The 249,152-nt window shown below is 38.7% G+C and overlaps 7 protein-coding genes across 13 annotated transcripts; 4 read left to right on the top strand and 3 right to left on the bottom strand.

Moving 5' to 3' along the window:
• Positions 1-11,403: 11,403 nt before the first annotated feature.
• Positions 11,404-44,703, top strand: GAD1 (glutamate decarboxylase 1). Of its 2 annotated transcripts, none has more exons than XM_054636482.2 (17): positions 11,404-12,050; positions 13,195-13,340; positions 15,082-15,144; positions 20,393-20,551; positions 21,250-21,492; positions 24,182-24,272; positions 28,346-28,458; positions 29,786-29,901; positions 30,038-30,117; positions 30,322-30,376; positions 31,349-31,465; positions 31,625-31,689; positions 34,963-35,041; positions 36,642-36,791; positions 38,102-38,209; positions 38,885-38,974; positions 40,538-44,703. In XM_054636482.2, exons 2-17 carry the CDS (start codon positions 13,271-13,273, stop codon positions 40,709-40,711), a joined length of 1,773 nt encoding a protein of 590 aa, XP_054492457.2. In that variant the 5' UTR covers positions 11,404-12,050; positions 13,195-13,270; the 3' UTR covers positions 40,712-44,703. The 2 variants fall into 2 exon arrangements, with proteins under 2 accessions (XP_054492457.2, XP_077037531.1); XM_077181416.1 differs by lacking the exon at positions 11,404-12,050 and adding an exon at positions 12,646-12,670.
• LOC143694519 (uncharacterized) lies at positions 17,141-19,187 on the bottom strand. The gene is made up of 2 exons (XM_077181417.1): positions 18,998-19,187; positions 17,141-18,619 (listed from the first exon to the last, which is right to left on the bottom strand). The coding sequence occupies exon 2, from the start codon at positions 18,604-18,606 to the stop codon at positions 18,175-18,177; it is 432 nt and encodes a 143-aa protein (XP_077037532.1). The 5' UTR covers positions 18,607-18,619; positions 18,998-19,187; the 3' UTR covers positions 17,141-18,174.
• A 17,129-nt stretch (positions 44,704-61,832) lies between the features above and the next one.
• Positions 61,833-77,481, top strand: GORASP2 (golgi reassembly stacking protein 2). The gene is made up of 10 exons (XM_054636722.2): positions 61,833-61,985; positions 70,194-70,274; positions 70,997-71,200; positions 71,633-71,719; positions 72,169-72,299; positions 72,896-73,028; positions 73,151-73,274; positions 73,632-73,718; positions 75,658-75,753; positions 76,443-77,481. The coding sequence occupies exons 1-10, from the start codon at positions 61,923-61,925 to the stop codon at positions 76,760-76,762; spliced, it is 1,326 nt and encodes a 441-aa protein (XP_054492697.1). The 5' UTR covers positions 61,833-61,922; the 3' UTR covers positions 76,763-77,481.
• A 15,200-nt stretch (positions 77,482-92,681) lies between these two features.
• On the bottom strand, positions 92,682-161,927 carry TLK1 (tousled like kinase 1). Of its 4 annotated transcripts, none has more exons than XM_077181414.1 (21): positions 161,780-161,927; positions 134,937-135,055; positions 131,390-131,461; positions 126,888-126,963; positions 124,323-124,369; positions 123,851-123,937; positions 122,671-122,760; positions 121,740-121,832; positions 120,416-120,526; positions 118,587-118,723; positions 117,092-117,280; positions 109,813-109,879; positions 106,169-106,266; positions 102,966-103,047; positions 102,614-102,705; positions 102,438-102,527; positions 101,648-101,817; positions 100,216-100,351; positions 97,672-97,783; positions 97,290-97,397; positions 92,682-94,433 (listed from the first exon to the last, which is right to left on the bottom strand). In XM_077181414.1, exons 2-21 carry the CDS (start codon positions 135,048-135,050, stop codon positions 94,257-94,259), a joined length of 2,148 nt encoding a protein of 715 aa, XP_077037529.1. In that variant the 5' UTR covers positions 135,051-135,055; positions 161,780-161,927; the 3' UTR covers positions 92,682-94,256. The 4 variants fall into 4 exon arrangements, with proteins under 4 accessions (XP_077037529.1, XP_054492154.1, XP_077037530.1 ...); XM_054636179.2 differs by lacking the exon at positions 161,780-161,927 and adding an exon at positions 160,914-161,159; XM_077181415.1 differs by lacking the exon at positions 161,780-161,927 and adding an exon at positions 160,522-160,623.
• Positions 161,928-181,262: 19,335 nt separating this feature from the next.
• On the bottom strand, positions 181,263-210,957 carry METTL8 (methyltransferase 8, tRNA N3-cytidine). Of its 3 annotated transcripts, XR_013183069.1 has the most exons (12): positions 210,349-210,957; positions 209,779-209,891; positions 204,775-204,930; positions 201,460-201,551; positions 196,401-196,792; positions 195,781-195,830; positions 193,230-193,293; positions 192,758-192,897; positions 191,707-191,813; positions 191,542-191,607; positions 186,805-186,914; positions 181,263-185,997 (listed from the first exon to the last, which is right to left on the bottom strand). XR_013183069.1 is itself a non-coding variant. In XM_054636118.2 (11 exons), the coding sequence occupies exons 1-11, from the start codon at positions 210,955-210,957 to the stop codon at positions 190,684-190,686; spliced, it is 1,929 nt and encodes a 642-aa protein (XP_054492093.2). In that variant the 3' UTR covers positions 188,110-190,683. The 3 variants fall into 3 exon arrangements, 2 of the variants coding, with proteins under 2 accessions (XP_054492093.2, XP_077037528.1); XM_054636118.2 differs by lacking the exons at positions 181,263-185,997; positions 186,805-186,914 and adding an exon at positions 188,110-190,823; XM_077181413.1 differs by lacking the exons at positions 181,263-185,997; positions 186,805-186,914 and adding an exon at positions 188,116-189,280.
• Positions 210,864-229,956, top strand: DCAF17 (DDB1 and CUL4 associated factor 17). The gene is made up of 14 exons (XM_054636647.2): positions 210,864-210,996; positions 212,222-212,325; positions 214,212-214,302; positions 215,212-215,354; positions 216,145-216,223; positions 216,360-216,449; positions 218,522-218,629; positions 219,129-219,234; positions 222,645-222,787; positions 224,163-224,272; positions 224,668-224,755; positions 226,296-226,379; positions 227,740-227,895; positions 228,659-229,956. Exons 1-14 carry the CDS (start codon positions 210,988-210,990, stop codon positions 228,782-228,784), a joined length of 1,437 nt encoding a protein of 478 aa, XP_054492622.2. The 5' UTR covers positions 210,864-210,987; the 3' UTR covers positions 228,785-229,956.
• A 142-nt stretch (positions 229,957-230,098) lies between these two features.
• CYBRD1 (cytochrome b reductase 1) lies at positions 230,099-248,269 on the top strand. The gene is made up of 4 exons (XM_054636348.2): positions 230,099-237,948; positions 241,280-241,488; positions 243,950-244,104; positions 244,311-248,269. The coding sequence occupies exons 1-4, from the start codon at positions 237,762-237,764 to the stop codon at positions 244,609-244,611; spliced, it is 852 nt and encodes a 283-aa protein (XP_054492323.2). The 5' UTR covers positions 230,099-237,761; the 3' UTR covers positions 244,612-248,269.
• Positions 248,270-249,152: the final 883 nt, after the last annotated feature.

Below are 249,152 nucleotides of genomic sequence, written 5' to 3'. Positions count from 1 at the left end.
ATGGTAGTCTGACTAAAACCAGCATTTATTTGTAAAAGTTTTTCCCCCAAAATGTGTGTTGTGTTATTTAAATGAGGGGTTTGTATAGCAATGTGGAGCAATATATTATATTTGCAGTTAAAATGTTCCTCCTTTAGATTTTGATAATTTATGCCTTGCCTAATACCTACAGCAAATAAAAATGAATTGTTTTATTTGTTTACTGTGATTTGCAGGGATATTACTCCATGACAAGGTTACATTGACCTATCATTTCATGCATCAGCAGTTCTTCTATTGCACTGATTTGATAGCGCCTAGTGGATAAAAAAGGAGCAATCCACCCAGTGGACTAAGCTAGAATTATAATAAATAGTGCACATTCTGAAGGGCAAAGTAGGTTAAGTATGGTACTTACTGTACTGGGCATGAGTTTTGTGATGTGTCAAAATTTAAGCTTTTTTTATTCCAATTTCTACATTCAAATTTTGTACTTTGATTTTATGCAGTTATGGAGGTCATGCTGTAGCTACAGTTGAGGAAAAATGTAGGGTTTTGTAGCTACTGTAGAGTGTTTTTAGGTTAGGTACTCGTGAAAGTGCAATACATCTCTTGGAATTCACACTCCTTTCTGGATGAACAATTCTAGATACTGTTGTTGCTCCTCATGCTGGAGAATTTCCCCATTGTACAGTCATATGATGTCAAATAACCCTTCCAGTCATGGTTTGACATCTGCTAGACTGAGGAAAAGGGGCTGCATGGCTTACAGCTTCACTCTGCTTCTAGAAATGTCTTGTTCCAAGCTTGCTCTCCTTGAATTCCAGCAGTAGCTCAGTGAATCAGGAGGGGCTCCATCCTGGCTGTTCTCTCCCAGGTAAGTTTTTTAACTCCTGTTATCCAAGGCGTGGGCCAAGGTGCCTGTTGTATGCAAGAGGTGAAATAATTGGTAAATTTAAATGTTATTTTAATAAGACATACCAAATCAGAGTTTAAAATTACTCTAGAGTAAGATTTCTGGCTATTAAAAATAGAAGCTTAATTTTTTGCTTCTCTAATGATGAAGAGTAGACATTAGACACATTTTTAAAATCTCTGCATGTTTGTTCCATGTTGCTTTGTTGTGGTGATGTGCTAGGACTACAGAAATCTACCTGTAGTGTGTGAGGGTTTAATAACAGTGGAAAAGCAAGGCCATCAAAAATTATAATCACAAATTCTAGAAAATCTGAAATGCTAAAGAGCATAATTGTTGCATTCATGTGGTTTGCTTACTGAAGAATCCCCAGAGAAATTCATTTAAGCACACATGTAAGTTTTAGTGATCTCAGTAGGATGTGAGAACAAGCTGTGGGTGTTTACATAATCAGGTAGATCATGAGCTGCATATCAGAGTTTTGCTGGATAGATGTCTTATAATAGTGATGGAGACCCCAGCAAAGGAGCCCACCTCAAGAACTTGTAGGAAAGGAAACCCTGTTCCAGTCCTCACTGGTTTACTTTCTTTTTGTTTGTTGGATTTTTTCTTTGTTTAAGTCAATATGAATTAATTGTTTCAGTAATTGAAGTGAAGTAAAAATGTGCTGTCTCAAGACTTCTTTAAAAGAAAAGGAAAAGGGTGTTCTGTTTGTTCTGCTGTTCAGTGTCTGTTCAGACAAATTCTGATGGTCTGCTGTGAAGAAAAAGACATAGTTGGTCTTTTGTTTTGTCATTTCATTTTCTACTAGAGACAGTTGTTTAAAAAGGACAGAGACCAACAAGGTAAGCATCAGCTTAGTCAAGAATCTAATATACACCTCCTTTGGTGAAATAGATTATTGAATATTTTACATTCCATTGCTTCACATATTCATGCAGTTAATTAAGTCATTCCAAAATTTCAGGTTATCCTTACATGGATTTGTGTTGAAACTGGTGAAAATTTTCACTACCTCAGGACTTAAGTAATACCATGAATATAAATTTAAAGTTACTATCTCTATTTTGGAAGCAAACACAATGAAAAATGATGTGTTTAGGGGCCAAAAGGTAAATTATTTAATTAACTTTTATAATACTGTTTGCTTTAACATACTCATCACTTAATCAGGGAAATTGAACAAAGCATGGGGTTGAACAATTTGATAGTGTATATTTGAAGTGGAACTTTAAAAAATTTCACCATAAACTTCAAGTCAAAGAAATATTTGATTTGAGGAACAAAATTCCATCAGGTGAACCAAAATGTGAAACAACTGTTTTGAATTTGCTTTTCAGAAGTGGCAGTTCAAGCAGTACCATGGTAATATGTCTTCAGTTTTGCAGCTGATCTATTACATGCTTTTTTAAGCAATTAGAGCTCAATAATACAACAATTTGTCACCCAATTAATTTTGAAAGACTGGAAATGCATGGATGAACTATTTAACCTGTGGTTCACTTGGCACCATTGTAATTTAGATCAAATAAAACATAGTATTGGGTGAGCTACATTATGGGAACTCAGCATCTTCATGTTCTGTGACTTATCCTATAATCTGTTTTTATATTTCTATTTTAACTATAGGTGAATGTATAGATAAATAAATATAACATGCCTTTGTTTTGTATAGAATGTTTAAATTCATTACAATTAGAACCAGTAGTTGAAAAAACATTTGTGAAGGTGTTTCTCCAGGGACCATTCTGTGCCCCAGCAACAACAGAAAGTGTGTCAGGAGCATTAATGTATGTGGACTTGTGAATTGTATTTCCCTTACTACTTGGAAAACTTAAGCACTGCAGCTAAAATTCTTACAAGGCTAAGAGAAAGCTATGAGCATGTCAAGTATAAACCATACTGTGTGGTTTTTTATCCTTCTGGTCTTGAAGTCATGTGTGTATATGTCCTGTTATTTCAGTGCACCAGAATGCTGCTTCATTACAGGGTTCTGTTCCTCCTGGAGAGTCACAGTGTGAGGGAAATTTCAATATAGGCAATGTACTGAGGCCTAATTTCCAGAATTTCTGCACTTGTATTCACAGCACATGCTGACTCAGATTTTGGTAATTTTGAAGAGGTGTATGAATTGTGGAATAATACAATAGAATCATAGGATAGTCTTAGTTTGGATGGACCTTAAAGATCATCTAGTTCCAACCCCCTGCCATGGGTAGGGACACCTTTCACTAGACCAGGTTGTTTTAGACAGCTTTTCATTCACAGACCTAGATTTACTAAAGATTTTGGTTTATAGTGAGAAATGTCCATGCTACATTGTGTCAGTCATTCCTATGATTTCCCAGTGACAGCACCCGATGAGAAATAAATTTCTATGTTTTGCTATGTTTGCGAAGCAGCACAACTTTGGAGGCCCTAAATACATGATTCTCAGGGCTATATCAGTTTCTCTTTCACCTGCCTGACTGCTGTCACTTAATTTAATGGTTGGCTTTGGTATTTTATTCTTTGATGTCTGTTGCTGTTGTTGCCTCCAAGTGACTTCAGCTGATTTCTCCTGGCTCCCTGTTCATTATCTGGTCACAAGCTCCTGCATGCATTGTTTTTTAGGATGGGGAAGGGAATCTTCATTTCAACTACTGCAGCTGGGTTTTGTAGAAAATGCAGTAGAGAAGGAAGATGGATAAGAGGAGATAGGATGGCAAACCCCAAAATACTGGCACTTTGCTATAACAAAACTAACAAAATTTGTGTTAGCTTTTGAAAAATTACAATTGCACAGCCATTGTCTAACAGAATCTTGAAGGATGTAATTAGAGCAATTTTCATCTTCAAATTTATTCTTCTCTGTGAGATTTTTGAATTTGGTTTTGCTCACTTTTTAGTGCATATGTGCAAGTGGTATGCAAAATAATATGAGATTTTAATGTTTTGCCATTGTGGAGCAATAGCAAAAGTTCAACCTGGTGTCTGAATTTGCTATGTCTGTTTTTCTTCTATTGCTTGTTTTTGAATTTGTATTTTTTCCTAAGAGAAAACAATTTGCTGAAAAACTAAGTGAATTCATATGAATGCTTTTACTAGTGACAGGAAAAAAAAGTGGGCTGGGAGTCATTCTTCTTACTTTATAAATATGCTTATTTTTCTGGACTGGCATTAAAACTTGAAAACGATTCAGATATGCTCTTAAGAGTCAAATTCCCCTTTAGTAGAGTAGCTCAAGAATAGATCATATATAAAAACTCAAGATGGTTTACATTTTATACTAATATCTTTGCCATTTTTAATGCAGACATCTATGTGGGATGTCTGCCATATGTATTACCTCAAATCAGTTGGTGTCCACATGGTGAGGACTAAGTGAACCATGTTACAATGCAGAAAGAAATAGATAAGTTAAAATATTTTTAGAAGTTTGGATATACATTGGCTGACATTCCTGTAAAAAAATATGCATCTAACTTGACAGATAGTGCTACTTTCTGGTTTTAAGGTGGTGAAAAAGTACTTTGATTGAGCCATGCCACTGCAGGCAAGGCTTGTACCCAACTCCTACTTTATTTACAGGGGTTTTTTAAGATATTAATAATTTTACTGTACAAAACCTGCAGTTATATGGGTGTGGAGAATTGGAGAATTGGACTGAGCGTAATCACATTCAGTAAAGTTAACTAATGAAAACCAAACACAGCTAACATGCTCTTCTGGGGTAGACAGAAGAAAAGATACCATAAACATATTTTATTTAACACATGAATACATTAAAATTTAGTATTGCTTTTCAATGCAGAAATTCTAGGGCCTGGTAGTAGTATTTAGGACTATATAGTAATCATTTCATGTTATAATATTGTGTATATTTCTTTTACCTTAGCGTAAGAAAAATCTCTGTTTATCAAGGATGTGTCTAGATGATAGTTAATGAAGTTTATAAGTCTTGGAGAAATAACAGGTTAATATTCTCATGCTTAGATACGTGTGCCCATAAAAAGAACTTCCATGGGTTTCTTTCTGCCTTTAGCCAAAGTGATATCTCTGTGTTGTGTTATTTTCCTTTCAGTAATTCCTGATGCAGGAATAATAGGATAAACATGACAGAGAATGGTGATCAAAAACTTGTGTCTCTTAACAGGGCTTAGCTTTGTAGGGTCTGTTTCTTTGTCTGACCCCAGCATCATAAAGAACATGAAATCACAGGTTTGGAGATTAATTACTTAAAGAGATCTTCCTGTGTTGCAGAAGTGCCTTTGTAGGTCTCCAGTACTTTATCTTGGTCCAAGGTACAATATTCCAGTATCCCAGTGGCATCTTAGGTCATTCCTGGAGTCACTGTCATTACCAGTGTACTCTTGTTCTTCTGTAGAGAATTAATGCAAAGTGAAAATTAAGGATAATTGTTGGGTGTTGTATGGTTTTTGAAACGATTTTGTGTCTTTTGTGCTCAGTTAGTTAGCTGGCTGGCTGGCTGGTTGGTTGTTTAAAATATGCATTTTTAAACTGACTGTTGACTAAAAACCATTTTAAAATAGCAGATAATCTGTAGTGCCTTTACTTGAAGAAGAATTTCTTAAATTTCTCAGGAGTTATCCTTCACCCACCCGGATCCCATGCTGTATCTTAGGAAGATTCTATTCACTCACTTAGACAGTGATTTTTTTCAACATGTTAAAACCCAGTGAGCAGAATGCAGTCCTGCTTACTGCACCTGAAGTCTGCTGCAGCATTTTATACAGCCTGTATCTAGCAAGCAGTGGTTATGTTCATATCTGATGACATTTAGGGCTAATTTACACCAATACACAAGCCAGATTCCATATCTAACATTTCATATTCTGGAGAAGGAAATCCTGACTCTTTAACATTCTAGAAAAGCTACATGTTGTTCATTCTTGCAGTTCTTCAGATCCCTAAAGCCTCTGTAACATAATTTTCTCTGAAGGAGGATGCCAGTGGAACATCTGTAAACTTTTCCATATGGATGACTAGCTTGAGTGTCTATATCTGACAAATCTTTCAGCATTTTTGCTAGCTAATGTTACTTTTAGTGGAGTTGAGACATTTGTTTACACAGATTAATAATCTCTGAAGAAAAAAGATGACTGTTAGAAGAATGCTGAGGAGTGAAGTCCCAGGTTGGTGTTCTGTTGCTGGTGTTCTCTCTGTAGCTGGAGAGGAATGCAAGCAGCCTTTTACCTTTGTTACCTGTCCTGGGGAGAGCAGAGCAATTGGAAACCAGAGCATGATCCATTGTGCTCTCTTGACTCCCTTCCCAGACAGTTCCTTTAAAGCCTAGCAAACATTAAGTATCCCTTAAGATTGCAAAGAGAGAAGTTATGCTTGATTCACTGCTCAGAGCGGTGCTGCTCTTTATCTCCTGTGTATTTGCTTTTAAAAACTTTGTTGTGGCTAAACTGTTAAAGATAGCATGGCTAAATTCTGTCCCCTCTTCTAGTGCTGAGTTGCTAATGCTGTCCCAGATGACAGCAGCTCTGTTTCTTCCTGTGGTTGTCTTCTTCAAGTGCAACTATCAGAATACCATCAACAGGAATCAAGAGCATTAGGTAAGTGTATGCTTGCAGAGGAGTTCTGAAAGGCCAAAGTGGACAAGATTTTATTACATAAATAGATTGGAATATGTGTCTGTAACAAGTCAAGTCTAATCTGATTTTTCTGTCTGGGAGATGTCTTCAATTTGAATTACCTTTCTCTTAATCTGGGAGGAGTGGTTTTGTCCTTAAAAATGCCCCTCAATATTTTCATAATCTTCCATACTTGTACTGAGTAGAGAAGCCCATGTAACTACTGATTGCTTTGCTTCAAGTTCATGCACACTTCTATTACCTCCAAATAGGAGTCTGATAGTTGTAAAAATGCTAATGAAATCCACTCAGAATAGGGAAGATGAACTACTCAGTCTAACAGAGAGAAGGGATTTTTTTTCTTACCTGTCCATCTGCTTTTTCTGTTGGACGAACACATCTTGGTAGACAAGCACATATCACTGTACTTTTCAGAGTACAGTGTGCCAGTTGTCCATCTTTGTAGCTGTTCCTACCATCCTGTTTGTGTTTCTGTGCTTTGATTGCACCATGTTAAAAAATGTAAGTATTGGTGCTTTGTTTAAACTCTGTATTTCAGTCAGGTGCACTCAACCTTCCATTTTGGAAACAATTTTTTTTTTCTGTTTCTGTACTATTGTAGCTATAAAGAAACCAGAAGAAGGAAGGGTTTCAAATGCAGTGCTGTGGGAGGTCTGCTATAGCCATAGTACTGATGGCTATCCAGGGCAAACGAACCAACTTGTCAGGGCAAAACCTGACTTGTCCACCAGAGAGGAAAGAGAGGGGGGGAAAGGGGAAAAAAACCAAAACTAAGCAAACAAAAAAAACCAAAACAAACAAAAAATCCAAAGCAAGCAACCAAAACAAAACAAAAATCCTAGGTAAGGTCACAACTCTAATGATCCTGAAAACTTTTGAGACTTGCAAAGCTCGTACCTGAAATTCAATTATGATTTGAGAAGTGGGGTTTTTTTAAAGTAACAGAAAAGCCCATGCTTCTTGTTCCCTGAGGATTATTTATGAAATATGCTTAATTTAAATAATCATGTGTTGAAAAATCCCAGAATCCAGCTCTCCAAATTTGTTCTGAGATTGGAGAGTCAAACTGCACAATCTCCTGCAGCAGCATTCCTGAAACTGCTGAACGTTCTCATTGTAAACTGATGCCCTCCTATGGGATAAAAATATATAATTCAGTGATATGTATCAATTATAATATCATAAGGGGAAATATATCCAGGCATTAGCTGTCTTGGCTCTACAGGGTTACTGGACGAGATGGGAAATAATTTTCCTTTCAGACACAGGATAAAATTGCAATTTCCTAAAACTGGTAGAGAGTGGACTTACTGGTGTACTATCACTTCTATTATTCTTTCAAGTTGCAATCACAGTAACCTAACTTAAGTAATTTTGTTTGATCCATCTTGATAAAAAAGGTTTTATTTTGTTACAGCTTGGGAGTAAGGGGATTCTTTGTTTCTTTCCATTTTTGCTTGGGGGTACTGGGAGTTGGAATTTTCTGCTGCTATTGTGTCAGTATGTGGGTTGTTCTTTGGGATGTTTTTCAGATGAAGCAGATCAAAATGGACAACAAGACATGCCAGCATGGATCAGAAAGGGGACATTCTGAATCAAGAAGCCACAAAGTATGTAAAACAATGTGCTTCAGATTAGACTTTTCTAAATGCCCTTCATCACAGCAGTGCTGAATGTTCTCTCTGGCAGTTCATATTGAGCTGTCTTTGAAATTTAAGTGATGTACATGATCCTTAAATATGGGCCAGTTGGGTACATCAGTGCTGACTGTTCATAAAACCCAAAGCAAACATATCATTCATCTTTGATTAGTTTTTGTCAAGTTACAGAAAACAGCAAGTTACCTGTAGAGTAGGAGAATAAATCCACAGACTTCACCAAATTTCTATTTGTAGAATTTTCTGGACAGGGCCAAGTAATCCAAATAATCAAAGCACTAATTTATTTTCTCTCGGCATGTTCATTTTTTTCATTACAGATATATAGGAAGTTATTATCTGTATTTTTAAGTACTGAAGATGATAGCTGGAAAAGGTCTGAAACACTTAGTTTTGAACAATTTTCCAATTTTTCTATGTCAAGAGTTAATGAAATTTATTATTTCAATTATTCCATTTTATCTAAGATACAGGTAAAGTAGACATTTTTGTATACCAGAATCATGGAAAAAGAAAGAGATACTGGATGCAAGAAATATATTTTGTAATAATGTATTGGATTACAAATTATAGCTGTATTACTAAAAAAAAAAAAAAAATCACAGGCTGCAAAGACAAAAATACAAACCCACAAGTCCAGAAACATCGTAGATGTTCTCTGTACTTACTATTGTATACAGTTTCAAGGGAAGAGTTTGCCTAATCCCAGCCTGCTAAAATATTCGTAATCCACACAAAATGGCAATTAAAAGGCAACAGAGCATTTATGGAGGGAGCCCTCCACAATAATAATAATGATCACCAGAAGTCAAATTTGCTGCCCTGCCTGCAGATAAAAGCATATATAGCATGACTGTAGTTCAGAATATGAAGAAATAAGAAGTGTTATGGCACAGGGACTTCTCTCTATTTGCCTCTCCATTTCATGGACCTATATTGTGACTTCCTTACAGTGTAGGCAGGAGGCGCTCATCTCTCTTAAAATATTGTATGCAGCTCCAAACACAGTAACTATTCAAATCTACAGGCTGCAATAAAAATAGTGGGGTTTTCCGGCATTGTTTATATCTCCACATCTATTAAAACTATATAATTATTGAGTAGACTTTGTTGCCAAAGATATTTATTGCATCACGTTCATTCCTTTGCTGATTCAGGGTATTCAAGATTCATATTTTAGCATGTGCAGTTTGTGGATGGAGGTGAATTCAAGAAATACCCCATGGTCTGGCTTTTTAAAGTGAGTTCTAACTGATATGCTGCTTACAAGCTTCAGCTAAGGGAGTTATATATCTTCATCCTACTGCCTTGATGATACAGTGCATCAATGGTTTTTCTGTGTGTTTCACACCCTCAGTAAACATCTGGATTCAAAGCAAAGCCCAAGTCTTCTGGATCCCCAGCTGCGAAGATATTCTCTGTAACCTGTGCCTAGAATGCACTCGAGCAGTAGCCTCAGGGAAGGGACAGTTACATGCAAGGAGAAAATAGCAGATTGCTTGAGCAGCACAGCTGGAGGGGAACACTTTGAACTCTCTCGGTGAAAGCGGCACCTCTCTGAGTGCCCTAGCCTGGGCGTGTACAGCCTGCAAAGGTGTTTCAATGATTTCAGTTGGTGTGGCGAGTTCTGAATGAAGCCGCTCAGCTGGAGTGGTTCGGGTTTAGGTCGGATTTTCAAGCGGGTCCTTTGCAAATAAAAGTTAGCAAGCGTTTCCAGGCGTGCTGTACAGCCACGCTGTAGATGAGCGAGGGAGGGACGCGAGGAGCCGCAGGGTTCGCTGCTTTCCCCTTGCCGCCGCCGGGGCCAGGACGAACAGCTCGTGGTGAGCGCGGGCTCGGAGCAGCCGCGGCCGGGCGGGCTCTGCGAGCGCTGTACGGAGCGCCTGGCCTTGAGGCGCAGCGCCACCCAGAGGGGCCGCGGGGCGGGCAGCGGGGCCGGCCTCGCTGGGGTTCGCTCTCGGCGTCCTCCTGCACGGCCGGGAGGGAACGAGCGCTCCGCACACCCGGCCGGGCCGTGCGAGGCTGCTGCCCGCGCCCCCCGACCGTGCTGCTCGCCCTGCCGGAGCTGCGGGGCCGGGCCGGAGCGGCCGCTGTCCGCGGTGCTGAGCGGAGCGCCGGCAGGGGAGCGCCGCGCCGCCGGGCTCCTCGAGGTTGTGGAAAGAGTCGTTGTCTCCAGCGTGACCTGGAAGGCTCGCTGACTTCATTGTCTGGCTCCTTCCCCTCCCGGGCATCAGATTGTACAGGGTTGTAAAAATTTATGTTAAACCATGTCTGTTTACTCCAGACACACGCACTTCTGGAAAGCCAGAAGGGAAGGAATAAGCGTGTCGGGCATCCACCCGGCCGGGTCGCGCTTCATAGTGACTGATGGCTTAGGGGTTCTTTGTGTGGTGTTTCATTGACTCTTTGTACTGCAGTCCTGCCATGACTTCCTTTGAACGTTTGTTTACGTTTATAAACATGATTAGTTATAGATATATTATTATTTCTCATACTCCGCACTGAGCAAATGTCTTGCTCAATTGGTTGAAACCAGTTTTAAAATGATGATATGAGAAAAGGTCGTATTAGCTAGGGCCATTAATATCTGTAAAGCTATGTTTAAAAACTGGCCCTTGCGCTGTCGGTGTTTTTGTCACACGTCTAGTTCCTAGAGAGTAAGTGTGCTCAACAAAGCAGTCGTCTTGGCTACTTAATGCTGTCAGTCGGACGGTTTCCTTTCCCAAACGGGCTTGTAAGTTTTTGCTTTTCCCTCGAGTCCTTCAGAAAGGACACAGCCCTGCTGCTCGTTGTGCTGCCCAGCGTCTCCTGCACTGGCTCCATCGGGCTGTTTCCCCTCCTCTTTTCTCATTGCGGATTCCTCCCAGCCCCTTACGTGACATCTTTTTGAGAAGCTTTTGGTTTAGGCATCTGCGTAGCTACCGTGGCATGCTGAAATACAGCACCGCGGTCACAACCACAAAATGTTGGCCAAGCATATTCGGAAAGTGGGATGGAGTAACGCAGACCCGGGGTTGTCAGGGATGCAAAAAGCTTCTTATCTTGATGCTTCTGGTTTTAGCAAAGGGATGTCTGGTATAAAATCGTAATGGCAACACTGAGGGCAAGTCACAGGCATCCAGGTGTTCGCTGCAGCGGTACCCGTGCCTCTGCCACCCTCTGGCGGGAGGAGCGGGGCGAGCCGCGGGAACAGCGGGCAGAGCCAGCGGGTCACATCAGACCCTCGGCACGGCGGAGTGGGGGACAGGGGGTGTTGCTAAGCTACAATTCACACGAGCCCCGCCTGGCTCACTCGAGTCCCGCACCACGCTCAGGGGAGGGCCGGGGCCGCAGGGACGGCCGGGGCGGGAGTTCGGCCCCGTCGCCTCAGCGGTGCGCCGATGTGTGCGGTGCCTGTTAGCACAGCTGGCGACCTCGGGTCAAGCCGGTGCTGTCTAGGGAAAGCCTCTGGCTCCGTCCGCACGAGGGGCTCAGCGAGGGGCTCGAACGCGGAACTGCCTGCGTGGGGTGCCGCCCCTGCCGCGGCTGGACAGCCCCACCCGCCGCCTCGGGGCGAAGCGGACCAGCGGCAGCCGCCGGGGCCGGTGGGCCGCCCTTCCCCGCCCCAGCCCGCCGCCCCAGCCGTCCCCAGCCCCCGTGCGGAGCGGCGCGGAGGCGGTGGCGGCAGTCCTGTGACTCATGCCTGCGTCGAAGCAGATCAACCGGCGATTCACGCTTTTAAAAAAGCAAATCCGAGCACTTCTGGAAAAAAAGGTCATCTCGCATTAAATTCCGCGGCGCGATTGGTATTCCGACGTCGTTTCTGGCAGAGTTTATAAGCGGCGGGTCGCTCCCAGGCTAGAGTCGCCCTGCCAACCTGGACTACGGCAATAAGAGTGTCCGCTCGCTCCCTCGGTAAGTGTCCTCTAAACAGCATCCTAATTTTTTCAAAGCCTTTGGGAACATCTGGAGCTTTTTTTTCTCCCAAAAATCGGTTTTGGTCGCTGTCGTATGAAAAGAGGAATAACGGGTTTTTTGATACAGCTACCGCCCTAGACATAGTGTTAACCTGTTACTTCACCTCTAGGCATTGTCTAGAAAATACCTTCTGGTTACGGCTGTTTTCTTTCTCGTCTTAAAAAATTTAAATGCCTGTTTTCCATTGAAATCATTGATCCGTTGCATTTACACGCGGGTGTAAATCCACCCAGCAGTGGAAATGAATCGGTAGCTACCGGTTTGAAAAAAGCTGCTAACAAAGAAAGCATTCTTTCGTTACCGCGACCTTCATTTTCTTTGCAAGGGGAAGAAAATAAATCGCAGGTAGACATGGGGACAAAGAGACGAGCTGGGCAGTGACCCGGCAATTCTCGATCAGCGACCCTGTATTGGTTATTGGAACGCCGTGTCCACCAGGAAAGAGTTGAACATCTGGCGAGGAGCGAGGGCTGGTCCTGAACCTTCCTTTCCCCAGACAGACGTGCCTCTCCTGCCATTTGCGCCGCTAAAGCGAGCACGGGCACGGGAGATCGCTGGTTAGTGCTCGAGCACAGAGTGGCCCCGGTTTGCTGAAACATGTGTGTGCAAATACACATGTATGTGGCGCCTGTCATTGGACCTGGGCAAAACGCACCTTTGTGGTGGCGGGGTTTTATCTGTCAGCCTTTCCTGAATGCTTTAGCCTGACGTGTGTTTGGCAGAGCCCAGAAGCGGGCTGTGTTTGGGATTGTAGGTCGTTTGGGCTGGTGATTTCGAAGCCCGCTTTGCACGTTGGTCTCCATTTGATGCGAGCCGTATAACTGCCCTGCTCAGTGGCCACCGATATAATTGCTATAGGCTTCATGCTCTGCTAAATCCGTCATTCCAGCGCGGGGGGTAGTGCCCTGGAATCTAACGAAGGGAAGATTTTGCTCTTCAGTCTGTCGAGGCATTTTCCCTGTTCGGCCGGTCCTGCCGCCGCCTCGGGACCTGCGCGGCTGCTGCCCGCTGGCGTCTGGACGGGACTGTGGTGCGGTGCTCCAGGAGACTAGACTACTAAACCCACTGTTCTTCCTTCCAGCAAATTCCTTGCTGCTCACCCCTCAGAGGAATATCGAGAAAATACGAGCTCCGAGGACTGGGGCTTTTCTGAAAGGATGGCTTCCTCCGCTCCCTCGTCCTCCAACGATGCTCCGGACCCCACCCCACCTAATCTGCGACCTACAAGTAGGTTTTAATATTTTCCTCGTTTTAAGTGTTTTGGAGGCTTTCTCCATTTAGGCTCAGAAAGATCAGTTTCGAAACGAAATGATACATCTGTGAAGCCCAGTTCCGCGCCATTAAGCAAGGTGCGGAAAGTGCTCTACACAAAGAAACCATCTTCCTACTGGGAACAAGAGAGGTCGGTCCGTGGCGAGTAAAACGCTGTGAGAAAAGCCCACCTTACCGGCCAACATTGTCTTTATCTTACAGCCACGTTTGAGAGATACAGACAATAAACTGACCTCCCAGATGGACAAAGAAATCGGGATGTTGGAAGGGGTGCGGAGAAAACGAATCAGTTAAAGGGCGAAGTTACACCAGGGTATTAAAGCAGGTGTCTCCCAGCTACATTTTATAAATGCTAATTCTGCAGCTTCTTTTCAGCCTACGCTGAAGCCTGTAATCAAGCCAAATTTGGATGCTAATTGCAGCTTTTCAAAGCGTTATATTCCTAATTGCTCTGAATTCGCCTTGAGTTATTGAGGTGTGAGTGGGAAGCAAAGGCTGCTGCAGGTGGATAGAGAATCAGTTTATAGCCCTGCCAGGCAGTTCAGACCATCGCCTACAGGAAAAAAAAATTAAAAACAAAACAATAAGAGGCTCGATGCTATGAAGCATCAGAGACAAAGAGCGGGCAACAGTAAGAAATGAAAGGTTGTCAGGGACAGCAGAGCGGGTAATAGCTTTTACCCTGAAAGAGCTACGAGACACGAGCATCGAAGTCATTATTGTCATTATTCTGAAACTGGAAAAAACGGGGAAGGGGGCGAACGGCAGCACTGGGTCTTGTTTCAGGCGCGCATAGCAGGCGCTGCTGCCTTCGACTGAGGTGCCACACGCAGAAATCGAATTAATTGGCATCACGGCTAAAACAAAGATAACCGCTGGCAGCAGCATCCCGCCCTGCCCACACGGGCTCCCCGCCCCCGGGCACTGGCAGCGCCCCTGCCGAGCGGGCTCCTCCGCCCGGCCGGGAGCGCCGTGCCTCTTCCCCCGCTTCCCCCTCCCGAGAGTCAGGCCGCTGCCCTCCGTGCTTGGGTGAGCCATCCTCCTCCCGGTTCCTCTGAAACCTTCTCCCCTCGCCCCCCAACGCCCCCGGTCGCCCTCTGGGGTCCATCGCTGCCGGACTTGCGGCTGCCCCGTGCCGCGAGAGATGGACGGGAGAGGCTCGGTAGTGGCCGCGGCCGTGGCTGGTGCACCCTCCACCTCGGTCCTGGGCTTCGTTCCCCGCTTCCCGTGGGCTCAGCTGGGGCTGACCGGTGCGTGTCTGAGCCACGACTCAGGGGCTGGGAAGCAGCCTGTTCCCCCTGGGGGTGCGGTCCCGATAGGGCCGTTGGCGGCCCGTCAGTCCGTCCGAGGCTCAATGATGCGAGTCCGATCATCTAGTCAAATACTATTTTTCACCCAATTAATTCCTGAACTCTTTTGTGACCCCATTTCACGCCACTTTATTTTAAGCTGCTACTTCCCTGGAGCCCCGCCAGTAAATGATGAGATGTCGGGTCCCGGGTGCCTTCTCTTCTCCTCTGGGCAGGCCAGCATGTCACCTCGCTGTCATCCGAGCCTCAGCTGCCCCGCGCCCAGCGCCGCCGGGCTCGGAGTCAGCCCTTTCTCACGTCGATGCAGCCGTGCGGGGCACCGGGGTGGGGCGCGGCGGCCGGACAACCCCGCCGCCCCAGGGGAACACCTCTGCTCTCTCTTCCAGCTTACGACTCGTGGTGCGGCGTGGCTCACGGGTGCACCAGGAAGATCGGGCTGAAGATATGCGGTAAGTGCGGCCGTGTCTCCCCGTAGGACACCCCACACAGCCACGCGTGACGGCGCGGCCGCCCCGGCGGGGGCAGCGCGGCCCGAGCGCCCCCCGCGGCCCCGCCTCGGCCGCCCCCTGCCGGCCGCAGGGCGGCTCCGCGGCCCCGGCCCCGCCGCCGCCGTGCCCTCCCGCGGGCTGGCCGTGGCCCGGGTTCTGTCCGCCGCGGGAGGGACGGCGGCGGCCCCGCTGCCCCTCCTGCCACACTCGGGGGTGCAGGCGCCGGGCTCTCCGGGCGAAGAAAGCGCAGGACCCGCCGGGGAGGCCGGTGGGAGGAAAAGCGGGAGGCGGGGGACCGGTTCGCCGCTTCTCACAGTCTGAAATTTTTCAACCTTATCTGACTAGAAAATACGGATCTCCTGGGGAAAAAAAGATTAACGAGAGCCTTATTAAAGAGCAATTCGTCAGCTTGCTGTGCTGGTAAGATAGCGCTGGCAGCCAGTCAGCGCGCAGGCACATGAAATGCAGAAGGGAAACAAATGCACAATCAGATCGCAACGTTATAGCAAGAGATTCATTTGCAGATAACAAGCTGTCTTCCTTCTCTAGATATCTCAGTAGCGCCTTCGCTTTCAGAGGCTAACAGTCAAATCTTCATATTCTGATGGGGGAATCATTCCGTTTTGCCCATCCCCTTATGCATAGAAATTATTTCCCCTTTTCCCCCTCTGTCTCTTTAGGGGGGGGGGGAGATGGGAAATATGTCGTGGGAGAAACTAACCTTTTTTCGATGCAAAGGAGCATTTAAAGCTCTTTCCCTGCTTGCTCGAGTCGAAGTTAATTCATTAAGCGTTTTGTAACCTGGAAGTTTGAACGGGAAAAGAATCAGGGTGCAAATGTTTAGCCCTGTGTCTGTGAGAGATTTCACTGGTAGCCGCTGGCGACATTAACGAGTAGTCGCTTAGTTCTATAAATAGCTCCTGATCTGGGTTTAATGGACCATTTCCCTACCAGTCCCCTCAGTGGCTGGAGCGATGGGCATTTTCACCATCATTTTAATTTAGCCCGGCAAGCAGAACTGATAAAGTAACGCGCATTTAGGCTTGCTCCGTGTTGCTAGACTACGGGGGTTAGAGAAGGACAGCGCAGCTTCTCTCAATGAGATCAAATACACTTGAAAATGAAATATCCCACCATTTTGGATTTGAGACGGGCATAAGAGAGAATAGTGAAGGCTTTGTGAAGGGAGTTCAATACAAGCTGTATATTCTGTTGCTCAGTTTTCCTTTGCTGGCTCTTTTCTGTTTTACATGAAAAATACTCTCTGAATAGTCAGTGATGCCGTTTTGGAATACTCAGATTTGATGATGAGCACTGTTTTTGCTTGTATGAGCCCTCCTATTTGAATCGAACACCTTCACAAAGACATACAGGGAAGGTTGCCTATGGTAAACAGAGTGAGGTATTAAGGTTGCCAAGAATCCTAATTAAACATGCTAAACGAGTTGACATTTGACTGTTGCAGGTGATACGTCCTTGTCCTTACCTTTCACAACATATCATTCCAGACCCTAAATATTGTATAGTCACAAAGGCGCCTTGGAATTGTTCCTATTGTGTGTATCACACTGAAATCGATTAATTTTAAATGCAAACTTTAAATAAGGGTTGACCTCAGAGAAAAGGCAGGTCTTGAACAATGAGTTGGTTCTTCCATCTGAGTTGTATATTATGGGTTTGACATTTTCAGTAATTACGTATCCAAGATGTATGTAATTTCTTCTTAAATAACGGAGCGATTTAAGGATTAGCTTTTTTTCCTTTTCTGGTTGAAAACCACTGCCTGAAAAGAGCACTGCCGCTACCACCACTCCCACCCCTCCCGACCCCTTCCCCGCCCCTACTCTTCGCCTCTGCACATATCCACCTAAAAAAACCAACCAAACAACAACAACAAAAAAACCTCCTAAAAAACCCAAAAAAAAAAAAAAAACCAAACACCAAAAAAACAACTAACTCCTATTTTAAGCGGTTTAATGAAGTGTCACGGCGGCCAAAATATGGGCAGAATTCCCCCTGTATCTGGATTTGTATGCTACACTCCCACCATGGCAATTGTTATTGCTGAGACTGATCTTGTTAACATTTGGCACCAGTGGAATGTTCAACGTCGTAAAATTGCTCCGGTGCGTCTCCTGTTTGGCCTCGGCCAGCTGATGATTCCAAACCCAGTGAGCAAGGCGGGAGAGTGGGGCTGCTTCCAAAGCAGCCATGCATGTAAGAAACCGGGCTCGTCTCCGGAGTCCGTGGGATTGAGCTGCCAAGCAGACTTTAGGTAGGACCGCTCGGGGTCCAGGGTCTCCTGCAGCCGCCACCGACGTGCATCCCCGATGGCTGCGGTGCCTCCGGGACCTGGCGGGTCTGTCCCCGCCCCTCAAGATGTGTCCACCCAGGGCTGCGGTGCCGAGGGGGGCTCACACACCTGCCTTGTGCGAGGCCTGATGTGAAATCACGCCGAATTTGTGGTCGCGTTGCGCACCGAGGTACTCCCTCGCCAATCTGGTGTGACTCGGCTCTTGAAAACCCGGTCTCTTTAAGCGCATGGATGAAAATGCACCTGCGGAACGGACCTACTGCTGGAAAAGGCTGCGCTCTCCGCTGCTCTAGGAGAAGCAGCGCGGACACTGTTTCGTATTCTGCTACTTGCTGGAAGTCTCCTACACCGGCCTCGCTTTTCAAGCAGGATACAGATGAAAGGTCGGCTACAGTCAAGCTCTTCTCCCCGGGAGCGGAAGGAGCCTTCGAGGGCCGGCTGTTACGCTTCCCTGCAGACCGCGACGGCGCTGGGGAGCGTCCCACACCCTCCTAGGGAGGGGTTCGGCAAACGACATGGTCCGGCGGCTCCAGAGCGGGGACTGTCCGTGTCCCACGGGCTCCCCCTCACACCGAGTCTCCAGGTCCACGAGACACTGCCGTGGCCGAGGGACTTGAGCGAACGCACATTTCCTACAGCCGGGTGGGCTGATGTCGGCCGACAGCGTGATCCTGCCTTCAGGCTTTTTCCGTCCTCTCATCCCCGCCCTCGAGCCTCCCGAGCGCCGCCGCGCAGCCCCGGGTCCCCACGCGGCGTGGGCTGACAGGCCCCGTGCGCGGCCGCTGCGAGCCCCAGCTGATCCCCAGCCGGCCTCGGGACTCAGCGGGCCCGGGGAGCCTCCGCGGGGAAGAACGGCCGCAGAGTCGTTCGGGCAAGGACTGAGCTCCCTGCCCGCAGCGTCTGGTTAGGTCAGACCCTTCAGCGATGCCACGGCCTCGCCGGGCCCGATGGGAGTTGAACTGGATGCAACTGCAGCCTTTCTCTGTTGCCGAAGCGGTGCTCCCTCCTTCCCCAGCGCCAGCTGTGCGAGGAGCTTGGCTCTCGGAGCAAGCGGAACGCGGCCGCTCCTGCAGGCGTCTCTTCTCACGGAACCCGTCCCACCCGAGCATCGCTACTGAGAGCCTGAAAAAAAGACGGGTGTGGGGAAAACAAAGCAAAATCAAGCCCCAGAACCCGGTAATAGAGGATTCATAATTCAGATTAGACTGCACCTGCTTTGATATCAGCTGCTTCTCTTAATGAGCAGGAAAACTAGCTATTGCAGGAGCTAATGATCGCTGCAAGAGCCATTAGAAGCAGTAACAACATAACTAAATACTACATATATATATGTATGTGTATATGGACGGCTACTTTGAACTTATGCACGAAGAGAGTTTCCATTAAATAGTCTTTGTCTCATTCATAAAAGCATCACAGAAAAAGACTAATCAGTAGAAGATCAGAATTAAAAGGCAAAACGTGAGATGTTCACTGGAAGTATGGCTCCTACAAGCTTACCTGTGAGCGACCCTCCTGGAGACTCGTCTGGGTACCCGACTGATGCAGAAGGGCCTGCCAGCCGAGTGCTCCTTTTTCGATGGCTCTTTCGTGACTGCCTGCCTGGCAGCAGGGTCCGAGGCACAGGTACCGCGCCGGGAGCAATTGGCCCAGCAGCTCACTGTCGCTCGCTTTTCTCCCCCGGCGTTCAGCCCCTAAGCCTGCCCAAGATGCAGGGGTCCCGTACGGGCCGGCAGTGGGCGCCGGATGGGAGCTGCCCACAGTCCCGGACCGCCGTCACGGCTCCGAGAGCAGGGACACATGGCCGGAGGGCGCTGAAGAGAAGCGGCATCGGGGAACATGAGTGAGCGAACTCAGGACGTTGTTTTTCCTCCCTGCTAAGCCCTCCTCTCTGGCGGATATCCCCAGCGACGAGCTTTGTTTTCGATTGTTGCTTGTTTTAAAAGAAAAGAAAGAATAAAGGAGACCGGCGTCACCGTAGTGCCTCTTCCAAACGTACAGGCACACTCGGTGCAACCCGGAAGGTCAAAATCCGACACTGTCCTTAATGACAAAAAGCCCGACACTGTGCGTGTTTTAGTGGGCATCATAGATTTAATATATCAAATCCAGAAAATTAATTGTTCTCCCTGCCTTGTTAAAGTAGACAGATCTCATTACTCGCTGCGGACTCTGTGTGGCTCCCGCCCCAACAATTCTTGGGGTGAGTGGGTTTATTATTGCCATGACATATAACAGCAGCAGTTGTGTTCGGGTTCTGGGCGGCAAAGATGCGTTCCCGGTGAGAGCAGAGCTCTTAAAACCTCCGGGGATGATTACTGTTAGCATCAAAGCATGTTTTCAGGTGGAAAATCCGCATCAGTACTTACTGATAATAGGAAGGTGGGGTTACATGAGTGCTACTGGTATCCTCAGAGCTCTAGCCCTCTCAGGACGGATGCTCCAGAATGGCTGCTTGTTCTCATGCCTTTTGTGCGTGAGAGCACCACGAGGAGAACTGAAAATGGCCCTGATTTTAATCATACATCATTGCCCCTGTCTGCTAGGTCCATAAACTTTGCCTGCAGGCTGAAATAGCATTGACTCATCCTGAACTCTCTTCCAGTGGCTGATTACTGAAGTGGAATCTGTCTGATCGACTTAATAAGAATTTACCAGTGCACTAAATGACAAAATTTTGTTTTTTGCATGGCTGCGTTTTTGCAGTTGATGGCATTTTGAACTCTCCCTCCTGGAGGCAAATAATCCCTATAAATACCCTTATTCCTGACCTCATTAGTCAGATCTAGAGCCAACACCGCTTTTAACTGTTGTCTAGAGAGCTGCTTTAGATATTTCTAAACATGTTGGGAAGTCAGAAAACTCTGACCTGTGCACCTTGCAATAATAATGTAGGGTTCCTGCAAAGGACCAACAGCCTGGAAGACAAGGGCCGGATCGTCAGCTCTCTGAAGGAAAAACAGTCATCCAAGAGCCTGCTGGCATGCGAGAACAGTGAGAAGGAATCCAGGTTCCGGCGCACCGAGACAGACTTTTCCAATCTGTATGCCAGAGGTAAACACTTTACAGTTTCTCCTTGCTCCAGCTCAGGCATGTCCCTTAGTAGTCCTGCCCTCATCTCCCCTGGAAGTGCAGCCATGCTCAGACCATGCTTTTCCTTGGCTGTTTTTGAAGGGAGCTCTGTGTCTGTGTTTTCTGGGAGCTGCACTGGTGATGTATGCAGGCTGCCTGAAAAGCAGTTTTATGTACTTTGTGCTGATCACCTGCAGCTCACCTTCAGTGGTTCCAGGGGTTTCTCCAGATCCAGCATCCAGGAGGAGAGTAATTCTATGTTTTTATCCTCCTTAGTAAAATAGTAATGAAGGAGCCTGTGATTGCTGGTAGGGGGCCATTGCAAGAAGAGTGAGAAAGGGAAAGCCTTTGTGGGGCGGAGGTGGGAACATTGTGAGGTAAGGGCAGGTGAGGAGGCACTCGCCTCCACCCAGAGGAGGCGAGTGCCTCACACCACACAACCTTTGCGTGGCAGGGTGTGCTCTTAGGCCAGGCACCTTGGAGGTCCCTCTGCTGCTGCTGTGGGTGACCTAGGCTTGCCCTTCTCCGTGGGGTGAGAGGGACCGGGAGTCTGCCCGGCTGCAACCAGGCAGTGCTGGAACCATGGCTTCCAGGTTCTTGGAATGCTGTGGGCAGCTGAGGCAGGTTCATCTCTGCTTCTCTCTCCCAAAGCAAGTGCTGACAGCTGGTTTGCCCCACAGATTTGTTGCCCTCCAAGAATGGTGAGGAGCAGACAATGCAGTTTCTGCTGGAGGTTGTGGACATCCTCCTCAATTACGTGAGGAAGACTTTTGACAGATCCACCAAAGTGCTGGACTTCCACCACCCACACCAGCTCCTGGAGGGCATGGAGGGCTTCAACCTGGAGCTTTCGGACAACCCTGAGTCCCTGGAGCAGATTCTGGTGGATTGTCGGGACACTCTGAAATACGGAGTAAGGACAGGTAGGTTTTTGCACACTACTCTGTGGCGAGTCCCTCCTGGGACTTTTCTCAGGCTCATGGTGAAGAGAGCTTGACAGCTCACGGAGGTAAGCCCACACCCTCTCTACACCCGTGACTGTGCCTCTGTACAGGCTTGGCTCCAGGGCTGGCTGCAGGCGCTGGAAATGTTTCTGCTCAGAAACTTCATTTATTGATGACCATCCGTCCCTGCCGGCTAGGGCTCAGTGCTATTTTTAGACCACAGAAACAAGTTTTAAAGACGTAATCTCTTTCACTTGATGAAACGCGAGCTGTCTGTATCTCCGGGGAGCAATATCATTAGGTAAATGAGGGCATAAATGACACAGAATTTGCAATTTTTCTTCTTTATGTTCATCAAACGTTTAATGAAAAAGAGACTGAAATCCTAGGAATCATCAATAAAGGAACCCTGTGGATTTCAGCCCATTATCCAGGAGCCCTGCCCGTCCAGGTCCTTCTGAATCAAACAGAAATCCCGGGTTGTAATCACTTATTTAACTGGGTGAGCTGTAGCCAGGCTCTAGAGCAAAGTCAATGCTCTCTCAGGCCGTTTGGCCTGAAATGTTTTACATTGAATCCAAAGGAGTCTTGGCTGGCAACTAGCCCTGACAGCCTGTGCAGGTCAGGAACTGGAGCGGTAATGGAGCGCGCCGAGCTTCCTGTCCCCAGCCTTGCTCCCGCGTTTCAGGGCTGCTGAGCTCTGCCTGGCCGGCTGCCCTCTCCGGCACGGCTCGGCTCTACCGCCGGCGGGCGGCGGTCTCCCCGCGGAGCCGGAGGGCGGGAGCTCGGGCCGGGGGCTGTTTCCCGGCGCTCTCCGGCTGGGCAGCAGCGAGCCATGGCTCCTGAAGGACGGGCCGCAGCTTTCTGCTGTGCTTCGTTTTGGAGCCGTGAAGACCCAATGCAGTGCATTCAAGGAGCAAAATCTTGACAACAGATGTGGCGGGTAGCGTTCTGTCTTTTTTCCTATTTACATGGTGGTTTGATCGATTCAGTGGAGTCAGGGGTATATTTTGATTTTTGTACTCTTAATCAAAGGGGAGAGTTGTTTCACTCCCAAACGCGTGGGTTGTTGGACAGGGGGCCTGAGGTTAAGTCAGAGTGGCTGCGCTCTGTGTGCTTGCACCATTTTTCTGCTATTTATTGTGCCGCAAGTCGTGCAGCCTCCTCCCCTCACCCCAACCTCCCCTGGAGCTTCTGTGGGCCAGCAGGACGTGTTCCCGGGACCTGAGGGGCAGGTATCCGACCGGACACAAGCTCTGTTCAAAGCGGTGTCTGGTGCAGCTTTAAAGTGCTGCTCGGATCGCCTGAGTGCCCAGACACGCATTCTGCTGTGGGTTCCTGGGGCTCACATTCTCTCTCAAGTTCCCTTCAAAGTCACCGAGTCTGAATCTGCAGCCCAGCCCTAGGAGATCGCGGGCTCATTAACAGCTATGGGAAGTCAGCGAAATGTCGCTGAAGATAACTAGCCGGTCAGTGTGTCCTGGAAAGGGAGAGAAGTGCTGATTTGTAAAGCAAACAGCTAAGCCGCGGTGGTGTTTGTGGGCTCTAGCCCCGAGCCGTGGGTTCCCCGGGCGGGAGCAGCCCCCCGGCTGCGGCATGTCCTCTTCGGGAAGTGTCGCGATGTGGCAGCGCCGGCAGGCTCACGCCTCTAAAAGATTTCTGCTGACATCGCTCGGGGCAGAATCGCATTTGTTTCTTCATGTCAAAAGATGCTGATGTTCCTCGTGTTGAACCGAATCCGACGTGACAGGGTCCCCTCCAGGCGTCGAGAGCTGACCTCTCTTCTAGGGCCGGGCTGTCCCCAGTGTGCTGTCTGCGTGTCCTTCTCCAGAGAGCCGAGGTCTAAATCATGGCACCTCCCACCTCCCCTCAGCGCCCGATGCCAGTTGTTAGGAATTTCGTCTCTTCATGCTAGAAAAGTAGGTCCCCAAGACTCGGGATTATTGCTTATGAAAGTCGTTAAAGCAAGTTCGGCTGAAACACAGGGATGTGATTTGCTTCAGTTCAATAGCAAACTCTGTTTAATGAGGTGAATTCTAGCTCATAAACCATGTGGGGAAAGGGCCCGAGTCGAGGGCCTCTGGGAGGCCCTGTCCCCCCTCTGCAGCGCTGGGACATTGCTGCCGAGACGCCGCAAAACGTCTCTCCCGTGTCCTTGTAGCTCGGGAAGAGACGGGCTCCTCCTCAGCCCTGTCTCATTCCTGCAGCCCCAGTTCAAGCGCCTGAACCTTCCTCTCTTGCTCCATTCAAATGCAAATAGCCCCGGAACCTAGAGGTTGTTACTGCCAGGGGGGGTCCCACACCGTGTACTCCTCTCCCGAGTTCACAGCGCGGCAGAGGTCGGAAGAGGGCTCTGGAAACGGGCTAGCCCAAGCCCCTGGGCAGGTCCCGGAGGTGTTTACAGCCTCAGTGGATTCTGAGGTTCTCTTTTAAAGGCAAATGATTCCATACAGGAGCTCCCATCCGAAGCATTTTTGAAGTTTGTAGTAAGACACCCGTGAATGTTGCCTATCAGTCTCCCCATAAGCAAGACTTGCTTTGAAAACTCTGCTGCAAGTATTCTGAGTACAAACCTGTGGTTTTTGTCAGAAAAGGTGGATGGTATAAATTTGAAACCTGAGAGATACCGGTAGAGTTTGTTCTAAGTTGCTCTCAATTCTCTTTACAGGTCACCCTCGCTTTTTCAATCAGCTGTCCACAGGACTGGACATTATTGGCTTGGCTGGGGAATGGCTGACATCCACTGCTAACACAAACATGTAAGCAGTGTCTTGTCATCAGTGTCTGGGACTGGTGCTTACATAGGCTGCCATGTATCATGGTAGATAGGTATTATCACAGATATGAATAATTTTCATTTTTAAATGATGAATGTTACATCTTCCAGAAAAATGTCTCATATTTTTCCAAATGTGTCAGTAAGACAGTGAAAATAATTACATGAAACTGAACAGTTTTATGTTTCTTATAAATAGAAATGCAAATATCTGAGAGCACATGGTAAGTAAAACATTATTATTCTAATATAATAATCTGAAATTAGTTTTCTTTTTTGGACCAATCTTCTCTATATTTTTCTTTTTTTAAAAAAAGCTTTGTCTCTAGACTGAACAGGTCTGCAGCTATTCCCATGCTAACACTAGAACACAAGATATGGAAAAAATTTATTTTCTTCTCTACTGTTGACTTCAGAGATAGCAGGCTTGAGGCAATACCTTTTGTTCATGTGCTAGTAAAGAACTGGCTTCTGGGTAGCTTCAAAATTATTAAAAATGTAACACTGAAAAATAATTTTATGCTAATGAAGGAATTAGTCTAAGATTAATAAAGTCATGTGTAAATGAATAAAGGGAAGTATAAAAAAAGTAAAATTTGACATCTGAATGCATCAAATAAGAAACTTTTCCTAATTTTTCTTGACCTCAGAGTTAATGAAAGGTAAATGTCGGTGTAAGGTATTATGATGAATTTTTTCAGCAGAGTGCAATTAACGAAAAAAACTCCAAAACCAACACTAAACAAAAATATCCACAAAAACAATATATGTTTTAATTATTAAACAAGTATTGTAAAAGCTTTAAGGTGCTTTGAGGTGCCTTTTTAGCAGCACAATTAAAAGTGAAAACAGTTCTGATCACATTTCTAAACAAAACTTTGCTTAAAGGTTGTTTCTCTGTTTCTCTGAAATTGGTTTATATTTCAGTGTCACTTTTCCAAGCCCATTTGACTAACTTAGTTATCCCAGTTTAGTTATCCTTTTGTAATCAGTGAAATCACACAAATCTGATAAGACATAAAAGAATTCAGCTCTATGGCAGACTGTGACAGGTAAAGAAGTACTGACATCATTATTACTAACATTGCACTCAATTAGTCACTTCTTAAAAAATAACTCTTTTTAATTGATGTTTTCCATTTGTTGAAAGTAAGCTGTTAAGCAGCTAGTTTCTCAACCATTTGTGCTTTAAAAAAGAGTGTAACTTGAAAATACTTCTCTGTGAACATGAAAATTTAGTATCTATTTGTTAGCATGAGACTTAGTGTGCCCTTTTTTTCAGAAAACCAAAGTCAACATGGTGTGCTTTCAAGTAACACACTAATTGCAAATAAGGTTAAAGGAAGATGTTTGTAAAATATGATTCTAAGAACTGACAGAGAAGGTTATTAAAAATAGCCAAATCACCTCTGTGAGCTCTGGGGAACATGGCATTTGTTTTGAGTACTGTTCCAGCACACCAGAACAGGTTTTGACCTTTACCTAGAAACTGTTCCAACCTATTACAGCTGCATGAGCACATAACACAAAAGCAACCATAATATTGAATTATAGTAGGGATGTTTTTCATATGCCATTTTTTCTTTTCTACAGATAAACAATAATTAAAATATTTATGAACAATTAAAAGTAGGTGTTTTCTTTTGCAGATGATTTTTGAGTAATCAAAACATCTGTACTCCCTTAAAATTTTAAATTATCATTAGGAAATATTACTTAAGTGTCACGGTGAGGATTATATATAAAAATAAACATAATAAGCTTTCCCCATTGACTTGGAAATAATGTATCAATGTGCTATTCATAGCTCAATCTCTAATCATGAGACCTTCAGCATGGGAATTTCAGAATTTCATTATTCATCCAGTTCTGTAGCACAGGGCATTCTGTCACCATGCAGCAGCCAATTGAGGTTAAAAATAAATATTATCTGGAAGTTCTGTTTATGCCCGCTGTTAGCTGAGACAAGGGAATACATTGGTGTTTTCAGTATTGTGCAAATATGCTTATGAATAGAAAATTGATGTAAAATGTTCTGTGTTTATTCTCAGACTGCTTTTTACATGCTGGCCAACAAGAGAATGGTAGCTAGAATAATTTGGTCTGATAAAGTGATTTGTCCTTTATGTGAGAGCAGAATTATGCCAGCACTGGCTTCTACCAAGAAACCAGTTAGTACATTCTGTTAGTAACGAGCTGATACTCATGACTGTGATAGTTAATTCACAGAAATACCTGTAAATGTTGTAACTATAGGAAAATCTAACCAGCTTTTTTTTGGAGATTGATTCTAAAGTTTGATGGTTCCTTGTAAGCCAAACACATTTTTGGGTTTTTACAGAATTTTTCAAAATAATTTAAGTTTAAAACAAGTAAGGTGGAATGACCTTTAACTAGGTGTGATTTGTAAATTCATACCCATCAACTAATATAGCTTCATTGGCCTTGCAGTTTATAAACATCTACTATCATTTATTTCTTGTCAGTTCTTGGAGACTTAGAAAATAACTACAGAATAGAATAAATAAATAGTATTTTCTTTGTGTTTAAAGATATTCAAAATTCAGTGTGCAAGGTCTCAGGGCAAAACCCAAAATGTGTTTAAACTGGTGGGGAAAAAATAATCACATTGACTTAAGAGTACCTTGTATTGAGCTACAGTGTTCTATAGACTGCTGAGTTCCTGTGGACATTGGCTGATCATTCTGCCTAAATAAAAATTGGAATCTTTTATATTCTAGACTTGCAGTGCTTAAAAACAAAACAACCCCAAACCACTATTAGCAGATACTGGTTTATTAATTTTGTCCATTTGTAGATAGTAGCAGCACCCAAACTTCAGATCAGTATTGAACTGTCTCTGCCAGTTCTAATGATAATAAAACCAAAATAAGTAGTATTTTGGCTTCTGAAAATAGCAATCACAATAATTAAACAAATTAGAAATCTTTAATATTAAGGGAATATTTTAAAAATAATGGTCGTGTTTCTCTGATGGACTAAGGACACATAAAATTGAAGAAAATAGTAACAGTGGAAGCAACCAGTGTAGCTGGAAATAAAGGACAAGCTTTTTCAGACACTTGTTCACTTCTTAATATCGTGTCTCATTCAAGTTTGCTGTACCTGTTCTCAAAATATCATTTTACTATTAGAGAGACAATACAGACATTTTGGCAAAATTATTCAAGCAGAGAACATCAGTCAAATCCGAAGTGTCAGGGTGTCATACTCTTACAGATTCCTTTAGAAATCAGAGGTTGATTTCTTCATTTCTCTCTGCTTCCTTTTCCCCCTTACTTTTTTTTTCCCCACAGACAGTAAGCAGAATTTGTTTACAGCAGTAGTAATTTGTCCATGTACCTCGATCACCAAAATAGTTGTATGGTTGTCAATTTCCATCCACATATCTGACTCTGACATCAGGGCATGCCAGGATATGTAATGTTTTTTGCCCTCATTAAGTGGATACAATAGTTGACTGCTGACTTGGTTTTGGTAATTGGTAATTAGAAAATCATCATTTGTAATTACTCTTGACAGTTATTGATCACATTGTATTGTAGAAGTAAGTTGTCCTTGGAGATCATCAACAGAATAAATCCACATAATTAATTATATTTAAACTTTGAAACCCTAGCTCAATACTTCTAATTATGGTTTTATTTACCTCAATGAAGTTCACTGTTTTCATAAGGACTTAGCAGCATGTTATTCCACAAGTGTGGAATTGGCACTTTGGGAAACAGTTGTTTTAAAGGACAAACTTGTACAGAAGTCAGCAGCCCTATGATGTTGAACATTAGGTCTTAAATTCACTATATAGAAAGCTGCAATATATATATTACTGCAGTTTTTATTCATCAGTACTTCCAATATTGTCTTCCTGAGGATTTTTGCTTGGGTAAAGTTCCAGGATCAGGACCTCAAGTTACAGGAAAACTTTTAGAAACCTCGAGCATTTTAACAAAGGATCACAGTCTGGGAATTTATCATGTGTTTTTAGAATCTGTACCTATATCATGCTTATTTGGTATTTTTGCTTTATCCATGCAGGTTTACCTATGAAATTGCTCCTGTCTTTGTCCTCATGGAACAAATAACACTTCGAAAGATGAGGGAGATTATTGGATGGTCAAACAAAGATGGTGATGGGATATTCTCACCTGGTGAGTTTTTCTTCTCTGTTTTGGTGGTTTGACTAAAACTTCAAAAGTTAAAATAAACATAGGCTGTGTCTGAATACTCACACTATGTGCAATTTAGAAGTTGGAATGCTGTGTTTAAACATCCCACAGAATAGCTGGGGCAAAAAATTATCTCTGTGTTTGGCTATGTACTATGGCATTCAAAACTTGACCACAGTACACGGGCATTTAAACACCCCTTTTATGAGCTTCATTTCTGGAGGCACTGAGCAACCACAGCTCCTTTTGACTAGAAGTTCTCAGAAGTCATGTACTGGTTTCTTTGGTGGTCAGTGAGGATTTGGGCTCACAGTCAGGAAAAGTTTGTGGTTGTCTGTCACTTTCTGGGACTTGTTATCTGGGATATAATCTGATTGCATTCACAAGTATGACTGTGGTATAAAGACCAGGACAATGTGTCTTCCCATGCAAGAAATGACTGTTGATGAAACATTTGAAGGTCCTGGGGTAATGTATGGACAATGTGGATGCCCAGCAGGACTTTTCTGGGTTTGGCATGAGGGAACACCACCCTGTCACAGAGCATAAAGGACAAAACTACCACATTTTGGAACAGCCCACATAAAGTGCACACTCCATTCCTATCTGCTAGAAAAATACAGATATTTCTGTGTTCTCATCAATGACAACATTTCAGAGGAAGAAGTCATCCTAGGCTTAGGGGTGAGATTGATCTTATTAAAGCTTGAGGTCTGCACCAAAGAACTGAGCTAATTGTTCAGGGCTCTTTTTCGCAGCAAACCAAGATAAATAGGTGCTTTCCCTGTATTCAAATTCTTCAAAATTAAGTGTGAAAATAAATTAGGTGAATCATAGCCTGTGACGTGCCTCTTTCCCCTAAATGACTGTGAGGGAGTTTAGAAGAAGTAGCTCAGCTGTAGAAATCTACCTTTCAGCATCTACTTCTACGTCTACAGTAAGATGGGATAAATCCATCTAAAATGACATTTCTTCAATCTCAGACAAGTTAATAAGTTCCTGTTGTTCTTGCTAACAAGAAGTTTACACAAAAGCAGCACAATGGAAGCTGAACTTTTTAGGAATATGTTACAAAATGATAGCAATTGAAAGAGATGGCCCTTAAGAAATTCTGATTGTTATTCTGGCTTTCTCGAGAGTCTGTCCTGTGCTATTCAGACAGATGCCAGTGTATTTCAGAGAAATGTTTTTTCATAGTTCACTGCCACTTTCACTGCATTATGCAAATGAGACACAATTGTCTGTGGTATAATATACTTTTTGTTTTCATTATCACTATTGTATTACTCATTTATTTGTTCACTCGCAGGAGGAGCGATCTCCAACATGTACAGCATAATGGCTGCACGCTACAAGTATTTCCCTGAAGTTAAAACCAAAGGCATGGCAGCAGTCCCTAAACTGGTTCTCTTTACCTCAGAACACGTGAGCTTAATACACTGCTAATTCTTAATTTACATAAGTTTACATTTTCACAACATATGTCATAACATGACATATGTTGTGAAAATGGTTCAACATTAAACAACTGCTCCATTTCGTGTTCATTTGTTTGCTGCAGAGTCACTACTCAATAAAGAAAGCTGGAGCTACACTTGGATTTGGAACAGACAATGTTATTTTGATAAAATGTGATGAAAGGTAGGATGAATGCTAAAGTTTTGATAGATTAAATGTGTTCATGTGTTAAATTTGTTTTATTGTGTTTAAGGACTGATTTAGTACAGTGTGTCAAGTCGCTAATGGCCTGTTGAGAAAATCCTATTAAATTATTTCAACTGCAGCTATTATTTACATATACATTCTTTAACTTTCTTTGCCTTTCTGTTTCTGTGATAATTACAGAGGCAAAATAATACCAGCTGATTTGGAGGCAAAAATTCTGGAAGCAAAAGAAAAGGTTTGTGTTTTAAAAAATTGGTGCTTAAATGCTTGGCTTAGTAAAATTGCTTTTTCCTTTGAAGCCAGAGTGTGGACATTAAAGAGAACATTGTAATGATATAAATACAATAACAGTATTTTTATATGTTTAATTATACATTCATGTATTGTTTACAGAATTATCTGTATGTCTTGGTGAGGTTTCCATTTCCTGTTTAAAACCAAAAGTCTTTTTAACTCTTGAACGACAACTGTAGCTCATGATTTTTAAAAATAACTTCCTGTTTGGAAATATATGGAAACAAGCATGGAAACACAAAATCTTTTATCTAAACTTTTAAGCTTAGCCAAACCCATAAAAGATTCTACAGAGCCCTTAAAAATCCTATAGATTTCATGTAGGTAGCACGTATATTTGTTAAATATAGACAATAAGATTAAATTTTTGGCATTAATTGCTATTTCTTGAATCAATGCAGTGGAAAAACCCATGGATTTTTAATAAGATAACCAAAGAGAAATCAAGGTTGTTTTTTTTTATTTCTTAACTTCTTTACATTTGGGAACTCTATGAAATAGCAGTTCACATTTATTTCATCTAATTCAAAATTGTCTCTCTTTGATCCGATAGTTTCTCATTTATTCCTTTTGTTTTAGATTGCTTAGTTTTGCTTTGTTCTGTTTATTAGTAGATAAGGACTAAAGGAACAATTTCAAGCTTTCAAAACATGACTTACAAATCATATTTAATTAATTTTTGTTTATACTGCTGTAAAAGTCCCACATTTACTTGAATATTGTTCATCTTCTACTACATTGTTTGAATCTCTTCTCTGAAATAGATTGAACAAAATAATATTCTTTATAAAACATTTTTAGGTTACAAAATGAGATAATATTTCTGGAATTATTTTCCTTTTCCTTTTTTCTTTTTTTTTTTCTCTCTGAAAGTGTTTTCAATTTATAGTTGACTTTTTTTTTTTTTTGGTAGGGATATGTTCCTCTTTTTGTAAATGCAACTGCAGGCACAACAGTATATGGAGCCTTTGATCCGATACAGGAGATTGCAGACATATGTGAAAAATACAACCTCTGGCTCCATGTTGATGTAAGTAACACAAAAGTGCTGCTAGTCGGGCAAAAGAGGATCTCAGTTTACATGTTTTTTTCCTTGAATTAAAATACTTATTACTAGACTCTGAGTAAACTAAAATCTGTTGAGCTTTTCCAAAAAAATGAGTCTTCTCTTTTCTTCTGTCTCTTCCAGGCTGCCTGGGGGGGTGGACTCTTAATGTCCCGAAAGCACCGTCATAAACTGAGTGGAATAGAAAGGTACTACCCAGGGCTTCCTTGTAATTCTGTTCTTAAAGTACTTTCACAAGATACCTGACACTTCAGCAATTCATGAAAATGTTCCTGTGCTACGGTGAGGAGTTTAACACTAAATTAAACAATAGTGAGGCACTAAACTAAAAGGTTCAGACTAGGGAGATGGAAACAATGCTACAGAAGAAATCTGTGATGTACCATTGAGTGAGAGGTAAGTTTTCAGCAGATTTGAAGGAAGACAAGGATATTACGCAAAGTTTTGGAGGGATCATAAGTCTGGGAATGCATGGAGAAGTATTTGAAGAAAAAAATGAAGTGTGAGAGCTAGACAATCTCTGAAATGTAGGGCTTTGAGAATACCAGTGATAAATGAGGGATCCGGGGAAGGTGTTTGAGCATGAATACCCACAGTGGGAATTTGTAGAGGTACTCTCCTGAAAGATGTTTGCAGGTTTTCTGGGAAATAAAGAGTGTATGTTCATGAGTTCTGTAAATGGAACACATACATATGCTTAGTCTTATATCACTTTTATTTATACATACACACACACACACACACACACACACACACAGATAGGTGTGTATGACAATGAGAGGAGGTAGAGACTGAATTAGCAGCAATTTTCAGGGGCAAGTTTCAGTACCTTTAAGGCTTGAAAGGACTGAGATAGACAGAGCTGCTACACTTCTGCTGTACTATGGAGAAGACTGAGGTAATTTACAGAGAGGCCAGAAAGGGTCACAGATGTCACCTGTCTGAGGGCACAGGGGCCTGTGTGTTGGTGCCATGTGGGGATTACGTGAAACAAGCGGGAAGCTCTTGTTGAGGTCAGAGTGAAGTCTGCAGAAAAGAGCATGTGTGTACCCTCAGGCAGGTAACCCAGTTTACCAAGATGCCCACTGAGACCAGAAGTCAGCCTTTGATTGAATCAAACTTAAAGAGGTAAAGCATTTGTATTGGTAGTGACAGCAGAGTGAGAATGTGACCCTCCCACTGGTTCTTACAATTTTGACTCAGGAGTCATTCCAGGCATAGTCTTTGGCACAGTTGTACCCATATCCAATGATGACAAGTCTGTAGAAGATGCTATATTTATAATCCTATGGGTGTGTTGATCTCTAGATTTTCTCTGAAAGCACTCAACCATAAAATGGTGCCCATCTGAAAAAAATCAGAAAAGCAATGAAGAATCACAAACTTTAGATCTTTTCCATCATTGCAGCTATCAGCCTTCAGGGAAGCAAAAAATATTTGAAGCAAGCTCTATCCATGTACTTTTAAATTAGCATCAAATTGCTCCCTTGAGTTGGCTATTCTGAATATGGGCACTGTGTAAAATAGTAAAATGAATATAGTGAGTAATGCTCTTCCTTAGGGAAAACAAACTGTCCTAGGTGTGGGCATCTCATGCAGTAAGTGAAGAATAAGTACAACATCAAGGATAGTGTATGGAAGGACTGGCAGCAAAACCATGGGGACCTTTCTGTTGCAAGGACAGCAGCATGTGGTGTGGAGTACCCTGAAGCAGCAGAATCCAATCAACATTTGCCCAGCCCAATTTACTTGTGACTCATGGCAACATGTCTAATATTAAGTCAGCATTGCAAAATAATTTTCTTAAGATACAGAGGTTTAGTCACAGGAGTTTGGCACACCCCTTTTGACCTGAGGTCAACCCTAAGGTGCTAATTAAGGCCATAATTGTAAGTAAATACAGAAAGCAGCAGGCTATGAAGCGTGAAATTATTTCTTTCCCAGTCAGCTATACAGGTTTCTAACATGGGATGGGGCCCACATGTATGGGATAATTGCCTGTCACGGGCCCCAGCTGGGCTCTCTTGATAACACAGGTTGTACTTTGCCTGCTTGGACACACTGGCATGGAGGACTGGCATGCTGCCATGGCACAGAGCTGGGACTGCCTGTGGTGGGACAGCCTCTGGCTGGGGGCTGCACTGAGGAGAGAGTGACAGCTTCATGTTAACATAAACCTAATGCTCCTTGTGAGGAACGACTTGAAATTGTCTTTGTTTGAAACCCTGAAAGTTAAATGAATGTGCTAAACTGAAGGCATGGTGTTTTCAAAAGGAAATAAGTTGTTATATAAATTCCGTTTTCCTGACTGCTTCATCTGAACTATTAGTGAAGTTTTTCTAAAAGATAAGTCTGAGCTATTTATCTGCTGGTTTGCACTGCATGAGCAGCTGATGTCAGATGGATGGTGAGCTCCCCAGGTACAGCACAGGCTGCACTGTTCCTTCAGCTGAGGGGTGCTACAATCTAATCTAGCACATACAGGGATTGGAATTGTATCTAGAAATCAGTGGTCCTCAGACTGGAGTGAAGACATCACTGTGTTACTCAAAACAGAGGAACTGTGGTTGTGTCTGTGTCCTCTGAGAGCAGGGTGTAGAAGAGGAGGGAATACCTTTTAATTTTCTTTCAACTACATTGTAAAAACATGCATAGTCTGTGAAATACAATTATGCACTTTGCTTCTTCGGAACATGCAGTGAATCAAGGGGACGCTTGGTAATTAATTACTTGGGGTGAAAAGGTCAATGGATGTGCAACGTTGGCACATTTATTTCAGTGTCACCATTAAACTGTCTAGGATAGTATGTTAAAATACAGAACATCTGTTTGACTTGTAAATTAGGTGATCTTGTGGATTGTAAGAAATTTTAAGCTTTACATAGAGAATGGTAGGATAAGATGTAAGGTTTTAGAGCCTTTTAACAGTCCATGGGCTTGACAAGCAAGGGCTGTGGCTCTAACTGGGAAAGCAGGTAAGCATGCAGAACATCTTTTTATTTCCTTTCTATTTTTCCAGCAGCTGTTCAGTAAAGAACTGTATTCTCCCACAATTCATATTAGTCCCTTAATTGTCTGACACCCCCACTTTCCCAGTCAGTACCTTGAATTGATAGAACATATCAAAGAGGTTTTGTTATTTTTATTAGTGCTATTTCTAGAAGGGAACCCATCTGGGGATGATGTTACTGTATCAGCTAATCAGTCTGATACTAATTAGCTGGTATTAGTAATAATATAAAATAATCACAAGTCTGACATTGCAATGTTAACACAAAAAAAATTCCTTTCCCGGACAGCATAGCTGGGAAAGAAGACACTTAAGACAGCAATAATACCCATAGTGATATCATCATGGTCAAAACTCCATGTATTTCCAGCTGAAAGCAGAAAACAAAGGTCACTGCTTCAGATTAAGTTTCTGTTTTCCAAACCTATCTGAATGTGTAATTTTTTTGCAGAGCCAACTCAGTCACTTGGAATCCACACAAGATGATGGGAGTGTTGTTACAATGTTCTGCCATTCTTGTCCGGGAGAAGGTCTGCCTTATATTTAATAATTAAACATTAAAAAAAAATAAATATCAAGCCCTACTTTTTAAGAGGGTACTGCAAAATCTGTTTGATTTCAAAACTTCTTTTGGAAGGAATAATTGTGTGGATTTACATTGTGTTTTGGAAGTTGTTTTATCTGTCCTGGGGGTTTTGGCTTTTTTAAATTAAAGTTGTAGACGACATGGGTCAGATCCTCACCTGCTGGATCTTTGCATATTCCGATAGCAACAACAGAGCCATGCTAATGTACTTCATCTGAGCACCTGCCCCCTTGTTTCTGTGATACATTGAACATAGGGCCTTGGCTTTAATACTTGGTCACAGTCTAAACTGCTTAAGTAAGAAGCAAGTTTTTACCTTACATGGTGGTTTAGAAGTTTCCCAGTTCTGTTGAAAAGAAAACATGCTGGTCTTATTATGACTCTTTTAGGGCTAGCATCTAGGTTCTTAGTTGTCATCAATTAAAGGAAAACCTTGTGTCTTGTTTCTTTTAAGCAATACGTTTTTATTAAATGATTTTAAAAAAATCAAATCATATGTGGTATCATATGTGGATAGGACTAATGATGTTGCCTACTAACCTCTTGTATGCCAATTGCTACTAGAAGCACTTAGTTGAAGAAGTAATCCCTGTGCACAGAATTGGAATGGAAGAATTGGAAGTTGCAGCCCTAGGTCTGCCATTGTTCTTCCAACCAATCCATCTCTAAACTGAGGACTGCAGCATTTATTTCCCTTTGTAAAACTCATCTACGGAAGGGAAGCACAAGCCTTTATTAGTGGCATGCATGCTTATTGTGCCAGCTATTGCAGGATTTTGGCAAGAGTTTTTGTTCTCTATATGAGAACTTTGATAGATGTTTTTGTATTTATGAGACACATTGGTGTCTTCAAGTTTCTTGCAAAAAGCAGTTTCAAACTCTAAAGGAAATGCGAACCATTTTAGAAACGTCACATATGAGACTTCTGTGTAACATAAGGAATTTGCTGCTCGATGTTTCCACCAGGCATTTTTACCAGTAGTCCCTAGATTTCTATTGGTCTGTGAACCATATTTATTTATATGCAAAAAATGTCCAGTTTATGTTATTTGTGCTTATACTTATCCCTAATGTTAAGTGTCATAAAGCTGAACAACATTCAAAGTTTAAACCTTCAATTACATTTTTTCACTCCATTTTGTGTAGCAATCTGTTGCATTGAGAGACCACAGCTTTATTCTGGTGTGTAATTTAACAAATCATGAATTTAAGTTTAAAGAACATAGCCTTATAAATTGAAGTGGTGAAAGCTAATATCACAAACTAAGTCTCCAAATTAATCTGTGAATATTTTCTCAGGGGGGTGTTTCTGTGTGTAAAACCATATGGCTACTCGGAGACTTCTAAGAGAACCACCTTAGGTTAATGAAATTAATTTTGTGGCTCAGGTTTGCAAAACATGGTCAGTATGTTATAATATGTCCCATCAAAGAACAATCCTCCTGTACAAGTTTGAAATACATTTTTATATATTATTAATGTGTACATTCTCTCATGCACAAATGCCAGGTAAGTCATGTAAGTGTACATGTTTTTTGTTGCAGGGTATCCTTCAAGGCTGCAATCAAATGTGTGCAGGCTATCTCTTCCAGCCAGACAAACAGTATGATGTCTCCTATGACACTGGAGATAAGGCAATACAGTGTGGTCGACATGTAGACATTTTCAAATTCTGGTTGATGTGGAAAGCAAAGGTAAATAACGAAAGTTTATCTCAAAAACCAGAAATGCATTTATTTAATTTCTACATGTCATGTAATGGAATAATTAATTTTAACATAAATGTTTGTGTCATTACAATCTCTAAACACAGAAATATCCAAGTACTAACTCAGAAAGGAACTATGTGAATTGTAGAACAATGCTAGCTGTAAGTAAATTCAGATGGCAATTAGAAGAAAGATTTAAGTCACTAGATGAGTCCTGCAGAAAAACCATTGAGTGCAGGGCACCAAAATGATCTCTTGTTGTGATGCTCTACACTTGGATAGTATTTTATGGCAGATTACTTGTAACAGCAGAGCAGCCTTGATGACTTACAAGGGTCCTTTGAATATGACATTTCAATGCATAGATTTTATAAGTGAATTTTTAAGTCAAAACAAGGCCTTTTTCTGAGCAAGCTTTGCCCAAGTGACGATTCCACAGTTATTCTGCTACTACTGGGGTATGCCTGGATGGCTGAATTTAAGCATGGGCTTTTGTCCAGGCTTACATGTTCACAAGATGAGGATTCATGTAGTCAAGAAAACACATTCCATTTTTATTGCTTTATCTGCTGTCATCTCATTACTGTTATTCTTGATCTTCTGCTGGCAAAATGGGAATTCAGTTGGGTAACCTGTCCAGAGTCTAATTTTTAAAATAAAATTGATATTATATCTAATGATAAACTCTAAAATCATAAACCAATTTTCACTTGGGAGAAAATGCTTGCTTCTTCATTCATGTACAAAGCGTACTTAAAAAAAAACCCCAACTATTTATTATCAATATTCATATACTTTTTCTGGGATTATGACCTTGACAAGATATCAGTGGGTAGGCAAATGACATAGTAAACATGTTGCAGACTTTTACTTGCTGGTTAAAGTCACATTTCTAGCAAACTGTTCAGAGAAAATATTTTACTTCCCAATTCTTACACTTTCAACTGAATTCCCATTCCAAGTTTCTGGTCTTTCAGCAGCAGCTGTGAAGCCAGTACATAATATCCATAATATTTTTGGAAGCCCAAAAAATATAAAAGACCTAAAATAATCTACTAAAAATAGTGAAAGTTCTTGTTATTTTCATAATAAATTCTCTTAAAATGAGACGACTGGGGCCACCTCTAGCCACTTTTTAACCGTTGATTAATGCTACTTTTAAGTTACAAGAAATAATACTGTTAAATGTTTTCTGCCTGAAAATATTTAAGAGTGAAACTTATCTGAAAAGGTGATTGCATCAGAGCAGGAAAAAAATGACCATATAACTAATACCTACTTTCTTATTAACATAGGGTACAGTAGGATTCGAAAATCAGATCAATAAATGCCTGGAGCTGGCAGAATATCTCTACACTAAAATCAAAAACAGGGAAGAATTTGAGATGGTTTTTGAAGGGCAGGTAAGTTTGCTTTCCCATATGTATGAGCCAAATATGTCTTCATGCTTCTCACAGTTCTTCAAGGCAGCTATGCAAAACTGCTCTGATTTTCTAAAGAACTACATAACTATTGGCATCTCTGCAGATTTTTTGTCAAATACATGTGATTTTATAACATAAAAGTCAGGTTTATCTCCTCTTCTTCTGCAGAGGCCTTCTCAGTTTAGGGCATGAAGATTGCCTTAATACAACCTACTCATACTGAGATTATTAGTACATAACTGAGAATCTGCTATTTTTACTGTATATTCTTTTGCTAGTGCCAGTACAGAAACCTTTGGATCATAGTATAAACTTCATTTCCCCCTTTGCTAAGGAAAGGAATATTGGATTGCCCTTGCTGTGATCCTGAAAAACAGTTACTCATAGAACTGCACAAGGGTGAAGAGCACTTGCACTTCATTAGCAACATAAATATTGCAAATGGGACAACGTATAGGGAATCTAAGGCAGCAGTGGCAAGCAGCAGTACTGTCTGTTTAAAATGCAGGACTAGGAAAGTTAATATATATTGTTTTAATATTAATATATTTTGTTTTTCATGTCTGTGATAAAATATGCTACTGACTAGCCTTTAGTGTGGGAATGATCTGTGTAATTTTTTTAATTGATGCATATGTTTGGTTCTTTTTGCAGCCAGAGCATACAAATGTATGTTTTTGGTATATTCCTCCAAGTCTCAGGGGCATGCCAGACTCTGATGAGAGAAGAGAAAAGTTACACAGGGTAAGTATTTTTGGTTAAATGTAAAAGGATAATTCCAAATTCTGAGACTTCAGTTCTCCATTGCTTGCAATGACCTTGATATTTGTTCACTTTTGTCTTTCATTTATGTTGATGCTCAAGTAATGTTTTCCCTATAGAACAAGATTCAGAATATATTCAGTTATCCTGTGCTCAAAGTGTTACAAGCCTTCAAAAAGTAGCTAGGCCTACAGACATCACAGTGTTCTTTGGATAGGACAGCTTATCTACAAGAGAAACAGAGGGTAATTGTTTGAAAATGCTTGGACAGGTAAAGGACATGAAAACCTGTGAGTTCCTTCTCAGGTATTTATTCTGATTTTAAATGCCAATGCATTAATGCATTTCAGTGAAAATGAAGTCCTCCACCCTTTGGAGGACTTTGGGATACATTTATTTGAAGTAGTAGAGGAAAGTGAAAGCATCATAGAAGCACCACCAGAAAAGATATAATGTTATTCATAACTTGAGGGAAGCAAAATACAGTAATTTTGTAGTGGTGTTTTAGAAGTGGAATAAAATACATTCAGAAGAAAAAAGAATGATATCATGGTGTCAAAAATAATTGCTCTTTTGTGTCTGAGTGTGAGAGTGTGTGTTAAGGAAGGGAGAAGAATGAGCAAACTTGGGAGATTTTGTGGAGGATTTAATGCCTGCATCACAATGGGGGAAGAGAATAGAAGAGACCAGAAATTCCTGAGTAAAATTCCTGGGTCAAGCCAGTCCCATGTTAGATAAAGAAATTGCCAAAACAAAGAGAGAATAGAGGAAGATGGCGGTAAGAAGTAAGAAACAGCAAGAGGGATGAAATATTTGATTTAACCCTGTTAAATGTTAGAGGACATCATAAAGCATTCTACAAAACAGTGTAAAGAGCCAGACATCTGACCTTGCCTGGCAGAGAGTAGAGCAGGAGAATGAAGGTCTGGATGGAAAAACTGGGCTTAGTCAATACCAAATATTAAGACTGTCAGAACATTATTCCTTGTAAATTAAACCAAGGAAGTGAGCTTGTGGTAAATGCACAGTACTGCAAAACTACTGGAAGGTTTCCATGGCTTATCCTAACAAAAAATATTCTTTATGACATAGATCTTGAAAAATTTCCATTGTTGTCTCCCCATACAAAATGCTTTGAGAATACATAATATTCTCATGGAAAATATCCACTACCCTCAAGAAAGTCTGAAGTGGACATTCATACAGAAGCAGAAAATGTTTCACCATGACAAAATCTTCAGCACAAAGAAATGATATACATTTAATATATAAAATTATTACACAGCAAATACTCTGGGGTACTATTAATTTGTAAATCAAAAAGATGGATATTATTGTTGTCAACTTTTCTTTAAATAGCCAATCTTACATATTTAGTTTTTCAAGCTTTTTCTCGTTACAGACATTTTTTATTAAAACAAATGCCTGTCAATTTATTTTTTCTGAATTAAGAAATGCTGTGATATACAAGGAAAGAATAATTTTTTTCTTCTCTCTTTGTGTGTGTGTCTCTCTCTCTTTTTTTGTTTTTTTTTAATGATAAAGGTGGCACCAAAAATCAAGGCATTGATGATGGAGTCGGGTACCACCATGGTTGGATATCAACCTCAGGGCGATAAAGTCAACTTCTTCCGAATGGTCATCTCAAACCCAGCAGCAACTAAGTCTGACATTGACTTCCTCATTGAGGAAATTGAGAGGCTGGGGCAGGAGCTGTAGTGATTGAATGATTTATTTCTTGAATTCACTGTTTTCCAGCACTGGCTATTTTTTAAACCCAGTTCTGCAGAACATGTTTAAAGGAAATTCTGTAAGTTGCAATCTCCTAAGACATCCTTAAACAAAACAACTATAGGCTACTGAAATATATATGTATTGGTAGATCATATTATTGAGGGAAAATGTATTATCTTGAAGTTGAAGTACTATTGACTCTTACATTGGTCTTGTTTATTGTAGACAGCAGAAAATTAATAGATATTAAAATAGCAAATTAAGAACTCTGCACAGTATATATGTACAGTATAAATAAATATATATAATTATATATATACATACATATATATATATATAAAGTGGTTATAAACTTAGATCGAAGCCACAGCATGTTTTCCACTTTAAGAAAATTAAGTTTTCCTTCAACAACTTTGATGTGGATAATGTGCTACAAGTTTTTCTGCCAGACAGAAATAGACATATAGAAACATTTCTAAAATGTAGATTCTTAGGAGCTAAAGAAAATGTATAACAGTATTAGATCTTATTGTTGGTGCTTTTCACACATACAAAACAGCAATCTCTAAGAGCACCTTTGAGTAAAATAGTTGTACTTGCCCCTTAGTGTCAAATCAGGGGATGACAGTAGCAGAGTCATTGTAACAGGTATATTATTGCTGTATTTTTAGAGGTTAATTTGTGTAGATTGTGTATATTATTGTTAAATTACTTTGTGTAAAAGGATTTAAATGTAATAGTTTTACAGCAAGATAACTGTTTAATTGTAGGTATCTGAAACATTTGCTTATTTATATGCAGAGATTTACCATGCTGAAGAGTTGTCTTGTATTTTCTTCCGTTTGTAATGTAACCTATTTATATATTATTGAAGTTCTAAATAATGTTTATGGTATTTTAGTGTCTTTGTGAGCCAAAGAAAAAATATGAAAATATTAGTTGACACTTTTGTTTAAATCCTAGTGCCCTTAAAGTATAACTTACAGATAATTTTACTGAAGATAAGGAATTCTGACATTGTGTATAGACTATCAAATTATGGGATCCCTTTAATCTATTAGAATTATTAGAAATTTCAGTTTTATTTATTGTAATGTCAGACTGTTCAGTGTTCTGAATGCTTTTCTAGTGAATATTGATTGCTAACCAAGGCCCCTGTTTTTGAGTTTTATTTCAGAACTGACCTCTGTGACCATTTTAACTAAATTCTGTGGGAGTTTTAACCACATCATTCTTTTAGTGAAATGGAATTTCACTAAAATGGAATTTGGAGCTTATAAAATAAATAAAACCAAAAGGAATCTCAGTATCTTTTAATACAGCCAGCTTGTCCCAATAATTTCAACTGGTTAGTCTTTTCAAAGTATAGACACCAGATTCATCTGCAGCTTGATCAATTTTAATCATTAGCTAATCAATATTACTGAGTGGAAAAGTCCATACTAGAAACAGAGTAGTGGAACAAAATGGAGATTCAATAATCCTCTATTCACTGAGTTGGTGTCATGGTGATAAATGGAATATGCTAATTTCAAGTGTTTTCATACGTGATTCTTTGCAAAGCAGTAATTAATTGCTTTTTTTTCCCCTCCCCTCCAGCTCAGTAATAAAATTGAATTATTTTAGAAACTTTCAGTGAAATACAGTCATGCCATGCAGTTTTTGCAGTCTCTCTGGCCCCTGTCAGTCCTGTGGAAAGACAGCTACAGGTAAGAGAGATTTCCATCCTGCAGGTCCCACTGGTTGTCCTTTGAGGATGGTGTCTCAGGTTTGTGGCTGTGTTAGCACAGGGAGAAGGAAGAAGCTGTTACAGAAAATGCTGTCTCCTACAGCACAGCCTTTCCAGGTTTTCATAGAACTCGCTTATTCCTCTTTCAAAATCTTCTGTAAAATCTATTCTTCAAATCGAGTTGAAGCTAAAAATTATTGTAAATTTGTCACTGACCTTTAGATTTATGAGTATGATTTTCTAAATTGATCTGCATTGTTACTCCATATCATGAAACCCCCTAGCAATCTTACCAATACAGTTTTCCTTTCATTAGATTTTTTCAAGACAGTGTAGTTGGTTTCTTGCCTTCTTGATCTCAAACCTCAATCTTGCTCAATTATAAGCCTATTGTATTACTTTGTATTCAATACTTGACATTTCCTGATGGAAACATCCATGCTGTATGACCTGAGGCCTGCAGTACAGGTGTAGTTGGCATAAACATTGACTTTAGTGCTAACTTCCATAATATTGAATGCCATTCTTTATAGATACCAGCTATTCATCAAAACTAGAGAACCTCTCATCGAGAGCTGTTCTTAGAGTACAGAAAGAAGCTTGTTTTGAAGAAGCACATGTCACATTTTTATTTCAGACTTCTGTCTGAAATCTGGTCTCAGTTTTACTTTATTCAAAAGGCAGCTACAGAAGATTGAAAAAATTCTTTCGGTCCTTCTTGTTTATGAGAAACAATATGAGCTAATATAATTAATCCAAAGACATATAACTGGTGACTTAGCTTCACTAGAGGATTTTAGGTCTTCCACACAAATGCCATAGTTCTTATGATTTCCTCAGTTCTTAGGTGGGAATTTCCAATTTCCTCCATCTCCCTTGTCAATAACAGTATTACTAAAGCTCCATCTTTCCCTCAGTCCTCTAACCTTAATATTTTAACCTCAAGAGCCCTGTAACCAGATCACCATCTCAACATTCTAATAGTAGTTTAACGTATCTGAGCTGTTAATTCTCCTTGAAGCAAATAAATGAGGTGAAGAGAACCATCTTCATCCTGATCATGAAGCTGTAGGAAGAACCATAATACAGCTCATGGCACTCACACAGCACAGCCCTGTTCTGAAATGCAGTCAGAAACAGATCTAGACCTCCTCAGTGCATGTAAAATGTTTTGCTCTCTAAAATTTCTGCTTCTTCCTTTTATGAAGTACCTTGTGTTGTGAAGGTTAAAAGCATCAGAGGCTCTTCCTTTTGCCATTGATAGTTTGCAGCCAAGTGGGAACAATGGAGCTCCTCCTGCTTGTTTTGGAAGTGAGAGAGTCAATGCATAGTTGTTGTCTCTAAAGACAGAGGGCTTAGATTTATCTTCCTACCCTCTGCATTAATCTTGCTTTTCTGCAGTGTTGTGTCTTGACACAGATGACCACCACTGGATTTTTGCAAAGCTTTTTATTCTAATATCAGATTCTGGGGTGCTTTCCTATTAGATATACTGTGTTCAACAGGCACCGTGCTCATATTAATTTCTGACTTGGTTAACTGATTTTAACAGAGCAGTTATAGTCATTAGTGAGAAAACTCATCTTTTTTCTTATTAGGTCATTTCCATCTGAGTAATATGCCACAGCTTCTCAGAGTAACACTGACCTGGAACTTTCCTTCTTTTAAATCCATATGCTATTGACTCTGAGAGATTAGGATGTATGGAGATACAGGAGTATTGACTAATGTAAAGCATTTTAATTCCAGGTGAGCAACTTTGGTTTTTCTGAGGTTTAAAATACACTCTGAGCTAGCAATTTTGCCTTTAAAATCACAGGGACAATCACTGTAACTTTGCATGGGTGAATTCAGATCAATTAAACAATAGGCAAGATCTTAGCTGAACAAGTAGCTGCAGTGCTTATGAACTGATATAATTTATTTGGAAAAGACTGACCACTGGATAAAAATCAAGAGCAGCTGGTGATTTTGAATGAGAAAAATTCTGATTGTGTTATTAAAGGTAATTTTTAGAGAAGATAGATTATACCATTCATGGCAGACAGCCAGAAGCAGGGGCCTTGAGAATAATCCAGAATTTTAAGATCATCATGAAGTTAGCTCATAATCTGTTTTTTGAATGGTGACAAATATGAAAGGATTTTTTAAACAGAATCTCTGTTTTGTGGTTTAAGAAATGTTGAAGTTATAAAGAAGTTATGCAATGCACTTTTAATTTTTCAATAAAAGTTTATCTTAAAAATTACTAATTTGTCTCATAATTTTTGTGAGATCTTTTATTTCCTTAAGAATATGAGACAAAAGCCATGCAACATTATCCCTCACCTTAAAAATAGTAAGGCAAATGTTAAGGCAACTATTTAAATTTAATTGTGGGTTGAATGTGAGCTTGTACCAACAGTGACTGAGGAAGAACCACAAGCACAGAACCTTGGTCAGTTTGGACAGGATTGTTGAGACATTACTACTGTGTGTAATATGAAAAATGTGCTTTAAAATTGTGGATTCTAGACCATGCTTTGGGGTAACCCACTATTCTCTTGTACTCTTGCAGGAGATAAAATAATTTTAGGGTTTTTTCACACCAAATAGATCGAAAAATAAGAGTACATTTTGAATTCATTAAACTATAAAATTCTTTTTTTCATGGTATAGATAAATTCTGATTAATTGCTGCTCTATGCATTATCAAAATCAACTGTCATTGATTTTAACAGTATATAGGAAATTTTATTTTGATTGCTTTAAGGTAGGATGAACATCCTGCAATTAGGATGAATTTTCTTAAGAACAGTTTTATTTTTAAGTTAAATATTTTATGAAACAAATTAGTCATGAGAAAAATACATACAAAGAAACTTATTCAGTCGATTAGTGTAGCATACAAATACCATCATGTAGAGCACTAAAATTTATGGAAGATGATTGTATGTTGTGAGTATTAAGGAATGTTCAGCTTCTGCACACACAGTTCAGTAAAATGTTAGGACCACAACAAGGCTGTGTGTAGTTAGCACAGCTCTCTGTGGTCAACAGAATTACACCTGCCTGGATTTCTTCTGTAGTGTTTTATAATTTGCAAGTTGTGACAGTTATGCTGAGGGTGATGATACATGAACTGGGAGTACTGCTCACTCAAGAGCAGCAACTAAGTGAGGAGGAGATGAGAAAATGCAAGCACTGTCTGAAAGCAAAGGATGAAAGGAAGGATGGCTGCAAAACACAAAAGGATTTCTGTTTCCTTTGAGTATTTGAAAGAATCAGACTTTTGGACAAAGCAAAAATAAAATTTTGGTTAGAAGAAAAGGTAAGATGCAAGAAGAGGATTTTAAGTAGACCTGGTAAAGACAGAGAAAAGTTCTGGTTCTCTGCTTTAATAGATCTATCTACTGGGGAAAAATGGAACATTGTTTAGTAATGATGATAACAGAAAAAGCTGAAGACCTTGAGTTATTTCTGCTATGTATAAGTATTCTGTTCAACATCTGAATGTAATTATTTCAGATTGGATAAGTATACTTGAGATGTGTATTTGTGAATGTATTTATATGTATTGGTATAAATGAGAAGAATGGGTGCATGCCTTACATACTCAGTGTGTATCAGAAAAAAAAGTTTTGCACAATGATTACTGTTTTGTGTAGGATTTTTCAGGACAGTTGAAATATAACATTGAACAAGTATATAGTAAAGGAAACAGTAAATTATTTTCCCCTACCCTTTAAAGTATGTGTGTTCAATATTTATATAAATGATTAAATCTCTATCATATCAAATTCAAATTCTCAAATTACATACCTTTTAACAGGATACCAGTCTGGTTCATCTACAAATAGTTGGTTTGATGCAGGAGTTACTGTATAAAAATTTATGGCCTTGTTTTTTGTGGAAAGGTGTGGAAAGTTGTTGTGTCACGACTTTGTGAGCACAAATATGTAAGATCAATGCAGATGATAGGAAATGGAGAAAAACTAAGTTTAACATTCAAGAAAACCTAGAAAAAATGTCACTGCAAGCAAAATCAACACATGTAAGTACAATTACTTTAGCTTAGATTATAAAAGTCTATTGTCTGTGACCACAGTGTAAGCTGGTTTGAAGCAGTGTCTACTCAATGTGACATCATTAAGAGTTTCAATTATGCTGGTGCATAAAGCAGGCATGTTGGCCTTCCAAAAAACAGAAACTTGAATGCTACTTTAAATCCAACAGGTGAAAGTGTCTCTAAAAAGCAACGTGAGAAAGGCATAAGACATTTCTCATTCAGTGTCATATGCTATTTATATCTTCTAAAGTTGGCATGTATTATAAATTACATCCACTGTTTAACACATTGCCTTATTAGGACTTTCCCTGGGTCTCAGCAAAAGAGACCATTAATCTCAATTAAGCTTTTCCTTTACTTTTGGGAAGGTTGTCCACAGGGTAAGACTGACATTTATTCTTGTGGATATACATCCAGTCTTACCACCAGATAAATTCTTTATTTCCATCAGGCTGAGGCTTTTTGTAGTTCCTTGTTGCATTTTCTGGCTGTGAGCAGCCTCTGAAGACAAGGCCCTTATTGAGTGTCTCTTTCAGGTGATCACTCTCCTGCCACATTCACAGCCCTGGCCATCACTAACACACTGGCACAGCTCTTGGTTATCTCAAGGAGTACAGCTTCACTGGGCAGCAGGCAGCAGACCTCACCATGCTGGCTTTACCAGTGCTGAACTAAAGAACCACAGCTGTTTTGATTACAGCAGGATTTCCTATTTGTGGAGAAAAAAAGACTTTTACTAATTCATTATAACCACTACTCTTAATTTCCCAGTAAGTGTGCTGCTACAATAATTCACTGTGTTCACTTCTCTTGGTTGCACTTTAAAACTATATTACCTGTACCTGACTCAGGTGTGTTTCAGGGGTACTATATTTGTTCATACTGTTTTGGACATCATGGCTCTTCTATTTTAGTCTACAATTTTTCAAGAGGTGTGGGGGATTTTCCCACTACAAAAGAATCAAGTGTAGTTTCTGTACTACAAATACCCCAAATCAGTGAGTAGTTGTTAGCTTTTACTCAGTCATAGCAAAAGTAAATGTAATTATTCTGTAGGTATAAATTAAATACCAACTTTATCTTACAGTATAATGTGATGTGTCTTCGTTTGTCTTCCCAAGCATATGAGGCCTGTCTTTCTGCAAGCTATGATGTCCCACATTGCTAATTGTGACCTGGCTCCCTGGCAGTAAGAACTGTAATTGGCATCAGACAGCTCCCTCTGCTTCCTGAAGTGAGTGTGTGCAGACTGATTCCAGCATTAGATCTTGTGTTGTAGGTTAAAGAAGTTTTAAAAAAAATTCCTTTCAAATACATCAACATTACTTTAAAAAGAACTACTAGGCCAATAATTGCTACAATTTTCCTTCCCTAAAAGCCTAGCATTTTTTTCCTCTCAGAAATTCTGTGACTACAGTGTAAATAATTATGCTTAGCTATTGTTGAACGACTTAAGAACTCATGTTAATTTTCTATATATAATGCTGCTACAATTTTACAATTACTGCTGTACTACTGGAAGCAGGCCAGAGGTGGAATAGAGGTTCTCAGGGGAGTTTGAAGGCTCTCTCATTTATTCCATAGCTCAGATCAGAGCTGTCTCCATTAAGCTGGCAAAGTGGCCCAAAAAGTCACTGAAATCACTGGATTATGCTATAGAGAATTGGTTGGATTCTCAGAAAATGTACATGGCTTGAATTTCCAACTGGAATGCTGGTTCCCCTCTAATCTTTTAGCAAATACATTTAATTAAAAGAGCTTCAACAAACATAGGACCCTTACTTGGGACCATGCCCTCAGTTTAGGGTTTATGTAGTGAGCTACTAATTCATCCATCTACATAGGTAATTTCTAAAAAGGCACAATACAAGTGTACATCTTGTCCTGGGGTGACTTTTATGATGCTTGTATCCCCATCCACGCGTTCAGCCCAGAAATAAGTTTGGCACTTTGAAGACTGGTTCTGAGAGCAAAGGGGGGAGAAGAATCCCAGAATTTGTTATCAGGAGCTGCACTTGCTCTCCTGCATCCTTCTCCTGGACTGTGCTGTCTGCAGCACAGGCAGTGGGACAGAGCTCTCCTGTGCTTTTAGTTAGTTTTTAGGTGGCTGAGGCAGTGAATTTCCCTGGACTGTGGTTTTTCTTTTTCTGGGAACTGTTTGAACCTGCACTGGACTGAAAATGCAGAAGAGCACCAGGAGCTGACACCTGTGGCCACCAGGGTCTGGGACACTGCATTCCAGCACTGGAGGGACTGAACACAGACTGAGTGAGCCCAGTCACAGCCCACCAAGGGGACTTGCTGAGTTTGTCATCTCTCAGAGCAGCAAGAGGTTTTATTGTGTAATATTGTTCATTTTTTTTGTGCTGGTGAGTGCTTTGCCTGTTAAACAGGTTTTTTTCCACTTTTCTCCAAGGAAATCTTTTCCTGAACCAGTTGTGGGAGGGGCCACTTGAATCTGCTTTCTTGAGGAGCCCCTTTTGAGGTTTTCTCCCAGATTTGCCTTAAACCAGGGCTGTCTCTAGGCTTGTAACAACAAATTATTCTGCAAATACAGGACATCCACAAAATTTTAGAAGCAAATAATATTTTATATATTATCTGTCTTCCCAGCATTCCATATTTCTCATCCTTCCAGTGAATGGATCAATAGATCCTTTCAAATGTGTGTACGGGGGAGAGAGAGTGTACAAGGAAAGCTTCTGTGCCAGGCTGCCAAACCAGTCCCTTATGCCCATCCTTGAATGGAAGACCAGATTGTGAGGTTGTTGTAACACGAGAGAAAAAAAACCCACCAGGCTTTCTTGGGTACAAATTAAACGGGAAAGAGAACTGGTACACCAAAGAACAGTCACATAGGGCTAATTTCAAAATAGTAAAGTTGTCCAGCAGGCAGAAAGGAAATGTACAGTACACTTTTGTACACTTTTGGCTGTGGTGTTTTACCACTTTTACAAAGTGGTAAAACATTAGAAGAAGCCAAGAATTAATTTGATACCACTTAAATGATGTTCATTGCATATGGTTTGAAATAGACATCAGCATAGAGTAGGTTATTTTGTAAATAGAAATGTAGATTAATATATACCAGTCCTAACCACTTCCTTATATAGTTTTAGATCCATAAGGTTTTTCTGGCAGTAATATTTTTTCATTACATCCACAGGCACTAGGAACCTTTTTTGCCATCTACATCACTCAGCAAAAGGTACTAAGAGGAATTGTGTAGAGGTAAAGCTTTCTTCCACCCACTTTATTTACTTATGTTTATGTATGTTAAGTCAGTTTAATTTTCTAATAGTGTTGATGTCTGTAAAATTGGGTGTTGGTTTCCTAGGCTAAATCATACAAGTTTCATTACTAAAATAATTTGCTATGGCAAAGGGTAAAGTTAAACAGTGAAAAATAAACTGCATAGAAACAGATGTGTAGAAAAAAGTAGTCTGAGCTAACAGATTATTCTGTCTCTATGTGATTTGAGTCTGATGTGCTCTCTGAAATGCAGATTCAGCAATCTGAGCAGCTGTTCAGCAGTTACAACAAAGAATACCAAGGATTTAGAAAAATTGAGGCCCATTTCCCTATTACACTGTAAAATCAGGCTTTTGTCTCCAGTTGTGAATGAGATGTGATTTGGTAGGTTCTTGTCCACTAAAACCAAGTCATATTCAGACTTTGACAATTTTTAAAAATAAAACAATTACTGTTTGAAAATCTTTAACATAGTAAGTTATGCAGAATCTTCTCATGGAGAACTGGATATATATTTCTAAATCAGACCAAATATCTTAATCAGTTATTATATAAGAAATGAAGAAAACAATATAAAATAATTGATTCAAAGCATGCATATAAAAATACATCAAATGTTAGAAATATTTTACCCAGAGTATTTTGATTTTACATTCTTTTGTTATGCACTACATCCTACAAATAGCTTTTAAACTACCTTAGAAATTGAGGAGTTTTATAATTTCTTTGTATTCATCCATGCTCTATAAGCCACATTGTAATTGTAGCTAGTTTTATGAGCCTGTATTATTTGTAGGTCTCTGGACTTGGTAACATTTTATAAGATGCAGCTGTTGAACTGCTTTTAGCTGGTTCAGTAATGGTTGCAATTGTTTTGCAGTCGACTGTAATTCCTGGATTTAGTTGATTTGTTATTTAAAAACAACAACAAAACAGGAAACCTTTGATAAATTACAATCCTAATTTATGCAGTTATGTTGTAATCTGTTGATGGCTCTCTAACAGATCAAGACTTAACAGCATAAATAAAGAGGTAGTTTAGAACCTAACATTAAAAAAAAAGTGACTTCACCCTGGTGCAATGCTATTGAATTTTAGTGCAGTTACACTAAGGAAAATTAAGGTGAAACTGAATGAACTAGAACCAGGTGTACTGCCCTGCTTCTAAAAGGGATGTGACCATAGTAGAAGAAAAAAGTAGTTTAGGCAAAAATAAGGTCAGGGTGATCACAAGAGATGCTCTTCATCCCTTTTGTCAGCCTGCACCTTGGTTTTCAGCTACAATTTCAGGGTCATATTTCGTGGCTGAACATCAAACAACTCTAACCTGCCAAACTTTGCTGCTGTGGTACAGCGGCATGTGAAGGTATAAGAATGGTGGGCACTGTAATTCCTCTGTGACTGCTCAGGTTATATTGTCCAAGACCCCTATTCAGGTTCATGTCCAGATTTCTTCTTTAATATCTCTAAGGATGAAGAATGAGGATGAATCTGATATCTGGTGTCTCCTATTTTCCTTCTGTATGTGATGGTGAAGCCTGAGTGCATACCTGGAAGTGAGAGTAGATTATTCCACTTGCAGTTAGGAGGGAGACCTGACTAGTACATGAATAAAATCTAAACTACCTTAAAATCTAGAGACCTGCAAAAAATAAAACAAAACAACCATTCCCCAAACAAACAAACAAACAAACATCCCCCAACCCTAACCAACAATAAGAGATCCAGTGTAAAAGGAGACTAAATATTTTCATCTCCTTTCCAGGTATCAGAAGAATCAAATTTCAAGGTTTAGATCTAATAATCTTTTATATTTATTTGGCCTGAACAAATATAATACTAAACATGCTGGAAATATCTCACAGGTGATAAAAAATTGTATTGAGTATTTACAATGGAGAAATAAAATCATTCCCCTTGATCATCTTAATATTTTTGATAAGGGTGAACCATTGGAACTCTCTTATATAGAGTAAGGAGTTTCACTAAGAACAGAGAAAATATTGAAGATGAAGGAGATGGGGTCCTCTGTGCCCGATGTGCTTGGACTTCTTCATGAATGACTGGTACAGACTGAGACAGCCTTCCAAAATTGTGTTGGTGTTCTTAAAGTAGTTGTGTTTTGATCTGTTTCAACAGCTTTGTTAACACTTTGCACTAAACAACAATTTGCAATCATAGCTTTTTAAGGCAACTAGAAACTAACCTGCGTTTTTCTTTTCTTTTGTTTGCTTTTTAACTGAGCAGGATTATCTAAGCTGTTTTTTATTACAGTAATTAATTCAAAAGCTCTCTAATATCTGTTTCTCATTATGACAGAGTTAGGTCATGAATTGTGTATTAAAAAAAAAAAAAAGAAACAACTGTAACAAATAAGAGTCCCTGTTCCAAGATGTCTGTAATTTTGCATTTTGACTGCATTTTGCACTGATCAGACTTTAAAATTGCTACTTTCCAGTTCACATTTTCCAAGCTCAGTCCCTGCATAAGGGACATTTTAAAGATTGAGCAAAAGGGAGGGTACAAGGAGATTAAACAAGGTTAAACTGAGATGAGCTAGAAACCACCTACAAATCTTACATTGTATATTTTAAAAGACAAAATGGGCTTGTACAAAATGGAGACCTATTGGAAATAGACCCACTGCCTTTCAATATTCTAATATGAAAAAGTACAACTCTAAAGCTTGTGTCAGTAGCCCCCAGTCAGCAGCTTTTCTGTTTCCCACTGGGCTTTCATTGAAGAGAAGCAGTAAGAAGAAGCAGTTGGAGAGAAGGCCAAGGGAGCAAAACTGAGCACACAGGTGTATAGGTGAGGACAGGTCTCACCTCAGGACCTGGATCTGAGAATTGCCTGTAGGTAGGACTGTGGCTGTAAGCCTGGGCTTCTTCCAGCTCCTGCTGGATCAGGGCCTTAGCCTGCAATTTCTGGTTCTTGCAGCACTCTTATGTTCCTTTTCTAAGCAGTTCTGTGGCTTCCATCAAAGCCAGTGGGTAAACTGCCTTTCCTCTGCTCGTTTTTGGCTGCAGCAATTTCCTCTGTGCTTCTGTTTCTTAGTCTCTTATGGTGACCGCAATTTTTCCCCTTGATGCTGACTTAAGTAGGAAAAAATTTCAAATTATCATGATCATCTGTTCCCAATTTTCTTCAGCCATTTAATTCTTTCCATCCTTGATGTTGTTTTGCTTAGCAGATTATTGGCCCAAATCTCTGTTCCAGGAGTGTCTGGGCCTAGGACAACATCCAAGTTTGTGTTGGAGGTTAAAAGCCCCATGTAACATCACACAGTTCACTGAATCTGACACCATATCAAGAAAAGACACTCAAAGAAATACACTTGGTAGGTGATGTCTGTCCCTGAAAACAAATGAAACATCTTCCAGAAACATCTTTGAAAGTCCTAGCTAATGCCTTGTACATCACTTCTCTCTAAAGTCACACTCTAGCACTATCCATAAGTCAGAAGGAAGAAGCCCTCATGGTTAAGGTTCAGTCATTTATGTGAATAACACCACACTCTTCACAGTGTGTTCTAGAATAAAAGCTGGTCCATATATTCAAGGAGGACTATATTGCAGGACTCAAACCCCTTGGCTCTAGTAGTGATCTACCCAGAGCAGCTAGAGGAGGAGTCAGTGCCAGCAGGAATAAAGGGGCAGCTCCAGAAACTGGCTGGGTCTTTCCAAGTGGTGCTATATCACCAGTCCTGTCAATTGCACTGACAACTGTAAATCCCATCTCAAAATAAATAAAAGCTATTCCAGCACATCCAGCTGGGCCCACCAGCTCTTGTTTCCCAAACTTTGTGCTTGCTGAGAAATGAATCTGATCAGGTGGCATTAGCAAGGGCCATTGAATCATTCTTGTCAGCAGTATGGGAAAGCATTGTTGTTCTGTGTCATTTGGCTTTCAGTGCAGTGATTTCAGATGACAAACTGCTCATTTGATTTTTAAGCTCAACACATGGGTGACATCCTCAGTTGCTGCCTTTGGGACACTGCAGAAAGCAGGGAGAGCTCCATCTGCCTGTAGTGAAATGGAAACCATGTCAAACAGATGCTTGTCCAGGGCCAGTGATTCTTGTCATAAACTGCTCTTTAACTTAGTTTAATATATCTAGGTAGCTGTGAGAATGACTTCTGGCTCTTTTTCTTGTGCTATAACTCATTGGTTTTGCTAATTCACCCAGGAATTCCTTTAGCATTTCCTCTATGGAAATGGTGCTAAGAGCACTCATATAGCCAGCAAAGGAAGGATTAACCTAAGCTCCAGCTTCTAGCTGCTCTCATTAGTACATGTGAGAGAACAGGAATTCCAATTTTGTTTTGGAGACAGGTTGGGTGCTGCATTGGGTTGACACTGCTTTCTGGCTAGGCTTATAGGATCTGATTATATCCTAGGATTTTGCTCTCTTCTTAATCAATTTTATTTGCTCCCTCCAGCAAGAGCTCATTAAGAGAACAGTCATCTGGCTTTAACAAACTCCACCTACAGAATAATTCTACCCAGTAGTATTCTTCCTAGGATTTTAAGGCCATTATTTGAGGATTGCCACTCCCATGACATGTATTACATTACCAGTTTTTAAAATTGTATTCAAACTCCCAAACATAATCTAAAATTAAATAATGTTCACAAGGACAGGCCTCCTGCTTTCTCAGGGATGTGATAAATACCAGCAGAAGCTCAAAAAATACATTTCCTTGTTGTGGAAGATAGAATCCTTCTCCTTAAGACTTGCAGGAAAAGAAGTTATCAGCTATTGAGGCAGAAGAAAATTAATCACAAAAGACTTCTCAGGAAAAGAAAAGATAAAGGACAGGGAGTTGAATGTTGGTTTTGTTGGGTTTTTTTTTCTGAAGGGGGGATTAAAAATAACTTAAGAAATGCATAGTTATGGAACCTTTCATATTACATGTCAAGATGAAACAATTCAAAAATATAACAAACACTAAAAGGGTCTTTTCCTGAGGCTAAAGCAGATTGAGCTTTCTCTGAGAGCAATGTATTGTTTCGAGTCTGGCTGGAAAGAGGCTAATGGTGCTTAGTTTGTAGCTGTCCAAAAGATGGAGGAATGTGCCCTTCTGTGACTAATGAATGCACTTAGGAGGGCTGTCAGAGAGCTGGAGCTCTGTGGGCAGGAAAGAGGAGTATTGTGAACATGTATAGCCCACGGGGCCAGATCATCCTTGTGTCAGAGTCTGAGTGCAGCATTTGTCCTGTGTATCTCAGGTTCCCTGTGATAATGTTTGTTTTATTCCTTCTTTCTGTGAAGAAGGACCTTCTAGGACCTTTGTATTTCTCTCTCTTTCACCCTATTCACATGTCACAGGTTAGCCAAAAGAGAAGTAGCCCAGTCAGAGCACATGTGCAGCACAAGTCAGCGTTTATAGATTGCCTGGTTTCAGAGGACCCCTGTTCTGGGCTTAGGGATGCAGAAGAAAATGACAGAGCTTCTGGGAGAGGCAACTCTCTGGTAACTCTGCCTTGGTACAAAGTGAGAGTACAGTTTTAGAACTGCTCCTGTACTCTGACAACCAAACCTATGAAGGCCAAAGCAATAAAATCAAATACTGTGGATGAAACCATCACAGGGATTTCTTTTATCTCCGATATTCAAGAACTATATTTGGCACTTCTGCTTGGTCAGAACTGTCAGGGCAGGTGTAATTTCTCTTTTTAATGTTCAACGTGTTTGCTATAACTCTGCAAAGCCTACAGAAAAGGTCTGGACTTTTTTCCAAGAAGGACCTTTGTGTCAGGCTCAATATATGGGACCCTGCTCAGATCAGGACACTAAAGGATTTATTATATTAATCATTTTTAAATACAGGGGGTTTGTAGTGTAAGACTTTCTCCAGTACTGATTTCTTCTAGAAGAGTCTTCATCAACAGCTGTTCTAAACATCCCTCAGTGGACTCTGGCAGTTTGGTAGTACTGTCAAGCTGTAAATTTGCTTTCCTATCTTATTACTCTTTTATCTTAAACTGTAACATTTGAGTTGGGAAACTCCAAAGTAAATTTTTTGTTTTGGGAGTTTTTTTACGTGGACCAACATCTGTCATTAACATTTCAGTCTATATTTTAGATAAAGGGCTCTAGAGAAACTGTAGATAAAGCAAAATGTAGAGCTGACTTCTTAATTCACAATCAAAGAATTTAAAATGCTTTATAGGACTAAAGCTGAAGTAGTACACATCACTATACAAAGTACTGAGCACCCAAAACACTGCAGAATGGAGTCTGTGAGCAAAAAAATTTGTCATTTGATTTGTTGTATTTAAGAAAACAGGATTTTAAACATCCCTGGTAAATAAAAAGGAGTGCAGCAGCAAATCTTTGACTATCAACAAAGTCTCTTAGTATAAGCAGTTTCCAAAACTCCAGATTTTGGACTAACCACTTGGGTCAAAAATGACTGACAACTCATGTAAGTATCATGTAATGAATTGGTTGGAAATTACTTAATTGATCCTTCATTATGAACCCTTCTTCACAACATCCCTAGCTGCAGTACTCCCAAAGCCAGCTGCCATCTACAGCTGAATAGTAGCAGGCACATTAAGCCTCTTAAATACTTGCATTGTGATTCCTAAATTGGGTAGCCAGAACCTTAGTCTATGCAATTGCTTCTATAATTAAGATTCTATCTGTGTTTCTATAATGAACCCTGTTTTCAGCTCAATACATTTTAAAGAGACTGCTTTTCGTTTTTAGCAGTGATTTCACATACATTGTGTTATTTCCTGGTTAATAATGAAGTGAATCTTTGAAACATTCTGACATTTGTCATAAACTCTGTGCCCTCTCTTAACCATTCACCAGTGCATCTTTTACTGTGAATACATCTATTTAAAGGTTATTCTCCTCTATTATGTCTCCTCTTCATAATACACTGTAAAAATTCTTAACACTATGCTTCAGGCCAGAATTTGTGGGCTGATGTCTGTATGAAATGGGACAACAAGCTAGAGTAAGGATTGCAAGTCTAAAGTAATTACGGCGGCAACAAAGAGGACATTGATTTTACTAAGCCCATTCCAATATTCAGGCACACATTTTCAAAGCTTTTTAGGAGCAGAAGACATCTATTTTTGAGCTTAATCAGTCTTTAAGTCTCAGATGAAACCCCTGTAGCAAGTAAAAAATCGAATAACAAGCCATTCTGTCAGAAACCTAGGGCTATAATATCTTTAATAGTCAAAGCCTCTCAGATCTGTGTGAAAACTATTTACCAGTGTCTAACTCAGAGCTACTGGCTCTTCAGCAGCTTTGGGAAGACAGAGTTTAACTGTATTACAGCCAAGTCAATCGCTTTTACCAGTTAAAGTAATGAAGGCTTTAGGTAATTTCCTGTGTCCTATTAATAGGACCTCCACAAATTAGTTTTGCTGAGTTTCTGGTTTCTGAAACAAAAGCCTTGATTCTGGTCTCAACTGACTTGGGAAAGAGAACTGTGGGTTACCTTTACAATTCTCTGATCCATTGATGGCATCTGCAGTCCTTGGTGCAAATTACAGCAGCCAGAGGAACTGTTCCTGATAATAACCAGAGCATGACACACTGACTACAGCTCTAACATGTGCCCATGCTGGGAGCTCTGGGGAAAAAGCAGAGAGCATTTCTGGCAGCTATCTGCCACAGAGCACTCCCCTCACAGAGATGCAGTGTGCTCGTGCTGATCCTGAGCCATTGTGGCCCTTCCCTCCCAATGCAGAAGAAGATTGCTGTGTGTTGCAATAGTACCAGTTTAGAGTGTTCAGCTGAGGGTTTATGAGCTCCAGCTCCTTCCTTGCTGGATACAAGTCACTCTTAATTGTCTCCGTGAAACTGCTTCCCCTCCCTTCTGCATTACTGTAAATCAGCCATAATGCAATAGAAATTGATAGATATTTAGAGTGGTAAAAAATGTCAAGTGGTCAAGACTAGGTGCTTTGCGTTTGGCATGGTTTTTGTGCCTCGAGGAGCACCAGGGGAGAACCAGCCCTGCAGCATTCTCACTGGCAAAACTGCCTCAGGGTAATTTGTCCAGCTAGTGCCTTCTTCCCTTGCATTTCATTCCCTGTTTAGCTGCGTAGCAACTAATGACCATGAAACCAGCTTTATAAAAGCCCCACACTACTTCTGTACTTAATTAACTTTCAGAGCATTAGACCATAGTATTTAACCATAACCTGCTGAGTTTCAGGGTTTCTTGTTTGGTCAGACACTCACTAATGCTTGGCTTCCATTCAAAGTGCTTCACTGTTAATTTCTCTTAACATTCACACACGGTCTGATCTTTTCACAGCTGCTCCCAGCAGCAGGTCAAGAACAGGCTCAGTCTAACACCCCCTGACATTTGCAGGTAAGCTGACCATTGCTATCTTATTTCTTCTCACATTGCCTCAGTTCCAAAGCACCTACTGCTCCTGGTCTCCATTGTCCAAAACTGTGGGGAGTGTTTGTGAGTACTCCTGCAGCCAGTGGATGGGTAGGTGGCTTCTCTGTGTCAGCAGGCTTTTACCAGCCATTTCTGTGATCGGGAGCTACATTTTTGTTTTTGTAGAGCTGAGGGGCCTGTGCTTCAGGTCTTCTGTTGCTGTGAAGTTCTAAGTATTGCAGGTGCACAGCCAGGTGGATGCCTTCCAAATAGCAGTGGATTGTTCCCTGTGTGCTTGCAAAGGAGATAAAATCTCCTTGGGCTCTGCTAACATATGACTTGATCTTAGACATACATCAGACTCTTTATGGCTCCTACCAAGCCCAGTCCTGCTCTGCTGGGACTGAAGTCAACAAGAAGATATTCTGAACTGCAATTCCTCATACCAGGCATTACATTAGGAGCTGAAATTAATGAAGTCATATATTGATTAGGGGATAAAACTAAGAGTTATATATTATAATCCATCTGCTTCTTAGTCACTGCACACTGCTGGTGTATTTCCACCTGAAACTGTAGCCTTCCTTTAATGTTTGCTTACTGGGACAATCTCTTTTATTACTGTAGGCCTTCCCATGACTCTGGCAGTATTCACTTAATTTAATTTTAAAGGCACCCATTAATTAAAATTATTCTATTTACTGATTCTTAATAATGCCTCAGAAGCTTTTGTTGTGGTGTGCATGTCTGTGTTTGAGCTTAAAACCGTTTCTGCAATAAATCATAATTTTCTGCCTGTCTTAGCCTCTAAGTGATTTGGGTCAAATAGACTGATTTGTTCACTGCAGCTCCCTTCCTGCCACACATGCCTGGGTTTCAGTCCATTTTCATTCCTGTTTGCCCAGCACCAATAATACAGAAGGGTTAAAGGAGAAGAAAAGAAAGTGCAGTTCTTTTCTTTGTGCACTGCATATCCTGCTCTGCAGAAGGATGCTGGCCCTGCTGGAAGCATTTACAGCACATCCTCTGCAAAGGTCAGCGTGGCTGCTTCATCTATTGCAAACTGGATTTTAGCCAGCAGCTGTAGCTGACAGTTTCAAGAAGGCCACTTCCCCATCCATCTTCCTCAGACAATTGTGAGCAGTCTCCAAACTAATAATTCATCATTTGCACATGTGTGCCTTCTACTTTGTTATTTTATGAACATATTAGAAGGGCCCTGCTCTATTTATTAAATTCATTATTATTCTTATCCAATGATGACATGTTGTTAGCCAGGAAGATGCACTTGCTATCTCACAACTAATTATTCCAATTAAGTTTTCATGATTCTACCATAAAGCACAGCTCATTAACTTTAATTACTTTTGAAATGCAGCTGCTGAGATACAAACATAAAAGAACAGGTAGGTTATATTTGTTAGTTAATTTCTGCAAATGGGGTTTGTTGTCATTAGGTCTTAAGTGATACTTTCAGGCAATCTTGTTCCCACTTTCTAAGGTAAGATTTGTCTTTTTTATCTAAGAGGGTTCTAAAATTCGTTTGGTTTTTTTACAGACTAGTCTTTTGCCATAGAATATTGGATCAAATTCAAAGATATTTCTTCAAATAGACCTGTGTGTTTCAGCTGAGCCCTTAACTGAATTGATGGACAACTAGGTGGCATCTTTCTTTGCTGGAGTGGAACAATCCCAGAAAGGGTGACATCACTTTGATGGAGAGCTGAGATGCTGTGGTAAGGCAAAAGTTCTGAAGGAAAAGAATTCCAGGTCTTGCAGTGATGTGTGTAGTTTATGTCTCCAGGGAGGGGCCAGGTTCAGATTTCTCTGAAGGGTTGATTTGAGTGATTGTCCTGTTTTGGCTGGGATAGAGGTAATTTTTTTCTTAGTGGATGGTTAGAACAAAACATAGCTGCCTATTTTTGAGCTCATCACATGCAGGCATGAAATGTCTACAGACCTCCTGAGGAAGAGGGAAATGGAATCTCTTTGTTGCTTTGAAAATAAAACAAACTGACTGCTGGTGCAATGCTACTGACTGGGTCTCAGAGGTGTAATGTGTGAGCAGACTCAAGGAGCTGCAAAATCTGTTGCCTTGTTTAACCACCAGCACCTTTAGGAAATGTGAAGGGCATTCCTCCTTTGATAACACTTCACTCTTGCAATTGCAGTCAGAGTAGATATAATTTGTATTTCCTTCCACAAACAGTTGGATGGAATAGCTGCTGCAAATTGCCAGAGTGCTCTTCCTCAGCCCCTCAGACACCTCTCAATGGTCACAGGAGCAGAATTCAGCCGTAAAGTGTTACTGCCAAAGACAGGGGTGGTTTTCACCTTTAAAGTTTGTAAAGTGATGGGTTTGGCTTTGCTATTTACTGGGAACTGTGTAATTAGAAGTTAGGTTCATAAAGTCAGCACTGTGTAATTTGGCCAATCCCAGTTTTAAGGCTGTTTACATGTTTAGAGGTTAATGGAAGTGTGTGAAAGGCTAGTATTCACATCACAGATTTTCAAATGCATATTCATCAAAGTGGCAACTTTTTAATGGCAAAACACTGATACTCCTTTTGGTCCTGGTGTTGCTGGGCAGAACTATAAAGGTTTTTCTATTTTCCCAAAGAAGTAAAATTTTAGATCTTTTATTTATAGTTTTCATTGACATGGGAAGGGGCTTCTAATAGGTATTTTGCAGTGTCTGTTTTGCAGTCTCGATTTTGTGGAGTCCAGAACTGGTCATGTCTGACGAGAGTGCCTGGAGAAACACAGTCTCTCTGCTCCAGTGGAAACAGCTGAGCACAGTGAGGTGGTTAAGGGTGGAAAGGGTTTGGTCATCTCTGCAGGCAGCACCGGGGTCAATCCCAAGCACGGTGAACAGAGGCCTTTAATACTAAGCAGTGAAGCACTGTGATAATACAGAGGGAAATGAGTCCAAAAGAAGTGAAGTAGGCTAATCCGAATATCCTTTCCATACTCTATTAAGAATCTTTAACACTGTGCTGCAGTTCACTATTAAATAGTGTTTCTGCATCACTAAAAGACCGATGACAGCAGCATTCCTTAAAGGTCACCTCTCTGGGGGTCTGCGGGATCGGAACCAGGACGCACTGGTCTGCGTGGGCAAGCTGTGAAAAAGCCTTCCAGGAACAAAGAGAGGGAAGATCTGAGGCTGACATTCGTAGTGTTCCCTGATCCCGCACCGTCCGTCTTCTCCGGCGGCACGGAGGCGCCCCGTGGGCTCAGGGCCGGCTGTCTCCGCTGCCGTGGGGCGCTCTCCCCGCCTCAGCGGGTCTCTGCCGGCAGCGAGCACCGGCCCCGTTATCGCGCTCAAGTTTGCGGTGCATGCCTTAATTGCGGTGCGTTAAACGGGTTAATCCAAAATTCGGCCCTTGGGCAGCATTTCTCGCTCGCTGTACCGGTGCGCCGCTCCTCCCGCTCCAGCTCCAGCTTCAGCCGGGTTCCTGCGCTGCCGGCGCCGCCTCGCAGGGGCAGCGGCGCTCGGAGCTCCAGAGAGCGTGGGAGTAGAGAAGGCAGAGTAGGTTATGAACTGCCACCCTTACGTTCTGTGCACACATCTACCATACCTTATTCATGCAGCTAACGCTAATAAATTAATTAACTCTTCGGTCTGGCACCGCCGGGTGCCCCCGCCCCTCACATGGCACCGCCGCTTTCGGCCGCCAGGGGGCGGCACGGCGGCAGACGGGAGCGCGCGGCCGTGGCCCCTCGCGGCCGCCGTAGGGCCCGCCCGGCGCCGGGCGGGGGCAGCGCGCGGTGCCACGTCCCCGTCGCGGCGCGTTTGCGGCCATGGGCGCCTCGCAGAGCATCGACATCCCTGGCGGCGGCACCGAGGGCTACCACGTCCTGCGGGTAAGGGCGGCGCGACCCAGTCGGGCGCCCCGGACACTCAGCCCGGCGGCGGCCCGTGGGCGCGGGGCCTGTCCCGCCGTGGGGCCGCGCTGGAGCGGCCCGGGGGCTCCCGGGGCGGCCTCGCCGCTCTCCCCGCTCGGCCCCGGGGACGCGCTCGGGCAGCGGGGCCGCCGGGGCTCCGCCGCGGCTCGTGGAGCGGTGAGGTGCGCCGGGCCCGCGCTGCCGCTCCCGGACTGGGGCAGTCTGGAGGAAGAATTGGTCCAGAATAAACAAATCCCGGGCCGGGTTGTGCCGCCAGGTTGTGCCTCCGTGTGCCCAGGCCAGGGCTGGCGCATGGGAGGCGATGCTGGGTTTGGGCAGCCTTTGAGGCGAGGCCGCCTCTCCTCCCGCAGACGCTGCTCACAGCCCGGGCCGCGAGTCTGGGCTGCGCTCAGGGCTCTCGGGATAACGCCTCAGCCTTGGCCTGGGCGCTGCATCAGGCACTGGACTGGACCGGACTGGAGCTGCTGCCACTCAGGGGTGACAACACCTGAGGGCTGCACCTCCAGTGAAAGTACTGTTTTTCGTAGGTACATTGGTTTTATATGCGAAATACAAAATACCTGATTAGGCTGCATTCTTGAGGTTCTGTGAACAGCCTTTAGAAAGCCCTTCAGTTTGCTTCCAGTGGGCAGCAGACTGGCTCCCAGGCGGTGCTGTGGAATCTGAGGCTCTGGGCTACCGGGGTTTGCTGGAGTGGGTCCCTGCCCACAGCACGGTGCCTTTGCCTCTGTGGCCGCAGTGGGGGCTCACTCTGGGTACCGTGCTGGGCTGGTGTGTTTGCTGGAATTGGTGCCTTTGGGATAACTTCTCTCTTTTGAGAAGCACATACTGATGTTCTGGTCAAATCCAAACATTCTGTTAAAATTTATGTAAGGACTAAAGCCACAGTGGGTTTTTTCCTCCCTTTTAATATTAATGGTATATAAAAATCCAGCATTATTAGTTTATGTTAGTCCACTTTGTCTTCTCCTTATCCCCCAGAAAAACTTTCCTGCTGGTTGGTAAAACTGGCAGACTTTTGTCTTCTTTTTTAGCATAGTACAGTGTAAATTTCATTAACTTTTTCCTTTGGAGACTTGTAAAATCAGTATGTGCTTTGCAGTTAGAATATCAGTTACATCAGATTTATGAGTTCATACTGTTTGATTAAAACATGTTAATAAATTGAGATTAATCTCTTTTATGAAGTAGAATCTACTCATTTTTCTTGTAATCTTGCTTGGATCTGGCACCTTTTGTTTTAATTTAGGCACTTTTTTGTTGTGATGTTTTTGCTATGACCCAAAATTGCAGTCTTTTGTTGCCAGTCTTTGTAAATGTAATTGAGAGGTGCACATTAAAGGAGTTGATTTCCAAGAGGACATCCTTATTTGTATTAAATGCAGAAAAGGACCTGCCTGCTGTCTTAAAAAGACTGGTATCTGTATTTTTCACTGCCTTGTCTTCTTACTGATATCCTGAGATGCCACAATAATAAATGATTACTATTTTTCTGTGGACAGGCATCTTAAACTGCATCATGATCCCAGCCTAATAGTTATCATTTAGGATGTTTTTATTGAAATGCATGTGGCATGCATGAATGTGGCTAGAATTTCTCTCTGTAGTTTTTCCAAGTTTAGTTTTCCAGTTGCCATTCTGGAGTAAGTTTGTTACAGACAGCCTTGGGCTCGCACTGTTAGAGGAGCTCTGCAAGTGCTTTGTCTGCAAGGATTGACCTTCAGTAGAACTTTGGGTCAAGCAAAACTGCTGTTTTGTTCTAATTTACTCTCAAGTACATTTTCTTTCTGAGCTCAGTACTTTAATGAAGTAAATGAGAACGGTAGAAAGAAAACAGCAGTAGTCTTCCAGTGTTACAGATCTAATTCAAGTAAGATCAGATTTCTTTGATAACACCAAACTTCTGTAAATAATGTAAAGTGATTGTTTAAAAGATTCCATTACCTCTGGGAAAATTAGAGAAATGTCAGAAAAAATTTTCAATTACTGGAAGAAATTGTTTGGGTAAGGCAGATAAATGAAAATATGTGTTAAATGGCCATGAAACAAAGAGATTTACATTGTTCAGTGTGACTGTAGGAGCCAAGCACAAGTTGCCAGAGGGATGAGCAGACTGAGACTGTTGCAAGTTACAGGTTTTTTACAGTGAGATTTTTAGACTGTACATGCTGTCTCCCCACAAAAATAATAAAAAGTCTCTCTCTCTGCTCACTTCAAACAGGAACAGAAATATATGCAGCAAGTGAACACTACCATCATTAATCTTCAATGTAAGATTTGGAGATGACTTAATTCTTTTGGCTACTTCTGCTGATATTCAGTGCAGTATTGCTTTCACTGTGAGCTTTATCACCAGTGCAGTTGGAAAGGGAATTAGGAACCTTCCAGGGCTGAGGCACTGTCAAAGGAAAAGAATTTCATCATATGCATACTTGACAGCAGAAGTTGCTCTGCATTGCATTGTTGGTATTCTAGACATTAAAATGTAGGGGTTTTTTTTTGTTTTTGTGGCTTTTTGGGTTTGGTTTGGTTTTTTTTTGGTAAGAGGGAGAAAAAGTTGTTAAGTGTTCTGTTGCCCAAGTCTCTTCATAAGTAGACCTAGTAATGAGTCATTTGTTTGAAGCAATTCTCCTCGAGTTTCCTTTAACATAAGGTGTGTGGCTGATAAGACCAACTGGCTGACTCTGTGTATTGCTCAGTATGTGTTTGTTTCTGCTCTTCAAAACAGAATGAAGGAAAATTTTGAGTAATTTTCTTGCTCAGCAGTGTGAAACTGCTGTAGTTTGCCCAGGCTGATGTAATGACCTGACTGTAGATGATGTCACAGCATCCCAGTGGCTGGGGGCAGAGTGACTGGAAAATGGTCCAGTGGAAAAGGTCCAGGGGTGCTGGTAGACAGCAGCTGAACATGAACCAGTGTGTGCCCAGGCGGCCAAGGCCAGTGGCATCCCAGCCTGTATCAGGAATAGTGTGGCCAGCAGGGCCAGGACAGTGATTTTCCTCCTGTACTGGGCACTGGTGAGGTCACACCTGGGTGCTGTGTCCAGCTCTGGGCTCCTCAGCACAAGACAGATGTTGAAGACTCTGGAACAGGTCCAGAGAAGTTCTGGAGCACAGCTCCAGAGCTGTGAGGAGCAGCTGAGGGAGCTGGGGGTGTTCAGCCTGGAGAAGAGGAGCTCTGGGGAGGCCTCATGGCTCTCCACAACTCCCTGAGAGGAGGGTGCAGTGAAGTGGGGGTCACCTCTTCTCTTAGGTAACAAGTGATGAAACAAGAGGAAAGAGACTCAGGTTACACCAGGAGAGATTTAGAGACTGGATTTTAGGAAAGGATGGCCAGGTATTGGAATAGGCTGCCCAGAAAAGTGCTTTAATCACCATCCCTGAAAACATTCAGAACACATGTAGATGTGGCCTTTGGGTTAGATTTAACTGTGGACTTGACAGTGCTGGGTTAGTGGTTGGACTCAATGCTCATACAGGTCTTTCCCAAATGAAATTGTTGTAAGATTTTGTGTAAGAATTCTTACGTGTGAGAAATTTGTACGCTGTCATGTTATGTGGTGTTCTCCCTAAAAGATAGTGGCAGCCGTGCCCAAAGTTTAGATTTTCCACTCCTGTGTTTGTGCTTCAGTTTGTTGTAATAGTGATACAAACATGTTGCATGAAGGGATCTTTTAAGGGAGGTTCACATTTTAAAAGCTTGAGTTAAATTCTCTGTGCTAAAATAAAAGGTTATCTACACAGATAGAATCTGTTTTCTTACCAAAAACTTATAAAGCTTTTTCTTTTGAAAACTGTGTTTCATCAAGAAATTAAATTCAGTTATACAATGTAAAGTATTAAAATAACTGACAGAAATCAAAGAGATTCTACAGATCTAACAGGAATTGCTTATATATGATACATAATGAAATTTTACTGCCAGTTATGGAGTGGGTGGAAGAACTACAAAAAAGCCTTTCCGTATTTCTTTGCTAATAAAGTAGAATACTGGGGAGAGTTTCTTAGGAGGGGAAAAAAGAAAGCCTTGGAAGTTGTGTATTTAATGCTTGAAGCTAAGTTTCTAAAAGTTTAAAAACTAGTAGAAGGTAGCTGACTTTTCAGGAGTGGTCAGAGCCTTCATCTGCCTCTGAAAAATGCACATTTCAGTGCCTAGTTCCATTTGCAGTTGCACTGCTCTCTTGGGGCTTCGAATTGTGACCACTGTGCTGCTGAGCAGACTTCTTAAAATATGTAATGTGCAATATATACTGTGTAGGCATAGAATGATAGTGTTGGTATCAGTGTTCAGCAAAGAAAAACTTCATTATTTACCAGGAAGGTCTTTTCAGGACTGCAAATAAAATTGGTGTACTGACCTTGAAACCTTTTTCCTGTTTAATTCTTGACAGTGAATTAAAAGTGAAATCAGTGTGTGATCTATGTACTCAGCAGCCCTGCTGTCATCTTGGTGAGAAACTGAAACCCTGCAGCACGGTGTGAGGCCCTTTTCTGCCCTCTGATATTCAGCATTTGACAGAGATTTTCTTAATTTGCTCTTAAAAAGGTCTGGTATTGCATTGCCACAGCTTCTTTGTATTTTCTGTGCCACTGTTTGTCTCTATTGTTAGAAAATCATGATGTTTACCCACACAGGTCTGTGACTTTTATTTCTGAAGTAACAGCTGGCTTTGAGAGAATTGGGCTTCCCACACTGCTGGGGATGGTATCTTGCCTGCAGTAGCATCTCTTGTAAATTCTATTACTTGGTTATTTCTCAGCAGTTATTCAATTACAAAGGCAAGTTACTAAATACCTACTTGGGGCACCCAGCAAAGCTGCATAAAGCCAAATTGCTCAAGAGGCACAGAGTTTAGGTACATATCCATGGAATCTTTATTATCTCCATCCTTAATAAAGGTAGAATAATTTGTGTCCTTGTATTTTCTAAGGTCCCTGGTTATCCTTTGTTGCTGTAGCTCCTGGAAGAGATCCTGGCCACAGAGCTTGGAGCAGAGAGCTGTGCTGTGCCTTTGGCACTATGTGGTGGTGATGAACTGGGCAGGCAGTGGCTCAAAGTAAGATGGTGTGACAAAACCTGCATGGGGTCAGTGCCATTGTCATGCAGGGCTGAGCCTATCACTTCTTTAAGGAGGAGACTTTTCATGTGGAATGAACTCAGAATTTCTGGGTGCCATTTCTGGGACTGCCAGGTGTAAACAGGCTTTTCCATCAGTGAAGGTAGACCAGGGAAATAGAAACTCTGTGACAACCTGTGCACAGCAGGATGACAGAAGGGCTGCACGTCCCTGCTTCTGAGGTGTGATTGACACAACTCTAAGGGTTTGATTTCTTTCAGCTACAGCTTCCTGGTAGTTTTTACATGCCCACTTAGAAACAAACCATGCAGAGGTGTTCAGGATTGTGATGGGTTTGGGGCAAGGAGTTCAGTGTCTGAAGATACTTTCTGCAAACGAATCATTTGGAACTTGGAAACTCTCTCAGTCCTTTCATCATTTTGGGGCAGAACACAGATTAGGTATTCTAAGTAAATTATTTATCCACCCAGGTGTCAGTGAGTTTGACATTGATGGATGCTGAACATATGTAGTTCTCATTTATTGTATGTACTCATCTTATTTCAAAAAGTTGCTCTATTGAATAGTGGCCACTCTTGGCTCAGAGTGTTCAGGATATAATCTCTTGGAGGTCATTAGGGAGGGATACTGTCAGGATGCAGGGGGTTTGTTGTGATTTTGGTTTGGTTTGGTTTTTTATTTCAAAGAAATTTCGTTTAGAAATGGAGGAAAATCTCTGAATGAGATGAAGCTTGGCCTTTGATAATTTCAAGGCCATGACATATATCCAGTCCCAAAAATCTGATATGTTGTGCTGGATGTACTGATTTTTAATGCTGAGGTTTAACTAACACGTAGCATCTTTTTTCCCAGAAACTGTTTTCCCAGAAGGTTCTGAAACCATCTGCTGATTTAATTTTGGTATAAAGCCTGCATGTCAGGTTCATTAAAAACACAAACTGTAAGTTCCTGTATGACCTATGCAATAGATGGTGGAATAAGAGAGAGAGAGAGGTTATTAGAGTATTTTCATGTCACTTCTCTAAACTGAGGGAAGAACAACAAACAGCATAAACTCATCCTACAATCACTACTCAAACCCAGGAAAGGAGAAGATGTCTTGAATTACTTGATTACAAGAGAAACTGCAAGTCTGAGAATACCATTATGAATTATGTCTATAGGAAAGCAGAGTTTTTTATTCTCCTTTCACAAACCTGTTTAACCTCTCTTTGACCAGGAGGTCTCAAGTATTCAGTATAGTAAGTAAATGCTTTCTGCATTTGGGAAAAATAATTCATGTAGTGAATTTTAGTCTCTGTCTCTTTTCTCCTAAGCTAAAATTTCTGTTTGTGGAGGCTGTCCTCAGGTAGCCATACATTACTGCAAGTTTGAGGAAACAGTCCACAAATGCCAAAGCCACACCCACAATGTGCTGGGAATTTCTGTGCAGCTGGAAGCAGGCTGTCTGCCCCATGCAGCTTGGCTTATACTTTTACCTTATTACCTGGTGCACAGTTTGGTGTCTGGTCTCTGGCTGTTCTTGGTGAGAGGCATGTGGAACAGACAGGGTGAGTAAGTAACATGGAGGCAACAGTTTGGATCTAGTTAGAGGGACTGCAGGATATTTGGTGACTGGGAGATGGGGTTCCTTATACTTAATTCTTGGGGAGGGAGAATACCTGTACCCTAGCTGTGGGACATTATTTCCAAGGAGCATACAGACATCTTGAAGAGACACTTTTACAGACACACTTCAAATCCTAGTTAGAAATTATAAATGTGGACTTTGGGGATGTTATTGTTGCCTCAGTGATTCTTATTCTTAACTTTGGGATTCTTAACTTTGGGATGTTGTTGATTTCGTACTTTTTTGCTGCTTTACCAATCTTGGACAGCAATCAATGTGTGTGTGATGTGACTCTGGAATTACTAATTCCAGACTTAGGTTATGTGACTAATGTTCTAAGCTTTGGGCATCCCACAAGTAATCTGAGTTTTTTCCAAGCTCTGATTTTATGAACATGTTGGGCAGAGATAAATAAAATTCTAGAAGAACAGTTTTATTAGTAATCAAGCACTTTTAAAATTCCATATTAGAATATTTTATTCTAGATAGGTCATGTTAAGAAAATTCAGTTCCTGCAGAATCAGGCCAGTATTGAACAATCAAATACATTTTTACCACTTCTGTCAGGTAGAATAATATGTAATGTAAGGAACTGCACTGTAAAGGGTAATGTTTTTTAGATCTTTTTGAAAGGCGATTGTAGTACATAAAAGAAAAGGCCAGTGGGTAAAATTAATCAGCTTCCATGCAGAAAAAGAGTGTCCTTACCAAAAAAGCTGTAGGAAAAATCTGACAGCCATGTTAGAGTTACTTTTCATTGTCAACAATGCAAGCAATAGTGAAAAAATAACATTGGTAAAATGTCTCTCAGTTATTCCATTTGGAATTAAAAGCATACTTTTAGCTTCTGGAAGTAATGTGTATCCAAAACTTAAGCCTTGTCTTAGTGGAGTGGTTGAATTATTTGAGCTGCCGTGGCTGCAAAATTGCATGTGTCTTTTCCTGCAACTTGAAGGGCTGGTAATGAAATCTGGTTGTACAGATGCCCTCTGTGGCTCAAGAATGTCACCAGGTGTTTCATCACGAGATAACAGCCTGTGCTTACACATGTGACTCTCCTATTCCTTTAGTAAGCATAAGATAAAAAGCAAGGTCCAATGTTGGTACTGCTGTGGAAAGATAGTATTTTTTAACCAACCTTTTCAGAATTCATTAACCTTTCACGATTATCTCCTTTCTTGAAACAAATACAGCTTATCTGATGCAACTGTTAAGCACTTCTTTTCCCAGGGAGTGGCTACTGCTGTGTCATTCCTCAATTTATAAATTACTAATTCTTTTGAAATATCTGTATTTTATTTTTTTTAAGGGAGGGAGTTTTTGGTTCTATAGATTATATGATTATATTTGAATATTTTAAAATTATATGTACAAACATTAGTAGCTTCTAGAACTACAGCTGGCAAAAGTAGAAATATAATTCTAATCTGTGAATCAGCATTGAAGCACTTTTACTAAATTCTTATTTAACTTTGTTAGGTACAAGAAAACTCACCCGGGCATAGAGCTGGATTGGAGCCATTCTTTGATTTTATCGTGTCCATTAATGGTTCAAGATTGGTAAGTGTGTTGCTGTTTTATAACTTTTAATATAAACAATGGGTTGAGAATATGATCTTTATAGGTAAACCAATGGATTTGTTTTATTTAAATGTATATAAAATATTTCTTCTTACTTTAAAATGAGGAAGGCAAAGTGCATGAGGAATTGATTTCCTTTAGCCTGTAGGAGCTGTTCTATCGGGTTTAGTTGGAGGATAAGACAGACATGCTCTCTGCAGACATCTGCACCAAGACAGAATTGCCTGCTGATCACCTCTCATGGCTCATGCTAGTGCCCTCCTAGTTCTGTTTGCTTCCATGAGAACTCACAAACTTCCCACAGTCCAAACAGGCTGAGTGAAAAGCTGCTGCCAGAGCTGCTGGCTGGGCAGGAGGCATGGGGGGAGCTTCCAAGCAGAGCTATCATCAAACAACAGACCATCATAGCAGTGGAAAAAACCAGCAGTGGGAAGCTCTGTGCCAGTATGCCTGCATTCAAGAAAGCCTCTGAACCAGCTGGAGTGTTTTCCTTTTGGAAAGTATGACCTGTTACTGTGAAGTCCCAGGGGTTTTCCAGTGTTGTATTCTAAAATTGTGAAGGGACTGGAAACCTGTTACAAAGCAGCTGTTAATACATGTTCTGGTAATGTGCAGTGTATCTTTGGAATACAAGTGTTGCTGTAGAACTGAATGCTTGGTCTGTCAAACACTGAGCCAAACTCCTTTTTAAACATTTGCAGAATAAAGACAATGACACTCTCAAGGACCTGCTGAAAGCAAACGTTGAAAAACCTGTAAAAATGCTTGTGTACAGTAGCAAAACACTGGAACTGAGAGAAACATCTGTAACCCCCAGCAACATGTGGGGTGGGCAGGGCCTGCTGGGAGTGAGCATTCGCTTCTGCAGCTTTGATGGGGCCAATGAAAACGTCTGGCACGTCTTGGTACGTATGGACTTGGAAATGTTCTCATTCCTGGTGTGTCTGACTTTCTGTTGAAAGTAACTTGATGGGATGTGCAAGTTAACAAGTCATGAGATCAAACCGGTCTCATTAATCAAAATGGCTTTGATTGATTTTGGGTTTGGGAAGACTTTTGAACCTTCTGTCAGGCTTTGAGAATTCTGTACAAATTCATTTCCCACACAAATGTATATTTGTGGCTGTATTGTCAAGTTTTGTATTTAAATGAATGGGTTTGTACAATACTCAGAGATACTGTATTTGGTAAACACCAGAACCATATGGAAAGGGAGTGCCATAAGCCAGTGTTTCATTAGTTTGTCTGACACAGAGCTTGTGTGAAGTGCATATCTGTCTGTCCTGCTATACCCTGACACTTACATCGTGGTTTGTAACTTTCCATCTTAAAACTAGGAGGTGGAGCCAAATTCTCCTGCTGCATTAGCTGGACTTAGACCTCATAGTGACTATATCATTGGAGCAGATACTGTCATGAATGAGGTAAGTATAAAATATAAGGTCTTTATTTTTAAAAACTAAAAACCCAGTTGTACCAGGGCAGTGTGAAACATCCCTGGCTCTGTCGCTGTTCAGTGTGAATGGAAATCAGATACAAAGAGGAAAGAGCTCTGGCATGGTGCCTCTTCTTAAAGGCAATCCTGGAAATAAGAACTGCTCTTAAATGTCTTCATGATATGTCAGATACAAACTTTTGTACTCTAAAATTAATATTTTGCATAGCAGATTTGAAATCTGGGCTATGCCACATGTTCTGAGTTGTGCTAGCAAAATCCATTTTAAAGTTGGCCTTTTGATAAAACAGCAGCACTGCAAAAACTGCAGCGTGGCTGTTACCAGAGTCCATTACAGAAAGTCAGGACGAGGATGATCTAATGCCAAATGATAAAATAAGGACAAGAAAGCCCTTACTCATTTTTCTCTTTTTGCAGTCTGAAGATCTCTTTTCCCTTATTGAAACACATGAAGCAAAGCCATTAAAACTTTATGTGTACAACACAGACACAGATAATTGTCGGGAAGTGGTGATTACTCCAAATTCTGCCTGGGGTGGAGAAGGCAGGTAAGGAGACAATGCGTTACAGGGGGATGAGGCAACTTTCTTACAGCACCAGCCTGAAAACTGCTGGATTTAACTTTTCCACAAAGACATGGAAAGATTGCTGTTATATCAAAAGCGTTTCTCCTCAAATTATATATTTACTTGAAATTCAGACACACTAATGAGAGGGGTGTAAATCAGTAAATTAGCTAGTGCAGAAGTGAATAAAGTGCAGTGGTTCTTTCTGCATTAAATTCCAAATAGTCATTAGCTTGTGGTACATCCTTGAAGTATTGTGAGTAGCCAGAACACAGCACTGCAAGTAACAACAGAGAGTTGAATTCCAAGCTGTATACCTGGTATAGCTGCTTGGTTTAAATAATAATGAATTTTACTTTGTGCTGAGTATTTATTGCTAAAACTACAGATTTTCTTTTCAATTGTTTTGTATTGATTATTTCTCCATAAAAAGTGAGGCAATGTGGGGGCAGGAGGGGAAGGTTGTACAGCATTTACCTTGAAACTTGCTGGTGTCTTGAGTTGTTCATGCATTGCTTGCTGTAGTCTGTAGCTGTAAAGTCACTTAACCTGACTTAAAAATCTTCCTATTTTAAAAGCCTAGGATGTGGCATTGGTTATGGATATTTGCATAGGATACCTACTCGCCCATTTGAAGAGGGAAAGAAGATTTCTCTCCCAGGGCAGTTGCCTAGTGCATCTCTCAGTCCCCTCAAAGATGGTTTCACAGAGGTAAGTTGTGATCCCTCTCCTTTGCCTTGGTAAAAATGGATGATGATTTTATTGCTTTTCTGCCTCTTGGTTCGTGTAGAAACAAACCCTAATGATGCAACTTTCTTTTCTCTTTTAATAAGGTTCAGCTATCATCAGTAAATCCCTCAAGCACCCTCCCTCCTGGGTCAGCAGGCCTTGAGCAGAGTCTCTCAGGACTTTCTATTAGCTCACCTTCAACTACTGTCAGTAATGTTCTCAGTACAGGTTGGTATTGTAAGGAACTGACCTGAGTGCATGGCTTTTTTGACTTTTTTGTTTCACAGATGTTTCTAATTAATTGAATAGACGGCAGAAGAGAGAATAAAATTTTCTCCTAAATTTTTCTCAACAAAAAGGCTGATGTACTGGATTTGTGCCTTACTTGCTCACAAAATAGTTTTAAACAACTTCTATTAAAAATACCACGTGTATTACTTAGAATACTATTTGGCTTATCAGCATTTTAATGTTAAGGCAAATAGTAATTCTCCTGTAAGCAATTATTTATTTGTACTCCTTAGGGAAAGAAGATGAAGTGTTGCATGCTTAAAATCAATATTGTTTCCCTGTGTACCCCACCAGGTGTTCCAACAGTTCCATTATTACCACCACAAGTCAGTCAGTCCCTAACCTCTGTGCCACCAGTTAACCCAGCAACTACATTACCAGGTGAGTAGGTAAAATTTCTTAAAACATTTCTGAAACAAAAATCTTACAGGAGCAAGAGAAAAGAGCTGCCTTTTCCACTGCTTTTGGGTAAGGTATAACTTCATACAACTTATGCATTTCATGTAAGATCTCTCTTTATGCAGCCTCTACAGTGTGAAGAACTATTTTACTTGGAGTATGTTGACAGCATGTCTGTAGCACAGAGGGTGACCTGGCAACAAGAGTTACCAGTTTACCTTTTAGGGTTCCCTGCACAGTGGATACAGTATTCAGAATTTCTCAGGAAGGTTTTGCTTTGCTATTTGCAACATTTTAGGAAACCCATTTTTAAATACTCAGCTTGATCACTATTCTAGTATAAGTACAGAGCTAACAATATAGAATTTATGTTGCAGTTACTGTTTCTGAATTATATAGGAATTTTAACTGGTATAATACAAGTAAGAGTCCTTCTACAGCATGGTTGTTTCCTGATAATAATGAACATTTCAAACACTGCTATTCCAGAAATATTCACAAGGGGTAAAATAAGGATTGTATAGGATAGGATTTTGCTGTGGCATTGGTGTGCTGGTACAGGACTCAATTGTGCCTTCCAGGACACTGAAGGAGTTCTATTTGATGTTTGACTTGTTATGAGACAGGTAGATAAAGATGTATCCATTAGATAACGCTTGGAGGAACAGCCTCTAACACAGAAAAGATGTGCAGTAGAGCTCAGTGCCTGCAAACAAGGGCAGAGAACTCTCACAGAAGCTGAACTTGTTAGTAGTTTTCTATTTTACCTAGGAAGAAAAAGATTATTGTCCTTTTCTTCCCCAGCTGCCTAGTCCACCCCTTCCCTAAACTCTGCAAATACAAGGTTTCTGTTCACCATTTTCTCTGAATAGTATCATTGCTTTTTTAAAAGCAAATTAGAATACTTCTTGCAATTTGCATGGGTGTACTAGTGCAATATTCTTACTAAATATACTGGAGGCTTAAAATTTGAGTGAATTTGTATGAAGTTCAGCTTTTTTCAGATTACAAAACAAACAAACAAACAAAAAAAAACCCCCAAAACCCCAAAAAAACAAACAAACAAACAAAAACCCAAACCAAAACAAATTTGCATATAGCTGACCTGAGAGCTCTTTGAATCAGATTATGTCAATTCACTATGGCAGATGAATTCATGGGTAGGTAAGGATGGCTGGGTTTTAATCAAAATCTCCATACAGTGGCCTTGCTTTAAGACTTTTCTCCTCTCTGTCTTCATACTGCAGTATCAACAGTTCATTTCTGAATTAGCCTTTTCTGAAATAAACACAAAGTACAAATAGAGTCCTTGTCCCAGAAATAAAGCTGTTCTAAAGTGGAAAATTCAGGAGCAGAAGGATGTTCCATAGCAAACACAGTGATGGAAGGACATGTGTTGCATTCATTGTATGTTTCTCTTCTACTTTCAGTCCTTTCTGACTTTAAAAGTTCTTTTGTCTTGCCTTTTGATATACATTTTTATGATTAACTCTAGTCATGAATTAAGTAGAAAAGACTGATAATAGAGTGATCAAGATTAGGGATCAGGGAATACTGTGTATTTAATCATATTATTATTGTTTGCCACTTAAATTGGGAATGGAGAACTTCTGGTATAGTGCTGTGGTGAAACAACTACCTTTGAAAGCTGAACTTGGAATGCAAACCTTCTAATTCTGAAATAAGATTCTGCTTTCCTCAGAAAAATCTGAACGGTTTGGGATTATGTATTTGCTAGTCCAGATTTCCTGCAGCAGGTATCTGTTCTCACTGTGCAACTTAAAAGCTGAATTTGCATTCTTCCATGTAAAAATTATAATCAAGATTTAAAGCAGGTTTTAAATTATCAACAAGATCTAAGAAACAGTTAGAAAAAGACAATTTTAAGTTTTCAGATGTAACTGTTCCACTCTTCTCTTAGGTCTGATGCCATTACCAGCAGGGCTTCCTAACCTGACTGATCTGTCCAAACTTAATTTACCTGCACCACAGATTGTTCCAGAAATGATACAGCCTGGTATGTGCTTCTGCAAACTGAAACTCTGTAATTAGAGTTATCCTTGACAGTCTAATTTAGACCCATTTGGGGGAGTCCTGAAGGGGATAAATTAAATCTTTGCCTGAGATGGGAGTGGATGTTAGTGCCCAGATCAGGTAGATGAGGAATATGTCTTTAGATAAACTAATTCTAAACCTGTGTCTGTGTTTAGATGTTGCATTTTTTTAATTACCTGATTTATATCTCAGAAGAGATTGTGCCAGAAGTGGACGTATATTATTTTTGGGTAAAAGAAAATGTGAATTGTTTCCTTGTAAGATAGATGAGGAGATTGGAGCTCCCTGAACTGAATGCCAGAATTATGAACTAATATTAGATTTATAGTTTTGAATTCAGCAGAACTGCTGAAGGTGCTCATGGAGCAAGGAAAAAGATATTGGAAGCTTGTGTGTAATATGGTTTTTGTTAACTTCTTGTTTCTGACAGTTTCAGTGAAGGCCAGACAAACCTAGTCACAGTGTTAATGCATTAAATGCCTAGTCTTCTGGGGAGGTACAAGAAACCTTGAATTTACTCTGATTCTTCAATTCTGAAATCTGGAAAGTGTCAGGCTTGAAATGAGCCTGCTGAGTCAGTGCTGCACAAACACCATTTGAGTCTGCTGTGCAGCAGCTCACTGTGGTTTTTTTCCCCTTTTTTCTCTTTAGGTTTGCAGCCCCTTCCCCCCTTGCCGCCTCTGCATCTGATGGGAATAACACCTCTGTCAATGCCACCCAAGTGTGTTCCTGTGCTTCCTTTGGTCACAGAGGCATCCACTGTGCCTACAGATTTGCTTCCCTCTATTCCTCAAGCTGGAAGCTTCTCCGTCAACCCTGGCACTCCTGAAAATGTAGAGGAGACCTCTGCACTCACCTTGGATAGTGCTACTCCTACTTCCAGGGCAACTATTGTTGACAGATCAAATGAATCCTCTGCAGCTAATGAAAAAACAGCTGGAATCACAGATACACAAGCTTCTGAATCATAACTCCAGATCACTCTGTTGGATTGGCTTGGTATTTATTTAGCCATGGGATACCTATTTGAAAAGCAAGCTATCATTAATTTCATACTAGTTTGTACTTAATCTTTAGAAGTCCTGTAAATAATATGGAGGTATAATAAAAATAAAAGGGGATTTATAAAATGTGGGGGGGAGGAAGAACTTGTATGTTACCAAAAAAAAGTCAAGGTGGTAAATAGAGTTCCACTGCCAAACTCTGAGGTATATGTTTTTAATATAGGCTGACAGCCTTACCCTGCTAGGCTTGTCCTTGCTTATAATTAGCAATTTTTGCTTCTGACAGAAATGAAGCGGGTCCTGCGTGTGACATTTACGTACCATAGTTCTTGTTCTTTGCAAGTATCTTGTTTCTACAGTGGGGATGAGAGTGTTTAGTCTGAGTTGTGAATTTTAATGCTGCAAAACTTCCACCTGAAGATATTTCTGTTAAAATTGCTGAGTGGCCTGTTAACTGACATGTTGTTATTCAACTTGTACACAAACCTTTGTCTTGAAGCTCTTGAGAGATGCTCCAGCCCTGTTTCGTGACCACTGCTGCGTTGTTCCATACGCCCACTGTAAAATGGCATCTGGAAGGGAATACATGGAATGTTAAATGTAGCACACAATTTGGCACTTCATGACTACTGTAAGGTGAATTAATGGATTAAGCATACATATAGCAATAAATTCCTGGAATTTTATTCTTTGTGTGACAAAATAGCTTTTTTTTTTTTTTTTTAATTCTTTAAATCTCATTTTTCTTAGCTTAGCTCTCTTGAGCACAGATCTGTGAAAGGGCCTCCTTCCAGAGGAATGGATCCAAGAGGGAATGCCAGACATCTTAATGGCAGGCAGGATCAGCACTTGTGTTAAATCCATTGCAGCAATGAGTCATTAAATCTGCCTCCATATGATTCATACTTGGCTTTTTAAATTCATATTTAGGACAAAAATTGCAGATTAACTGTAGATTATACCTTTGTAGAAACTGTTATGTGCACTGTATCCAGGTGATAGCATTTGCTTTTGTTATCGGGTACAGTTGATGAGGAAAACTCTTCTGTACCACTCCAGTCCTTCTGTATTCCTGGGATTTCATTTATATGTGGTTGCTACAAGCATATGCAAACTTACCCATATCATCAGCAGGCTTGAGCTGAAGTCTGTCTCAACAGCTGTGGAATTAATTTTGGCAATGTAGCTTGCCTGAGCAGTGTTTGGAACAGTAGTTGCATCTGACTTCTGATCATAATGATAATGTCTCAAATAATTTGTTCAAGTGGAAGCCTTATCTAATACCTGTTGTCCTGTCTTATCTTTATCACCTAAGTATTTGTCTTTCCTCTGCCCCACTGCTGCACATTTCTCATCATCTGTTATGGCAAAAGCCCATGTCAAAGACAGACCCCAAATACTTTTTCATACTGTAAGCAGTTTCTTTTCTCAGCTGCTTGGAGTGTGAAATCCCTCTGCCTTGCTAAGTAGGGCACTTGCTGTTTTTCAGAATGTATTTTTATTTACCTTTGTAAATCCAGTGTCGTATACCTCAGAATTAAACCTTGACATGAGAAGAAGGATGTTCCCTTTTTTCTTTCCTCTAACAGGGACTGTATGTTGGTATCAAGCTTCATTGAGCCTCACAGGTCTGACAGCCTTTCCTGCAACTTTGTTCCAACACACTTCCAACGCAAGAAGAGTAAAAATATGTTTATCACAAACCAAATTTAGAGCAGTTGCTGATTGTAATCAGATGTTTTTAACTAGAGTCCTTGGGTAGATGTTTTTTTCTTGCAGTATGGCACAGTGTTCTCTGGCAGGATTCTATGCTTTGCAACAGCAAGCTGCAAACTTTCATAGGTCTTGTGCACTTGTCTCTAGTAGCAGACAAAAGAAGATGCTTAGTTTGAAGTTTAACATTTCTGTTAGCTATTTTAAGTCCCTTGTTGCTGACTATATATCCAGCCTTTTGACAGCTACAAGAGCAGTGGAATCAAGGCAGTGTTACCATCAGCAATTCTGCTGAAGAAAATGTGACTTCAGATTTGGAGATGATTCAGTGGTGCAGATTTAAGCTGTAATCTCTTAGCTAAAAAGTCATTAACATTGGGAAGTTGAACATTTACTACTTAAAATGAAAAGTCAGGCCTTGAAGTCATACTGCTCTACTCTGTCCCTCTTTATCTAATTCCCTCAACTTGATGTGATGAAATTTTACCTTAATCACGTCTGTCTCTTAATTACTTGATTTTCCCACCAAAAAGAGAGAGCACACAGGAATAGGAACTTAAGCTACACCAAAGGCCTGACAGCTGATGTAACCTTATTTTCATGAGTTCATATATTCAGCTGTTAATGAACAGTTAGGAACAGGCACATTAGCTTTATTTAAAGCATTGACACATGGAGTTCTTTAACAAGTCCTGACAGCAGATGAAAAGAGATGTACCATGAACATCCCCAACCTTGCATGTAATTAAAAATTATTTACATGTGTATGACCTACTCTAAAATGAATACAGTAATATCCTGCTCCACCAAAAGCTGATCTGGGGGCTGTGTTCTCTGGCACCCTGGATTTGTTGTGAGGACAGGGTTGCCTCGACAGCCATGTGAGCATGTGCTGATGAAGTGCTCTTTGCAGTTTGATGCTCTGCTGCTGCTCCAGGAAGCAGCTGCTCAGGCTGCAAGGTCAAGGCAGGAGTGTGGACAAAGCACTAATGGTGAACGTTTCTTAGCTTTGGGGGGGGGGGGTGTCAGAAGGTGGGGCTGAGCCTCTGAAAGCCACCTTTTAAATCCTGTCCACATTAAACCTCGTCGCAACTGGAGCTCCCTGCGTTGCCGCGAAATAGCTGTGCAGGGCCACGAGATGGCGCGCACTCGTTTCTTTCGGCTGAATTTACAGGATAAGACTCAGCAACGAGGGTGGTTGGTTCCCGCCCCCCCAGCAGCAGCAACTGTAGTCAAATGGATGCCAGCTGGATGCAGAATGATGGTGCTTGGGAACTGTAAAACCAAACTGATCTGAAGGCAGAAATGGGCTGAGCTTAAGCTATTTCTAAATTTCAGAGTTTTGTTGGCAGTTTGCTGACTTAAGTTAACCATGAGACTGGGTGAAAGTTTTGAAGAAAGCAAATCCTTACAGGCAGGGACTTGTTTGAGATACTGTAATGCTGAAGGAGAGGCCTGGATAATAGTTCCAGCCTCTCTGTGATCTAAGTGCTGATTATGGAATTAAGTTGAAGGGGCAAGATAAGGATCAGGGACGTTTCATTGTGGCACTGTGTCTTCCCTGATTGTACACAGGCTTTGTCTGTACCAGTCAAACAAGTGCTCACAATCACTCTGTAGCACAGGGGTTTAGCTGGCACCAAGCTCAGATTTTTTGGTTCTTCACTTGGACTTAGACACCTAGAATCTGCTTCATTTTAGATTTGAATCCTGTAATGTTAGACGAGAATTAGACTGCAGAAGTGTTTCTTCATTTTTAAGTGTCTGTGATTCGTAATTAATTCTTGTAATCCTACTCTGTACATTCTTAATGTACCAAGGCTTAATATATATTTGTGTAGTCCAGCACTACAGTGTCTTGCACTGTGCTGCACCTCCTAGTAAAAACCTGTGTAGGTCAGAAAATTAAAATCTTCAAACTGTTTTCCCTGTAATATCTGTGGAGAAACTGGATTTTTTTAGCTGCAGTCAGAGCCAACACCTGCCACAGCACAGTTTTAAAGTTAAACACCTAAAGTGCAAGAACTAATCTTAAAATAAACCAAAACCAAATTCACAGCCTCAATCAAACAGAAAACTTCATTTAGCTCATGTGAATCTCCAGTACTTCTGCCCTGCAGCCCTGATGAAAGAGTTAAAGGATAGTAATCTGCCATTTTATGGAATATCTAAGAGATTTGCAGATGGTGGCTAGAAGCTACTGAGCTGAGCCAGGAGCAGACACCTCCTTTTCCTGAAACCTCAATTCATGTTTATCCTTAGGCCAGTGTGCAGTTAGCAATTTAGAATTTTACTTGGGTACATGACTGGTATTTCTTAGGAACAGCCTGTGCACATGATTTCAGTTTAGTAACAAAGTTCTGGGTTTGTGCATGTGAAACTGCATCAAGACTAATGAGTTCAAAGGCTAGAATATGGCATGTGGGGACCTGCTCTGGGTGGAAGGGGTGAGGTGGTGTACGTGATTTTGTTCCTTTACTCATAGCAGGAGAGTGCAGTCTCTGTCCTCTGGCCACATGCCTGACTCTCTGCTGCCCTTCTTGCACCTGGGAAGGAAGAATTCTCTCCTAGGAGGAGGCTGCAAACATTACTCTGCACTGACAAGATGACTGTGACCCTATCAAATAATTATTCTCAGCCTTGGAACTTTTGTCCTACAGGATCAAAAGTTATGCTTCATCCTTAGTAGTGCAATGTAAAGGTTTTACTCTCTCTGAACAGTTTCTTTTGTTAGGTTCACAGTTAATCCATCTTAAGAACTGCACTCCAGCATTGCTCAGCTTGCCCACAAGAGAACTTCAACAAACAACCACAGAGGTCAGGCTCACCTTGGGCAACCAGGAAAGCCTATTCTGCCAACAAAACAACATTTTAATAACAACCCTCTTGTCTGAGAGCTGTTTGCTCTGCCAGCAAGTGGTTGCATATTCCCATACTTTGTTCATGGCCCTTGCAGGTTAGGTGAGCTATGAAACCCCAACAGAAGCTGAAAACATAGGAAACATGAGTAAACTCAAGCTGCTAAACCCATAGTCAACATAGGCTTGCTAGTTATGTAAGAAAAGCCTGCAGTGGATGATTATAGTATTAGCAAAAGCAGCACAGAGCTATGAGCTTTGTGTTTGATGAGGGCACTGGAGGTAATGGGACTCACTGTGGGTTGACTTGTCTGGACCTTCTGATGTGCAGAAAGGCCATTATAGCACTGCCCAGGTCCTGCTTCCTGAACACATCTTCTCCCACCGCTCCAGAGTTCATCTGCAAACATCCTCTGCTGGCAGCTTGCAAGAACAAACAGCTCATTTCAGTGATCTTGCTCCTAAATGAATGCTGGAGACAATTAGCCAATCTTCAGGAAAGCCCACTACATTCTCAGCTGCCATAATAGAAATAGCTTCCAGTTCTTGGTACTGTGCACAGAGAGCAGACAGACACTTCAATAGCCAAGACTTCTCAGTGACCATTTTGCTGCCATCTCACTCTTATCTTTCAAGCTGATTTCCCCTGAAATTCTGTTTAGTGAGTTTTCAAAATGGTCTTTAAAATCAAACTGAAGATTTTAAACCTCCCATCAAGGCATTTCAAAGGACCTATCCATTGCATGGGCTTGGAGCTGTGCACATACCGTAAGCAGTGCTTACACACATGAAAGAAAGAGTCAGGGAACTCAAGTGCAACTTCTTCAAGAAATATCAGAACTTGTAAACAAAAATTGCATTTTTTGCAAACAGCAGCTCGTATTAACTGAGTCATCAGTCAATTACTATTAACTATGACACTAAAAGCTAGAACTGTAAGAAAATCTATGAATAACTATTTCACAATACTGCTTATGCCCTCAGGTAAATAAATATGTGTTCACATGAATCAGGGAATAGAAAAAGTGTGGTCTCAGGCAGTGACACTGCTTTACTAAGGCTCAGAAGTCTGACAATAGGAGATGTTTTTGTAAATATAAACAGTACTTAGGTAAATCCTTTAAGAGAGCAACTACAACTTCTAAAGAAAGCAACTGGAAGTATTTGTATTGCCAAATAACATGCCATGTACTAGAAATTACTGAATTAGTGAATCAGTTACCTTTGTTTCAAAGCTGCATTTTTATTTGAAACAGGTTTCTTACCTGTCTTACTAGTAATACCTCTTCAGAGAGAAGACAAAAAAGCCCCACAACCCAAAACCACACTTGTCTGGGCAATAACTGTTTAATAATGAAAAGGAATTTACTGTTCCTAACCCAGTTCCTGACTGTTTTCATTCCTGACTACTAAGAGTAACAAAAATAATGTACTTATGGATTGCATTGTGCTTCAGAATATTTTTAGCCTAAAAGTATGCATCAAAAAGGAATAGAAAGACCTGGAGGAATTCAGGGTAAAATATTGAGGACTGTGGGGAACTGAACCAAATATTTTTCAAACTCTTCTTGGAAGCTGCCATATGTCACTCACATGCAAGTCTCCTCATGCATCCTTACCTGCAGATAGGCACTGCTGGAGTTCAGTATAGGCTGCTCCCCAGTGCCTCACCAATTTGCAGAAGGACTTGTGCCTGCCTTTACTCCTGTCTTGGCAATGCCTACTTGTCAGTCTATAAACTTCTGCCTCTGACAGCTCAACAGCCTCCCTCAGTAAGTACATGGCTAGCTCCTGCTCTAAAGACTTGCTGCCTTGGTGGTTGCTGCCATAACCAGCACTACTGAGGTAATACTTCAAGATAAGGCCTGAAGGCCTCTCAGATTCTTGTCCACTTTATCATCTTCCTCCCCTTTTTCTTTCTTCACCCTACTCTACCTGTCATTTGTAGATTGGAACTTGTAATATGATTCAGACAGGCTACAATGGGTTGCCAAAACACAGAGAAATTTCTTGTGGTGTATAGGAAGAGATGGTGAAAGAGAGCTGTTAAAAGGACAGAAGCCAGACGGCTGTCTTCTCACTAATCACTGCATTTGGCACCCTGCTTCGCTACTCCATGGAGCAGAGGGGTCCTACTGTCACCTCTTGCAGGGGATTCCTCATTTACCATCCTTGTACAAGGAGTGCCCATGCATTTTCAACTGCTTCTCCTTGGAACTCCCAAGAAAGAAGTTGCCACCCACATCCAGTGCCTGGCATGCTCTGCACACTCTGGTCACCCACCACCCATCCAGCCCCAGCCTGTGCTCACCTCAGAGCCCTGCAGCTTCTGTGGAAGATGTGGGCTGGCCTGCGAGAGGATCCGAAGTCAGTGGGTTGGGAGAGAGGCACTGCCCACGCCTGCCACCTGAGACACCACATGGTGTCACTGTGATGGCTCAGCAGCACTTCTCCAGGTCAGGTCAGCCTCTGGAAGCAGCTTGCTCCGCCCACACCGTTATGCGTGCTGGAGGAGAGGCACCACACTCCCTTCAAGGAGAGCTCTTCAAAAGTATTAAATGAAAATTGTTGTTACTGCGGTTGAACTTCAACAACCTTTACAACTGATTGTGATGAGCAAAGCTCATGAGCACAGTGCAGCTCCAAGTGCAAGGTCTTTGCTTCTAGCCCCATTTGCTGTGCGAGCAGAATATTTAAACTGTTTAAACAGTTTAAACAGAAGATGCTGTTTAAACAGAAGATGCACTTCACTAGGGAAGGCTGCTTGATGAGTCCTGTACATATCTCCTTATAAAGACTAGAAATGTGCTTTCTGAAAGAAATACAGTATTTAAATTGATTAGGCAAATAATAAATAATGCACCCAGCCTCCTGTCTGCAGCAGTCTGAGAGCTGGGCATATGGCGCCTTTCCAGACCACATGGTGGCCAATGAAGCAGAGCTGGGGATTATTATTTCACCCACCTTTAGCAGGAATAAAACATCTGTTTACTCCTGACAGTGGGACTCCCCAGCAGTTAGGCTAAGATGGTTCAGAAGGAATATAATTGTTAAGACAGCAGAAAGCAGTGATAAGATATCAATTTTTTTAAGTCTCCAGTCTCTGACACTTTGAGAGTCATGGGATTTTTCATGGCTGTAGACAATCAGGACCTCTGTTTCACAGCTCAGTGAGAAAGAAAAAGGGCATCTTTTCAGCAGGAGTCAGTGGACAAGTGGCTGTGGCTCTGGACTGTTCACAAGTGGAGCAGCTGTACTTGCTGCTGCTTTCAGTTCTGGTTACCAATGGTGTTTTCTCAATGCTGTTCAACCACAAGGCAGCGTGAAGAGCTTGAACACTTGGAATGTCACTGTGAAAAACTAGCAAGAGCAGATGTGCCATTCTGTGCAATATATAAGCAGATGAAGTTATTTTTGGGGTGCAGAACAACTTCTAAAATGATGCCTTCCCCTGGAAAATTAAACCCAGTATTACTGACTACCAGTAAGTAGCCAGAGGGCTGACTGAATAGCCTAGCTAGGCAATGATGAACAGGAAATACAGCTGCAAATCTCACCTTATGGAACAGCAAACAGGGCACTAAGTAGTCAAAAGAGACAGTCTCCAAAAGAGAGCGGGGTATTTAAGAGGGTGACATAGTCAGAGGGATCCAGTGAAAATGAGCAAAGGGAAATTGAGACCAAATGTTCGTAACAATTCCTATGTCTTAGATTAATTTGCATAGCAGTCTTAGCAGGGAAGCGTTCAAATCCCCTTCCAGAAAAGGACAAAACAAAGTCTTGGGTTCAGCAACCCAAAGGATAAGTCTGTGCTGAATTACTGGACTATGATGAAAAACATTTGTTGTTTTTGTGGGATTCTTCTCGCTCTATCCTCTTCCTATCCAGCAGAGCTTACTCAGAGGCACTGTAGTGCTCCTCTTTGAACTCGTTTGGCTCAGTGGGTGGACAGGCATTTGGTTAGTGGTGGTCACTTTGGAGGGAGGAGGGTTTGAAGAATCTTTACAGGCACTCACTGAGAACAGATTCCAGCTGGCTGCAAGCACTCCCACTAGGATGTGATGCACAGCAAAGTCTCATGCTCCTGAGCACCCCTGTCAGCCAGTAAACACAAGCACCCTGGCATGCATGGCAGCACTGAAATGTACAGGCATAGTCATTGTTGTGCTACCCCTCAGGAAACAGCTGATTTTGCTGCAGTTTGAAACAACAGATGTGGCTTAAACCCTCAAAAAAAAATTGGTATCCATTTGAGGCATAATTAAAAGGAAACCAAAGACAAAACTGAAAAGCAAAAATGGAACTTTAGTAACCTGACTTTGCCTATTGCACACTTCTTTACTGGCTTTGACTAGCAAAAAAAAAAAGTCGAGCCCCTGCAGCTGCAGGTAGCTGCTGTCCTTTGCTCAGAAATACAATCAGCTATTGGCACAGAGCTTAAACAGAGGCTGCTGTTCTGGTTAAGGGCTCAGAGCTACTTAAGTTGGGCAAGACCATTATCCACCCAGACCTGCTGCAGTGTGCCCACCACTAATTGTCACCAAAAGTTCCTATGCAAGCTTCACATTCCTGCATGAGTTGGAGCATATTATTGAGAAGGAATTCAAACTTCAGTTAATAGAGGTGCATTATATACCTACAACTATTAAAACTCTTACTGTATTTTGTTTCCCTCGCTGGAAAGGGTGAACTTTTCTTCCCCATATGGTCTTTGTAAAATTGTGTGCATTTTTTTCAAAGGTACACTGCACAAAGATTGCCTTGCTTGACTGTTGGCTACATGTTCACAGGTGTCTTTGCTGTCAGTTATTGATGCTATCAGGAAAGCAGCATCTTTTAAAAGGCTTCCAACTGAATTTTAGCTCCAGGCCACATACTTTCTCTCTGCAGGGTAGCTTTTACCATCTAATCTCACTGGAACAAGAAGGCTTTAAAACTAGGAAAAAATGAATGAGGAAATCAGTGATACCAATTATACACCAAAAGAAGATAAGTCCCTCTGTCTCATTAGCACTGTTTAATTATGCTTGGATTTAAATTCTAAATATAGTTCATACAAATTCACAAGGGCAAGTGTTTGCTTCCCCTGTTGTAATCCTCTTCACATCTAATACTCCTCTCTCCTATGAGATCAACAGTTTTAAGGACCTGTCCGCTTGAATCATAAATAGAAAAGATGCTGACACTTCATCCCTTACAAGTGAGAAATGTTGGTTAAGCAATGGCTTATGTTTTATATTTGCAGTGCTGTGAGAGCCCAGAGGTCTCAAGTGACTTCTCAGCTTCCTGTGCTGGGTCTGTGTGTACATGTGGAGTACCTGCTATGGGTTTCTATACTTCTAACAAAGCAGAGGCTGTATATTTTCCATATGCTTGTTGTTGTGACCTATCATGATGTTCATTATAAACTCTCATCAGGCTGAACAAAGGCACCAGACCAGGTGTCAGGAACATTTATACTTTTATTGTACAGTTGCCATAACTGTAGCAACCAGACCACTGTTCAGACTAAAAGGGTGTTGGCTAACAAACTCTTAAATTCTTGCAATAGGCTTCCACAAAGGTGTTGGCTACACAAGCCCTTCATTTTGTACCTTCAATAAGTTCTCACCTCCCACAGCAAACTCATCAAAGGTGCTGTCACACAAGCCACAACACATCTCTAGAAGCTTCCCACTCCCACAATAAACTACAGTAATCTGTGACTTCTACCCAGGGGTTCAGCTGAGAAAGAGTGGAGATCCACTCCCCTACTCCCTGAAGAAAATGCCCCCAGAGACAAATCTCTGCTCACTGAGAAGGAGCCTATTCTTAGTCCATGTGCAGAGTAACTGTCCAAAATGCCAATGAGGATGTCCTCCATTTGAGAAAGATGGGGTTTAAACAAGTACTTCTGCACCAGCTATTCTGAAAGGAAGGAATGGGGCAGGGAGGAAAGATGCAAACACCTGTTTTCCTTCTAGGTCTGCTTAAAAATTCAGTTAAGAAGCTGCATCTAAAAAGACAAAGATTTGAAAACATCACCAGCATTTCTAAAAGCACAGAATGCAAACATGCTCTCTACCATGACCTTAGTATTTGCTATTCCTTTATCAGTGGTTTTGTTTGACTCAGAAATACTATTAATTAATCAAATCACATATAAAAACTATTGAGTGAGAATTTTACTGCCCTCAAAACTAAAGTTTATTGCACTTATGAAAGCATTTTACACTTGCATCCTCAATTGGTATGTATCTGCCAAGAACAGATGTCATTGCTTAGTCACAGAGTGCAAAGGCATTTGATGCTCAGTGTCACCTCAGATTTGTGTGTCCAAAGGATAACAAACATAGATGCAGTATTAGATTAGAGCTTCAGATGCTTGAATTCATGCAGCACGTAGAGGAACTACACTTTAGTAATGCTGGGATGTGGAATAATTAGAACACCAGGTTCTTCCTGCATTAGTTTAGTCAAGGAATGCTTAAAAATGATGGTGGGTTTTCATAACTCCTACCCCCTGGAGACAATTGGGCAGAAATGGCACTGAGGGCTTATATGCTGGTAAGCACCTAAATCTCTGTGGTAGCTGCTGTGATTGTTGTTGTACCTTGGAAATTTTGGTTGGACTCTCATGCCTGGAGAAGGAAATCATCTGTGCATCTCTGGCAAGATGTCCACACACTGAAAATTTGAGACTACTGGTAGGACAGCCAGCCAAGTGTCCCCGTAGGAGAGGTGCTCCTCATGAGGGAGAGCCAGCGAGCAGAGCCCAGCCTGGGAGCAGGCCTGCCTCTGGGGAAACCCTTCCTCCTGCAGGGCCTGGGGAGCACAGGCTGGTGTGAAAGGGAAGGCCTGGCCTGCAGCAAGCTAAGATGCTGTCATTTCCAGAAGTGTCCCCCTCTGCTCCCCACGGCCCCAGCGCTCACTCCCACTTCCCAGTGCCTGTGTCGTGGGCTGCCTGCAGCCTGGGCTGGCTCTGGCCTGGGTGAGGGGTAACCCAGCCAAAAGAGAGAGCTGCCTTTGCCCTGAGATAAGGAGAAAAACCACCAATCTTTACAGTTTTCACCATTAGAACCATGTCTTGTTGAATGTACTACCTACATATTATGATTTTCATTTTACCAATATATGAAAGTATTAAGTGGGAAAAGATGAGGGTCATGAAAAACACAGGAATCCTGACAGATGATAAAGGATGACACAGAAGTTATTTTTCTAATTTTATGTGTAAAAGTTTTGTCAATTGGGTGATGGGACAGTAACCTTTAGGATATGGTAATTTTTTAGATTGGAATTCATTTGGGCTCAGTAATAAAACTAACCTGACAGCTCTAAGAAGACAATTTATGAGATCAGCTCAGCTCCTGATACATTCTTATGTAACCCTACAAGCAGCATGAGGATTTTGTGGTATCATGTAAATGTATATAAATTGACATTTAACCAATGGAACAGATGCTCCAAATCCACTATGGGAAAGTGTGGTTTGCCAGCCAATGGGTTACTTACTTGTCTTTGCAATAGAAGGGCATGCAGGGAAGGTATTGCAGTGCTCAAATCAGCAAGGAGAGCTCAGCCAGCAGCCAATGAGCCACAGCTGCAAGCCTGAAACAAACAATCTGTGTGGTAGTTAGGGTGAAGGAAGTTGTACATTATGCAAATATACAAAGCTGTGCAACAGCTCTTCATGTGGCTTTTTATAGGGACAAATCTAGGGGAATGAAAGAAGCTGCACCATCTCCTAGGTCAGCCCCGTGTATGCGACTGTTTGGCAAGTCCTGTTCCTCTGCCATGCTCAGCCCAAGGGCAGAGGAGGTGGATGGCAGACTTCTGGGAGCATGGGGCATGTTCTGCTTCTCTGAGTCCTTTAAATCTTTGCTAGTTCTATCAGTTTTAGTGGAAACTGCTGTTCTACCATTGAAGGAAAGTGAAGATCTACTGATCTGCTTGCAAATGCACAGAGGAAAGCAGCTCTTGGTGCTCTTTCCCTCAAAGCTTTTGACAATGCTAACAGACAATCAGCTCCCTTTTCCAGCTTTCATTCCAGGCCTGCTAAACCCATGAGTGTCCCAACAAGTTTAGGTACAAAACAGAAGCAATCATCTCTCCTGTCTTTATCTTGCATTTTGACAACTCTTGGATCTCTTAACATCAACTACAAACTATCATAGTTCTCTATTAGTGAACAACATTTAGAAGAAGTGGTTTGAACATGTCTTCTGTCCTGAACTATAAATATTTCAGTATTCCAACATCAAAAATATTCTATTGATTCAGTAAGCTGCTGTCAGGCCCTTCCTAGGCACTGAAACGCTGGATAGTGCTTATGCCTCTTTCAGCTATGGCTGCTCCCAGACCTTACTGAAGCCAATAACTCTGCTAAGGATTGTCCTTCCAGTTTTGGAGAAGGGAGTAATTGCACAACCCCCCTGGACATCAATACTACAAATAACAGGAAGCCACAACCCCAGGCCACCTGCAAAATGATTCAGACTTTGCATATGGGTAAACAGGTTTCCCAAGAGTAACAGCAGACACAAGGGTGATGTCCAGGGACTGTTTGGTTTTTACACTGTAAGTACAACTGCAAAACTACAGAAACAGGAATGGGTAAGGGGCCTGGGGCTGAAGCCATGGCATTCCCTTCCCAGGAAACTCTTGTTCCATTGGTCTGCAGAGCTGTGCTCTGCTCAATACCATCGCATAGCTTTCATACAAGAGCAAGAAAACAAATTTCACTTTGCTGGCTGACCTGCAGGTCTGCCTATCTTCTGAGGACACAACAAATGTGGCTTGGATCTCCTCCACTGTTTAGAGAGAAAGTCCCTGGGTGTGTTTGAACGGTGCAGAGAAAAAGATTTGTACGAGGGGATTCTAAAATTTAAACATCCTGTAATTTCTTAATGATACCCAATGAGCTCTCGAGACACTAGATACAAAATGAGATTTCTAGGGAAAGCATTTTTCCTTGATTTACACACAGAATTTTACTGGCTTGGGAAATGTAGCACAGTGAAAAGATTGCAAGGTGACTCGATTTCTTCCAGCAAAAAAGAAAAATCAAATTTCTCCAACAGCAAGTTTCTCGAACATTCTGCTAGGAGCTGAATATCTGAAATTATTCTGCAAGAACCTCACTTATTCAGAGGACAATAATATTAATTTCAAAAGATACACATGAAGTTCAAAATTAAACTTTCTATACATGGTAACTGTATAGAAAGCAAAGCTCATGTACTATACATGGCAGGAAACTGGTTTTTGTGCCACAGTGCCCAGGACTGGAAATAATAGGCTTAAAGAGCAGTAAAAAGACAGGATGCTAGGGAAAACTAGAATAAATCACTTGGATAAGTAATGCAGCCATCACTGAGAGGCATTTTTAAGAATAAGGTAGACAAATTTGTCAGGATACAAGTAAACTTGAGCCAAACTTAGGTACTGGAAGACGTTAGAGAGTTTTTCAGGGATATTTGCCTAGGAAGCTTTAAGGACTGAGTAAAACCTGCTTAGTTTGTGGAAGGGATACTTAGAAACACACTGGCCTCAGGTGGCAGGTATGTAATGCCAGACAGACCCCCAGGATGGTGACTTGGGGAACTCTGTTTATCTCACTGGACTCCTTTCACCAATCTGTGATCACAAAGACATGAGCTTTCTGGGTCATTCATTATTTCTCTGAAAAATATGCAGTCTTACCTTTCCTACAAAGGCAACACAGTCCTCAGCTCTACAGTCCATGGCTGCCTGGAGGAATGGTCCAGGCCTGAGGAAGGGTATTTACCCCCTAGAGCCCAGGGCAGGCTCATGCTGGGCCCCGGCCGTGCCCCGGTCCCTGTGCTGTGGTGGCAGACGGACACGCTGGGCTGGCTGGCTCTCACCGAGTGTGGGGCTGGGCAGGCCCTGCTGCCCGGCACCCCGCAGCTACCAAACCAGAGCCCTCACTCTGGCTGTAGCTGATACAGAGAAAAGAGAGTTTTTTAAAAATGCAATAGCAATTGTGAGAATCAAGTATTAAAGGCATTGATATAAGGACACTCTCTAACCACACCGGCTCCAAATTTTGAGGCTCCCCTGTCTGATACACTGCCCAGGTCCCTACCCCACCAGGCCAGGTTCTCCAGTCTCCCTTCCCAATGCAATATCCCACTTCTGGAGAAGAGCACCAAGTTCTCAGTGCTCTCTGAATAATAATAAAAGACCAAAAGACACTTCTCACCTTGTGGCCAACTCCACTCCGTTGCCGAACCGCTCCTCCCACACAACACGGCTGCGGGGGCGGTGCTGCGCCCGCCCGGCCGCGGCCCCGCGGGCCGCAGCTTCTCTGCCTCACAGCAGCAGCTCCAAACCCAGCCTCCAGCTCCAGCCCCAGCTCCAACTCCATCCCCTGCCCCAGCTCCAGCCCCAGCCGGAATTCAGGGCACGGCTGAAGCAGCAACGCTGCTGGGGACCTGCATCCCCTCCCCAGGCTGGATGTGCCGTGTCCTGGTATCCGGCCTGGCCGGGCTGGATGTGCCGTGTCCTGGTATCCGGCCTGGCCGGGCTGGTGGCCCCGCCTCAGACCTGTGGTTTTCCTACAATCCGGAAGACATCAAAGCTGGAGCAGGAACACGCAGGATGCTTTAAATTCCAAAACGTGCTTTCCTTTTCGGAGCTGCTGATTTTAAAACACGCAGGTGTTTTAAAACCTGCTCAGGTGGCAGCGGCGTGGAGCTCCCCGGGCCATGCTGTTCCGGTGCCCGCAGTGCCACCATGCATTTCTCGACTTCCTGCGAGCGTCAAAAGCACTTTCCAAAAAGTCAAAATATTGACCAGCCTTCACAAAATAAAAACACAATTTCCACTATCCAACGTATTTTCATGTGGTAAAACCATCAATTCTATTTCAGTTACCAACATGCAGAATAAGAAGGAATGAATTCTAATGTGAACTTACAGCTATAGCACATTTTCCTTGAATTCTGCACTCAGACTTGTGCTGTAGAGAGTGGAAAGGATGGAGTCTCAGTATTCTGTTTGAGTCTAATTTTCTAATAATTCTATGAGCTAATGTTATCCCACAGCTCAATATTTTAAAAAGAACCACTGAAATACTTACAAGTTGTTACTGTGCAGTCCATTCAATCAAATGAAGTTTTGGTTACCTCATCATGACAGATGTTTTAAGTTTCATGAATCTTCCACTTTCACCTCCAATGCTACTTAAATTAATTATTGTATTATTGGCCTTTTGTTTGTAATTAAGAAGTTTGCTTTAAATATTTTTGTGCTCACTGATATGGTTATGTGATTTACCCTATGCTGAAATGTAAAAGCACACAATGAAAACCTTGAAATTTCAACTGCCTGTTGTTTATTACTGTTTTGGCTACATTCTCTACAATTTCAGCAGCATTTTAAAGAGACAGTTAACATTTCTTTATATACAATGAAAACAAAATGGCTTGCAACATCAGAAACAAGAGCAACAGTTTAACTGTACAATACTAAATGAAAACCTGTGGTAATACAGCCTCCTCTTTCTGCAACATGGACAAAATTACATATAGGTATTCAGCGTCAAGAATGGGATAGTAAAAAGAATAGTGAACAGGAGAGAGATACACTGTTCTGAAAAATAAGTTTCTACCATACAAGGCAGTTAGAAAATGTTTCACATTTTAAAATATCTGTACAAGCCACAAGAAACATTTCCTTGTTGATAGGAACTTCCAGAAATAGAGAATAACCATGAGCAACTTCTACACCTATTACTGATGCGCTCTGCGGGACGAGAACGCAGCGAACGGACTGAAGGAACTGTACTGTAAATTGCCAACACAGATCTGCTGTACATGCCTTGATTGATAACGATTGCCTGTGCTCCAGCTCTCGTACAGTTGACTCGCACCTGAAGGAGGTCATTTGACTCTTGTAAAAGTAAAAGCAACGTCATTTAGCAGCAATTAAAAGCGCCTTGAGGGAGACTTAAAAAAAATACAATATCCAATTAGAAAAAGCCATACTTTAAACATTTGTACAGGAATAAGTTGCTGAAATTTAACTGAAAATGTGACGTCTGTACAACAATTTACAGTAGAGCTAGAAGGGAATTTATCATTATTCCTGCATAGAACATTATACATGACCTGTTTGCATTTGGTTTCATACTGTTGCTTGCTTTTATTAGAAGCCTGGAAGGTTTCACAAGTTTCAATACCACAGCAAGTATAGTATTTAAAAAAAACCGAATGGATTTCAAAATTAGCAATCTATTTGAGAAGTAAGTACCAGGAATTCCATATCACCCTTCCAATCTAAATTCAGTGGAACACCACAACATTTTTGGAGGTACAAGCCTGAGTAGCCAAATAAAATACTCTAATTTTATTTGAAAAATCTGATGCTGAACATTATCTTTCACCATCTCACATTCCTCACTTTGGTTTTGAAAGATCAATGTCTTCGAAAGATGGCAGTTCATTTACTTCATAACCAGGCACAAAATTTTTCCTGTGTTTTTAAGTTTGCTCACTACCCTTTTTTATTTAAATAATGAAAAACTACCCTTCATGTTAGAACTTTCCAGTATCCACCAAATGTACTTTAAAGTATTAAAAAGATTATTTACAATGTTCCCCAGAAAAAAACTAAAAACCTTTTCTTCAGTCTTAAACACAGTATACCTGTTAGTTTGTAACAGGAAGTGTCATCCTTCTATGTTTAACGGTGTTTCTCAGAAGGGCACATTTATTCACAGTCCATGATCCACTCCAATCATACAAATGACACTATGTAGGAGGACTTCAGTCTGAAAACACAGTTATCAAACTTGTCCTGTGTAAAAACATTCAAATGCTTTCAAGCTCAAGTCTGCATCTGAAAACTAAACAAAAGTATCATCCCATTCCTCAGCTGGAGAAATTTCAGTACGAAATAATGCTTGAAGTAGGTGGTGTAGGGGATGCTGCTAGGCCAGTCATATGCAAGTTTCCTGAAGAATTTGATCTCCTCATATGAGGGAGAAGATAAGGATCATTAGCCAGCTGGTGGACATCAAATCTGTCCTCTTTTCGATATGCTAAACAGCGTCTGATAAAGGCCTAGAAAAGAAATGTACAAAGTTACAGTAACATTCCAAATACTTATATTTGCTTTCAGGCAAATAGGCAAGTCCTCCTGGATAAACTAGTTTCTAAACAAATTCTTTTTCTTAAATAATTCAAATGACCATGTAACATATTGCTGCTGAGCCCACTGAAGAAATGCAACATCACGGCTGAAAGAAAAAATCTGGCTTCAAATAATCACACTTCAAATATTTATTTCCATGTTTAGGAACTATATTTACAAGTAAAACATTAGCACCTCACCCAATTAGATTTTTGCATGTTTTATGTGAACAGATGAATAAAAACCAGGAGCAAGTGTCAGAGGATTGAAAAAGGAGACCTTTCTACTTTCTCCAACGAGCTTCTAAAACCATTGAGTGGGGAAGAATAGGTGGATGATGCAGAGATAGAATTTCAATGCTTTAGCTGAATTTTGAAAACAAGCATTTCCACATGTGCCATGACAGGGTAGAGCAAAACATGAAGCTGACATTGATGGTTGCCATGCTCAATAGCCATTAAGTAAAGAATATTTAGGAAACCACTACCTTGCTGAAACTCTCTTCCCATGAAAAACTCAATCACACCTGCTTAAAATTAACTAATCAATTGAAAAACTCTGTAGCTAAATTCACTATGTCATCCCTACATCTAGGTCCATACGACCTATGCCAATCATTTTACGCTGAAAGTTTCTGTCAAGTTTTATGTCTAGCACACACAGAACATTTGGTCTCCTGAGAGCCTGGGCTTCAACATTTAATGATAGAAAATCCTTATTATTGCTACAGAACTGATTAGCACATCATTACTTAATTTAGAACTTAATTTAAAAGAATTACATATGTCTTCTTTGATAAATCTGTTCAGCTGTTTGTTCTTTGCTCCAATTAAAATCTGGAGATTAAAGGAGAAAATCTGTGATACAAGTTCCAAAGAATCATGCTAGAATTTACTTTTAACATTTGCATATCCAGCATGGACAAGGTACAATATAAAAATTATGCACATCTGTTAGTAGATATTCACATGTTCTTGGATATTACAGATTTTAATCAAATTCTTCACAGTAAATCCTTCAAAACAAATGAACTGTAAACAGTTATTCTCAAGATCCTCAGAGTAACAGTTTGTGTCTGAAATGTTTTTAAAATACTTCACAGTTTTGTGCCACTGCAGCCACACTAGTGTGAAGCAAAGGACACCACTGCACAAAACAGGAAACAGTGAGGAGGATCAAAGGACAGTTACAGTCTGAAAACTAACTAACAATGTCATTTGAGGTTCCATATTTATTTAATCTCCGTGTTTTCCAAATCAGAATTTCAGTTTACAAGCTGTTCTTTTCCAACTGCCAGGCCTATAAATCTGAGAAACAATTTGGATTCTATACAGTCATTGTAAATGGTCTACATTAAGAAGTTAGTCTGAAATTGTTTTATAGCATTTCCACCAGAGAATAATTTCTCCCTCCCTCTCACAGCTATCATGACAATGGTTAATATGAGTGGAGAATACTAGAAGTTTATTTCAGTCATTCAAACAAACAGACCATGCAAATACATAGATAATGCAAAAAGTTGCCAATTCTCCATGCTGAACTGCCTACTCCTTCCTAACATCCTCTGTATAAAAACTATTCGTGACAAAGAAAGGCAAAGTTAAAAGACACAGATATAAACTCTTATTACGTAAAGGTATCAGTAACATGATGTGTATTTGTCAATTGCATTCAAGGGACAGTTTTCTCAAATGCCAGTGAAAAACCAACAGCAAACAAAAACCCCAATTCTAACTACAATTCTTCAACCAGTTTTTCATAACTTTAAATGCAACTCTCTCACTAACACTACTTTTAGAAAATATAATTAACAGAAATATACCACCACTTGTAACAGCAAGTTTATGTATCCAAAAGACTTATTTTGTTGGGAAGCTACTGCCTCTAGAAATATATTTCTTTTCCTTTTAATCTTTAGAAGCTTAATGTTCCTAAATTTTTGGTGTGTCCCAAATCTAAATATGTTTAATTAGTCGCTGAAACTTGAATAAGCATTCTACTATCTTGGCATTTTTTTCTCAAAGAGCACATCTATTGTATCTGGTCATGAATATATCTTTCAAAAATTGGGACAGTTTTTACAAGCAAGTAACATATAATATTTTCTTCCACTTTCACAGAATTGGATTTGTGTTACAGATGCTCACATCAGTGATCATTTGGGAAACCACCTCAATCTGTTTCTGAATAGCCAGTCTGTGTAGAGGAATTGACACCTTTGTGGCAGAGAACTATTTTGGCAGTCTTATTTCCTGAATCAGCATCAAATTATCTTCTAGATTCCTAATCTCAAAAATTCATGTTTCTAAACTCAGATATAAGTTAATACCCACACATTATGACCTTTCAAAGGGAAGAGTATTAGAGGTCATATCCTTTAGGCACCTGATAGTCAAATACTTCTTCTAGCTGCAGAGAATAAAACCCCCTATTTCCAGAAAGAGTTGCTACTGTAGCAGCAGCATTTCACAAGAACTTCCAGTAAGACAGCCTGAATGAGACACATAAGGTCCTCTGAGAAAAAGTAAAGCAGACCATTTTTGAGGTGGCCTACTTAAAAACCACTTGCAAATTTCTGGAATATATATATATAGTTTTGCTTTGAAGTACATGATTTTGAGAAGTCCCAGAATAAGACTGCTTAAATAAAAACATCCACATACTAGCTTCTCAAGTACGTTTTTCTACATAGTTATTATGTTCTACAGCATTCTTGGGTTAACAACAATTTTACAGCTGAATCCTTCAAGATGAATGTTTTACTCAGAGATTATAGTAAAAGTTACCTTGGCTTCATTGCTTACAACAGGTTTGACAGGGAATTGAACTTCTGTGGCTTTTAATATTGTATTTTCTTGTAGGATATCTTGCTGTGATTGATTGTGGCCAAATGGCTGCAAAACAAGCACATGAATTTTTTTCAGGAGATTTATCCAATTACTTTGATATCATAAATATTTATCCTATAGTAAGTTGTTGCAGTATACAAACTGCCAACTATTCTGCAAATAAAAAAGTTACAGGCAAGATTTTCTAATATTTTGCAAAATCAGTGTACACCGCCAAAAAGTAACACAAATCATTTTCCATGTAGATTCATGTCTTTACAGTCTAGTGAGAATAGGCACCTACACTAAAACTCTTTAGATTTTCTAAAGCTTTCCTTACCTTTCTACCATAAAGGCATTGGAAAAAGATTACTCCAACTGACCACACATCAACCTTATTAGAAATCTTTGGTGGCTCTTTGCCAACTACAAAACACTCTGGAGGCAAGTACCTGGAAAACAAAACAGGCATTTCAGTCTGTAAGTATGGCATCACTAGAACATGCTCAATTATCCAACTGTGCAAACACCTCACCTACACATCTCTGAGCTTCTGACAATTGTACAGCTGCCCTACAATCTGCATTCCAACACCCAGCAACCCACCAAAACTGATATTACAGTTCTATACAGTTAGTCAGATAGAGGGTCTATTTAACACATGCACAAATGCAAACATTTTTTACCTAAACTGCCAATTATAATTTCTTTTTAAATTAGGACCCCAGGTTAAATATGAAGCCACCTATCAAAGCAAGAAAAGATGAAAGCCAAATAAGGCGTTTTAGCAAGACCTGGTTAGGAACAAAGAAAATGCAGATATGGCTTAAAGATCCTTTAACCAAGTTTTTAGTAAAAATGGTAACTTTACCCAGAGATGTGTATGATAGACAAAGGTGATTGTTATTTCTGTCCCTGTATTTTGCAGAAAGAGAACTTTACTTAATGAAAGTTGAGGAAGTTCCCATGCCATTCCTGAATTACAGAATAACTGATGAAATGGAACTTCTTTTAAAAAACAAACAAAACCTTCCATATATATTAATTTAAGGGCAGTCAAGTATTACTGACTGTAATATTTAAAATTGAAAAATGCAAAACAACTATTACGGCAACTACAGAACAGGCACTCTGCTGTCAACAACAATAAGACTTAAGGAGAAACTTTGAAGAAATATTTGTAGAAATAGAAATAAGCAGAAAAAGGGAGATAAAAAATGCAACAATTTTGAACAGCATCACAAACTCTCTTCTGGAATACTTGTCTACAATTCTGATTACAACAATCAAGACAAGTGATCTTAAAGTAATACAAATGCAATGAATGTTACTAAAATGATCTGAAGAATGGATAGCCTATAGTTCAGAGGGAACAAAAAAGTGAAGGCTACAAAAACACCAAGGTGCAAGTACTAGGAGGGGGCCACAACCTACTTGAGGGAGGACAATGTTAGCACAGGAACAAACAAGTATAAACTGGCCACAAATATACACAGCCTGCAAATTAGAGGATTAGATTTCTAATGATCAGAGAACTGAGGTTACAGAAGACATTTCAAATCAGATTACTGGGGACAAAACACTAACTAAATTTACTATAAACATCTAGAAGTTTACCAAGAGATTACATAACCTAACTGCCTGGGAAGGCAGGTAACTGAGCCCAGTGACTGAGGAAATCCCTCCCAGGGCTATACTGCAGACAGTTTGTGCAATGTACTCTGAACAGATTCATTCCCAAGCTCAAACTCACTCTAAGTTTTTCCCTGCCTAATGAAGATTTTGGGCTCAGAGAAAGCATGAATTAGAAACGCAGAGACTCATCATGAATCTATAATGATTACAGATCTTTTTTTACTTCTAAGTTTCCAGCACCACTAGTGCCTGAGGCATTCTAGATGAAATCCAAAAGCCAAAATTCTTCTGATATATATTCCTAAAATAAAACATTTAAACTGGTGTTTAAATAGGTAAAGTATTAAAAAGAGTAGCAAAAGCCTAACACTTCTAAAATGCTTCAACTCGAGTAATCATTTTCTCACAGCATGAGCACAGTGGCATTTGAGGAAGAGTATGTGTTTCCTTTACTAAGAACTCTGAAGGAAAAGGCAAAAACTTTATTACATCCAACCCCTGAATATGGGAAGAGGTGCAAAGCAAATGGGAATGACACTGGCTTCTCTGTAGAGCAAATGACTTGTAACAACCTGCCCAGTAAAGGATTTCTAATCCACCCACTGACACAGCCAGCACATACCCAGGCTGAAAGAGCTACTCTGCCATGAAGAATCTGCATCTTTAGAGAGTCTAAAAACAGATTTTCTGTAAGCAATGACATGCTTATTGTCATACCTATGCTTTGGCAGCTGTAAAACTCCAGTGTTTTGGATGAGCATGCAAGTACACAAAAAATAAATCCCAGCTGCTGGGCTGTCATTAATGTTTAGGAAGGAAGAGTGAATACTCTTTTGTCCTAAGGACATTACCTGTTGGCAATACCTGTTCTACAATTTTCAAGTACTAAGCACCCACACTTAATCATCAAATGTCTCTGTCAAATATCTTCAACCACCAGCAGCCAAAGAAATAATACCTGCCTCTTCAGAGGTTACCATGTTTCTAAATCACAGTGATCATCTCCACATTTATTTATACATATTTACTTATAAATAAATAACACACACACTCTTATTTTACTTTTTAAGTTAGACTCTTCTAATATTTGGGAATATCAACATCACAGTACTGCACCAACACCTCTGTCTGCCATCCATGTTAATATTTTTAGTCCTAGTTGTCTCTCCAAATTGGCTCTATAAGACTACATTTATAAAATCTGAACAATGATCCAGAGTCTAAACAGCAAAATCAAACCAGGGCTTACCAGTAAGTTCCTGCTCCCTGTGAAGTTAAATCCATTCCATCCACTCCATAGCTATCATCATCCATTATTTTGGACAGACCAAAATCAGTAATTTTTATTTCTCCACATGCTGTTCCATCTACAAGAAGGATATTACCTATTCAGGGGGAAAAGAAAAATGACTTCAAAAAAAGCTAACAGAATGCTTTATTTTCAAAACCAGGTTCAATTTTCAAGAGCATCTAACTTCATGAGAGGAAGTGACAATTTTACCGAATCAAAGACTCAGAACCACAAAACAGCCTGGGTTAAAAGGCACCCATGACCAAACCCACAGTCTTGGTGTTATTAGCACCATGCTTGAACCAACTGAGGCATATTTACATAATCTTTACATCCTCAAGTCTAGAGTAACTTGACTGTGATAAATTTCTGTGCAATTTCAGCAACTCTCCAGGTTACCATGATGATCTGAAATGGCTCTCTCATCTGGGAGCTGGTTGGTCAGCAAAGAAACACCAAAATGGAGTGAGGAAATATCAGAATGCAGCCACATACCAGTTACAAATAAGTCTCATTATTTTTCTGCCAGAAGAACCCTACACTACAGTTTTCATGGTTTGCATATGCCACAAAATTGTGCCAAGAAATTGCTGCAATCCTACAGCAAAATCTTACTCCACGTGTTAAAGTTGTACAATAATTCTTGATATAAAAATTATTTGATGAAGTTCCTCTGAGAACAAAAAATAATGAGACTAAGAATTCATTCTGTACAATTTCATAAGACAAAATAAACCTGTGTGAGCAGTTTATTACAGAACAGAAAGTAAACAGCCTGGCACTAAGAATTACTTTACAAACCCCAAACTTGGAAGTGTAACAGATTAAAGCACATGAAGAATATAAGCATCATTCATGCAAGATGGTGAAACAAAGACAATGGAATCAAGACAGATATTGTTTATAAATATATTTATTATTCATTGTAAAGAAAACTGTCTGTAAAGCCTTGCTTTGGAATGGTTATGCTGGGATCCTGAAAGTGACTGATTACATATTTACAAGTTTAAAAAAAAATATGAGAAAAATTAATTACACATCAGCATCCCACAATTACCAGACAGGATTGAGCCTACTTGATCTTATGATCTAATGATCTTATCTGTTTATACTGCTAGCTACCAATGCATGTATCTATTAGCTGTAGGATTTTTTTTCCTACAAATTCAAATCAAAATAATGCAAAGTAGAAAAGTTGTAACAAACATTTTTCACAGAAAAGGCAGGTGATTCTGGCGATGAAATTCTGAAGAAAAGTGCATACTTTTTCCAGTTGTTTGCAATAAACCTGACACACAGAAGATAACTCTGGCATTTTCAGGCATGAGTTACAAACAAAATAAAGGATAAAAATTAAATTACATTTTCAATCATAACATTTCTCACTTACCTGGTTTAAGATCATAGTGTATAATAGGGGGCTTGATCTCATTGAGATACCGTAGTGCATTTACTATTTGCATTACAATGGACCTAGCTTCTTTCTCTGACATCAATTTATGTTGCTTGAGATAGAAATCCAAGTCATTGCCTTCACAGTATTCTAAAACCGTGCAAAACCTAGGGTAGAATTTAGAGACACAAAATGAAAGAATGTATCATACTGCACAATCAGAAACAGACATGACAACCTAGTTTCATTCTGACAAGTTTAAGAATGGCTGCCTGAATATTAAAATACATGAATGAAATTGTTCATAGAACACATGGTGTAACTATTAGCTCATGAAAACTCATGTAAATCAGAACATTCATACTAAAAGAGAAAATGCATCCATATGGATGAGAAATTAAGAAAAACCTCTTTATTTATAGTAGACACATTTCTCAAAATCAAAATGCCTTAACTATCCCTTAAGATGTCACAATTTCATGCAAAGAGGTGCAGCCCAGTCACCAGGGGCTAGGCCTAAGGCTAGTAATGCTCCTGATGCCATTTAGTCTTGGAAAATTGTCCAAGGTATGGCAGCCTTTTGACGCCAGTCAGGTGTTGCAAAACACTCTCTTCTCATCACCTTACAGAAAGCCTGCAATATTTAGCAGACAAAATTCTGAAACTAGTATGGGGTTTTTTAAAATGTTTTGGCTGAAAGCAAGAACATATGTTATTTTTGTTCAAATACTCTTCATTTCTGTTTATCTAATATACAGCACTAAAATCCCTGCCAAGTTCTACTTACGTATCTGTATCCAGGGAGAAGTAGTCATACAGTTTAACTATTCGGGGGTGATCCAGTTCTTTGTGTATTCTATACTCTCTGCAGGCATGTCTAAAAGAAGATGGATACATTAGCCTTCAACAATCAACAAAATGCTATTAAGCTTGGCATATGAAGTGTAAGTAATTAGTATTTACTTGTGGTAGTTTTCTTTCTTTTCATCCCTCCAGCTTTTGTTAAGCTGGTGAATCTTCACAGCAGCATATCTTTGTTCATAAAGATCAAAAGCCTAAAAAAGGAAATGCATGAATATGGCAAAGTTATAACCAAAGGTGATAAAAATAACACCCAGTAAAGTGAGGAAAAAAGATGGCATGTAATTCACAAATCTATTGACAAGGCTACTGTCATGCTACCTCTCCTCCACAGGTTAATTGAAGCCTGATCAACCCATTACAGTCTTTCCACTTAGATCCCATTTTGTCAACCCCCCCCAAATTAAATGTATATAGCTCAAAAATTATATTTATCAGACTCAACAAACCCTACCTTGTACACTTCACTGAAGCCACCTCGGCCAAGTAAATGGAGTAACAAATACCGTTCATTCAATGTGGGGTGATCTTTAAATCTTGAAAGAAAAAAAAAAGGTTTTATTCTGTTTAAGGTAAACAAGTAGCATCTAAAATGCAAATTTCTTAGTATTACTCATCAAACAAAGTTTTCTTTTTAGAAACAACATATAATATGCTGGGCAATATTACACCACAAGAAATCTTATGACACAACTGTGTACAACACGACCAATACCTTTTGACTATTTAGTTTACACATAACTAACACAACAACATCATCAAAACAATCAATCCTGGCAAACATTTTGTTATTTTTCTCAATTTTTTTTGGAGATAAGAAAAGCTTGCTTAAATTTAAACATGTGATACATGGGTCTCTCTTTGTTGTGCCAAATTTTAGAGAAGACTCACGTTTCAACTTTCTGAAACAGACAACAAGGACATTCTTCCAATTTCACACAAAACATGACTAGATATGTATATTACTGCCTTTAAAAAAAATTGGTTTTATAAAACAAATCAGAAGCAGCAATATGGGGAAAACACATGAAAAAATTGACTATCTGCTCACACTTAAGCAAAAGCAAAATGAAAACACTTCTTCCAAATATAAAATGATACTGCCAGACCAAGAAAAAGGACCATACTCTCTCTCCTAAAATATATAGAAGACAAAATACATTCTTCCATCCAATCAGAGGGAAGGGATCTGAATATTCATAACATTCTAAGTACAGCAATGAGACAAGCCAAGAATCTAAGGCAAGCTGCCAGTTATATTCCATAGAAAACTTTAAAGAAGAATTTAGGGCCAGTCTGCCAATAGCTCCTCCTATCCTTCTGTATTCTCTACAGTTTTAGAAGTATGGTCATAGGTAGTTGAGTATTTGAGAGAAGATGTTCTTGCCTACTGTGCCCCTTTCAGAAATAAAACTTTCCTTTTTATTCACTAGAAAGATACATACTTCAATGCTAAATATTTTTTAAGGAAACCATAAACAGTAAATAACGTATTCAGTGTAGAAGAAAAACAAATGTAGAAGCAGCATCATTAGGCACTTGATGTCATGTGACCAGTAGCCCAATTCTGTTTTAATGGTCTTTCTATCAGATGTGTACCTCCAGTAGGCCAATCTTGTGAATCTTAACACCCCCTTTCCACTGCTTGTGCTACTCTCTGTGGCTCTCCATGGCTCAGAACCTGCACCCCAACATCATGTGGGCTCCAGAGCCAGACAGGGCAGCCCTAACCTGCACTCTCAACTTGTCCCATTATTCCAGGGCAGCCCTAACCTGCACTCTCAACTTGTCCCATTATTCCAGAGCAGTTGCAGACATACAGGCTCACCACCCAAGGGTAGGTGGACTTGTTGCTAGAACAGGAAGAAAAGGGGCTTAGCTTTACAGTACATCTGGAAGTGGGAATCCCAACAGGATTTGAGCCAGGACCCAGCAGTTGCTTTGCTGAGAACTCTCTCCCTTACCAAACAGCCACATCACCAAGACATGCTAGGAAAGACAGCAGGGGCTACAGACCTAAATTATTTCTCCATTGCTTCTCTCTTCTACATGAGGACTATAAGCTATGGCTTGGCCACTTGGTAAATACTTGTCCAAACTCCCACAAAAACATGAACACACAGTTTAAAGCTTTCCATTCTGTACCATAAAATGGGTTAGCAGATGATGAGCAGTGAAGCTGCACCATGGACTGAAGCTTGTCCATGTCCTGTAACTCTTTTCAATTGTGACTGTAATTTGGACATTCTCTGCCCCACATATGCAGTATTTTCAGTCAAAGCCTGTCATTTTTCTGTGCCATTTATTCCTTATTGCTGAAGGACCCTTTTTTAAAAAAACTTAAACTTGTTCTAATGCAAACACTGAAGATTTATAAAGGTTGTCATTTAACCTGCTTGTTTATTTGTTGTAGGACATTTATTTTAAAATAGTATTGTATACTTTTATTTTAAAATATGGATTTTTTAAAAAAGAAAATACTCTGCCATTAAGATGTAAGTATCAACACCCATTATTCTTTATACCCAAAACACAGAACAGTTTAGCTATCAATTAGCACTAAAACCACATGGTAACAAATAATTTCTGAATTACTGCATGGTAGGTACCATCAGAACAGTGAGGAACACTTTCACACCTTTTTCTTTTAATATTTAAAAGCCTTAGTGTGTGCACAATTCTATTGTGTCTAAAAAGTAAAAAATAAAGACTGAAGGCTTAAGGCTACTGTTTCATAAATATTTCCTGGTGCAGAAAGAGAAGTCCAGTCCCATCAAGTCCTTCCCCCTGGCTCATTCCACCCTTGCACTGCCCTCTCTCCTCATGGCAGCATAAGTATTTTTGCAACTGGGCAAAGATCTAGACCAGGAAATTGATCCTGGATTAAAATTAATCCAGAAAAATAAAGCACAGGAGGTGGTTTTAATTTGGATTGATTTCCAGCATTGGTTCAGTACAGAAATGCCACTGCAAGCATGTGAAAGAAAACAGGGCTAAGTAGCCAGGGAGAGGCAGAACCAGTTCCCTTCAAGCAACAGTGCCAGCTGAAAGTGTTGGTGAAACTGTGTCTGAATTTGTCATGATGGAAAACAGACTTAATGAAGTGATGTAATTATTTCTTTCAAAACTACACAGTAGCAGTTCATATTATGTAGCAATTTAACATTGTGATACACTGCCATTCAAGGTGAAATACAAAGTAACAACATAATATGGCTTTTTCCTGCTAGGTACCTATACCTGGTAGGAGTTAAAGCACAGAGCTGTAAACACAAAACTAACTTTAAGTGCAGCACAATATTGCTGCTGGTGCATCAAACCTCTTGCATTATTATCAACTAAGTGAACTGCATTAAGTTATCACACAAGTGGTTTTTGTTTTTTTTAACTTAATAATAGGGTCTAGGAAGTTTCAGCTCTTCACTATAAGCTGCGTAAGCATGTTTTTTTTCTTGCATATTCAACAAAAACAATGATAAATTTACTAAATTGTAAGAAATTTTAGTTAAGGTTAAATAAATTGGTGTTTAAAATACATAGATAAACTTAGAAATGCAAAAAGAAATAATGAACAAGTCTCTCTTCTAAAGTCAAATGTGGTACTAGAGAACTACTTTAAAAACAGACATGCAAAATTAAGACAGTAAAGACTCTTACTGTGAATTATCTTCATTATTTATTCTTTTCAGTTCTCTAATGTGAAGATTCCTAACTCTTTCCAAACGTTCAAGTTCTGCTTGTATTTCAGCTTCCTCCTGCAAATGAAAAGAAGAAAATATAAAAGCTCATTTACTTCCCATTTGAAAAGGGTATTTTTACCCCTGCATCAATACTAGTGGTGATGGAGGAACATTACATTACAAAACCTTGCTGAACTAGAAGAAAGCACTGCTTTTCTCTTAAAGGCAGAAAAATTCAGAAAGATAAGGCAAAAGCCTGTTTCAAGAAATTTTTCTGTTCATGAACCCACAGGTAATGGGATGTTCATGGTTTTGTTCTGCACTGTAGGGATGGTATTTCAAATGAGAGGCAGCTGGGTTTTGTACCTCAGCCAAGGAGATAAATTATCTGGGAAGCGGTCTGAAATTGATGTACAAAAAAAGAGAAAAAACCTGAGATACGGGCAATTATAGATTCTGTACAAACCAACAGATTAAGAAAAGACATGTAAAATATTTTAAGACTGAAGTGCAAATCAAGTAGAAGAATAAAAGAGCACATCATTACAGCAGAAACATTCTTAAGGTGCTGATACAAGACACCAAAACCAATCTAATTAGAAAAGTTTATTCCATTTGTATCTTATTAAAGTTGCAAACAAAGAATGAGTATTGCATAAGATTTTAAGTGCAACTTCAAAAGAAGCATGTCAGGTAGGAGCACGTTCCTTAAGTAATTTCAGCACCTAATTTTATCTCATCTTTATTCTACGCATTAGGAAACAATGAAATAATTATTTATTCAGGTCCTCTAAAATCATAAAGATTTCATGATGCCTAATTTGTGGAAACCTATGTATCTATACTCAAACTGAGAAACATACTCATTGAAAGATAGTGTAGACAGGGTTATATTGGTTTCAGAGTTAGTGCCTCTAGAACTTGAAAATTTGAGGAAAGGGCAGACAAAATTAGTCCATATCAGAAAGCTCATAATTATGGAATTACTTCAGCTGAGAAGGAAAAAGGCCTGGCATCTGATATATATTTTTTTAGTAGCAGCACCCGTCACCACCTCTTGTTATTTTGGCACAGCCTTTTGCACAGCCACATGGTATACCAAACTGGAATACTAATCAATCTTTTCTTTAAGAAAAAAATATCAGAAGAAAGAAAAGAAAAAAAAGAAACAATCATAAAAAAAATTACATATTTGCTTTCTGAAAGCAGCTAGATCAGTTCTCCAATCCAATTTATTCTCTGACCGTACAACCCAGTGGTGCTGGTAAAAGCAACAGGGCAACAAGGCATGGCACAAGGGGATGGAGGCACAAGTCAACAAGGTAGAGAGTAAATAATGATATAGCATTTTCATAAACCCATATCCTGAAGCAACAACTGTATTTGTATGATCTAAAATTAAATGCCCACATATCCAATGAACTGAGGAGTCTGGACTAGAGGATTTCAGTGAATACCCTGAAACCATCCCCATAAGTGATGAAAAAAACTTCTCATCCCAAAACAAGACATGAGATGAACCTCCATGGAGGAAATGAAAATCAAATTCTTAATAATTTAAAAGCTGGACTAAGTAGCAATGATCTGCCAGCAGATCTGGGTGGACCATTTATTTTTCCTAACATACAGTGTCAAGAGTTGAGTTTTTTCCTGTTTATATAATGTTAAACTCTTTTTTTCTATATTTACACACATCCCTGCAGTTCTCTGCTAAATACCCATAAATGATAGGCAGTTCCTCATAACCCAGTAGTCCTTTATAAAGGATTTCAGTCCTTCCCCCCTCACAAAAGGCCACACACTTATACACACAATTGTCTATGTTCTTCCCAAAGGCTAACAAAAAAAAATCCATCAGTTATGCCTCTTTTGGACCTTTTTGTTCATATATTATGCAATTCAGTGGTTCTCAAAATGTGGTTCATAGGCCAATGTTAGTCCAAAGAGAACTGGCTGGTTGCATTGTTTCCAGCTGTTATTTAGGACACTCAGGCTGTGAATACCTTTAAGCAAGAATAAACCAGCTTAGCTGCCTCAGGTCACTGCTATATAAAAGGAAGTGAGAAAACAAGAGCCTCTCTCCAGGACCAAAGCAACTAGCTGGAAAAGAATTTCCTGGGTAGCAGTAGGAAAAGAAAACTGGTGGTGGCAGCATGTACAGGGCACCAAAAATAAGAGCACCAGGAAAGCATCTCAAGAGTGAAAAGGAAGAGGAGCAGTCAGCAAAACAGCATATGCTGAAGGAATGAAGAAAAGAAATGTAAATAGCAAAGAGGCTCAGGGAAGAAATACAGCCATGTAAAATCAAGGTAACAAAACTGGTGTTCTTAGTTAATGACAAAATCTGTATCACACATAAGAATTATAATGTAAGAATGTATTTTTATTATTTTCTTCAGATATAGTCAAGTATGATTTGCTAAGAATAACACTTGTATTGCCCCTGGCATTTAGTCCAGGAATTTCCATCTTTTGCAAAGTACTCCAGCATTGATGCTCAAGGTGAAACCAAAATTCCAGTGTTAAATGATCCTGTAGCAGTTTATTTCATCTATCATTTGAAATCCCCATTAGATTTCCATAAAGTTAAAGCATGGGAAAAAAAACCTACAGAATTTCATGTGAAGCTGGAGTTTCTAAACCATTAACAATGAAGAACAATGTGGGCAGTCTACTTCACCAGTGCCAGCAAATTATATGCAGATTTCCTACTACAGATTCAAGTACCTTTCTGTACTGTTTCTTTAGAAACAGCTGCAGCTTTCTCAAGGGGCCCAGTTCAGTTTATTATAGTAGGATTTATAACAGGTGGCTTGTACATTTAAAGAGAACAGGACTGAAACAGACTTGCAACATTTCAAGGGGAAAACATATGACCTGTTTTGACTCAACAACTCAGGAACTACTACTCAGCACATATAAGTCCTTTACTTTCACTCTTGTTGAGATATTTCTGTCTGCAGAAATGCTTTGCTTGAATGAGCAATAGTTTCTTCATATAATAATTATCTCACTACACAGATTTATTAGAATGATGGGGTTCAAGAAAAAGGTTTTTTTGAAAGTCAAAAACAGGAGTAAAATATCTGACTGCAGAAATAATTTAGGACATAGAGAATAGATTTTCCATAAAAGTAGGAAAATTATGTTCTCTTGTGATAGGTAATATGCTAACTGATAGCAACTGAAGTACATACTGCAAAGGATGAAAATGTTATATTAATTCAGAAGTATAATGCTGTGAATTGGACCTCTTTAAAGGCCAAAAAACAAAAATAAAAAGCCCATGCATCAAACTTGGCTGGCTCACTGAGCTGTGAAACAAGAGCTCAGAAGGAAAGGGAAGGGCAGGATCAGTGGCATCATCACTGTCAGCAGCACTCTTAGAGGGATTTAAGGAACCTGGACAGTGTTACACTGGATGGACTCATTACTGCTCCCCCGTAATCCCAGTGTTTATGAAAAGTTGCATGAACAGAAACAAAAGGAAGGCCACTATTAGGCATAAAGTAATACAGCACTTTTAGTTTTGGGGTTTTTTTCAGACAGTTCTCAATAGCCCATCTCTTCATTTTAACAGTACTAATTTTTATGGGTTTGGCCACGATTAAAGAAACATACCTTTTTGAGATGTCCTAATCGAAGCTTGAAAATTTCTTCCTGTTCATGGTACTCTGCTAGAGTCAAACTGAAAAATAAAACAATCAAGTAATTATAACTTTTATATGGTGGCAGAAAAAACAATAGCAATTTTACTTAAAAACTACAGTACATCCAGTATTTTGTTATTTAGAAGTCACTAGAAGTACTAGAAGTACATTTTTGAACCATCTGAACATCTCGGATTTGTCATTTCAGGGTCAAAACATACCTACAGAATGCCTATATTTGGTATTCTGCAATATGAACTGCCTCTCCCATTGAACCATTTTGCTTCTTCCAGACAGCCTGTTAATTACCTAGGTGCATCTTGAATCATAGCACCATCCCAGATTTTAGCTGATGCTACTCCACTGCTTGCTTCTCAACTCTAACACATTCAGAAATTAGACAAGAATGGTAACACTGGATTTCTGAGCTGTGATTTACAGACAGTAGTGCAAAACCGTACTTTTCAAGTTCATTAGCACTACATTTTGCATGATGTAGTGCATGAAACCACAAATTCAGCTTTGAATTCACACGTGACTCTCCTGCTTGTTCTCTTTGCATCTTCCTTTTCTCTGCAATTTCTGGCTACAAATAATTCAGTGGTCCCTCACTGTCTATAGACTTGTTCAGACATAAAGTCAGTTATCATGCAGAGAATCTGGACTGTTTGCACAGATTAGTAACTAAGAAACCTGAGAACCAATTGCATGCAGTATCCATCTGATGAACAAAAAAGACAAACTACCCAAAAAATAAACCCAAGAGACTTAAGTTCCAGATAAGAAACCACGCACATATGAGGAAGAGAAACAGGGGATGAGGAAGGAGAAAGATGTGTGGTCTCCTTGAAAGGGTTCACATAAATCCCAACAAAAGAAAATAAAATTACACTTTTTATTGTTTTGCCTAGACCTAATACTTCTTGCATGATATAAAGCTTGAACTCACAGTATATGTTTCCCAGAGATGAGGGACACTAATTCAGATTTCTCTTACAGCAAATGCCAACCAACCTCAACAAAATTTGCAGAAATCTAATAGACTGTGAGACTTCTTCCTCCCATTTAAAGTTCAAGTTTACCACAGTTCAGAATTCCAACACCTGTATTCTTATTGCATCTCAGAAGTTGTTGATAAAGGAGTGCATCTTTTTCAGATAAAATCTGGTGGTTCTGAAGCTTTCATAGAGCCCTTTCCATTCCTGTTATTATAAATACAGAATTTTGCTGCTCATTTTCTGATTTGACCAGAACAGAAAACTGATTCAACCACATCTCAGTGAAATTATTGAGGGTTTTTTTGACCACACCATCTAAATTTTCAAGAAATTTGAAAGAGCCTCACAAGACTGCAGTTATTTCATCAGCCTTCTGGGTCTGTAACATATAGAAAACACTCAGATCAGGTGAAAAAAGCACCCATCATCACATCCTGTCAGAATCTGAGAAGCAAGCAATCGTTTCTTTCAAGACATGTCTTACAAAGTTACCCTGCATCTTTTTTTTCTTACTGGAATTCAGAGCAGTCTTGTATCACAGTCAACTGACTTCCCCAAATACTCTGAAGGCAATGGAGGGAGGAAATTTGCCTGAGAAAGGCCTTTTACTACCAGATTTTGGGACCTAACATTTAACATTTATGTTCTTTTCCTAGCAGAATCTCCTCTGGGTTTAGATGTATGTTACATGTTAAAAGAAGAGCCATTAAAGCAAATGTAAAATGAGCTGTCTCCACAGCTGGTAAGCTGGCAATGTACTTGGACTTTGTACAGTCCAAGCAACAGCAAGAAACATAAGAAACAAATGTTCCAATTCCTGCTGTAATACATCTACCAGCACTATCAAAAAATGCAGACCATGCTAGATGACCTAAAACAATATCCCCGACACTTTATCAATACTTCTACTAAAACAGTAGTTTTAGTAGACATTAGTAACATTTAGTAGACATTTAGTAACACATTACTCTAATGTGGATTAACTTCTCAGTTAAAAAGACCAATGCCAATGTTTACAAGGTTGAATATTGTCATTCCCAGATCCTTGTCTACACTATGAATTACAGGTTTCCAGAAATACAGATACAGTAAAGTTTGTCTTTCTCAAGAAAAAGAGTGAGTATTTTAGGTGACTTTGCAAAGCTGAACCACCAGTAAAACACACTCAAAATACGAAGTTTATGACATGACCTATCAGAACTTTCAGTGAACTGAAAGCCCTAAAACCACAGATCCCCTTAAAAACTAACATAATACAGAAAATTTGCTCCTTTTTATGAAACCTGAGGTATCCCCGCAGCATTACAAAGTGCCCAGACTGCTCTAGCAAATATCGTCTTTCAGAGAGTCCTGAGACAGCGCTCTGGAGCACAGAGCACAACTTGGACATCATATTGAAAACATTAAGATTCAAAGTCACTCTTTCCATGTTTCTATGCCACAACCCAATAAATGATTGTTTTCCGTTGTTCTATTTCCTCACAAATCTAACTCTATTAGAAGCACAGCATGTTTCACAGCAATCTAAAGCTGTCATTACTGACCACCACATTTTGGAGAAAGGCATACAAAACACAGAGCTGTACACAGATATAGTCACTTTGGATTTTGTTCATTTACTTCTGAAAAACAAACCTTTATTCTCTCATACTTGGAAACACTTTTTTTTTTAGGAGTTTATTAGTTTTTATCTAAAAATACAGTGTACTTTGTATTAAAATAGCACACAACTAACAGCAGTAAGCCAATAACAATGTCTGTTTTCTGGCTGTAGGCCACCAACTCACTGCACAGTCTGAAAACATCCTATCAGCCTAGAGACTGCTACCCATCAGCCCACCACTTTCTACCTGCATCCACTCACCACACCTTCTGCAGGGCAGTGGCATCCTAGAGGCACCTTTTGAAAACAGAATTACAGAATCACACCATGTCTGGGTTGGAAGGGACCTTAAAGATCATCTGGCTCCAACCCTCCTGTCATGGGCAGGGATGCCACCTACTAGATCTGGTTGCTCAGAGCACCTACATCCAAGGCATCCAAGCCATCCAAGGCACCTACAACACACCACAGTTTCCTGCAGAAGGGGTTGCTCCTTTATCACCTGAGACACACAGGTCCCATCAGACGTGGAGGGAGAAAGGCTGAGGAGCACAGGGTAGGGACATCAACCAGAAACAAGGCTGCTGCCATCTAAAGCTGCATTAGGCCTGGGGCTAATCTGAGGAGCACTGGGGAAGAAGGGCAGCTTGAATTAACAAAACAGGTTGCATGAATTAATATGGAACAGTCTGGTCCTGATTGTGATCTTTTCTGCACAAAATTACTGTACAATAAATGCTATATTTTAATAATTTTAATTTGGCTGTTGTCTGCAGCCAAATAAACTCTGAAACACATGCAATAAATTCCAGCAATTCTCCAAAGTGCACTGGACATATTCTGTGTATGTAGCATAATTCTCCTGTGACATAAAGGGCCACGATGTGTGCCTCTCTTACTTGTTGCTGGAAGAAAGTAGATAGCTTTCCTGGCCTGAAAGACTTGATTACTACCAATTAAAACTTGGTTTTTTTTAATTAGAAAGAATAGGCCTTTCAGAGGCTTATGTTTTCACCACCAAATTTCAAAGGTTTTGACACAATATACATGCATTGACATCACCAGTCTTCTTTTCACTTCTTCCTCACAAGTGCAGATAAAACTTTCTACAATCACAATTCTTTTACTAGTGGGTACAAACAAGACAAAAATCCCAAACTAGCCATGTGTTTCTTGGTTCTCACTATGATCAAGCCTGGTATGTTTACAAGCATCTCTCTTCTCACCTCTGCCTTGCTGGAAAATCATCCTGGATACACAGGCACAGCAGAATGCAGCCATGCTCCCAAACAGCCATATACACATCCAATCCAAGTTTTGTTGCTACAATTTCTGAAGCTCTTCCCTTTTGTTCCAAGCTTATTTTCACTCCAGTTCCCCAAATTTCTACAAGGATGAATAAACTTCAACCAAGTCAAAACCTTTCATGACGTCTTTTCACCCATTGTTTCCATGTCTGCCTTAGAAATAGACTGCCTCAGGAAAGGAGCTGTCTTTACTTGTCCAGTAAAGCCCAGACACATTGTTGGTACTTCAGCCTGAAAAAGTTCCTGAAAATATTTTTATTTGTTCCATACAGAACAGAATGCTCCTGCTATGATGCATTTCTTCAGCCACAGTCACAAACCCTGCCAGCTCCCTCTGCTCCCCTCATCCAAACTGCACGCAGGGACAAGGATGCATACAGGCTACCATGGAGGAACTGGGGAGCACTTGAACAGGTGACAGGGAAGTGAATACAACTGAAATGGCTGAAGCTGCAGAAGAAGGATTCCATCATCTAAACCAAATAAAACATTGCTCCTAGAAACAGCTGTCTCGTGAAATAAGAGCTGCTTCCAAAAGGTGGGGACTTGCATTACACTCTTAAAGAATCCTCTCTCATGTCTACAAAGAAGTTGGAAGAGAGGTTTCAAAGAGATTTTTTTCCAGGGCTAAAAAGGCAACCTCTATTTCAAATAATTTTTTTTTCTTTAAATATATTTAAATTTATTCCTTTCACATAAGACTAATAGAATTACTTTGCTCAGTAGAAAACAGAACTCACAAAATTGAAACTACTTTTTAGTTCTGGCTTAGGCCACAAAAGGGGAAGAATGATGGAAAACCAGGACACTGTTTAGACTCATGTACTCCATGTTACTTGAAGCACCAAGCCACCATTCACTCACAAGACACTGCCAAACCAGCCACTTTTATAACAATAACTTCAGAGCAAAAAGTCTGCTTTTACATTCCTATCAGAGACCACAGTAAATTCAGCTAAATTCAAAAAATGTCCTTATTAGGAATGCCTCAGGCAACATCTTCAGTCTGTTTCAAAACAGTTGACACCTGTTTGCAGAAAAAGCTTCAATACTCCTGATTGTTACAAAGCTGTAGATCATTTTGTCTCATCAATACCAGAAGCTGGAGATGTTTTTTTAAAGCAAACAATGCAGTGGTAAAGACACCTGTTGGTAACAAACCCTAGCAAGTCATTTCTATGTTTTAAATAAATCTGCTTGATCACTTGTATGTATGTTGTATTAATTCACTACTGGTTTAGTTCATTAATCTCAAGCAGCTCTGCATTTCCTCATGCCTCATAAAACCAGAACCTCTTCCATTTGACTATATGAATTAATATCATTACTGTCAAAGTAATGCAGAAACAGTGATAAGCAATGTAATAGGAGAGAATCACATAGAGCACATGACAAATTTACTCTAAAATGGAAGTGCATAATTAATGTCTTACCAAGATACACAAAACAATTAATTCTGTACTGAGAAGCAGAAAGGAGTCAACACATAATACTACAATACAGAGTTATAACAAATCCTAAATACAAAATCCCCTTTCAAGTAAAGGCCTAAGAGCATAATGTGGCTAAATGACTCTGTGATCTCAGGATGCACTACAGATCTCCTCAAAGATCTGAAACAAAATTTATAAGCTTATGTTACAGGCAAGTGATCTCATATCTAGATTATCTAATGATCAACCTATGATACTTAAATGCAAAACAGTTTTGATTCAATTACTGCTTACATTTTTGCTAGCATTAGATGCAAAAGGACAATTTTGATTGTTCTCCTGATGATTCCATAACAAGCAAGCATTTTCATGTGTCATTTAACATGTAACTGGTTAAGCCAGATGAAATGAAAATTTGCAGTCTTTACTAAATTGGAAATTATTTAACACCATGTAACACCAGAAAATATTCTGAAGTTTATTACCCTACTTAAAAATTAGAACAGGTTGTCTGTATTTTTCCCCCAATTTATATTTAATCATCTCTCAAAGGAGCAATAAGATTATGGGAGTATAACCAGCCAAAAGTTAGCAAATAAAATTTCTGTAAATTTTCAGGTATTTTCCATTACTTAAATGTTACTTTTAATAACAGGAGGGATTACATTCAAACACAAACCAATATATTTTTAACACAACAGCAATATTTACTGTACTATTCTGAAGTATTAATTATGGTCTAAGAAGAAGACAGGCACTAAGCATTACTAAAAAGTCACAATGAGCAATGACTCTTCAGCTCTCTACCAAAACAGGAGTAATGTTAACCAAGATTTGCTTATATTGCCAGCCTTTCTACTGTATTTTCATGGTATTTTTGTTACAGTTAAACAACTTCACAATGTGAATTTTAAGAATGATGCATTATGCAAAACACATGCAGCTGTCCTCAAAGTGATGGTCCAAATGTATTTAACAGATCTAACCAGAGCAATTTATATACCCTCCATCCCTGCAGGTATAAATTACTGCCTCCACATGTGAGAGGTGGCAAGTGACTATGCTCAATACAGGTAGCTTACTTCTGCAAAGTAACATAGACTAATTTGCTACTCTTTTAAAGCCTAATTATTTACTTTTTATTTAAAAATAAACTAGGAACAGATATACTATCAGCTGCAGCATATTGGCTTAAAGGGCAGTAACTAATATCTTGAAGTAGCAATTTCATAAAATATTTAAATGAAATGTCAAGAACACATCTTCGTGTGCCTTGAATTATACCCTTTCTGTCTGAAGGAAAAAGATGTCCCCAGAAAAAAGAGAGTTCTTTAGGACTTTCAATTTTTATGTTTCAAAAAATCACAACACTGTCAATACGGGAAATGGGATCAGTAACTTCTGGCAGTTGGTCTCAGGATGTAGCATTCAGAAGGAGAGAAAAGATATTTCTATTTGTTTTAAGACATGTCTTCACATACTAAAGGCTGAAAAAGGATTTTTTTGGTCAACTAGATACTGTTATATGGAAAAAAATAATCTCCAACTAAAAGAGAAGCTCTTAAACCAATGTGGATACAGAAAAGTTCAATTGGTATCAGTGACGTTAGAAGACTAAGAAGACAGGATAAGGAGAGTTCTAGTTCAGGATAACATAAGGAACATTGCCTATCCCCAGAATGGGCCCTTCTCTGGTGACTTTACCAAAAATAAATTGTACAACTCATAGACAGTGCAATTGTACAACAACTTCATAGACAGTGGTGCAAATTTCCCTAGCATCAGCAAGTCCTTAGTGAGAATATAGCTGCTGAATATACCGAGTGCCTTTTTATGCTGTTATTTGAATAGAACACACAGACAATATCTCAGAATTTATGTAAAAGACTGATTGAAATGTTAAACTTACAGCTGTGGTAAATTGGGTCTAACAAAGGGATCGTTTTCTGCCCCATTCACAGCTTTATTTTTCCTCTGCTTGGGTTCAGAATTGGCAGATGGTGCCTGAGAATTATTTGTAGTTGGAGGCTTTCGCTTGGCCAGGAGCTTTCTCTGCCTTTCAATGTCTTCCCTTTGTTGATTCACCCACTCTTGCTGCCTGTAAACCCCAAAAAAAGCTTTATTAAAGTTTCATCAATTAGCATTTTTTCAAGAACTATCTTTTTAACTGATAAAGCATTTAGAAATTTTAAAAAACTTACTGAACGTGTGAAAATGTTTCCTAGGAGAATGAACACCAGTGTTCTTCATGAAGTGGAAAAATTTTGCTAAAGTTATGGCACAATTTATTTTTTAAATATATGGTGGTTTCAGGGGGATTGTTTGGTTTTTGTTGTTGTTTTGGGGTTTTGTGGGGTTTTTTGTTTTGGTTGTTTTGTTTTTGAAAGTGCTATGCATGACTTCAGCATTAGAAAAAGAAAAAAACTACCTATCTTAGCTGGTGGATATCTTATTTTATACTATCAAAAACACTCCCTTGACAGCATCAATAGAGAGCACCTGATTTTTATAGGCCAAATACTGAATTTGATCTCTCATCTTATCCCAAATAAACCATCTGTTTGGTTGTATGGCAAACGATTACAGCTTTTATGCAAAACACATCTATAGACTGCTTTTAAGACTGTTTAGAAAAACAGTGTCCCAGGCAATCCCATAATGCTAAGACTAAATACTGCCCTTCAATAACAAAACTCTTGGTGAATTTCTTCTTAAAATATATGTATTCTTCTATCTATAAATCGATCTGTACTTCCAATGAATCAGACTCATTACCAAAGAACTCCTTTGGAAGCACTGCATAATTATTTTACCACCATCTCTGTGAGTCTTGCAGAGCCCTTTTCCTTGGCCCCATCTCTGCTGAAATACCTGCTATGGCAGCTCTTTTCCAGGTGGTTGCTCTCCCCCATCCACTTGCACTAAATCCCATCTGAGGCTGCCAGATTTGTCACTGCTCCTTCACAGCACTAAGGAGCTGGATGCCAGAGAAAGCTGATGCCATGAGGATGTGCAGGTAGCACCTATGTGACCAGTGAGAACTTCACAGACCTCATCTGTCCCAGTGACCACCAGGCATACTTGGTCAGCTTCCTGAAAAATCACTGATTTACCTTTATAATTCTATCAGTTGAGTTGAATAACTATGTGCTGCTTATTTACAACATTCAGGCTTTTGTAAAGATAGTTAAAACAAAGTGGAGCCAAACTGTTTTTTAAAGAGAGACAACCTTAGCATTCCCTCACCTGATTAATGGAGTTCTATACTCTATTCTCAGTCTTCAAAAGGCAAAGCAAATACAACATATGAAAAGCTGCTTCAATCCTAGAATATTAGTAATAAAAAAGTCCACTAGAGGGAAGTAACAATTAGTGAGAACTTTAAGAACATAGCATTGACTAACTTCACAAGATTTTGAAAAGCAAAGCCATCTGTCCACTGTTCAGTAAATGAAGCACCATGACGAACTGTTGTAAAATGCCCCAGGCGTAATCTGTCTTGCATGCTCTTCTCTCTGCTTGCCAGCTTCTCCTGTGTGCTCTAAGAAAACAACAAAAAAATTTCGTATTTAGTAACACTAAAATGTTCAAAAAGACAATAAAACACTCAGGGTTTGTTTTTTTTTTCTCCTCCAACAGCTTTTTAAGGCAAGGATAAGAGGAGTGTCAACAAAAATATGTTGTAGTATTTACCCCATTTATTCAAATTTCTAGAGAACTCAAGCTGCAGTTGCCAGAACCAGTATTAGAGGACAATTTATGTACCAAACCCCCCCCGAGTTTGGCTCTGTTTCCCTAAAAAGTTTGCTGCTCTTCCTCATTAAAAAAGCACTTTATTTAGAGTATCAGCATCATAGAGGATATAATTAAGATTCTATCTGTACATGTCTACTACAACAAATAACTGACTCAGGTATGATAAAGAAAGCACTTCCTATACTTGGCCTGGAAATTCCTTGCCAGAGCATCTACATTAGTACTGGTACCAAGTGACCTGGGGCAGGGACCTCTGTGTGGCACTGCACTGTGGGCAGCCTTGACTGCACTCAGATATCCACTTGCAGAAATAAAGCAGATTCCCTTCTCAGAACCAGCACTGCCACCACAAGCACCCTTGGGATGTGACAACCAACTGAGTCTGCCTGCTCTCCCTCAAAGAAAGAGCACTGTGAACACCTAATGCAAGGAAACCTCTTTGATTGCTACAAATGCTTGCTTCATAACAAATGTCTATGGCCCAAAATCATACACACAAAAAGTGAGAGGTTGTCAGAATTAAGGCTGTTTTTACAAACAGAATTCTAGGCTGAAGAAGAGCTTTTCACAGGAAACATCCCTTGTGGGATTCTCAGTCAGAAGGTATGCACTTACTATCATGCCAAACAGATCTGATGCATCTTTCCCCTGCATTCCCCTCATGCTGGAACTTAAAAAGATCTGCAATAATTTATTTATGACATGCTAGTGAGAAAACTCCTGAATCCTCCAATGGCTCACTTTGTGCCATTGTGTATGACAGCAGGATCCAGCAGCTAGCACTAGGGAAGGCACTGGGGCTGTTTGTCTTAAATTTTTTTGTACCTGTATTTCTAATAACATGATTTCCTATTAACTTTTCAAGATTTTTTAAAAATAGGCTATTTTAAAGAAGAGGGAGAGAAACAAGGTATCCTTGTTGCCTAATAAATTGCTACTAGTTTAAGTATAATTGGTGTGAAATTTTTAAAAAGTGATTCTTTCATTAATGGTAGTATGAAGGCAGTCATCTTCATTTCCTTTTTTTCCATTAATTCTGAGCTAACACAGCATTTTATCATTCTACATCAAAAATTACCACAGCCACTTAAGTGTCTCACAAAGAGATATTATCCATCTCCTCTTCACAACAGATTATGTTCAAAAATTCTTTTATCCAGTGTAATCTTAAAATTTTTCCAGAAAATATGCCATACATTAAATTCATAACTTTAATGATTTGCTATTTTGCTTTACTTACGATGGGTAAATCCTTAAATTAAAAAAGGTACATTTTCCACAAAAATCTGAAAAAGGTTAAATGTTTTATTTAGCTTATTCAGGTTTATAAAAATATTGCCAGATAGAGACCATGGATACAAAGTTTCAATCAAGTGACAAATGTGAAAAAGTTGAAGTGAAAATGGAGGAATCATAATGGAGTTTTACAGCAATTTCCAAGCTTTTATCATGAAGATTTTAAGAGCAGTAAACTTACCTTTTCAATTAGAAGCTTCTTGCTCATTGAAATACATTTGTTTAACCTTTCTTTGTATTTTTCAAGTAGTTTTTGTTGTTCATCTATTTGTCTTCTGAGATCACAATTAGCCTAATAAATATATACATAATATGAAGAGATATATTGAAACACTGTTTTAAAATCAGCTGTCACATAAAATAAATATATCTAATTTCACATGACTAAAGTAAGGATGTTTATGCATGCTTATACATGCATAAACATATCTATTTATCTAAATAAAAATTTCATTACACAGATATATCCCTATCTATAGAAGGATGCCTTGATTCTTTTTTATTTCCTTTACATGGTCCTGCATTCTGTATTACAAAGCATTCAGCATAATGAGAATACACAAAAATTCTGTACCAATCTCATGTTCACCTCTCCACTGAGGGCTGAGAAATTCAAACCAAAAAATTTAGCATCAGATCTTTATATATGATCCTCAAGTCACATGAATCCTAACATCTCCAATTTAAAAGAAAGCAAAAATTTCACAATTATAAAAGTTTTAATTATCTGAGTAGGAAGCTTAACAAATTCCCTGTGTTCCAATTATATTTAGCTTATTACCTTAAAAATCCCACAACAATATTATTTTGATTTAAAAAAAAGTTAAAGATAGTTTAGGCTTGTCTACTCCATACTGTTGAACGTGTTACAACAATGTACATACACAATTTCACAGTACATCATTACATGGGTTAATATTTTTATGTATTGTACATATGTATGTATACATACAAACACTAAACAGACTACAAATTGTGAAATACAGGTTTGTTTCATATTTCATATTTCTGTATATCCCCTCTCCAGTGTTTCCTTCAAGAGCATAAACATTAAGATTTTTTTTCTGAAAACAAGTCTTAGAGTATAGTATAGTTTTCTCATTGAAAGTAGTTATTCACTGCCTGTATTTTGTTTCTGTCACAATCACCTCCATTCTGAAAATGCCAACAGTTTTTCCACAGATAATGCCTATTCATAATTAGAACCAAAAAAACCAAACCCACCCGTTAGGTGAATTATAATATGAATTTAAGGAATTGATCAACTGCTTGCAAATGGCATCGGCTTTCTTTGCACCTTCAGAAGTCTATAAACATATTTAATCATTAACAAGTTGTAGCACAGAAGCTGAAAAAAACTTATACATTACATTATGTAGACTTCTTAGATTTAAGAAAAAAATTACAAAAATTAAAAACTTGTTATACCTTTTTATTTAAGTGATTATTTTAAAATCTAAAAAATTGTCCTCATATTCAGTCTGCTACCCATGTCCAACACTTACCCTGAGTAAGTCATCTATACGACCTTCTTTCTTTTCCAAGTCTTGATTTTTATTACTTTCTAGTGCAGCTAATTTCAGCATTGTGAGATCAGTCTAGAAAGAACATTTTGAAATATTTATCCTTTCCTTTTACAACTACAGCATTATTCTTTTTACGCTTGATAGGCAGCAAAATAAATGACTTTAAAACATTCAACAAGACCAGAAAAATCTTATTTTCAGGTGTTTGGAAGTGTCATTAAAGGTTCTTATTCAAAATCACTTTCCCTCTTCATGAGGACAACTGTGAACAGTTGGGACAAACCATTAACAGTATTAAAAGATTTCATCACCAACTGAGAAGTTACTGTTCATAAAAAAGCATAAAAAACGGGGAAAGAATGTAAACATCCACTAATTAATTTCTCTGTATCAGTCAACAGGTAAGCAACCTTTTTCTGACTAATGTGAAGAACAGATCACATCAGAAATGGCAGAGAGAATCAAACAGTTGATTTCAGCTTTTAAAAGTCATGTCAGAATTGCGTTGATCATTTTGATTGCCATCTCATCCATCTCATTTTTCTTCTTCAATGTCGGATTTTAAATGCAGTATGACAATGGCAGCTGTCAATTCAAATACTGCCTGAAAAAGCAGCTTCTACTTCTAAAATCACACAACAGCTAAAATCTTGAGCAAAAACCTACCAATGCCATGGTCATCTATGTAATCATGAAGTGCCATGCTGGGAGCTGAGCAAGTGCAGAATACAAAACTCACCAGAGATATTTAAATTATGAGCTGCTGAACTTAACCGAAAAATGCTTCAGAAATTTTAAAAAGCAAAGCTTTTCAAAGTCTTTAAGAGTTTATAAGAAGTTAAATGACAAAGAAATAAACATAACTACTTTTTTTTTCCTGCAATGTCAAGTGATCTATGCAAAAAGTTACCTGAGTAATTTTAATAGATAACTGCTTTGGTTGTGTGAGAGGGTGGTCCCCGAAAGCTAATGAAGTAGGAGAAGGACTATTCTGTCGAACCTGAAAAGCATGAAAGCAAAGAATTTTAGATACAGCTGTAGTATTTAATTATGAGCATAGCCTTGGTACAACTCTTGGCAGGAACATCTCAAAGAAACATAGAAATAAGGTATTTTTGTACACAAAAAAAAGCTACTACTTGGAGCTCTGCATCGAGAGCTATCAGAATGGTGTTACATACCACTTGCAGCTCAGGAAGGATGCAATACATTCTCTGAGAAGACTAAGATTGTCACTTTTGGGGAACAGACTGAAAGATTTAAGACAATACAAGACTGACATAAGGTAATGTTAGTCTTACAAAGACTTATTTTTCTGATTCTGAGTTTTCACAACTCAAGAATAATGAGAGTTATTTTTGGAATGTTTAGTTCTCATGGGAGAACCTGAGAGGGGAAGCTAGTGCAAATCAGAAAGCAAATCCTGTTAATGAACCTAGTTTGTGTGAATGAGACCTTTTTCAAGCTGAATTCTAAAATCTGTATTACACTTCATATTGTTGGCAAGACCAAGAGGATGCCTGAAGTTGAAAGCACATGGAATAAAAGCTGAGGTCCACCTTCAGAGAAAACAAATCTTTTCTGTAACTGGCAAAATTTGTTTAGCCATTTAGCACGTTGGTATGCTGGGCACTGAAACTGTGCTTATGAGAAGGAAAAAAAGGAATTAGCACAACCAAAGAGAATTTTAGAGGCGAAAGGTATCAATTATTGAAAAAAATTACAATTTATCAAAACCTCAGCTTTTAAAGTCCCAAGCTAGGGGTCCAAGTTTCCTTATAAGTAACAAAAAAACTCCCCTTTTTTGTGTGAGGCCTACGAATAGACATCATTACAACATTTCAACATTTATTCAACCTTTTACATAACTACCTTGTATTTAAACAGATGTTTAAGAAAAAATGACCTGGTGTTAATAGAAAATTTAGTTTTAATACTTAATTTAATTTCTTTTTTTCCTGGTGGAAGAACGAATTCTTCCCCAGGACTGGTTCCTTTGAAAACTCCCCCCCTGGAATACAGATTATTTGCAATGTTGCTATTTTGAGGCTATAAAACGATGTGGTGCAGTTATGAAGTTGCAGACTTACAGAAGAAGGAGCGGAATGTGAGTTCTGAGGAGAGCGGATTGCAGGAGGCACGCCTCGCACTGGGCTCGAGCCGTTCCCACCTTGGTACTGCAGAGCACACAGGCACCCCCAATGAGTCAGCCCTCTCAAAATGCATTATACATCTACTGAAAGTACACACTATGTTCTATGGCTCGTCTCTAGACAACATTTTAAATCAGATTCTATTACTTTTATCAGTGCAACCTTTAGCTGCTTAAAGAACAGTGTGAAAAATAATGGGTTTTGTATTTTAGTTCAGTTCGTCTCCATCAAGAGATGACTGCATCTCTACTTCAAGGTTTAATACTCAGAAGCATACAGAAAGAAAAGAGAAGTAATCTCTCAAGAGGTCTGTCCATTATAACCAAAAATGTTGTAGCATCCAAAAACAGCTAAAAGGATATTTTAGAAGAAAATTTTAAAACCAAAGTAGAATTTACAAAATTCTTACCTCAAAATAGTCACTAATCTTGTGACCACGTCCCCCAATATTCTTTCCTGCAATAAATACAGTAGTACATTAGAATTGGTTAAATAAATTACTTGTGGAGGTGTCTTACATTTTTACATATAAAATAATTATAGTAAAATCTTATCACTTGTTAATTGGTTTCCTTTGATGTGGTAATACTTGATGTCCCTATATAGGTAATTAAGGGATTCCCAAAACAAAGGGACTTGCATATTCCATTCATTGAGAAATCAGATATTAAGTCACCTTCAATTCCTAAACCAGTTTAGAGCAGACTTTACAGAAATCCTAGACCTCTTAAAGATAACATGAAATTCATCTCTAATCCTACAGATCAAACCTTCAGTTTTAAGTCCCTCCCCTTTTCAAGGACTGTCTCTAAGTATCAAATTGACCACATCTACTAACAATATGTACTCCGGGTGAGTTATTATGCCCACATATTCTGCCCAAGGATTTTCCTAGGTGCCAGTAACAGTGAGGGCATAGAGAATGACAAGTATTTCCAGTCCTCTTAACCTGATAATGAACTGGGTAACTCTCAGTGTTAACTAGGGAAATAAAACACCAGAGATTGAGATTAGAATTTATATTGAATGGATTGAGACTTCAGGAGAACTAACATGAATTGTATTTCTTCAACAGGAGGACCTGACCCACACCTGGAATTCCAGAGATTGCACCTATACCTTATCCAATGCACAAATGTTTTCTCCTGTTTGGCCCAAAGATGATCCATAAATCTTAAGACTGGGCTTTTCTCCTGTAGAAGTCAGACAACCTGTTCAGAAACATCTTGGAAATGGACTATTGTTCAGAGCTTTTTATTTATAGAAAGAAATTTTTGCAATATATTAGGAGGTCATTACCCATAGATCCATAAATTTGATTTCCACTTTTTAGCAAAGATTTTCAAGGTTTTTTATTGTTTCAGCCCTGACGAATTCTATCTAGTTCAATAGACCTCTGTACTGACACTGCTGCATAATGCTGTGTCACTAAGAAGTAACATAAAAAACCAGAAACATTTGGCAGCCCTTTTTGTGTCAAGACTTCTAACAGAAAAATTTAGATAAAATAATTCCAAGACCTAGAACAGCCCACAGCCAACTTCTCCAGTAGTTACCCAGTCAGTGTATGTATTGCTACTACACTTCCCTCCAGGCAATTCTTTACCTACTCTGTAATTCTGCTAGTGACTTCTGTCCTCATGCTTAATTTTCACATCACTTTATCAAATTTTCATGCAGGTAAAAGAGGCAGACTGCATTCCTCTTCAGTATAGAAAAATCTATTTGATGTCATGTTACAGAGCTCTACACTGAAGAAATATGTCAAATTATTTTGGCACAGCCAATTATGAATAGATTTACACTAATTTATACCACCTTCCGATTAGTTCTATGTTTTAAACAATCCTTTTCTTCAACATTTATGGATTAATTTACATATTAAGAAGTCAATATCCTGGGTATGCAATACACAAGAGATTGATTTCTTGTTTCTTTTTTCCAATACAATAGGAGGTTTTTGCTGTGCTTCAACTGTACTGTACCACTCCAAGAACCTGCAGTTTCTTAGGCCAGCTCCTTGAGAATATTGCAGTGCAGACTACTCAGTTTTACTGCTGCTGACAGTAAAACAGTGATAAGAAATAATTATCATGTTTTCTATATTAAAAAGGCCAAAAAAGTTTCATCATCTCTAATTTCAACACTCATTAGTAAGAGGAAGGATAAGCTACTAGAACAATGAAAATAGGAAAATTCATTCAGGTTCTTTGAACAAAGCAGGTGACTACAAAGTAACACTTTGGAAGAAATTAATTTTAATCAAACAACATGATTATTCTACTAATAGCACGCTGCATCATGAAGACTTCCAGATATGGAGCCCATTGCTTTATATCTGAAGTGACATTTTCTAGCTCTGTTAGAATGAAAAATAAAGTTGATGCAGATGTTATCAGAACTATTTCTGCTCCCCTTCTGATGAATTTTTGTCTTGAGGTTAAATTTCCACCAGTTCTCACCCAAAAGTCACACAAAAGAGAGGAATGACAAAAACTTTGTAAATAATAAATTAGAAATCAGTCTCATCATGATTTCCCCACCCCTCTAAACTACTACCATCTTCCACAAAAAAGGAAGAATAAAATTAAGTTCTTATATATACCTGTAAAACAAGCACCAGATATTGTAATCAGCAATCCTTTTTCCCCCTTATCTACTGAAAAGAAATTCAAACCACAAGGTATTTTGCATGAGGAGAGTTGCTGTAATTCTTAAAAAGATTACAGAGTTGTATCATAGCTGTGAGTTACACATGCAGCAGCTCATGATTCTTTTGGGTAATTTCCAGTCCCGTTCATGTTTTCCTTGCCCATCCCTCCCAGTGACAAATGGGAGAGTGACAAGAATATACAACTTATCATCCAAAACATAACAGCCATCTTATGTAAGCAAAAATAGAGAATTTTTAAGGCTAACGGCCAAAACTGTATTACATGCAATCACTGCCTAGTCAATTTACATTTTAATTTACCTTGGCTGCTTTCACTCTGAGTGTCTGCTTTTCTTTTTCTTCCTCTGGAAGGTTCTGACTGTTTCTTCTCTGGAGTCTACAAACAACAAAAAGAACATGATGCAACATAGTCTCTATTTATTTGTATTATTGCTGTATTATTATGAAATAAATTTAAATCCTCATCCATAAAACATGATTTCACAATTCAGCAGGGATGCAATTTCAGATCATAGTTGAACTGGATAATATGATCTTTGGTCAATCAGGTACAAGCTAGAAGAGGTATTTAAGAAAGTGAGAAGTAATTCTTAAATTATTTCCCAAAAGGCAATTCCACATATTAATTTTGAAGCAATTACTCCTTTTCATTCATTCCAGGGTTTATGAACACCCATTTTTGTTTCATTTATGTTTATATTTTACCAACATCTCTCTATTTTAGTGCAGGTGTTTTAAAGCTAAATACTTTAGTGAAATAATCTGATTCTTGATGGTGTTTTCTACACACTGCTGTAGCATAAACACAAAGCTCCAGTACTTCAATAGGAAGCCAATAATGTTACACTTTTTTGTAAGTGTAAAAGGTATTTCCAAACTAATAAAAGCCATATAGATTTCTAGAATCTGCTAAAATTAAAAAGAAAGTAAAAGAGGAAAAAGTAGAGAGCAAAAATTCCTCAAAATGTTAATATCTATCCACTTAGAAAGTGTCATCCTCCCCATACACTTTTATCTCAAGGAAAAGAAAGAAAAGTATCAATGGTAAGTGAAGAAATACAGATATGTTAATATTTCAGGAATAAATTTTTCTATACAGTTGCCTGGAAATTACAATCACCATGTACAACACAGATAGCAAGAAAGGGCTGTGATCAGAAGCATCTCTAAATTACATTTGCTCCTCTTTGATCTGAGGATTCAAACCAGTTAGTCTCCCCAATTTAAATAATAAAAGCTGCTCTCGTTCAGCATATTGCAGCTCTGTGTGTGTGCATTCTTCATGGTGCCTCATACATAACTGGAGGAAGCACAGGAGACATTACATGATCTATTTTACCAGTAAACCAAAGTTCCTTAATAGCTCAGACTAAATTTGAGATCAGTGACAAGATGCTTCATTCTCTCATGATACCATCATTTTCTAATTTTATTGTATCTGTCACTTGGTGCTCCAAGAATGCTTTCTTAACACAGCAAATTATATCAACATTCAAATTTCAACCATCAGTAAATCATTTCAAGGACCTTTCATTTCCAAAATTTTTGTGTGGATATGCTCAAACATGAGTTGACTACAAATACCCAATAGTATTTATGTTGGCAAGAACCACTTTAAGCTACCTGTGATCCCTAGAAAATTATTAGACTAATAAAAGAACAAACAGGACAAGGTCTTCCCTACCTATACCATGTATTTTTTTATGTGTTTTGACTCCTGTGTGTAGCTTCATAAATATATCTTTGGAAGTTTTACAACCATAAATGTTGTATTAGCAGGCTGTAAATTAAGTTTAAATTAAATATATTTTACTTTAAATAAACTCATCCAACTGACATCTGCATCTTCTACAGTGCTATCATACATTAGCAAAGTATGTAACACAGACTCCTGGAAATGGAGTTAACTCAAGACTATTGATTCTAAAAGCAGAAAGCATAGCTTAGAAATTTAACTTTAATAATTTGGAATTCTTGCCAGATAAATAGGTAACATTAAGCTACCTTTCCACGAACTAAATTGAAACTACTTAACCAAGCATTTTCATGTTGTTCTTGTTTTCCAGCTTTCAATTCTGCAGTTACATTCTAATGTACTAATTTTTACCTACCATATCAAGAAAAAAAAAAAGTTTAAAATCTAATTAATGAAAAACCACATAAGATTTCCCCCACCAAAACTAGTTTCCAGCTGCTGTGGCTTGTAAAACCAGCCATTTAAAGAGGTTTATAGTTTCAAAACTTAAGTAATTCATGAATGTCTATTTCCTTAAGCTCTTCTGATTTCTTTCAGTGTTTAATTTAACCTTCCAAACCAGAAAGTACTAGCACACTAATGAGGTTATTAATGAGGTTACTCAACAAGGTCATGTTCCCCTTTTCTAAGCACAAAATTCGCATGATAATGTACAGCACACATCAATCACTAGAAAATGTACTCCAAAATCCTTCCTAATGAATGGAGTCCTCTGAATTACAAGAAACTGAAGACTAATGGGGCTGGGGAGTATCTCCCTGATAAATGAAGACTGAAGCTACTTTCTGTAGCTGCCAAAGTATTTACATATAGCCAAGATTTAAATTTAAATCTTACTATTTCATAAGCAAGATAAAATACTTTTAAGGTTACTCAATGCTAGATTGTAAAGTTATATTAAAGTCACACACAGCCTGGCATACTAGCAGAGCCTCATACATCTTGGTCCTGATCCTAGTTTTCCCCTCCATTTCAGTGTGCTTCCCCTGAGTCTTCCCTTCACATTCACAGATTTAATGTGCCACTTCATGATGAAAGCACAGAGTAATGGCATGAATGCATCATCAGGGTTTGATCAGAAATTGACACTCCTGCTAGAAATTAATTTCAATGATTCTGAGATTTGCATATCTACTTTTTTTTTCTCCCAAGACCTACTGTAATGTAACAGTGCTCTTCCAACATCAAATGATGGCACTGCCTCCCCAGTGAGCAAGTCTGATTTCCATATCCTACCATCATGATCATTTCCATTATGATTTCCATATACTACCATCACTGTTACTATGAAACCTTCAAGGTCATGCTATTAAAACAAACAAAAACCAACACAACAAAGCAATCCCACAACCTGCTTGCAGTACTAACATCTACAGCTTACTTTTTATGGTACTTTAGCATATAAGTAATCAGATGTAACTTTAAGAACTGTAAAAATTAACATACTTGCTATTACAATTATAATAGAGTGACTACAACTAACAACTTCTGAAAAAGAGTCAAGAAAATGCATTTTGCTACTCAATGTCAGTAAGACTCATCTTTCACTGTGCAATGGAGCACAGTGGACTTCTGTGCAGGGACATTTTCAAAAAAGATATGCATTTCTGTTTTAGAATACAAGTCATAGAATATTTAAGACAAAATACTATCCTTACTCAGAAGCAAGACTTGAGGTTACAACACTGTGCAGAGACTTTCAAATCACATGCCTTGGAAAAGCTTTGCCTCTGTATCTCATGTATAGAACTGTAAAATAATATTTTCCTACACCAAAAACTTATTACACATATAGTCAGTGTTCTGAGATCACTCAACTACTCATAGACATGGTTTTCTGTCAAGGAATGGCAATAATGCATCATAACCTTCAGGCTACTGCAGCACATTCCCATTCCCACACCTACATCAGAACTGCATCACTGCCCAGAGCATTTCTAGGAAAAGCCATGAATAAAAACAACAGGCAGACAGAATCTTCTGGTTAAGAAAATAGTCTATGCAGTTGGATGCATAATCCAGCTGGGAAAGGTGAGGGGAAAAAAAAACATAGCAGAGCTTTTTCCAACAAGAAAAACAAATCACACATACAGAACTTTTATTTATAAGGTATCAGCTTTGGGAACCAATTAAATTCACTTGCTGACAGCCCAGTAAAAAAGTAGAGTAGAGACTGAGCAAATGAACAATTAGGCCCCAAACGAAAGCTCTGACGTGAAAATAACACCAAGAGCACATTCCAAATAACCATCTCTCCAGCATGACACACTGTCACACAGGGCCTAGCCTAGGCCAGAAATCCACTCTTGCTTACAAAGGATATAATCTTATCCTGCAATCTGTGACACACAGAGGCAAAGCTGTCAGAGACACTCACTGCCCCCGAAATAGGTACATTCTAAGAGCTGTAGTATTAGTGCAACTATAGCAATGCTCATCACTAAGAGGAAAATATTCTACTCAAGGCAAGTCTGAGCTCTGCACATTTAAACCTAATAAAAGCATGCATCCTTTTCTTGAATTACAAACTGGATTTAGGTAAGAAAATACGCAGTGACAACTGCAGCTTTTACAAATAAAGATGACGTCAACTAAGGATGTCTGTCCTCGGCACAAATCTCTATTTGGAAAGAAAACACAGTAAACTAGTTTCTAGAGTATTTTTAAGAATTCATCCAAAGATCAGTCAAAGCTATTTGTGCTGATGAAACACTTTTTACTTATGAAACAAAAGACAGCAAACTATATAAGCATTTTCAGCTCCAAAAGCTGTATGCATCCTCAGACCATGACTACACAGATAACAGAGAAGCAGCAGCAGCTAGTTTCATGACCAAAAATCCAAAGAAACTCACTTCTTCCAGTCACAGTTCCTCTTCCAAGACATAATGTCTTCCAGTAATTTATGCTCTTTCCTACCTATCTGAGTAGTCTGCATTTTACTTTAAAAGCTTCTATACAAAATAAGGCATCAAAGAAAAATAAAAATAAATTACTTGTTAGCATTAAAATTCTGAGGTAATAATGATCTGCCCCATACACTTACCTCTGATTCTTTATCACTTAAAGATCCCAAGCTTCCAAAGCTGTGATTTGAACTCTCGTTATTTGTTGAGGCCTACCAAGACAAATAAAATACTCAACATTATACACAGAATTATAAAACATAATCCACTGTTACCACTCACAGTTACAACCAGTAACAGTCATTTCATGCTCTCATGGAAAAATTAACTATGGAGCACTTGTAACTGAAAAGGGGGATAAGAAGTTTGACAGGTGAATATTTTGACAGGACACACTAAGTTTTGAATTTCCATTGCTTTTGAGCCAAGTAAAACCCTAGCATATTCAAAACCACTGGGAAAGTTCTAGACACTACTGGAATTTTTCAATTTTTGAAGAAAAAGAGGTGTAAATTAAAACAGGTTTTAATTTTCTGTCATGAAATAGATTTAAAAAATAATCTTTGCAATAGTCTAGTTTGTCTTGGAGAAAATTAGAACCTATTAACAGTACTATTCCACATTCTTAAAACAAATTTCCCCCAACACAATAAATTTACATTAGTCAGGGAAGAAAAAACAGCAACAACCCCAAGTAGTGATACAGTCCCAAATTACAATATTTTTTTAGAAATTTACTAAGGCTGATTTATTCAGAGATCTTTTGAACACAGCATGTCACGAGGACATTTTAATGAGTCATCATCAGCTGAGTGTCTTTTTATTAGAAAAACCCACCAAAATTCTTATACTGATGGACCTGTCTCTTCTATATAAGAAGGCAGAACAAACACTTTGAAGTGAAGTAGTTCCAAGGCAGTTTGCTCCTGAGCATTAAATTCCAGCCTGGTATCAGTTTGCAGGAGAGTACTCATCTGTGACATCTGAATAACTAAATCATCTCTGGATTACGATGTCCAGAGAAATGTTAGTTAAACACACAAAGTTTCCATGTATGTTTTCACCCCCAGGGCAGTCTCCAGTATACACAAATGCCTGCATCTTGTTCTTCCTTGTCCTGTGTCAGTATCTGGCCATCAAAGTCTGATACAACAATAATATCAGTAACCTACATTTGTACTTCCAACCTTGCTTACTGAAAAAGCTTGAACATAATGGGCTTTTTTACCCCCAGAAATTCCAAAACTCTTCAGCAACACATATGGTAAGGATAGCCTTTCAAAAGAGTATTCCCAATAAATAAGAGTCCATTTCAATTTAATTACTAGAAGTATATAATGACCCAGAGTATTTAAAAAAATAACTAATAAAGTTGCAAGCTCTGTATTGTCTTGCTAGCTTAGGAAAATTAGAATCTGGAACATGGGGATTTGGGATTGTACACAATGAAGTTTTCTCATTTTGGCCTTCAAAGTGAAGGCAGACCAATGGATATTATATTTGTACCTCATATTTTCCCAGTTACCTCTGCACATCAGATCAAAAATGTTCTATCAGTTTTTTAAAGTAAGAATCAGATAAGCCTGTCCGAACATCCCCCACCAAGACTACAGACTATATTTTTTAAAAAGCATTTTTCTCCAAACACAGCCCAGATCAGCTACTACACTTCACATTATCTGCATGGATACACTGAATGGTCACAAACCAAAGAAATACAAACAAAACTGATGGAATTGTGGTTTTACTGATGGTGTAACAAATTACAGGACTAGAAGGCAAGAATAACAGTGTCTTAGATGAGGATCTGCACCTGTAAGAAACAGTGGTAACAGAATCTTCTGCAAACATTTATCAAAGCATTTGATAGTATTAAAAAACAGCACTTCATCTAGATATCCATTTGGAAACCAACTGGATGAGATACAAATCTTGGAACGCATCAGGGACAAGAAATGTAGTTTTTCCATGGCAGAGTGAAAAAGGAAATTAGTTGTTTTAAATTTCTTTTTCTGGCTAACTTGGATGAACAAACTGAGAATGTGAAAGTGGAATGTAATTTGGCTAACAGCTGAAATCAGCTGAACAACAGACAACAAGAAAAAGACTTCAATAGATTTATGGAAATGGTAAGCAGTGACTCACAGGGAATCAAATTTTAAAGAGGAGGAACCCCAAGAAACCTGATAATGCCTTGAAAAAAAAAAGTATTACACATACAGCAGCAGACAGATTATGAGGGAAAATTTGCAACAAAGCAATGGACCGAAACAGCTCTATCAAAAGTAAAAGTTCAATGAAGTTAGAAGTACAGATTTAGTAATAAAAAAGGATAAATAGTAATGTGAACTATAAGCCACTACCTGAGCTATTAAAATGAGTTAATTAATTAGGGGAGTCAGCAGTACTAGACAACCCAGGGAATAAATAAACAAAATGGATCAGAATCATTGTGTTAGTCTCTTTCTAATTTTAAGCATAAGATATGGCAAATATACAATTTTGCAATTATAATGAGAAGACAATTAGACAGTGCATCAATGTCACTGTGTCAATCCAACCTCATTTCTTCCCCTGACTATTTAACTCACTTCTTGTTTTAAATGATAGTAACAAGTTTGTGATCTTTTTACAGTTTTGTGACATTTACCTTCACGTCACTCTCCAAAGCAAATTATGATGCAAGATCACTATATAATAATTTCAATTCTGTGTAGTTTGTTCATAGCCATTGATACATGACATGTCTTCAGAAATTCCAACAATGTCTTCTATCACGAAGTATTTGGTTCTGTAATCTATACTGGTAACTAAAATACAGCATAGGAAGCTAAAAATACTACAAGTTTGTGTAAAGCACTTAAAACATGAGGGCACTGCAAACAGTTTGGAAACAGAATTCAGAAGTAATTTAGTCATGAGGGAAACACACCTAAAATATTAGTATGACACCTTTTTAATATCTGTCTATTAAGTACTATACTTGATGGAGAACATTCCAATGCACAAATACAAAATGGAGTACCTCTGGCTAGGCAACAGTATTGCAGCAATCAGTCTTGGAAGCTGAAGTTAGTAACTTGAACAGAATATGCAACAAAGACAAAATTATTTTGCAGATGTATTAACTCAAAGGAAATATACAACATATGGAAAGTAATTATTCAGTGTTCATAAGGTTCTTCCTAAAGTGTTGCATCCTGGCTTAGATACTAAATGACAGGAATTCTAGAATGAAAGTAAGAGAAACTGATATAATGTCTAGAAATGTTGAAATATTTTGTTTATCTATATGTACTAATCTTCAAAAAAGTTTAATATTGAAACAGATGTCACACACTACTACTCTGTAAGTAGATGGTCATCTGCAGCAGGGACAACTCCAACTAAATAATGGGAAAATCTTTCATTTCTGATCACATGTGCACTACAGCAAAGCCACAAAAGAGCCTGTATAAGCTCATTCTTCAGTGTTTTTAAGAACAATTCAACATCCATGTCACAGAAAGGTTCAAGATAAATAATCCTATCTCAAAGCAAAATAACAGACAACAGGGATTTTTCTGAGAGCCTCTTCCAACCCAGTGCTTTTACAAGTAAATCACATTAACAGTATGAAAATGAGATGGTCTGAAATAAATCAGTATTTCAAAATGGCAGATCTGAATGACTGCTCTTAGGACTTACTTTAGCTCCAACACTGCAACTTCCAGTACTCCCAGTGCTGCCACTTACTACTCCCGTGAATCTTGCCTCTAACAATTCTTGTCTTCTTGGGTCCAGGCTATGAAGTTCATCCATTGCTCCTAAAAAAATACATATATAAATTTGTTACATTTCCTAATATTTGCAGTGGAACATTTCACAAACAAGCCAAGCATACCACTGGCCTACGCAAACAAAGGATTTGTACCCTCAACTTGACAATGACACACCACCTGTTACCTAATAGCCAAAGCACTCAAGGAATTACAAAAATGTTGTGGCAAGTTCTGCATATCAGAATAGCTTTGTCAATTCTGGTTGAAAATGAGAACCTGTTAGAGGCATGGAAGAGACATATAGCCTGCAGTATGCAGTACGCCAACCCGGCAATTATTTATAGATTAAAAACTAGCTGACAGGAACAAAGTCGTTTCCAGCATAAAGCCTCCCAATTCTGCAATATATTCTGCAGTGCTCCTGTTTTCTGTGTTTTTTAAATGCTAGACTGTCAGTGTCAAAGATCAACAAGCAGGAATTACAGGGGGAAAAACGGAAAATCAGAAGGCAGATTGCAGTCCTCAACCCATGCACAGGAATGCAGTGTTACATGGAGGTCCAAAAGTCAGAGAAAAAAGGAGCAGGATCAGCAATGAAAAAGGAACCAGGAATAACAGAGACCCTTGCAGAGGTGATGGCTTCAACAGAGCCCTGTAAATGGAGTTAAAGCAGTGCTGCTGGCATCTGCAGGGAAAGTAAGGTAGAAGGAAATGGAGGAACAAAAGGAGTTTCTGATGAGCTCAGCCTACATGAGTAGGCTGCAACATGATGTGCAGCTTCCTAATTTGTATTTAAATCACTTATGGCTGTTTAATGAGTCTGAAAGATGATGTAGACAAATAAGTCTTTTGTATTTACACAAAATGCATTCTGTGTTTTTTACCTTTTCATCTACCTGAACATTCAGTTTATCTTCAATTGGAAACATTTCAGTTGCTTTATTTTAAATAAGATATTTCATGTTGAAGTCTTAATGCACTATTGTAATAGCACATCCTTCAAGTACCACATAGTAAAACAGCCTCAATTTTTTCCAACTAAGACACAACAAGCTGGTGCTTTTCAGTCCCACAGGACAACACAGCAGTTCACCAAAGAACGGTGCCATGAAAAAAAGCTTTTGAAACTCTGTTTTTGTAGTTTTCAAAGTTTAACTGGTGCTATAAACCTCAACCCATCAGCTTAACATTCTAACCAATGCATCAATGTAGCTTCCCCCTTGCTATTAATAAGTCAAATGACACTTTCTTATGGGACTCTTGGGTATCTCAAAATCTTCAGCATCCAAGCCCTAGACAGACCTTTCTGACATTTTGGCCATGACCTAACCCCTCTGGCTGGGAAAGCACTGCTTCTGCTATTTGGCTAATTCCAGTTGCCCTTGCTCCTGTAGGAAGGCAGATGATAGAAGTGAGGTGTAGCAAGCTCCTTTACCATGGGAACTGCTAACAGACCTCCTCCAATGGAAGAAAATCACACCAAGACATAAACAGCTGGGAAGGAAACATTCAGGAAATGTTTGTGGCAGAATCTTTTGAAAAATCAAACTGTGAGTGGCAGGTTGGAGACACCACATTTTGTTACTACACCCAAGTGCAGCCATATACAGAGCTGGAGACTCTTCTCCAACAAGGCAGGGGAATGACAGTTTGAAACTGCAGCTGCCTTCTCTGCAGCTGTAACACTGCTACTGAACTTGCCTAGTAAAAATGTCTCAAATTTCTACATCCTTTGGATTGCAAACTCCCTGGGTTTAAAACTGTTTGTGTATATACATGTATGCTGAGTGCAGAACAATCAGGAATCCTCTTTAAACTCTTGTTCCCTAAATTGTGCTTGTGTACTGCTTTCAAGCATTTCTACAACAAATTGAACACTTCTTATATGCATAAAAAATATTTCTTACATTAATGGACTGTGCAGTAAGGATATTTTTTTTTAGCAGATATGTTCAGCATATCTTTCCCAGTATGTATGGATATAATCCATACCTTAATGGGAAAGTATTGCTCTGAAAAAGCATAAGGAATTAATCACAACAGATTTGTCAGAAAAGTTTAAATTATTACTATTTTGCTTTATAACAATAGAAGTTTCTAAGTGTATGTCACTCTGAAAAAAAAGCATTTTACTTTAGCAAAGTAAACCATTCAATGCAGCAGGTCTAGCAATATTTTGATTTATTAGCCTATTTGATAGTCACTGCCCTCAAAAGTTCAGTGATCACTTAAAATTACTGATGTAACTCCAGCAATTACAAAACCATGTGTACATTACAGAAATAGATACTACCATACCTTACATTGTTTATTTTATGAAATGTGGGAAAGCAATAATCACTGTGGATAGCTAAGGCTCATCTGAAGTACTACAGGTCTCATGTGCTGTGTTTAGATACTAATGCACTAAAGAGATCAGTACCCCTGGGTTAACTCACCAGTCAGAATGGTGATGTAGCATGCAAAGGGACAACCCACAGCACAGATAAAATACAACACTTTCTTTTTCTGCTCAAATTTTGGAGCCTACACACACTAATAAATGCACTGCATTCTCTTCACTACTTCTGCTGAAGTGTTTTTTTGCTATTATGTTAGGGGGGTTATTTTGGTTTGGGCTTTGTTATTGTTAAATATTCAAAACCGAAAAGCAACATGCGCTCTGCTATCTTTGTGATTTAAAGGACAAGACAGAAAAGCTGGACTCAAACCTTATTTCCTCAGAGAGAAATCCCAGGAAGGATCCCAAGAACTGCCTTCCTCATTCATGTTGTAATTTAAATACACCATCCACATCCAAATCCACAGCTGTTTTATCAAGAACAAGCAGCTCTGTAACTTCAGTTCTCAGCACAAGTTATCTACTTTTAAAGATTTTTAAAAAGGCAGTTTTAAAGGTACTGGCAGTTTTAAAATGTGAAGGACAATTTTCATGTGAGAGACAATTTTTTTTTAAATTACAAAAATGACATATTAAATTTAAGGGACATATAACTTTTTTTAAGCATTAGACTTTATAAACTCTCCTGCTCACAGAATGTCTTGCTATCAACAAGACTGACATAACTTACAGTCCTGAAAATATACCCAGACTTCTTATTTGAACTAATGTCCTACACCTTCCTACACCTGAAGGCCAACTCACTAACTCAAGGGACATCCAGTCACATTACACAAGTACTTACAGCATATTTACCATGATGCTGAAGGAAAGGTGGCATTGCTACCACCCACTGCCATTCAAATTTGTACTGTCTTCCAAAGAAAACCTGAAGGGCCATCTGAAATTCATGGAAGAGTCCTAAAAAACTACATTTCTTTATTTCTTGTAAACACTACAGATTCCGAATGCTTCTTCTGATAGTTTTTTTTTTGTTTTTTTTAATTACCAATATTTTCTCACTTTTGTATTTTTGGGAAATGGTGGTATCCTCCACATTATTTTATCAGATAGCCTCTTCTCTAAAAACTAATATAATATATACAGATACCTTGTCCTGAAAAGGATGTTTTTAGAAGGAATTTTTTTGGAAAAAGACCTCCAAATTCCTCTGAGAATTTCTTAAGCAATGGGGTATGTCAAAAATCAAAGTTCTAAGTCAGAGAAGCAATCTGCAAGCTTTTTCATGGCATTTGGTATAATCTATTATACAGTACTCTACCTTAGCAAAACAGATGTAAAGCCTCAGAGGATTCTCCATGGTAGTTAGAACACTTCAGAACCAGTGACCAAAAAACAGTGAAGTGCAACTACACTTGTATCCCAAGGCTCTACATCCCCAAATACATGAACACTTGCAAATGATTCACTTATTAAACCAAGTACTTGCTCAGGCCTCAATGAAATTGATACTTTAGGAGAAAAAGTTTAGCAGAGAGGTGCTGCTGCAATTATTCACCTTCTAAAATTGCATCTTTTGTGATACTCTTGTACTACAACCTCTATCTTGAACACTGGTAGACTACACAGAACAGCATTGCAGATCCAAACACAAAGGGTTGACAGATCAGACTATTTTTCTTTTCCACTAAATATGGAATCAAGCTCCACAACTCAGTATTATCTTTGACTCTCTTATTACCCTGAATTGACTCTTATTATCTGGCCATCAATTACAGCTTTGAAATGAAGAAAGATCAACAGCTTCACACATTGTCAGCTTTCTACAATGAAGATAAAGTTCATTATGCAGAAGCCAAATTCTTCTTAGAACAACTCTCCAGATTAGATTGAGGCCCCCTTCTCCTGAATTCAAGGCCAGCACAAACCACCTTTCACTTAAGTGAAAGCCAAACTGGTTTGGTCTGGTTTCTTTAATGCATTTATATGCATATAGCTTTTAATGCCAGAGCAAAATACTTCAACACAGAGACCTATCTGTTGAATAGAAAAAGACAGTTTAACAATAGCCCAAATGTAAATTGAATTTCCTGATGTGCTCCTAGTAGGCACTCAGATTTTATGGTAACACACACAGTATGAGAGTTCTCTGCAGTGTATTTTTAGGAAAACTTCACATTAACGTTGATAATATTGGTGCCATGTAGTCTTCCTCAATGGCAGTAGCATCCTTTAGAACAGTAATTCTAACTAATAGCCAGCTAAAAGGGCAAGGGGCAAAAAAGGAGGCAGAGAGGCAGTGTACACATTTTCAATAGCAGGAAAAGCAGCCTGGAAAGCAGGGCGATTTTTATGCCCTTGTTCCCTTATCTGTTTTTTCATCAAGATTCCTTTAAAGGTATCAAACCAGATTTTAAGCATAGTAACCAATCCAAGTATAGAAACCACTGCTTAACAGCACTGCAATGCAATCCTTGAAGTCCTTAAGTAACTGTTTCTTTCAATTTGGAATATCCTAAATATGGTTTTATCCCACCCACTATGTTGATGCTCCAATAATTTAACTTCGTAACAATTGAGTATGATAGCTCTTGTCGTTCTAGAATACACATTTACTGGCAGGTAGAAGAAAAGCTTTAAAATATCAAATGTAGAACAGACTACAGAAAATTACTAAACTCAGATTTTTAAACCCTTAAGCAGTCTCTTAAAAATGAGGCCACATAACTACTTTTCTCCATTCACCAACATGAAGATACATATCTGCATCCACATGTATTTCCTTTTAACTGAGCTCTTCTCTTGCTTCCTTTAGGGAAAAAAACCAACCCAGACCAAAACCAAACCAATCAAACTATGCACTCAACTTCCTTCTTCTTCCCTATCTTTCTGAAAGTCTGGGTTTTCCTTACTGAAGAACCAACCAGAAAGGACTTTTTAATTTCCAGGAAAATAGGCTAATGAAGCTAATATTTCTGTCTCAAATAAAACAAACTATTTGGTGATAAACTATTCTGTAGTTAGGTAAACGTTGATCCAGGTCTCTTCCATTGGAAGTGCCTTATAAAAGCCAATGGAGAATAAAGTGACCCAGGACAAGTTGTCAGTCAAGGAATAGAGGGAGCACTAAAATATGAGTTTGGCCAAGTGAAAAAGCAAGACAAACCAACTAACATCAAACTGTATGGAATGAACGGAAATCTTGATTTCTAAGTTGGAAAATAACACCTGTTCAATTTAAAATAGAACATTTGGGCAGTGGGGTTGAGAAATTGATTAAACAAAAAACCAAAGTCACAAAATTGACCTGTGTTGCAAAACCATGTCTCGAGTAGTCTCTCTTCCACTGTTTGGTTTTGGGAATCACAGATAACAGAACTGGAAACAGCCTTGAAAATGAGTAATGTGCTAAGAAATCAAGTTGAGATGTTAGTATAATGGCATAAAGCCAAGCAGTTTTAATTTCAGAAGAGTTCAATTTCAAGGTAAGAGCAAAAATACAGCCCATTCTTAGCAGGAGCCTTTGAAGTACACCACCATCCAATGGTAATCACAATCCTGACGTCAAGAAGATCCCACCGAATTGAAATGAGCAGTCAGTAGGGCAGAGATAAAGAGACAATCTCTGAGATTTAAAGCAAAGCAAATAAAACAAAACCCCAGACCTATCTTTATGTCCAGACAATCCAAAGCCTAGAGGACACTACTTACCAATGCCCCAGGGCTACAGCTCTTCCAAAATACTTAGCAAACAGCTACAGATTACTCATGACAAAGTTTAACCTGGGAGTTTAGAAATGTTTAAAAACATTGACTTCCCAAGGAACAGGATTAACTTGTTTTACAGAAGACTATGTAGCTACTATAACCTCCAACCAACAGGTAACCTGAAAAAGTTCAAGGTACTACATTCAAGTTGAAAACCTTAGCTGTATCTGAAACTAACAGTGGCAGTAGATGAAACAGGAAAGGATAAAAATATACCCTGATGTTCAAGTGAAACTAGCCTTTTGAAAAGATCATAAAAGGTAAGAAAATCCTAACAACAGAGGGACATATCGAAGCTCAAGGTAAAGAAAAAACAGAATCTGTTTAATTAATCAAGAGTGGTTTTAAAGACAGTAAAATGCAGTATTTCTCAGCACCTGAGAACACTGAGGCACATAACACAGCAGACACCCCCTAGCACTGCTAAGGTGCCTAGGTGAACTTAACAGGGTTTTCCTATTAATCTAAAGGAGACTGAGGGGTAAAAGACAGATAATTAGCAGACAGATCAGGCTTTGGTCTATATGAAACCTGTGGGAGGGAAATAATCTAACTGCCAAAATTTTAGCCTAAAAAAAGCACAACTGTGGAAAATCTAAAAGTATAAGAAAAAACCCTTTCCTATGAACATAAAAAGACAGCAGTTTTTGACAAATATTATACATATTAAAATACTAAGCAGAGAATTTTTTCTGATGTGGGAAAAAAATATCCCCAAACACAGTATAACTTCTAACCAATTTCTCATGGACTAAAAAGTTGACAAGGAAATGCATTTTGGATAGATTGCTGGGTTAATAAAAATTAATTCTTCTAGTGCCCAAAGAACAGGAAAATATTCCATGTCCCTTCTGTCCCCAAGATGCAGCAGTCTATTTCCTTTTGGAAATCTTTTTAAATTGACAGTAGCTCTTGAATGCTGTTTAAGTTGTTTAAGTTTCACTTTTCCCAATAGTTCAACAGTCCAGAAACTTGATCTAAAATAAAGAAAACTTTGGCTGCTGGATAGATAAGTAATTTTCTGCTAATCATTCTATAACAGACATCAATTCTTTAACGTTAAAAAAAATTGTAACGATCTTAAGAGTTCATGTCTGTGCTGCCACTTTTTGATTTCAATTTTGTGGCCAACAACCTGGAAAAGAGAAGAGAGTTACGGAGAAATATGTTCCTGAGGGAACCCCTGCCAACACCTTGAAAAAAGACTTATGAATAAAGCACTTGGGCCAGCTCCAGACCAGCTCGGAGACATTTGTGGGTAACAATTTAAGAATGTTTAATTCTCCCTGCCTTCATCTAGGCGCTGTATTCTAGGGATCTCCTGAGGATTATGTGTCTCATCAGATGGCTGTAGGCAGCAGAAGCAGAGATGAATTTACAAGTTGCCTACCAATGCTTTAATTTGGCCAAAGGCCAACAACATATACTCACTCATGTGAGTGGGTGTATGCCACAAGGATGGTAGCTCAGGATGGCTCCTTGAGAGCTTAGGGAGCAAATGATTCAAACAACAGAGAGGACAACAGATCCCCGAGGTCTACTCTATTGTAACTGGGGCTAAAGCTGGCATGCAACCCTGCCCTAGGCAACACCTCATTTCTGACTAATCCCACTACCAATCCTACTCCCTGGAAGTACAACTGAATTGCCTGAAAGACACACCTGGCTCAAGACTAATGCTTGAATCAATAAAGAATTAATTCTCAGGAATTCCTGAGTGACAGTATTTCCCCTATGTATGCATACAAGAAATTACACTTTCCTTCAATTCCACAGACAACAACTGCACAGGTGTAAATACAACCTGTTTGAGGTGCAGTGCAGTACCCAAGAAAGACAAACAGCAATGTAAGAGAAAGATCTGAAAAGGGAAAAAAAAGCCACAACTGACTGAGCACACCTCTAAAAATTATATCTAAGCATAAAAAATGGTAAAACCTGTATGTCTATGACAGCTTTCAAGACTGAAATCTAAATTAATGATGCTGATGGTCTGAAAGCTACTTTTTCCACAATACTCATTGAAACAATGGTATGCTGTCTCTCCTTTCAATTTTATTCATTCTTCAGAAAATGAATCAACATTTAGTTTTATTTGGCATGTAAAATCATGTAATAGGTCAGTTTTCAGCCATAGTTTTCTTTCTGGCAGCTCTTCTTGAAGGAATTCTTCACCAATCAAACTTTTCTCATCTTGCCCCAGAAATTATGATGCCATTATTTTTGCAGGATGGGTTTTTTAATATTAGGGATAGGAATTGGCAAGTATGAACTAATCAACAAAGAGAAAGTAAGATATAGCACAGAACATTCAACATGTTATCTATCTATCCATTTCCCAGACTTTCAATAAAACTCCAGGTGCATTGTGTACAGGAAGCGTTAGCATAGCAAATACTGCTATGAGCAACAGAACCACGGCAAGGTCCTTCCTGAGTCTGTTGAATAGTGCTTCATGTGATGAATGAGGGGACAAACAACAATTGAAAGAACACACAGTGTATTTCTCCTTGTACTCAGCATTGGTGAGGCCACACCTTGAATACTGTGTTCAGTTCTAGGCTTGTCACTTTAAAAAGGACATTGAGGTGCTGGAGCCTGTCCAATAAAGGGCTTGTGAAAGGTCTAGAAAACCTGTGCTGTGGGTAATGGCTGAGTGAGTTGTTTAGTCTTGAGAAAGCTCAGGAGGGACCCTATCACTCTCTAAAACTCCCTCAAGGAAGGCTGTAGTGAAGTGGGGGCCAGGCTCTTCCGGGCTCTTGCCTTCAGCAAGAAGACCCAAAGAAATGGCCTTAAGGTGAGACAGGGGAAATTCAGATTAAATATGAGAAATCTCTTTTTCACTTTTAGAGCGGTCAGGCACTGGCATAACTTGCCCAGGGAGGTGGTGGATTCACCAGGCCTGGAGATGTTTAAGAGGTGTCTAGATCTGAGTGATATATAATGGTTTCAATGATATTGCTAGGCTAATGGTCAGACTGGATGATCTTGAAGGTTTCTTCCAACCTTGATGATTCTACATTTCTTTATTACTAATCGATCAAAAGCTGTTTGTCTGGAATTGCTACTCCTCAATGGCACTTAGGAGGCTATACTTTCAAGACTGGTATCACACTATTCTCTCCTCTCCTTTGCACACCTTTACTGAATTCAATAGATCAGTTCATGGGCACTGTAACAGAAACACATGCTGTGCCCCATTGCAGAACAGTCCACTTGGAAGAATAATTCCCCACACCCAAAATCACTTTCCATGTCCAGTAATGCCTTTTAGGCTCTTATAAACAGTATTGAGTTAGGCAAGATCAGAGTGTACTTCCTATGTCAAAACCCCAGTCTGCAATATCTTTCCCCATCATGAAAGCCCTCCTATATCAATAAAACAGAAAAGCTGCTACAAAAAAAACACCACTTGAGAAAGTATCAACAGTGAATAATATTCCTTCTGGAAATGGCCTCATTTACAAAGCTTATTCTGAACTCACACAATTAATACTTTAAATAATAAAAAATTTGCCAAGTATTTTACCAGGTATTTCAAATTGTTGGCTACAATACCACATACAGAACAAGCCTGACAAGTCAACACTCTGAACATACACAAACTACACAGGTGATATCCTGAACATGCTCATGACAAAGAATGGCATCCATTTCTTTGAAATTTGTTGCTATATATGACACTTGTTGATATAGCAACAAGTGTCACATTTACTTGCTTTTTTAAAAGGTCTGGATTCCTCACTTGCAACTGTTCTCTATATTATTCTGAACTACCAAGAGCAAGTTCTGATTTGGCAGAAGGATTTTGGTGTTTTTTCAACAAGGCCAACTTCCACCACTTAATAGCAAGCTGCCAGAGCCTGAATGTTACAAAGAAACAGAAAAAATTAGGTTTGTTAAGGCAGTTCTCACCGACCATTTTGCACTCTTCATTGCTAAAGATAACAGAGACCAGGTTTAGTTAACTCTCACTGTCTAAAATACTGCTCTAAGCATTTAGTCCATTTAGAACAAATATACAGATACTGAAAAACAAATGCATCTTCAGGAAAACTCATTTTTAATGACAACATCTGATTTGAACATTTGCTACGGTGATGGAATAATCAGAGATACAAAGCTCTCTTTTAAAGTGCTTTTAATAAAGTTTTGTTCCAGACAACTGTCAGTTTTGGCAGCAACTGGATAGCCAGCTAACACATCCACCTCATGTTTCTTGTCATCTCTGACCACTATACTCTGTGCATGCATGAATGTGATCCTAACCTCTCCAAAATCTCCCAAAAGGCTTTAAACAATCCTATCTAGATTCCACGCAGCTTTTTCCTGGAAAGGGAATATTTACTACACAGTTACAAGGTCAAAAGCAGTAACTTTTCTTTCTTCAGAGCTAAAATAAACATTCTGGTTAAGAAAAAATGCCACTAAATACATTGCTTTATGACTGTATGCTATGAAGTTAGAAGAAAAGTTAAAAAAAAAAGATGATGACACTCCTTTGGGTTGCCTTTGTCAATCAAAAGTAAAATAAGTCCTTGCTAGTGTCCTATAGAGCAGTATAAATGTTGATGTATTATTACACTGTACTACTCCCACTACTATAAACAGATATGTAATGCACAGACAAGGTTGTGCTTACGATCCCTCTATAAGGTAAGAAAAACCTGTTTATATTTTTCAGAAAGCACCTTTTGTCTTGGCCAAAGTTAACAAGACATCTGTGGCAGAACACTAAAAGACTGCCTGTCTACGTAGCAAACATCTGCCCGGAACACAACATAATGTCAGGAGAGATAAAACCTAACAGCCTGGGCTGCACACATGCAGGTGACGTGCTCCTGCCTATCTCTACATCTCCCTCTTCATCTACGTAGAGAAATGTGCAGCAATTACTCTTGCTTCCAGGCAACTCTGTAAAAGGTATCCAAACAGAAAGAGAGCAGCAGAATTTGCCCATTTCAGCTTCATTTGCTGCCAAAACCAGACGCTCCCTGTCCCCTTGGGGAAGAGGCAGCAAGCAGGGAGAAGCACACTGCAAGTTCATGGGTCACTTGTTGGTGATGCAGACTAACAGGTCACAAGATAACACCAGCTCTGTGATACTCTCAAATCATGCCACTCTGAACAAAAGGCTCACTACATTCCATCCCTCCATTTATTTCTATGCTGAAAAGGACTAAAAGCCAGGAGCAGTCCTGAAGAAGAAACATCTACCTAGAGAAATACTATAAAGTCCAGCAAATTTTATTTGCAGTATTCAGTGATAAGGAGGCAAACCGAGAGCTCTAAACACTTGTGTCCACAAAATGGCTGTTCTGCAAGAATTTAAAATGGCACAGGCCTTTTGCACTTATCAAAAACAAACAGTAGCTTCTGCTATCTGAAGAAGGAGTGGAGAGGAAGCTAAAAGCAGAGGTCACCTATTGAGCAGGAACAGAGCAAGCAATGTCTCTTCCCACAGGGCTTTTGGTTCTCACCCTCCTCAGAAAAAGTAAACTATGAAGGAAGAAATACAAGATGCTGCAGCTTTTCCCCAAATAAATTTTTTTAAGTTACCCATAAAGTAGAGAGGTAGGCCAAAACCCCTCAACAATTTAATAGAATAAATTTATTTTTCTGAGTTACAATACCAGTCATTTAGTATCTGAAAGCTGCATTTGTGTCAAGAGAAGTGTATTTCAGTTGTTAATTCCCTGAACTTCCTAATCTCATTACTTCTGTAGCTCCTACTGCCATTTCTACCCTCATGATCTTCAAAATCTCCCAAGTACAGACAGCCCACTGACCCTCGAGGCAAGTGCTCTGCTCCCTGGAGCACACAGGACAAACTGCTGACTGCAGTACCTAACTCTTAATCTGTATTAGTTTTGCTGTTACATGGCAAGGAACGTGTTCTAAATAAGAAACTAAAAAAAGCAAATTATAAGTATTTCCAAGTATATTCATTTATTTCACTTATTACATTGTGATAACCTAGAACATCAGCCCCATACAATTTTAACATCCAACATGAAAAAAAAGCTCATTACACCTCTAAGATTAAACTAGGACAGTAAATTCAACACTAATTGTAATTACAAGATATATCAAATATTTTGGCTTTTGCACTACAGCATTTTAAGAAAAAGGTATTAACCTCCAGTAACACCATTCATTTCCTCCTTTTTCAAAATACTTGTATGGCCCACACAGAATAGAAACCACAAAAAGCTGAAAAAAACCCCCATATTTTAAGATATTTAGACTGCAGAATCACAAGATTCAGCACAAACCACCAGAGGGCCTGTGCAACAGGGATCCTGTGCAGGATGCTGAGCAGGCCATGCTATCTGTGTGCTCTTTCTCTTGGAGGCACCCTGTCTAGGTGGTGCTCAGAGGAGCCAGCCACCAGCTTCTGCTCCTTCAGGTTGAAACCAAACCTTGGTTTGTTTTTTTTTTAATTTACATCTTAAATAATCCAAGTTTCAATGAACACAGGAAGAAACTCATTTCCTCAAAGTCCCTTGTAGGGAGGAGATTCTCAGAACATGGCTAGAGAAATTACACACACACAGAGCTGACATGTTAATGACTACACCTACAAGGTGGGACCTTGTAGCACTGGTTCCATTCCACAGATAGAGGAAAAAAAAAGACTTACGTGAAATGACACATGATTCCGTAAAAAATTAGGTTTAAGGCTGTGAGGGGAGGAGGGAATATTTCAACTTTTTACTCCTTACAGCACAGCTACAAAGCCTGTTGATACCAACAGTATACACTGAATTCAGTTGCAACTTTGAGCACTGAACATTTTTAAAAATTTTAAACCCACTCAGTTCACACACAAAGAAACATCCTATGTAATCATCTGTCAAAAATTCAGTTTTAGTTTTGCTCAGCATTATCACTAAAGAAATTTGCATTACAGCCATTTCTCCTATCCAAAGCTCATTGCCTAATTTTAAACCAGCTTTCTTTTCTGCTATACTATCACTTTCATTCAAGTTTTAGAAGAAAAAAAACAGAAGGGATTTTCATTCCTTTCAACACAGTCCCTTCCTAAGAAGTGCCCATCTTGCTGGCTAAGCGAACCTCGTGGAACACAGTCTGCAATCACATGAATAAAACTTCAAAAATGCAGTTAAAGCCCTAGGGGCAACCAGAAATTAGGAAAGAGCAGAGTTATAAGTCTTTGATATCACAAATTGGGAATCAAAATAATATTTTCAGGTATATGTTCAAAACATACTTCAAGACACCAGTAAAAATACTGACCTGTAATTAACATCACCCTCCATGCAGAAGCATGAACACTCACAGTACTACTGCCCTTTTATTCTCAAGGGATAAGGATGTTACACTGCCTTCTGTGGACCACTGTAGGCATGATTTTAGCAAAAGAAAGAGTGATCCAACCTCTCCTCCCCATCTGACAGGAGATAAAGCAGGATTTCTCCTTCAAATAGCTCACACCAGAGGCAGGGGAGTACCATGAATCCCTTGGACGGTTAAAGCAGGCTTTGTGGAGCCTACTTCCTGCAGCCAACTTAACAGAGACAGAACAGACCATGCTACTTGGGAGGCAGCAGCACACCGTACCAACATCTGACAAACTGGGATGCCTTTTATCTGGCACACATTTAACACAACTGATCCACTTTGGGGTAACTAAGCACCAGCTAACCACATGGAAAATACTTGAAAACTGAACACATCTATCGATGGACTTAAGAGAGGACCCAGAACCAGATCAGGCTTACTTCCATCAGTAAGAAAACACAAACAGTCCAAATGAGACCACTGCCCTAGCTGGACACTGCCAAGGCCCTGACAAGTCTGCAGGTGCATGGGAGTATCTGCCACATGCACCACACTCCCCACCCAGACTGCTGCTTTAGTGAGCTGTCTCAGTGACAACTTCAGCACTATTCAAAGCAACTGAATAAAAACACACCAGTAAGGAGTTTCACCAGCAGCAGCTCACTGAAGAACAAACAGGCTGAACTGGAAGCTGCCCTCCTCACCCTGCCTGTGCCCAGCGGGCAGGGCCAACACACACCACATGCCCCAGAGCTGGCAGCCAGGTCCCTCTCAGCTCCTGCACTGCCACAGTAAATATGAACATGATAAAGTCTAACCTCGGGAAAACTCCTAAATACAAGGTAGCAAATAGCAAAACAAATAACTGAGTACATGGGGCAGGTTTGGGTCTAACTGTTAAAATAAAATCAGTCTAGTCTCTAATGAAACCCTTTCCATCCCTAATAGATAGTCATGTTACCTATTTTGGCAGTCCCCTGAAACATTGAGTCACTGCTTTCATCTACTGCTTTCACACAACAAAATGTTGTTCTGTGAGTACGACATACTAACAAGATTATTTACCAAATGAGAAAACTCCACTAAAAATGGCTTCTTTTTTGGAAATAAGCTCTTCCACTCACTATCTTTGGAATGTTGATACAACGAACCAAATAAATTTCATGACTCAGTGGATGTAACAAAAAGCATTTGTAACAACTGTCTAACTTAAACCTGAAAAATCATGAGCAATTTCATTGAAGACTGAAAAAACACTAAAAAGATCTGTTATTTCCCAAAAATTTCTCATCTGAACTATTACCCACAAGAACCTTAAAACTGGATTTCACCTTTTCTCAAGTGGTAACTGTGGTCAGTGAGAACTTTGACACCTCAGATAAACAAGCATTCCTCTCCAGCCTTCCTAGACACAGGTGCCTGTGACTGGGAAATCCTAAGTGCACAAAGCATTTGCCCTTGCTGCCAGCACTAAGCAGGAGAGCTCCCACATGGAGATGTGCTGCAGGACAAGGGAGGAGGCTCCTGGGCACATCCTTGGATCAGTCTCACTGAGCACATCCCCAGCTGAGCGTGGGAGGTCAAACATCCAGAAGGATCCTGCTCCTACTGCACCCACCCACTCCCTGCACCTAAAGACTGCCCTCCTGCCAGCAATACCAAAAGCATGCACAAATGAAAGCTGAGCAGGAGGAGCACTGCTTAGAGAAGCACAGGGGAAGCAGAGAAGCAGGATGGTACTGGAGGTCACTCGTGCAGTCCAGCACCAGTCAGGAAGGGAACCTGGTAGTAGGAGAAGGCAGGCTGAGTGTTCTGGTGGTGTAGGAGAGAGCACACATCCCATCCAGGGAAAGCAGGGAGGATGGCATACTACCAAATTCTGCAACTTCTGATAGTCACTGGTATTGCTGCCACATTGCTTGCTTCCCTTAGAAAGATGGGATTTCAAAGCCACAAGAACAACACACCAAAAAATAGTAAAAATAGCTGAAAATTTTCCTTTTTTTTTTTTTTTTTTTGTTTGAACAAACTTGAAGAGAAAGATTTAAGGGAAACAGCAGGAAGGTGGTGTCAGACACTGGCAGAGACTGGTGCCTGTTGTTTGCACTTCTCTGGAAGAAAAAAACAAGTGAAAGGCACAGAGAACAGCATGTTGTGATTTAGCCAAGAGAACAAATCAGGTCAACTAGCAATCACACAACATGGGGGGAAGAAAAGCCAAACCTCGCCACTATTAGGGTAATTCACTAGGGATTTCATTGTCACAGCTTCACTATTTCATACCCAAATTATGATAGATGTTGCAAGTATAAGAAACAGGGAGAAAATACAAGAAACACAGTATTAATGTATAATCTAATACACAACTGGGCTGTTGTGAACTTTACATATTTCTGTTCTTCTGCTTAAAAACAAACAGTACCAAAACCTGAAACTCATGATGTGGCAAAGCTAGCATGATTAATCCAAATGCCAATCTTTGTACCATCTGCAATCATCATCAGGTTTAACAAAATTATGTATTTGAAAAAATGAAACAAGTTTTTAAGAGGTATGTAATAATTAACAATAGGAATTTAGAACATTTTTACTAAAAGGCAGCTGAAATCTTTGCATAAGTTTAGCTTGTTTATGAGACTGCTTTGTAAATGCAGGGTCCTAACAGCAACATTAGTATTCCTAATGATAAAACAGTTCACTGAGAAAATTGTTTGTGTATACATAAAAATGTGTAATTTCAGGACATATAAAACTGCTGCTTCCTTAATAGTAACCACTTGCATGTTCTGGATATGGTAGCATGTATCAAGCAAGCAACTGAGAAAAAAATCTTGTATGGATGCAGAATACAAAATACCACCTAACAAGGAAGACCAACATGACATTTGCTTTTCAGTTTGAATACTGGTCTAACTCCTCTTAAGCATTATTTGTATCACAATCATTTAATAATACAATTTGATTACAAAGAGGTAATATGCAATACGATTGTATAAGTAAATTCAATAAGCAATGAACTTCAGAAAAGCAAACTGTGGCCATAACATGCACAGCAGAAAGTACTTTTTAACTCTCATTTAAAAATTCTAAACCTGCATCTTCAGGAATTACTTCTACTTGAATCCTACTTGTAACTTTAAAATACTAAAATCCCACTCCTCATGAGACCCTTCATAAGACTAAGAACACAAGTACTATAAGAAGAATTACTCCGCTTTATTCAAAGTTAGAGCTTGTGGAGAGCTTACAAGAGAGCCTCTTACCAAAGTGTGACTAAAACGACTGAAACTAAACCATGACACTAATTTAATAGTCAAGAAGCTTCTAAAACGTATCAAAGACACAGCAAGCACTTCCAAACAGCCACCACCTCAAGAAATAACTGAATTGCCAAAAAAACCCTGAAAAAAACCAAAGAAAAACCCTAGTAATACCAATAAAACCGCTCTTTATAATCGCTGCTGCCACGGTTAAAATAAAAAAAACTTACTTTGTAAAGGTAATCACACTCCCTAGACCACCACCACTCCTGACTGTTCTACAGATGTTAAAGTGATTAGTATTGATAATGTGTGGATTTTCTTTTCGATTGCTTTATAATGAAAATATCAACTTCCTTAAGGACACTACTTTTCTCATCACCTTTACTTAGAATACTCTAAGAAATAGAAAAGGCTTCAACATCCTCGAGAAGCAAAGTAGTTACCAAGAGGGGATTAGGATACACACTAAAATTGGCTAAAGTACTGTTGCAAAATTAAGCACAAAACTGTGGAACCTATAAGAACATAGCATTAACTAGAAGAAAAAACAGTATTTACCAAATACAGTCAAGCAGTGTACAGGCTGGATTAGTCTAAGCCCCAGGAGTGAAAAAAAGAAGTATTACAAATCCTACTTGTAGCATCATCTGAGTTTGTCACCATAGAATCAAGAGGCCACAGAGTTCCATGGTAGAGAACAGAAATGGAAACACACCTGCTGGTCAATCTACACGGTCCCACTGTGGGAAGACTAGGATCTAAATGATACTGTTTCAGATTTGCAGGACTTGTGAAACTCATATATTTATTTCTAAGATTACTTTCCCATTTCTTGCCCTTCAGCATATAGTTCAGAAGTTTGTTTACTTATTTAAAAAAAAAAAAAAGCAATCCACCAAATGTTATAGCTGCAAGACACAGTGTTTGAAGTCTCTACACATCTTTCAATTCAAGGTAGTTACAAAATAAAATAGCTAAAAGTCTAAAAAATAAAACAGCTAAAAAGTCTAAAAATAAAATAGCTAAAAGATTTTTCTAAAAGCATCAGGATTTCCTTTATTCCTCAAAAAAAAGGCTATTTTTCTCTTATTGGTATAGATCTATTAGAAGTCCATAGAAATGGAATCTAGTACTCCTCAACCCCCCAAATAACTATGGTGAGGCTTCATTTCCTGTAAAAGGCACTCTGGAGTTTCTTACCATCATTCCCATCTCTTAAAATACAAAGTTCAGACTGCTTTGTTCTTAAGGACATTATAAAGAAAGCATTGCAGCCTTAAGTTTCCACTACTTAAAACTGCAGATTTGATGAGGTGAGATACATTGCCTAATGCTCCTGCTGCCACCTCTCAGCAAGCAGAGGTGGTCCTAGGGAATACCAACCTTCTCCGTGATGTCCAGTTTCACATAAAAGCTCCAGTAAATGAACTTTCCCACTCCAAAGTGACCAGATTCCTGCTGCAGCTGTGTAGTCACTCAGCAATCACTAGCTGTCTCTCTAAATCCTTGGAGGACAGTAGTCAACTTCAGAGCCTTTCCAGCTAAAGCTACTGAGCACAAGGCATGCAATTTCTCTTATTTGTGCTTTTAAAAAATATACTTCAACACCAAATGTTTAATTGAAGCTTGGAGCTTAGAGTCTATGGTGAGGTTTAAAGTTTATGATCTATTAAATTCATAAAAGACAAAAATATTCAAACATTATAAACTTGAATGCTCTGCTGGCAGACAGACCATCACATCACTGGAAGCTGTGGGTGAGCTGCCTGAATTGGAGTTCTGAAGCACTTGATCAGCTTTCACCAGCAACTGCCATTTTTGTTTGCTCAACCACTTCAGCAGTTGGTTTACTCAGAACTGCTGAAGAGCAACCAACAACTTTTTCAGAAAGCAGGAAAGCCTGGCTTTCTCTTCCAAATTATGAACATGAAGGACTGGTGACTGAATTTGATCTATTAACTCCAAATTTCGCAAGGCACGGTGACCAGAAGCAATTTACTCATTTCACAAACTACAAACAATTCTCCTTTTTCTAGTTCAAATGCAAAGCACATTTGGATATATTTGTTTCTTATTATATACGTAGCACAATTAGAATTCACTTTATTTAACTAACAAAGCTAGCTAAAAGCTGTCTAAAGCATGGGGAATTACATTTCTTAATCATAAAGAACCTAAGCAGTGTAACTCCTTAAACAAATGCATATAGATGTGTCCCCTCCCGCCTAGCAAGAGGTACGATCAAATTAGACCAATTAGAATCAACTTTGCTTTAGAAAAAATAATTAAGCACAAATGCAAAATAAAATTAAAAACAATTATTTAATCAGGGTTTCCTGCTCACTGATTTAAGTCATGATTAATAATACAGACACTGATTTCAGTCAATCCCTCCAGCACGGACCCATCCCAAAAGGTCGCACAGTCCCAGTCTTCCCCCAGCATCTTCAGCATGTCCAGCTTCACTTAAGACCTTCTGCTCCCTTCTTCCAGGACTAAATTTGAGGTGAATTAAAGCTTACAAGCAGTCATGTTCCTGCCACCTACCACATCCTCCCCAGGAAAAGCCTAGGTGCCAAGATTTTTCTGCCATTGCAATCCCATTGCTCTGCTCAGGAATGAGAGAAAGGAGTAAGACCTCCAGAGAGAAGATGCCTGGGAAGGAAGCAGACCCTTACTTCCTACCCCAAACAAAGCATCTCAATAAGGATGGAGTTAGGATCATGGGAAATGGAGGATCCAAAATACCTTCTGATGCTCACTAATGCTTCCCTATTCCTAGAGAACTTTGTCCTTAAGTGCTGAACAAAAAGTGCAGTACTTGTTATTTTCAGCAAATATTAGAAGTTTTCCACTTGCAACACCTGAAAAACTGGGTTATATTATGGTGGCCAGCTTCTGTTTAACTGCTCTCCAACGATCATAACTGAAGTACTGGCATTCTCAACAGAAACCCTGACCACTCTTCTTCCTCTACCCACCTTCATGTCCACTAAGAGCAATTTGGCAACCCAAATCTGCCTTTTCCTCTTTTATAACTGAAACACACCAAGCCAAACAGAAAGAAGTTCATAAAGCTTTTCTTCCTCCCACTTGTGTGCTTTCATGCTTTTTAGCTACAATTCAAGAACTACTCTACTGCATAAAAACAATTTACTAACTTCAACATTTTTTCTTGTGAAAAAAAACCCAGCATGGAAGCAAAAAATTTAGTATGGGAGCAAATGGATTGGGAGCAAGTACTACTTCAAAACACAACCTTATACCAAGAACACAAAAAGCATAAAGGACTATTTAAGCCTGTCATATTTCCATAATATCAATTCAATTCTTAAGGTAGCAAAATTCTATAGAACTAACTTTGCTCATGATGCACATATATATGGTAGTGTTTCCAAGCAGTCACAACAATATTTTGCAATCATTTAGGATTATCAGGCTCTAAGAAAATCCAGAGAAATGTCAATACTAACTGCAGACTACAGTTATTACTAACAAGCAAGTTTACTTCAGCTTGGTGGAGAAAAAAAAAATTACTTGCTGAAAGAAAAAGCAAACAAGAAAAAACATAGAGGGGAAGAAAAACGAATGAGAGAAATAACAAGTTTTTTACTTGAATGGAGATAATAAATATAAACATCCTGTCCCTATGTCAATTCCCTCTCTCGATTTAAAATAGAATAGGTTAATGGGAAATTCCATTCCAGGAAGAATAAAGCAGAATTAAAACAAAACAGTTGGCCAAGAACTAATTTACACTATTTGCTACAGCACTTGCATTTTAGAAAACCAGATTCAAAAAAGGATTTGTATTAAAAAAGGCTTCCTTTCCCATTTCTCATTTGGACATGCTACAAGATCTCCAAAGAATTTGGCATAAGCATCAGCTTACTATGAGAATCACATCTTCAACAAAACCAGCAATAATATCACAAGCTAGAATTTGTGTGTATCACTGGCACAACATTAATCTCAGACAACACCTTCTCATGCTACAGCCAGCCTAAATAACCTTTTATGAGTGCTGTGCTCATTCTGAGTAAAAATAAACCATCATTTTTAAATACAAAAAGTGTTCCTGTTCTTCTCTGCCCCCATATAAACTGGCCAAATCAATAAAATTTTAAATCTACAGTTGAATGATAAAAGTCAACAAACTTACTGAGAACTTCCTGTTAAAGCAAATAAAGTAGCTGATATTTTACACCACATGCAAACAACAGAAAACAACAACCCTGGAAGTTTTAATGAGATTCAGGTTGCTTTCATGTTCATGGACTAATATATTGTACGTAGCATACAGATACAACCTGGCATCTAGAAGCATTTTCTAGACTGGAAACTTAAGGAGGAAATAAACTGTACCTTTGTGCTCACACACACAACTACCATCACATTTTGGGTAACAATAAATACAAACAATACACATTTATCAAATTTTATTTAAAAAGTCACCAACAAAATTTGCTACCCATACAACATAACTTCTTCAAAGACTGTCAAATACATGGCCTAAGTTTATTTACCATCATATTACCATTTACCATTCTGCCATCATATATAAATTTGGACTGAAATTTGCATTTCTGTTGTGTTAATTCAAAGTTCTATTTGGAATTCTATTTTGCTTTTAGAAGAGTATTGAAAGTCAACAGCACCCACAAAAAATAACTTACAAAGCATTATGCTTAATTACCAGACACTGCAGCACCACCCAGTGAGCCAACCATGTGCTGGGCTGCACCAAAAGCAGCATGTCTCTAACGTGAAGGGAGGGCATTCTGCCCCTCTACTCCAGTCTGCTGAGACCCCACCTGGAGGCCAATGAGGGACAGGACTGCTGGAAGAACCCAGACAAAGGCCATGAAGATGATCAGAGGGCTGGAGCATCTCTGCTATGGAGACAGGCTAAGAGAGTTGGGGTTGCTCAGCCTGGAGAAGAGAAGGCTCTGGGGAGACCATACAGCACCTTCATACCTAAAGGGGGCCTATAAAAAGTTGGACAGAGACTTTTTACAGGAGCATGAAGGGACGGGACAAGGGACAACAGCTTTAAATGGATACAGAGTAGATTTAGATTTGATATTAGGAATAATTTATTTACTTGGGGGTGGTGAAACTCTGGAACAGGCTGCTCTCCAGTAGCTGTGGAGTTGCACCTGCCACATGCCTGGAAGTGTTCAAGGCCAAGTTGAATGGGGCTACCTGGTCTAGTAGGAGGTGTCCTTGCCCATGGCAGGGGGTTGGAACTAGATGATCTTTACAGTCCCTTCCAACACAAGGCAATCTGTGGAACCTCTTCTGACTCTGCCCTGTCAGCATTGGCCTGAACATTCTCCATTTACAAAACAGCACTTTGCAGGTATGTGCTTTAATATTTTTAGTTACACGCATGAAGCAGACAAAAGTAAAGAAACTTCAAGCAGGAAATTGTGTGACTGCAATTATGTGAGCTATGGCACAAGATTTAGTCACACAACCACACATACAGTATGTAAAATAATACCTCGTAACAGTCCTCCTAAATTCCTGACAACATCTACTGCAGAGCTCTTAAGTGACCACATATACCACACATAAGTTATGGGAATATAAAACAACTGACAGAATGACAGACATTTACCAGCTACACTAAAATGCAAATAAGAGATAGTTCTTATACAGTAAAAGTGTACAGCTGCAACTGTATTCAAGTCCATCCCAATCTTTTTATTTCAAAACCTCAAAACATAAATTCAAATCAATACAGTGAAGCCATGAAGCCACTCTAGATCAAGATATAGAAGACAGCATCCAATGGAAAATGTTCCTGCAATGTTACAGCACATTTTAAAAGATTAAAATATTTTAAAAATATTATTTCCTCTAATTTCACCCACCTTTTCCAAGTAGTCTCTTGATACTGACAAGACATTGCCATTTTTTTTAAAACGTGTTTGTGCAATCGTTATATATGCCAGAGCTTTCCTTTTCTGCTTTTTTCTTATTAGAGATTCCAAAAATATTTTTAGAACTTCCTAAATCAAGATATGGAGAGCTTCTGTTCTGAATAAACCAGAATCTTCAAATGCCCATATGAGACATGTGAGCTGATACCAAACCTTCATAGGTGAGGTCAGATCAACCAGAGCACACGTGGTACACTCTGTGAAGGTCTACACTTCCAAAGGCAACAGGGACATAACTCTCACCAAAGCCAACCAAAGGGATTTTAATCCACAAACAAGAAGGCCAGGCTGGGAAAGAAGCTCTGCACAAGTGCCAAAAGCGCTGTATCAGTAAATATTACCCACTCAAAACTGGCACCAGCAGCAATGCAGCTGTGATCCAGTATGGGCCAGCAGCCTTGTGCACTGCTCCAGAACTCACAGGCTCCATTAACATCACCAGGTATCACAAGTTTAGAATTGATAATGGCCCAGGCTCCCATAAACACACTGCACTGCAAATATTCCTTGTTTAATAGTTTGAGCTGGGATCAATCTTTCACATATATAAACCAATGTCTATGACCATACTAATGTATTTTTATTTCAGGGCCTATTGATTTCTGGCAAGATATTTCTTTGTAAAACATATATACATAAAGTAAGATGCCTTGATAACATCCACAAGCATGAATGCAAAACATGAACCCAAGCATGGCAGCTTAGGCTCATTTTCAAAGACAGCTACCTAGCGAGGACATACAATTTAAACACAACCCAGGAACACCATGCAAATACAACACATTATAGTACCGAGCAAACACCAAGGTTTTGATTACTTTTAACCCATAATCTGTATTAGAGAATGCAAATTACAGTACCCAGAAAAATCCAACAGCATGAGTTGTAAGAAAGAAAAATGTAAATAGCATAATCATCATATTAAAAATTAGCTTCACAAAACATATTTCTCTTGTCTCAACAGAGCTACTCAAGGACCACCATTTTTTGTTAAAATAAATAGATATGTAATTTATATTGCAATAATAATTTCAAATTTGTATGGCAGGTATTTGAAATATATCCAAAAATATCCTACATATACATATTACCTGCATGCATATTCATAAAAAGAGTTGCAACAGTGAAGAAACCTGCTCTCAATAAACTTAAAACTATGAATTTGGCTGCTGCTGGTGGTTTTTCTAACAGCTTTGCCTTCCCAGAGAAGACGAGCACAAAATGCCTGCCACTTTACTCAGCATCTTTAACATATACCATAATTCCTTCCCAGGTATTTTCTAGAGCATTTCATGTCAATCTACCTGCAGGAGCGTGTGCAAAAGTGACACAGAGTGATACAAGTCTGACAACTACTGGTGTGGAAAATGGAGAAACCAGACTGCATTATACATTTTCAGGATGTCGAGTCCCCGCTACCAAGTCCCTACATTGCTTATCAACCAAATAAATAAAAAAAACCCCAAGAAAACCAAAAAAAAACAAGCAAGCAAGCAACCACAGGAAGACCTAAAAAACAAAGACTCTCCATCTTCGCAACTATTTCTATTTTAAGTTAGCAAGTTTCCTGCTTGGGCGATGACGTTTTGCAGATGCTACAAGAAATGCTACATGGTATTCATTAATCTGGGGCAAATCAATTAAAATTATACAACTGCTCGGTATGCAAGTATCTGTGCATAAAAGTTCTCCTCCGCCACTAACTGGCGTTCAGCAAGTAGTTATTTTAGCTAAAAGCGCCGAGCAACTCACTAGCTGTATAACTGCTACATCTTGTGGCAACACAACACAAGGAGGAAAAGCAGACAATACCCGAAAGGGAACAGCGAAGGGACTTGTTTGCTCATAACCTTCATACAGATATTCCCTGCAAACACCCACAACACCCTGCTGTCGCTGTCGGTGTAACACAAGAGGGGAGGAGCAGGGGAGGGAGGAGAAAAATATTATCATCGAAGGCGTGATGGAGGACAGGAGAAAGTTGCAGTCATTCCGTGGCGGCCGCAAGGCGCCCTGTCACTTCTGGCCGCAAAACCGGCCGCCCCCAAGGGCGCTTGCCCCACGGGGACGAACCTCCGGCCCCTCTCTTCCCACCTCCATGATGCCAAAAGTGCCCAACTCCCTCCAGCAACAGCGGCTGCATCCTCCGGCGCAGCACTTCTACTTAGCCGCTGGCGGAGGGGAGCCTATTTCGGGGAGGACGCGGCGAGCGGCCGCCCGAGGAGACGCGAGCGGCTGCGGCAGGCGGACGGCCCGGGGACGGAGGGAGCACGGCGGGTCCCCCTCCGCGGCCCGGCGCGGGGGGTAACAACGAGGCGCCGCCGCGCTGACGAGCGGGCGGGGGCGGCGGGGCCCCGCTCGCCCAGCGACCGAGGTTCCGCTCACCACCACCGGGCCCAGCGCTGACCCCGCGCCGCCGCCGGGGGCACCGGCCTCTCCCGCCGCCGCTTCCCAGCGGCCCGGGACCGGCCTCCGGCGGCGGTGGCTGGGCCCCTCCCCAAGGGCCGGGCCCCCCGCGCAGCCCCGCGGCGCGCTGGTTACCTTCCTTGGGCGGCTTGCCGGGCGGCGCGCCGTGCAGCTGGGAGGCCGCCGCCGCCGCGGAGCAGCCCTGCAGGCTCGGTGGGGACGTGGAGAGCCGGGACCAAGATGGCGGCCCCTCCAAACTTCCACTGCTACTTTGGACACTCATCAAGCTACTTTCCTGGAGCCCGGCAGCCGCCGGGGGCGGCGGGGAAGGCGGCGCGGCGGGGGGACACCCAGCGCCGCGCTCATGGCCGGGGGGCCGGCCCGACACCGGCGCGGGGAGGCCGCCGGCTGGGAGCGAGCTCCGGAGGCAGGCGGGGCGCGGGAGAGACGGGGCGCGGGGCCAGCGCAACCTGCCCGCACCTCTGCACTGCGTCGCCGCCGCCGAGCAGCCGCCTGTGTCTGAGGCCAACCTTCCCCGCCGCCGCCGCCGCTGCCGCCGGGGAGGGGAGGGGAGGGCGCAGGCGGGGAGGGGTCATGCGCAAACACGATCGCGAGCCGAGCGAGCGCCGCGCTCCGCCGGCGCCCAGCCGAGCCCCGCCGAGCCGGAGCCGCCCAGGGGCGGCCGGCGGGAGCGGCGCCAGCCGCGCACGCACCTGCCCCCGGCCCTGCTGCGCCGCGCGGCCCGAGCGCGCCGGCTGCTCCCGCCTCCGGCCTCCGACCCCGGGCCGGCTCGCAGCCGCCCGCCGGCTGACCCCTCTCCCCGTGCATGCCCGTCCCGCGGCGACACCTCCCCGCCTTGCCCAAGCGCGCACCTTCCGCGCCGCGGGCGGCCCTCCGTTGGCCGCCCCGGCCCGGCCGGAGCTAGCTCCCCTGAGGCCGCGCCGTTCCCCTCCGTCTCGGTTTCCTCGGCGGCGCGGTCCGCCCGTGCCGCTTCGCCTTCCCCCGCGCCCCGCCGCCACGGCCATGGTGGTGTCGGGGCGGGGCGGCGGGGGCGGGAGCGGCGGCGGAGACGGTACGCGCGGCTGCCGCGGCCGGGGCCGGGGCCGCGCCGCCCGGCACCTCCCCGGCGTGCGGCCGCGCGGGGCGAGCCCAGCCCGCCGCTGCGAGAGTGCGGGCGGCAGCGGCGGGGCTGAGCGGGCTCGTCCCTGCGCGGTCCAGGTGAACGTTGTGCAGGCAGCATCTCCGGGCGCTCTCGGGCGCCTGCCGCGTCTCAGCGTTCTTCTCCCGGACAGGACGGTGTGCTAGCAGAGACTTGGGGGCACTCGGGAGAAGCTGATGACCCGAGGGAGAGAGAAGGCTTTGGCCGCCAGCCGCAACCCGCTTCGCTGAGGAGCGGGATCTCCCACCGGGTGAACTGGAAGTCGGGCAGGAGTCATTTACCAGGCCCACCGCCTCACCCGCTACAACCACCAGGCTGGGGCTCCCAGGTGGGCACCAGCGCCGACCTGGCAAATTTCAAAACGTCCCTCTCTGCCTTGAGTTTAGAGACTAAAGTGCAAACTTAGCCGAATTTTTCAGTTATTCCTTCCTTAAAATTAACATAATCATGACTGAGAACGTAAGATATATGGAAAGTCACTTCTGAAACAAAGCCTTTTAATTTACCAGTGCAACTGGTAAATATATTTTATATATATTTATATATATAACAGGGATAAAAATTACTATGATTACTTACAAAAAATCACGAGTTGCAGATATATTGCACTTTGTGTATAAGAAGAATTATCTTCATCATTCAGGCATGGCGCTTATTTTGTGGTTGCTGTGTGGAGACATCCTGTCCATCTACTAACCTACTTTCTCCTTATTTGAGAATGACAGGCATAGATTACTAATGTTGGATTGCAGCTCTCTGCACAACACACATATTACTAATTCTGTCTCTTCCTTTTAAAGTGACATCTGTGAAATTATCTAAGATCTTCACCTCCCACAAGTATACAGCATAGCTGGAAGTTTCCTTGCAGTTTGGTATTAACTTAAAGTAAAAATTAGTATGTTTACTTGATAAACAAGTCACTTCCAGGGCATATATCTAGTAAGAGCTAATATATATATGGATAGATATAGATAGATTTTTTTTTTTTTTTTGCAGAGAGGTGATCTGATATTTCAACAAGGACTTGCTTTTAAGGACTTGATCCTAAAGACTTTATGTAAGCAAATTACATTAGGAAATTTCCAATACTTGGGAGTGAAGTAAAACAGTGCTAGTTCACTCTGACTGCATTAATACTTAGCAGCTGGTATAGAATATTCTTGCTAGGTAAAAACTAAAACATACTCATAATCCCACAATCCATATGATAGCATAAGTGAACGTGCACCTGGCTTCCTGATGCTGCAGCATGCTGCTTCTAAAATCTGCCAAGTAAAAAGCAGTAACTGAAAGAAATTGTCTCTTCATTTATAGCCCCTTGCATCCACTTAATACAAACCCCTGCTATCCTTACAAAACCATACATAAGCAAGCATTCTTTCTTCCAGTTTTGCTTACAAACTGTTGCCTACAAATCATTCCACTGACATAGTTGGGACTTGTTCAAATAAAGCATTATTTGCTTTGATTAGGTGAACAGGACATCATGAAGAAGATCCCATTCATTACTTCCTCTATCAGACATGCAGATTAAATATTATAAAAATGCTGAAGTGTCTTTTATATTTTCATTAACACTATGAAAAATAATCAGATCTTTGCCATCTCATAATGTGTTAGACAACACCTCATCAAGGGACCAGGAGTAAGTGGGCACATACTGCATGACTTCCCAGCAGAGCACAGTATCTGCTGCAAAATATGGGTTGAGTCTGCATTTTGTAATATAGTAGAGCTGTATCTCTTGGTTTCATGAATTGTTGATGTAGAGATTGAAAACAGTGTGAATTATATAGATCATCTCCAGATGAGACAACATAAATAACTTCAAGAATACATGGAGTTGGGTATATACCTCTCTTTAGTTTACAGAAAACCTACTTTCTTACTGAGTTAGAGCTGACACTGATTTTAATGTACCCCTTTATTTGTAAGCCACATTGCTTCAGTGTTACGAATTTAATAGTATCATGGCAGGAGAGAACATCTTCCTTAGTACTTTTCAGAAATCTCAAATTTCGAAAGACTTCCCTTATCAAATAGCATTGTAAATGTACATAATGCTTTTCCTTGAATGCCCTGTCTTTATTTTGCAATAAAACTTTATGATCTAGTGGCAGAGAGATGGCCTTTCTCTCAACAGTGGTGAGCAGTCAGTCAGCATCACCTGCTCAAAATAATAAATATTAAATCCAACACAAATAGTACTAAGTATTACTAATTATTTCTTTAAAATATAATATATATTAAATCTTTCTCTTTGCCTTCTAGATCTTAGAAACAGAATAGTTTTTATCAAGGTTTATGTGAACACTGCATTCCATTAACATCAGGCATAACTTGAGGTAGTAGGTAGAGGGAATCAACTTTTAGTGGGATTGCTCTGGATAACAATGAATAAGGTGCCACACACCTACCTACATAGGAAAACTTGATTCCAGGTGAAGTCCCAGAAAACTCATTTAGTTTTGCTAATTCCTAAGGAAGAGGACCTCAAAACTCAGATCAGAACAGAGAGGAGTAAGAACCCTCAGTAGTAACTCTCTAATTGAGGACAGTTGAAGAACAGAAGAGTATAAGGAATTTTCCTTATCCCAAAGATGAAAAAAAGGTAAGCAACAAAATCCTGAAAAGCATTAAAATTCTAAGAGCTTTCAATTTTGTCACTGGAATTATCTATGCAAGAAACTTTAATCACAGAAAGTTCACAATCTCTAGGAAGTAAAAGAAGTTAACTGACAGATAGCAAAGGAAGGTGCTTAAAGAAAAGAATTAATGGTCTGAATAGTGACAATAAGGAAGATTACAGCAGGAATAAGTTTTTGGAGACATCTACCTTGCATCTATAAAGATTACTGTGCACTCGAGTCAAATGTCAATTACAAAATTTCCACATACATCCTTTAGAGAACAAAGAGACATAATTTCAAACATTACACATAAAATCCAGAGTTTATCCTACATGTTCTTAAGGAAGAATATGCTGTGACTGTGGGGCAAGTTACAGAGATATGGCAGTTCCTTCCCTGTTCTGAGACCTTCATTGTTGATAGGCACCAAATACATTTTGGTGTCCTCATGAAAGATTTGTACCTAATAACATCAAATATTACATGTTGTTAATGACTGCATATATCTTACTTGTGTTTTTCCCACCAAAGTCAGTTTGCTATTAGCAGGCTTAGGTTTCATGCAAGCAGCAGATGTTGCAATACCAAAGTGTAGTGACTGACCACACCAGGTAACTGATTATATGAATAATGTATGTTTACACAGAGGTTCCAAATAAGACCATTTTAAAATTATGTCAGTAATTAGAAGGAAGGCCTCCAATTCACAAGATGATTGGAAGTAGAGGTAGAAGAGGAAATTGATTTAGCAGGCTGGTTCTTTTAGTAAGGAAAGTGAAGTGTTACAAGAAATGACAATATCCTTGCAAAGTAGTAAACGATATGCTCTAAACTATATGCTAAACCATATGCTTCCAAACTTAAACCAGTCTGTCAACTACAAACCAGGGAAATGCCAGGAGTAAGAGATCATTAGGGTCTTTACCTCTGATGCTTTTGGTATCTATTTTACATATAGCTTCTTCCATCTCCTTGGACTTGGCACAAGACAGTCGAGCAACCAAGACTTAGTACCCTTTGATTTATCCCCTCAGTGATTTGTGATGTCAGTGAAATGGAGGTTTCAAATTCTTTGTTAGTTCCTTGTCAGCCTAGCACTGGATAATAGACCCATAGCACTATTTTCTTAAAGCAAAAACTTTTACAGTATGCCTCACTGCATATTTGCCAATATTGATGAATTTTATACATAAAAATATGTATATTTTTATGCATGCACTCACCTACCCCACAGATATATATAGACAGATCTACACAGATCCTATAACTATGCCAACACTAGCAGTCAATGTGATTTAACTAAGATAGTAGAAAAATATTCTTGCAACTAAGGAGACACACCTTGTGTAGAAAATGCTGAAATTATTTCATCATCAAAATGATGTATTTATGACATTTCTAGGTTAGATGTAATACAATATGCTGCAAAAACATAACAGAAAAAAAATACTGTCTTCTGTCTTGGTGAATGCTGGAAGTTTGTAGCTCAAACACTCTGTCCTTCCTTCTCCTAACACAGCTGAGCACATGTATGGACACTCTCTGGATCAGACCAACATGCACCTGGCCAGGCTGGGTTGGGATAATGACTAGAATCTTCCAGTCTGTATTCTGTAGGTCAGAAGATTCAGAATGCAGTTTTGGCACAACTACTGTGTAAAATGCCACGTGACTGTGGCAGCAAGTGCATTGCTGTGATAGAACACTATCTCAGCTTGGAACAGCTTCTGCACCTGTTTTCTCACGAAGCATTTCTATTTATGAGCAAATAGGAATGTTGCAATTGTACTAACATTGATTTTAAAGTTTAGTTAAACTTTTCTAAAACTGGTTTAGTGCAGTAACACTTTTATAGGAAAAAGTTGTTTTGAACTCAATTAAATCAATTCTGAGACTCACTGAATTAGAGCTGTATTCTTAAGCCATATACTGCACTACAAGCTTTACAATTTTTTTAATATGGCACTTGCCAGCAACTCTGAGTTGCAAGGTAACAAAAACATGCATAAATAATACACTAGCAAAAATATCTTCCCTACCAGCTTATCAAGATGCAGAGAAGCTAAAATGAAAACAATGTTATCACATTAGGCCTACTTTTAAGAACTAGACACAAACACTGTGTAAACACAGTTATATTTTTATCATTTATGTAATTGTCATAAATTGCAATTATTATACCTTTAATATCATCACCATTAGTCAGATCCAGTGAACCACCTCTGCTATAATGATTTTTGTTCCAAATTTCCAAGAAGCCTGCACACAATTTCCTGTCAAACAAAACATGAAAATTAAATGGAATTTGGGGGATTTTTTTTTTTTTTTTGCCATGCAAATGTTCCTTTCTACTCCAGCTCTAGCGACTTTGATTATTAGCTACATTCCAGTCAGAATCAAGGGCAGTTTTACAATCTTCTTGTTTATGTCATTTTAATAAAAAATAATTTGGTTTTAAATGTTCTCTGGTGAAGAAATAAAAAAGTCTGGATGGATGCTACATTCATTTTCTTTCTCCCCATCTGTCTGTTTTCATTTTATTATATTCCTTTCCTTCCCATGTCCCTTGCAATCTACTTGTCTGCTCTTCCCTGCAATTTTTTTCTACACTCAGACTATTCCTTTTACAATGCTGCTCTCAGGTAAACAGGCCTCTCTTATCTGTCAGGCTTCCTCTCTGTTTTTTTAAGCTTATGCTTTCCCACAGGTCTTTCATAGTTCTTTCTCACTCTTTACACCTTGTATCTTCTTTCCTGAAGTATCTGTCTTGCCTGGAGCTTATTTTGTTGCCTTTGATTTTAAGCCATTAGAGACAGACAGTGTTTGGAGAGAGCCATGTCTGTATATGGTTTCCAATAGCAATGGGGCATGTCTTGATGCTTTTTTCAGGCAACAGGCTTACCAGTGTAGGGTTGTTGGTTTGGGGTTTTTTTGTAATTGTTGAATAAGGCCTTCAAATTTTAGCCACAAAACACCAATGATAAGCCTGACAGATAATTAAATATTAGATGCTAAAATAACAGTATTCTAATTACAGATTCTCTGCCTCTGTTCCCTTCCAGCTTCAGATGAGCTGGTCTCATTGCATCATTCTGCAATGCCCCCTGTGCTGGGAATAGGGGAGCTGCTTTGCTCCAACTGTTCTGACACCCACTCAGTTCAGTGTCCTACCCCTTGTTCTGCCCAAGCACACCTCCAAAAAAAAGATAGCAGCCCCATAGTCAGCAGATTTAGAACAACCTTTCTTTCAGGGTACTGAGACAGTTGAGATAAGAGAGGAAAGGCTGCTTTGCATATTTAGCTCATCAGTTAATGCTTCCTAATGAGACAAAGGTGGAAGATATAAATATGAAACTGATCACAAAACAATAAAATAATTGATGCCAAAGAAAGCACAGAGTGACAGAAAGAGTATGGCTTTCCAAAAATGGATTTTTCTTGGCTTATGGAATGAACGGGTGGGTAGACCTTTTGGAAGAAATTCATAAGGAAATAGGAGCATAGGAGAGCCAACAGTTACTGAAAGAAGTGTATTAAAGGCACAACAGCAGACTACCCTGATGTAAAGTAAGCACTGAAAGAGAGCAGCAAGGCCTATTTGGTTAACTGAAAAACAGGAAGGAATCACATGAAACAGTGAAAACAAGAACCCAAAAAGGAGTTTAAAAGAATAGTAACACACTGGAAACTAGAAACTCACACAAGGAACAAAGGATGAAGGCTAAGAGGCTATATGAGTTAATCTAGGAAAAGATCTAAGTAAAAGACTAAGTAAAAGACAGCAAATAATGTGAGATGAAGAATTCTGAAATATACAAAGCTTATTTGCCTAATGTGTCTACTAAATATCTTAGTGTCAGACATGCAAAGCAATTATTTCAATGACGGTCTAAGACACACAGACCAGAAAAGGGAAGGAATGTGTTAAGCAATATTAAGAAATGCCAGTTTCCAATCCTGCTGACTTAAACATGTAGTTCAGAAAGCAGTGGATAAAGCCAGCCTCCCTGTATCCTTGTGTCTCTTGACTGCATTAGCCCAGAGCAAAAAGTATGACTGAAATTTATGGCTGGAATATTCATAACATTCTTCTGTGAGTTTTCCAGTACCTGATATCAGGGTTTCATTTACACCGAATTCCTTGTTGCCATGGTAGGCTCTCTATTTACCTGCTTATTTTCACAAAATCTTTAGAAATGTGGCATCTCTGAGACCACAACTACTTGGTCCACTTCAGTTGGAGAGTAAGCAACAAGTTCAAAAGGCATGGTGTGGCCTGACTGGTCATATGTGGGATTGTATAAACTGTGTTTCCATAGGAAAATGTGCTAAAAATTACCCTGGAGCACTTAAAAGATAAAATAATCTCTGAATCGTGATTCTGGGATGGGAGCAGGGGGAGGGTGTTCTGGAGGGGGTTATGTTTTGGTTTGGATTTTTTGAGAATTCATGAAGTGCAAGAGAGGTCAAAGAAGACTAGAAATGATGAAAATACTGCCTAAGGAAACAAAATGCCATTGGCCTCTCATAAATAACCATGCATCCCAGAGATACTGTCATAGTATATTTAAAATGTAGGTTTAGGATCATTATTGTGTCAAACCTCTCCAGTTTCCTTCCTAGAAAGGGCAACAGGCCAGCAGGCCTATTGAATAAGAAGGAAGCAGTAAATGTGGTATCTATACTTTAACAAAGTCTTTAGTTGGGTTCTCTCTAATTTTGCCAGCAATAGAAAAAATGGTGCAGACAAAGTCAAGTAACAATTTACACACAAGTAGTTAAGTATTTCTTCCAAAAAGTATTTTTTAACAGTTTTCTGACAGAGTAAGATGGTACTGCAGTAACACACTTCAGGGACTTCTCATCCATCCTATTTTACTCAAATTTTCATTGAACAGTTTGGAAAATAGAAAAAGGAGTAAACTTGTAAAATTTGCAAAAAGTCTGGAAGGGGGCTGCAAACACAGGTAAGCAGATCAGAATCCAAAATATTTAGATAATGTGAGAAACTACAACTGCAATAAGCTCATACTAGACAGACTGAAATTGAGAAAAATAAGACAGAGTATATTAATATAACCTGATGATGCATTAACAAGGCAAAAGGATTGCAAAGAAGGATAGGAAGGTTCAAGTGGATTTCAAACTAAATATGAGTCCACATGATGATCTTGCAGAAAGGCATTTCATGTTCCAAGATGTATTAGGAAGTGTGCAGTATGTGAGATGCAGGACCTAATTATTTTGCAATCTTCAGTGCTGCTGAGGTCTCAGCTGGAGCATTCTGTGCAATTTTGGGGAATGCACTCCAAGAACAATTTCAACAATTTGGATGGAGGAGAAATGAAATCAACAAGAATGATATTTTGAGTATGTGACTTACAAGGAAAGGTTGAAGAAATGAGGCTTTGCTTCCTCAGAAAAAGGAAGACTTGGAATAAAATGCATAAAATGCTGCACACAGAAAATCATGATCAACAGATCTTTGTACACACCTGAATTATAACAAGTAACTGCTTAATTTGCATCAAAGAAGAGTAGTCTAGATACAAAAAATGAAACAACAGCACCAAAAAAAATCCTTTTAACCTAAAGTCTAGATTAGATGGAACAGATTTATGAGGTTGTGGAACTCCCTTCATTTGTGGTTTTTAACAGCAGCCTATACAAACATCTGTCAGGGATGACCTAGTTACCCATTTCCTGCCACAACAGGGATAGACTGGACCTCTTTTTTTTTTCTTTTTTTCTCTTTTTTCTTTTTTTTCCCCCACTGTGATGATTTCATGACTGGAGAACCTGTTTCATTTAACTTGGTTGCTACAGATCAAGCAGTACAACTGTTACAACTGGGGAGCCAGGGCCTTAGTAAAATAAAACAAGCCTCCACATAAAATAAAAATTCAGAGAATTAAAAAAAAAAAACTAAGAAAACTAGCTTTAGTGCTTTTTATACATATATGTGTCAAAATTAATTATTCTGTACTAATTACATTATTTCTTAAAATACAATTCTATTGTCCAAAACAACTTTTATGACCATTAGGAAGTCAAATTGAGATTCTGAATTCTTTTAAAATAACTAGGGTACTAAAAGTTATTATGATGTTGATTCTTAATGTCCTTATTTAAAGCGAAGTAATATCAATGATTTTCATCAAGAAAGAGAAGTGAAACATGAAATATAGAAAAAGAACCCACAGAAAACCTGTGAATGAAGCTCTGTCAGCACCTCAGGGATATGGTGGCATTATAAACATAACCTGCACAAGAGCTTTTCTCCTGCACTTAAGATGCTGTCACCAGAACCCTGTGTTTATCCACAGCAGCTTTAGGTATCACTGTTACTGCTCCTCAGATCACATCAATGCACATGCACAGACAGAGTGTCGAGCTATAGTCACAGTTGATCTGGTGACACTTCCATCCCAAGAACTCATGCAATCCCTGCTAAAGAAACCAAGGCATCACTTATGTTGAAATCTTCATGACTACTATTAAACTTTTAAATTATTTATGAGTTATTTTTTTAAAAATGCATGTTTCTTTTTTCATTTTTCATACCTATCAAAAAGGCCTCTTCCATTTTTCTAAGCATGAAAAAAATTCTGTTCCAGAGTAACATTTTAAATTATTTATTTAAAATTACTTGCCTAAAACTCTAAAATGGTTATGTTTTCAGACCAAGCTTGTAGTTTACAAAATGTACATAGCATAAGAAGGTTTTCAGTTGTTTTAAACTCACCAATCAAGAAAAGAATCCAACTCCTACTACTGGCCTGCAGTGGGATGAAAGAAAACAAGTCAGTAAACCACAGACATCTGGTGCAAAATATGGGATGCATGGCCAAAGGCTTTAGCAGGTTCTATATTACCAAGATCCCCATCAAGCTTTCCAAAATATGCAAATTATTAGAACTACACTAAATGGTAATTGATCCAAGATCAATGTAATTCTTTCCCATTTCTGTAGACAGGTGTGTTTAATTCTTTGTGTATTTCCCAGACTCTACTAGGTGAAAAAGAACTTTGAAAGAATTCACTAAACTAGCAAGACAAGAAAGCAAAATACTATTGCTTCACTTGGTGATAACATTCATAAGGCAACTGAGGAGATTAGCTTTAATTTCCAATCTTAACACACAATTGCATGCTGGGTTTTTACAATACAAAAATGTGAGCTGGAGGATATTGTAGGAACACTGACACACCAATGACTTTTCCATTTTCTGGATTGGATTTTTGATTGTCCTACATGCCAAAATGTAGGATTTTCTCCCCCTTCCCAAGCTGGTTTAAAGCACAAAGAAAAGAGATGAACTACATAATGTAAGAATTAGCATAACTGTTTGGGTAATACTGAGAAGAAAGTACAATAGTTTGCCTGTAAAAGTAAGTTCTTATGCATGCAAAAAATCAAATGTATACAGCTGTGCAGTTGCTACCTAGAAAGTAAAAGTCTGTGCTTATAAATATATGTTTTTGTGGCTGCAATGTATGTAGAATTGCTTCTTTTTAAACCAGCTCAAAGTGAAATTGAGTTTTAGGCCTTCCCATTTTTCCACCAATATGGTATAATACTGCATATAGAATGAATGGTATCATAAGGGATTTTTTTGTATCTCATTTCTTTTTTTCACCAAATTGTATTCCTAGACTGTTCCCAGCAGCTGTTCATCTAATTCATCAGCAAGAACCATATTCAACAAGATTATACTGCTTTCATCTGTCCCCTTCAGAGAAGCAGAGGAAGAGCAGAAAAGTAGGAGAGGCAAGAATGCAGCAAGTGAGCCTATAGGAAAACACAAAATTCCCAGAGTCCTGCAACTCAGTTAAATCCTAGTTATAGGCAGAACACCACAAACTGCCCTTTGATGTGTTAATTGAAATTTGGCTTTCCACATAGTCCCATTTTCTTCTCAGCACAAGGGACACTAGCTGTTGTTGAGAAAGAAAAAAATTAAATGCCTGTCATATAGTTTTTCCTTGCTTACTTCAAGAACAAAGGGTTAAGACAGGCATTGAAAAAGCATCCAAGGGATTAGATAAACAACTAAAAATGCTTATGTACATGTATATATGTGCACGATGATAAGACAATTCCTATACATCTTTCCTTCTCTCCTTGCTGCGACACACACAAAAGACAGTGTCAAGATTGTTAGGCCTCCTCCTTTTCTCTTCTGCTAAAGCTTTCACTAGGCACAATGCTTATTAGTACCACAAGAAATAGGGATTTTGCAGTTCAAATGAATCATATATCCTGGGGTGTAATCAATGGCTAAATTAAAAAAAGAAAAGGTCATAAGTTAAGGACTGAAACAGCAAGCAAACCCAGAAAGGAATAGCAGATGTTAAACATGCCACAATATGTAGAGATGACATTAACTCTTACCTGCATCTTATCAAAGGAGCTCAAAGATCAAACCAGACATATTAATCTCTTGCTGGTAATTTGCTGTATGGCAGTCCAGCAGTGTTTCACACAAGCATTAACAATCAAAACAAATAGAGATGGGAAAGAATTCTGCACGTCCTTCAGCCAGTGCAGGATTTTTCGTTTTGTATTTTTCTTTTCTTGGTTCAGTATCAAGCACTAGAGATTTTTAGTGGTGGATCTGCAGCCCAGTAGCTCTCAATACACAAGAGTATTCTTCATTATGGTCTAGTTTTGCTGATTTTTCTAGAAGGCAGAAGAGGTTTTTTTGCTACACTCTCTCATTAGCCTTCTAATTCTCCAATAAGTACTAAAGGGGGTTGGGTTCATAATTCTTGCCAATTTTAGTAGGAAGCAATTACAGTCCACTAATAATAAATATTTATATTTGCCAAGTTGTTTTTTCTGTTATGTTACATCTTGACCTATAGCTGTTCATTTCACAAACAATCCATATTTGTTGCATATCTGTAAAAGTCAGTATCAGCATGCAGATGCTGTCACATATTTTGAGGATGTCCTGTTGCTGTCTGGATTGCTGTGCAATTTATATCCTCCATTATGACCTTATTTTGAGATATATTTCTCATCTATGCTATATTTCAATCCCCCTTTTTTAGATTGTCCCCTATTTGTTGGCTCTGTGCTGGTAATGAAGTGGCTCTAACTGAATGCTTTCAGTCTGGTCTGACAGATGTATGCCAGGATGAATCTAGTGTCATAGTTCATATATTAGAGAGAAAAAAAATCAAACCTGCATCGTCTGCAGCATTGATTAAGGGACAGCTTGAATCCCTAAGGCATTTCAGGGCATACTGATAAAGATATTCCCTGTCAAAATAGGAGAATTTAATTTATTGCACATAGAATAAAAAGCCAGGTTCTGGACATATTTAGCACACAGCCTGAAACGCACTAGCATGAAATGAGGCAATGAAGTGGTCTCACTGTGCCAAGCTGAGTATCTCAGGATGTTGACATCTAATACCACAATGCAGAACTCTGCCCAGTCTTGAGTAAAATTTACAGTACTTTCAGACAGTAAAAGGATTCTTTCCCCTCACACTACTGTTCTGTCTCCCTCTGGTTTGACATAAATAATTCTTTTTTACTTTTTGGAAATTATTCAATGAAATCCTTTTCTTGCCTTCTCAAGTTCTCTCTACCATGTATACATATTTCTTCAAGTGTTTTCCCATTTTTGATCAAGAAACTTCAAGTTTCTCAGGGAGGATCATTGGAAAGAAATTCTGAGGCCATCTTTAGTATGAGTCTTGTTTTCTCTTTTATAGTGACAGAAAAATTCCCTAACACAGACTACAGCCATTGCTGAGCTTAAAGCTACAAGGCACCCCTTGGTCTGAGAGTCAGCTGATTGTACATGTGCAAACAAATACAGGCAGGTACAAACTGAATAACTGAATGGTGCCTCAGAGCCACCTTCATTTGGAAGAGGCTATTACACAATGCACTGAAGCACCCATAATGGCTCCATTCCTGCATGTATGTATAAGCTCAGCAGAAGGTGATCTCCACTGCTCTGGCAGGAGGCACTCAGACACTATTCAGAGAAAAGAGTGTTTCCATGTCATTAATCAAGCTGGTGACTAACATTAGTACACCCATTGACAGGATGCTCACAGCAGCTATTATTGGTTATGGATGTCATTCAGTGTTAGCCTCTTCCCATCGTGCTGCATTCACGATGTGCTGGCAGAGGCTGTATTTTATACATTAGCTTTCCTAGGAAAGGCCAACTGCTCCATAGGAGTAAAACTGTGATCATCTTGAAGTCAGGAGCAAATCTCTCATTAGAATCATAGGCCTTTAGGATCACAAATACCAACTATTAACCTAACATCAGAAATAGGGCTAGACTTTCACAGTAGGAGTTACTAATCCTTTATTTCTTATCTTTCTCTCTCAGGAAAACTTATTTTCACATTGAAAAATCTTTTATAAGACTCAATACTGACACACATAAGAGGATATTTATCAGACTTGACCACTAAAAGACAATGCATCTCATCTTCTGCCTTCCAAAGATAGATTCACCATTCATATTCATCTGTCATAGCAACAACAGTGAAAGCAATGCCTGTCTCAGATGAAGGGATTTGGCCAACATTTAAGGGACTAGGGAGGCAAAGAAGACATAGTTTGCTATCAGATTACTTGTCATGCATGTGCTTAATAAAGTTTACAGTCCTTAGGAAGAGCCAAAATACTTCTTTCATTACCAAGAAAACTTAACCTTAAACCACTAAAATCAGCCATAAGACTCATACAGACAACTTTGTACACAATTTGCATTTTTTTCCACAGAAAGTCCCACCCAATTTTCCTATCAGACAATTCCACTTCAGGTAGCAAGGGTAAGTGCCTAATAACACACAGGGCTCTTTAGCTGCTTGCACGCTAACAACCAGGATAATTGTGCCTAGCTTTTTATTTCAAATGGAGACTACCTGCTTCCCATCATAATGGTCCTTCATTAGAGGACCTATTCCATCATGATTTATATGATACCTAGGCAAGTTCCCAACGGGAGTTGTACTTTGAATAATAAAGGTAACTTCTTTGTTCCGTACAGATTTTGTGCCAGTTCTATCTCCTTTTCACTTATTCTAGTCACTATTTTGATCTTCTTTTTGATGACAGTACGACAGTACACTCATAAATTCATATGCCAAGTTATTAAAAAGTTTTAAAAATTCAAAGAAGTTATGAAGTATGCTGTAAAACTTGTTCCAAATTGAGTTTTTAGTATAAAGGATAATCCATGGCCAATTGCACATATTCATTTATTTACAACAACATTTAGAGGCAAACAAAATAGCAGCAAGACATTTCTGCAGATTAGTTTCTTTTTTTCCATTCTATTTTTAATGCATTTCTATATTGATTCCTGACCACACCTCAGGCATGCACAAAGCAACTCAACTGCTATCTATGTAGTTCTATGATTCTACATAGAGCTGGGAAGAAGCAAGTCAACTTGCTTTGTTTTGGAATTTTTATTTTGGTTTACCCACACATGCACACAAATATGGATACTTATGCTCCTTATCTGTAGTTTCTGAGACAGGGCTGAACTGTTTCCAAAGAAAACACTGTCATGGTCAAACTTTGCTCTTACTGCAGAAAGATCCATTGGTTTAGATGACTGATGTTTTATTTCTGAGCTTTAATAGATCTCTTAAGTACTTCAAATCTCATTCTTGGAGTGCCTAGAGAAAATAGAGCAGAATACTGCTACCAATTTATTATTCTTTCAATAGGTAGAGCAAAGAACAGAAGATGCAGAAGAACAGGTGAGCTGTATCCTCCATCTCTGAGAATACACAGCATTCTTCTGTCTTAGCTGCAAATCTTCAGTGCCAAACTTACTGCTGTGCATGTTACCACATCCCCTTCACTCTAACCCAGCTGAGTTAACAATGAGTGAGATGAGATGATTATTCACCAGGGTGGGACAACTTCTTACACAGGCTCATAACCAATTCGTTTAGCAGCTGTCCTGAACTTGAGGATTGCAGCCATGCCATGCCTTTTTTTGCTGATAGGACACGTACAAAAATATGCAGGTTGTCTGAGAAGCCTTTGTTTACATGTGGCTTTAGTCAACCTTTATTATGGTGGTTATCTTATCCATGGCTCTTGTTATTTAGTCCTGACATTTAGCAATAGTAAACTGTTTACTGGATAGTTTCCTGTCATGGGATATTCAACAAAATGAAAGCAAAGATGATATAGGAAGTTTTTGGGGAAAAGTTAAGATTCCTCTTTTATAGAAGTTTCACTTTTCAGTGCTGTCATTCCAAACTCTAGCCCTTCTACCATCATGTGGTAAAGGGTAAGAGTAGCCCTTTTGACAAGGAATGCTGCCGAGGAGGGGAAGAAAAAATTCCATCTGGGGACCAGGGTGCGAATAACTGAGGCTAACACACATTCAGAATAACTCAGGACATTCGAGACTCCAGCTGAAAGAGCAATTGCACTGTTATTGCTAAGTTCCCCTAAAGACAGTGTGAGTGCAGAGTCCACAAAGACATTAGCTTTTTCTTGCTTTTCAGGATAAGAACCAAACTATCCCCCTGCCTTAATACAAACAAGTACTTACTGCTAGGATAGACTCAAAAATGCTACTTACAATCTGATGTGTCTAATGCTAAGTATATTAAATAGAATATGAAATATCTATTCTCTATTACTGATTTGGGTATTTTTCCACAAAGCAGTTCCTGAGTATAATTCACAAATTATATTCCTGTCTGATTTCAATATGATTTTGCTTTTACATAAAAATCACAAATTCCAAAATATTACGAGTCTCAAGCACCTTGTTAAATATTATCTTGTCCACAAAGACTGTACAAGATACCTGAGAGATCTACACACAAAGGCTGAAACAGAAGGAGATTGAAATGGTGTATTATTAAGAAGTCCCACATAAAAAGCAAGGTTTCTCTTATACTTCTAATACAGCCTTTTGTGTAACCCCCAAGGCAAAACTTCTTATAACCACTGCCTGCAGGAAGAATTTTCTGTCAACAAATACTGTACACTAAAGGAACAAAATTACCTCTGTCACATTCACACCAACCCCACAGCTCCTTAAGACAATCATTTTCAAAATATCTTTGTTCAGTAAAATAGGCATTGTTTGAAGTTTCTTTTTGGCAGACTAGTAGAATCAAAATGAAGGCAGACTTGCTTACCACTCAAAGCACTTGCCTTCTTTTTAATTTCTCACAGGAATGAAAAGTATATTCAGCTTTTCCTCCTTCAGCACCACACTCTGCCCTTGTAGATTACTGAAACATGAATTTGTGCAGGCTGTTTCAAGTAGAAGGATGTTCCTATGTACAGGAATGATGTTAATTCCTGTCACTCTGAACATCCAAGTGAGATTGTTGTTAAAGCTGCTTCCAAAGGACCAAGAGAATTTGTGCCATCCAGTTCAATGACTTTCTTCACCTCTATTAGACTAAACATAAATGTAATATAGCCAAGCCAGATTCCAAAGGTTAGTCTTTCATTTAGGCAAAATACTGGAGATGCAAAACCTGTGGAGCATTTATAGGAATCTAGCATGGATTCAATAAACCAACTGAACATGAAAGGAACATCCTTTCTAAATGCAAATTATTCAGGTGCAATTTGAGTTCCTTAAAGGTTACTCTTCAGTTCCCTCTCCCTGTCTAATAAATGAGAATACAGAATAGCTTAGCTTCCTTTTTCAAAATTCTTTATATTAAGTCATTCCACTGTTTCTGTTATGGGCCTTTTCTGTATTGAGCAGATACAGACTCTGGACTGCTTCTTTTCTGTAACTGCTGAACAGAACATTCCATATTAGTATTTTATTAAAGCATTTCTTATAGAAACTTAAAAACTAATTTAAAAAGCAGGTCTGACAACACAGCAATGTACAGATATACTCAAACTGCAGCAACTTTGTCTTTTTCTTTCTTTTTCATTTTGCCAAAAGAGCCCAACAACTCTTGATAATACACTCATCAAAGTGTCAACAGATCCCTGAAAAGGTATGCCCAGGAGTTCTAGATCTGACTATGACATTTCTTTATGATGAGATCTTGTCTTAAGTGAAGTCTGTGGCAAAACTTTTACTTGATTTCTCGTAATATTTGTTGCATCAAATTTGAGACAGGGTCATCCTAGGAATCACATGAAAGAAAACATGTCATATGATACTAGGAGTGTAATAATAGAGGTGTTCTCACAAGAGGGACTTTATTTGTGCATATAATAGCCACTGACCAGTAGGCTGCTGTAGGCTCTTTATGGCAAGGCACACTCATTAGAGAAATTCACAAGTATATTTTATACCCCAAACTTGTGGGTTTTTTATGGGAATTTAATTTTCCACAAGTCACGTGGCAGCACTGTCAGAACTAACAGGGATGAGTGAAACTGTAAAAAGAAGCACTAGCAGTTTTGTGAACACAGTAAATATGATGCATTTTCCATGGGACTTTTTTCATATAAGGTTCAAACAAGACATAATAACTGGTCACACAATGTTAAGAGCTTAAGCTGGAATTGTGGCTGGATTTTAGCCAATCAATAACTCATTCCATATCTCTGTCCCACCTCAGCTGTATTCTGTATTTTTTCCCCACTATTATATATTTATGGTAGAACACATGAAATAACTAGTATTTGGAATGTTGTAGGTACAATATAGAAAAATAACAGTAAAAAGTTCAATTAAGAAAAAGACATGTATCATGGTTTTCAGTCTGTGCAAAGACAGCACCCAAAATAAAGATAATTATAATAGAAACTAATAGTAAATTCCCAAATTAATAGCTTCAGCATACCATGCATAATTGAAATAAGGATTCAGTCTTCTCCAAAGAACATTAGGAAATGGGCTGGATAATAAACATTTTTCTACTACTGGAATAAACCAGGACTTTCTTGTTTTCTTTATAACTACCACAGACAGCAAAAATACACTTGTAGGTCACATATTAGGCATTTATCTTCTGGAGCCCAGAGACCTTGACTCCACCTACATACTGCCAAGAAACTCCATGAGAGGAACAGACAAGATTATTATGGCTAGGGCCAGACCTTTTAGTGCCAGGAGAGTCCTTTGTCCTTGTTCAATCAAAAAAAGATTCTTCTCATCATGCTGCTATAACATTGTCAAGAAACCCCCTTTTGTTGTAAAATCAAGTTAGTCTTACACCAGCTGGAAGGAAACTGATAAAATTCAAGTATTTTCAAGATTTAATGAGTCCTTAATTTGTCATGGCTTCATAACTCACGCATGGCTGACTAACTTTTAAACCCTGAAACTTTGGCTGCTTTAAGTTCTCAGAGAAAATGAGGGCACAGGCTCATTTTGAAGCTCACATCCTACAGTAAGGTAACGGCTGGTTTTTGACAGATGAATCAGCTGCACATGAGCTGCCACTGTACAAAAGCACTGCATGCTGGATGCAATGGCCAGAGCTTTGTCACTTAACATAGCTACAGGTTTTTTACATCCTGTTAAAGAGTTCCATTCCCAGCTATTTCACCTACAAAAAATAGCTCTTGAAACATACTGTGTATTCTCAGGATGAAAGTTAGACACAAAGTTTAAATTAAAAAACTATTTTTCCTCAAAACAGTCTTTCCTCTGCTGCCATCGACTTACTAGATAGTCTTTCCTTAATTCAGTTACAAGGAGTTTTGCCCACTTGGACTGTAAGCAATCTAAATATTGAAGCATGTGCTTCAGTCAGAGCAGAGCCAGGCACTGGAGCACCCCTGGGCCAGACTTGCCTGCCAGAACAATACCCAGGGGAGCTCCCAGCTTGTTTGAGGACTCACTTTCCTGGAAGACCTGGATGGGGAGATGGCACCTGTGCTGCACACACTCTGCAGCAGCAGATTTGAGCAGAGAGAGCCGGGGTGAGTCACTGGCTGAGGTCTGCAACATGCTTAGCCAAACTGATAGTATTGCTGACCAGGCAGGATTGCTCCCTCCCTGTCCCACATTTTCAGGTGGTAAAGAACTCAGCCAGCATCTCTTCAGCTAGGATCTATGCAGAAGGCACAGAATGCTGTCAAAATAAAACACTGAACCACCAAAGTAAAAGCTTGCTTTATGAAGAATGAGCTCCTACTGCTGAATACTGAATTATACGAATTTATCTAAAGTGAAAGTGAAAATGCCTGCGTTAATTCTGATTCTGTTACAGCATTTTGAATGTCATAGGTCCTACTTTAGCAAAGTTTCCAAACAAATCAAGTGTGCAGAACTTCATCAGAAATTTAAAAACCCCACACCCATCTATGTACTGAATGTTAGTATAGTACACCAGCTGCAAAAGTGATGTTAGCATAAATCTCTGATAATATTATTCAATAATATTATTATCAAACTGAAAATTTTCATGCAGACTCCCACAAACTCCTTATTCCCTGAATACAATAGCTAAAACCCAATCAAAGTATCAGAATTCACCCCTTCCAAGGCTTAACCTAAGCTTCCTTCCTTAATTTAGGTTGCTCTTATGTTCCCTCCTGCAAAGTCTACTTGTTCCACCACCTCTGCATATAGCAAAGATACACAAGCTACCATGAGAGGGTTCTGATGCTTATCAAAGACTGAAAGTTGTCAGTTTTCTATATTTCTTTTAATAATTTTTAAATTTTAATTATTTTTTTGTCATAGAAACCACAGCTCTTCAGGACTGTGTGTCATACAAGCACAGCTTGGTTTTGATACAACCCTATTAAGAATGAAATCATTCATGTCACCAACACTGCATAGGAATGCCCATTGTTAGCAGATTAGGGCTTTAAATGTTCACCTCTATATTTAGAAACCAAAAACCAAATGGCCAGCTTTCCTGATGACTCAGCATCCATACTGACTGCAGAAGAATGCAGATCCCCAGCAGGCCCCTTGCATAAAAGTGCTTCCAAAGTCCAAACATGAAAGTTATGGCTTGTATACTTTTCCAGATTAATAACAAAAAGACCTTTATTAGTTTTTCTTTTACTACTCATTCCATACAACCATTTGTTTAAGGAAAAATTTCTAAGTGAACAACCTTTCTCTCTCTCCCTGCATTAAATGCCTGTTTAAAGAATTTCTTTCTTCTCATGGCTGGACCTTTCTTTACTTGGATGCCAGCCAATTTCCATTTCTCTACCTCTCAGCCTGCTGATGTTCTCTATGCTCTCATTTTATTTTTAAACATACACATATGTACATGTATGTATATCTACAATTTAAGCCTGTTAGGCTTATCTTTGGCAATAACTGTTTTCTTGTGGTTCTGCTTTGTTTTGTTTTTAAAAGAGGGAGTACTAACACTCTTGGAGAGATAGAAAAGGTTGCTCTAGGCTACCCTGGGGAAAGTTTGCACGTTCATTGCTGATCTGACCAAACAAGCTGGGCATGAAGACCAAGAGGCCTGAAATTGTCATTATTTATGTAGTTACACATGGATACACATGCATGTTTATGTTAAACTTTTTATTTATTCACTTTAAGATTACAACCAGTAATACTTACATAATGTATACTTAAAATATCTAATACTTACTTACACTCCACTTGAGAGTCTCCAGAAGCTTTATTAAGATAAATCAGAAGGTAGTGTAGCTGGAAACAAGAATATAAAAATGATATAAATATCACAAGCATACATATAGCATACCTCTACAAAAAAAAATTGCTGGTAACACACCCAATAAGACAGCTGTATTCTTGATCTCATATAGGAATGGAAAGTCCACCAGAAAAAACACTTAGCTAGTATTTGCCTGCATTAGCTTCAGCTATCTGTGACTTCCACAGAGTGTCATGTTTGCTTTCTTTTTTAATCTGATTTACTAATTTAGAAAAAGGAGAATGAGTAATTGGAAAAAAAATGGAAGCCCAAAGCATAATACAAGTTTAGATGATATTGCTTTACTGGATTTCCTAAGAGTCACATACATTGTGCAAAGTCTTTTGGTAATGAAATAACACATCTGTGATGTGTAAAAACATAGGAAAACATAAATATGCATTTTTATTTTCTGAAAATGCATTAAAAAAGCCATTTTTCCCTTATTGGGTTTTTTTTCCTATCTTCACAAATGTTATTTTAGACTTCAAAGGTCTTTTAAGAATAGGCATACTTTCTCACAGTAATTTTCTCAAGTATTTGAGAGAAAAACAACAAATATGAACATGTCTTAAGGATTTTATTAAAAATCACTTACCTTAATCAATCATGCTTATCTGGTTGGTTATTAAGTTTCATAAAACTTATTATCCACCACAGAATTTATTAGGATAAAAAATTCTGAATATCCTACACAAAAATATAAACACATATGTGAGCAAACCAAATTTCAGCCCTTAAACAAAGTAAGAGTAGTGAATGAAGTATTTTTGTACTTTAATGTCTGTTTGTAATTTTATCTTTACAGGTAGTATTAGGCCCTGTCAGGGATTAGCCCCAGCACCAACAAGCCACTCACTCACTCCACTCTGGTGGAGTGGGGGAGAGTCATGAGGGTAAGAGCAAGAGAAGTCACAGGTTGAAATAAGGACAGTTCCATAGGTAAAGCAAAGGCTGTGCACGCAAGCAAAGCTAAAGAGTGAATTCATTCAGCACCTCCCACGGGCCAGCAGCTGCTCAGCCATCTCCAGGACAGCCAGGGCTCCAGCACACACAATGGTGACTTGGGAAGACAAACACTGTCACTCCAAATGTCCCTCCCTCCCTCTCTCCCTTCTGTTTTCCCCAGATTTATATGCTGAGCATGACACTCCATGGTTTGTAACATCCCTTTGGTCAGTTGGTATCAGCTGTGCTGTGCCCCCTCCCACACCCCTGTGCAACCCCAGCCTTCTCACTGGTGAAGCAGTACAAGAAGCAGAAAAGGCCTTGATACTGTGCAATGCAGCTCAGCAATAGCAAAAACATCGCTACATAACCAAACTGTTTTTAGCACAAATCTAAAACATAGCACCATCCCAGCCACTGTGAAGAAAATTAACTCTACTCCAACCAAAACCAAAGCACAAGCCATTAATTTGGATTCCAATTATGAGAAACTAGTCAATATCTTGAAGAAGCTCTATAGACTTTGAGAGTCTTCTGGACTTAAACTGACATAAATGACATTAGAAATATGGGTCAATGATTCAAACTTTTTTTTTTTTTTCAGATTAAACCCTGAGGCCTTTTACTAACATTGTTTCTAAGTAAAATAAATATTTACTGTTTCTGATATTCTGCCTCCAGGCAATTGATGCAAGAAGAAGAGTGCGATTTAGTAGCTTGTTAAATATCTTAAGTGATATAATAATACTTGCATTTTTTGTAGACTGTGTACCATGCAGCTTCCTTTTCCATCTGCTTTCTTTTGCTATTAAAATAAGTACATGTAAAAGAAAAAGAAACTAAACCCAAGGTTCTTGTTGATTGCATTGATTCCTCATAAACTTTGGTAAAATAAAATGTAGAATTACTGCCAGGATGGTTTTGGTTTTCTTTCTTTGTATAAGCTAGCTCAGACTGTTTCTAATTTAAAAAGCAGATCTTATTTCAGAGTTTCGTAACTATCACTGATGATTTATTCAATTCACTAATGTTCACTCTTGAATAAAAAGATGACGTTTTTATCTAAAATAAGATCATGACTATTTGTCATAATTTATATGTCAGAGAAAGTCATGGTCCACAACAATAACAGCTTTTTCATGTCACCTTTTCTTAACACAAACATCTCTGGTTCTTAGATCACAAAAATTCAAAAGGGATTAAATGAATGATTTTGATCAGCATTGTGTGTCATCTTTGGGTTTAGCTCAGCCCACGTGTAAACAGGCTTAGCATTGTCATTGAGAATTGCACCCATTTATGCCAGGGATTAACATGCCAGCGTCTCTCTCTGTGAAATCAGAGCTCCATGCTAAAAATGCAGCTTCTCGCTACTGTTATTTTCTTTTAATTTTAAGTAAACGCACATTTAACTACAGGCTGCACTGGTAGTTTGCAGGGATGGAGATTAAACCTGAAGTGAGCACAGAAGACTCAACTCTGCTCCACTTCAGAGTAAAAATTGTTTCTCTGAGGGATTGTCACCCACATGCAAGTGCTGGAGTGCAAATCTCCTCCTTGAAATGCCTCACACTGCCTTTTCACTTCTCCACCCACTTCTCTTTCTCATGCTCTCACTGTTGAGTGTAATCAATGTCATTGGAAGCTAAGCTGCCCTATTCCTCAGAACAACATCTGACTACTGTGCTTAGTAGGGAATGTAGCAAATAGAGCCATTAAAAATGGCAAAGCCTTTCCTAGTGTAAAATAAAGGACTGCTGGTGGGTTTGGATTCTCTAAGCCCATCTGCTAAATGCTACACTGCACAACAACCCTTTTATTCAAGCTGAAAGATGCACTCCTCCATTTAAAGAGCACTTGGTGTATCAGAAGGAAATGGAGGCTACAGTGTGCTTGACACTAAGGAAAGAAAAAATTAGTGCTGGCTTTGTAATGAAACCCTCCAAAACAGCCACTCTCAACCGAGCATAATTAATTAATTGTAACTCTTATACCAAACCAGCTACTTTCACTCTTTGGCCTTTGGCTTGTCCATGTGCCAGTTTACAGTCAGGAGTGACAGGGAAGTGTGGCAACACTGTTGTCTCTCTCCTGCTCTCTCAGGAACTGTACTGAATTTGTCATTCCATATAAAATATTAAGTGCTGTATGATTGCTACAGGACTACATGTTGTCATGCCAATTATTATGTTCTCTATTTCTCTCCGTTTCCCCCTTTATCTTTTCTTAATTTGGTAACTGTGTCTACTAAACCCATTTTGTATCCAGGCCTATTCTTCACCTTTACTGTTGAGCTGAATGTTGAGCAATGTTAGGATCTCACAAAAGGTAATGACAAAGGTTTTAGGATTGTTATTTCTTTGTTTCTTTGGTTTTTTAATTGAAGCATTTAAAAATCTTGAACAGTAAATAGGCAAAATTTCCCATTCACACATATAAAAATGCAAACGGAAAATCTAATACAACCAGTTTTTGGTAATTCACCAATCTTTTAACCTTGTGAACATTGTGATTCCTTGTTTTAATAGGGCATGGTGATGAATATATACAATGCAAGTTTGTTGCCTGCCAACTTGACTAATTCATCTTGCTTTTTGTATCATGTAAAGGTATAAATTAGACCTTCTAAATACTAAAACATAACATTATATGCCATTCTCACACTGTCTATCATTCAATTCCCAAAGCTGTTTTCATATGAAAATTCCTAGAGACATGAAAAAACTTCACCATCTATTTTTGCTGCATCTTTTTCTTCTCACTGAACATGACACACTACAGAGAAGACTATACATTGGATTTATGCAGTAGCTATAGAGCATTCTATTTTTACATCATACTTAAACGTTTTAACATTTGGCTTGTTTTTATAACTAGGAGGATACACCAACTCTGGTTTTTAAATTAATTTAAGATTTCATTTAGTATCAAAATACAGGAATGCTTGGATTAGTCTTAATCTAATTATTTATCCCATTGTATATGTCATCTGTGGGTTTTCACCTTATTAAGCTAATTCACTTGCTTCCTTAATCTTTTGAGTTCCCTTCAAAATTGTAGCAACCCAATCAATAAAATATCCTCTGAAAATGAGACTATCTTATTGCTAACTCCTTTTTCACAGCAACAATTGACAAGATAGCTTTAGCTAACATTAAGTATACAAAGCTTCAAAACACGGATATTAGCTTTAATATTCTTGACATACATCATACCTCAAATAAGCGAAATTTTCAGCCCCCTGGATAAGTGCTCCTCTGCAACCATAAGTGTTTTAAAATAACAAAACATATTCAATCTCTAAATTGCTCTGATCCCAGATGAAGCCTATTCTGCTATTTTTTTAAAGTTTTATTTCTAGTTTATACAAATTCACTATAAGTTCTGTTGAACAGATGCAAGTATAACAGAAACTGATATTGGGAGGCTCTTCACAGTGATAATCTGCAGATATTGTCTTGATTTAAATGGGACACCATCAGAACACATGGAGTAAATTTAATTGTTCTACCTTGATTGCACACAATCAGGATATAGACACTTCTGTTATTCTCGGGTATTTGCTTCCCAGGAGGTTAGGAATGTAGCTTCTGTCACTATAGGATGCTACTTGAAAGAAGGTAAAAACATTTTTCCCTGAGGAGAAAGCAAAAGCAGGTGTATCATACACTTGCTTGCACTGTTGAAAACATGTGCATAGCACATACAAACTACAACAAATGAAACATTCCATCTTTTTAATATATTGAAATGCATTTTGCACATATGGATGAAAGAGAAAACCTGTAATATTCCACTAAGATGTGAAAATACATTACCATTTGGGAGAATAAAAACTTTGAAGATATGTCTTTCTACCTCCAGTCCTGGACTGATTGCTTTGCTTACCCAGATTTCACCCTATTTTTGTGACAAATAGTCCCCTTTCTCTTCTTGCCTCCTCTATTTTTTAATTTAAATAATTTAATTAATTCATTTCATTTCATTCATTTCTAGGCCCAATGTCCTCACCCTGTCCCACTGTATCCTGTTACAAATCTTCTCCATAAACCATGTCCACAGTGTCCTGTTCCTCGGTTCCCTGTTCTGTATCTCATTTTTCTTGGTCAGTCTATCTAAGATTGCTTCTCACCCTAGCTCCCAGAGGAAACTCTCACTCCCTCTCTTGCCTGCCTTTGAGCTGCATCTTCATCTTTCTCCCCTCTTGCATGTATGGCTCTTGCTTTCAAATCAGGCAAGTTCTCCTTTTAGAGAGAGGTACTAGAAAGAGGTGAAGGATGGTCTCTCAACAGAGAAATTTCCTTCTCAGCTCAAAGCCCAGTCCAGGCATGACCTGCATACCAGGAGGCACAGGTAAGAAGGAGAACTTGCTAAGACACCCATGGCAACCCATGTAGTTCTTACTGACTACATACAAAGTGCAACCACATATAGGAAACTTACCTTGTCCAAATCCTGGATGATTCTTAAGAGAAGGGGAACTGGCACATAACTGATGTAAAAAAACCCTCATGTCCTTCCTTGTTCCAAAGGTGGAGAGAAGTTTACATATACTGAAATGCAAAGTGAACTGTATTATTAACAATAGCAGTGTTTAATATTTTTGCGACGTGTATACATGTTTTATTTCCACCCATTATGAAGATGCTCTATGGAGAAGAAATGGTTTATATATGAACTACTATCACAGACAATATACCCATATTCAAGGACAGGTTGGGTGGGACTTTGAGCAATCTGGTCTAGTGGAAGGTGTCCCTGCCTGCAGGAGAGGGGTCAGAACTAGATGACCTTTAAGGTTCCTTTCAATCCAAACCATTCTATTGATTCTCTGAAACTTGACTTGAAATTATTAAAAAATACAGCCACTACCACTATATACAATTTAGCATCTATACAATTCATTGCATTCACACAAAAAGAAAAAGCAATCTGTACAGAAGGAAATAAATCTCCCTTTTTTCAATTCTAACAATAACTCAGACAACCAACTTTACAGCAGATGTTTGTGTATATGGCTCCTTGAGAAACTGCTCAGTTGTCCACTAAACACAGGAAAAAGAGGAAGCAAACCATATGTCAACAGATCAAAGAGCAAACTGGAACAGTGAGTAAAGTTCACACCACAAATGAAAACAAAGTAGCAGAATTTATGTAAAGTGATTTCCACCATTGTTTAATACAAATTCTGGGGTTGTTTGCTATAACCTTTTAGCCATTATTAACCAGCAGAATCAGGAGATTAGCTGTGCAGTTTCCAAGACAATAAGCTTTTCCCTAGTGTTCCTAGAGTTCTACTTATCATGGCTGCATTTGGCTGTCCTCTGCAGATTCAGTGGATTTGTGAATGTGGCACAAGCACCTGCCTTCGTTTTGCTAAGAAAAAGGCAATTTTTTTTTTAATATGAGCTAATTGTTATTGACTAGATACTTCAAAATTAGTGTAAGAAAAAAAGTTGGTCACTTTCTTTACTTTTTAACTGCCTCACACTTGCTTAAAAACTAAGCGAGGTCTAAACCAGTACATGTACCATGTACATCTGGACAAAAAATACATAGTATTCATAAAGCAAGCCAAAGCCAATGAAGCTGAAGCTCAGATCTAGCAAGACCACCTTTCTCTAATTGCCATTAGGAAGCCATGCTTGAAACAACCAATAAGAATTTAAAAAAAAATTAAAGAAAATTTGCAATTACAAATTAAAATGTTGTATATTTATAGAACATGTATTAATTAATTTTAGGTACATATCTGATTAAAAAATCAACTTCATATGTCAAAAGTGAAACTTAGGTGCAGTTTCCTATATTAATAAACTAGTTATTCTTTCCTCCAGAAATTAACAATTAGCTGTTTTAAACTGCCTTTCCTATATAGATGCCTGCATCTCTTTTTCTTCTTTTATTTCAGTAGTCCTTCTTGCTTAATACAGATAATTTGGAAGCATTTTAAAAATATGTCTTTGATTAAGCTTTTTGAAAAGTGAAATGTCATAAAGCCAAAATACAGGAAGTGCTACTCAGACTCAAAAGTTCTTATTGGGAATTATGCCTTTTTCCATATCCTCTTCTGTGAATCTTACAACTGTTCAGACAGTGGATATTCTACACTTAAAATAGTAGCTGATCTTATTACTTCTAAATCAGGCACTATTATTCTAAAAGAGGCAGCCAATACTTGAAGTGTAAATTGTGGAAGAGAAACAGCTGATTTTACTTAAGGCCATTCAAAATTCAGGGTTTGTTTTTTGTGAAGTCACACTTTTGTTTAACTAAGAGCATATTAAAATCTTGCCAGAATCAATATACCCTTGTGAGTGCCAAAGCAAACATTACGTTCACCTCTACAAATGGAAAATTTACATCACACACACGAATAAGACTGCTTGATGCTCAAGAACTTATCATCATCACTTCTCTGGAAAATTCTACAAGTGAAAATTATTTGTGCTAGCTAAGAACTATGTATATTCAGAAGTCACAATTAATAAAACAGAGTAGCAACATATTTAAAATGTAAAGAGACATTTATTTACATTTTCCATGAGGATGCTACAATCTCTTAGGGCTTTAAGAAACACAGCTGTGTTTTAACCTTTGATTTATGCCACGAGAGTTTTATTGCAGGTTACAGTAATGCTATTGCTAGCCAAAGCTTCCTAAGCCTCTTGATTCATAAAACAGTATTTTCCTCTAATGGGAGTTTCAAATATATCAAAAATGCAGGATCAGACCCCTTATTGTACCTTATTCTTGAAATACATCTGGGTTAACAGGGATGAAGATATTTGGCATCCCCGTTTAGACAATTTAGGGTTTTCTTCCTAGGAGACCATCAGTCCTTCTTGTCTAAGCAGCTAACAACTTGCAAAAAGATCAATGGGCTGGGCTATCAGTTGTGACATGTTTACCCTTCAGCCTAAAGCAAAACAACAAAAGAGACTTTGAGTATCACTGTATTAATGACACTCAAAACTACATGTTATAGATTACATGCATCCCACACCCTTGTTTAAATAAAGAGATTTATTTTATTCATTCACCTTTTTCTTGTTCTCTCCTCCTTGTGGCAAAGTGATCTAAAATTACATTAAAATAGCAAAGTGGCATAATGGAATCTTTAAATACAAGCTCAACAGCCTTCAGGATTATGTTCTACATTTGAAAACAGTGCTTGCAGCTCACTTTTCTTCTTAAAAGAATTTAAAGTACTGAAGGACAGGACTAGTCCTGTCCTTTGCTGTATCCCCACCCAGTCAATAAAAAACACTGTGTTTTTTCTTTCTAATATAGAATCCCTAAGAAAGCAACTTCTTTTTGTAAACAACAAAAATATCTCAGCTGCCAGATAGATTGCAATTCTAGTGTGATTACATTACTCCATAACACTATTAATAAAATGTACTTAAGACTACTGTTTTTGCTCCTCCCTCTAGCCTATCGAACCTATTGTAAAAATAATATTTGTATTATTTGTATCCAGACAACTATCCAATATTAACTATTTGGTATCAGAACTGTTTTGGCATTTTGGTAATGGTTTTCTACATGAAACATATTCAGTTTACAATCTAGAGCACTTTAAATGTAACACATTATATTTGAAATTGGCCTGTTCCTTATGAGCATGTAGACGAAAAGCAGAGACAGCATAATAAATCAGTCAGGAGGACAAAAATAACTGAGCAATCTGATATGTATATATATATCACATGCAGTTAGTATGAACTCATAGCTACATGCAAATCAGAAAAAAAAATTTTGTCTTCATTATTTATGCACCAAAAAATTTCCCTCCAAAGAGGAAATACAGTCGTAAGACACAGTGGTTGAAAAGGATGACTCAGAAATTAACACAGTCTGTAGTAATAGTGAGAACAGATACTCTGTTTCTCTAAATCTCTGAAACAATTATGCTTCAGACTAACCTTTTTACATACCATGAATTTCATCAGGAATGAGGTATATACTTATACTTATTGACTATTCATATTCAAGGGAGTAAAATAATGCCTGGTCACAGTTATGAAAAGATTATTGCATTTAAAGCAGAAGTCAGAAATGGCCTTTATCTCCCCCCAGATTTTTCTTACACATATGAATTTACAAAGAAAAGAAAGTCAGAGAAAGGTTTTCAGTTCAATACATTTATTGAACTTTTTAATACTTTTCAGTGGCTAACACAATGTTTACACATACTTAAATGAACATACACGTACTTAAATTTCCTTCAGTTTCTGAAGTTCAATTCTGTACTGCATTTCTGGAGTAAAATTATTTACAAGGGTGCCTTTTGGTGCTTTCTTCAGGATTATGCAGAGATTAAAATGGCTTCTGGAACTTGCTTTGTATCCAAACTCGCTGCATTTTCACTTTTTTCTTTCTGTTAACTTGTAATCGCCGATCAACTAAATTCTGTACTTCAGTTAATCCAGCCAAGGTGAACATGTTCCATACCTCATCTATTTTTTCATATGAAAAATTATTGCAATTAAAAAAAAAGTCATTTGTAGAACATAGTAATTACCAACCTGTAGTTCAACCAAAGATGGAATTAAATCTATTTTGCAATTTGAAAGCTAAAGGACACTTCCTGTAATAAGGATTTGTTAGAAATTCATTTTCACAGCTCTTGATTTATATTGCAGTAACAAATGTCATGTTGAGGCCCAAACCACATTAGTTATTACTCACAGCATCCATAGATACCCTTTCTTCACAAGGTTCCAGGTGCTATAGTTGAGTAAACAAATGCATGCCATTTTGGTCACCGTTCACATATTATCAAGATAAAGCTACTTCCCCTGACAAATGCCTATCCAGACTTTTATGCCATATATAGCTACAGACTCTACTTCCAAGCATGTTTACCTCAATTTTAACAGAGAAATCACGTGCATGGTTAAATAATAAAATTTGAGCATACAATTACACACAGGATACTTAAAGAGAAATTTCCAGTGACATCTGTAATCAACATTGCAGGATCCCAAATGCAACATGTGTGCACACAAAGGAAACTATTTTCTTACAACAGGTAGCTTTGGTCTTTTTAAAAGCAGAGAATTTTTTAAAAAGCCAATAAAACCTTCTTTAATTTATGTTTTAAGGTGAGCTTTCATATTCCAAATCACCTTGAGAAACACACAACCCATTCTATGAAACTATAACATTCCGTACCTTTGGTAAAGAAATATACTCTGGTTCCATCTCCTCTTACATAAAAATTTTCTGACAAGCAATGACCTAAGAAATTAGAGCAGTAATGAAAAAGGACATGTCACTTTTTTTTTCCCCAGAAAGAGCTAAAATGAACAGTAAAATACAAAAGCATTCGGGAATTACCTTCTTTAAAACGAAGTTGAGCTGTATCATATCTTCCATAGTCCCGAAATAACAACATTCCTCCAGGCTTCAGTAGCTTAGCCAACCTATTTACAACCCCTTGCATCCTTAGAGAATAGATGAGATGCTGGTGAAGTTTGCAAATATAAGCAACCAAGTTTGCTGCCACAGACCAAAAAGGCAGCAGCACCTATGAGTAAGAGACTGCTCAGGACAGTAGCTGTGCACAGAATTACAGCCTTGCCTACAGAAACAGAAGTTTTGAACACTCAGAAAGAAGTGTATGTGCACAAAAAGTGAAAGTGAAAGGTAAATACTGTTCTGTACACCAAGCCCATTTTGATGACATTCTTGAAGTAATAAATATATTATTACACCAACAGCATGTATTTCCCTTCATATAACCTAGTTAGAGTCAAGTTTAACTCACATGCCCTCTTTTAATTTTTTTGCATTAAAAAAAGGTCATGTTCACAATCAGCCAATCTTAACAGTCATAAAATTTGGTTCATTAGACATCAAAAGGCATTAGCAAAGGCTAACAGTACTCAACACCAGACATGAAAATGAGATCAAATGTTTGTAATCCAAACGAGTTACAAAATTACAGATCCATTTTAGTTTAAAAGGGCTGCATGTAAGCATTTGAATGTGGCTAAATCAGCAATCTAACTCTACATCAACACATTGTAAGGTGTTAAATCACGAAAGTTTGGTTTTGATCACTAAAAATAACTACCTTCTAGAAGACTGTCAGCCTGGTTTTTTAATGAATTGCCTTTTTTTGAATCTGTCCCTTCCAGTAGAGATGTACTTAGTTACAATATATCCCTTGTATTTTGATGGAGACTGGAGACTCACTAATTATAATTAGCTTGACCACCTTTTCTCTTGAAGCCTGAAAATTGTAAACAGCATTTAAAATACCTTATATATGCTGTAGCTTATTAAATAACATTAAATATTCATCATCTTCTTTTGCTATTATTGAAAACCTTCAGTTAAAAAAAGAGATTTAACCCATTTGCTTTGCCCTTTAGTCTTCATTTACCTGTCAGGATGAATAGTAGAGAGCACAAAGACAAGGAGAATGACATCCAGGATCTCATCTGGAAAAGGATAGGGTAAAGCATCATCACACACATCATGAACAAAGGCAGAACACCAGGCTGAATTGTAGGACGAATGTGACTGTCAGGAAAAAGATGAAAAGAGGCACAGAGAGAACAGTAGTAGTTAATACGTTTACTATGACTCAAGAAACATTTTTTCTTCAATTATTCTGCATTGTAAAACATCTCATATAAAAGCCTATTCTGTCCAGTATCTTACTCAAGCTGAGAAGCAAGCTCACTGATGGTATTCATTCCTCTCTGCATACAGTATGACTTTGTTCTTTGGAATATTGAAAACTTCAGTTAAAAGTTGTCAAAGCCATCACATTCTTTTTCATGAAGATGGCTTCCTGGCAGCCTCCTGAATTACAGGCTTGTAAGGTACTCTAAAGAGAGTGCATGAATTACCTTTACCAGCTCCACTGCTCCTGAAGCAAAATCACAACAGTACAGAAAGGTTCCAGGTGTATTGCTAGGAAAACAAAACCAACATCAGTTAGAAAATTATTAATGTATAAGATGAAAGTCTACATCAGTGTTCATGAAACTTCAGAGGGTCCTCTGGGGTTCTCCACAGGCTTGATCAAGCATGCTTTATTGATGTCTAGCACATGGAAAGCCACATAGGTTGTAATGAACCAACAGGGCAGACAAATTCATAAGAATACCAACAGACAGCTAGTACAAAAAGAATTATAGCCTTGTCTGTGGGGAAGCAAAAAGGAAAAGAAAAAGGTCACAGAGGGCTGTCAGAACTGATGACAATGTCCTGGTGCTGTAATGCATAAATGCACATTAGTAGGTCACATTTTCTTACAGGAGCACTGCATTATTAGCCCATGCATGCAGTTTAGTTAGCAATATGATTTGGGCAGGGATGGAGAGTTGCAAAAGTCATCCAGTTCTGTGGAAGTTTGCAATTCCATGTATCACCTTGCTGTTCTTTTGATTTGATTAAGCATTATTGGTTATTGTACTCCATTATCTCCTTTGTTTTCCAGCTAGGATGAATAAGAATTTCCTGTAGCACTGTTTTCCCTTCTCTTCCCATCCAAGACAGCCAGCTGCAAATTTCCTTGTACCATTCATCAGATACTAGTAATTCTAGGGAGAAGTTTTTTCACCACTGAAGGACAAACTGAGAAAGCTACTCAAAATCAACTAAGAGATGACCTCATGATCAACTCATGATCAATTTAATTAATTAAAAATATGTTTAAGATATAGATGGCTTCTTTAGAAGGGAATCAATAAAGTCTGCCAGTGCCTGTAAGATCTCACAGTATACACAGCTAAGCTAGTGACTTCTGAAGGCTCAACAGGAGAATGCTTCTGGAACAAAATATGCTTGTTTAGTTTGCTGAGCAAAACCTTTATCAGCTCTGTGACCACCATGAGAATTGATGAATTTACATATTTATTATGAATGAGGACAAGTAGCCAGGCTTTGGACCCAGTCAGTCCCTTTGGAAAGGTTAAGCTGATTACCTAATAGACTTGTTAGAATTTTGGGGGTTTCTTGTATTTTTTGGAGCAGAGTAGGAACTATGTAAAAAGTCCACTTAAGACAAAGACATGGCTTGATCTGGATGGTGTTTTCAAGACACACTGTATTAAAAAGCACTAATTTAAATTTTAAAGGAGGCAGGGGAAAGAGGTTTAAGAGTTACATTACTAACTTTAGTGAAATTTTCTTTTGTAACCAGGGTACACTTGCTTGACACTGGCTTGTTTTTATATGCATATGATTATATGGATATAGATATATTATTTTATATGCATATAATTGCCAGAATGGCAATTTTTAGATTAATAAATTCAGAGTAAAACCAACTGTTCTCTAATGCCAAGCCTGCTTAGAGATTAAGAGATCTTTCCATTAGGTCATATACATGACAAACAAGCAAGTTGTTCAATCTATCAACCAATGTGATTGACTGAAGGATTTACACATGAATAGAGATCTCCAGGAAAAATACCTAAGGAGAAGTTTCTTAATTATCAGAAATGCCAATCTATGACTAACGCCTCCTGTGAGGAAAACACAAAAGTTTGTCTCATCTTTTTCAACACAGCCACATGATATCTTTTTCTATATAGGGTTCCTTTCAAAGTTTTCATATGAAACCAGGCTCTCCTTTCACTACCTGCTGTCTAAAGCAAAGCATTTGCTGTGGGATGAAGATGCATTGCTAACAGAGGTTTCATGTATGACCCTGGTGCACCACTTAATTCCTTCTGTTGCATTTCCATATCTGCAAAATGGAGAATTTTTGTATAATGGTGATACTAGCAATCAGAATTCATTGATAGAATAAAGAATTGTGTTGTTCTCAAGCTCTTAAAGGCACGAATAAAAAGAAATCTTCTTCAACCCTTGAAATATACATATCCTTTCCAATAAAACCTTCCTGCCTACAAGGATGGGAGGACAAGCTGTCATAACAGATTTTTCTAAAACTGGAAGCTAAGTGGATTAAGATGTTTCAATGAATTAAGTAATGTGATACAGGACTTGTGCTTTGACACTAAAACCACAAGTAATGTGACAAATATACCAGCCAATTCAGAAAAAATAGAACTTCTTTCCAGTAGATCACATGCCATTATCTATGGTCTCTATAATTTTGGCCTTTTGAAGAGATACCTGGTAGCTTTACAGGGATCTATAAAACAAGAGAATATTTCATCTGCCTGAGATTAACTACAAGAACTCAGCCTGAATGCATTCAAAGACAAACTTTGTCAGCAAATACGATCCCCCAAGACCAGGGTGGAGCAATATGAGGAGAATTCTATACTGATGCCACCAATATTATTTGTAGTTTGACACACTAAGAATCTTAGCGCTATAAAATGGTTCACTCAATGCTTCCTGCAGCACTGATCCAGCACCGATATTTGGTGAAAATGAAGATATGAATACAACATTCATATTTGGAAATCCAACACAATTTACCATAGAACTTTCAGAATAGGAAAGACACTGTTTCCAGCTCCACAGCCAACCTAAAATCAGAAGAGAAAGATAAATTTAAAATAAATGAGCAAACAAAACCTATTTTTATTATTTTTGTCTTAAAATAGTTGGCCAGTAGGACCCATTAGACTTGAAGGTATGTTGGACAGCAAAGGTATAATCAGCTAATACCACAGTTCTCAAATCATGTACATGATCAGGTTTGTCCCCAATGTCTTTCTGACGTTAAAAGAGAATCAGTCTCTCAAACTGCATAAGAAAATGCAATACTCTTGTCCAATTTCACCATTTGGCAAGAATGCAGCAAGTACTTGCACTTTGAGACAAAGCACTTAAACTCACACCTGTCCTAAGGAAATAAGAATCCTGACTTTCAATGAAAATGGAATCTAACAATCTAGCCATATTCTAATTGGGGAAAAACTGTAATGGGAAAACCAAGTCCAGATTTAGGTTTCTCTGACAGTTTCTGCCATGAATGAATGTATTATGTAAAATTCCAAAGGCTTGCTTTCCTGATACTTAGTAAGGGTCTTTATGAGGTTTTTGAGTAATTATGTGGAGCTCTGTAGATGGGCAGAACATTTGCAATGCATTACCTCTAATATTCGGTAAGTGGCATCACAACCAGGGAAGGATTTGACTTTGCCAAGTTCTTCTCCACACTTTTTACCTTGAGGATTGGCAGTAAGAGCTTTTACTTGATTTTTATTATATAGATATCCTTGTACAGCAGTAGAACCAGATCCATAATTTTTCTCCCAGTATTTTTCTCCTTCTTCAAACATTCCATTTTTGAGTGAAAAACTGTTGTCATTATTTATTTTTGTGTGTTTTAAAGATATTTTTTCTGTTTTGAACTCTTGTCTCCTTTTTTCTGGAAGAATTTCTGGAAACTCCAGAAACAGCCAATTGCGATCCTTGAAAAAGTTATTTTTATGTGTCTTGTAAAATTCATTCCAATATTTACTGGCTTCTCTCTCATATTTATCTGAAATTAAAACAGAACAAAACCTTGGTGAATATGAACTTAGCTAGAAAACACTCTAAAGCAACATATAATTTGGACCTCAAATATACAGTTTAAAAATCCATAGTTCCACACATTGTACATTTAAATTAAAACACATGGATTTCGTGTCTCACCTTAACTTGTGCACAAAATAACTCCTATGAAGGTTTAATTAGATTTTATGACACTTAGGAAGAGGTTGACAGGCTTACAGCATATTTTTAAAAGTGTAGTGACATCATAGAACAGCACCACCAAAATACAGAATCTAAAGATTCTTAGACAAGCTTTCATGTCTCAAATTATAAAAACAATGCATCTTTTCAATTATTTAAGAAATAGTAAATTGAAATTCTTTCATGCTTTATGAAATCTGTAATCAATTGCAAATTTGTTGGTACCTCATCACCTATTAAAAAAAAAAATTCCAGTTCTGTGAACTGGACTGATAAATGCTACTGCATAGCAAATAGACAATAATTCACACTTAAGCATTCAACAATACAGAAGGAATATACTTGCTTTCTTATTTTCAAAACACTTCAGAGTCTTACAACAGACTTTTGTTTTCACTTTTGATTCACAAAACATTTTAACTGAGTGTCAGAATGTCAGAAAGTAGGACTGGAAGGGATTTCACACAGTCAGGGAATTCATATCCCTTCTCCACAAACATCTGTCAAACTTATTCTTAAAATAACACCTTTCACATACAACTTTCTTCAGTAATATATTACAGTCCTTACTTTTCTACACAGTAAGAAACCTTTTCCACTGTCTACCTAAGAACTTCCATCTTGCAAATAGGTCAAGCAATTCTTGTCCCAGATAGGGATCAAGCAGACAAAGCCAAGATTGCTCTCTTTTCTCTTTGCAACACCTATTTACATATTTGAAGTATTTTATTATGCCTTCATAAACAATCTCTTTTCTAGATTGTCTAAAACTAACTCTCTTCTTTTTGATTTTTAGACTTCTCTCCAATTGATTTACTACTTTTGGGTGTTCTATTCTGGCAAAGGCATTATAATTGCAGAGAAAAAGGAGTATTTTATGAGGCTTCCAGGTTGTAATCCTGTTTATAACTCCCAGCTTGCCATTTTGCAACAGCATGACACTGCTGATTCAGCTAGTGATTCACCACAACTCTCAGATCTTCTGCAAAATGACTACCAAGCCAATTGTTCCAAAACCTAGTTTGTTTTTTTCTCAAGGAATTATTCTGAAGTAAAGAAATCTGCACTCATTTTTAGCAAATTTATATATTTCAGATTATTTTTTTCAACGTTTGTCCAGATCTTTCTGAATCTTAATCCTGTCCTTCACCATACTTAAAACACATTTTTACTTTACATCATCTTCCAGTCTCTAATTTCCCGGGGTCACTAATGAAAATACCAAACAGAACTGGACACAGAATAAAACACTCCTCTGCCCAGCACAGCCTTCCATTCTGAAAGGCTCTCTCTAGGCATTCATTCACCTAAAAGCAGTTTCATTAGCTCTCACTTGCCTAACTTGCTTATGAAAATGTCAAGTAAAGCAAATCAGAAGCCTGACTAAGGATAAACTTCAGGACATCTGCTGCTTTTCCCTTATCCCCAGGGCTTGTAACCTTCTCCAAGAAGAAAATTAGCTTGATTTTATGTGATTTATCCTTGAAAAAATATTTGTTGGCCAGTATTCATCTCCTTTGTTCTTTTGAACCCAACGTCTGCAAGCTCTGGATGTACTCTTCCAGTATTTTTCCAGGAACTAAAACCAATTCTGACTCTTCTTTTTTTCCCACCTCCTTTTTAAAAAAGCAAATATTCTCTTTTCTGCTTTTCCACTCATCCATGTACTCTATGGATGTACTTTGTAACCTGCCCTTTCTCACTTCAAGAACAAAATCTCTCCTCCTTCTCACTAGCACTAATTGTGCTAGCCACTGGACTGGAGCTAGCTAACCCTTTCAAAGGAAGGCTGATAAAAAGATAAGAATTACAGCTTTTCAATGTCTCTTCTGTTGATGCTTTTCCCTTCCTTATCCCTCCTAAGTACCAAACAAAATTTTTTTTCTTGTTTTTCCCCCTTATTTCCAAAGCTTTTGCAGAACTATCTTGCTACCCCTGACATCTCTTGCTGCAAAAGTGTACCTCATATAATGTGCTGCCTTTCCTATTTTGTTCTCACTCACACCAACACATTAATTCTTTTAATATAAATGTACAGAGTAAATGTACAGTGCAGTTCTACTACTCTCTTTAAATCTTAACATATTATTTCCTAAATTGCTACAGCTTTTCAGAGATAAACAAGGCTGAGAATTATCATTAGAGGCACAGACAGGCAGTGGGAAGTGGTAAGGAGGTGGCAGAATGCCTTGTCCTAGAAATCTGCATAATGTTTTAAAATTAACATTTAATACATCCAATTGTATTATTAAAGGGCAGGACCCAGCCCTGTAATTGTACAGGCCTGTTTTATATTAAGAGTTCAGAGTTGACTGAGGTCATTTATATATCAGATTTCAATAGTTTAAGCTGCACATTTATAGATTGCTCAGCTTCAGTATAAAAAGCACAACTCTTCTAGTCAAAAGACTCTTTAATTATTATCACCCCTTGATATAGTCACAATTTTCTTACAAGTCTGCTCAGAATCCTTGAACTTAAATTCACATCAAGTTTTCCAGATTTCAGAACTGAAGGAAAGAAACAGCTAAAGTCAGCCTTTCAAACTGTATTAGTATGGAATGACATGGGTTTAAGTGAAGGAACACTTTACTTTGCATTTTTGCACTGGCCATTCCTGCATCTCTGTGTAATAACATGCATGCAGTATTATCAAATTTTTATTTCATTTTGTGCATTTAATTAGCCTACCCACAAAATATTCCAAAGTATGGAAAAATTGCATAACTTAAAAACATATAAACTCCCAAGAAAAAAAAAACCCCAACCAAACAAAAAGACCCACCGACCCACCAACCAACCCACCACAACCAAACCCCCCACCAAAAAAAAAAAAAACCCAAAAAACCAAAAAGCCTTTACTTTGTCAATCAATTTTTCTCCATAACACGATCTTCAACTGCTAGCAAGCATGCCTGAGAAGAAACTGCACATGCTAATATGGAAATCAAATTCCTAAATGTAGTATCATGAGTTCATTCAGTTCCACTGCTCTTGCTTTAAAAAGGCTCATCAGAGCTCTTCTACTTCAGTAATATAATAGCACTGGTGAAATCTGTCTTTTTTCTCCTCACTGTAGTTTTCAAGGCCCCAAAATAACCTGCTCATTAGCCTTGGTCTAGTTCATTGTTTACACAAATAGGCTAAAATGTACTTCCATTTGCAGAAGGAAGCTGAAGCTTTCTGAAGGAACACTATCAGCAATGCTCACCTATTCAAACTCTAAACAGAGGAGCATTCATAAGAAATGTCCTTGGATTCTTGTGTTTCGTGGCAATAGCCAAATACCTGATTATTCCATTTCTCACCAGCACAAACTAACTTCTAATTGATTGTAGATGAAGAATGCAAGGTTCCATGAGCATACAGCCACACAGCTTACTTTTCAATTACAAGCTCTTTTTCAGCTTTTTGTACAAATCAGGTTAAGATATTAGATGTAATTTTTGAAAAACAAGCATTGTACTCCTGTATATAGATAAAGAATGTGAGAGGTAACAGAGAAAGGCAGCCTGGCAATCTCAGAGTATTCAAGGTGATGAAGGGCACAGAATGCAAGGGACATTCTCAGGTAATTCAAATAACCTCCAACATGATCATAACGACACTATCTGGCAGATTCATGACATGCTAAGTAAACTGAGGCACAGATATCCAAGTGACCACTTTCAGAATATCCCTCTAACAGAAGAATAAATGAAGAATCCAGTCTTCTATGCTACCATCAAGTTGATATTCCAGCTCTAGCACTCATAACTACCCTAGAGTTTAGTCTGTGGTTTAGTTTGCCAGTTTGAAGCTAGAGCTATCACTCTTCAGAAACCCAGAATACATTAAATTTCCTTCTGAAGACAGGCACAAAACTCCCCAATCCCTTAGAGAGCAGACCATGGAGGATGTATTGGAACACCTTCCACACAAAGTGAACACATGGATTCCTGAAGCACTCCCAGCTCAGCCTGGCCAAGGCAGCAAGCTGGGACCAGCTGGGACCACTGCAACTTGCATGGCATTTAACAGAAATACGGTGCAATGAACAAACACAAGTTCTCTAAATAGTTCCCAAATCACTGAAAAGCATTTGAATATTGTACATGGGAATCTTCATCCCCAGCACTCTAGCTGATTGCAAATTCATTCCCTTTGATTCTGTAAAAGCCTTGTGTAGTAGAAGTTGTAGTCTGGAGGACTGCAAAACGGGTCAGAACAACTGCACCATACTGATGCACGTGTTTTGCACAGAGTCTACTGCACCCTAATCGTAAAACTGTTCAAATAAGAGACTGTACTGTTAGGAAAAACACACTGTGAGTTCTTTTGAGGCAACAAAGGGAAAAAAACCCAAAAAACAAATTTAAAAATTTAGATAAAAAAATGTAGAAATAAAAATAATGTTCCTGAATTCTACAAATCTTCAATTATTTTAATAAAGAGCATTAAAAAAATTTTATACCATTTGAAATTTGTTACCTTGGTCTTCTGATTGAACTTTCACAAGAGAATTCTCTGTTGCTTTTTTCTTGGCATTCTCCTCTTCTTCTTGTGACCATTGCATGTGGTCCCTGAAGAAGGCAATCGAAGCAACAGCTTTTCAATAGGGTTTTCCATAATATTTTTTCCCAGGAAAAACAGTCATGAATTAGCTACACTGTCTCAAATAACTTTTTTTAATTTTTGAGTGCAAGCAAATGACCACAAGGAGACTGACAGTTAAAACCTAAGTTTCAGTGTATAATAGATAAAAATTAATTACTAATTAGGTAAAAGTCAAGTGATTAAGAAACATGTTCCAACTGCCAAGAGACTGAAGTAGCATATATTTCTTTTATTAATAACAGGATTATATGTATCTTACAAATTGAGTGTGTTTACAGGAGTGTATTTTGAGTATCCCATTAGGACTGTATTTAGCTGAATACAATAAGAGACCTACCAACCAAACACCCTAATTCAAGAAACACCTCACATTAATAGTGTTTATGATGAGGAACTAAGGACTAGCAAAGAAATCAGCTGTTCTGAAACAGGGAGCATAATCCACCTATTCAATTGGAACAAGTGGAATTGATGAACAGGATTTTACTTTTCTGAGGAACAGAGAAAGGTAATATCAAAAAAAGAAAACAGAATGAGACAAGTCAAGCAGTGCTGCAATGGTTCCAAAGTCTATGCCATCTATACTTGTGTACAATGGTTACCTAAATGTTATGTTAATCCATGGTCACAGAACCAAGCCCAGATCTGACCCTGATGACTAAACTGCCTTCACTGCAGATTCTGGTTTGGATCAGACCACAATGGGGAGTACCCAAAAATGCGCTGCAGGACGTTTTCAAAAGCCAATCAGCTGTCCCTCCAAATTGTCCAGTCTGAACAGATTAAATTAGATAATTCAAGTAATCTATTAGATCCTAATCCTACTGAAATGAGCTAACTGAAAGCCCATGACTAAAATTCCATTGGTTACTACGGGAAAAGGAAGAAGGTGCCAACTTGAAAAGAGTTGATTGTCTCTAAAAGCTAACGAGCATCTTCCTTTTCCGTAGTTGGTGACATATAGGTAATTTAATTCTTAGACCTTCACTGTTCCTCTTCTGTTAATTGTGGGGGACTAATTGGTATGTATTTGTCTGCCTGCCTCAGACTTGATTTCCGCCTCCCTACTGAAATATTTCTCATTATTGTCCCCAGCAGGTTGCCTCTCCCCTTCCTGTATTTGTTCACATACCAAATGTTCCTGTGCAGTGTCATGGCTCTGACAGACACGCTGCAGTAGAATAAAACTGAGTGACCGAAGCATTACCAGGCAGACATCCTCTTGGAAAGACTTGCTTCCCTCACTGCTATCACCAGTGTTGACCTTGCCTATTCCAGCAAGCTGAAACCAAGGACTATTCAGATGGCAATAATACACAGTCAGCCCTTCTGACAGATGACTTGCTGCTCTGTAATCTTTAGCTGATCAATTTTAATCCATCACTGCGTGTCTGTCAGAGCCCTCAGGGGCTCTACACACAATACTAAAGGTGCCTGAAGCCCTCCATCTTCATTAACTGCCTTTTTTTTTCTTTTTTTTTCCCTCCTTGGAAATTCATAAAGCCCCTTTTGGTGCTTTTGTTGAAATTTCTATATGGTTGATCCCAAATAGTACTGCTGTAGCACTTCTTGATCAAAATCTACAAAAGAGGGGTCACTGCATAGCTCTTACAGCAATTATTTACATAGTACGGATGCTTCACATGAGGCAGCTCCTTCTGCAATACAAGCTGGTAGGAACACGGGACACGTAAGAATTTTAAGTACAGAAGTGTTTAAATACAGAAGTGTTTTAAGCTGAACACTGAGGCAGCAAAGCAAGCTATCCATTTTAACCACACCAGGAACTGTTAACATGAGTAGGCCTGATATGAGATCAAACAATGCTGCTTTCAGTTAGCCTATGCAACTTAGTCTTTTTCTGCTACCTTGTTTGCTAACTTAGGGTTTAATTATCTCTGTGATAATGTAAAAACTGGTTCAATTACTGACCTGAATAGAAGCAGGCATTTTTTGCTCCAATGTTTAGCATCATTCATTACTTCTCTCTCAAAATGACAGAAAAGCACCACAATAGATATCTAGAGCATTAGTTCCCAAATTTAATTTACTTAGTATTTCTAGCAGCAATGGTAGCAGCTCTTGTCTCTCTGCCAATTCACACAAAAAGAATGCCACTTTATGAACTAACAAAGATGATGAGTGGAAAACAAAAGGACATCATTCATCAATGTTAGAGAAGACAAATATCTTATGCTTACTCTGTATAATCTATTTAGCACTACCACCACATCCTAATTCTCCTTATCTCCCTAGTGAGAACCTTGCCAATGCAATGAGCTTCAGAAACAATGACCTAACCCCCAGCACCCATGCACCTCTGCTTCAATTCAATTTCACCTGTTTTCCCATCTGAGCTACATAGATTCATCTGCAGATCCACTTTCTGAACAACCCTGCTTCTTCACTTCCATCTTCACAATCCATTCCAACCACCTGCATCAAAGTTTGGTAACTCTATGTTAGACTGTCACCAAACAGTAGCAAGTAAAACTGAAGCTACACATGACCAATTTTTGGAAGGAAATTATAAAACAAACAGAAAGACAGAATTTCATCAAAAAACAATGTTACAGAAAAAGGGTGGTCCTTTTCTTAAAATCTTTTCCTCCCTTGATTATATAGCCTACACTTCAATCAGCATTTACACTGATTTTACATTTTATGTAAAGGATTCATCAACCTAGCAGGAAGCACTAAGCCTGGAAGATGCTTAAGAACTACATTGCATGTAGATTTATGAAACAGAGACAGACTTTACACTCTTAACACAATAATCAGAGAGCTTCCAGCTTCCTTGACCAAGGAAGTATAGCCAACTCCAAATTTAGCCTGAAAGTGGTAAGCATTAGGGAGCTAATCCAGTATGCAATGGTAGCATAGAAACTTGTACCTAGAAACTTTCTGCTATTTTAAATAACATGGACTATCTTATCTCTAGATCCTCTGTCTCCTAATTGATTACTGATCCCTAATAATATGTGCATTTCACTCCTTGACTGACTATCAGATGGGCAGCTTTTAACACAAGTCACTGAAAGATTACTTGTGACAATCTCAGATTTCCTCTAGTGCTACCTTCATGTGCCTATTCTGGCAGCACCTTGTTTTATACACCCACCCCATTATACCAGAGTAAACAGTATACAAAATGAAAATATGAAAATGATCCTTGAAGAAACATCTCACCACATGTTGTGCTCAAAGACCTTAGAAGGATCAGTTAAAATCCGTGATCCGAGTGGAACCGTTGGTCGTCTGTTACTTTGGTGCCTGTGTTGCATCTTGGTTTTCCTCAGACATAAAGCAGAAAGCCTTGTAATGAAGTTTGTTGTGTTGAGAGACCTGAGAACACATTTAATGCAAATTACAGTTTTGCAGTAATGCAACTGTTTATGTCACTTACATGAGAGACTGGCCAAATAGCCAAGAACGAGATTTACTAAAAATCATTTACTAAAATATCAATTCAAATGCTTTTTAGAAAATGGCAACATCCCCTCAGTGTGCTGAAAGCCCAAATAATCCCAAAGTAGGCTACTGGAATGAAACCAGTCAAAAGATAAATTACCTGGTATCATTTCAAAGTCCTGTCAGGGAGGGGAAGGAAAAGAAATACACAGTAAAACAATAACCCAAGACTGATATTGTACCTTTACAAATGCAAGCAAGAAATTATCAGTAAAGAAACCACTTCTTCTAGTGGGCACATACTGTCAGCAAAATTGACATTTTTCACCCCACTCATTTTTTTCAAAAGATTTCACTCTGGAACTATGACTATGGTTTTATGCTTTTAAATAGGAAATTAAATATCTTTAAGTGTAAACATAGTGCACATAAAGCTTTCCAACATTTCTGCCATTTATTCTCCTGATCTCTGTTCGCTGCTGTCTTTGAAATGTAATTTTTATACATGTTTGTATACATATACATACATTTTATACATTTCTATCAATAGATATTGTAAAGTGATACAGATTTTTCTACTACATGTATAATTTTATCTTATATTCCAAGTAAAGTAAAATACAGCAATATCTTCATAAAGGGTCAATAATGGAAGAAAACAAGTATGTGTATATAGTATTAGCATTTTTGGTGGGTTTTTTGCATATTCTTGTTAATGTAAGCTTTCTATGAGACGAGTAAAAAGAAACACCCCCCAATACTTTTACTCTGATGGGCTTTTGTTCTTTTTTCCTTAAAATTATTTTAAGTCCTATTTTATCCTGCCTTTTTTCTATTGTTTTTTTGCAGTGTGCTTCCATAAAAACCACACATACATATTTAATGCACTGGAAATCCAAAACATAGTTACAAGAGAACAGGCACAAGACACTACTAGAAAACATTCTGTGCAAATTGGTTGCAAAATAAAGATTTCTATCTTGAGGAAAATAGTAGTATTTGATCACAAGTTTCGTACTGTGAAAATTATTAATCTGTACACGCAATACAATGACTGGCAAAGGAATCACTTCAACTAAATTAACAATTCCTCATTTATCATGTACTTTTGAATGAGTCATGCTTTAAAAAGGGCATTGTTTATTCATTTTAAGCCGACAGAAAAAAAAGAAAAAAATATTAAAATTTCTTTTTATTTGTCAAAGTTTAAATAAAATGGAGTTTTCCTTATGGTTTACAATGCCAAATAAAACCATTATTAATTTTGGCTGCTGAGACTAACGTTACCAAGACATGGAAGCATTGCCATACAGTGAAAATGTAACATTTAGGCCTATTGAAAAAATCAAAATTTCTTCTAATGTTAATGAGTTTTTTGTGGTTTGTTTTTTTTTTTGAAATGAGGCTCAGCAACCAAAACTCTTCCAATTTATACTTCAATTACTACAACTTTTTAATGGTTTTTATTTGAAAATATGCATGCATTTTTCATAACATAATACATAATTATTAACATATATGGGATATAATGAAATAGTAATTATTATACATGAAAATTAAGGCATCATGACAATTTCTGCAAAATGTGTAATTTACATAAAGGCAATTAAAAATAAAATTATTGAAAATAAAAATAAAGAGAAAGTCCTCCAAAACCCCAAACCACAATCCAAAATTATTATTATAAAATTATAGAAATGCTTGGATAAAGATTCCATTATTACACTGCAAACTGTTTACAAATCCTCTTCCTCCCTCAATCATTTGAAAAAACCTGAGTTAGTATCTTGCATTTCCTGTGCCAGCATTGATATTCACCATAAAATACAATGATTCAGCTGCTAGGCTAGTCACATAATTTTTCTTGGCTTTCTAAATATCTCAATAAGAACATGAAAAGATGCACAGATGGGAACTACAGTCAGATGACTAAGATGGTCTTACATCAGTAAAATCCAAATATGCAAGCCTTTCTATGAAAAAGTGAGCCTTTGAGTGATAGTTGAACAATTTTAGCAGATAAGTTCTGAAAATGTAAGGCAAGTTGGGTAAATGAGGAAGTTTCCTGTTGTAATCTATGTTAAATGTGAATGAACTCCCTTGAGACATGCACAGACACCCCTGAGAGTTATAAGTCATTCACAGATCATGAGATTAGTTGGCAACAGGGCTACTAAAAGCTCAAAATGCATAAAATCACTTTTAAGCCTAAATTCCATTTTCTGAAGGGAGTCATTGCTGGATTGTTTAACTGAAGTTTCTTAATGAAACAGGCAAACACTCTTTCTTCTTATCAGGTAAGAGATGATCATACCCTGAAGTTATGACAGCAAGACATGTTGCCTGAAAGAACTAGGAGTTCTTTCCCTGTTCACAGTCACAGTCAGGAATACTTTAGGTTTGATTATTAATCAAAGAACTCAACTTTCATCTTTAAGGAAATTACCATAAATCTGAATTAAAATAAAAATTACTAAATTTTGTAGCAGCATAACTATTTTTCAGAAAAAAAACCTTAAAGAAACAATGCACTTTATAACAATGTTGAAGAGGAACTTCATTTCCCCATGGAGCACTGCCTTTTGACAAAGCAACAGCTTTGTCATTGTTACTGCAGATCAGGTCCTCAGTTTAACTGAGAAATGTTCAGAAACAAGCAAACACAGCATCTTTAATACAGCTTTTTGCAGGTGAACATGCAGAAGAATGTACACACATCAACTGCTAGCCAGACCTGAAGTTGGTATTAAATTAATTGATGTTACCATTAAAACCCTGAGCAGTCACAGCCATAGAAGAAAAATTAGATCTAGGAGAAAAGCACTGCTCTAGGATTTTTTTAACAGTGAATTATACCCCAAAACATTTGTAAACCACTTAACTGATGAGTAAAATTCTTTAAAAGTATCAATTCTAAGAGAGATGGCAGAGGAAAAAAAAAACCAACCAAACAAAAAGAACAGAAATAACCTGCTACTTTTGTCCAAGAACCTAATTGAATGAACATATTGGATGGAAATATTTTGACATTTGGCCGATCTCCAACTACAAATCTAACAACTTCTTCCATCTCCAGTTCTCCTAGGTTGACTATACAATGCTTTTATCCCCAGTCGTCTTGTTCTGTTTATGCTGAATAAACTAAGCTACTCCACTACTTGAAGAGTCTATGTTATAAAGACAAAAATAGCCTATATTAGGAATAGTATGCACAGCTTTTGTTACATTCCTAGACAGAAAAGTATTCTGGAAACAATTCACTTCATACATTTACTTCTGCTTGGTACCTAGAAGCTTATCTAGACAACATTTGACCATTAATCCCCAATGCTCTTCTGTAAAGCCTTGCTCATCTGTATTATCACCATCAAACACTACCAAAACTCAAAACACCTTACACAAAACAGATGCAAGTGGCAATCGGGGACAGAAAGGAAAATTCAAGATAATGGTAACACAGAAGGTAGAACTATTAATTACCAGTGGTTATTATTAAAATACATGCATACTAATATTTCTTAATATTTCCAATCTGGTGGGGGTGACTTTACTGTCAACCAGACTCACTCATTAACTGAGTGCTTAATCCTATTCTATTTGACCAAGTGACCAAGCCCTCTTGGGGCTTCATAATTAGTTTTTCAATTATATACTTCCAAAAAATTATGCACATTTGAAAGAACAGGGTATTTCACAACTTCTCAAACTCAGCAGATCTAAAAATTTCAACTCTTTTTCCTTCTCATGCACCAGGAACGATGCAGACCTCCCTGTGAGCATATAGTAACTTCAGTAAAACTGCTGCAGAGCAGTGCCTCCCAAGGGAAAAGAAAAACAAAAGAAAAGATATTTATATTTATTTTGATTCCTATAGAGACAACAAAGTTAAAATCAGTTAAAAAGCAAAGCAGATAAAAATAAACAAACTTGCCCCACCAGACATGACTTTAATCACATATACATGTGCTGAGAAGTGCCTGTTCTTCCACAAGCTTCCACTAGTGAGGTAGGCTGTTAAAAATAGTTGAGCAAAGAGGAAATAGTTTATGCAATGAGAAGGGGAGATAAATCCTGCGGGTTTACTGGAAACATTTACTTGAATAATCAAAGGGCTCCTCGTTACCCTGAACACCCTCTGCTGGCTGCTACTTACACGGAAGGAGGTAAAAGGAAAGAAAAAAGGTATTGAGACTTTACATGTGTATACACCTACTTGCAAGATACATCTAAACCTCCAAATGCAATCACTTAAACCATTTTAAATATATTACCTACAAAATACTGAATATTTAAATGTATTGCCTCACAAAAGATAATTTGTCTCAACACAAACTATAGGGTTTTTTATTAAAGGTGATGAGAATTGGGATAGAGGAGCATTAATTTTACTACTGTCTACAATTTATATTATTATTGTATATATATAATATATATATACAATATATATACAATCCAAGAACCTCATCCATTTACATTCTTGCAGGACTCTGGATGTCCATTTGTACTTTGGTGAGCCTTGAAGTCACTGGCAGCTCTGAAGTCACTGGCAATGTTGCAAATCCATTGTTGTTGCTGTATGCTCCACTTACTGCCCTAATCAGCTCTTTGAAGGAGCAACTGCAACCATTGTGTTTGTGTTTAGCTCCCTGCAAGCAATAACTGCAAAGCACCAGAAATTTCAAGGACTCTCTCTTTCCTTCACTATCAGTGAAGATTCAACGTTCCACTCAGATCCTGAAGAATGGATATGGGCACACAAAAACATCAGCAACTTTTGATTACCCCATTTGGGCGCTTGGCCTCTGGCAAGGAAGAGAAACGAGTCTGTCCGCAGACTTCAGTTGCTCTGCTGGCAAGTAGAGATTGATGACCGTGACAACATTTGGGACGTAGCTCTAAAAATACAAAAATGAAGTGTCAGAAATCTTAAGAACTTTCTGTTTACCTTGGAGTTTTAAACGGGTTTCAACCAATCCCTTAACCTTTCCCCCAGGTCCGGATACACTCAATCCGGCACTGCCGTACCCAAAAAGGCTCACGGCGGGTGCCCAAAGGCTGGGCGTACATTCCCGGGAATGCCCCGCGCCCAACCCCGAGGGCTGAGTTCTATAGCAGGAATATTTTTAAAAAAAGAAGATACCAGTTCCCACTTTTCCTTAACTAGCAACCACTACCAAAACTTTCCTATTTAATTGAAAACACAACGGGTAAAATGTTTCCATCTGCACGCCCCGCACATCGAGCGCCCGCATCCCTCAGCGCAGGATGGGCGGGGAGCGCGGCCGGGGCAGAGCTCGTGGCGCGCGGGCGGCTACGCGGTCCCGGCCGGCGGCCGCTGCCGGCGATTCTCACCGAGCCCTGCGCAGGGCCTGCTCCTGCCCGCTCCTCGAGCGGTGCCTTATCAGCGCCAACGCCGCACCGCTCCCGTACGGGACGGTGACCCCGCTTAGCCGCCACCCCGCACCACGCGGCCCGCCCAGGAGCGGCGGCGGGAGGTGAAGCGCGCGATTCCGCTCCTGGAAAAACTACAGTACCCGGCGGGCCGCGGGGGAGGCGGCGCAGGGCTGTCCCCGCCCGGCGTCTGCGGAAACCGGAGCTGCGGCGGCCAGGGAAGCGCGGGGCGAGCAGCGCCGTAGGAAGGCCTCGGTTCGCCTCGCTCGGGAATCGAGGAGCAAGGGACCGTTCGGGCCTTTTCCCGCTTCGCTTTACCTCTCGCCGGGCAAGGGCGGGGGTTTGAGATAAACCCGGCGCGGGCCTGGGCCTGCAAGGCTGCACGCCCTGCCGAGAGCGAGCCTGGAGCGGGGGAGAAAGGCGATCCCGCCCCGCGGGCCGAGAAAATGCCCGCAGGCGGCCGCCGGCGGGGGCAGGGCCGCCCTCCGGGCTTGCGGGGTGCACAACGTGTGCCGTCTCCTCAGCCGCAGGGCCCACGGCTTCTACGCCAGAGATGCTGGTGTGGCCCATAGGAAGAACCTGGGACTCCTGAGGAGGATCATGTGTCAGGTAATGGGCTGCCGCTCGGCGCTGCTGCAGCCCGCGGCTCGGCTTGCAGCCCAGGGGCTGAGCCTCAGTTCCCAGCCCAGGTGTTCGAGAGGTCCCCGGTCACGCTGGAGAACAGGTCTGGGGAGAAAAAAGGTGCACTTTTGATGAAGAGAGTAATGGTTAAAAATATTTCACAAGGCTCAGACCTAGAAATGTAGAAAGAATTGTGCTGGGCAAGAACTGCGAAGGCCCTTCTGTATCTAATAATTGTGTTATAAAATCTCATAAAAGCCTATTTCTATCACCTATTTCCCTAAGATGGCTTCATATTTAATACTAGTCTTAAATTCTTAGTGTTTCATGTTGAATTTGGAAGGAGTTCGCATAATAAGATAATTGGCAGAGATTTTCAGGTAAACGTAACCCCAGTTCTCAGTGAAACTGATGTTACAGAAAAAATAGGAATTAAACCAATTACAAACTGAACTTTTTTTTTTTAGTCAAAACAATTTCTGCCTCCATGCAGTAGTTGATAGAAATATATTAGAAAAGAATGTGGAAGTGAATTGGCAATTATATTGAAAATACATTTATTGGAAGTCAGCTGAAGTGTCTGCTTATGTAACTAGATCAATAGGCATGCAATGTTTACTGAAATAAAAATAATTACATCTGACTTACACTTCTTTTTTCTAAGACTGGAACCTTTGTTAATGGTATAGATCTTCTGATATCTCAAATGCAGGCAAGAAACTTTAATGTGAGCAGTTTATTTCTTTAATGTTCCGGGTGCTTATTGTAAATAATGGTAAATACGTTTTTCTGTCTTTCACACCAAACACCACCAGCAGAATGGAATTAAGTGTTCAATAAATAAAATTAATTACATATAAAAGAATTCTCTGCATATTTATACTCTGGGGAGTTTGGTCCTTGATTTCAAAAGTCACTATGCAAGTTTAGTTCCCACTTTTAATACAAGCAAGCTAATGGCAAAATATTCCTTACCACTGCTGTCCATAATAGCTCATTAAATTTTTTTTAATTTGGTCTTTAAAAACCACAAAATTTTATTATAAAAGGTCTGTTAATTTTATTTATAAAAACCAAGTAATATTCTTTCTTGTGTATTCAGCAGTAAAGTTTTAATTAAAATAAGTTATGAAGTTGCAGGAGCCAAAGAAAATATTTTCAGAAGCAAAGTTTGTTACAAATAGCCATCCATGTTAAAACTATTGTGTTTCAGGAAAGTACTAAATTCAAGAATGTTTGGACAACTCATTCTGCATCTCCTATTGCATATGAAAGAGGAAGAATTTACATGGACAATTACCAATGCTGTATTACCAGGTAATAAATTTACAGTTATGAGGTACTGACTTACAGATTTGAGATTGATTCTGTGTTATATTGCTAACTTGACTCATAGCTGCTGTGAATTAAATGGAGTTTACTTGGGAACAAAAAATAAGCAGGTGATAAATCTTTGGTTTACAATCTTTGTATTACATTTAGATGCTGTTATATCTTAATGTGACACCTACTTTGGTCAAAGAAAACCTGATCTTTCAGGTGCAGTATAACAGTATAACCTCAGCTTTCAGAGCAGGAATGGAAGATGAACACAATTTTCTAGTCTTGCACTAAAAAGCCAAATGAACAGTAGTTCTTTGTAGTCTGGCAACTAGCAGCATGCTAAAGACTGTGTCACAGAATCAGCCTATGTAACAAACTTGGTACTATGTGAATTCTGTTTAAAATAAGTAAATTATTTTTCATGCAAAAGTACAGCCTGCAGTACATGCTAATTTTTGCAAACGTATTTTGTAGATCAGTTCTCTGATCTAATATATTCTGTTCCATGATCTGTTGCAGAGACAGGTTAGGAGGCAGCACATGGTAGGATAGAGGACAGGAAATCTGTGTGCACCAACCCTTGTCCTTGCCTGTCCCTACTGTGAGGGAAGTAGCATGGACTTGGAGAACTGCAATGTTGAGGAAGCTGGGGACAGAGCAGTTTTGAGATAGTGTCCATATGATCCATAAAATACAAACTAGTCTGTCAGGGTAAACCACTAAGAGTCAATTAAGTTAATCTATCATCCACAGCTGAGGTCTAAACCTGCTTTTATTCCTACATTGTCTCAATGTTTTTAGTACTGGGTTAACCTGTCTAAGATCTTTCAGGTTTTCCTTTGTCTCATCCTCTCCCAGAGGGCAAAACTGTGCACAGTACAAAGCTTTTATTTTGTTGCCTTTTTCCCAACCTGGAAATGAAACTCAAGATAATTTTAGTAAGGAGGTAATACCACCTTAGTAAGGAGGTAATAAGAAGGCCTTCTTTAATGAAGGCCTTCAGAGGCAGTTATAGAAAGATGTCCACAAAAGCCCTTACAGGGATGAGTACGCATTTATAGGTTTAGGAAATTAGCATAATTGATAAAAAGCCCCAGTTAGGAGGACAAGGGGTGATGTAATTTCACCTCCCAGGTCAAGCCCCTTCTCTGGAGCCCCCCCTTCAGCACTAGTTGTACTTTGTCTATGAGAATGGATCTTGAAGAGTTGTTCTCAGCCTTGGTTCCCAGCTAGAACCAAGACAGCATTGGGGCCTTGCGCCTCCCAGAGCTTGGAGCTCTGGAATTTGTTTTGTCTTTCTGCCTAGGGAAAGGCCATGGAAAAGTACTGGGAAAACTAGCTACTAATACAATAGGTGACAGAGTTACAAATATCTATGTGAAGAATACAGAGAATATATAAAAGGAAAAATGGCAAAACCCAAACAGCATCAATTTTAATTAGTAAAGGGTTTTTTCTAAATATCTGGACATGATGCCACACCTTTGTTGTAAAAGGCAGCATTGGAAGAACCTGAGGGGAAGGTTCCAGGATGATCATTAGTTTCTGGAATATGCTTTCTTCTTAATGTATATCACTAGAGCAAGAACATTACTATTAAGGTTGTTACTTAAAAAAACCAACCCAAAACTAAAAGTAAACCTGAAACTAAGAACAAAAAAAAAAGCAACCAGACCAAAAGATTTAGAGAAGGTTAGCTTTAAAATGTTACATTATATAAACTATTGTTTATTAGGCCTTACTTTGAGAGCAATTTCAGGTATGTTTACAAAGTAAAAATAAGATGTTTAGGTTTCTGACCTATAAAACTGTATGAAATGACTTTTTGATAAAAAGTGGTCTATAAAACAGACTAATGATTAGCAATCATTTTCCTCTAGCATCGCGCAACAGCCAAGACTAATTTATCAAAAGTCAAAGTGTGCCAAGTCTGAAAAAATAGAAGATGCTTTATTATTGGAATGCCCATTGGTAAGATAACTTTTTACTAGAACATTTTTGTGCAAAACACTAAATTAATATATTTTGATGAAACATTTAGAATGGAGTGCTTTTTCTTTCCAAATTATTTTCTCAATGTTTTTAAGGAGTTCAGTCATTAAAGGTTTGCAACACGTGCCTTATTTATATTAACTGAACATTTTGAGGTATACTTCTCTGAATTTCTCAGTAGTGCATTCAAATCCTTTTTTCATAAGCTTTCATGGAAGATTTTAAAACCAGTGCTTTTATTCTTACGCACCCAATTCTTAATTCCTTACAAAATAAATTCTACTTCTATTTTTATTTATGTTTAAATAACAAGGACAGTAGCTGGGAGTTTTAGTTTTCTTCAGATCCATTGACATTAAAAAAACCAAAAAGCAGTACACTGGAGGCCCATTGAAACGACCCTGCCCAAAAACTCTTCTACTGTTTCTACCTGATAATTGCATCATTTCTCCCCTTCACCCAGTGTCCACAGAGCTTAGAAATATTAGCCCTATCCTTGAGGTGCCTAAAACTAAAGCAATGTAAGTACTATTTGTAGCAGTTGCTGTTATCACTGAATGTCTTCTTTTGAAATACTTAAACAATTTTCTCTTCAAGATTGGTATCAATTAGATCAATAAGCAGTTAACTTTTGCAAGGAAAAGATTTTTTAAAGGGTGCCTCTTCTAGAAAAGGTAACTGTCTTGCAAAAGTGTGACAGCAGATTATTTATGTCATAGGTAATTATTTGACATGGATGTGAACTTAGAGATACTGATCTGATTAGCAGGCAGATTTCCTCCTTCAGTTTTTGAGGAATGTGTATTTACTTTCATGTTCTTCAAACTGTCAAAATGTTTTGTATCCTCCTGATACAAACTTATTTCTAATAGCCTTTCTTTTATGTAGGGGGAAATGCTACCAAGTCCATCAGATTATAAAGCTTCCCTGATAGTCCTGACAGTGCAGAACTGGCTTCTACGTCTCTCTGCTGATAGTGGAGAAGTACTGGAAAAAGTGTATCTTGCTGGTTCCTGTTGCAAATTCTTCAGGTATTAACAACTAGGGTTCATATCATTAACAGTCAGTAGTAGTATAGTGGAGAAGGAGTGCTTAATATAATTAACAGTGATTAGTGCTATAGAGGAGGAGGGGAATCGTGTTATTTGAGCACTACCCTATGGCTGACAAGAGGCTTGTTAATCTCAACCATTACCTGGAGTACTTTTCCTGCATGCTCTTACTTGTAGAAGAATTTAATCTACTTTAGTGTTATGCTGTCAAATTTAGTATCAAGTTCCACAAAACCTAGCCTACTATTTGCTTTTCTCTGACAGCTTTACAGCCTTTAGTATTGCAATGGCAACATACCAGGGGAGGACTTTGAGAGCTGAAAAACAAACCTGATCAAACATACAAACAATAAGTTCGAAGTCTGAGCTGTTTTTAATTTGCAAAGGTTCTTTTCCATAGGGTAGCCATTTTTCTCTTTTAAAGCAGGGCAGTTACTGCTTCTGGTAAACTGCTTGGTTTTTTTTGGTTTTCAGAAAATATTTTTGTTAGGCTGAAGTATAGGAAAGTGGTGATTATAAAGGAAAGGAGAAAAATTAAGATTGGAAAGTGTGAATATTCACTAATTTTTCTCACAATCCTGTATGAAATAAGTCATTCCTAGTTCCATGGATTTCTGCTTTATTGCAAACAGCCCCTCTTCCAAATCAAATAGTCAAGTTCCCTGGGCACAGACATCTGCTTAGTTATAGTTGATTATATTTTATGTGAAATAATACATTAATAAATGGGTTTTAAGTGGTTAAGGCAGGCCTTTCTTGTCACAAACAGGTATCTGAGCTGGGATACTCCTCAAGAGGTAATGATTGTAAAGTCAGCTCAGAATAAGCTCCCTGCAGCAGCACGGCAGGTAAGTGTTGTAATTTTTACAACATTGATCAAAAAAATTTACAAGCATAAAGATGGGGACATTGTACTTGGTTATTATGGAAGAAGATAAAGATGTCCTACCTTTAATAACTATGTTCAGTATTGTTCCTTCCCAGGCAGGAATCCAACAGACTGTATTGTTTTATCTTGCTGTATTCCAAGTTTTGCCTCTTTCATTCATTGGAATGCTGGAAATAAACAAGAAGGTAAGTTAATTTCTCTAATAATATGTAATCTGTAATGTAGTTCTATGACAGCTCTAGTTTAGACACTTATTTCAGAAGTCATACTTACAAGCTTGTAAAAGCAATTGAAACATTAATTAGCAGCAGTGTTCTTGTGTCTGATTGGGGTGTTGGAGCAAATATTCTTAATTCTAAGGACCAGAAGGGAAATACAAATGGATTCTCTTACTGGGTTCCTCTTTGACATGCAGCAGGACTTTAGCCTTTTCCTAGAGCAATCATAAGAATTAGGGAACCCTTAAGTGTTTGTACATTTCTTTTCACCTCCTTAAAGACAGATGTGCCTCTGACCCAGTCCTAGTAATAGTTTATGAATTCTATATGTGTAAAACAAATGTTTCACACTTTTATTATCACTGTTACTGAATGGCAAAAGTAAATATATCTTGCTTTATCAGTCAAGAATAAACAAACCTGAGTTCAATTTCTGACCTGTAAGTATATTTACTTAGGAAGAAACTTTGAGCCAGATTGTAATTTTTACTGTTCTATTTTAAGTCAAGAAGGCTTTGGATACAACTTGCAGATGAAACAGTACAAACATGAAAACTATGTCTGCGTAGGTATTGTGTCTTTTAGGATCCAGAGTTATAAGCTGGAGTTTTAGCTGGTCCTAGGTTGGGTTGAGGTTGTAATTGAAATTGGGCCTGGCAAGTGAAGGCAGGGATTTAAACTTTTTAATTTGGGCCCACGAAAGCTTGAGAGTACTGTGTATTGTTCTGTTCAAAATTAGTATTTAAGACTGAAAAAACCATTACCAGTATCAAAGGTGTTCTCAATCTGGTTAGGAATGGCATGCCAGATTCATCATGGTCATAGCAGGCAGAACATGTGAAGGAGCACTTCTTCAGCTGGGTCTGTGCTGAGTACTCATCAGAGAAATTGTTAAAATTGTACTGGACAGGGCAGCATTTGGGGTGTGAGAATCCACCCGGCAGGAGATGCAGTGCCAGACCTGACACAGAGCAGGGGAATGTAACTGTTAGATTGGAGTTGGGGTTAGTGTTACTGCCTGAGGCTGCAGAATGCACCTCAGCTTTATTGAGGTGGGATACCACAACACATTGTGAGTTCAGAGTGGCTGAGGTCTCAAGGATAGAAAGGAGACTTTAGGCTTGGAAGATTATTAGAGTTTGTGTCTGAAAGACACTGAGACCTAAGCTAGCAAATGTATTGAGAAAAAGCCATAAAACTAAATAAAAGGCAGTCTCAGGAGTGAATATAACTTTCAGAACCAAACAGATCACGTAATCGCTGGTAGTGATAAGATGTAGGTGGCTTACAGTTTCTGGGTTTCTTTAGCTTTTTATTGGTTTTAGGCCTGTTTTAACTGGTTTCATTGCTTTTTCACATAGTGAGTCAGATTAAAGAAAACTACATTTTCAAGCATATCTATTAAAAAACCCCTATCAACTTCACATGTTGGTTATAATTTAATATTAAGAATTAGTTTGTGGGGTTTGCTCAGTGATGTGTTAAGCAGACACACAAATGAATAGTGCATAATTTTTAAAAAAGATAAGTCAACTTCTCATGTATACGTCTAATTTGGATTCAGAGAGAACTCTGTACTCTGTGACAGCTGGATAATGTAGTTTTAGTACAGCTGTATGCAGTCATAGAGTTGTGATTAGACTAGTATTTTACACTGGGGATAAAGAAAGAACAGAAGATCTGAAATCAGGACTTTTAGATAGAGTTGCTAAGTTTTGCTAACGTGGGATGCTGAATAATATTATCTATTCATGTATGATAATAACTGGGTAGCATGATATGAAGATATACTGAGAATTGATTAGAGCATGAATCTTCTTGGAGAATATGACTACTGTAACTTCAGGTGTTACTGCAGTGCAATGGATTAAAGAAACTCAGCAGAACAGATGAGTTACAGAAAACTTGAACACTGATCATAGAGTTTAGTCAGAATTTTAAAAAGTGATTGAAAAATTAAGGACATAATGTCAGTTATTTGTGTTTTCTCTCAATTGTTTCTTCTCTGATAGAATATTTTTTGCTTAATTTTATTCCAGATTTTTGGTAATAGTGTGACAGATGTTGCTGTTTCTAATGGAATCCTGATTGTAATGTATAGCATGGGTCTGGTCAGACTCTATAACTTCAAGGCCATTTTGGAACAGGTAATGAAGTAAAGAGTTTTTATACAATCCATGCTATTTTTGGGTAACAAGTCATAAATATTCATGTACTCTACATAAGTACATGGGGTATTGTAGGTTCCTGCCTACAATTACAATTAGAAGATAAAAATGGACATACTATCAGAAAAATTACTTGCAACAGTTACAGGTGGCAAAACATAAGAGATACGGGGTTAGACAGGCACTTTGGGGAGTTATGTCAATGTTACACCAGATGTGCTTCTCTCTACATGCCTAGTCTGTAGTTACAGATGATTGTTAAGGCCAGAAACTGGTGGGCATGGGGGAGTTTGATCTCAAACAGAACTGCAGTTAGACATGTGAGTTTATATCCTTCCAATCAAAAATCAAACTTTAATTAAAAAATAAGACCTCAAGCAGTATCTAACAAGATAAGGAATGCAGTAGTAATAGAGAATAAAACTAAACAGCAAGTAAATATGCATCTGTAAAACTAAATTGTTCTGTATTACTTTAGTTCATGGAACAACCATTTGATTTGGGACAAGAATTCAACTGGAATGGCCAGGTGGGAGTTGTAGGAAAGTATCCATTTGGTCTTCCATGTAACATTAAAATAACAGGTAATTATGACCTTTGTATTGGCTTGACTGTGGCTTTTATGGATTGATTGTGGCTTATTTCACACTAAGAAAAAATATTAAAATTGCTGTGCTCATACTGTGCTTTAGCTGTATTTCTGGACTTACATTATAGTAAAATGTGCTTCCCTTTACTTCTAATTACAGTAATTATATAGGACACACCAAGAAAACTGTTAGAGCAACTGAGCTATCTGAAAAACTTTATTAGCAATGCATGAAATGGAAACCCCTTTCTTTATTTCTGAGATGCAATTGCTGTTGAGAAAGAGGAAGGACTAGGATATCTGTTAGTAGCATCAGAAACAGAATATGGTATGTAAGCAAAAGATGTGAGAACACTAACTTGCAGAGGAAATTCAATGAGACTGAATACAATTTGTCTGACTTGCATTTTGATATTCTAAGTTGTCAGAAATGTGCCGATTTCAGTAAAATGAATTCCTGAGAAGAGAACAAATTATTAAAAACAATTCTAATGCCTCAAATCATTAACTTATAAACGTTCTGCATTATGTAATTACTTCTTTCTTTAAAAGCAAACAATGGCTTCTGTTAGTACATTTGAGATTAGAATTTGGTGCTAAGAATCTTGATGAATGAGCAAAGCCCGAGACTTCTTTTGAAATTTCTTTTCTTACTTTAAAAATACATTCTCACAAGCCTACACTTGAGGGATCTAAAAAAATTTAAAAGGTTGGTTTCACAAACATCAAAGAATGCATGCATTTATTTATTTACTTTTGAATGCTTCTGTAGTAAATTTTTTTTCAGGTGATTCTCCACATAAAAATGTCTCTTTTTTTCAGAGTGTCAGATAATAAGAGACAAGTCAATCCAGATTTATATAAAAATGAGGGATAAAGATAAAAAAATAAAGTACACAAAGATAAAGTACAGACTTATATAGTGAGGTTATAATGCAACATTTTATCAAAACAAAGCAATAGGCTGCTATATTTGATGTCTCAGTTTTTGCAACGGGAAATCTTCCCCCATTTTTTGTCTCCATCTCAAACTGTGAAACCACCGTTTAATGTTAGGGACCTGTGGAAAAGCTGCTGTGGGAACTTTAATAGGAAGATTTGATCTCATGGCTTATATACCATTATAGTTTTTAGTTTTGAGATTTAAAACTGTACTGGAGAACACCTTTTTCATCTTTAATCATATTCAGGAATTTGTGGTTAGGAAGTTTGGAACACATAACGTACATTTTCATGCTTGCTTTTTGCAAATAGCTTCATTCCTGTGGTTTTTGAGTTTTTTTCTTTCAAGAATGAGATGGGCAAATGCTTCAGTGAACAAGATCTTAGCAGTTTCAGAGTGCAGGCTTGTATTTACTATAATTTAACTGTGTGTAGTCTTCTTTCTTACTTAAGTCCTACCCTCCCTACAGAAATTGCCTGAAGGGATGGGCATTATTACAATACTGGTTTATGGTGTGAGGTACCCACAAGTGTCTAGAGATCAAAACTTACAGGCTAAGATGTACTATGCTACAGCTCTTAACTGCTGGGGAGGAATTGATTTTGGTCACAGTGTGTGATTTTCTGAATGGCCCAGAACTTAAAACTAGTTTGATTTATTGTTAGCTGATATAGTAATTTCAGAAAAAAAAAAAAGCAAGGAGAAGGATACTTTGTAGAAACCTTTTCTTGTTGTTATTTCTTTGGTTTTTATTTGCATGTAGAACATTTGTTAGTGCTGCCAGGAAGAGCTTTTAGAGAAGTTTGCAGAGTTTAAAGTAAGTAAACAAAGAAGCTCAAGTAGAGATTGAAAACTGGCAAGACTTGGGGAAAGACTTGCAAACAATAAAACAGGAGGTGTTTAGCAACAAGAGCAAGTGACATACAAGTGGGAATGATGGAGCTGAGGCAGCAGAATCACATTATCACAGTGGTTTAGGTGGAAACCATGATAGGAAAGGCATATTTTAAAGCACCCTCTACTACTGAGTATTGATATACTGTTGAGATACATTTAATTGTATAATTATAATATATAATTTAGTCCATCTACCAGAATTTTGAGGGACCTTGATATATAAGCTTTATTTAAAAAGTTGTTTGGGTAAAATGTTGCAAACTTTCTTAACACACTTTTCATTTTCTGACAGATTTTAGTATCAGTAGGTCCTTTGCTTATGCTTCCATCTTCAACATTCTCTACATTTCCAGCAGATGCATAAGGTTTTATAACATATAGTTTATCTCTTGCACAGAATTTCCCATTTCTTATGTGTCACTCCAAAAAGCAAATGGGAAACAGCCGCTTTCCAGCTTAGGAAAGACTTCATCTCCATTGGCAGTGAACTAATTCCATCCAACCTAAATGGCTAAATTGATGGAAACATGAACAAAGGAAGAGGAAGGAAGCACTCCATAAACATAATATGTGATGTCATGTGATAGCACCATTGGCATTAGGATAATTATCCAGACACAGCAGGAAAAGCACAAGTCAAAATTTGGATAAGACCTTTGGGTCCAGATTGAATCTTGTTCTCCTTGCACTAAATGACTTTGGGTTTTTATATTCTGCCTGTTTAAATTCCCCTCGTAATTGCAGATTTTCTCTACATTTTATCAGTTTTTTCCCCAGCTTTTCTCTGTACTGTTAGAAAGACCTGGTCTTCAGTCTAAAATTGATTCAGTTATAGCAGCTGTAGAAATTGCTTTAATTTAGCTAGTTGGCAGAAGTTGTAAAGTTGATTTCATTAAAAATACCTCTCATTTAGTAAAAAGAACACTTGTACTAATGGCCAAGTACATCTCAGTAATTTATCCTAACTAAACTGAAAGGAAAACTAGATACCTTTTGCCATGAATTGCTAAAAATTCTATATTTTGATTGATTTTTATGAACTCAGCTACAGATTGCATCCATTGTGGTCCACATTATTTTGTTGTATTACACAAAAGGAGAAAGCAGAATCTAAATATTCTATCTTCCTGCATTTAATTCTGTTATTTGAGGTTGCTGCTTGCTGTTTCCAGTTATTTATCACTGGTTTTCTCAAGAGAATAGTGACCATCTTGATACGGTCTTTGGTCTGTTCATGTGTGCATCCTTTCTCAATCAGATGAGCTGGAATAATTTTAATTATTTGCTGTGACTTTGCTTGTAAGTCAAAGGTACTAGAAGAGTATTCAGCATCAAGATCTGAGAAGGGAGGGAGGGAAGGAAGAAGAGGGAACTTCAGATGTGCACCTGGGTGCTGGGTGAGGTAGCATAGCTAGCACTGGAAAAAAGTTAATAGCAAATGTGTTTCCACCAATCCTCAAAAGTTCTGAAGAATTAGTAGCTTTATTGGAATTTACAATTGTAAGCATCAATGGAATGGTGACTGTTCTGCTACTAATGGTGTTAACATTACGGAATATTTGCAGATACCCCACCTTTGCTATTTGAAGCATCTTCTCTGGAGAATGCATTTCAAATTGGAGGTTACCCTTGGCATTATATCATCACACCAAACAAGAAAAAACATAAAGGAGTCTTCCATATTTGTTCTCTGAAAGACAATGCTTTGGTAATACATTCAGAAAGCAGCTTCTCTGAAATGAATGTGTATTATGTTTGTCTTCTCTTATTCTGAGTAGGTTATAATACCTTTGTTTACCAGTGCAGTGCTTTCACAGGCTCACTCCACTATCAAATTAGCTATCCCATGGAGTCATGTGTAAAATGCTTTCTTCTGAATCAGTGCTTCTCATATTTCCTTCATTCCAATACAACAGTGGTGCAGTCAGAGCTACACAGCACTGTATCATGACTTAAAAGTCTCATTACCAGTTTCCTTGCATGGTAACATCCTAATGCACTTCTGACTAGTCAGCCTACTAAATGCTGACTACAGAATTATTTTAAATTTTATGATATTGCAGAGTAAATGTCTTTAATGTTTGTAGTTTACCTTTGACTTGAACCTTCTTTCTCTCCCTAAAAAAGATTTGATTGCACAGTTTAATCCCCTTCTGTCTCTATAAAGGTTTTATTGGTTAGTTTAATCTGTTCCTAATTATTTTTCTGTACTATTCATCATATGAATACTATTTTTTGTGAGCTGTCCATCTCAGCTTTTATTTTGAATGTGGAATTGACCTGAAGATCATTCTGTATTTCAAGCAACTTCTGGGCCTGTTAAGAGTTTCTTGACTAAAAAGTCTCATCTGTAAATGTCTTTATCTCTTTTGCTTGCCTGATCAATTATTTTCCCTCCTTATTTTCAAAACTGATGTTCCACAATTGTAGCCGAAGATCAATTTTGATTCAAATGGACTTGCAGAATCCTTTCTCATCTGTTTTTTTCTATGTGGGTTGATATATTTGGCAATTGAGTGATGGATGTCAGCTAAATTTAATAACAGAAAGCCACTGCCAAAATCCTGAGATTTTGACTGGCTTGCATGTGATTGCTGAAATCACAAGGTATTCCAGGCTTACATGCTCCACAAATAATTTGCACAGAAGAGGCTAAGCCTGAGGTTTGAAGCTCAAGTTGAACTCTGTGCTAATGTGTGTTGCGTGTCTTTCCACATGCCACGTCTTGGATACTCAGATAGCTGGAATTGTTGAAGTGTTTGCACAGTGTAGGTTAAATCTTCATTCTGCTTAGTTTCAGGAGAGATAGGACAATATATAGCTAAAGTACAAGGTTATTGCTTATTGCATATTAAAAATCTCAAAACTACTTCACTGAATATCTTGAGAATTGGAACTGAGTTTTTTTATTACTGTTGTTGTTGGTTTTATTATTGTTCCACTGCCATCCTTTCTGGTCATGTTTAGGAGCAATACTTACAAACCTCCAGAGGTATATAGTGAGGAGCTCAGTATTTCCTCTTTAATTTGATCTGGGAAACTTTCAAAATACTAATATTCTAAATTTTCCTTTTCTTCTTCAGGCAAAAAATGGCATACAGGATATGAAATGCTGTTCACTTGAACCTGACTGGATATATTTCCATCCAGATATGTCAGGCAGAATAATCCACGTGGGACCAAATTTGATAAAGTATGAGCCTTTTTTACTCAAATCTTTTATTCATTAGAGAAGTTGCATAACTGCATAAATTTAGTAGTCTGATGATTTGCAGGCCCAAACACTCATCAGACTATAGAAACTATAAAATCTATTAATTTGTCAGAATCAAACATTCTTCTAGAAACATCTGCCGATTTTGGTGTGATGAATACGAGCACTAGAGGCCACAGTTTACATTTTGGTATGAAAAATACTCAAGGACCACTGTATCAAAATTCCACTGATAAACATAAATTACCAAAATAACTAATTTCCATTTTATTTATTTACAATGTTTTAATGTACTAGATAAAAAAATTCTATAGAAATGTTATCATAAGCAGATTAGAATACTTGACTTACTTTGTAATTTGTTTCTTTTGTAGAGTCTTAAAGCTTAAGGAAGTTAAAAATCATGCAGATCAAATGGAGATTGCAGAAGATTTTACAATTGTAGCCAACAGAGAAAACTGTGTGAGTTTAGTGTCTGAGATCACAATGTGGGATTTTGAGCTATAAACAGGGGGTTTGCATATTGAGTAATCACTGTGTTTTATGGGCTTTATCCAAGGTTTATTGAAAGACATGTTCTGTCTTCACTGGACTTCAAGTGGTATGAAAAGAATTTTGAAAACAGTAACACTTTCAGGATAGATTTCTGAAACCTTCAGTCTTTTTTTTAGTTTTCAGTGTTCGTTAAGGTGTGCAGTGTAACAATGTATCATGGATATAAAATATACTTAAAAGATGGTGACAGATTTCCTTCAAATGAAGGTGCCACCAAGTGATAATCGTGTGCATCTCTGGTGTTCAGGTAAGTTGATAATACAAATGCTAGAAAAGTTTTGAGTCTCTGATAAGTTAGGGGTAAGTCTTCATAAGACAACAAAGACACTACATTGCTTCCAAAAGTCCATTCCTTTTCCTGGCCATGCACGCCTGTCATTCTCTTGTGCCAAATTTGGCATTCATCTAACCCTTGGTGAGCCAAATCAGTGCTCTAAAATAACAGAATAACCTGGCAGAAAAGGTGAGTACTTTCTGCTTGCTTGTGTTGCTGAACTGGAGCAGAACAGGACTGAGTCATCAGTGGATCAGCAGGGTAGAACCAAGTGTGAGAGGATGATTTAAAACTGGTGGTAGAACTGAGCTCTTTAATCTACTCAGTTGTTTCATGAAGTCTTCTGTGATACAGAATCACAAAGACAATCTAATGTCAAAAAGGTTAAAGAGCACACATGAAAAAAATTCTAGGTAGTGCCTGGAACTGTAATTTTGATTCAGCAGACAAGGTTATGTCTTACCTAAAAGCAAGTTTTTATAGTTTGAATACTGTAAAATGTGCAAATCTGTGATGCTAATTTTTAAGCCTTTGTGGGGAAAAAAGGTTTGTGTATTAAAAATCTTGACAAACTCAAGAACAAAACTTGTATTGAATTCAAAAACTAAACGCCAGTTGCCGTCTAATAACTTGCCATACTGCTTTTTGAGAGTTGTGTAGGTAACTTCTGTTACAGTAAGAAGAAAGAAATATGAGTTCTAATCCTGCCTATGCTGTGCTTATTCATTTTTACTTCTATTAAGACACTGATAACCTATTTTTTAATATTTCTGGTGTTAATGAAGCCCAGTGGAAGCAGCCATGGTGGTTTAAGATGCTACTTCTCCCATCTTCTGGAAGTAAAAGTTTAGGAAAAATCAGTAGTGATTTAGCAGTCTTAATTCTCATTCCAGCATCTTGGTTCTAGTCACTTCTGTTCAAAAAATTATGGTAGCTGAGAACCTTTGCCACCTCTGTGGAACACCTCTGAATATGAGTAAACAGGAATAAAATCTCCAGTAAAATCCCCAAGTTCATGAACTCATAAAGTAAACAGCAGCACCAGGGCTATGCGTAGCTATTGAGTAAAACAAGGTCAGAAGGCAAAATGTATGGAACAGATATATTGTCAAATGGATAGAAAGGACATTGCTCCGAAGTCTAGAGACACTTCTTTTTTATGTTTCTCCAAAGGTGAACAACAATGTTACTGTAACAGCCTCTGGTCGGGTGGTGAAGAAGCGTTTCACCTTGCTGGATGATGACCCAGAACAAGAGGTAACTGAAGGGAGAGCACTTCATGGATCGTTTCAGTGTTTAGCTAGCCAGCTAGCTTCTTGTTTCAGGGGCAGTGCATGTAACCATTAGCTCTCCAGATCCTTGAATTCTTTATTCCTCTTCTCTTTGACTTCTTCCAGTTGCTTCACATACTGTTTATCATCTTTTCTCTTTGGTCAACATTTGAGCTTTGTATTTTTTCTTTCTTTCAAGAACTGCTCTTATGCCCCACATTATCATAATTCCATGTGACTTCAGTGGCACAGAAAAGATATGTTAATGTAACAAACTGTTATTTTCTCCATTTAAATATCTACTTTGAACATTTCTTATAAAGCATTTTATGAAATGAAAGAAACTTTTTCTTTTCCTCTGCTTTAGGATCCTCTTGTCTTTTTTAAAGTATCTCTCAACTTTATTTTTCTCTCTCAGTTACTTTGATTGGATTGTAGGATAAGGTGTTGAGCACTTTTCCTTTACATAACTGCTTCTTGAGATTGAAAACACCACTTGAGTCTTTAAAGGTTATGAAAAACATTTTTAGCTCTCTATCTAGAGCTGGATCTGTAATTGACATAAGTACAACAGGTAAAATTCATCAGTTTGTGGCAGTCACTTCTATTCTTTATTCTGAGGAAATAGATTTTACTATGGTAAAAATACAGCACAGTCCAGTATAACCCTTAAGGGTCTGCAGTTTATTCACTTTTTCTTTTAACCATAATAGAAGTAATTGCACACTCATTTTTTTTCCTGTTGTTACACTTGTGGTTCCAGTAAATGTTTTTACATTATGGAAGAAAAGGACTGCCTTGAATTTAGAGTATGTCACAGTGAGATAAAGGCAATTAAGGTCATTCACAATCTTCATACTTTGGTGTCAGTTCTTCACTGACCTATAATCTGTGGAGCAAGAGAGATCTGAACACAACATACAGATATTCATGGAATTACCCTAATGTACCCATTCCCTCAAAACCAATGATGGTTTAAAGCTACACTGTCTAATAACATCTCTGCTTCAAGAGCCTAAAGATACTTCTTGGTCACTTAGAAGTACTTGTTTTATATTTCTTATATGCTCCATATAAAATACATGTACTTGCACATTAGGATTTTTCAGAACATCACTTCCTTTTCTCCTGCTTAAGGAATTTTGCTGAAATACCCTGACAGCTCATGTTGGGAAAAATGCCTGTTGGGTATTGGGCTCCCAAAGTTTTCTTTTGGATGAGAAGACTTAAGAACTAGACTTTGCCCAATACTACTTTCACATGAAGAAAAAATAGCTATGCAATTTAGGTAGAGGGGAATGTGAATTTGTGTTTGATTTGTAAACTTGAGGTTTGTTTTTCCTAAGACATTCAAAATTGTGGACTATGAAGATGAATTGGATTTACTATCCACTGTGGCAGTTACTCAGATAGGAGCTGATGGAAGAGCTCACCTTGACTTTCATTGCAATGAACATGGGATTCTACTTAAGAGTATTCCATTAAAGGAGTCCTGGGATGTGGTGAGGAAAATTCTTGTCTTTTGTTCCCACTGTCTCTTCCCCATACTCACTCACATACCACTTCTGTTCAGATTTTAAGCAGGTATATAAGTAGCAAAGGGATGAGATTTGCATAAAATAACAATTACAATTCTAAAATTGTAAGTACTCCATCAGACAGTAGTTAATTTACCTGAAAATCTCCATTATTTGAAATCATGATTGTGGGGGGTTTTTTTGGTTGATTTGTTTGGGTTTTTTTTGTTTGGGGAAAGGGTTGTCCTTAATGTATTTCTGAAGTATTTATCAACTTAAATACTCCATGGCTAGTTACATCAGACTAACTTTTCAACTTGTAAAGACTCTCCCTGGTTTAACTTGAAGTACTCATGCATAAAATGAAGCACAGACCTTATTGTATATATATTTGGGAAGATAGAATGGGCCATTCATCAGTCCAAGTTTAGGTGGACATCCAGCTTAGATGGTCTGAAATTTTCAGCACTGTTACACCTCTTTTATCATTGACTGCATAGGCAACTTGTGATCTTAAATCAGATGCTCTGAACTTAGATTCCTAAAATAGGGATGTGAGAAACCTTTCAAAAGTTATAAAATTCTGTCCTTTATCTGGAAGAGTAATCTCTGTGTATCCACACAAAATTTCTGCCTGATCATGGAGCTCACCATTGTTTAATATTTTTTGTTCCTTGTGGAAAATGATAGATACTAGCAAGTTGTGGAAATAGAGACTGCAACCTGAACTTTTTTTTTCTCATTTCAGACTTACAGTCATGAAGTTTACTTTGACAAAGACCTCGTATTGCATATAGAACAGAAGCCTAATAGGAGATTCAGTTGTTATGTTTACCAAATGGTATGTGATACTGCAAGAGATGATGATCCTTAATGCTTTACAAAAAACCAGGAAGTGTTTAGTAAAAAAAGGAAGGAGAACTTTTGTATATATTTAAGCCATAAACACCAGCTACAGAGAATTTTGGATGCTATTTAAGGATAATGCAAGAGATCGTGATTCTTAATGCTATAAAATAAATCAGAAAGTGTTTTTGTAAAAAAAGGAGGGAGAACTTTTGTATATATTTAAGCCATAAACACCAGCTACAGAGGATTTTGGATGCTATTTAAGGACTCCGTACATAGTAGTCAACTACTGGTTTTCTGGCTGAATTTAATCTTAACATTTTGTACTACTAGATAAGGTCTGGTTTCTTTTTTTCTTTGTGACACTGTACACTTGCCTGTAGTTTCTCATTGCTTTTCATGTATTCACCAGCTCATCATTAATGCTAGATGCAGCATTTATTGCTTCTCTTCAGCGATAGGATTGAAATACTGGACATCAAGGAGAAAGATGTGGACTTACCTATTACCTACCATCTGCTATGATCAGTCTTACATAGTTTTACCTATGCAACTCTGATGATGCCTTAAGAGGCTTCCTAAAACAGAGGCTAGACAGTGTTAAAGGAATAAAGTAGGTATTTATAGAAAGGCCTTCAAAGGATACACCTTGGGCAGTACAAGAGCCTGGCTGTGGCTCCACCCAAGATGGATGACAGGTCACATGCTTTCACACTTTTCTGAGTTTTGGTCCATTTACATACTGGGGTTAATTGTCCAATTACAGCTTCAGGTTATGAAGTCCCATGCTCTCAGATTGCTCTCCTCAGTTCACTGTTTATGCTTTTTGGGCCTGAAGCTGCAATGGTGTCCTTGGTTCTCGGGCTGGAAAAGGATTGTTTTGTCTAATGAAACTGTGAAGAGAACTTGCTAACAATTTATATGAAGTTCAGAGTTATATACTAATGCAGTACAGAATTTGGAAAATATGAAAGGTAAAGCTTAAGGCATCTCTAATACAAACTGTTAATTAATCAAAGTATGTAAAACTATCTAGGATAAATTTTGTATGTAGTATGAAAATTGTAGTGTTACCATTAAACCACTTAGACAAAATCCTTCTCTTGGTTTTGTGTGAGAAATAAAATCACTCAGGTTTTCTGGTTGTGTATGTTTTGGTTTAAAGAAAAATGCTAATAAATTATGTATTTTACTGTATTTTTAATACATTTTATATGTTTTTACATATATATGTATATCCAAGCAATTCTCTGCCTGACCCTGTTAAGGTTCAGGAGTTGTTCAGTCTGAGCCAAAGCTCCCAGCTGTTCACCCTTATTACTGTGTGCAGCCTATCAGATACATTGGAGTTCTGTGTGGTATATTCAGAATCTGCAGAATGAAAGCTTTCATTTTAAATTAAAAAACACCCACAAGAACAAAACACAGGCTGTAGACTTCATGGTGATAAAGATGGGCTCAGGAGCATAGCTCATCAAAGCAGAACTCACTACCCTCATTGTCATCATAAGCATGGTAACTCTAAATGCAAATATTTATTTTTGCTCTGGGTTTTACTAAGTTGGATCGTTCTAGATGATACAATACAGAAGAGCTCTAGAAAAAATTATTAAAATTTTCTATTGTGAGTTTTTAAGGAAAATGTAATACAAAAGAAAAAGTGAATTATAATTGTGGAAAGAAAAAACACAAAAAATACATTTAAAATATCATGAAACAACAGTAGAAATAAAGGGCAGCAGCAACACCCAACTTCTACCCTATCTTCCATGAGTTTTCACTTTGAGTCCAGGAAAGAACACCTGTCCATTACCTGCTATTTTATAAGTAACTATATAAGTAATATATGAAGCTGTACTCTTAAGATAGAAGACCCAACTTTTAAGCAGATACTTAAATTTTACGCTCATTGCTGCTTGGCTCTTTGCAGCAGTTCCTCCCAGAGAAAGACATTGAAACTTCATTGTTTATGAAATAGTGCAGGTACTGTTCACATGAACAGTCATGAAGACAAGCTGTAGCTTTCAGGAGTTTGCTATGTGTCCTCATGGCTCATTTTTAATCTATGGCAGACTTACAAAGTGAGAGTTGGCTAAATCTACAAATTACGTCAGGTTTTTTTAGTTTTGTTTTTGTTGTTTGGGGTTTTTTTAATGCAGCAATTTGTAATGACCAAAAGTGACCCAGACTTGGATGAAGATTGGGCCTTGTGTAAGAAATTCTGTCACTCTAAATGCACACCGTGTTGCTGTGCTACAGATAATGGCAGATTTCCATCCTGGCAGGTCCCACATTGACATTTTCATTCAGAAACAGAAGAGGTTTCTATTTACTTCAAAACACCTTGAAAGCTATTTAAGAACAGAGAATCCCAAACAGCTAGCCCTGAACACTTCAGAGTGCCTTGGCACCCTACTTGCAGTCTGGCACACACTAAAGAAGCAGGATTGAATGCTTATGGTTTGTGCTTTTCAAGCTGTGAGTTGCTTTCTTTACTTATGCAGGGACCTAGAAAATTCTAAAACTAAACTTGTGTTTAAATGGGAGGAAAATGCTGACCACAAACCAGTAGTTTTTAAAATGTTTAAAATAACTACCTAAACCAAATACAAATACCCACATGCTTGGTGGCAGCCTACCTGAATTTACTGCTTTTACTTCCAGTTATTTTCTAAACAAAATTCAGCCACAAGAAAAAAAGCTAGTACTTTATACTTTGCAAGTAGATTTTATATGCAAACATTTTTTAGTCACTGTTGCTGGCAGGGGTGTACTGTTGTAGTGTCAAATTGATATTAAATGTGAATTAATGCATTAGAGTAAGAGAAGACAAAAATTTTCTTTACTTCTTCTAGACAGTACCTAACTCCTTTATGGTCAGGAAACTCATTTACTGATAGATTTTACAAAAAATCAGACTAAGGAACTGTAATGTGAAATTGTGAGTATTCTTGTTTCCTGTGATTTTCAGGGGGTGCTTAGCACTCGTGCCATGGTTTCCAGAGTACACAGATAAAACCTCAATTTACATCAAATGCAGTTTCAAGTGCATCCTTTATAAGATCAAACCTGAAAGGCTTATGGCCTATGCTTCCATTATTTTCACTAGCACTAGATGCCCAAGGGACAAAGATTCTATATATATATATGTAGAAAGATGTAAATATACAAGTGAACTCCTAATGTGAGGAAAGACTCAAATGTGTATTTCACACATAGAGTTGAAGGGATCTTAACCGCTTTTGCCAGCATTCACAATTAAGTAACTTCACCCAAACTTTTTGCGTTTAATGTGGAAAAATGTTTCTTTCTTATGTCCAATTACTTTAACAGCACCGTTTCTTGCTCATTTTATTCTCATTTTGTCTTTTTTTCCTTTTGTTATTGAGAAAAAGACTTCATATTACTTAACAGTAACTGAAGATTGCCAAAAACTCAACAGCAAGATTTTTTTCCGTATGGAACTGTAACAGCTATCCCACAAGATGGAACAGCTAATAAATTTGATTCCCAGTTATAATAAAGATTGTTTAAAGGAATACCTGCTAGAAAGGACACCTGTGTAGGGTGGCATGTAAGCTCAGTGCTTTCTGAAAAACAGTGGTGAGGAACTGCTGTTAAAGCAGTTGGCTGCTTAAAGCAGGGTCTCTGAGTCTCTGCCTACAAAAAGCAAAATGTTGGTCTAGTAATTAAAAAGGTCATGGACTAGTGAATTCATGTTGGATTTCACCAAAGTTGAAACAAACTTTCTGCTGTTGCCAGAATGAACGAATCTTAAATGTAAGTGCAAAAAAGGATAAGTAGTAAAACTGGTTTTCTAAGACTGAACCACAAAAGAATATATAGAACAGCAACTGAGTTCTTTTCTAACTGACAAGTGTTAGAAAAGAACACCTTTAAAGAGTTTATTTTAAACTCTTTAAGTTTAAAATAAAACTTTTTAAGTTTTATTAAAAAAACCTTTAAAGAGTTTATTTTTTCTGGACTTGATCTGACATGTCTGCAGCAATGACTCACCAATAATAACTGAATTGTATCAACAATTCAGAGAGGATCACTTGAAGCTCTCTGGTTGCTAGACTTGGCATTCCTACAGCTATGGTATTTATTTCTGCTTTACTGAAATTACAAAACGATGACGAAAATCTTCAGGTGATTGTATTCTTATAGAATATAGACAGAATTAGAAATAATATAGAAAATAATTCTTTGTCAGTGCATTGAAATATTTATAGATTTAATAAAGTAGTCAAAGTGCTTGATTTGGCTAATAAAAGATTAACAACTGCAAAAATAGATTGCTTTTTTTTTAGGATTGATTTTTTTTAATAAAAGGAACTAAGCATCCTAGCAGACTGAAGAGTTACAATAATGTGATTGCTAAGAACCACTTGGTATAGCTTAGTAACTCATTTAGTAAACTGGGAGTACAAATGCCTTATTCCTGCCTGAGTGGAGAAGTAATAGTGTTGTTGAGAACATGGTATTTTTAGGGAAGAGTAAGGGCACATTCTTCTCAGGAAGAAAAAAGGAAACATGGGAGGGAAAGCTAAAATTCACTGGAATTATTCCACAAAGTGACTCAAGAACTCTGGCTTTCTTGAGATGCTGCAGGAGAAGCAATGCATTCCACATGATAGGCTTGCAGGCTCTCCAGACAGTCCCCAGTAACAGCTGCTTGCCAGAAGACAGGCAGGAAAATTATTCTGTTAACGTGTTTACTTGGATGTTCCAAATTCAGACTCATACATTGGCAATTTTCCCTATTTTCTTCTGTATCTGCAGTTAGTCTCAACTTTGGATGTTGCCCACCTCTAACATGCATTTGCAGCATGGCTGCACACATTTCCATGCTCTGGGGCAATGGAAATCTAGGAAACTCCTGAATGTTGACCCCACACTCCTCCTATTTTAGCCCGTTGTAATGGGGCCATTATAGCTTCTACAACTACAACTTCAACAACTACAACTTCCACAGAGCTATTTCTAAAAATGCCACTGCCTATTTTTTGTACTGCCTAAAAGCTGGCTTGATTTTATGGCTGTCTTAGGAACATTTTGTTTTGTGGACAAAGCAGCATACTTCCAGCATTTCTACTTCAACAGAATCACTTTTGATTTTCTACTTCACCATGACATCTCAATGACTGGAGAGAGGACAGAGAAGCAGAAATGGGATCCCAAAAATGCTAGCCCTTTATTTGTATTTGATAAATATAGCTGTTTAGAGACTCAGGTGGAATTTCCCAGCCTAGAAATTTAAAAGATAGGAAGGAGTGACTTCTCTTGATAAGATTTGCTTTGAAGGTACAAAGAGCGCACATCCTGCCTTTCTCTTGTCACTTGAGCACATAGTCACTGGTAAGGCTGGTGAGTGGTAGGGAAGAAAATAAGAAAGCACAACCCAAATAAAAACTGAAAGCAGTAAAACTTAACAATCTTGCTTTGACAATTCCAACTATTGTCCCACAGTTCCACAACTTCAAAAAGCTTATACAAAATAATTACTAGAAAAATATCCTACAACTCAGAGAAGCAAAATGTTTATAGATTGAAGACCAAAAAAAGTTTCACTGCACAGGTAACAATGACTGGCCTATGACCAGGATAACATTCTGGACAAAAGGTGCACTATGTGTCTTATTTTAACTCAGAAAAAGCTCTTTCTAGGGTGGAGAATAAGTAAACATCATTTATTGGAAGAGTCTTTCTCCATAGTCACAATTTGCAAAGTCAAATTAAAATTAATTTGACCTTTGCTATTGATGTTCTCAATAGCAAAGGTCAAATGGTTCTGTTGCTTAGGCATGAAACTCAGTACCAAAAAGAGTAAAAGGATCATCCTGGTTTGTTTGTGCCATTCAAACACTGATTACTTGAACTCCTTTGTCTGGATTACTCCTGGTAAGATAACTCCTACAGAGGTATTTCTAAAGCTTCCACAACAGTCAGTTAAATTAGTTGCCAGAACAAAACTGACTGGACAATCTCAGCACTTTTGTTTGTTTATAAAATGAACAGCCACCAGGTTTCTGAAAAACTCATCCAAATGCTTTAAGGGATACTGTTAACTTATCTGGAATATCCAGGTCTAAGGCTTAGATCTTAAATGACTTGTCCAGCATGGAAAAAAAATATAAAGTTGTAGCTGGTAAAAGAATAATCTTATTCTAAGTACAGCTCTGAGAAGTCAGTTATTGGTCACTTGAAATTAGAAACACTTCCTGTATTAAAATTTTACATCAGAAGCACAAAATAATGGCCTATGGTGACATGGTGTGTTGCTTAGATAAGCATTTATGTACACTTATGTTTAGGCTGCTGCTCTCAAAATGTATGAATGGTATAGCAATGATGCCAGCAGTTGCCAAGTACCAGACATGTAATACTGGCAGGAATCCATTGCCACCTCTTCAAAATAATCTGTGAATCTTTGTCTGCTTTGTAGGTCTTTTGTTGTCTGTCTACTTTGAAGTTTTTCCAGGTCTGAAGTCACAGTTATCCTACATCTCACAATGCAGCAGCCCAAAGAAAGAAATGCATGTTAGATCATGTCCCAACAGAACTGCTAACAGGCAATACACATTGACAGAGTTGGTAATGTATTGGAAAGATATCATTGTCCCTAGGAAGCTCTGGAAAAGGGTAGAGTTTATGAACTGCTGTAGAACCTTATCCACAGTAATGATCAACAAAACCAGGTGTTTATTGCATCCTTGCGAGGAGACTTGAAAGCCCCATACAGGATAGTTTCATTTTTATGTGCGGGGCTATTTTCCAAAGAGATTATCAAGTGCGTCAGTCAGCCCTCAGCAGTCAACTGTATCGTGTTGAGTGCCACCCCAAATAAACATGAAATCCACTCAGACATCGTAGCTGTGCTAAGGATTGCTTCTGATTCTGCACCAATCCGATATTTGCACCAGGCGGGCATGAAGAGGTGGAAGAACAGAAAATGCAGAGAAATACCGCCCAGAGTTACTAATGGTGCTGCCTGAAATCTCTTCTGCATTACAGATGTTCCATAAAGAACATTTCACTTTGTCTAGCAAACTATTTTGCGCTTTGTTCTGGTTTGGTTTATTTAACAATCTCTAAGCCTTAGAATTTCTTCAATTATAATTTTTTTTAAATTGTTCATCATTACTTGTTAAAACTAGGCTTCACGTTCAGCTCAATGGAATTTTGTGTCTGATCTTGTTATTTGCTGCTTTAACGGGGTAAACCAGTTTGAGCTATAGGAATTCATTAAAGTCTTCTGAGAGATATAGCTTTAGCTTAAGTAAAATATGCTTGAGTAGAAGATTCCTAAATGGAACTGTTGGGATACTGGATGTAATCAAAGCTTGTTGAAATCAGTGGGAACTGGAAGCATTTTGCAATTGGGAGATTTAGGTTCATAGGAGGCAAATTAAAATAAATATTTATGTCAGTTTCTATGCTTTAAAGAGACAAAAGTAAAATTTTTCTGAACATAATATTAAGATGACCTGTGTGCCTCATAAGCTAATGACAATATGGCAAGAATATGCATGAGTGCATTCATCAGAAGATTTAGGGCTTGGATCTTCTCTTAGATGCTGTGACTTGTGAAATTTAACAATACAAGTGTTCTACTTGCCATTGTGAGTAGAATGAGTAACCAGTTAAATCCTGAGGGCAGGTCACACCAAATCCATGCAAACTAAAGCTAAATAACTTTATACAAGTGCTGCTCAAGCCAAGCTTTTCTTTAAAACGTCAGGGTGTATTTTTAGGGGATTAAAGACTATAATGAAGAAATATATTTGCATTCCACTCCAATCTGACTTGGTCTTCATGTCTCTATGTAGATATTTCCAGCACTTCAGTAAGTATGGTGTTTGAATTGGCAGTATTCTACCAAAACTATTTTAAGTTTCATAAAACCATTTCCTTTCATTTTTTAGGCCTCAGTTTAAGTGTGAGATACCAAAGAGATCAAATGCTAGCCAGAGTACATAGTATTTTTTTTCTCTCAATCAATTAACAAACTTTTAATTCATATGTAGTTCAACACTATACATATCTTAAAAGTAAGCTAATCAAATACCAGAACATTAGTGTTGAATATATGTTTGGGCATATCCTCCTACCACATTTGACAGGCTTCAGAGCCAGCTGAATGTTCTACACCAAAACAAAAAGTAACTGCTGACTATGTGACTTGACCAAGCTGGTCTAATCTATCATGTTATATTTTTGGCAGGTCTGTTGTCTCTTTTGCAATTCTGGGTTTTTTCCCTTCTGATTTCCTCTCTAACTTCCCTACAATGGGCCTTTCCATACCTATTGGAATTGTCTAAGTTTTATGCATTCCCCTTCTTTGCTAGTGGATATTTGATATATTTGTGCTATTCAACAGAACAATGTCCACATCCTCCTGCATACTTAGGCCAGACTCCACATATGTAACTGGTTAGTATCTGTACTATATTTTGAGCACTCAATGGATCCAGTGAGAAGGGGGCGATCATGATGGCAAGACTGTGCTCCAGGTAAGTACATCAGTGTCTTTAAGTGCGCTTCTCCTCCTCTGCATTTTCTGCGCGCGCTGTGTCTTCTTCATAACAGCACTCCCATTTTATCTGTAAGTGCTTATGACTTTGCTGGCTTATCTTTCTGGCGAGTCTGTGAACTCCCCAACCTCCACAACAGCCTCTCGGCACAAAACCCGTGACCACCCGCTCCCTTCCTTGGCTGCCGGGGGGAGCGCAGTCGAGCCATCACCACGGCAGGGCAAAGGCTGACACAGAAAATTATTTTCTAAGGCGGAGTTGTTAGTGCGACGGGACGCTCGCAGAAGGCAGGGTGGAGGGGCGCGGAGGATCGCGGAGTGCCGCCCTGCTCCCGCCCCTGCCGCGTCCATCCCGTTCCGTCCCGTCCCGTCCCCTCCCGCGCCCGCCGAGCCCGAGCCCGACCCCACCCGGCCGCCGGCCCGCCCCTCCTTCGCGGCGCTCGCTGCCGCGCACGGGGCTCGAAAGATGGAGGACTACGGGCGATTCCTGGCGCTCCTGGCCTCTTCGCTGCTGGTCGGCTTCGTGTCGGTCATCCTCTCCCTCGTCTGGGTCTTCCACTACCGCGAGGGGCTGAGCTGGGACGGCAGCCCGGCGGAATTCAACTGGCACCCCGTCCTCATCATCACGGGCTTCGTCTTCATGCAGGGCATCGGTGCGTCGGGGGCCGGGTCGCCGCGGTGCGGTCGGCGCGGAGCTGCGGGGGAGCCGGGCCTGCCTGGGGCCGGGGTGGCGCGGCCGGGGCTGCGCGGCGCGGGAGGCTCAGGGCGGAGCCGCCGGGACAGCCCGCGGCCGGGAGCGGTCACGGCGGGAGCGCAGCAGTCGCTCCGCAGTTCAGGGAAGCCAGCACTCCCGGGAAGGGACAAAGAGTCCCTTGTAATAAGCCAAAATTGCTACTTATGGGGTTAGGGTTGTTTTGGGATGTTTTGGGTTTTTTTTCTGCAAGCACTTGTTTATCCTGGCCCGGGGATTGCCGTGTACTTTGAGTAATGCCTGCGAGGTGTGTTTTTCCTAGGCAGCTGGAATTTATGCAAGTTGAAAATCGAAATGCCAGAAATGTTGCCCTAGGAAAGTTTCTCTTCTGGCTCTCTTCCATGTCCCAAGAAGAGAAAGGAAAGTTCAGTACCACAGAAGCTTGATCCAGGAACAGGGTTTTGCCAGAAAAAATGTAGCACCACAAGCATTATTAAAATGCAGTTTTCTTCAGGATAGACTTAGGATGAATTGTTTTGTGAAGCATATCTCTTTAATGAATCCTTTATTCTGTTGCTTAAATAACATATAATCTTTAAGATACAGGGTTGCTTCTTCTTTTTTCTTTCTTTTTTTTTTAATTTTTAATTTCTTTATGAGTGTATGGACTTTGGATTTCATAGAGTTCAGTCGTGGACTAACATTTTCCCATTACACTTCCAGTCAGTCAAAACGCTGGAAGATGCCAAAGGCTGTCTTGTTCTGGCTATGAAGAGAAGGTTATGATTTGAACATACACTGTAAATTTTTGGTTTGGAGTGGGAGTGGGACTGTTCTCAGCCTTCTTGTGACTTCAAGCTGCAAACCAGTATTGAGCAATAAACCATATTTTGAAGTTGTTTTACATAATATTGCTCAACAGGAAGTGTAATTTCAGGCTATAAATAAGCAATGAAAACCACCTGTTGACTTCACTAAGATCTATACTACTTAATGTGCTCAACCTATTTTTTTTTTATAAAAAAGCATAGAACTTTTGAAGAAAATAGGGAGAGGCTTTCCACAGCTTTTTCCTATGTGTTTTCTATTTTTTTTCCTCTGAAACTCAGTTTTTTTCCTGTGTCACAGAGAAAGGGTGTTGCCCCACACACTGTTTTGGTAAGGATATACATAAAGTAAATGTATAAACAGCTAAGAAACCACACGCATACAAGGAGTTCACTAACAATACAGCATAATTTAGGGAGGACTCCTATCACATAATAGGAAAAGCAAAGTTGGAGACTGAAGGGATATTGTAGTAAATCAGATGAAATACCAACAGATAAGATAACTCTGTGAATCTGATTCAAATTTGGCTGATGGAAGTCTGCCACTGAATTCAAAGCAATTTGGATGAGAGTGAGAAATCAGATAACTCTTTGGACACATATAAGAAAGATTAGTTGAAAGAAGGAAGGTGTAGCTAAAAAAAAACTTGGTTAAATTTGAGTAGAGGATTTAAAATAATAATTAAACCAATTGTTTCTTGAGTTTATTAGTCTATACAAAGGATGGAAATGTTGTATTGTTGGTCAATAACTCTAGAATTTTGCCCTGTGCATTTGGAAAAGGACAGATGTCCCATGTGATATAAAAATATTGCAAGGTAACTCTGTGTGATGTGTTTTAAAATCATAGTTCAAACACTTACTACTACTGTAGTAAGTAGTAAGGTCTGAGTCAAAAAGCTCAGTCCAGGGTGCCTAGACTGTCAAATTTCTTAACAGTACTAGAAATGTTCTGCCTTGAGAAGGCTCTTCATGAGGCTGCTTTACCATGTCACCAGCAAACATTCTAATTGGATGTTTTAACCTGGGCTGTTTAATTTTGACATGAAATTACACATCACATCTCAGTAAGTTTTTAAGAGCTTGTACTCACTGAAAGGTGAATCTTCCTTCTCTCCCCAGACTGTCTTCTTTCCTCCTGCAGATTAGAAAAGCACCAGTTATGAGAAAGGCAGGTAGAAGCACACAGAAGGGGTGATGGGGAAATAAAACCGTGTCTTTTCACAGTGATTAACAAATCTGCTGAAATTGCAATGTGTAAGTTCACACAAAGCCCTCACAGAAAGATGATTAAACCAAACTATTTTACCATGTCTATGGCCTGGGCTGTAACATAATGAATGTTATCAACTGGCCAAACCATTAGTCAGTTATTCCTTGGTTTTCTATTGTAATGTTTATGGGAAACAACTTTGAAAATTCAAGGCCCAAACAGAGATCTGAGACTATGTGAACAAGTGACTAGGGAGTTTGATGGTGCTTTTGGAAGTTAAATCAGCTAGATGACAACAAAAAAATATTATATAAAAATTTTAGCCCAGACTTGGCCCTCTGAGATCAAAGACTAAAAACTGAGATGAGGACCTATGCTCATTAAGTTTTCTTCATACAGAGTCCAGTACTCTGCTGCACCATGAATAAATTATTGACAATACTCTGGGACATATGGTAAGAAGAATTTATTAGGAATATCCTCATGGGATGTTGAAATTTGTTTTGGGGCCTTTTGACACATCTGATTTACAAAATTAGAAGTCATTATCATTAGTACTAAGTTGGTTAATAATAGTCTAATGCAGGATATTATTGCCAGCTGGCTGAACATGAGCCAGTGTGTGCCCAGGTGGCCAAGAAGGCCAACTTGTATTTGTTAAATACTTTTGTCTCTAAAGTCAGATTACGATTCCCTTACGCTGAAGAGCATTTTCTCATTCAAAGCAGTCTTATTGATATCAATGTAATAGACAGTCATATCAGTATCTATGCAATTAGAGAATAGCATTATCCAAAGTTGCAAAGAGAATAAATATTATAAAATAATCCTACATGCTTTCTCAACAAGCGATCTTCTCAATATAAAAACCAGGCTATATTGCTCCAATCTGACTAGTAGCAGAAAAATCAAAATCCTATGCCAAATCCCTGTTAAATCAAATTAATGACTGAGGAAAAGATGACACCAAGTTATTTACTGGGTTGTTTTTTTTTTTGAAACACACTTAAGTTTGTGGGATTTTTTATAATTGATAAGAAATCCCTAAGAAGCCATATTTAAGCCTCAGTTGTATTTTCAGAGTATGCTATGCTAAGTGTATGAGAAAAAACTTTTTAATAGACTTTAGAAGACTTAAGGTTGGATTTTGGTGTAATTTACAATGTACCTATGTTAATTATGCATAATTATTAACATCTGAAAGAAATTATTCTAAAAGGCCTAAAATCTTGTTTCTCTTCTTTCTTCAGCTATTATTGTGTACAGATTGCCCTGGACCTGGAAGTGCAGCAAACTCCTAATGAAGTTCATACATGCTGGATTAAATACTATAGCTATGATTCTTGCAATCGTTTCTATGGTAGCCGTGTTTGATTTCCACAATGCCAAGAACATTCCTAACATGTACAGTCTGCACAGCTGGATTGGGCTGACTGCTGTTATATTTTATTCTCTCCAGGTCAGAATCTAACTGTGTTTATAAACAGGTTGTAAATTTGAAGAATGTTTTTAGTAATTCAGGCAAAATAGGCAACATAACTACTGGGATAGCCATTTTACACTCTGATTTGGCAAATTATTATGTAAATGTACAAATACTGGATCACTGACTTTGAAGAAAAATGCATTTTTAAGCCTATTTGTTTATTTGCTGGCAAAATGGCCATTAACCTACAATACAGTTACAGTGTAGTGTGTTTCTAAGCCCTATTAACTCCTGAACTTACAGCAAGTTACTTGGTTTGTTGGCAGCTTATTTAAATACAGTTAGAGCATTTATTAAGGAAGTCTCAAATGAAGTAACAGGTGGGGTTTTTTGTTTTTTTGGTTTTTTTTTTTTTGTTTGTTTGGGTGTTTTTTTGTTTGTTTGTTTGTTTTTGGTTTTGTTTTTGTTTTTCAGCTATCATAAATTTAAATATCACTTCTTGGCCTCAAGACTTTGCTAATCAGCAAAACAAGTGCATCAGGGAGCAGTAGAGATGTAAAGGATCTGACACCTGAATGAGCTACTACTGGCTAAGCAGTTTTCCTGAATCAGCAGAACTTTGATAGATGTTTGTGGGCATGCTTTTAACTGCTCCTCTTGGCAGAGAATTAGCATTATTGTAATGTAAAATGAGCTCACCTAGTGTGTTTTGCATTTGGCAAAGAAGAGCAACCATGCCCTGAAATTTACAGAACACATACAGATGCTTCTGCATATACTTTCTGAACTCCCTATACTGTTATTACACTATAGAAATTTATTTTGTTCCTTCAAATATTTTTTCCCAAAACACTAAAAATAAAAAAAGAATTCATTATCTATGATCAAGCACAGAAAAGCCTCAGCTAAGGTATTTGGGTTCTGGACTTTATTCTTCACTGTTCAGGCCAAGAGGTACAGGAAACAGTGTTGAAATAGTGTTTTTAATATTTATAAAAAAAGAAAGCATGTTGCAGCATTGTTGAGTATATTCTCTACAGCTGAATAAATAAATAAGAATGAATATGAATGAATAAGAAAAAACGTTAAAATTAAGTTTGTCCTAATAATGCAGCTATTTCAAGGACGTCTGTGCTGCCACATCACTGAGTATCAGTATTTTTTCTAATGGTTAAATGAAGAACTGTGACTAAAATCTTAGTTCTACTTTTCATTTTGCTACTCTAAACATGATCAATGGCACTTAATGCCTTGCCTGTCATATCAAAAGATTCTCAGTGTTCCTTCCTCCAATCTGGGATGTAAATCTCCAGTCAAGAGACTGATGTTTGTTAAGCAACTGAGCACTATAAAGAATAGTCATAAAGCAGTATCTTTGTTAACAGAGAAATCACTTGGCACTTACCAGAAGGGGCATGTCACTTGTATGCTCACATAATACTCTGCCTGCAATATTGTAACTATATTGTAATTAGCCGAATATAGGTTAATACAGTATAGTACAGTGACATAAATTTAAGAATAGGGCAAAAATGTAGAAAAGTAAAAAGCAACAAACCCAAAGAAATTCTGGAAAAGTAATTTGTGGGCTGGAAAAGCTATTTTCCATTGCAAGACTTTAAAAACTCCAGCTGTTTAGCAGATCTAAGATTAAGAGATTATTTGATTATGGTGTACTAAAAAGCTTCCCAGGGAGAAAATATCAGGCTCTCTAATCCATTATGGAAAGATAAAACAAGAACTGAGTTAAAGCAGGATGAAATACAAATTCATGCACTGTGCCTAATTTAGCAGCAGGGGTGAGTAACAGTAAAACAAACTAAAGAAGGGCTGCAACCTCAGCATGACTGGGCAAGCCTGTGGATGCAACCATGGGACATGATGGGTTATTTTCCATCACAAAATCAGTGCTAATAGGAGGACTAATGACCCTGAACAACTTGATGCCACCCATACATGTCTTCAGTCTGTAAATGCCATGAGATCAATATATTGAGAGACCATTCCCCTTCTAAAGAAAGGCACTTAAATTTAACTGAAATTCTAACAAGATCAAATTATTTAATCCACTCAAGTCAGGAGGTTAGACTGTCTTCTGGTGTTCCTTTATGTGCAAATCTGCAATAGAGAGAACAGGGCTCAATGAGACTGTAAAAGTGTGGCTCCTCACACCTTTACTATATTAGTGAATTAGTGACACTGAAAAGTTGTGTTTCCAGTACTTAGTTTGCTTGGAGTTTTAGGACTATTAGTAAGTTTGGACACTGATATTACGTAGGATGATTTATAAAATATTTAATGTCTGCTTCCCAAGTGCTAATCCAGAATTTTGCTTTGGTTTTGATAGGAAACACATTCAAAAATAGAAATGCCAATTATTTTCAAATTTTTACCTGAAGACATATGAATGGAATTTTATGATTATTTTTGTTCTGCTCAAGAAGTGCAGCTTGTTGTCCATCTAGCCCTAACTATCAATCTGTTTTGGTTGTAGCTGTTCTTGGGTTTCGCTGTCTTTCTGCTCCCATTTGCTCCGGTTCGTCTCCGTGTAGCTCTCATGCCAATACACGTTTATTCAGGTCTCACCATCTTTGCAACAGTGATTGCAACAGCTCTCATGGGAATCACAGAAAAGCTTATATTTGCATTGTAAGTATTTGTTTCCACTTGTTTATTAAGGTTATTCATTGCAAATACACTTCCATTTGCCCAGAATAATAAGCATCCAGTACTGGGACACTGTTTTGTTTTGTTTGTATTAAAAGACCTACCTAGCTGGAGACTGCTGTTTTTATACCAGGATTGTCTTTAAAACAATCTTTTCTGACCTCTTCTTTCTTTTTCCCCTTTCAAAGGAAAAATCCTGCATACAGTGCATCCCCACCAGAAGCAACTTTGGTCAACTGCCTTGGTCTTTTGCTTGTCATATTTGGTTCACTTATTTTGTGGATGGCAAGCAGGCCCCATTGGAAGCGGCCCCCAGCAGAGAATGCTAAAATTCTGAGGCCCATTGGAACAACTCCTGAAGGCACAGAAGTAGAATCCACAATGACAAACAGTAGTAATGCAGATAAATCTGATCTGAGGAGCAATACTGAAGCAGCCAGAAAACAGAACATCAAATTTGATGAAGCAGGACAAAGATCAACTATGTAAAGAAAATACACAGAATAGAAGTACCTCAAAATTCCCCCTGGTGAGGGTCATTCTAATGTAGTTTTATTGATATATAAGTAGGTTGGGGGTTCATTTTCAGTATGGCTTGCTGAAAGATACTCAAGTTTTCTGCATATGTATTTAAATTCCTATAAGTCCCAAACCTATTTTATTGGTCCATGACTAGTCCATGCCTTGTTTAAAAAAACAAGAGCATGAATGGGAATATCACATCATTGGAAACTGTCTTACATATCACTTCTTAATTTAATGCTTGCTTATATCTCTTATAGTCATGAAAAATTTAACAAGAATTCCAACTAAATTTTGCTCTTGAGTGCTTTTGCAAGTTATGAATCAGCCATGAAGTATACCATAGAGAATATTTTAGTTTACACATTTCCTGGTAATGTTCACTTTTTTAAAGCTCTGATTTCTCTAGCTGATTAACCCCTGACTGGCTGCTATGTTCTATGGGATTTGAGGTCATTCTGCACTTTACAGAGTTGCTTCATAAAAATGTTTATTCTAAAATTTTTAATTAAAAAAAAGAAAAGTTTGCTAGATATATTCATAAAATGTTATATTTCCTTTAGAAACTTCTGGGGGGTTTTGATGTTGGTTTTTTTTTTTAATCAGAATGTATCTGTTGACCTTTCAACAAATTCTACCAAATATACTGTATACAGATAATATTTGGCTTTGAATTATGTGCAATTATTAGTGTAATCTAAGAAATGTTAAGACATCCAAATGCAGAATTTGTCTCAGTTTAAAAGCTATAGAAACACACTTAGAAAAATGTATCACTTAAACTAAGTCTTCGTTTTATCCCAGAAGGCAGTATTTTAGTATCTTTATTTGATTGCACAGTTCTGTTGATTTATGGTACTAGACTAGAAATTAGGAGGTTAGAAACCAGAAAAATCTGCTATTAGTCTCACAGAAAAAAAAATTAACTTCAAGTGAGAAATACTTTCTCTGAGACACAGGTGAGCTTTGCTCTTTTAGCAAAATGCTGCCTGTTAACTGAAAGCCAGTTTGGGTGTCTCCACACTGACATCAAAAGCATTATTATCACAGGCATGAAGACATGCTTTAGTCTGTAAGCAATCTATACAAACTCTATAACTTTTTCATTTGAAATTACAGTTTTAAAGAATGCAATTTTCTCTAAATAATGAAGAGTCCCTACTGGCACTTTACTTTTATAGCTCTTTCTAGTAATTGAAGTATTAATGTATTAGGCTCATTCAGTAATTTCACAGATACAAACAATATTTATACTTTTACTATTCTGGAAGAATAATTATAGTAGATTATTTGGACTGCACATGTCCAAAATGATGAGCCATTCTATTATCTCTTCTAAAAGCTGCAGAGCCCACTACAAATACAAATTTACCACTGTTCATGCTGGAATATAGATAGTTGCAGACAGCAAATCATTTCCTATTTTTTAAATACTACATAAATTTTCATTTACTCCAGCTTTTAAAAACACTTTAATACATTAGCCTTCAACAAATGTGCCATTTTTGTAGTTCACTGTGTGTTAGTACAAACTATTTTGGACATTTGAGTTATTTTGGGTCTTCTCTGACAAGAAGTGCCTCAGTTTCTGGTATTTGATTTGTAATAATATTTTATTATTTGGTGAATGCAGTATAGAAAACTAGCATAATAAAATACTTTAAAAACTTTTCTGCTGCACCATTTGGTACTCAAGGACCACATCCCAGAGTTCTATGGTTTCACTTCTATGTTTGTGGGTGACTGGGACCAACTTCACATTGGTGTATTTTTCCACTATAGAAAATACCTGCTTTTAATGTACAATTCAGGTATGACAGAAGGAACACTAACCTAAACTGCTAAACTAAAGTGTGAGCATTCCTCCAGTCCCACTATGTGCAATGAATCAAACAGTGAAGCATGACAGAGGAAGTGAATAAACGAGCTCACTTGCAGTAATTTACTATGCAGCTTTCTATACTGCACTCACACAGGCAACATCATTTTCAGTTGTTATGTATTGGCCTGTTACTGTGTCTCATCCACCTGTGAAAATAAGCTCACTCAATCCTTGCATAGTACCAGGTCACATAATAAAAGCATATGTTTGTATGGAAGGTAGTCAGTTGCCTAGGGATTGTTCTGGAAGAAAGTAACTGTACAGTGTACTGGAAAAAACACGGAATCCATGACTTCTTTTGTTGCAGCACTGAGTTGAATGTACTGAAATGAATAGCTTTTAGGTGGTTGGTTCTATATGCTGTTAAATGAGCAGCATGCCTTCTGGTTTCCATTGTATTCCATGTACTGTTCAAGGGGAATGCTATTGAAAAAAGAATGGTGGCATTTCTTTACTTCTCTATTCTCATGAAGTGCAAGGTACAAGTAACACCAAGCTTGTGGGGTCAAACCCCAGATGGGCCATTTCCTTAAGGGCTGGACTCTATCCTTCTGGGTCCCTTCCAATTGCAACCATTCTGTGATTCTGTGATATAAAACTAACTTAAAAGCAAGGATTAGCAACCTTTTGAGGGGAGCCTCCCAGAACATAATTTTGGTTTTCAATTTAGAGGTCAAACATGATAGTAGAAACTCAGCAGAAGCTGGAAGATTCCATTTGGGGAATTGATAATCAGTGATATCTCATGTGCATGAACTGTGGGATTCTGGCTGCTAATCTTTGGAAGGTCCCCATGAGATGCAGTAGCTGTGAGCTCTTAAACCTTGATCAACCTTGGTGTGTGCAATTTAAAACTGACAAAACATACTATAGACTTCTGGCTTAATTCTAAATTGATTTAAAAGGCCTTTAAGTATCCTTGCAAAAAAATGAGGTTAGTTCAATGCTAAATAAAAATACATAGGTACCATGCATAGGAATTACTCTTTGGAGACTAATAGACCTAAACCTCTCCTCAAAGTGGCCTTCCATTAACTTTCCTTTCATGCAAACTTTCTCACCTGTATTTATGAGTTATATAAATATAGTAGTAACATAGGAAATGAAAATGTATTTTCAGAGATACAAATGGAAGGTAGAACTCTAGCTTTTTCATGGGTATTTTCTGCATGTTTGGAAATCATCTACATGGTTGTTTTTACAGGAACGTGATTGTAGAGCTTACATTCCAGATTTGGATTCCTATTAAAAAACAGGAAGTTACAAAACCTAACATTGAAAGCGCTATCTTTTTAAGTTGCCTGGGAAAAAAAATACTATATTTACATGCTGTCATACAGTAGTATGCACAGAAGCAGAAGAGTGTTTTTTCCAGCATTAAGGAACTGAGAAATGATGGTGCAAATTAGATTCCAAAGTTGAATGTAATTACATGTATACATCTTACTACATGTAGCCAAGAATATTGCATATGAGAATGTAAATACGGATTACTTGTTTACATGGATATTTTATTGAGTGACTAAGAGATATTGCCAAATATTTTCTATTTCAGAAGCCTCTTTCTTTTGCTTTTATTTCAGAACATTCCTTCCTCTGTTTTTAACTGTCCACAAGAACCTAAAAATTTATTTTATTATCCAAAGTACTTATTTGTAGATGAGAGCAAATATTTAATTATAATGTCTGTTTCCCTTATTCTTTTTTATATATTAATAAAAGTGATTTTTTGAGCTTGTGATACTACTGAGTACAGATTTTTATTATGGTACTAAAATATAACTTTCTACATTTGGAAAAAGATCAAATTATTCGTAAATTACTTTTTGAAAACAGGAGGACAGTTGTACAAAGTTTCTTACATGTGTCTTAATTCCAACTATTTATGGTGATCTTTATGATGAAATTTATGTAGTCTGTAGTCTTAGGAACATAGTATTTAACAGAAAGTGAAATAACTCACTGTATAAACAATTAGTATTTCACCTTCTGATCATAACAGAATTTCCTCATAGCAGTTGTTAGAGGGAGGTTAAAAACAAACCAAAACTATCCTTTCATGAGAATGCAATTGGGAAGATCAAGGATTCTGATATATAATGGTAACATAATGCACTGTAAGACTGAAATACCCTCAGATAAGTAACAGCCAGGCTAAGCACAGACCCCATGGAATCTTACCAAATTCAACATCTGCATATCAAGTTACTTATAAATAGGTTAATGATCAAAAAATGCTATAAAAGTAAAATCATCTGTATGAATGTATTGATAACAACTAAGTATTAAGGTATTTTTGAGTTTAATAAGTTTAATTGGAAATTCTGAAAGCGTAGAGCATAAATTATTTGTGAATACCATAAGCTGTTGGCTAAAACTTTCCAACATTTTCATCATCATGGATTAAAAAAACCATACTATACAAACATCAATGTAGCAGAAAACCTGTTGTATTCAAACCTAACAATTCCCTGTTGCTGAGAACTTCCCTTAACTGCTGCCTGTAGGCTGGATGTGTTGGGGAAAATTCTGGTAAAATAGTCCATGTTTTTGAAATATGGCGATTATTTAAAAATTCAGTAAAAGCTCAATTGTATTTAAAATTAAAAGAGGGGACTCAAATTTT

The sequence above is a fragment of the Agelaius phoeniceus genome, chromosome 7 (genome assembly GCF_051311805.1).
Source record: "Agelaius phoeniceus isolate bAgePho1 chromosome 7, bAgePho1.hap1, whole genome shotgun sequence".
Lineage (NCBI taxonomy): Eukaryota > Metazoa > Chordata > Aves > Passeriformes > Icteridae > Agelaius > Agelaius phoeniceus.
This window is presented reverse-complemented; position numbering and strand designations above follow the sequence as displayed.

Excerpts from the sequence above, each read along its gene's own strand:
- TLK1 (XM_054636177.2), bottom strand. The coding sequence starts at position 160,324 with ATGAGTGTCCAAAGTAGCAGTGGAAGTTTGGAGGGGCCGCCATCTTGG. Across the intron at positions 118,724-120,415 it reads AGAAGCTTCTAATTGAAAAG|AGCACACAGGAGAAGCTGGC; the intron begins GTAAGTTTACTG and ends TTGTTTTCTTAG. Across the intron at positions 101,818-102,437 it reads TTCTCCCTGGATACAGATAC|GTTTTGCACGGTTTTAGAAT; the intron begins GTAAGTAGAACT and ends ATTCTACCCTAG.
- CYBRD1 (XM_054636348.2), top strand. The coding sequence starts at position 237,762 with ATGGAGGACTACGGGCGATTCCTGGCGCTCCTGGCCTCTTCGCTGCTG. Across the intron at positions 241,489-243,949 it reads TTATATTTTATTCTCTCCAG|CTGTTCTTGGGTTTCGCTGT; the intron begins GTCAGAATCTAA and ends TTTTGGTTGTAG. Across the intron at positions 244,105-244,310 it reads GAAAAGCTTATATTTGCATT|GAAAAATCCTGCATACAGTG; the intron begins GTAAGTATTTGT and ends CCCCTTTCAAAG.
- DCAF17 (XM_054636647.2), top strand. Across the intron at positions 215,355-216,144 it reads TCCTGTTGCAAATTCTTCAG|GTATCTGAGCTGGGATACTC; the intron begins GTATTAACAACT and ends TGTCACAAACAG. Across the intron at positions 219,235-222,644 it reads ATGTAACATTAAAATAACAG|ATACCCCACCTTTGCTATTT; the intron begins GTAATTATGACC and ends GAATATTTGCAG.
- GORASP2 (XM_054636722.2), top strand. The coding sequence starts at position 61,923 with ATGGGCGCCTCGCAGAGCATCGACATCCCTGGCGGCGGCACCGAGGGC. Across the intron at positions 71,720-72,168 it reads CAGATACTGTCATGAATGAG|TCTGAAGATCTCTTTTCCCT; the intron begins GTAAGTATAAAA and ends CTCTTTTTGCAG. Across the intron at positions 72,300-72,895 it reads GCCTGGGGTGGAGAAGGCAG|CCTAGGATGTGGCATTGGTT; the intron begins GTAAGGAGACAA and ends CTATTTTAAAAG.
- GAD1 (XM_054636482.2), top strand. The coding sequence starts at position 13,271 with ATGGCTTCCTCCGCTCCCTCGTCCTCCAACGATGCTCCGGACCCCACC. Across the intron at positions 20,552-21,249 it reads TTCCAATCTGTATGCCAGAG|ATTTGTTGCCCTCCAAGAAT; the intron begins GTAAACACTTTA and ends TTTGCCCCACAG. Across the intron at positions 35,042-36,641 it reads CCATTCTTGTCCGGGAGAAG|GGTATCCTTCAAGGCTGCAA; the intron begins GTCTGCCTTATA and ends TTTTTGTTGCAG.
- METTL8 (XM_054636118.2), bottom strand. The coding sequence starts at position 210,957 with ATGGGCCACACCAGCATCTCTGGCGTAGAAGCCGTGGGCCCTGCGGCT. Across the intron at positions 204,931-209,778 it reads AGGCCAAGCGCCCAAATGGG|GTCTCTCAACACAACAAACT; the intron begins GTAATCAAAAGT and ends ATGTGTTCTCAG. Across the intron at positions 201,552-204,774 it reads GTCTTTGAGCACAACATGTG|GGACCACATGCAATGGTCAC; the intron begins GTGAGATGTTTC and ends TGCCTTCTTCAG.
- LOC143694519 (XM_077181417.1), bottom strand. The coding sequence starts at position 18,606 with ATGCTCGGGTGGGACGGGTTCCGTGAGAAGAGACGCCTGCAGGAGCGG.